This window comes from Schistocerca piceifrons, chromosome 8 (genome assembly GCF_021461385.2).
Source record: "Schistocerca piceifrons isolate TAMUIC-IGC-003096 chromosome 8, iqSchPice1.1, whole genome shotgun sequence".
In the NCBI taxonomy this organism is placed as follows: Eukaryota; Metazoa; Arthropoda; class Insecta; order Orthoptera; family Acrididae; genus Schistocerca; species Schistocerca piceifrons.
This window is the reverse complement of record NC_060145.1, coordinates 207,198,204-207,486,561: the sequence shown is the minus strand read 5'-3', so window position 1 is coordinate 207,486,561 and position 288,358 is coordinate 207,198,204. Positions and strand designations below refer to the sequence as shown.

The window sequence follows — 288,358 nt, the reverse complement described above, 5'->3', positions numbered from 1 at the left end:
CTAAAATTATTGCATTTTAAATAAGCCCCCCAAGCAATATCTCGGGTTTTCTTGGTTGTTACTCTGTTCACTGAAAATTATGACGATTCCTTGGTGCGACTGCGATTTCGGGGCTTATCTGTAGTTAGGACGGACAGGAACCTTTACAGAGCGGGGCCTAAAGAATGGCGTCAGTCTCATTCTGTTCCTTTCTCGTTCAGTCCTAGCCGAAGAACAGAAAGGAGCCGGGCTATCACCCTTGCGCACGGATTCCGTCGCCGATCCCCAATGCAATAAACATGGTAGCAGTGTACGTACCTACCACTTGTCCCCATTTCTCATACGGAGGCTCCCTCTCCTTAAGGCGCAACCGAATCAGAACTTTAGTTTACACTTGCCTGTGGAAAAAGAAAATTTATGATGGCTTGCTGATTCTGCGTTCAGCTTTACATGACAGCTCTGTCATGTAGTACACTAAATAATACAGCCATGCTATAATGTGGGTATGTACATCTATCTTCAATCCCAGACACATCAGTCGAAGAAAGAAAATTCCATTTTGTGCACTTGCGTAAAGTGGAAAAAGCGTGAAATTTCAGAATCTTAAACATGTGCTCACCAGGATTGGGACCTTCTCAATGTCTAGGAGTGCAACATAGCATCCCGTGCAGTCACAGATCTACGAATTCTGCATTTCATTTGACATGCGGCACAACAAAAACTGGAGAGACGACGACTGCCTTGGTTCAGTCCTAGGCTGCTAATAAAGGTTTGCACCGGCCAATTTGAGGATGATTTCGGGAGGTTTCATCTAGTCGTATGTTGGTCCTAGGCTATACTTTACCTATCCAATCCGAAAAACGTTGTTTTCAAAACATGTTTCAGGTACACGATATCGCAGTCCCTTTGTTGTCGAGAAATATGATGCAGTGTTCCTTCAGACATGCATGCACGACTGGAGGAACCAGCACTGCGGTGACTACAGCCCATATGAAATACATGAAACGTGTTCGCAGTTGCGAATATGGACAACCATCCGCTGTATAATGGAATGAAGACAAAGAAAATTTTCGCTGATCCCTTCGCTCGGTTTCTTTTTATTACAGACGGCAACCAGTCCTCTGAACAAACACTCTGAGCTACCGTGCCGGCAATCATTAAGCTATCCGAGACGCTTCACTGCCAGACCCATGTGTCTCAAATCATCTGTCTAAAACCTGCACTTGTGCATTCGTTATGCGTATTCTCATGCAAGAGAGACAATTCACCTGAAAGTTTTTTGCCCGGTGTTGGCAAATAAACGCAGGTCCGTAGTAGAATTGCATCGTACTTCAGCAACACAGGCACTGCATTAAGGTATTTATGCGCCGACATAAGGCAAGCGATTTTCATTTAAAATGTCTCTCCCATACGGGAATATACATTATGAATGTACAAGTGCAGGCTGTAGACACATGGTTGACGCCTTAGATGGATGTTTGGGTCTGGCCTTGGAGCATGCTCGGATAGCCTAATGGTAAGGGGACCGCTCGCGACAAGCGGAAAATCACGGTTCGAGACCCGGTCCTGCACAAATTTTCATTGTCTATGTAGACATCACATGACAGCTGTCCATATTCGTAATTGTGAATACGTTTCATGTATTTCATACATTTCAGTTACGTCAGCCGACACTAAACAATAGAAATCATAAGAGTAATGCAATAAATCCATCTACGTGATGTTTTATATGCGGGAAAAGTGTCGTAGATGGTGCCAAAGCTGAATAAGCTTTATTTAAAGCTTATTTCTTTTTTACTGCTTAGAATGCTATTAAAGCGGCATTTTTGTTGAAATCTTCACAGGATTTGCTCAATTACTCTTACTTTTTTTCCTATTTCATATTTTTTATTTTCTGTTTCAGCCGAACATTATGGATGTGTAAATAAATTATTTTTATGAATATTTTCTAGCTTTGCTTCATAACGCGTACATAGCCCTCATTTAATCATATGAGGATGTAATTTCTGATCTGTGTATAAAAAAGGTGGTATGCATATTCACATTACTAACGTAGAAACAAGTTTATATATCTCCAGGATGCCAGGAGTTGAAGTGGGTCCACAACTTTATCTTTAATGAAAGAAATCGTTGAAATACATTGTAAGTTATTTTAGGAAATTTATTTTATTTATCGATGGTGACTAGTTTCGAACTTGCGTCCATTCTCAAACGATCCGTCCTCGTAAGTGACTGAACGCAGTTATATATACATGTGTGGAACAACCACAGCAAATAATCCAAATGGTAATACAGATACTTTAGCATATAGCAGACAAGTTACACTCAATTATAACTTGTCTACTGTATGCTAAGGCATCTTGAGTTGCAGTACTTGTTTTGAAGCTGTTTCCATTTCATTTTTATCGGCAGGTTTCAGTTATTTCCATCCCAAATTCACAACATATCTTTGTGATTGATCACGCGGGCTCTGGCTTGACAGTTACTGACTGTAGGGCTTCCGATGCAAGTCCTCGAAAGTTTTTATAACCTTGTGTTTATCGGTATCAACATCTTCTCGGCCACTCCGAACGTTGCTAATGATAAGCTTGCCTCTTGATTCACTGGAACGAAGGACTCTCATGTTTACATTGATTTTGAAGGTCTCCTCGCTCACCCTTGTGTTCTGTGGTCACGATCTCTTCTCAACGCCTTCATTCTGTTTTTGTTGAGGTCTCTGTATTTGGGCCAGTTTCTGTCAGGGTTTCGCCTTTCTCCTGAGCAGTTCCTGTTTCGAGGCTAAATGTTTGTGGAGTGCAGCGACATTCTCTGCTGCTGTTCGAATACTGTTGCTTTCCATCATACGTTTTCTCTCGAGTTGGATATTAATATGGAATCTGGCTCTCAATAAGCCTATGGTCGCTACCTATGTTGAAGCGATTTATGAGTGATATATCTGATCAAATTCGGTTGTTCGATGTGAGGATGTAATCTGTTTCATTCTTAACTGTGTCCTCAGGCTCTTCACAGGTACACTTCCTTTTTCGACTTTCCTTGTAAAATCTTTTCGTGCAATATAAACGCTCTTCGTTAAGAAAATTTATCATTAGTTAACCTCTTTGGTTTCGTGTTGAAAGTCCAAAATTTCTAATGAAAGGACGGTCTTCTGTGGACTTCAGTCCTACCTTATTAAGGAAAATGCGCTGGTTTCAGAATTTTTTGCAGTTGTCAGATACTCGTTGAACTGTTCTAGTTCTTAATCGATAGGGGTGGAAGTAGGTGCGTAGGCAAAAATGATTTGAAGGCTAATCTTGGCATTCAACTCTTGGATCATATAGATCACTCTGTATGGAAAGGACGTGGTCTTTGTGATAAGATTTTCCCTCCTGTCGTGAATTAGCAGGGCTGCGCTACCAATATACGAATATACATATGGGTTATTTTGAAAAAAGGGATGCCCAGACCTCGCTTTTGAGCCCTGTGTCATCGATTCCGACTGTGCCCCAGTTGATGTACTGCAATTCATATTCTAAGCAACCGAGAAGTCCTTCGAGTTTTATAGTGCGAATATTACATACTGCAATATACAAAATTTCTTTCAAATTATTCCCATTCCCTTTGGGTCTGTTTTGTTGTTTAATTTGATTAGTCGACTTCTTGTAACCCACTCCCCTTCTCCAGAATCCATGGGGTACTATTTCCTTTGTGTTTAATTTGTTATTAAATTTGATTACTCGATTTTTTGCTATTCCTCTCCCCTTCTCCAGAATCCACAGGCCAGTCTGACATTTAAGTGCAAGATTCTGAGGCTCCATCTCTGCTTGCCTGGGGTATGATTGTTTTAAAGTTTGCAATTTTCGTTCCAGGAAGGTTTCGACCATACTTTACATACTTTTAGGTTGAGTAGAGGTGGAGAGCTGTGTAGAAATTAATAGAGATTTGGATCGATAAGGGATTAATGGCACGTTCCTCTCTGTACATGCAGGTGAGAAAGAACCAGCGCTCGTACAGGGCAGGGTCGCCACTCCATGAGAAGATCCTTCTCCCACTGGACCGTGACAAGGCACCACTACGACCATGGTAGACGCATTATATGTTGATAATTGTTCTATGAATGCTATAGTAGGTAGATGCATCTTTGGGGACTAAATTGAAAATACTCTGCGCCGACTGTGGAGTGCTGAGCTTGGTTCTCTTTGTTTGAAAAGCTCTTCAACACAGGTGCTCTTAGATTTTATTGACAGAGCATCGGAAGTAATAATATTGTAATCAATATGAGGAGATTATTTTTGTCGTGCTTTCAATATTTTTAGACTACATTACAGTTTTGCTTAAGGATGACTTATTCTAGACATTACTGGGAATGTTCTCTATTCGTTTTTACATTTCCTTTCAAGTTAGCTGGTTTGAGTTTTTCCATGGCTTTTTCAATCCGCTTTTTGGGACTGTATGTTACTCATAGCTTACAAAGTCTCTCTGTGGATGTTCACGTGTTGCTGTCAATGCCGTGTTGTTATCTATTCATTTGTGTTCCTGTTTTATGAGGATAGTGCCAGTGTCAGTGTTCTTACGAAAAATATCCTCAAAGTCTATAACGTTCAAAGGCAAGAAAACACAAATAATTGTAACAGTTACTGATTTATAACGTTTATTCTGCAGGTGACCTATGGCGTCACTGGATGCGGATATGGAGGAGCGTGAAGTCAGCACACCGCTCTCCCGGCCGCCGTCGTCGGTTTTCGTGACCGATACAGAAGCATTGCCCCAGTTTAATCACCACTCCACTGCAGAGATGACTGATATACAACAGATATTAGATGGAAACATAGTACAGCACCAGTTCCAATTTCATTTTCTAACAGCACTACCATTTCCAAGCACCAAGACCATTATCATGTTGTTATGAGCTCAGCGTCGTGTAGGTACACAGATGCAGCCTGCATTGATGTCTACCTGTTGTAGAATCCTTGAACACATTCTGAGCTCAAACATAATAAGGCATTTCGACAGAATGACCTCCTAATTAACCAGTATGGATTCCTAAAACGTCGGTCATGCGAAAACCAACTCGAGCTTTTTGCAGATGACGTTCTGAATGCCATGCAGCAAGGCTAACAGGTAGCTGCAGGATCTCATGACTCTGAGGCACACCAAGGTTTATATTCACAGATACCATTACATTGGCTACAAAACAATATTCGTGGCTGGACTGAAAATTTTTGCGTAGCCCATAGAAGTTCATTGTGCCGTTTGGTGTTCATACTGTGTTAACAGACATGGCAGAGAATATTAACGTTACTGTAATCTCAGACTATTTGTAGATGATGCAGTTATTTGCAATATAGTACTATCTGAAAAAAGTTGCACAGATTGTTCAGCCATGCCCGACATATTCGTAATAAGGAATGAGGAAAGCGGCATTTGTGTAGTTTATTAATTTTTTTTTTTTTTTGCAAAAACTTTTAATGCCTAGTCCTCATTTCCAAAAGATAACTAGCTATTTTCGGTTTAAGTGACAACCTTCTTCAAATCTATAAATAAATAAAAACGTACAGAAAATCGTCTTAGAAGAACGAAGTGAATATAAAGGATAAAAATGTTTGAAGATACAAAATACAAAAGTATACCCTACTACTCTGGTAAAAAATGACAGTATAATAACATCGTAGGTTCAGTTACAAAAATGAACCTACGTCGCAGTCGACTTTACAGTGTTTATCGACAAAAATTTTATGGTTTTAATGTACCCTGCCAAAACTAAAAGCGGCCTGAATACGACTGGATACACAACAGTAATTATCATTCTGTGACAAGGCTTCGTGTAGAAAGCAGCATTAGTAAGACAACAAGACTGACCCGGGCTGTACATCTGCAGAAATCCACAAAAACAAATATCTTAGCAACAAAACTTTTACGCCAGACCAAATAGTCTTAGACATTTTAAAATAACTGAAGGTGACAGCGTTACAAAGTTAAGAACGTATCAATCACAGTAAAACGTCAACATGTCACGTATGGAATAAATATCCTATGTAACAGTCATTTGAAAATGAACACAACAATTGAAAGTTTACCGTCTTGCCTAGGGACGCCAGATGAAAGTTGATGCGGTCAAGCCCTGAATCAAAATTGCGCAACGGATAACTGGGGAGAGGAGCTTGAGAGCGCTACCTAGAGAGCGTGTCCTTTCTGTACGATACTAGACAAGGGGCTGGAGGGCTCACACGCTGGTGTGTGGGTCCCTGCATTCTATAGCTTTTATTTTACTAAATTCCTTTAACTTGACTTCTTTGTGATTTTTAAGGTATGTTAAAGATTGATGACAGTTGATTTCCTATTTATTTTAAACATTATCACTCGACTTTACAGCGATAGCAGCAATTGTTTCAGTTTACAGATATTACAATTTTACAACTTATAGCTCGGGTATATTATATACTAATCTGCACGCACATTTCTACGGGTAAGACGGAATTGCGTTGGCCAAATGTATACCACCAAAGTCTCCCAATATTTTACATAGGACATCCACTATGTGAGGAGGATAACGGGCAAACTGGGGACCAGATACTTTAACACAGGGGGTCAAATTTCCGGAATTAAACGAGCACATTCATTACCTTACACAATCCGAAGCTGGACATAAAAGAATTAGTACAAATATTCATCTCTTCCATGCGTGAACATTGAGACAGACGCACTGAGGGCACGTCTGCTCACTTACCCGTCTTCTGTAACACCCCTCCTAGAATATGGCGGGCACCCGGAGGTCTTCCTGGGCCCCGGTGGAGGGGGTGGTCGAACCACTTGGTCGTGACCAACCCCTCCACCCAAAATCTTGTGACACTGTAAAGTCTTTGACTTTTACCTGCCTGTGCTGTCTCTCTGATCCCCTAGCCAGGAGTAAGGTTGGCACAACTATACTACAGAACTACTTCCCAACCAAGATTTGGCCACGCTTTACGGAAAGGTGTGAGGAGGATTGGGAAAGTTCATGTGCAGATTCACAAACACGTACAAGAAATGCATAATACACGACACATATAGATACGTATTATGAAGCCTGACACATTTCTTTCCACCCGTCCACATGGGTTCTGTTGCACCCGCGGCCGGCCGCGACGTGTAATAAAATTGGCTGCGGAGCCGCCTCTGTTTCTATTTCCCGGTGCGAGCGAGCAGCGAAACCTGCTGCTTATAGAGCGGAAACTACTGTACCGTTTCACAATATACCGTAACACCGAAAACATCGATGTGACACTGTAAAGTCGACTGTGACGTAGGTTTATTTATATGCATGAAGGTCTTTACTTACGACGTTTTATATTGTCATTTTTTACCAGAGTTGTAGGGTACGCCTTTGTGTTTTGTGCCTTCCTCAAACAGTGTTGTCTTGTACACTTACTTTGTTAAGCGGTTTTTCTAAGGCGACTTTCTGCATTTTCTCTTTTTTAGCTTGTTCATAGGTCGGAAAATCGTGTTACTTACAACTGAAACTAGCTAGTCATTTTAATTATCTTACGTAAATGTGGTCTAAGCATTAAAAGATTTTTGAATTATTTTAGGTTTTAATGAACAAAAATGGTTCAAATGGCTCTGTCCACTATGGGACTTAACATCTGTGGCCATCAGTCCCCTAGACTTAGAACTACTTAAACCTAATTAACATAAGGACATCACACACATCCAAGCCCTAGGCAGGATTCGAACCTGCGACCGTACCAGCAACGCGGTTCCGGACTGAAGCGCGTAGAACCGCTCGGCCACAGCGGCCGGCGTTTCAATGAACATCTTCATAAGATTTTAAAGTGGTGTAACGATTGTGAGTTTGCTTTAGATGAGCAGAAATTTAAAATTTTGCATTTTACAAAACACAGAAACGTCGTATCCCATGATACCGTATCAGTGAGTCACATTCGTAATCAGTCAACTCATACGTATGCCTGGGTGTGAAAATATGTATGGATATGACGTGGCATTATCACATAGGATCAGTAATAGGTAAAACAGGCGATAATATTTGGTTCATTCGCAGGCTACTGGTAAGTGTAATGTGTGTACAAAGCAGACTATTAATAGAATACTTGCGCCCTTCCTTAGAAAATTTGCTCTAGTGTGTGGCGTACACGTCAAATAGGATTTACAGGCACTTACAGGACAGCACAAATTGTCGCAGATCTGTATGGCTCATAGAAGAGCATCACCCAAACGTGAGAAACCTGAAATGGCAGACGCTTGAAGGAGAAAAAAAACCGGAAGATTTGGGTTTAGCGTCTGATCGATATCGAGGGTATTAGAGGCCGATCCTCAGCAGTTTGGTCCCATAGGAACTTAGCACCACCTTCCTTCCAGCGGTAGCACAGTTGTACCTCTCCAAGACATTGGATGAATGAGACAGCTCCTCAGGTCGCCGCCATACTCGCCAACGATGGTCACACGGGGTGGCACAGAAACGCGATTCACTGTTGAACACAATGCGACGCCATTCATCGGCAGTCCGCACTTCTCAGTCACAACAGTAATCCAAACGTAGCCATTGTGATGTAAACTAGGGCTGCTGGTAAAATAACGATTCTTCTCCAGTAGATGTCGATGTATAAATGTGGTGTTGCCCGCAATATATCGATTTCAAAATTGCAATATCGAGTGCTGATATTTGTATTTTACATTAGATTTTTTCACAATTTTCGGTACATATTGAGTCTCACTACTTTTTGAGCTTCCGTCAAGTCGAATTCTCTTTGACTGTGTGAAGCAAGTATCTGTGGCAAAAAAGAAGAAGTCCGATTGCTGTGTGTGTGTGTGTGTGTGTGTGCCGGGGGGGGGGGGGGGTGAACAGATGACAATTTTTCCGATGTGAAGAAACAGCCACCAGTTGCATAAAAGAACAACTTTTTGACGCAACTAGTGTGCTATTTCTTCACATTGGCCTTCTTTAGAAACAGATGTTGAAAGTGATGAACAAATATCTAAATGACATGATTGGTCTCTGTATTGGGCGGAGACGTGTGAGCCGAAATGCTGACGCAATCGGCGCTTGGCGCAACCAATAGAAACTGTAACGTTTAGTTTCACCACGCAGCTTTTGACACTACAATTGCTAGGCCACAGTCGTTGGCAGAAATTTAAAAAAAATTAAAAAAACGGGAAGTCGACATGAAGTGTTCCGGATTAATCCGATATGTTACGAAACTGGGCGAAGGACCTATCGGACACCTTTCATTGTGCCACTTACATGCAGTTACCATTGTTGGCATCTACCCTGATAGCTGAATGTTCAGCGTGACGGACTGCCGTCCTAGGAGGCCAGGGTTCGATTCCCAGCTGGGTCGGGAATTTTCTCCGCTCAGGGACTGGGTGTTGTGTTGTCTTCATCATCATTTCATCCCCATCCGGCGCGCAGGTTGCCCAATGTGGCGTCGAATGTAATAAGTCCTGCACCAAGGCGGGCGGACCTGTCCTGTAAGGGGCCTCCCGGCCAATGACGCCAAACGCTCATTTCCATACCATTGTTAGCAAAGTGGTTGTCGTTAGGCGTGACCGCGCATTGTTTTCCTTCAATTCTCGCTCTAAAGGCGATAGGTAGGCTGCTTGTTTGTTGACGTACAGAATATAATAAATCAATACTTAAATACACAGCTCTAAAATTGGCGCCGGCCGCGGTGGTCTAGCAGTTCCAGGCGCTCAGTCCGGAACCGCGCGACTGCTGCGGTCGCAGGTTCGAATCCTGCCTCGGGCATGGATGTGTGTGGTGTCCTTAGGTTAATTCTTGCTCTAAAGGCGATAGGTAGGCTGCTAGTTTGTTGACGTACAGAATATAATAAATCAATACTTAAATACACAGCTCTAAAATTGGCGCCGGCCGCGGTGGTCTAGCGGTTCCAGGCGCTCAGTCCGGAACCGCGCGACTGCTGCGGTCGCAGGTTCGAATCCTGCCTCGGGCATGGATGTGTGTGGTGTCCTTAGGTTAATTCTTGCTCTAAAGGCGATAGGTAGGCTGCTAGTTTGTTGACGTACAGAATATAATAAATCAATACTTAAATACACAGCTCTAAAATTGGCGCCGGCCGCGGTGGTCTAGCGGTTCCAGGCGTTCAGTCCGGAACCGCGCGACTGCTGCGGTCGCAGGTTCGAATCCTGCCTCGGGCATGGATGTGTGTGGTGTCCTTAGGTTAGTTAGGTTTAAGTAGTTCTAAGTTCTAGGGGACTGATGACCACAGATGTTAAATCCCATAGTGGTCAGAGCCATTTGAACCATTTTTTTTTTCTTCTAAAATTTACAGAGTGAAGCCGATATTTTCACGCGCCTGTGCGTCGATATTTTTCCGATATATTGACACTTTTCTACATCTACATCCACATGGATACTCTGCAAACCACACTTAAGTACCTTGCGGAGGGTTCATCGAAACACCTTCACAGTTCTCTATTATTCCAATCTCGTATAGCACGCAGAAAGAACGAACACCTCTATCTTTCCGTACGAGCTCTGATTTAAGTTATTTTATCATGGTTATCGTTTCTTCCTATGTAGGTCGGCGCCAACAAAATGTTTTCGCACTCGGAGGAGAAAGTTGGTGATTGGAATTTTATGAGAAGATTCCTCCGCAACGCAAAACGCCTTTATTTTAATGATGTCCATCCCAAACCCTATATCATTTCAGTGACACTCTCTCCCCTATTTCGCGAAGATACAAAACGTGCTGCCCTTCTTTGAACTTTTTCGATGAACCCTTTCTGGTAAGGATCCCACACCGCGCAGCAGTGTTCTAAAAGATGACGGACAAGCGTAGTGTAGGCAGTCTCCTTAGTAGATCTGTTACATTTTCTAAGTGTCCTGCCAATAAAACGCAGTTTTTCGTTAGCCTTCCGCACAGCATTTTCTATGTGTTCCTTCCAATTTAAATTGTCATAATTTCCTCGATATATCGAGAGCCGGTAATTATAATTTTTTAAGATATTGTTGTATAGGATTTTCGAGATTTTTAAAAATATCCACAGTTCTAATGTAAACGACAGCCTGCGCTTGCGACGGTAATTTTCTAGCTTGGTTGCTGCTAGCCTCCTAGCAGTTGTGTGGGATGGCACAATGTTGGAGACAGTCCATTTTTTGCTTTCGGACGGCTAGTGAAGATCAGGAGAGATTATATGTGTCTGGTGCTCAATACTGTGTTCTTCTTCCCTTGTGGTGTAGAGACGTCGTTGATCAAAACATTAATGATGAGTATGCCTGCCCTCACGTTTCCTTGCAATCCAACATCGGGTCACTGTCTCATCCGCATGTCCCACAAATCTGGATATTGTACGATTCGGCCATCCAGCCAATAGGAGACCCATAATGAAATCCCATTCTAACTCCATCATCTACTGCTATTGCTCACACGAGTAAGCGACATCTCCATCTTCTTCACAGTGATCACTCAACATCCGACTTTTTTTCTTTTTTTTTCTTTAGCGGGCTGCCAGCAGCTTATTACGCCGCTCTTCAGCCTACAGAATTTGGTTTAAAAAGATGAAGATAATAAAAAAATAATAACAGTTGGCGATAAAATCTGTGACTTAAAGGTAAAATGGCAGAAAATTCTGGAGCTTAAAACATAAAACTCAGGGTTGATGATGCTAATAAAATACACAGGAAGCAGAAAAATAATAGACAGACAATTAAAAAACACGGCGACAGTCTGGGTTCTGTTCGCAAGAGATATAAAATGCACACCCACCGACAGCATGATTTCTGTTCGCAACACTGTGGAAAGAAGCACAACACTGAACACTCACTAGGGGATACGGAATCACCTATCCCCGCAATGTTAATATATGCCTACTATAGGGAACATTTTCTCACAAACTACTGGAGACAGAGAGGTAAAAATTTTACTGTATGTGCATTCATATGTTACAACAATACTGAAACAACAGTTTATTGTCAAAGTATTTTCTTACAGAGATATTGTACATTTATTTTTAAGTAAATTTTTTCCATCGCTTTTTACTAGACTATCACCCCTAAGTCTTTTGTAAATCAAGTAATTAAAAAATCGTTGTTTCAGTATGTAATAGGGACCTATGTCACTACGTCATAAAAATTTCAGACTTCTAGGTTGACCAGTACCTGAGATAATGTTCCTAGATGAAGTAAAAAGTAAACTTACGGGAAATGGAGAAAGAAGATTAAAACATTCCTGATCCGTAGCTAATACCCCCTTCACAGTCTTCATAATCATCTTCAAGTCTTCTTTTGGCACCCCTCTGCACCTGTCTTGCTTTTTTCACTAATGTCTTGATTATATTATCAGCATGCCTTAGTCTGTGCTGATCGAAAAAGAACATAGCACGTACCGTACGGGAACCAACACACATACCCAACTTTTGAAGGACCTGGCATTTAGTTATATTTCCAAGATTGAAGGTTGCCACAGCATCATACACACCAAAATGTAGTGTATTAATTCCGACAAACACTGTTTTTGGGAGACGATGCCATATCACACTATTCAAGCACTCGTTGGGGTTCTGCGTTTTTCCGTGAAGACATTTCATCAGAAGACTTCTGTCAGCCAGATCTCTGAAAATGGACTTTATTTCTGCCATGATGGCTGATGGTAGACTGTGGTGGTGAATGTATTTCTCTCCTGTTGTTAGTCCCCTATTGTATTTACACCAGCTGTTTTCACCTTTGGGGCACAAACCATGTTGTGGATGCTCATCCGTGGATGCGGTGTGGAAATATAAAGCCCATATAGCTCTCCTCATTTCTTCAAGATTGCCTGTATTTTGCCTGATTGCAAGGCCATAGCAGTTCTGAATGTGGTCTATTATGGAATCAGTCAATCTTCCTCTGCCATCCAAGGTTTTCCCATCATCTAGTTTTTTCCCTTTCATAACTGATTTTAACCTTCTCAGCCTGGCACCCATTCTCTTCTGCACATGTCCTATACATTCAAGTTTGCTTATATTTACACTGTTCCCATATGGTTTGCTTTCCAAAACTTCTTTGAATGCTTTAGAGTCACCATCTCCCAGATATTTGACATAGCGAACATTATACCACTGTGAAGAGCGATGAAAAATTTTCTTCACCCCAGCAACCTCCATGCCACCACTACTACCATAATAATTAGCAATACAGTCATCACTGTGTTCATTTTTCAGCCTGCCTGTGCACCTACAGTATTTAGATATTATTGCAACATCAATAACCTTGCCAGTATCAACACTAGTTGCTGTTACAACACCATTGTTGGAGGTGTGGCCCCTTTTCTGCCACGTGCCATCAAACGCCACTGTGAGGTCACGACTGCCGTTATTTTCTTCCACTGCTTCTTCCACAGCAACCTGCATTGACTTCTGTGCTACATCTTCAACTGCAGATCCTAGTACATAATTGTAAGCTTCAAACTTTGAAGGTGCACTTGGAAGATTTAGAACACCACATAGCATATCACCAGCTGCTTTGCCCTTACCAATTGCTCGCAATCCATAAACTAACCTAATATTTACACTATAAAGTTCAGTTTTCTTGTATCCATTATTTACAGTTACTGAAACCGAACTTGGAAACTTACAGCAGTATTTACAAACACTGCATATTAAATTAAACTGGGCAGCCAGGCCAACATGGGATTCTACTTTCAGAGAAACGTTTCCATGACATTTTTTGCAGCACAAACTGTTTTCAAGAGCTTCACACAATATATTCGTATCAATGAGTTCAAAAACTTCATTCCCTCTATCAAGTAAATTATATTTCTCTTCCAAATCTCTTAGTTTTTTATGAGAAGCACTGTTTTCATTTGGTGTAAGTTCGTTCGGCAAATCAGTAATAAGTGGATTCACATTTTCCAACAGTGATGATGATGAACTGCTTTGCTTTGCTAATGAATCATTATTTCTTTTCTTTTGCCAGTTCACACGCTTTTTAAATACTTTTGCTTGAGCTCTAGGCATTTTCACTGCGAAAAATGAAGCACTAAATACGAAATAACTCAACAACAACTACTTTCTTATATCACACTGTTTACAAAACAGTCCCGCCACAAAGTCAAAGAGTAACTTGAGGAAACCAGAGAGAAACATTTTCGGGCAACTAGTGTATAAATAGTCGCTGGAAACCGGGATATTTGAATTCATGTCACTTTAAAGGTACTGCCAAAAAGTTCATGGTCAGCCACGAGAGACGTGTATAACTAAAGCGCAATACCCGATCTCACAAATATATAAAAATAAAATAGTTATAATTGTAGTAGAGCTATGTATGATACGTCATTTTAAAGAGGAAACATGGCAGAATATAATACGCCGATAAAAAAAATTCGATTTTTTAACCCAAAATCCGATTCCGTATCCCCTTAAACACTGCACTAAAAAGTTGGCACAAATATGACACCACACCCGAGAGTAGGTGGGGGGAAACTGGTCAGATGACGGGAAAAAAAGGGGGGAAGGAGAGGAAAAGTGAAGGGGGAGGGGGGAAAGGAGCCAATGGAAGATGAGGATCAGAAGAGGGGTGGGGGGTGCTGAGCAGACGTGCCAGGGAGTGGGGAAGGCAGAGGAGGGGAGTACAAAAGGACTCGGAGGGGGGGGGGGAGAACATTCGACTCTGTTCACATCCCTCATATACTCTAACACGCCTGATGACAACACCAAACTCGAACAACACGAATGCACTCTGGTGGCGGTTCAACCTGTCGCAGGCAGTTGCAACTATAATCATATACATACTTGCTAATGATGTATGTCTGTTCAAAGTTACATTGAAGTCTTCCATGCCTTCGTGCGCTTAGGTATTTTTTTTTCTTTTTGTAAGGTATTGAAGTTACGAGTAACGCCATCTACAATCTCTATATAAAGAAGGATTACACAGTGGGCACCTCATTCAGAAATTAAATATTAACTTTGTTTGTTTGTGGGAATATCGTGTTATGCCTCGTGTAAGAACGATAACTGACCATCATCTCGCGTCGGAATTCGACAATAGCAGCTTTGTCGTCCGTTGACTGTGATTATTTATGTTATGTATGAGGCGGAACTATGGGCCTCACGGAAAAAGGGTACCCCGGCTGAGTCACGCAATTTGACCTTAGTCTGATCACGAGGAGTGACCATTAATTGCACGCGTTGATCACGTAGGCTGATGTGAGGATCAATGAACTATATTTGGCGGGACGTATCTGGAACATCTTGAAAGTTAGTAGACAGGAAAACAATTAAATAATTAGCCTTAATTCAGCATCAGCGGTGAACGTCGATCTTGACTTTGTACAATAATATTCACAAGTGCAGTTATAGAATTAACTGCGAATACTTCTTCACAATTCTGATTGCTTCACACATATAAATCAAGTGTCAATGCATAAACTGTATGTGGCGCCTGGCTAGGTCGTGGCTACTGACTTAGCTGAAGGCTATGCTAACTACTGTCTCTGCAAATGAGATCTCTGAAGCTATAACAAGTGAACCATTCCTATTAATGTCGGCTGTAGAACTGGCCAGTGCTCTAGCTTGTCTTGTAACACCAGCCGAATGGCGGCGCTCGGTCTCAGTGGCGACTCGCGGGTCCTATGTGTACTGACGGACCGCGGTCGATTTGAAGCCAACAACCTAGCAAGTGTGGTGCCTTGCGGTGACACCACAATTTAAGCCGTGATGTCGCTGCTTGCGTTGGTCGGGATCGCACGACTGTCTTGCACGTGCGAAACAGATGAAATAAGGAGAGCCATACTCAGTACCACACAGCACCTCAACGGTCTCAAGAGGAGAGACATATTGATAGCTCACCAGGATCGGGCAATTAGGTCACATACCTTGATTCGGGAAATGGGCTTCCTTGCTGTGAGACAAGCATCCAGATGGACAGTGTGGCGTCGTCTGGAGCACCACGAATTGTCGTCTTTGCGAAGTCTGTAGCACGTGGTCTAGTGGTCAGTCTCGCTGCGTCCAGATGACGGGGTTCTGACTCAGAGACTGGGTGTTAGTGTTCTTGAAATCATGTTTTCTCATCTTCATGGGTACACAAATGGACAAAGTGACATCAAATATACTGCCAGAAAAAAAATTAGTACACTCTTTTAGAGATTTCGAATTTACTCAAGATTTGTTGTTGCAATAGATCATGTGATGTATATGAAATGATTATATTTACAGATCAATAGCACAAGCGTCTTTGAAGTACCAGGTATCGAGCCATGGTGAAACACTCATATTAATACGTGGTGTAGTCTCCACAGACGGCAATGCAGGCTCTAATTCTGGCATCCAGCCGATCGTACAAACGGCAATTACTTTTCTGGTATACATTATGACACACTTGCTCCAGCTGTTGACCACAAGGCGTGGGGTTGGGCCAGTGTGTCTTGCAAAAATGTTCTCTACGAGGTAGTGGCTCTGGCTCTGAGCACTATGGGACTTAACATCTGTGGTCATCAGTCCCCTAGAACTTAGAACTACTTAAACCTAACTAACCTAAGCACATCACACACATCCATGCCCGAGGCAGCATTCGAACCTGCGACCGTAGCAGTCGCGCGGTTCCGGACTGAGCGCCTGACGAGGTAGTGTTCACCAGGTCTATGTTGTACTGGAAACATACATCACTAGCCTGTAGGCAGAATCTGCTTTCGTTGCTGAAGACCACAGTGTGCCATTCTATCTTCCAAATGATCCTCTGATGGCACCAGTCGAGCCGTGTACGTCGATGCTGTGGCTAGAGGTGTGTGTGCCCATAGTCCCACTGCTAATAGCCAGTTCCCAACAGTTCGCGTTGACACGTCTGGGCTCACAATTCCTCTTATCGGTGCTGTGGTAGCTACATGATCTGCCACTGCTGCCCTTACTACACGACTATCCTGTGCTGGTGGATGTCTAGAAACTCGCTGCTTTCCACGGATGATGATGTAATATACAGAGAAGTTGCAGCATTAGAAAATTTCAGCAAAATGCAAGAATATCAGCAGCGGATAGGCACTTGGTGTAGGGAGTGGCAACTTACCCTTAACATAGACAAATGTGATGTATTGCGAATACATAGAAAGAAGGATCCTTTATTGTATGATTATATGATAGCGGAACAAACACTGGTAGCAGTTACTTCTGTAAATTATCTGGGAGTATGCGTACGGAACGATTTGAAGTGGAATGATCATATAAAATTAATTGTTGGTAAGGCGGGTGCCAGGTTGAGATTCATTGGGAGAGTCCTCAGAAAATGTAGTCCATCAACAAAGGAGGTGGCTTACAAAACACTCGTTCGACCTATACTTGAGTATTGCTCATCAGTGTGGGATCCGTACCAGATCGGGTTGACGGAGGAGGTAGAGAAGAGCCAAAGAAGAACGGCGCGTTTCGTCACAGGGTTATTTGGTAAGCGTGATAGCGTTACGGAGATGTTTGGCAAACTCAAGTGGCAGACTCTGCAAGAGAGGCGCTCTGCATCGCGGTGTAGCTTGCTGTCCAGGTTTCGAGAGGGTGCGTTTCTGGATGAGGTATCGAATATATTGCTTCCCCCTACTTATACCTCCCGAGGAGATCACGAATGTAAAATTAGAGAGATTCGAGGGCGCACGGAGGCTTTCCGGCAGTCGATCTTCCCGCGAACCATACGCGACTGGAACAGGAAAGGGAGGTAATGACAGTGGCACGTTAAGTTCCCTCCGCCACACACCGTTGGGTGGCTTGCGGAGTATAAATGTAGATGTAGATGTACAAGTGTGTGAATGTCGACATGACCACCGATATCAGCAACTTGTGTGGCAATCCTCCGAAAGGGCCATCCCCCTGAACGGAAGGCCACAATTTGACCCCTTTCAAACTCGCTCAGTTGACTGTAGAAAGTATGAGTGCATGTCCGTAACATGGTTGCCTGCTTTCTTCACATGGCTGTGAGCAATCTCTATTGAAGGGTAGACACAGATGGTGCTCTAGTAGCTATGCCACTGCGCTATCTGTTTGTGGACGACGTTGAAACCATTATCAGTACATCCTCTATCCCCCAGGTGGCATATGTCGTCATCAGATCAAATTCGACTTTGTCTTTCCCAGCTCCAGACTGTGTCTTCTGGCCAATAATACCATACGGCCATTTCATCACTGCGGCCATTGTTGCAGCTACCCTTGACGTGGCAGCCGAGAGAGGCCACGACAGTGATGCACCCAACTGCAGCGGTGGACACGGGAGTGACACCATGTCGTCTTTGCAGGTGTCTCCCATTTCTGCGTACTGCATCATGATAGACACATTCGACAATGAAGCCTCCGAGGAGAATGAATGGTGTCAGATTCCGTTCGTCATCATCTGCTGTGCCCTGCATCTGGCATGATGACATAGGGAGTCACTGGGTATGCAACACATCACCTTTGGTTCGCAAATGCTGAAATTTGTATAAAAGGCGTTACACTGTTGACATTTGAACAACGGTGGCCGTGCTCTGTCCTCGAGTCTCCATGGCATTACCTATCAAGAAGATAATGCAAGACCGCATGTTAGCTGTGCTATCCTGACCTAACTCGATACAGATGATGTCTGGCAGTTGCCTTGGCCAGCACATTCACCCGATCCCTCACCCACTGGAAACATCTGATCGTGGGTAGCTGAGAGACTGGTACACCACCACTCGTCAGCCACTAAGATGACGTAGCCGCATCCGTCATCGAAGCTCAGTTCGACTCGATACCCAGCCGCGTTAGAGCCAATGCTGCTGTCATACGTGGCACCTCTGTGCACTAAATTTCGCACCGTATATACCCCCAAGCACAAAAATTTTAATTGTGTTGTCTTCCTACGGTACTGTATACTGTATACGTACAATAAGTAAAATTTCATTGTTTATTGTCATTCATAGTGTTGCAACGTAAGGTTATCAAACGTTTCGGGGAAGAAAATACTAGGCTTTATTGGAATGAATAGTCACTCTGCAGCGGAGTGTGCGCGGATATGAAAATTCTTTCGAGACTGAAACTATGTGCTGGAATGGGAACAGAGCCCAGACCTTCGCCTTTCGCACGCAGTGCTCTACCACCTTCTTTTCTTGTCTTCTTTGTATCTGTTTCTTTGTCGCTACTTCATCAGCGGTTCCTTGCGGACGTCACATGACACATTTCAAATTCTGTCGATGAGAAACTTGATTCAGTTTTATTGCTGCAGAGGGTGGCCAGTCATCTGACCGATCAGGCTGGGCTAGCGTGCCGGCTGCGAGCTACGCAGTAGCACCTCTGTTAAGTTTGTAAGGTAGGAGAAGACGCACTGGAGGAGATAAAGCTGTGAGGATGGATCCTGAGTCGTGCTCAATTAGCTCAGCTGATAGAGCACTTGCCCACGAAAGCAAAGGTCCGGGTTTGAGTCGCGGGCCGGCACATGCTTTTAATCGTCAAGAATGTTTCATGCCGGCCCTCACACTGCTTCGGAGTGACAATTCATTCCGGAAACAATCCCCCACGCTCTGGTTCCGCCATGTCTCTGCAATATCCTTTCTTCGATGAGTGCCGATATGTAGTAAAACTTCTGTGAAGTTTGGGAAGTGGGAGATGAGGTTCTGATGGACGTAAAGTTGTGAGGAAGGATTGTGCTCAGGTAGCTCAGCTGGTAGATCAATTGCCTGTGAAAGTCAAAGGTCCCGGGTTTGAGTCCCGATCCGGCATACGGTTTCAACGTACCAGAAAGTTTCACTAAACTTATTCATTAAATCAGTTAAGATCGCTTAAAATATTTCCTTATTTATAATGTCGTTTTGGGCACTACCCTCAACAGATCTGTATTTAAGATTAAAAGAATATAAGACGATAGGTGTTTGTTATTCTTTCGTTCCTTTGACTTTAATCACATACCTGATGATAGTAGTAGCCGAAACCGTTTTATAAATGCAGAAATTATTTAAACTAGGGTGGGTTGCGTGAGTGTTTTGTAAACAGTCTGATTTGCAGACTAATTGCACTTCCCCAGTATCTTACTAATGAGTCCGGAGTCTGTCACCTGCAATACCTGAGACCGAGTCTATGTGATCATCCCATTTCACATCCCTGCAAACTGTTACTCCCGGATAGCTGTCTAAGCAGACTGGTTACAGCCGCCCGGCGTGGCCGCGCGATTTGAGGCGCCATGTGACGGATTGCGCGGCTTCTCCCACCGGAGGTTCGATCCTCCCTCGGGCATGGGTACGTGTGTTCTTCTTAGCGTAAGTTGGTTTAAGTAGTGTGTAAGTCTAGGGACCGTTGACCTCAGCAGTTTGGTCCCTTAGGGATTCACACACATCGGACTGGTTACAACTGCAACTCATTAGTACTGAAGTTATTATTACTGTAGTAACAGACAGAAAACCTCCTTTTTATAGTTTTCAGTGGACTGACACAAAGGAGTGTAAAATGCAGGACAGTGTAAAATACTGGAAAGCATAGGAAACACAACAGATGAAAATGAATTATTTACTCTTAGTGTCATTCTATTTATGAAGTCCTCCATGAAACCACTTTAAACAGATATTCGTGTTCTAACGTGAGACTTACTAACAATTATTATAAAATTACGTAAAAACTCTTGGCAGTCTTCGTAAACAGAGAATAATATGCACGAAATCTATAGATTGCTGCCGGCTGATGTGGCCGAGCGGTTCTAGGCACTTCAGTCTAGAGCCGCGCGACCGCTACGGTCGCAGGTTCGAATCCTACCTCGGGCATGGATGTGTGTGATGTCCTTAGGTTAGTTAGGTTTAAGTAGTTCTAAGTTCTAGGCGACTGATGACCTCAGATTTTAAGTCCCATAGTGCTCAGAGCCATTTTTTTACAGATTGCTACCGACAAGGAGCTCCGTCGCTTTAGGAACGTCCTGGGTGAGAAAGAAAGCGGAAATTATCGTTAAGTCACGGTACATCTTGAGAAGGAATGTTTACGTTTGACATTAAGTCGTGAAACTTAAAACTGCGCGCCTAGTACGCATTAGCATATTTCACGCGGAAGTAACGACGATTCGTGAAAGCCCATTATAGAGAAGGTCGTCTTGGAAAGCTGTGTTTATTTGTGTAAATAAGCAGAAGAGACGTTTCTACTACAGTCACTATCGTCAGAGTGTGATTATCATTAAGGCAGTGACTCAGCATACTTTCCTACTGTTTCAGACACTGCGAGCGTGTAACACAAGCGGCCTTCACCCAAGACGCCAATGACGAAAATCTTTCTTACCGCGCTAACCCCACGTTACATGATTCGCGCGTAGTTTGCGTTTTCTGCTTTGATAGAAGGCTGACGCTGAGCAGAAATACGAAGCACGTTTGCAGAAATCTGTATGAAAATAAATGTTAATGGTCGTGATAACGTCAAAGAAAACATAAAATGCGGGAAATGCTGTAACACGGAATCATTAATGACAGGAGAGCATTAGATTAAGACAATAGGACATATTTTGGACCGACAAAAATGAGTGTGAAAAGCGGGAAAGAGTAATATGTGGGAACGTAAAAACTGGGTTTTATTGTACTATAAATGTCCAGGGTGAGCACAAATGAGCTTTAAATTTTCAAAAATTCTGCCGTACGTTCTGGTACAACTTATTCGCCTCAGACCTATTCCTTTTTATACTTTTTCCTTTTCACACCTGTGTAAGATTTTTCACGGGTTACAAGGACCCGATATGTCCACTTCGAGTCACACGCCAAACGTCGAGATGATGTAAATAGGCCTATTCTTCCCAAATCTTACGTCACATGTCAGGGCAGTTCTACTGCAGCTGAGATTGCTGCCGTGGCTGCGGCAAAGATTGCCGCAGGGGTGGGACACACTCTTTCACGTAACCCCGTAAAAAATCACAAGGGGTGAGTCTGGAAGCAGTGTGGCCATCTGTACCACACGTCATCATCATCTACGCGGCTCAGCTATCGTCCAGGCGGACATGCGTTTAGGTGTTCCAGCACAGCTAAGTGAGAGTAGAAAATGCTCCGTCTTGTTGCAAGATGATGCTGTTGGAGTCTTTTTACAATCGAGGCAGAAGCGACAAGAAAGCAAATCGATGTAGCAAATGCCTGTCACGATTTTCTCCATGAAAAAGAAGGGGCTGCAAATCTTCTCTCTCGACACTGCACAGGAAACATTGGCCTTCGGTGAATCTTGTTCATTTTCGCTGGAGAAGTGGTTTTCTGTTCTCCAAAATCGACCATTGTGTCGATTAACTTTACCGTTGATGTGAAACATCAATAAAAATTTGTCATATATTGACGACATAATGACTTACTCGTTGTTACACTTAAGGCTATTTGAAGCCACCAAGGACACTCCAAGGTAGGAAATCAGAGACATAATCCAGAGAGCAGGCAAAAGTGGTAGCATTGAGGTTACCGGAGATGAACAGTAACACTGGAGCCGTGCAGATTGCAGACGCGATGTGCAAAGGTCCCAGGGGAGAAGTTACACTTCAGAGAATTAACTGGTAACTGCATTCACCGCCTAGAGGCTGTCGTAAAGCGTCACTGTAGGAAGATGGCCACTGAAAGTCATGTCTTCGCACAGGCAGCAAGCTTGATACTTGCTCCTAAGAACTGCAACGTCAGAGGGTTTACACAGGTTAGAGTGATACGGCAGCAGTCCTCACCCATAGGAGGGTGGAGCCAAGTGATGTGAAACACTGTTGTTTCTGGCCATAATAGGAGTGGAAATGACGTTTAGCTTTCAGCTGAACGCTGTTGATGCCAAACCTGGAGTTTGTTAATGTAAGACCCAGAAACATCCTTACCTCCAGAGTAGGAGCAGGGGAGGAATCTAAATGTGGTTGGCCAGAGGCGGCCTGGAGATGCAAAACGACTCGCCATATTGACCAAAGCTTGTTAAGTGTCGATGGATTGGTGAATCGACTATAGGAAGGGAGAAATGGTGCACCGCCACGATTCTTTAAAGCCCCATGTCTTTGTATTCAGAGGGGGTTCTCAGTCACGTTGCTCGGCGCCGACTCCGTGTCGCTCGGTTAGCTCCGACATGCCTGTTTATCTCACTTGGAGTGCTCCTCTCAAGTTTGTACGTACGGTGCTGCTAGTGTTCGCTACTTCTGTTAACACCTGCCACCGTGGCTTCAGACACTGACTTCTGTTGTGCAACCAATTGCCTCCTTTGCTTTTACTAATGTTTAGAATTAGCCTTCAGTATAGTAGTTAGTCTGATCACAAATAAGTATATCAGACCCAATTCCATGAGTCCCTCTCGCGTCAGTCGGCCGTCGTAATTTAATTTGTTATTTACTACAGAAATTGATTGGTAATGGTGATTGTTGCCGACTTACGTGGTGGGCCTTAATCAAAATGATATTTCATTCAATTTTGATTTACAATGAAATGCTTTTGTGAAGTTCTATTTTTTAACAATATTAATCTTCAGTGGAAATTATTTGTTACGTTAATGAACGTTAGACTCGCCGAATCTTAAAACTTGAGGATATAAGTTGAACAATGGAATAAGCTTTTCATATTAATTTCCTCGGCTAGTCAGTTCACTTTAAAGCAAAAAATCTTTAGTTATTTATTACAATTGCGGCCCACACACGCGCGAGAGTATTTTTTCTTACCTCCGTTAACCATTGCATTGTAGTCGGAGTCTTGGCTCTGGTTCTTGGCTGTTGTACTGAAAATAAGTCTTAAAGCTACGTATTTTCTGCAACGTCGGGCGGCTGTGGAGAAAAATTTATGTTATGTTAATAGCGGGCGAGTTTTCGCTTCCGCTAAGTTTTATAAGTTAATATCGCCACGTAATGCTATCGTTGACTGCATCGGCCGCTGCGATTGTTACACTGTAAATTACTCGAATGCAGGTTCATTCAAGGAAGGCGGACATGAAACCGGGATCATCTCTTACAAATTACAAGTGAACAATAATATTAAATCAATATATTATCTGCTTAATTAGTACAAATATGCTTACATTTGTCAGCACTCGCAAGATGTCCGTCTACACGCAACCAAGACAAAAGAAGAAGTGAAGACGACAAAAAAGGTGACAAAAGAGCGTATCTTGTCGTCTCTTTAGATCATTTTGTTATATTTCTTTACCCTCGAAACTTGCACAGAGAAATTATTATAATACGGATACATGAGAAAAATGTGTGTTCCCCTGAACGGCTAGTGTCCACTTATTATTCAATTTTTAAATGTCTCTTCTTTATAAATACTGTTTTTTAAGTCTTCTCTTATTATTTCACTGGGGACGCTGTATCCCCTGCAGCAAGCATCCTGTCGAGTCCCAAAATCCGCGTCTCTCTTAGATGTCCTGAGACAGTGTTTGGGCGCTGGTCCAAGTCTTCTTCCTGTTTTCGCTGGAATTTGTCTTTCTGCATTTGCTCCTCACAGCTGGGAAACTGCAGATTGACCACGAATCCCCTTACTTCCCTCTATCCTGTGTCAGGACACGTCAAATTAACCTCTTTGCCGTGTTACTGTCATTGTCCATCCCTGCCAACATCTCGGTGCAGAAGTGAGAAGTGTGATCATGCAGCATAATCTCATGGAGTGAGTGGCTGGACCAATTGCAGTCTGTACCATTTCATGCTCTAGCGTTGGAAACGGTTGTTTGTGGGATTGGAAGTTAGGACTTGCTCGACGTGATGATTTCTGTGGGCTTCGCTGGGATACTGCTCGAAGGCGATCAACATTTTGTCATTGCAAACGCAGCGCTTCCCCGCAAACACTGAGACGGTGGGTGGGGAGCTTCAGATTTTCTTTGTTCCTGGTATCATGTGAATGGACAAAATGGTTTCCCTCAAATACTTCATATCTGGAGTACAAAAATATAATAATCTCATATATGTATAAGGATGGCAGAGTTAATATTTTAAGTTTTCTAAATAATGGTCGTCATGTTTCTTTGTGATTTGCGGTGCATATATTTCGAATGATTTTTTTCTGTATTTTTAGAATTCGCACTATGTTTGTCGAGTTACCCCAAAAAACAATACCATACCTAGTGATGGATTCGATGTAGCTTGTATATGCTACTTTTCATGTGTCCATGTCGGTTTCAGTTGATAATATTTGTATTGCGAATGCGGAGCTGCTCAGTTTGATTGCTGGGTATTCAGTGTGTACCTGCCGGCTCAAATTTTTGTCTACATTTGAACCTGGGAGTTTGACTGAGTCAACGTCTTCTATATCTTGGTTGTTGTGTACAATCTTAATCTGCTCAAATTTTGACTGCTTCGTTTTGAAGTGCATCATGTGGGTCTTGGATATGTTTAGTTCAACCCGTTTGGCTGAAACCGGATTTCTAAGGTACTGATCACAGATTTGGGAATTTTTTCCGAATCCTGATCTTCAACGAAGACAGAAACAAACAGTCGGAAAAGCAGACACCAGACTCGGATTCATTGGAAGAATCGTAAGGAAATGTAACTCAGCCATGAAACAAGTGGCTTACAAGGCACTCGTTCGCCGATTTTTAGTATTGTTTATCTATCTGGGATCCCTATCGGGTACGACTTGTAAGTAAGCTGTTTAGGTTTTCTTATTGGTAACGCCACGTAGCGCGCTGTATGAAAATCACTGGCTGTGCTGTGTGCAGTCTGTGGCTGGTTTGCATTGTTGTTGGCCATTGTAGTGTTGGGCAGCTGGATGTTAATAGCGCGTAGCGTTGCGCAGCTGGAGGTGAGCCGCCAGCAATGGTGGATGTGGGGAGAGAAATGGCGGAGTTTTGAAATTTGTAAGACTGGATGTCATGAACTGCTATATATATTATGACTTTTGAACACTATTAAGGTAAATACATTGTTTGTTCTCTATCAAAATCTTTCATTTGCTAACTATGCCTATCAGTAGTTAGTGCCTTCAGTAGTTTGAATCTTTTATTTAGCTGGCAGTAGTGGCGCTCGCCGTATTGCAGTAGTTCGAGTAACGAAGATTTTTGTGAGGTAAGTGATTTGTGAAAAGTATAGGTTAGTCAGGGCCATTCTTTTGTAGGGATTATTAAAAGTCAGATTGCGTTGCGCTAAAAAATATTGGCTATCAGTTTAGTGTTGATCAGAATAGGTAAAGGGCGAAATGTCTGAGTACGTTCACTTCTGCTCAGCTGTTTGAAAATCAAATAACGTAAGGCATTTACCAGCACAGTAATTCACCAATTTTTCTAAGGGGACGTTTCAGACTGAAAGAGGAGATAGAGAAGATCCAACGAAGAGTAGCGCGTTTCGTCATGGGATCATTTAGCTGGTGAGAATGCATTACAGAGGATCTAAACAAACTCCACTGGCAGACGTTACAAGAGAGGCATTGTGCATCACAGTGAGAGTTACTGTTAAAACTTCGGGACAGCACTTTTCAAGAGGAGTCAGACAGCACATTACTTCCCCCCATATATGTCTCGTGTATTGGTCACGAGGAGAAAATTCGAGAAATTAGAGCCAATACAGAGGCTTACTGACAATCATCTTCCCACGCACTATTTACGCGTGGAACAGGGATGGATGGATCAGATAGTGGTACCGAATGTACCCTCCGCCACACACCATTAGGTGGCTTGCGAAGTGTGATGTAGATGTAGATGTGGATGTAGATGAACAGTATGTACCAAGCAAAACTGAATACACAATGCTCCTTGAACAGCAGTTATCGACTCCCGTTTTGCTAACTGAAGGCACACCAGCGACATTTATTACACTAGCATTGTCTAGCAGGCTGCAATAAAAGAATAATAAAAATATTTCGGCAATACGTAGAAAAAATATTTCAGAGGTACTCTATTTTTAGTTTAAGGTTTGAAGCAAATAAGTCATGCCGCTTCCTTTGTATGAACTTTTGAAAGTTTAAGAATCTTTTGTGCTCACTCAACATTTCATTCCTATTATTGTTAGAATGAGAGGCAGCTGTAGGATGTTAAAAGTGAGGATGACGCAAGTTAAATTTGGGAGGAACGGAGGGAAGTAACAAACTGCAGTCCTCTCCAGAAGCTAACACTGGCACTACAACTGAGCGTGTCTGTATAAAGTTCTGTTTGAAGCTATGAAAAGCAGCTGCAGAGGAGCACAAGTGATGAAGCAAGCTTTTGGAGAGTTCGCTTTATGTCAGACGCAGATCTACGACTGGTGTAAACATCTCAAAAGCTGGGTAACACTGACTAATGACGAGGTCCGTTCCGTTCGCACGTCAACTGCCATCACACCAAAAAATGTTCAGAATGTGACAGATTTAATTTTAAAAGATTGCAGGCAGATCATCCGAGACCTCTGCAACAACTCGGGAATGGGTTATGGTACGTACGAAGGTATTTTGTTCAAATGGTTCAAAGGGCTCTGAGCACTATGGGACTCAACTGCTGTGGTCATCAGTCCCCTAGAACTTAGAACTACTTAAACCTAACTAACCTAAGGACATCACACACATCCATGCCCGAGGCAGGATTCGAACCTGCGACCATAGGAAGGTATTTTGTCAGACGAATATAACATGAGAAAGATTGTGGCGAAATTTGTGCTACAGCTACTTGAATACCACCGGTAGCAACATCGCGTCGAAGTCTAAAGGAAACTGAAACAATTTTTTCAAGAGATTCTCACTTTCTTTCGATGGCTCTCGTTGATGACGAAAGATGGGTTTATGGCTATGGTCCTGAAGCAAAGCAGGAATCGTCGCAATGGAAGAGTCCTTCATCACCTTGGCCAGAAAAGCTCTACAAGCCAAGAGGAAGTTTGAGTCCTTATTGGACTTTTATTTAATGTAAGACGTGTGAGGGAGGACATGAGGAGAAAACGTCCAGAGAAGTAGTGTTACGTACAGGCGAGTACTTCATCATGAGAATCAACGAATTCATACGACCCAATATGACAGCTGTTTTTCACCTGCAACACTCACCACACAGCTCCCCGTGACTTCTTCCCCTTCCCCAAGATGAAAACAAGTCGAAGGGGACGGAGATTTAATAGATAGAAGGAGATTCATCCACAATCCCAGGGGATGGTGACTTCTTCCCCTTCCCCAAGATGAAAATCAAGTTGAAGGGGACGGAGATTTAATACACAGAAGGAGACTCAAACACAATCCCAGGGGATGGTAACACCATAACAAAGAAAGACTTCTGGGATGTATTTCAAAACTGGCAGAAATATTGGGATGGGCTGAATTCGTTCCCGGAGGAACTACTTTGAGGCTGTCAGTGTAGAATATGATGTGGTTAAGACGTGTAAGGTTTTCACATGTTTTTGCCGCTGTAAACAATTCACCTTTACTGTACTGGGACAAAGATGTATGAGTGCGCTGCATGAGTAGTGGATAAGATCCCTGACTCTGTGTTTAATGTAATCCATGGTGCACGTGGTAGCCAGTCAGCTGTGCACCGCTGGGGCATAGTAGCGAGCAGTTAAGTTTTAGAGAAGGTTATCTGATATTAGTGAATCTGGGAGAAATTATTTGGAATACTTTATTTTGGAGATGAAAACTTGTTTACACAGCTATTTTATTGATTGTATTGATGGAGATGATTTTTGGGGGAATATTTAAAGGTAACCAATGCACGAGCAAGAATGGAATGTTTGTTTCTCAGAACTATCGGTTGAAGGAAACTGTCCTGTAGATAAATAATATTCATGGTCTGTGTTAATACACTCCTGGAAATGGAAAAAAGAACACATTGACACCGGTGTGTCAGACCCACCATACTTGCTCCGGACACTGCGAGAGGGCTGTACAAGCAATGATCACACGCACGGCACAGCGGACACACCAGGAACCGCGGTGTTGGCCGTCGAATGGCGCTAGCTGCGCAGCATTTGTGCACCGCCGCCGTCAGTGTCAGCCAGTTTGCCGTGGCATACGGAGCTCCATCGCAGTCTTTAACACTGGTAGCATGCCGCGACAGCGTGGACGTGAACCGTATGTGCAGTTGACGGACTTTGAGCGAGGGCGTATAGTGGGCATGCGGGAGGCCGGGTGGACGTACCGCCGAATTGCTCAACACGTGGGGCGTGAGGTCTCCACAGTACATCGATGTTGTCGCCAGTGGTCGGCGGAAGGTGCACGTGCCCGTCGACCTGGGACCGGACCGCAGCGACGCACGGATGCACGCCAAGACCGTAGGATCCTACGCAGTGCCGTAGGGGACCGCACCGCCACTTCCCAGCAAATTAGGGACACTGTTGCTCCTGGGGTATCGGAGAGGACCATTCGCAACCGTCTCCATGAAGCTGGACTACGGTCCCGCACACCGTTAGGCCGTCTTCCGCTCACGCCCCAACATCGTGCAGCCCGCCTCCAGTGGTGTCGCGACAGGCGTGAATGGAGGGACGAATGGAGACGTGTCGTCTTCAGCGATGAGAGTCGCTTCTGCCTTGGTGCCAATGATGGTCGTATGCGTGTTTGGCGCCGTGCAGGTGAGCGCCACAATCAGGACTGCATACGACCGAGGCACACAGGGCCAACACCCGGCATCATGGTGTGGGGAGCGATCTCCTACACTGGCCGTACACCACTGGTGATCGTCGAGGGGACACTGAATAGTGCACGGTACATCCAAACCGTCATCGAACCCATCGTTCTACCATTCCTAGACCGGCAAGGGAACTTGCTGTTCCAACAGGACAATGCACGTCCGCATGTATCCCGTGCCACCCAACGTGCTCTAGAAGGTGTAAGTCAACTACCCTGGCCAGCAAGATCTCTGGATCTGTCCCCCATTGAGCATGTTTGGGACTGGATGAAGTGTCGTCTCACGCGGTCTGCACGTCCAGCACGAACGCTGGTCCAACTGAGGCGCCAGGTGGAAATGGCATGGCAAGCCGTTCCACAGGACTACATCCAGCATCTCTACGATCGTCTCCATGGGAGAATAGCAGCCTGCATTGCTGCGAAAGGTGGATATACACTGTACTAGTGCCGACACTGTGCATGCTCTGTTGCCTGTGTCTATGTGCCTGTGGTTCTGTCAGTGTGATCATGTGATGTATCTGACCCCAGGAATGTGTCAATAAAGTTTCCCTTCCTGGGACAATGAATTCACGGTGTTCTTATTTCAATTTCCAGGAGTGTATGTCACTTTGTTTTCATAATGCCACAAATTGCGCAATTGTTTGAAATGTCTGTAATTTTTATAATGAGAAAGTTTAGTAATGTTGAATCTTTAATTTTCTTTAAAGTAAAACCCTCCTCCGTTATTCTTAGGAAAGTTCAAAATATTTTATGTGTGCATTGCATCTTACTTGCATCACAGAAGCCACAGATTCTTTCTGACAAGCAAAGAAAAATTTAGAGTAGATTATTTTTATTTAGCTGCTGCATTTCATGATTTCAGTTTGCTTTCGAAAACGTCAGTACCCCAAACACAGAACAGCATGCTGAGAAGAAGGAAAGTTAAATTTTTCCAAGAGGGTCACTTTGCATTCTTATGTGCAAACAGTACGTTGTCAGCAATTTCAGATTTTGTACTAAGTAAGTAGATTTATTTACAGCTAACACTGAAGACAATGAAGCATCACCACTATTTGGGATAGGGAAAGTCAGTTTTCTGCTATACTCTGAGCACAAGTTACAGCCAGATGCCAGCCGGATTGCAGTGGGTTCTGCATACCAGCAGTTGAGAAGGCAAATAGAGGCCACAGGGCCGTTGAACTGCTGGAGAGGGCACATACAGCAGTTTTCATGGCGCAAGTCACAGGCAGAAGGGGGCCACTGGCAAACTTAGCGAGTTGTGCATATGTGACGTAGAGTGGTGCATTGGCAAATCAGAGGCACACAGCTGAGTATAAATATGTGGCGTTTTCTAACGAGATTCATTCAAGTGTGGCAGCTCTCCTGGACGGTGGGGCGTATCACACCACCAGGCTACACACAGCAACAGATGGGGCGCCAGCATCCCAGTCCATTGTTGGTCGTTGGTTCGACGCTCTGAGGCCGACGCAGGGTCCACAGCCAGGCAGTGGCAGGCCACTCTTCGGCTCACTACTGCTGGCAGTCGTCTCGAGTTCCGACAAACGCCGGAGACATCCCAATGCGAGGGCCGCAGATTCGGACGCCGGATCGCCGGCGCTTGTTGTCGCCATGATCTCAGCTATGCCAGTGAGGAAGAAGCAGCAGCGGGGCTGACCTATGGCTCCCATCGGAGCAGCACAGAGACAATGAGAATGGTGGCCTCTGAGTCAGCTGCTGGCGCAGCCATCCTGACATCATCGGAACTCAGCAGGACGTACTGTAAGTAGGCTGTTTATGTTTTCTTTATGTAAGTAGGCTGTTTAGGTTCTTATATTGGTAACGCCACCTCTGTATGAAAATCACTGGCTGTGCTGTGTGCAGTCTGTGGCTGCTTTGCATTGTTGTAATACTCGCACATTGTAGTGTTAGGCAGCTGGCTGTGAACAGCGCGTAGCGTTGCGCAGTTGGAGGTGAGCCGCCAGCAGTGGTGGATGTGGGGAGAGAGATAGCGGAGTTTTGTAATTTGTCATGAACTGCTATATTTATATATGATGATATCAAGGTAAATACATTGTTTGTTCTCTATTAATATCTTTCATTTGCTAACTATCCCTATCAGTAGTTAGTGCCTTCCATAGTTTGAATCTTTTATTTAGCTGGCAGTAGTGGCGCTCGCTGTATTGCAGTAGCTTGAGCAGCGAAGATTTTTGTGAGGTAAGTGATATGTGAAAGGTATAGTTTAATGTTAGTTAGGGCCATTCTTTTGTAGGGAATTTTGAAAGTCAGATTGCGTTGCGCTAACAAAATATTGTGTGTCAGTTTAAGCACAGTCTTGTATAATTGTTCAAAGGGGACGTTTCATGTGTCGACCCTTAGCCTAGGGTACCTCACTGGAATCTTCTGATTTTTTCTTGTAGTTTGTGTATTTAGTGTAGCTTTTGTTTATTGCTAGCGCGTAATTGTAGAGAGAATCTCCTTTGTAGTTGTAGCCTTTCATTGTTGTACAGTAAAACAGTTGTGGCATGCATGTAGATTTGCACCAAGTATTTCGCAGCTACGCTTGCAATTAACTAGATATTATTTTCAGTGCTATGTTAATGTGTTCTCCTATTTTTGCACTTCAAATTGTGCTTTTCTGTGTTATCGTGTGAAATATTGTGACAATTATGGCGTGTGAAAAACGTAACACTAGGCTCCAAACTAAACTGAGAAATAATAGTGACGACGAGCGTAGCTTATCAGCGCCGCAGAGTAATGAATTAACTAATGTTCAAAGTAGTAATTTGGTAACTGTGCACAGGGAAATGGAGCGGGCGTCAAACAATGGCGTGGACAGTGAAGAGGGAAGCATTATCGATCGATCGGTCGGCAATAGCTCGCCTCAGGAAGCCGAAATGACACGACACGATCTCGCAAATACTGTAGATTCAGGTTTTGGATCCTCACCGTTTTCTCAAATAAGTCAAGACACATTTTCTGCTTGTCAAAATGTGAATGTTTCCGGTGTAAATTCACTGCCGAAAAGCACTGAGGAACATGTTTCAGACACCAATGCATTGTTATTACAATTAATACAACAAATGGGACAAACACAGCAAAAGCTTCAAAAGTTAGACACAGTGGAACAAAATCTTAAAAAGTTAGACACAATGGAACAACACCAGAGACAAACACAGCAACAGTTAGACACAATGGAACAACACCAGAGACAAACACAGCAACAGTTAGACACAATGGAACAAAATCTTCAAAAGTTAGACACCACACTTGAACAAACACGTGAAGATTTAACTACTGAGTTACATAACATTGAATCGAAATGTCAAAAAGTCTGTAATGACGTAAAAACACAAATTTGTGAGCATTTTCAACCTATTTTTTCGCGGCATGAAAATGCATTACAGAATCACGAAGCAGCCATAAAAGAACTGCAAATTATTGTTCATGAAAATCATGAGACCTTGTGGGCTAAAATTGACTCAGTTGCATCTACCAATTCGGTTAAGCAACTTGCAAAAACTCAGGAAAACTTTAAGGACACAGTAGATACTCTGAAACTTGGTTCAGAAAAACACACTGAAGAAATAAGGACACTATCGGAGAAAGTAGCCGAACTTTCGCATCAGGTCACTAACTTATCTACAAAGGTAGATGATGATCTGAATGACACAAGACCCGTAGCCTTCACTGACACAGAAGAGTATGAACAAATAAGAAAATTCAAACAAAATCAGAATCAAATTAATACACAACACCAAAGAGAAATCCGGGAAGTACAAGATCAGTTGACACAGGTAATACAAGAATTATGTATTTCAGAGGACACTGGCGCTCCAACACAGGAAGAGGGACTTAGAAACACGGAAAAGCCGCAAAATAATAACACAGGGCATTTCGGAAGTTATGAAAGAAATTGGCAATGTGCACCGAATTTTGAGATGGAACGGCCGACACGACCTAACAATGACCGATATGCGACTCGCCGACATGATGATTTTGACTATAAGCTGTTCATTACTACACGTAAATTCAAAACATTTAAGAATTCTGGCAACGACATTCATCCACAAGCATGGCTCCATCAATTCTCTCATTGTTTTCCTCCCAACTGGTCGTTGGAACACAGATTAGAATTTATGTGTGGCTACTTGGAGAATGAACCAGCTGTAAGAATGCGATCGGTAATTCACGATTGCCACAGTGAAGGAGAGTTTTACCATGCCTTCCTCTCAGCATATTGGTCTCAAGCCACACAAGACCGAGTAAAACATAGCATCATAATGATGAAACGTTTCGAACAATCTGAATTTTCCAGTCTTATGAAATATTTTGAAGACATGTTGCATAAGAATCAATATCTTTCAAACCCATACAGCCCCTCAGAACTCATCCGCATTTGCTTAATCAAACTGCCTGAACATTTACGACATATTATTTTGGCAGGACGTTGCAAAGACGACATTGAAGCTTTTCAGGGACTGTTACAAGAACTAGAAATTGACACTGACAATCGCGGAACGCGAAACCAGGAACACAACAATTACAGGTCACATCCGTCGCAATTCCACGATGAAAGAAGTAATAACTTGACACGACAAGGCTATTCTCACAACACAAATTGTGACCAAAACAGACACCACCCGTATGACAACCGTTGGCAGAGTAGTAATAACTACAGGGAAAGATCACCTCTCCGTGGTAATGACTATCACAGAGACAATAAGAGAAACAGACAATATGGGAACCAAAATAAATATTATCAAGGGAGACAGAATAACTTTAGACGCAACGGACCAGCGCACAGTTACGATTCAGGGAGAAATTCTCCACCATGTGACCGACAAGAAAGAAACTGTGGAATCTACCGACATGACGACAGACGATATGATCGTAACGACAGACCTGAATTGCATCAGAACTGGCGGGATTCAAACAGAGCAGGGCCTTCTCGTCACGGTGAATTTGTAGAAGTTAGGTCTCCAAACCCCAATGACGACGCGCGCCAACAAAGGGACAGACAATGACTCACACCACATGCAGCAGGCAGCCGCGTGCGCCCGCTAGCTCCGAGAAAAATAACATAAGACGTTAGCCTTGAGAAAAATTTTAGCATTCTTTACCGATGTATACAACATGATAATTGCTTTGAAGTTGAAACTCTGTGTACTAGGAAGAGTAAAGGTTTACACCACATTTCACATGTAAAACCCTTTATTGAAAGATAATCTGCTTTTTAACTTTGTCTTTGCCATAAAACGTTTCACTTCACGTTACTAGTATGCTTCAGAAACTGTTACCATGCAACAATGTTTGAAGTTAAATATCCAGTCAAGAACCAAGAGAACTTATTTAAACAGAAATTAAGAATGCATTGTCATAGTGAACTGACGACACATCGTTATTGTGTGTGTACATTCTTGCTTGTTAGTGGCACGATTACGTAACGACCATAAGGCTCACATACTTAAAACATATACTGGTACTGCTAATGAGATTTTAATGCAACATTTTGGTTTACTTGAAAATACATTCTGGATTTAAAGTACTTTCTGTGAGATACCAGATGACACAGTGGTTAGTTTATGTGACAGCTACACGATTTTATCATGACGCTACTAATGAGTGACAATATACAATGTTGCTTTTGCGGTGTTTCTTTTTTATATCTGCACAGTTTTTCTGTTATATTCTGGAAAGTAAAACATGTTTTAGTAGTAACTTTTGTGGTATAGCTACAATGAGACTGCCTTTTCCGTAGCACAACAATACGTTACAGCACAGTAATTTCATCATCACAACAATAAGCGTAATAACTAAGATATCTCTACGCAAAGCATTTCACTTTTGTTTATCATGAGGTAAGTACATTGGCTTCTGCAGAACTTAGCTTTCGGAGGAAAATAACTATGACACTTCCACACAGATTATGTTGCAACAAGACGCACATTTAGCGCTACAGTACACGTATTTGAGTGATTAATTTTGTACTTAAAACATTTATTTTTAAAGATTTTTTGAATTACAAAGAAAGTTTTCCGGGATACATTTTATTCCATTGCAATAATCTGTAACACCTGAGGGTATAATTACATTAATCCTCAGGGGGGTACACGCTTACTTTGTGTACCATGTGGGTGGCAACCACAAGGAACCCTAGCTAATATGGTATTTGCTTATACAACTTTACACATCCGTACCATATTTCTCTAACACAAATTACACAGCTATCTGGTCATTTAACAGAGAAAGAAACTTTTTTTTACTACATCAGTGACAGATGTTTAAGTAATTACACAGTTGGATAACTTCACACTTATGAAATTGTATTTTCTCAGTACTTTGTGAAATGTTCATATTTTTTCGGAACCATTGTGATACTATGAGAGCTTTGAATGATATATTTGGTAAGGGAGCATGATTTTAAAGTACGTTTGAGGTAGATGACACTACTGGAATGAGCAGAGAATTTTTTTAGGTTTTGAAATTATTGCAGAAAGCTACTACGATTTTGAGATTTGACTGAGGTTTTATGATGTTATTTTTACGACGACGATGTGTATTATGCTGCTGAGGTATGTTTATGATTAATAGGCTGAGGCTATATGAGTTATTTGATTATGCTTCATATTTATAATGACGAAATATTGACGAGTGTCGATGGATACGTATATGTGTAATAAGGTAAGGAGTAATGAATAGTGATTAGGGACTCTGACTTATGGAAAAGGATGTTGGAAACCAAGAATCATACTTTAGAATTATGAAATGTGTGTACATGTGTGAATGTATCACAATGCCACTGAAAATTTTTTTGGACACTGTTATATTCATAGGATTTTGTTTCTGCAACGTAAATTCTCGACCTGTGAAATTTTGTATATATGACTGTCACTGTAGCGGAAACTGCTGTCGTAAATATTTCCGTAAGAAAGTTAAGTGACCACCTGCACGTAATGCGTCGCGGGCACCCACCTGGGCGACAGCCGCCCGAAAAAAAAAAGCCATTAGCCTTTCAGCGGCACAGGTAAAAAAAAAAAGGGAGGCCATTATCCTGGCTATTGACGTTCCTTTGTAGAAAGCATCGCAAATATTACACGCTCATTACCTGAAAACATATGGTTACTCATACTTTGTGCTAATTACTGAAATGCTTATGAATTGATGGGAAATATTCGTACATCTGCACACCTGATTATGACAAGTGTCTTTCTACGAGAGTTGAGAGCTACTGACTTACGAAATGCCACATGACTATTGAATGATATTTTTATGCTTTGGTTTGCGTAATTGCTTATTTCATTTGACATCTGTTTTCCAGCTGTGTTGCAGCATTGGTTTCATAAAATAAAATTAAATGCATTTGCTAATGTGAACACTTTCTGTCAACAGATCTTTTAAATAATAATTTTGTGATCCACATTCTTCAAAAAAGGAGCACTTGGAAGGGAAAGAACAATAAGAAGGGACTAGTAACAGTAACTGCATACATAATATTCTTTTCAAGTACATGGTAATATTTCTTTTACAATAAGTTGTTGTGGTGCACCACTTTAATTACTTAGACATTAAGATGTGATTATACATTTCCCTTATCTGCATTGTTATCTTTAGTGTACTATTTTTTCTGCTTGAGCTATGTCATGTTTAGATATAAGCTGCTGTTTGCCAGGCATAGTGCTACTGAACTTTAATTTGTGTTACTCTGCTAAGCCAGATTTATTTTCTTGTTGCTGCTGTATTTATATGTTTATCTGATAAGACTTATATTGTAGAATTTTTCTAATACTAAGCTACATTCACTATGATGAGGAATACTGTTATCCTCGAATATAATTGGCATTAATAATGTTATTTACTTTGTAAAGATGTTAGACATTATTTATTCTGTTTTGTGTTAATGCTCATGTGTGAAGTTGCTGTTTCGAAAGTTATTCCGATCTTTTATGTATGTACTCATGTCATAATTCCGGTAACATTGATGTATATGTTTATTTCTATTCTTTTGTAAAGCCACTATTATCTACAAATGTTATCTGTATTATTATGTTTCAATGATGTTTTCTGTATCTTTGTAATTGTATTCTCATGTTATAAAATTGTACTTGACACCAGTTCATCAAATTAAGTAACTTGTGAGTTACATTTCACTGCACACGTTTCTGTTGGTCATAGTATATGGACAATATGTGAGAAGTAGGGACTGTTAGTGTTTGCATGTGTGTTACTAATTCAGCAAGGGACTGGATAACAGTATTGCTGGTTCTAAGGACAATTCCAAAAACTTTGTGAGTGCACAAGTGGTGGTTATGGACTTGCTATATTATCCGCAAGACTCTTCAATGGTGATTGTGCACCTGCACAGTCACAACAGATGGCTGCTGGCTATCTCTACAAGGACTACAGTGGGTCTGCATCTTTGATGACTCACCAGTACCATTATCTCTACAAGGACTACAGTGGGTCTACATCTTTGATGATCCATCAATACCATTATTTCTACAAGGACTGCAGTGGGTCTGCACCTCTGGTGGCCCACCAATACCACAATCTCTACCAGGACTCCAGTGGATCTGCTCTGTGACGACCTACCTACCAATATTCTTCAAAACTTCGAATGACTCTGCTGTGGGTTTGCTCCATTGTGGCCCATTACCTGTCAGCATGTCAAGAGTCAGCACTGTCTTTCCGTTGGAAGGACAACACTACTTCTTCAAGACTGTATGGAAATCCACTACTTCTATGTGCAATTTCTTTTACTAATGAGAAACTGTAATTACTATTATGATGAATGATCAGGACTATCTTTATGGACTGTGAGAAAATTTTAGCTTTTGACCAACATTGTATCAATAAGTGTGTGCATTTTATATCTTTGTTACTGTAATTGTGAAAAATTTTTGTCAAATCTGTATTGGCCTGTGCCCAACACCATTTGTAAAAATTTTTTGTGGGGAGCATGGGGGCTATGTAAGTAGGCTGTTTATGTTTTCTTTATGTAAGTAGGCTGTTTAGGTTCTTATATTGGTAACGCCACCTCTGTATGAAAATCACTGGCTGTGCTGTGTGCAGTCTGTGGCTGCTTTGCATTGTTGTAATACTCGCCATTGTAGTGTTAGGCAGCTGGCTGTGAACAGCGCGTAGCGTTGCGCAGTTGGAGGTGAGCCGCCAGCAGTGGTGGATGTGGGGAGAGAGATAGCGGAGTTTTGTAATTTGTCATGAACTGCTATATTTATATATGATGATATCAAGGTAAATACATTGTTTGTTCTCTATTAATATCTTTCATTTGCTAACTATCCCTATCAGTAGTTAGTGCCTTCCATAGTTTGAATCTTTTATTTAGCTGGCAGTAGTGGCGCTCGCTGTATTGCAGTAGCTTGAGCAGCGAAGATTTTTGTGAGGTAAGTGATATGTGAAAGGTATAGTTTAATGTTAGTCAGGGCCATTCTTTTGTAGGGAATTTTGAAAGTCAGATTGCGTTGCGCTAACAAAATATTGTGTGTCAGTTTAAGCACAGTCTTGTATAATTGTTCAAAGGGGACGTTTCAGTACAAAGCGGGCTCAACACAGAGTTGCATCACACAGGCCGCTGGGGTGCTTCCTCAGCATTATGGGGCCCTGTGATGCATACCAAGAGCAACGAGGGCACTGTAGCTAAAAAACAATAAATCATTTGGAATGTTCTCGCCGGGTTTTAATACGGCAAATTCTACCTCCTGTCTCATCCACTACAGTTATTTTCTTGCATACTGCCCAGTATTTCATTTCATGGCTATTTAAGTCAGACCTTGCACTTTATGTTACATAAGTTTCATAATGTACTTCAGTATTGAGTGTTAGTTAAATAATTTTCACTGAGGATATGATTAGTTTTGTGGAATTTAATTAGATTTAGTTTTGTAATTTTAAATCAGAATTTCGTTAAGATTTAAGTTTTGTTTCTTCGTATATGCATCACAGGGCCAACCAACTGTCAGTTTTGCTCAGCAGTTGAATAAGATATCTAAAGCTCAAGTTATACAAGGAGAAAGTTTTTGAAAAAAAGAATATTCAGTATTACACACATAGGTGAATTAGAAAGAAAGCTTACAGATGTAACGGTTTTAAAAAATTGTGGGATCTTTTGGATGCCAACTTGTATTTGGCCATGAGCAAAAGCTGCTGCTAAAAGTGTCAAATATACACTCTCTCTCAAATGAAGCCAAACAATGCTTTTACTGATTTAACATCTAGAAGATAAATGCTAAGCATGCATACGGGTAAGTCTTCAGGATGGCGTTTTGTGGGACGCCTGTGTAATTCTCCGATGGATTTTTTTGGACTCCTATTAAGTCAAAGACAGCTGCATGAGACACGCTACAGAAACAAAAAGTATTCCTGTGTTGAAGCCCCTGTTGTAGCCTTCAGTCAGAAGACTGGTTTCGTACTGATTTCGCCGCTAGTCGACCCTCTGCATAACTTCTGCCATCTACATCCATTTGAACCTACTTCCTGCAGTCAAGCTTTGGTCTCCCTCTGCAGTTTTTACCCTCCATTACCAAACTGACGACTTTCTCATGTCTCAGAAAGTGTCTTATCAACTGGCTTCTTCTTTTATTATTTTTTTTATTGTGATTTCATTCCCCTGTCCCATAAGGGGAGGGGAGAGCTGTCAGCAGCACAATCCGCCGCTCTTCAGCCGAGTGACATGACAACTAATACGAGAATAAAATGTTACATATAAGGCGATAAAAAAGGGGGGCATAAAACAGAGTAAGGGGAGATAATGGAATTAAAAAAGTCGACATAAAATTAAAAAACACAGTTGGCGATTCTTAAAATACAAAGGAAACACTGAAGGCACACGCACAAGTTAAAAGTCGGCCACAATATTAAAAACCCTCCAGAACAACACACTTTAAACCCACTTGGAGCACACACGTTGAAGAATAAAACTGCCAGGTGGGACCTGCCGAGGGAGAGGCCGGAGAGGATGGGAAAGGAGGGGAGAGCAAGGTGCAGCAGGGGAGGGGTCAGGATGAAGAGAGTAGGGGCGTCAGTGGGTACACCAAGAGGCAGGAGACTGGTGGAGCAGGAGATGAAGAGGGAAGACAAGGCAGGAGGGAGTGCAGAGACACTTGAAGGGGAGCACAAGAGAGGGAGGGGGAGTAGGAGGAGAAAGCCACTCAAGAGAATGGAGGGGGAGGAGAGGGAGCCCTGAGGAGGAGGCAGGAGGAAGATGGGGTTAGAGTTGGTAGGAGGGGTAGATGTCAGCACGAAGCTCATCATCCGGGAGGGGTAGATGATGGAAGTTGCATTGGGAAAGGAGGCGGAGGGTGTGGAGACGGAGAGAAGGTGGAACACAACGGTAAAGGCGCGACAACTGGCTGGGTGTAAAGAGGAAGGGAGATACCAGGGGGTGAAGGGGATCAATGCGACGGACAATATATAGTGTGCAGAGGTGTTCAAGGAAAAGGAGAAGGTGGGGGAAGGGGATGAGGTCATAGACGATGCGCGTGGGGGACGGAAGGTGGATGCGGAAGGTGAGGCGGAGCGCATGGCGTTTGAGGATATGGAGGGATTTATAGAACCTGGGAGCGGTGGAAATCCAAGCCACGTTGGCATAACAGAGGATGGGGCAGATCAAGGATTTGTAGGTGTGAAGGATGGTGGAAGGATGCAGACCCCATGTCTGGCCAGACAGGAGCTTCAGGAGGTGGAGTCCATTGTGAGCTTTGTGTTGGATGGTAAGGAGATGGGGAGTCCAGGTGAGGTGGCGGTCGAGGATGAGGCAAGGTATTTGAGGCTAGGAGTGAGGTGGATAGGATGGCCATAAATGGTGAGGTAGAAATCATGGAGATGGAAGGAGCAAGTGGTGCGGCCTAGGATGATCGCCTGGGCGTTGGAGGGGTTGATACAGACGAACCACTGGCTGCACCAAGCGGTGAATTGGTCATGGTGGGTTTGGAGGGTACGTTTGGACCGTTGAAGGGTAGGATAAAGGGTTAGGAAGGCGGTGTCATCTGCAAACTGGAGGAGATCAACAGGCAGGGGATAGAGGAGAGGGGAAAGTACAGAGCCTTAGGGCACAATGGCAGAGGGATAGAAAGTATGGGAATTGGAATTGTGGATAGTCACAAAGGAGGGACGATGGGAGAGGAAGGAAGCAACCAGAAGGACGAAGTTGATAGGGAGAGCGTAGTCTAGAGTTTGAAGAGGAGCCCGGGATGCCAGACATGGTCATAGGCGTTCTGGAGGCCAAGGGAAACAAAGATAGCGGAGCGACGGGAGTTAAGTTGGAGGGAAAGAAGATTGGTAAGGTTAAGGAGCTGGTCGTCGGCGGAGAAGGAAGGCCGGAAACCACATTGGGTAAGAGGAAGGAGGCGGTGCTGGTTAAGGTGGCGGTGAATACAGTGAGAGAGGATGGCCTTGAAGACCTTACTGAACACGGAGGTGAAGCAGATGGGACGATAGGAAGAGGTATCAGAGGGGGGGGGGGGGTAGTTGAGTTTAGGGAACATCAGAACACGGGAAGTCTTCCACAGGTCGGGGTAAAATCCAGTGGAGAGGGACCTCTTCTTTTACTCTAGTTGTGCTATAAATTTATTTTATCCCCAAAGCGATTCAGAATCTCTTCATTAGTTATCTGCTTTCCCTACCCAGTCTTCAGAATTCTTCTGTTGCACCACATTTCGAAAGCTTCTATTATCTTCTTGTCTGAACTATTTATCGTCGAAGTTTCACTTCCTATCTCACATATTTCATGTTACAAGTGGAATGGTTGTGTCACAGTACAGTTACGCAATTATCTTAATACACGATCCAGTCACATTAATGTGACCACCGCATGTGTTCGGCGTCAACGAGCAGTAACCACTCACAGACGGCAGGCGACAGCACTGGCAGTGGAGAGTATATAAAGCTGGTCGGGGGACGCAGAGAACAGTGCTGTCGTTGTCGCAATGTAGAAACGAAGCGATTGATCTGACGTCCAAATTGGCATGATCATTCGCTTTCCGGCCAAGAGTAGAAGCATTTCCGAAATGGCTGCGTTTGTAAATTGCTTGCGTGCTACCGTATATCGTACATGGCAAAATGCCACTATCCAAAACTGGAGCCGAGGCAATTGCGGTGCTCCGTGGGCCATAGATGGCAAGAGTGAATGATGGCTGCGAAGAGGTGTATGTACTAACAGACGTGCGACTGTTGAGCAACTGTCCACCCAGATGAACCAAGAGGCTACCATCAGTGTCTCCTCAATAATGAACATATTTTCTTCTATTGTTGTAGGTATAGATATCACTATTCTTTTAAACTGTAATGGATGATCATTTACGACGAATTTCATTAGCGAATATATTTTTTTGTGAAGGTGGAACTAAAATGCCTAAGATCTTGAAGAGGTACCCAAAATGTGACTGCAGGTGAACACAGCATATACTTACTGCTTGCTTATGTGCAAAACTGTCGATGCCGTAACGTACTGTCTTGCCTTATGCGTCATCATTAGTTAATTTTCCTGATGATGCCGTTGTAATAATGGGTGACTTCAAATCACCAGGTATAGATTGGGAGTATTATGCCATCAAAACTGGTGCCGGAGAAGGGATTTGTGTGGCATTGTTTTGGATGTCTTGTCCGAAAATTATCTTGAGCAGATAGTTAGAGAACCAACTCGTGAGGGTAACGTCTTAGACCTCCTGGCAACAAACAGACTGAACTTATCGAATCAGTTAGCGTAGTGGAAGGTATCAGTGATCATAAGGCTGTGACAGCATCTAAGACGACAGGTCCTACAAGGAATGTTAAAAAAGGTAGGAAGATATATTTGCTCAACAAGGCTGACAGGATACAAATTTCAGAATATCTCAACAGTCAGTATCAAATATTCGGTGACAAGGACGAAGATGTGGAGAACAAATGGAAAAAAAGTTAAAAGGCATCGTTCAATACACCATAGACAAGTATGTTCCGAGTAAGCTTTTAAGGGATAGGAAAGATCCACCATGGTTTAACAGCCGTGTTATAAAAGCGCTACGTAAACAAAGAGCCCTTCATCTCATATTCCCGAGGAGTATATCGTGCAAATAGTAAATATTCGCCGAATACGGCATATCCATCTAACGTGCATTGACATGTAAACACAATTCGACGGTTTCGCAATATAACACTAATACGAACGGTAAGACTAGTATCGTCGAATCAAGCGAATGTGAATGATGTATTCCTTCCAAGAACGAGTCGATTTGCTTCTCATTTTCGGAGAACGCCAACGAAACTCTGTGAGAGTTTAACACTAATACGCTGAAAAACATCCTCAACGTACTCACACTACACGTCGTACATTTAAATATGTGTATGATAAATTGAGAACAACTGGATCTGTAACGCGTCGGAAACGTATCCGGCAAAGCAAAGTTACTAACGAGGAAACGGAAATTGGTACTCTTGGCGCCGCTGTTTGAGATCCTTGTGTTAGTTCGCGTCAAATCGCAAGGGAATCTGGCATGAATCAGAGTAGTGTTACTCGCGTTCTGTATCGCCACAAATATCATCCTTACGATATCAGTCTCCACCAAGAATTAACTGGAACGGATTGTATGCGTCGCTTTGAATTCTGCCGGTGGGCTCAACTTCAGATTCAGAGGGACGACACATTTATTAATTTGATTTTATTTACTGTCTAGGCTACATTCACGAACCATGAAAATGTTAATTTGCATAATATGCATTATTGGGCAACTTGGTCGCGGCAAGTAGCACACCAAAAACCGTGGTCAATGACTGGAGGACAGAATTATAGGCCCATACTTCATCGAAGGAAATCTTAGTGTTAAGAAGTAAACCACATTCCTGCAAGAAACATTATGTCTGTTATTGGGAGCAATACCTTTAGGAACAAGGAACAGAATGTGGTATCAATACGACGGATGTCCGGCACATTTTTCGCTGATGGGTAGAAATGAGTTGCAGAGACAGTTCCTAGATCGTTGGATTGGATGCGGAGGAGATGTGTCATGGCCGGCTCGTTCGCCAGACTTGACGCTTCTGGATTTTTCTTGTGGGTATTCGTAAAAGACATTGTTTATAAAGACTTTCCTACTACACCTGAAGATATGCGAGAGGGAATTGTCAGAGCATGTGCTTCGATAAGTGCCAATGTGATAAGGAATACCAGTCAATCCATGATAAGAAGATTACAGCACTGCATTGACACCAATGGTCATCAATTCGAACACCTTCTGTCAATGGATGTTCATGCCACCTTTGTGACCTTCGTTGACCTTCAAAGACCTTACTGTTAAAACAAAGTTGACCTTCATATCTCTGAAGCGACCCCACCTAGCAACAAAACACCAGCGTTATATTAAGGCCCCTGTTGTCCCATGCAACTTTTGTCCCACAAAGTTTTCAGCTCCTATCATACTTTCGGAGTTACTCTAGGTGGCAATAGTTAGTGACTCATCCTGTATATAGATGGTATAGTAGAAAGCGTCGGATGCTCATTATGTCTATTTGGAGATGATGCTGTTGTCTATACCAAAGTAGCAACGCCAGAACATAGTGAGAATTTTGCAGCACGACCTGCAGAGAACTGATGAAGCTCTGACAGTTGACCCTGAACGCAAATAAATGTAACATATTGCGCATACAAAGGAAAAGAAATCCTCTACTGCACAGCTACTCTATTGATGACAAACAGTTGTAGATAGCGCCTGCCCTGAAATATCTAGGTGAAACTATCGAAAGTGACCTTAAATGGAATGACCACATAAAACAGATAGTAGGAAAAGCAGACACCAGACTCAAATTCATCGAAAGAATCTTCAGGAAATGTAACTCATCCACGAAAGAAGTGGATTATAAGGTGCTTGTTCGCCTGATTCTTAAGTATTGTTCATCTATCTGGGATCCCTATCCGGTAGGACTGATAGGGCAGATAGAGAAGATCCAACGAAGAGCGGCGCGTTTCGTCGAGGGATCGTTTAGCTGGCGAGAGAGCGTTACGGAGATGCTAAACAAACTCCGATGGCAGACGTTACAAGAGAAGCGTTGTGCATCACGGAGAGATTTACTATTGAAATTTTGGGACAGCAGTTTTCAGGAGCAGTCGGACAAAATATTACTTCCCCCCACATACATCTCGCGTATTGACTACGAGGAGAAAATTCGAGGAATTAGAGCCAATACAGAGACTTGCCGACAATCATTCTTCCCACGCACTAATCGCGAGTGGAACAGGGTTTGAGGGATCAGATAGTGGTACCGAAAGTACCCTCCACCACACATCATTAGGTGGCTTGCGGAGTATGATGTAGATGTAGATGATAATCGTTCTGTCCCCACACCAGTTGTGTATCTTGTGACATTTCATCTACTGTGTTTTCTTCCTGTAAGATAAATCCATGCAGTTCTTTTCGGCTATCCTGTTTTTCTGAATCGCAAACTTTTGGTGAGTGACATCTATTTCTTTAACTTGTATTTTAATTGCACTTGCATCGCGTTTTACATTGTTAATGTCAGCTGTGACTGCATATTTGACACGACATAACCGTTACCCCAGGGCTTCTTGCGTTCATGGATGTATTGTGTGTTCCCATCTCGCACCATGTAAGGATACATCCAGTATTGTCGAACACGGTCGTTTTGATGGTTCAGGTGTTATAGTGCCTAGAGGCCTAATTTTGCATAGGCGTGCTGACCTCCCTATCTTTGAACACGGTACATTCACCAGTACACGTAATTGTGACACTTCGCCAAGTGTGTCTTTTCGCGGGTGCAGTCCGCCCTGACTTAATTTTTATGGCTGGCAATGGCAACCACTTCGAAATGCGCTAGTGGAGTAATTCTTGGAACTAGATGGAACGGGAATAAATTCGGCTAATGGACTGTCCTGCTCGTCCTACCAACTCAAATACCACTGTGTACGTGTGGGATGCGTTGGGGAGACATATTGAAACAAGTCGACATGCACCAACGTCCATGCGGTGCTTGTCAATTGCGCTGGAGGAGGAATGGAACGCCCTACCAGTGACTTCAGTATCGTTACTTGTCTTCGAGTAAAAGTGTTATTTCCGTTCGTCTCGCTGAGTATTTCTTTTAGTTACCTCCTGTACTACATTGTTCTAAGTTTCATCGGGCTGTATTACTTGGCACTGACACATCATGCGAAAATTACTTCCGTCCTTATGTTTTGCACACCAGTCTATTTAAAGATGTGTTGGGATAACGATTGAATGTTTGTGGGTAGATATGGAGTATGGCGCAAGTGTAAAGACGGTATTTGAGCAGTCGGTTGCACACAGGTGTTAAGCGAACATTGCGGCACGTCACTAGTCGACCGACTTGGTGCGTGAGATGGTGATAATCAGTGCGGGGCGCATTGGTCTTAGCATACCGAAGATGACACAAGAAACGGGATTTACAAGTTCAGCAGTATCTATGGCGGATCTTCAGTATCGCTGAAACAATGTTTCCACGCGTGAACTGCCACGGAGGACGACCACGCGTGTTTGAGGAACGGATGTCTCGTAGCCTCCTCAAAGGTATACGGAGCATCGGCAGTCTATTTGGAGATATTTCACTCTTTATTTGAATCTGAGTTGTCAGAAACCCATTCCTACCGGGACTCAAAACAGCCGACGACCGGTATCACATCCAGTGCCTTCCTATGACATTGGGCTATCCGTGCAGCACTTGCTGGGCTTGGGCAAGAAGACTAATGTGCCCCTGTTTAAAAAATTCTGACTGAAAAGTAGGGTTCCAACTGCGTCATTCTACTTCCCTCAGCATCCTTAAAATTTTTCCCAAAAATTTTGGCATTTGAACCCATTCGCGCTCTTTTTAAAAAGCAACCCACCCCTCACTCCGCCGGCCGGTGTAGCCCTACGGTTCTAGGTGCTTCAGTCTGGAACCGCGTGACCGATACGGTCGCAGGTTCGAATCCTGCCTCGGGCATGGATGTGTGTGATGTCCTTAGGTTAGTCAGGTTTAAATAGTTCTAAGTTCTAGGGGACTGATGACCACAGATGTTAAGTCCCATAGTGCGCAGAGCCATTTGAACCATTTTTGAACCCCTCACTCCCACAAGCTTACTAGTCCATCGCTGTAAGTCGTTCATACCCATCCACTCCCACTTGCCCATTCTCACTCACTCATTCAGTCTAATTCGTTGTCATTATCTCTTTGCGTCTCTGTAAGTGTCACTGCCTTCTGTACCACAGCCAGTCTCCATCGTTCTGTACTACCACTAATATTACTACTACTGTCTCCTCTCACTGCCAATGTCTCCCTCTTGCTCTCTCTCTCTCTCTCTCTCTTACTGCTGCCATCTCACTCATTCCTTCCAATTGCTGCTGTATCTTCTCACTGTCGTTATCTCTTTCTTCCTCGTTGTCATTGTCATAGAGTCTGTTTCTCGCTATCACTGGATCTCACCCACTTGCACTTTCTCGTACTCTTTATTCCTTTCTGACTGGCACTGTCTCCTCCTTCACTCTTTTCCTGGCACTGTTCTGTCACTGTTCACTACCACTGTGGCCCCCTGTTTCTCTCATACCGCAGTTGTCTCCTTCACCCTTTCTGTGGCACTACCACTGTCTACTATCTTCCAGTATTTATTACTTATCTCTTTCTGACTGCAACTGTCTCCTTCTCTCTCAGCATAAAAAAGCGCGAATACGTTCGCAAGCCATAATATTTGATTTTAAAGGTGCTGAGGAAGATAGAATGGGGCAGCTGATACCCCACTTTTCAGTTAGAGTCTTTTAACAGGAGCATATTCGCCTTTTTGTGCTCCTATAGCAGCATTTTTTCGCTGGTTCCCTTCCTTTTCTCCTCCAGTAGGGCATGTCACTCATATGAAAAGAACTTCATGGGTCAGTAAAATTTTGATAGTTTACTTAATTGAAATTTAAATAACGCAAAACTAATTTTACACCTCACACCGGATTTTACGTGCATGAAAATATTGCATGTGCTTCAGTACTACAACATGGAGTTTCCAGAACGCTTCTGATGATAATGGAGACACTTTGCAGCGTATTTCTCCGTGCTACGTCACTTTATAAACTACGTTTTCACCTCACGAATTTTACGTGCTTATTATATGTTCACAAGTAGGTTAACTTTGAACCTCTGTATCTTGGAAATGGATCTTGTTCGAGATCGGGATCATAGGAATAAATTGTAAATTGCTGTGCCTTGGAATCCGTGGTCCGATCTTGGTACGAAAAAATCATATTTTTGGGGTGTTTCACGATAACTTATACAGATTTTTGAAAACTGGAAAATGGCCCTTCTAGATAAATGCCTAGATAATATTGTAAGTAGGCTGTTTAGGTTCTTATATTGGCAAAGCCACGTAGCGCTCTGTATGAAAATCACTGGCTGGGCTGTGTGCAGTCTGTGGCTGGGTGGCATTGTTGGAATTTGCTATTGTAGTGTTGGGCAGTGGGCTGTTAACAGCGCCTAGCGTTGCGCAATGCGCAGTTGGAGGTGAGCTGCCAGCAGTGGTGGATGTGGGGAGAGAGATCAGAGACAGTAAATTTGCGATACTGGATGTCACGAACTGATATATATATATATATATATATATATATATATATATATATATATATATATATATATATATTATGACTTTTGAACACTATTAAGGTAAATACATTGTTTGTTCTCTATCAAAATCTTTCATTTGCTAACTATGCCTATCAGTAGTTAGTGCCTTCAGTAGTTTGAATCTTTTATTTAGCTGGCAGTAGTGGCGCTCGCTGTATTGCAGTAGTTCAAGTAACGAAGATTTTTGTGAGGTAAGTGATTCACGAAAGGTGAAAGGTATAGGTTGTTGTTAGTCAGGGCCATTCTTTTGTAGAGATTATTGAAAGTCAGATTGCGTTGCTCTAAAAATATTGTGTGTCAGTTTAGTGCTGATCAGAATAAGTAAAGAGAGATATGTCTGAGTACGTTCAGTTCTGCTCAGCTGTTTGAAAACCAAATAACGTAAGGGGTTTACCAGCACAGTAATTCAATAATTTTTCTAAGGGGACGTTACACATGTCGACCCTTAGCCGAGGATACCTCACTGGAATCTTCTGGTTTTTTCCTGTAGTTTCTGTAATTAGTGTAGCTATTGTTTATTGCTAGAGCGTAATTATAGAGAGATTTCCTTTGTAGTTTTAGTTTTTCATTGTTGTACAGTAAAACAGTTGTGGCATGCATGTAGATTTGCACCAAATATTTCGCAGCTGCACTAGCAATTAACGAGATATTATTTTCAATGCTATGTTAATGTGTTTTCTTATTTTGCTCTTCAAATTGTGCTTTTCTGTGTTATCATGTGAAATATTGTGACAATAATGGCGTGTGAAAAACGTAATACTAGGCTCCAAAGTAAACTGAGAAATGACAGTGAAGACGAAAGCAGTGTGTTAGCGCCACCGTGTAAGGAATTAACTAATGTTACAAGTAGTAATTTGGTAATTGTGCATAGGGAAATGGAGCGGGCTGCAAATAATGGTGTAGGTAGTGAAACAATTAGTGAACAGGGAAGCATTATCGATCGATCGGTCGGCAACAGCTCGCCTCAGGAATCCGAAATGACAGAACACAATCTTGCAAATACTGTAGATTAAGGTTTTGCGTCCTCACCGTTTTCTCAAATAAGTCAAGACACATTTTCTGCTTTTCAAAATTTGCTGGTTCAAATGCACTGCCGAATAGCACTGAGGAACATGTTTCAGACACCAGTGCATTGTTATTACAATTAATGCAACAAATGGGACAAAGGCTACAAAAGTTAGACACAACGCTTGAACAAAATCAGAAACAAATGGGACAAAATCTTCAAAAGTTAGACACAATGGAACAACACCAGAAACACACACAGCACAGCCAGTGATTTTCATACAGAGCGCTACGTGGCGTTACTAATATAAGAACCTAAACACCCTACTGACAATATACCGTTAAAATTTGAGCAATTTGTGTCAGTTTGTTATTTAAACATTTTTTTCTGGTTTTCTCAGAAACCGCTGATGAACTAAATGATACCTGCATAAACCCCGTAAGGCGCACGAACTAAATGATACCTGCATAAACCCCGTAAGGCGCACGGTAGAAAACATCTAATGGAACAAGAACTAATCGATTTGCTCATTTTCCCTAAGCTCAAGGAAATAAGTCGTATTCAAACTTTGACCCTGTACTCTAGGATTTTTACAGTAAGACAATCCTTCTGTTGGGTGTACAAGGAATATGCAGAACACTTGACCCTACATTTTTACCGCGAATAGAACCCGAGGTACGAGCCCAGGAAAAATCTCGTTTTTATGCGCGGCGTTCATAGCAAAGTGGTAGCCCATGCTGTGAGATCGCATTGAGGCTAGAGAAGCCTGCAGGTAGCGCTGTTGTATTTGACCAGGAGCAGCACTTGTGAGATGCCCTTGCAAGTAAATGCCAGTTGTGGTCATAACTGTGTTCTGTGCAGCTTTGAGAGCATTATGTTGGAGGTAAGTGACCTCGAACGCAGTCAAATTGCTGGTGTCCGTGTGGTGGAAGCTTCCGTAACCAAGCTAGCAGATATATTTGGTGTTTCAAGAAGCACCATATCGAAGATTTATGTCCATACAGGGAAAGCGGAAAAACACTGTCCAATAAGTCACAATGCAGACGAAAGTGCGTGTTGAGTGATCGCGACAGCCGGTCTTTGAAGAAGATTCTGACGAACAATAAGAGGACGAAAGCTAAAAAAAAACTGCAGAGTTAAATGTCGCACTGCCGAATCCTGTCGGCAACAAAACAACACGAAAGGAGCTCGATAAGTTATGAAATTCAGGGCGAGCTGGAATTCCAGAACCACTCATCAGTGGTGCAGATGCCTCTAATAGGGAAACGTGTTACTGAAGCCATACAACCTTGACTCTGGAGCAATGTAAGAAAGTCATTTGGCCGGATGACTCTTGTTTCACACTGTTACCAACTTCTGGCCGAGTTTACGTCTGCCGTAGGCCGTTCCAAATCTATGATCCAGACTGCTTGCTGCTAAGAGTGAAACGTGGAGGGAGTTCGATGATCATTTGGATAGCCATGTCGTGGTATTCCGTGAGTTCCATGGTTGGTCTGCAAGGATGCACACTGTCAAGCATTATGTGGCCATTTTGGCTGATCAAGTCCAATCCATGGTAGAATATTTATTTATTCCCCAATGATGATTCTGTGTTCCAGGAGAGGGTCCCTGTTCACACAGCCCGTATCGTCAAGAAATGGTTTTGCGAGAGCGAGGATGAAGTATCGCATCGCCCCTGAACACCATAGTCAACAGATCTCAGGATTACTGAGCCGATGTGGTCTAGTTTGGAGAGAAGGGTGCGTGATCGCTATCTGCCTCCACTGTCCTTATCTCAGCTTGCCATTATTTTTCAGGAAGAATGACACAAGAGTCCCTTGCAAACAATACAGACCCTGTGTTCAATCCATTCCGAAACGACGGGAAGCTGTTTTGAATGCCATTAAGCATTCTAATGCGTTGTTTTTGGCATTTCCATATTTTTGTCCACCCCGATAGATGAAATGTAAAATTTTCGATCAAGTCCTCATCTAATTGGGCTAAAATTTTAGTCATGGCCCATGGGCGAGGAGTGTGGTATATGTATGATGGGGCATCATCTCATATTGCTGCCGACACAAGACGACGTCTAACGCCCCGGTATAGAACAAGAAGAGTAGGTCGAGCAGGACCAGTGCCTTGTCCTGCAGGGACACGTGACTTCAGTACTCTGTATTTTTCAGTATGCTTGGAAATGTATTCTTGCGCCCTCCACGCTGGGGTGGTATGTTGCTAGAAACATCTACATGGCTTCTTTTGTCGGCAGGCAGTCTGTGAATCCCATTAGATGAAGAGCGCCTCCTTTGGCGATTCAGGCAGTTTTTGCGGAAGTCAGATACATACATAAGCGAAAGCCAGTGTACGGTGCGCTGCCGAGGATACCCTGTACAAGTGCTAATGATTTCCTCTCCTGTTCCGCAAGCAAACAGAATATGCCTCTGTATGAGTCCTAATTTCTCTTGTCTCATCTCCGTGCTCCTTACCCGAAATGTACACTGGCGGCAGTAGAATCGTTCTGCTCTCAGCTGCAGTTCTCTAAATTTTCTCAATAGTATTCCTCGAAAAGAACATCGCCTTCCCTCCAGGGATTCCCTGTTGAGTTTTCAAGGCATTTCCGTGACCCTTGCTTGTTGTTCGAGCCTACCGGTAACAAATCAGGCAGCCGGCCTCTGGATTGCTTCGATATCTTCCTTTAATCCGACTTATTACGGATCCCAAACACACGAGCAGTATTCAAGAATAGGTCACTTTAGTGCCCAATATGCGGTCTACTTTACAGATGGACCACACTTTCCTAGAATTCTTCCAACAAACGGACGTCTACCTACTACAGTCCTTAAACATTACGGGTTTGTTTTTCCTACTCTTCTGCATTAACTTGCATTTTTCTGAATTTAGAGTTAGCTGCCATTCATTAACCAACTAGAAATTTTGGCTAAGTTATCTTATATCTCTCAATAGTCACTCAACGGCGACACCTTCCCTTATACCGCAGTATCATCAGCAAACAGTCACAGATTGTTGTCCATCCTGTCCGCCAGATCATTTATGTGCAGTATGTAGAAAATAATAGCGATCCTACCACACTCCTGATGATATTTTTGTATGTGATGAACACAAGCTATTATTTAAGAAGTCTTTGAACCACTAACATATCTGGGAACCTATTCCATATACTCATACCTTCGTTAACAGCACGTAGTGGGCACCGTGTCAAATACGTTTCGGAAATCTAGAAATATGGAATCTGCCGGTTGCCTTTATTCATAGCTCGCAGTATACAATGTGAGAAAAGGGCAAGTCGAGTTTCGCATGAGGGATGCTGTCTAAAACCATGCTCATTCGTGGACAGAAGCTTTTCCATCTCAAGGAACTTTTTATATTCGAACTGAGAAAATGTCGAAGAATTCTCAAGCCGATGGTAAATATAGTGGCCTGTAATTCTGTGCTTCAATTCTTTTGCCCTTCCTACATACAGGAGTCACTTGTGCTTTTTTTTCAAGACGCTTGGGATTTTGCCCTGGGTTAGAGTTTCGCGATAAATGCAGTGTAAGTAAGGAGCCAACATCTTAGAGCACACTGTAGAATCGAACTAAGATTCCACCTGTACCTGGTGACTTATTTGTTTTCAACTCTTTCAGTTGTTTCTCTACGCCAGGAATTTCTATGTTATCCATACACGAATCAATGGTCAAACGACGATATGTTCATACGATTCACCTGCGTGAACGATTTCTTAAACAGGAAATTTAAAACATCGGCTTTCATTTCCTATCTTCTTCTGCTATACCAGACCTGTCAACGAATGACTGGATAGAAGCCTTAGACCCGCTTAGCGATTTTATATAGGATCAGAATTTTCTCGGGTTCTCGGCAACATCGTTTTCTAAGATACGACGGAGGTTAAAAATGGACGAATCTCTACTACCATTTGTCTGTCGTCATTTGCAAGTTCTCTTTTAAACAGCGAGTGCAACAGCCTTTGCTTCCTCACCATTTTCCGATTTTCGTTGCTGAACCATGGTGGGTGTTCTCCGTACTTAATCCACTTACTGGTCACGTACTTTGCTCTTAATTTCTGTACGTCCATCATACTAGAACTAAATGATGTCATTAAATTGTCTAAGTGAAATGCTAACAACTATTTATCTGCTCAGTCTAGAAGAAATACTCTACTAGCCTTTTTGACTAATTTATTAACTTTAGTAATCGCAGTCACTATGATGATATCATGAATACTAATATCCATCTCTGTACTGACATCATCGATAAGGTCAGAGCTGTTTGTAGCTATGAGGTCTAAAATAATCTCATTGCATGTAGGCCGCCAAACAAGCTGCTCAAGGCAGTTTTCGAAAAACGTATACAAAATTACTTCTCAAGACTATCTGTCTGTACCCCCTGCAGTTATTCTATAGGAGTCCCATTTTATACTCGATCCTGCTACCCATCATAATTAATCATGACAAATGCGTTAACAAGCTCGCCGACCCTGCGCAGATACGGCACAAAAGCACAAGGAAAAAAAGAAGATTAGAATGTTCGTGTATTCACACCACAAAGTCAGGTTTTCTAAAATCCGGAGAAACAGTGTTAGACTTTGAACGTCGAAAGCCATTCACATGCTACGCGTTGCTAAGAAAGCGGTTAAACGCTGTCTAATTATGATGCAGACAAGGAGATGGCATTCACGGCTAACGACTGGAAAATTATGCTGACGTAAATATCGCTTGTGACGCACTCACTGTGCTGTGGAACACACTACCGGCAGTAGCCATCCAGATGGTAATACTCGTAACGTCAGGTTCAGCGGCGACAGTCATGGTTTCTAATAATTGTTCACGACACTGGTCGACAGCAGGCTGTCGTCTCCAATTGCTACCCAATATTGCTTATCTTGGATACTATCCGCGTCCTTGAGGACGTATGGGGATAATATTTGGTTATCTCGGTATAAACAGAAACGATGTTTCCAGCACAATTGTTCGCCATCCGTGCCGTATGCCATATGTGGTTCACGAACTTCGTGTAGATCAATATTTAACAAACGGCAGATGTACTCTGAGATCTCAGTACGTTTAATCTGTAGTGAAATTTGTCTTGACAATGTAGATGTGCTTGAAATAATATCTGCATCCATTCAACGAATAGAAGGGCGATGGCCCACCAGAACAGCGCACGCGCTAGACATCCATTATGCAGCTTTCGATGTGGTTCCATGCATTCAAATATTTGTCACTGAGTAATTTGTTCATTGTCGAATTTCTGCAAAGGATCGCGTATGTTTATAGCATCAGGAAATTCCATATGGAGGCATTTACCTTTTAGTATTGTACTGCAAACTACACATCAGTTTACATGCACAAACATGCTCCAGCATAACTGAACCATTATCTGTGGCAAATTTGGAAATTTGTGGTAAGGTCTCACGCGACCAAATCGCTGAGATCATCGGTCCCTGAGCTTACGCACTACTTAATCTAACTTACGGGGACCACACCCTGCCTATCTAACCCATGTTAATTTAGGCAAATATTTGACCCATTTCTGAAAAAACTATTTGATGCAGGACCTTAATAATTTTACTGTATGTTACATGATGCGAATAGAGTCAACTGTACTAAAATCTACCATTATCCATTTTATAGCTTTTAAGAAATACTTTTTTAAATTTATTAACAAAAAATATTAAGTTTTTTTCAGAAAATATTTTTTGTAAGCTTCCTAATGGGTGAATATTAATGAATGTAGTACCAGAGGTGGCTTTTTATGTTATGCAGAGTCTCTGAAAATTTTATTCATGTATATAGGATAGTTTCTGATATAATAGGGTATAGTTAATGAAAATTTTAGTTTGAGGGAATTGACTTTAAGGAAAAAACTTTTGAAATTTGTTACTTACAGTTAATTAAAACTGTCCTGCTGCATATGACGGCCCTTCTTTGGCCTCTAGCTGGTCTTCCAGCTTCTTTTTCACCTTCCTGGATGTTTGTCTTGCTTTCTTGGCCATATATAGATGCAGACCTGTCTCCATCGGCTATCCTCATTTTATCGCAATGTTGCAGCCCAGTGATCATATTTTCACCAGGATTAATTCCCAGCTTTTACAGTACCCAACACTTTCCAATATTACCACAACTGAATATAATAACAGCATCATGAACTCCTAGTTTCATTGTATGCATGCCTACAAACACAGTTTTAGGGAGGCGGTTCCAAATTATGCTGTTGAAACATTCATTTGGGTTCTGTGTCTGCCATTTCCTTAGAAGGTCGGGATGAGCCAAGTCACTCAAAATAGGTTTAATTGCTGTAGTAACAGCAGCAGGAAGAGAATGCTTGTGAGAATAAGATTCTCCAGTTGCCTGAGCCCTATTGCATTTGCACCACGAATTTTCTCCTGATGGACACAATCCATGACATGGCTTACCATCAGTACAGGACTTATGGAAGAATATGGCCCAAACATCTCTCTTCATTGCCTCCAGAGTTTCTTTATTTCTCCTAATTGCCTGCCCATAGTATACCCGCAAGTTTTCTATTTAAGTTTTAGTTAACCGACTCTGTCTGGTTAACAATTTTCCATCTTCTATTTTTTTTTTTAATTTTTTGCCTCTCATATCAACAGTTAGTTTTCTCAGCCTTGTTCCCAAACGTTTATGAACATGGCCTACACATTCTATTTTGCTAATAATGGCATCTCCATATGGCTTAGAGTTGACAGTGGGTGACAGAAAAGTGGGCGTGGCACATAAACACACGTGGTAGGAAAATGCTCTTTAAATGCTCGAAAAAATTTATTATGAGCAAAATCCTTCTCAGAGTACTTAAATAAAACCTTAATCTATCGAAGTATGATGAAAACCGAAAATCGATTTTTTTCGACCTGAACCACGGTGTGGTTCCCTTAAACTAACTTACGCTAAGGACAACACACACACCCTTGCCCGAGGGAGGACTCGAACCTCCGATGAAGGGAGCCGCGCGGACCGTGACAAGATGCCTCCGACCGCGCGGTTACCACGCACAGCTTATCAGTGGCTTCTTAATTTATTGAAAACCTGAATGACTAGATTTTGCAGAATCTTTATTAAATGATTGGACAGCTTGTCGTAATTCGTTACAATGCTCATGTCACTTTGTATACGTTCCTCACACGAAGATGAATGCTTGGTAACACTGCATTCGTTATTTTTAGTAACGACATTTGAAGTTTATGGTAATAACAAGGGATCATATTATTTTCTCCGTTTCAGAGAACCGTCCAGTAACAGTACCGTCTTCATTTCATATCCAATGTTTATTGTAACGAACTGTCGTACTTGCTGCACAACGCAGCGCCAGAAAAGACAACAACAACCTGGCTACAGTTAGTTTATTTATACAATAGACACACAAGCAAACCAAAATAGGTTCCTTCTATTCAGGAATACACCACAAAATGATTTAAAAATTTCTGTTACGGACGGTAAAAATTCTTCAGCAGATTTTGGCGCTTAATCAAGTCTAAAAACGGTAAATAAGTCATCAGCTTAAAGGTTGACTTGAACACCACAGTTTCTTTACTAGGCAGTGTCCTACTAGAGTGGTATCTCTTTGCCTTCCTTCGAGCTTTGAACCAATTTACATAATCAGTTACAAATCAGACCCAAATTTAATTCGTACTCTGGACCACGGGACAACTCAAGACCGTCGTCATCATTGGCAACTCTTGCAATATCGGTTAAGTCTTGCAAGGCGAGGCCACGACTTTCGGATCACGGATTTACTTCACATTTTGTGCACTGTTAATAGTCCATTATGAAAACATAATGTGCAAGTAATAGACGTACTAGTTAAGTGATTTCGAGAAAAATCGCAAGAGGGGTTTTAAGCTTCAGTGATGTATCGGCGTTGAGGCCTTTAGCATGAGTTGGCGGCGATCATATAGTTAGCGTTCAAGTGATCGGAGGATCGATTCCCGTCGTGTTATCTCATATATATTACATTTGAAAGATAATATGATGAAAAGGCACGTGTATTTGCATGAACTTTTATTGAATTACTAATGTTATTTGGTAATTTGCTAATTTTTACTATCACAACTATATTTACTGGGTGATCAGAAAGTCAATATAAATTTGAAAACTGAATAAATCACGGAATAATGTGGATAGAGAGGTACAAATTGACACACATGCTTGGAATGACAAGGGGTTTTGTTAGAACCAAAAGAATACGAAAGTTCAAAAAATGTCCGACAGATGGCGCTTCATCTGATCAGAATAGCAATAATTAGCATAACAAAGTAAGACAAAGTAAAGATGATGTTCTTTACAGGAAATGCTCGATATGTCCACCATCATTCCTCAACAATAGCTGTAGTCGAGGAATAATGTTGTGAACAGCATTGTAAAGCAAGTCTGGAATTATGGTGAGGCATTGGCGTCGGATGTTGTCTTTCAGCATCCCTAGAGATGTCGATCGATCATGATACACTTGCGACTTCAGGTAACCCCAAAGCCAATAATCGCACGGACTGAGGTCTGTGAACCTGGGAGGCCAAGCATGACAAAAGTGGCGGCTGAGCACACGATCATCACCAAACGACGCTCGCAAGAGATCTTTCACGCGTCTAGCAATATGGGGTGGTTCTAATAAAACCCCTTGTCATTCCAAGCATGTGTGTCAATTTTTAGCTCTCTATCTACATTATTCCGTGGTTTATTAAATTTTCAAATTTATACTGAATTATTGATCACCCGGTATAACTATCCTCAAGTAGACGACAAATGCATAAAGTTTTCCTAAAAGTGTATGCGTGTCGTGATTTCGGAAATCCCTTATACCTGTAATCGCGTAAGCTACCAATAATTGCTTTGCACCTAAACATTTCGATCTGCGGACACAGGTTTCAAGGCCTAGGGACAGGCTTAGAAAACCTGTGTCAAACATTGATAAACAAAGGTGTAAATAAAATTTTCAGTACGACTAATCGTCGGATATGCTTTCGACTTTAAAAGTTGCAGGATGATATTTTTCATACGGGCACCGAAAATATAAATTAAAACGGCATCTACTACATCGAATTAATGCTGTTTTCCCGCATGCACAAGGAATCTTCAGAGTTTTTAAGGGAGAACAGGATCGTTCACACTTTGAAAAATGTCTCTTTCTTCTGTCCATTTGGAAGCAAACCATACGTAGCGCATCATTTTCGTAAATACCGGTGCCGAACATTGGCAAAGTATAATTCAATGTATTTTAATAGCATCGTAACAAGAAGCAATTTCTCGTTTCAATCACATATGAACAAGTCTGAAGCCGCTTGATAGGATTTTTAACTTGTCTACAGAAACAAAAGTCACAAAATATTTGTTGTAATAATAAAAATTGGTACCCTGCCAAATAACATTGGAAATTCAATAAAAGTTCCGCAGATACACATTTCTTTTCATGATATTATCTTTGAAATGTAATATGTACAAAATAATATGATTAGTACGAAAAAAATATAAATTGAGAAAATAACTGAGCGGTATTCGATCCAGCGATCCTCTGATTACGAAGCTTTAACGGTAACCAATTGACCGTCGCCAGATAGTAATTAAACCCCCAAAGCACCGGTACATCACTGATGCGTAAAGCGCCTAAATAGTACGTCTTACTACTTGGACATTATATTGTCCTAATGGACTTTAGTGTACCAAATTTGAAGTTATAGACTGTGTGCCCAACATGTACGGTTTCTCACTACTAACACCGAATGTTTTGTCTGTCCTAGCGTCGCTGTGACGGTTAATGAAATCGGCAGTAGCGTCATCGTCGTCGTTGCGGAATTTGGCTGAGAGTTCATGGAGAGATTCGGTAACTAGTTAATGTAACCAAACGCTACCTGCTGGGAGGGCGCTGGAAGCCGCCACCTTGGGGCGACGCTGCTACGCCTGCACAGTATCATGTATAGTCAACTAAACAATAGGAGGTAAAAGGACGGCCACCTCAAATGCAACTTACTTGTTCGTCCAAAATATAGTGACGGAGCCCCCATGCACTGCCTCCCTAGACGGAGATCGGCTGTGTTCAGCTACTGCTCGTAATAGACGCACCCCCCTTCGCGCATTGCCTTCAGGCGGTGGTCCTAGGCAACACAAAAGGGAAATTAAGTAGCATAACCTCACCCATCCGGAGGACCCTCCAGATGGCTATTTCAAAAGCCCCTCTCACATAAAGCGGAAGCAACCATACGCCGGCATTCACAGCACCGTGATAAATGACTGCTAACCTGACCGAGGGAGAGCCACAGCCCTTTAGGTATCTCACCCGTCGGCCGTTCTGCGCTGGACTATTTAACGTCATCTCGACTCCTATAATAAAGCAACTGTTAAAAAAGAAAAACACAATCATTTTACATTTGACAACAACAGTTGTATGGTATCGTCAGTATTTTTAGCCGTATTGCTCTTTTATGCCGTACTTGTGTAGCGCTATGCATATAATTGTGTAATTAGGACCGATCTATGTGATTAATTACGTAAAAATGGGTTCAAATGGCTCTGAGCACTATAGGAATTAACATCTGAGGTCATCAGTCCCCTAGAACTTAGGACTACTTAAACCTAACTAACCTAAGGACATCACACACATCCGTGCCGGAGACAGGATTCGAACCTGCGACCTTAGCGGTCGTGCGGCTCCAGACTGAAGCGCCTAGAACCGCTCGGTCACATCGGACGGCTAATTACGTTAGTAGGGTCGATCTTTGCTTCAGTTTTACGACCAAAAATAAATAAAGTACACTAACCTAACCGTTTCCCATACCTGGACAGTTTCCATGTGTTAGGGGGTGCACTTGGGCTTTCCATCCAGTAGAATCAGAGTTCGAGTCCTGGAAAGGGCACAGCCATTTTTAATTTCCTGTCAATTCCAAGCGCCTCTGGTGGTTTAATTGTGTTAGGAGGTTACTCTTGAGCCTTGGGCCCAGGAGGACCAGGGTTCGAGTCCCAGAAAGGATACCGGAAATTTAATTTCCTGCCAAAATTCGAAATTCCCGCCAATGGGGTAGGTTGGGGGGAGTGGGGATGGGGAAGGGGAAGGAGGAGGAGGGAACTGGAGCACACGTGCAGCTGAGAAAACACGTGACGTTATCTGGGGGTGGGGATGGGCGTGGTCGGAGGCGGGAGTGGTCAGGGGTGGGGATGATTAATCGATCTATTTAATTAATTTGGACAACGATGTTATAACAAAAGTGGAGTGACAACCCCACTGTACTACTACTGTTATCGGAACTGGACTGAGCGTCACCATTCTAAAAAGAAACCTTGTGTGCTCTCTCTCACACACACACACACACACACACACACACACAGTGAGCTATCCAGATAGGAACCTATGATGTGTAGTGCACAACTGGCCCATTTAAGGACACCCTACAGTTCTCAACCCTGTGGTGCACCTCCTGGAAATATCAGCCTAACTTGTTAAATAACCTTCGAAATCTCTAGTTAACTCCTGCCACTCAACTCAGAACCAGGAGGCCACGATCAGTTCTGGGGATATTGAAGAAGAATATAATCTTCGTTGAAAAACCATACGTATTATTGGTCTCCATAACCTTCATTGCCAGTCTCTGGAAAGATACAAGTATGACACAGGGGCCAGACGACAAACATCGTGTGTCCCAATGTGTGCCACAGTCTTTATTTTGGCACCCTGTTCCCTCAGTGGCTACTGGAATAGCCTCTTTAACGTGTGGAATGAACCGCCTAGGCATCCTTGTTACCATTTTCCTACGGTATTAATGGACCCCTATCCTTTTCCTTTGCCTCCTCTTGAAACATGATAAAGAAGGTTTCCCGACAGCTAAAGTTAGCCTCACTGTTTCAGTTTCAATTTCAGTGCAAGACAGCACCCCGAACTTGTTGTTTGGGGGTCGGGTGTAACACTCTTGAGTTCTACATGGTTCCTGTTTCCCTTGTACAGGACGTCTAGCCCTACAACTGACAGGCCACTCATTGTCAAATAGACGAGGAGTGGGAGATCCTTTACTTCCTCTGGGGGAATCAGGATACACAGGAGAGGATGGTACTTGAGGTGCCTTTGATATCTACGGTACACGACTCTCGGAAGCTCTCCCAGGACATCCATTCACAGCAGCTTCCAATTGTCTGACAGTAGTCAGGATGATTTCTACTCTAGTATGGCCCGCATGAATGTTTTGTAAGCATTTTCTTTTGTAGACGGGCTATTTTCCCAGTATCCTACCAATGAGCCCAAGTCTGTCACCTGCTTCTCCTATGACTGAGCCTGAGTCTCTACAAATTGTTACACTCAGGTATTTGCACGATTTTAGTGATTCAAATTATGAATTAAGGATATTTTATTCATAAAACAATACGTTTTCTCTGTTTGTCAAAGGAACAATTTTCAATTTATGAACATGAAAAGAAAGTTTCCAATCTTAACGCTAGTTTGAAAGCTTATGAAGATCTGCCTAAATGTTAGTGTAGCTTTCCTCAGACAGAAACTCATTATTGATAACTGCACCATCTGCAAAACATCTGACGTTAGTTATAATATTTTTTGACCATTCATTAATACACAACGTGAACATCAAAATTTCCAATTCTCTTCGCTGGTCCCAGTTGAGGCTACATCTTCGTGTGTCGATGGCTCTCCATCCATGTTACGTGAAGTGCTAACAAATCCTCATTCAACTCTCAAATTTCGTTTGATATCCTAATTTGATTGTCATTTCGTTTGTAAGGGTTAATAATGTACAATGTCCTTTGCCTTTTGGAAGTCAAAAAATACGAGGCATGACGGCTTAATTTGAAAACTGTCCCAGTTAGACATTCCAGGAGACTTGATCAGCATGATTTACTCATTCCTAACGCGGAGACAGTACTCCGTTAGGTGCAGCAAGCATGTCACTACTATGAGGAATGTTATGGCCGGGGTCCCATACTGGGCGGTTCTGCGCCCCTTACTTCACACACTCTGTACCAAATATGTACCGGCCGGCCACGGTGGCCGAGCGGTTCTAGGCGCTTCAGTCTGGAACCGCGCGACTGCTACGGTCACACGTTCGAATCCTGCCTCGGGCATGGATGTGTGTGATATCTTAGGTTAGTTAGGTTCAAGTTCAAAAATGGTTCTGAGCACTATGGGACTTAACATCTGTGGTCATCAGTCCCCTAGAACTTAGATCTACTTAAAGTTAGGTTTAAGTAGGTAGTTCTAGGGAACTGATGACCTCAGATGTTAAGTCCCATAGTGCTCAGAGCTATTTGAACCATTCTTGAGCTATGTGCCAAAACCGGCAGGTGATGAAATTGCCTTCTACACAGACGACACGTTGCTGTGTAAAAGCAGCGGCAACCTAAACTTCATAGCCCAAAAACTGCAGCAACGTATTGACGCTATCACCTGATAATGCAATATCTGGAAAGCAAAGCTAAACCCAGAAAAGAGTGTCGCAGTCATGTTAATGAATAAGACAACTCCCCCCATATAGACAAATCTCTATTGCCGGCAGACTGTTGAACTGGAATTGCTCGGCGATGTATCTTGCGTTACAGCTCGACAGTCACCTGATGTTCACAAAATAGATTAACAGTACGAGAAACAAAGGTTGCGCTGCTCTCCGCCAACTGCATCCGCCCCTAAAGGGTGGAGGGATTATCGATAGACACAAAGCTAAGGTTGCACAGAATTATCATCCTGTGCACGGTTCTGTGCGGATCAAGGGTATGGTTCATGACAGCGAGTACGCACCTAAGCAAACTGCAGTCTCTCCGAAACACAGTTCTTCGTACCAACGCAAACGCCGACCGCTACATGCCAAACACACATATTAGCGACGCATTAGGCAAACCATCCATCTTCATACATAAAGACCTGGTTTTAGATTGGTGGCTCTCCACCCAGTTCAGAGAAGCTCTAACAAGGAGAGGACGCCTCCACATCGCCGAATTCGTCCAAACTCATAGTACATGTAGGGCGTGGTCAGACATGAAAGTGCCCCAAGTGAGAACTTCAGATGGCCAAGCGTTTAGGAAATATAAGGAATTTTGATTCTGGTCTATCACCATGTGCACCTTATCAATTGTACCTGTGAGAATGTGATTAGGAGCTGATGTTCGGATCAGCGGTAAGGAAACGGATTCATAGTGGAAGGATCGCAGGTTCGACTCCGCCCAGCGGCAAATATGTTTGTGCTCCTTGGCAAAGCGTACTCTACTGACGTCACAATTAACCGCAACATTATATAAGTTATTTTGTATTTCTATGTGCTCAGCATCTACACGTTCCCGTGTACGCGTTATCTACAATCCCTTTTTAAATATTTCATCCTATGCCTATACTTTTTGTGCTTGTATAAATTAATGAAATAACCCATATTTTGTAGCGGTTAATTGTGACATCAGTAGTGTACACATTGCCAAGGGATACAAAAATGTTTGCTACCAGGAGCAGTCGAACCTACGACCTTTTCAATACAAATCCGATTTCTTACCGCTGAGCCAAACACCGCTTCTTAGACATGGTTTCACATGGACAAAAGGTAAGATGCACATGGTGATAGACCAGTATCAAAATTCCTTTTATTTCCTAAACGCTTGGCCATCTGGAGTTTCCACTTGGGGCACTTACTTGTCTCACCACGCCCTACATGTACCAATAAGTGCTATCGACAGGGGATTTCAAATTGATTCCATATTTTTAGATTTCCAGAAGACTTTCGACACCATTCCTCATAAGCGTCTTCTAACCAAACTGCGTTCCTACGGAGTATCGCCTCAGTTGTGCGACTGGATTCGTGATTTCCTGTCAGAAAGGTCACAGTAGTAACAGACGGAAAGTCATCGAGTAAAACAGAAGTAATATCCGGCGTTCCCCAAGGAAGTGTTATAGGCCCTCTATTGTCCCTGATCTATATTAACGACATAGGAGACAATCTGAGTAGCCGTCTTAGATTGTTTGCAGGTGATGCTGTCATTTACCGTCTTGTAAAGTCATCAGATGATCATAACGACTAGCAAAATGATTTAGATAATATATCTGTATGGTGCGAAAAGTGGCAATTGGCCCTGAATAAGGAAAAGTGTGAAGTTATTCACATGAGTACTAAAAGAAATCAGCTAAATTACGCGATAAGTCACACAAATCTGAAGGCTGTAAATTCAGCTAAATACTTAGGTATTACAATTAGAAATAACCTAAATTGGAACGATCACATTGATAATATTGAGGGTAGAGCAAACTAAAGACTGCGATTCATTGGCAGAACACTTAGAAGGTGCAACAGGTCTACTAAAGAGACTGCTTGCACTACGCTTGTCCGTCCAATCCTGGAGTACTGCTGTGCGGTGTGGGATCCGCATCAGGTGGGACTGACGGATGACATCGAAAAAGTACAAAGAAGGTCAGCTTGTTTTGTATTATCGCGAAATAGGGGAGATAGTGTCACAAACGTGATACGTGAATTGGAGTGGCAATCATTAAAACAAAGGCGTTTTCCGTTGCGGCGGGATCTTCTCATGAAATTTCAATCACCAGTTTTCTTCTCCGATTGCGAAAACATTGTGTTGGCACCCACCTACATAGGGAGAAATGATCATCACGATAAAATAAGAGAAATCAGGGCTCGCACAGAAAAATTTAAGTGCTCGTTTTCCCCGTGTGCCGTTCGAGAGTGGAACGGTAGAGAGACAGCTTGAAGGTGGTTCATTGAACCCTCTGCCAGGCACTTTGTTGTGAATAGCAGAGTAATCACGTAGATGTAGAAATTTAAACGAATTCGGCGAAGACGAGTAGGCGTCCTCTCCTTGTAAGAGCTACAAACAGGGCTGACGTAGTCGTTGGCGTCAGTGATCAGAGACCATGATGAAATCACAGCGACTTTGGTTACTAATATTTCGTGAGTATTTCTGCTTGAAACAGCAGATAGACAGTTGTTAGCATACCACTTAATCAATGAATCACGTCATTTAGTTCCAGTAAGATGGACGAAGAGGAATTATAGTCAAAATTTAAACGTATTGTGAACGAACTCTGGAGACGGATGTGCCGAGTAAGTGGACTAAGGACAAAAAAAGACCCACGTGGCTTAACAACGAAATTCGGAAAATGCTGAGTAAGGAAAGGATGTTTCACTCTCGCTCTAGATGAGGACGCGCAAATGACGACAGGCGAAAGTTTATAGAAATTCGTGCGCCAATAAAAAGATCGATGAGCGAAATTTAAAACTACCATCGTCATACCTTAGCAACAGATCTGGCTGGGAACGCGAGAAAATTCGGATTCAACGTTAAATCGCTAATTGGGTCTAAGGCTTCTATTCAGTGACTCGTTGACCACTCTGATGTGGCAGAAGAAAACAGCAATAGTAAAGCCAAAGTTTTAAACTTCGCGTTTAAGAAATCGTTCACACAAGAGAATCGTACAGATATACCATCGTTTGACCATCGCACAGACTTCCGTACGGAGGACACAGTAGTAAGCATCCTTTGTGTAGAGTTGAAGACGAATAAGTTGCCACGCCCCGATGGAATACCAATCTGGTTTTACAAAGAGTAATCCCCCATACTTGGCTTGTATTTACCGCGAATCTCTTACCCAGCGCAAAGACGTGTAAGAAGGGTAAAAGAACAGACCCCCAAAATTACAGACCAATATCTCTAACATCGGTTTTCTGCATAATCCTTAAACATGTTCTCAACTCGAAAATAACAAATTTTTTTGAGACCGAGGAGCTTATGTTCATGAATCAGCATGGTTTTAGAAAGCAACGCTCATGCAAAACTCGGCTTGCTCTTTTCTCACATGTGATCCTGCGAACCATGGATGAAGGGCAACAGGCGGGTTCCATTTGACACGGTGCTACACTGCAGACTGTTAACGAAGGTGCAATCACAGGGAATAGGTTCCCAGGTATGTGAGTGGCTCGAAGGCTCTTAAGTAACAGAACCCAGTGTGGTGTCCTCGACAGCGAGTATAAGACGAGGGTTTCTCAGGAGTGTCCCAGGGAAGAGCGATAGGATCATTAATACTCTCTATATAGGTAAATGAGCTGGTGGACAGGGTAAGCAGCTATTTGCGGCTGTTTGCTGATGATGCTGTGGTGTGTGGAAATGTGTCGTCATTGAGTGACTGTAGGAGGATACAATATGACTAAGACAAAATTGCTAGTTGACGTGATGAATGGCAGCTAGCTATGAACATAGGAAAATGTGAGGTAACGAAGCTAAGTAGGGAAAACAAACCCATAATGTTCGAATACAGTATTAGTAGCGCGCTGCTCGACACAGTCACGTCGATTAAATATCTAGGCGTAACGTTGCACAGCAAAATGGAATGGAATGAGCATGTAAGGGCTGTACTAGGGAATGCGAATGGTCGACTTCGATTTATTGGGAAAATTTTAGGAACGTGTGGTTCGTCTGTAAAAGAGACAATATGCTGAACACCAAAAATGTTCAAATGTGTGTGAAATCTTATGGGACTTAACTGCTAAGGTCATCAATCCCTAAGCTTACACACTAGTTAACCTGAATTATCCTAAGGACATGCCCGAGGGAGGACTCGAACCTCCGCCGGGAGTAGCCGTACAGTCCATGACTGTGTTGGACACCTTTGCGATCCACTGTTGAGAAGCTATTCACAAGCGGGCTGCTTGATTTGTTACCAGTAGGTTCGAACAATACGCAGGTGTTACAGAGATGCTTCAGGAACTCAAATGGGAATCGCTGGAGGGAAGGCGACGTTCTTTCCGATGAGCACTATTGAGAAAATTTAAAGACCCGGCATTTGAGGCTGATTGCAGAGCGATTCTATTGCCCCCAACGTGCATTTCGTGAGATCAGAGAGATATGAGCTCATCCGGAGACAAATAGATAGTCCGTTCTTCGCTCGCTCTATTTGCGAGTGGAAGAGGGAAGGATATGTCTAGTAGCGGTACAGGGTACCCTCCGCCACGCACCCTACGGTTGCTTGCGGATATTTATGTAGATGTAGATGTAGAAACTCGTCTCATACCTTTACGAGAATGTTTGGAATTAATGATTTCACTACTGTTGTGCAGTGTGACGCTTCACTCCACTGTTATTAGAATAAATGGTAGGAATCGCGGGGTGTGTGCGCAGTAGCGAGCTGCAACGCTGACGTCACGCCGACTCGACTACCTCGTACTGTCAGTAGTAGAGATGAGTCGTTCGCGAACAAACGAGTCCAAAGGAACGGTTCACCAAGATGAACGGAACGAGCGAGGAACGAATTCTAAGCAACGGTGTTTCATAATTTACTTCGGTCGATGCTTTCTACTTATAGTTCCCGGGAACGCGAAACGGTCGGACTCGTTCCCGCAACGGCACGTCGGCTGGTCTCGTTCCAGCCTCGGTCCCGTTCCCCTCTGCCTCGGTCCCGGTCTCGGTCTCGGTCGGCCGGACTCGTCCTTCTTCGCGTGGCCACTCGTCGCAGTTCCACTGCCGACTGGTCACAGTTCAGTATCGAGTTGTTCGCTTCGTTCGCTGAGCACGCCCATTCTAAATCTGTTTCAAACCTTTTTTGAACTCTGAACTTCCGGTTCTTTTCGTATTCTATTCAGCGTCCACGACCGGTAATTAAAATGTGTTTTACAATTGCGTAAATTACATAAAAAATGGTTCAAATGGCTCTGAGCACTATGGAACTTAACAGCTGTGGTCATCAGTCACCTAGAACTTAGAAATACTTAAACCTAACTAACCTAAGGACATCACACACATCCATGCCCAAGGCAGGATTCGAACCTACGACCGGAGCGGTCGCGTGGTTTCAGACTGAAGCGCCTAGAACCGCTCGGCCACTCCGGTCGGCGAATTACATAAAAATTACGTGGTATGTAATACATACATGTTCTCAGGTAACAAATCGGCATATCAGCATACTTCACTATTTCGTTAAACAGTAGAAGAAATGCTTGCAAAAAGGCAAGATTTTTTTTGTTATTACACATGCAAAGGAAGTCGGCACGGCACACACGTGTGGCCATTTTCCGTCTTCTTTTGATCTAAGGTAAAAGGGCATGTTCATTGTTATGGAAGGTAGACCGACTTACAACTGAGTGAAGCCCGCGCTTCATAATTGAGTGTATGGTGCCAAAGAGAATATGATAACTTCTACGATATTATTTCAGTGGTACAAGGTGGCTCAGGAAAATTCGGCCCCGAGTACTAGATTTCTCATTGACGCCCACCAGTCGTCATCTATTGTTTCGAAGTTGTTGATTGCATTAGCTTATTTGGTCTTTCTTCACTGCCTAATTATTACATGTTTATCTAGTCTGCTCGTACCGGTCAACAAATCGTGCGTAATTGGCGAGCAGTCCGTACTCGGGGCCGGTTTTTTGTGCGCCACCTTGTATTATTTCACTGCGATCAGCCACATAACGCTATAGTAGGCTAAACGAGAGGTTTTGCAGAATCACGAAAATTACAAGTGTGTGAGAATTCTATTATGAATAAAAATTCCGTACTTCAGGGAGGAGGCAAGTTCCCCTCTAGGTGCCTTCCATCTTGTCACCGATGCTACTAATTTTTAGTTTTTCATAAGAACCATATACCAAGCACCAATGAACGGTGAACGAGTAAAAATGAACGGTTCCCAAAAAAGAGCGATCACCAGTGAACTAGTTACCAAGGATGAACGAGTTTGCCCAACTCAAGTCAAAAGCGCGTTGCTGTCACAACCTATTGTGTCCTCATTGCATTTTTGAGTGAGTACAAGGTTGTTAAGTGGATGTGACTGCTTGCAGAGATTGTCCTGCGACCGTGTAATCATACAGCAATTTTTCTTCCCGTTCATTTACGCGCAGTACGTCACATCTGATTATGTTTAGGGTCAATTGCCAATCCAAGCTTCAACCCTTCGCAGGTCTTCCCGTATTTCGCTGTAGTTTTCTAGGGTTACAGCTTCTCTGTGTATAATAGATTTATCTGTGATTGACGATTAACCGCAGAGTTACGCTACAGTTAACAGTGCAAAAGAAAGCTTCAAGAATCAGTGATAAGATTCGATAATGACATTGGTATCCTCAGTGAAAGTGAAGAAAATTACAGGATCCGCTGAATGAAATGAAAGCCCTCGTGAGTACAGAATATGGTCTAAGAGTAAATCGAAGAAAGGCGAAAGTAATTAGCAGTAGCAGAAATGAGAACAGCGAGAAACTTAACATTAAGACTGGTGATCACGAAATAGATGAAGTTACGGAATTCTGCCATCTAGGCAGTAAAATAACCCAAGACGGACTGAGCAAGAAGGACATATAAAGCAGACTAGCGCTGGCAAAAAGTGCGATCCTGGCAAAGAGAAGTCTTCTGGCATCGAACTTAGCTTTTAATTTGAGGAATAAATTTCCGAGAATGTACCTTCGGAGCACAGCGTTGTATGATTGTGAAACGTGGACTATGGGAAAACCAGTAAGAGAATCCAAATATTTGAGATGTGGTGCTTCAGAAGATCGCTAAAAATTAGATGACCTAGTAAGGTAAGGAATGGGGAGATTCTCCAGAGAATCGGCTACGAAAGGAATGTATGGAAAACACTGACAAGAAGAACGGACAGGATGGTATGACTTCTGTTAATACATCTCGGAATAACTTCCATGGCATTAGAGGGGACTGTAGAGCGTAAAAACTGTGGAGGAAGACAGAGATTGGAATACATCCAGCAAATAATTGAGGACGTAGATTGCATGTGTTACTGTGAGATGAAGAGGTTGACACAGAAGAGGAATTCGTAGTGAATCGCATCAAATCTCCCAGAAGACTGATGACTCAAAAAAAAAAAAAAAAAAAAACTTGAGGGTGAGGGTTTGTGAGAGTATTTCTTGATTTCCGAAAAGAAGTACGATCATATGGGGTATCAAGCGAAATATATGACTGGGCTGAGGACTTTTTGGTAGGGATGACGCAGCACGTTATCTTGGATGGAGACTCATCATCAGATGTAGAAGTAGCTTCGTGTGCGCCCTAGGGAAGTGTTTTGGGACCCTTGCTCTTCACGTTGTATATTACAGATCTTGCGGACAACATTAGTAGTAACCCCAGTGTTTTGCAAGTGACGCGTTTATCTATAATGAAGTACTGCGTGAAAAAGGCTGCATAAATATTCAGTGAGGACTTGGTAAGACTCCAGAGTGGTGTAAAAATAGGCAACCAACTTAAATGTTCAGAAATGTAAAATTATGCACTTCAAAAAACGAAAATCTGTAGTATCCTATGACTATAATATCACAAAATCACAGCTGGAATCGGCCAACTCATACAAATAGCTGAGTGTAATACTTTGTAGGGATATGAAACGGAATGATCGCATTGGCTAAGTCGTGGGTAAGGCAGGTTGCAGACTTCAGTTTATTGGTAGAATGCTGGGGAAGTGCAATCAGGCTACAAAGGAGATAGCTTAAAAATCACTCGTGCGACACGTTCTAAAATATTGCTAAAGTTTGTGGGCCCTACCAAAGAGGACTAACAGGGAACATTGAACGTATACAGAGAAGGATGTGACCACTCGTACCATCCTTCTCTGTAGTGGTCACATGTTCGTTTGATCAGTGGGAGTGTGTCACAGAGATGCTGACGAAACTGAACTTGCAGGCTCTTGAAGATATACGTAAAGTATCCTGAGAAGATCTACTAACAAAGTTTCAAGAACTGGCTTAAAATGATGACTCTATATACTACATGATGACTCTACATACTACGACCCCCTACGTATCATTCACATAGGGATCGTGAGAATAAGATTAAAATAACTACAGCACTCGCAGAGACATTCAAACAATTATTCTTCGTGTGCTGTATACGTTAATGGGACGGAAAAAAATATAGGTGTAATGTACGTTTTGATTTTTTTAGTGAAAAATGATGCGACTGCGAGTTGTACTAAGTACTACAGATTACGAAAAAAGAATCAAGTTTCATGTATCTCCTAAGAACAATGAGACGAAACAGAATTGAATAAGTGCCTGTAAACATCTCGATTCGTTTTTAGTTGCTGATGATTGTGTGGTACTCAATAGAAATTGCTGAGTCCACTTCTTCTTGTTGTTGTCTTCAGTCCTGAGACTGGTTTGATGCAGCTCTCCATGCTACTCTATCCTGTGCAAGCTTCTTCATCTCCCAGTACTTACTGCAACCTACATCCTTCTGAATCTGCTTAGTGTATTCATCTCTTGGTCTCCCTCTACGATTTTTACCCTCCACGCTGCCCTCCAATGATAAATTTGTGATCCCTTGATGCCTCAGAACATGTCCTACCAACCGGTCCCTTCTTCTTGCCAAGTTGTGCCACAAACTCCTCTTCTCCCCAATTCTATTCAATACCTCCTCATTAGTTATGTGATCTACCCATCTAATCTTCAGCGTCCTTCTGTAGCACCACATTTCGAAAGATTCTATTCTCTTCTTGTCCAGACTATTTATCGTCCATGTTTCACTTCCATACATCGCTACACTCCATACAAATACTTTCAGAAATGACTTCCTCACACTTAAATCTGTACTCGATGTAAACAAATTTCTCTTCGTCAGAAACGCTTTCCTTGCTATTGCCAGTCTACATTTTATATCATCTCTACTTCGACCATCATCAGTTATTTTCTCCCCCAATAGCAAAACTCCTTTACTACTTTAAGCGTCTCATTTTCTAATCTAATTCCCTCAGCATCACCCGAGTTAATTCGACTACATTCCATTATCCTCGTTTTGCTTTTGTTGATGTTCATCTTATATCCTCCTTTCAAGACACTGTCCATTCCGTTCAACTGCTCTGCCAAGTCCTTTGCTCTCTCTGACAGAATTACAATGTCATCAGCGAACCTCAATGTTTTTATTTCTTCTCCATGGACTTTAATACCTACTCCGAATTTTTCTTTTGTTTCCTTTACTGCTTGCTCAATATACAGATTGAATAACATCGGGGACAAGCTACAACCCTGTCTCACTCCATTCCCAACCACTGCTTCCCTTTCGTGTTCTTCGACACTTATAACTGCCATCTGGTTTCTGTACAAACTGTAAATAGCCTTTCGCTCCTTGTGTTTTACCCCTGCCACCTTTAGAATTTGAAAGAGAGTATTCCAGTCAACATTCTCAAAAACTTTCTCTAAGTCTACAAATGCTAGAAATGTAGGTTTGCCTTCCCTTAATCTGTTTTCTAAGATAAGTCGTAGGGGCAGTATTGCCTCACGTGTTCCAACATTTCTACGGAATCCAAACTGATTTTCCCCGAGGTCGGCTTCTACCAGTTTTTCCATTCATCTGTAAAGAATTCGCGTTAGTATTTTGCAGCAGTGACTTATTAAACTCATAGTTCGGTTATTTTCACATCTGTCAATACCTGCTTTCTTTGGGGTTGAAATTATTATATTCTTCTTGAAGTCCGAGGGTATTTCGCCTGTCTCATACATCTTGCTCACCAGATGGTAGAGTTTTGTCAGGGCTGGCTCTCCCAAGGCCGTCAGTAGTTCTAATGGAATGTTGTCTACTCCCGGGGCCTTGTTTCGACTTAGCTCTTTCAGTGCTCTGTCAAACTCTTCACGCAGTATCGTATCTCCCATTTCATCTTCATCTAAATCCTCTTCCATTTCCATAATACTGTCCTCAAGTACATCGCCCTTTTATAGACCCTCTATATACTCCTTCCACCTTTCTGCTTTCCCTTCTTTGCTTAGAACTGGGTTTCCATCTGAGCTCTTGATATTCATACAAGTGGTTCTCTTTTCTCCAAAGGCCTCTTTAATTTTCCTATAGGCGGTATCTATCTTACCCCTAGTGAGATAAGCCTCTACATCCTTACATTTGTCCTCTAGCCATCCCTGCTTAACCATTTTGCACTTCCTGTCGATCTCATTTTTGAGATGTTTGTATTCCTTTTTGCCTGCTTCATTTACTGCATTTTTATATTTTCTCCTTTCACCAGTGAAATTCAAGATTTCTTCTGTTACCGATGGATGTCTACTAGCCCTCGTCTTCTTACCTACTTGATCCTCTGCTGCCTGCACTACTTCATCCCTCAGAGCTACCCAACCTTCTTCTACTGTATTTCTTTCCCCCATTCCTGTAATTGTTCCCTTACGCTCTCCCTGAAACTCTGTACAACCTCTGGTTCTTTCAGTTTGTCCAGGTGCCATCTCCTAAAATTCCCACCTTTTTGCAGTTTCTTCAGTTTTAATTTACAGTTCATAACCAGTAGATTGTGGTCAGAGTCCACATCACCCCCTGGAAATGCCTTACAATTTAAAACCTGGTTCCTAAATCTCTGTCTTACCATTATATAATCTATCTGATACCTTCTAGTATCTCCCGGATTCATCCATGTATACAACCTTCTTTTATGATTCTTGAACCAAGTGTTAGCTATGATTAAGTTGTGCTCTGTGAAAAATTCTACCAGACGGCTTCCTCTTTCATTTCTCTCCCCCAGTCCATAATCAACCACTATGTTTCCTTCTCTCCCTTTTCCTACTCTCGAATTCCAGTCTCCCATGACTATTAAATTTTCATCTCCCTTCACTCCCTGAATAATTTCTTTTATCTCATCATCCATTTCATCAATTTTTTCATCATCTGCAGAGCTAGTTGGCATATAAACTTGTACTACTGTAGTAGGCATGGGCTTCGTGTCTATCTTGGCCACAATAATGCGTTCACTATGCTGTTTGTAGTAGCTTACCCGCATTCCTATTTTCCTATTCTTACCATTATATAATCTATCTGATACCTTCTAGTATCTCCCGGATTCTTCCATGTATACAACCTTCTTTTATGATTCTTGAACCAAGTGTTAGCTATGATTAAGTTGTGCTCTGTGAAAAATTCTACCAGACGGCTTCCTCTTTCATTTCTCTCCCCCAATCCATATTCAACCACTATGTTTCCTTCTCTCCCTTTTCCTACTCTCGAATTCCAGTCTCCCGTGACTATTAAATTTTCATCTCCCTTCACTACCTGAATAATTTCTTTTATCTCATCATCCATTTCATCGATTTTTTCATCATCTGCAGAGCTAGTTGGCATATAAACTTGTACTACTGTAGTAGGCATGGGCTTCGTGTCTATCTTGGCCACAATAATGCGTTCACTATGCTGTTTGTAGTAGCTTACCCGCATTCCTATTTTCCTATTCATTATTAAACCTACTCCTGCATTACCCCTACTTGATTTTGTATTTATAACCCTGTATTCACCTGACCAAAAGTCTTGTTCCTCCTGCCACCGAACTTCACTAATTCCCACTATATCTAACTTTAACCTATCCATTTCCCTTTTTAAATTTTCTAACCTACCTTTCCACTTAGGAAATTATTAATACATTAAGCGAGCTACATGAATTACACACATAAAGCTCAATACACGGAACAAAAAAAAAAAAAAAAAATCATCGCGTCCGTAATTGCCCATAGCAACACAAAAGATATTTACACACCAGGGAGGCATAGAATCTAAAATCCCACAATTAATTAAAAATATTCTTTATTTACTTATTATTGTAGATAAATATTCCCTATGTGTACTTTTATTTTAATTATTGGTTTAGTTATTGGTTTTAGTTGGTTTAACTTAGTTCCTTATTTCCTTTTATCTTTACTCTCCTGAAAACCTGGAAGATATAAATATTTCGTTATAAATAGGGGAGCTGGAGGTGTATTCCGCAGTGGCGATCTCGCGGAAATTCCTCGTCGTTATCTACTCCACCTGAAATCTGTAAAACCTTTACTCGCTACGCAGATCGTTCGGCACAACTGTGTGCTATGTTATTTGATGAGTCTGGATGATAGGTCCAACAATTTAGCAAGTTAAAGTTTATTAATTCGGAGATAATCTCTCGACAAATTCTGACCTTGGAAAACGTAGGTTTGCACCATCGTTTCAAATTTCACCTCCGAGCCATCTAAGACTCGTAATGTTTGTACCGTGATAATTAACTAATTTTGGTATGGAGATATACACTCCTTGAATACTTGATGTTAGTTATTGGATTTTGTTTTTTTGCAAAAAGATATTTGAACATTTACTATATACCCTAATGGCGCCTCACAACAATACAATCTCTCTCCTCCTCTCACACGTCCAATCTCTCCAGTTCCTTCACAAAGAGTCTAAAAAACAAAATCTTTGGTTCGGTAAGACACAGAGATGCGTTCGTAGCACGGAACGTGCGATTCTCGCAGTCGGTATATGCCGTTCACCACAATAACAATTCGTTTCACCAAAATTAGTGTTTTGCATGCATTGATGCACCACAGTAGGTTTCTCTTTTTAGAGACGCATATCACACACACACACACACACACACACACACACACACACGCACGCACACACACACGCACATGTCACACACACACACACACACACGCACACACACACACGCATATTTCCCGACGTCGTTTTAAAATAATTACGAACCGGTTTCCAATGTCGACCTGCCTACCAAGATTTCGTTTCGTTGACGATTTCGCGGTTAGAGATGCTTCGCATTGCTACTGCATTAGCAATATTTTCTGCAATAGCACTTAGTGGTTGTTGAATAGTATTTTTTGTTGCTCGCGTGCTGCTTCACGATTATTCAAAACTTTTTATTTCAGCAATTTTCTAGTCTAGTATTCATTTTGTAACAGTGACGTTAACAGCTTGTGTTAAGACAGTTGTTTTGCATTTTTTGTCATGTGCTTTATTGCTACAACGACAATGAAAACTAGAGCACAGGCAGGAATGGACAAGACAGTAGAGGCAGCTTCAAACGAAGTTTCGGAGAATTTGAGACATGGTGTAGAAAATTCTTCTCAGAATAATGAACTCCGCGAACTTTCAAACAATACTGTGAGTAATCAGAGTATAGGCTATTATTTGGCGATCATGTGTGATGAACTGCAGGGAACTACACGCAGTTCAGGCGACCAAAATATCTTAGTATATGTTATGAGAGATTCAGGTATTGCTTCTACTTCTACAGAGAAAAATGATTTTGTCTTTCCCTCTTTCTTCTTCTTCTTCTTTCGATTTCGGCCATCTTTGGACCACGTTCAACAATTCACTTGCCCGGCTTTTTGATCTTTTTTTCTCTCTTCCCAATATTTCCTCATCATTTTCGAGTGGTTCCTCCTCCGCTCTTCCGACCATTTCCTGTTATTATTCTTTAGTTTCGTTTCTTCTGGGAAACACTTAATTTCGTTCACTATTTGTCTAAACTTTTCCCTGTCCCTGATTGACTCACGGGTGACATTAAAATAGGCCAAATCCTTTTTCACCATCTGTATCCATTTATTGTTGGTTTTTTCGTTCCTGTTACTATGTTCAAACACTTTTCTTGTTAGTCTGTTTCCATCCATCCTCGACAGGTGACCATAAAACGTTAGTCTGCGTTTACGCATTGCCTCACTCACTTTCTCAATAGTTTTGTATATTTCCTTATTACTCTTTAGCTTGTACTCTTCTCCAATCTTTCTCGGTCCTAATATTTTTCTCAAAATTTTCCTTTCTTTCTTTTCCATGTTTTCTATTTCCCCCTTTTTGTTAAGAGTTAGGCACTCCAATGCATACAGGCATTCTGGTCTAATGACAGTTTTATAATGTCTTAATTTAGCTTGAATCGAAATGTTTTTTTTGTTATATATGTCTTTGGTTTTTTGAAAAGCAAATTCCATTTTCCTTGCTCTCGCCTGGTTTGCACTCTTGTCTAAACCATTCACTTGAATTATTTCACCTAAATACTTAAATTTTTCTACTCTCTTAATATTACCGTATTTAGTAATAAGATTTTTCTTGTTATTTCTATGATTAGACATATACACGGTTTTTTCAAATGAAATCTGCAGTCCAGCTCTGGCCGAAACTTCTTGTAGTTTCTCCAGGTAGTTCTGAGCTATTTCTTCGTTTTCTGTAATTATTGCCAGATCGTCTGCAAAAGCTAAACAGTCCACTTCTATTTTTTTCTTTTTTTGTTCCAATTCTGATGTCATTCTTGGTGCCTTTGAGTTCTTCTTTCCATATTCTCAATATCTTTTCCAGTACGCAGTTGAAGAGGATTGGGGATAAACCATCACCTTGTCTAACACCTGTTTTAATTTCGAACTTCCTTGAAATTTCACCCATAAATTTAACTTTGGCCTTACTGTTTGTTAGCGTCTGTTTGATAATTTGAATTGTTTTCGTATCGACCCCAAATTCTTCCAATACTTTCAGTAATGTTTCTCTATCTACCGAGTCGTATGCTCTTTCAGTAATAATCTTATACGGTTAATACTAGCTCAACTTGGAGAGATTAAAAACATCTAGTGACGAAATAAATGAGGAGATCAACTAATCTAGTAGCAAACAGGAAGGCAGCTTCAAATTGTTTCGGGATGAGATTACTGATAATTTAAACCGTAAATCCGAGGAAATATCAGAACGGTTGAAAACTCAGGTACGTGAGGAATTCAAGTCAGATATTAATATTCATAAGTCCAGACTTGATTGTGTGCAGTCTGTTAATATTGTTGAGATCAGACAACAGAGGCTACAACGGGAATTGCAAATAGAGGAATTCGCACAAAAGTTCGAGTCATTACAGTTACAGACTAACACCGAAGTTTCAAAGACGCAAAATCAGTTGATGACTGTTACAAAACGAATCGAAGAATATAAGAGAGAGTGACGTAAATGAACAATGATCCAGATAAAAGGTCAGACGATACTCAGCCGGTTCCATTCACTGTTACCAAAGAATTTCAGTCTCTGCAACGTTTTAGAGAAGGGCAGATGAGATTAATCAGCAAAATAAAGGTGACATAAGATACAGGAACAGCTTGACAATATCGAAGAAAAGATCGTTTGCGATAACGATACCAGTAGGTTCAATAATTATCACGTTGGAAATCTCAATGAACGCACTAGTTTTATAAATGCTAATGACTTCTATGACTTCTCTTGTCAACGTGATATTTTTGCAGGACACAATGAATAGAACGCTAATTACGGTACGACAGAAAACAGAAAAACGGTAGCTTTGATTGCAAACATTTTCTCGAAGTTAATTTACGGAACATGGAAAAGCGAATCGTACTGTCTAGCAAAACGCAAACTGTGCCAAAAGGCAATACTATCTACCATTACGCACAGAACACCATTATTTCCGATCATTCCTGTGAAACTAAGAGAATTAGCTGTTGTTGACATTTTCTGTCCTCTTACGACATCTAAACATTGTCATTCATTTGTTTTTGTAGCTGTTCAGCATATCTCTAAATTTGTGTCGTTTACACCATTACAGAAAGCTACTGCAAAATCTGTTTCTATATCGTCCGTAAAGAATTTTCTGAGAGAAGCAGGGCATGTTGACGAAGTAATTTTGATAATGGGCCACAATTTCGTTCAACTTTATGGCTAAAAACTTTGAGACGTAGAAGAATTAGAGTAATATTTAAATCACATTTATACCATCTTGTAACCCATCAGAACGTATTATGAAAGAGTTAGGCAAACATCGCATACTGTATTGCAAATTGGGATTCACATCTACATGATTTTCAAAGTATCATTAACGAGCTACCGAATATTTATACTAAAGAATAAATCACCACCAAATCGTATGAATCAGTTGGTGGCCTTCCCGATACAACGACGTTTAAGACACAATGAAATAATTAATTTAGCATTGGAAAATTCGAGAAAGCTGCAGAGAAAAGAAGAAGCTACAGAATCCACGAGTGAACACCAAGAGTTTACAGGTAGGTCAGAAAATGTTGCACAAATCTCATAGTTTATCTTAAAAAGGGATGTCTTTAAGTAGCAAATTTTTCTTTGTGTATGAAGGTCCTTTTCACATTCGACCAATCGCACATACAAATACTGAGAAACTTGAAACCACAAGCACACATAAATCAAGAGCTCTTCATCACGTATCGAACATCAAAGTGTACAAATAATAATAACCCAGGTGGTTTACTGTACTTTGGTAAACATTTGCAGTGGCAAGCATACGTGCCCCAGGTGTTACAGTGCATTTTCATACTTTCGCTTTCAGCACTGTTTCATACTCTTCAACTAACCTGTGTCTCTGTTAATGTATCTCCTACTGTCAATCTACTTACTACGGAATTTTAAAGAATAGTCATGATATATGATTTGTGTTGTGTGAAGAAAAGTCCTTTGAATTTGTTAAGCATAGTCTGACAAGCTGATGAGACGGTGGAAACAGACGTCTAGTTGCACTATGACAGTATGGAATGGTGAGACATTTTTGAATAATTTGAATTCAGCTGGTATTATTCTAAGTTTACTGGTGGAGTATCTGATTGAAATGTGATACTGTTGTATTATTTCTTGAGTTTGTTATTCTTCATTTGAGATCTTGGTATAGCAGAGGAGACTTGGTTTTGAGGTTCTGAGATACTAATTTTTTTATTCTTCACGAAGATAGTTTGCACATATAATGAAGTTTTTTTTGTGTCTTATGGTAAATTGTGATGTACACCTTTACCAGACAGAATACTGTGTTATCTTTGAGGTAAGTGAATGAGATGACTTTTTCTACAGGTACATACAGTATTACGTGAAGTAAGTCATGAATTGTAGAGGTTTAACTGCTGACTTTCTTTTGAATGGGAGACTTTGTTTGTGTAAGTGGTTCTGAATTGAGGATGATATTTCTGATGGGCGGTAGTTTAACTAGGAACATTTCTGACTGATGCTTGTTCCACTATTTGCGAAGTATCTTTGAAGAGTGATCTAAGGAAGACTGTGCGACATAGAAGTGGAACATGTTGACAAATTTTGCTTTATGATTACCATGTGAGGCTTATGATATTAATACGGGTTATTGTGGTGCAATTATTGCATATTTTTTGGTGCAGATGTGATATATTATGTAAAGTGGTCTACGAATCATAGCATATTATGCTAAAGGTTAACGAAATATGTTATTCTGAGGAAGATAGACGAAGCATTATAGACGATTTAGTGAGGAAGCATTTTTTGCAGTTATTTATGCAACAAAAGAAGGCATGGAAAGTACACTCTTCAAGCGAAGCAACCCACAGCTATGCTCGACGCATGGAGGTTCTAATTGTGCACACTTCATTCTGAGGTAGTCACACTGATATCTTCATAAGAGATTTATTTTGTCATGAAAGATTTTCTGAGAGGACAGTACTACTGAAGTTGCTACTGACGAGATGTATTATGACGTTAAGAGTTACGGATTATGGAAAGAAAATGAGTTACAGTTTGAGATACAAATCATTCCTGCTGTAAATATCATAAACTCTAGAAAACACGAAACGTCTACCTGTATGAAACACCAACGCTTGAAGATGAGACTTTTCTTTCACCTATCTGGAGACAAGAGTGCACATTTGGATGTAACCGTCGAGTAATGGGCATGGATAGTTGTGCAAAGATTTTTTCTCCGCTGCTTAATTATGTGAGGTATGCGCGAAATGAATTTTCTATCTTTGCGAAGTTGTGGAATGAAGTTGTGGCAAAAATTTTTGTTTTTTACTTATTACTGTTTACACTCATTGTACTTTTTTATGTGTGACATGACCATAACTGAAGTTTTCTTTAATGCAAAAGTAATAAAAAGAACACAGAACTCTATGAATTTGTAGGAGCTAAACGATGTTTTACAGATTGGAGTATAACGTACGTAGCGAGCGAGCTACATTCTAACAAAACGAATGTTACAGTAGTCTGTTAAGAACTATACATCCCAGAAGTACCCAGTCATGCTGAAAACATTGACCCTTGACTTGTATATAAACATGGTGTGCATTTTGACAACCTTTTCCATTCAGCATGTAGCATTTTTACGCCTTGGTGCAAGTTGATCAGCTACATTTTTATGCATGTTGTAAATAACTGTCTAAAATAAGTCACTTCAATACATTTGTGTCTTTTTATTTAAACTGTTACTTCAAAGTTTCTCTTATGGTTCTGCTACAGCAGTGATACAGTGCCGATTCTATCACGCTAAGTCAATGATTCTAAGATGATGACTTTTTTCCTCTTGTCATTAAGTAATACTTAAGCTCAAGAGAAATAATTTGTTTCATTTTCGGTTAATAAACCATTTCTTTCAGCTACTGTTGAAGAGTTCGAGGATGAATCTTTTTTGTGTTTCATCTTAGAGTAAGTTATGTCGATATTAGTTGCTTTATAAGACATGTCTCATGAAAGTCGTATTTATTTTGCTGTTGTGACCAACTACATATGACAATACAATTCTGACTCCACACACAGGCAAGCTGACATTTCACATGTAACGATTCTGTCCTTGTGTTGCTACTTGTTGTTTTCTGTTCGACGATCCATAATGTAAACATTAGTACGATTTTTGAGAAATGCAATAATTACGTTGTAATAATGAGAAAGTGCTTTTGATAATCACAGGCCCTTACTAAATGATTGGATGTGTAATAAGTTGTGAGAGCTGAACAGAATATGCAGTCATAAGAAATGACATTCTTTACTAACTTACGTTGACTGGAGCTCAAGTCACCCATACTTTATAAGAAAGAATTGCATGTATACTCATATTTTTTCTTAAATGTCTCCCAAAGAAATTGGATTACATGAACTTCATATTTTGACTGTTTACCTGTAATTTTACTGTGTGTAAATATATCAACTCTAATTTCCTGTTGTATGAAAAATTAAATGACATGTAACTAATATGTGTATATCTCAACTCTGGAATCTACGATTAATTGTATTTTTTAGATATGTCACCATTAATATTTTTGGACAGATCTATACGTCATTCAGTGGTGTTCATTACTATTTTTGGACTCATCTATATGTCATTCAGAGGTGTTAAGAGTCACATATTTTGTATGTTCTGGATCAAGACATACACTTTGTGATTCGCTGTATACTGTACCATTAGAAAATGAATTTGTAGAGAACTAGTTTGCCAATATGTGATTGGCGTAAACTCCATATTTAGAACTGTACTTCAAGAAACTTGCCACACTTAACGTAATTATTTGTGGTCATAACAATTTGAGTCATTCACAGAGCACTGATCTTATGTGCCTATTCATGTAATGTTGACTTTTATATTCAAGTGCATATAACTTAGTATTATTCATTTATTCAATGATATTTGTTTCCGTTACTGTGTCGTATATGAGACTTTTGATCTCCTATGTCAATTATGAGAACATGTTTTCTCAAAGGGATATCATGTCAATGCTTTTTGATCATCATGCATACTTGTGCCCTATATCCTTACTTCTGATTCTGTGTTGCATCTTTATCTGAATGTGTGACACACTAAAACATTTTGGTGTGGTTTTCAGTGGACATAATGTGTGTAATGAGTCACTGAGTCTGCTTACACCTCAAACTTGTGTGTCGTCAAATGATTATATTCACATTTTTGTGTGGTTGTCAGTGGAAATAATGTGTGTGATGAGTCCCTGAGCCTGCTTGCACCTGAAACTTGTGTGTTGTCAAATTAAAATATTAATATTTTGGTGTGGTTGTCTGTGGCCATAGTGTGTGTTACCCCTGAGTCTGCTGCACCTAAAACATGTGTTTCTTACCTAGTTTTCTGTTGCCAGACGATTTTTATTCTGTTGGAGAACTGTATATAACATGTTGTTGTCTTGTCAAATGAACTACCACCAGTGTCAGGTAGATTTGAGTGCTAACCATCTAAATGGTACTTGTATATTTATTTTATCTTTCTTTGCACTATTTTCGTTTCTGTGTAATATTTGTATCTATACAACCGAAAGGCTTTCTTATATTCTTGGAGAACTATAAATAACGTTTTGTTATCCTATCAAATGAAGTGATGGTTGTGAATACTTACATGCACAAGATGATACTTGTATTTAATTTTTTCTTGACTGTATTGTACAGCTTATCAGTTTCCTGTTATGTACAATTTATGTAATCTTTTGCTTATGTTTATGTAGTCAACCACTTTCGTAAAATATCTTATGCTATTCTTCTCAATTTTGCTACGTAAGAATTTTGCGTTTGCTCCTTGCGAACATGTTAGGCAAGAACCACCCCACAAAATTCTTAAAAGTGACATCTATGATTCTGGTGTGTGCGTACACAAACTCTGAGTCTGAGATATTATTATTGCGAGTACTAGCGAGTGGGCAGTTGTCGAGGGGAGTCGGAAGTAGTCGGACGCAGGGTGCAGTGGAGGGAAGCCGCGTGACATGAGAGGCTGCAGCCTGCAGTGATCATGCTAGTAGCGCCGTAGGAGACTTTGGTATTAATTGAGGATCTTTTGGTAATTTGCCTTTTCGCTGCACGTAGTTGTTAGTTGCATGCACACTGGAGAGACTTTGTCAGATTTGAGTATGGATGCATTCTGAGTAATATTCGTCTCTTTGTTGTGGCCAGAAACGTATTTATTGGGTATAGACATTGTGGAATAACAAAAAGTTTGTGCAGGGTTTGTCAGCGTTTAAATCATCAATCTTCTGTATACAGTAAATTAAAAGTTTTTATTGGTTTCCTTTATTTTTCTTTACATCTATTAAGTTTAGTTGGCAAAACCCCCCCTGATCATTCAATTTCTGTGTATAAAAGTATGGCAGTAATTGTTGCAATTAGACCATGCATTGCACTCTGCATGGATCGCAGTATTGCTTTTTGAAGTATTTTAGCATGTTGCTGATCACGCAGTTGCAGCGGCAAGACGAGGTAAGTTGTCCGTTGAATATAGGAGCATTTCAGAACAGTTGCTAGGAGACGTTAGAGGATAATTTAACACTCGCAGTCAGTTGGTAGAGAATTGATTGCTTTATAATTCGTAGGTTTGTGTCTTTTGTTCTAATATTTTCAGAGACGCACGACACACATAACATTCATTTCCGTGAGTCATTTTAAAATAATTACGAACCGGTTTCACATATAGTGCACAGATTTACGGTATTCTAACTGATCAGTAATGAAGCCGTCACTTTCTTTGGACATTCCAATGCGGTCTGCTTTTGAGTGATTCGCCGGTCATTTGCAGTGAAATAATCAATGAGTTTGCGATGTTTATCGTCAGTTACAGTGATCGTACTTCCGCTGCGTGTTGTATCAACACTTATGAGCCTTCCGGGGCAGCAACCAAGACGTTTTATTGTTCATCGATTTACAGTAGACCGAACAACACCATCGTCAACATAATCAGCCTCTAAACGATGACGAGTCTCACTACCAGCCAATTTTCCAGCAGTCAAAAATCCGGTAACAGCACACTGTTTAACTCGCGTTAACATAGCACCAGAACACGTCTCCATACTTCTACTACGCATAGAGCACTGGATAAACGCGATGCATTCAAACTGCGCATGTGTTTGAGGGGTAAATTAACTGATAAATGCCACCTGACACTTTTCTTTTTACAAGCGTGTGTGCATTACTTTTAGGACTACCGTTGTCTATATGAATTAAACTGTTTTTGTCGTTATTAAATTGTAATAGTTAAACATGTTCAGTATCTTTGTTAAAGCTGTCTACGGATGAATTAAATACTGCCCTAGTGTTTCCGACCTGGAACGGAGCGACTATCGTACCAGAAGAGCCAAATTATCGTAAATGAACAAAATTTAATCAAAATCATCGCACTTATCAGCATAATGACGATAATATGTAATACTGAGTGTCACATCTGTTTTTGTATACTTATATTTTAAACTATACCACTGTTTTCCGATCAATAGAGATTTTTTAGAATTAAAATTAATGTTTTATGCATGACACATAAAACTGTTCCATGAACAGTTGTGCGATAGCTCCCTGTTTACGATACGTCACAATTGGCTCCATCGCGAACACACTACGTCCATTCTGTTTTTTTTTTTCCCCCACCAACACCAGCAACGTAAGAATTGTCACACAATAGTTCCGTTACGGAACTAAGTGCTGTATTCGTTGCTGCTAAGTAATTATGGCTTTGTAGATGATCGTCTGGATAATACGTTGTAATGAATCAATGTTAGCTCAGTATTAACCTAAACCTTAGAAGCGCTATGCGTACGAATCGCAAGCACAATATGGACTGGCAGCATTTTCTCACACACGTTTCCCATATGCAGCAACAAGTATAATTTACCTACACAAATATAATTTAATAAATGGATAATATAATAATTAACATAATTTGATATAAAATATGATTTACCTATGGGCTTCGGTTACAAGGAAAGAGGGAAAAACAGATATCAGCAAGAAGCATGGAACACGGAGGGGAGAAGAATTTCACCAATTTTAGGAACTTAACGCTGTTCACACATAACACGAAACATCTGCTGTGCCTGTTCTGCGCCCTAAAGGTTGAAAACATGAAGCAGCGCCTTTACTTTAAGAGCTTAACTCATTTTCTGCAAAGACTGCAAATCTACATGCCGAGGAGGCAAAACCAAAATGCTGTGCGCAGTATTAGATCGCGAATATTGGATGCATTGTGAGGCGCACGAAGCTTTCTGAGATCTACCTAAGAATCGTCGTCATTTAATGAACGTGGGCAACATTTGAAAGTCACTCGAAAAATGGTACGCTTATTCAATAATCTGCACACAGAGGGCCAATATATTGAATTTATGAAGAAGTGAAAAGGAAAGTGCATTAACAAATGAAACCAGCGACAATTTTATTGAGCTTTTGTTAAGATGTATTTTATATTAAAACACCCAGAAAATATAAATATTTTTGCAAACAGCATAATAAAAGTCTTGAAAGTCTCTTCGGGTTTGTTGCCGGATCCTAAAATCTCGGAGGGCAACAACCGCGATGGGTGGCGCATGCGCAGTGTACTGTACGGTGGCGTATGTAGGACATTGTTTTGCAGCCTAGCGTCAGTTCTCAGCGGGACTCATCAGCAGAAGCAGCATTCTCCTGAAGGTGGCGACCGGTTGGATCGCCGAAATATCGAATCTAGTTGATTTTAGGATCCGGCAGCAGACACGAAGAGACTTTCAAGATTTATTACGCCGAGAAGCCTACGAAGTCAGCATCATATAAGATGCGAAGCTTTGCCAACAATAAGAAGATTATGGAATGAACGTCATTTTTTTTAAAATGCTGTACCAGTTTATTATCGCAGTGTCACTATTTATATAACTTAAAACTCGTTAGACATTAAAATGCTATTAAAATTCTTTCCAAATCCATGTTACCATATAAATCGTGAATTTTGTGGTTTTCTTTCTGTAAGTAGTGCTACATTCACTCGGTGAAGGTTCATAAGTTGTACAATTTGCCTTTCTGTTTTCTGGTTTTCACTCGATGTTTGGCTAAGAGTACACTGTTGGCAGTCGAAATCACCATTTTATTCCATGTTTTCGTATTTCTTAAATTGGTCTGACTAAATACATAAATGCACAGTCACAATTAGCATTCGAGTGCGGAAGTGATATAACATCCAACGCAAATCCAGACAAATACTTAAAAGTCATCCCTTGTCGCCATTTTAACAAACCATCAATTTTGACCCCAAAATATCCATGGAACTTTTTATTTCAGTATCTGCCGGGAGCTCAAGCGATGGTAATAGGCGCCACTCATTGTCGATTAGGTGGTATTAATCATTGGGTGTAACACGAGGCAAAGATTCTATCAAAGACAGCAAACTTGGCACGATATCTCTTGGCTTTCGGAAGCTGGCTTTTGCAGGACTCACAGATATATCAGTAGTTTAAGAACAGGATCCGAAAAATTGAAGCGTTTCTTAATTTCCTTACGGCCTTCCATTAGAAATTCGACACAAGTTGTTGAAAAACCTGATTTCAGCAAGTTCCTAACTTAAGCGCCAAAGTACATCTTTTTCGGGCGTAAACGATGCGTCTCGTTGCATAGATTTAGTTCGTTCAAATCACTTTAATCAGTATAATCCTTGGACAAGTACGATTCTAACAACTCTTGACAGTTTGTAGAGATTGTGTCATGGAGATTCGTAACGACTACAGACGATGATTGGAAGAGTTCATTCAACCTAGTGAATTTTGGTGAATATAGTCCAGAAAAAGGCAGAATAGTTTGATCAGAGGGTTGCTGAGAGCATGGACTATCTGTTCAACAGATAACAATCTAATTGTCAGCGTTTTGTCTTTAAAATACAATTCTAGTGGAGTCCACGGTTTAATTACAATACACGCCGATCCACGATTGATGGCTGTTCGTGGATGTCATGGTACAGACAGGAAAGGCATTGTTGACGATTTCAAAGCGCCTGTTGGGGTACACGTATGCGCGCGCTTTCCGCTTGAAGAAAGCAAATATCTTGCAAATTATGTGTCCCGCGTGCTTATGTAGAATTTATCATTTACCACCACCATCAGCGATGGCAGCTCGCAACAAATGAAATAGAAATTCACCAAACAACTCGCTACGATCAGGTTTAGTGGTCGCATTATCTACGGCATTCAGAGCAGCACGTTCAAACACGTGACGTTGGTGCGCTGAACAAGCCTAAACGCGACCGCCATCGTTCGTGACTGCCAATTGCTTTTAAAGGTAACCAAAACATTTGCGCTGTTACAAGCATTTTGAGACAAATGTTGTCGTTTTACGCTGTTCATAAATTCGCCGTACATATTTCGTGCGAGATCTTCGCAACTCCTGGGTAATTTCTTACGTGCACTGCTAGCACAAAGTACAATGAGAGGCACACGTACTTGAATGCCAGGGTCCATTTCGATAAATCTTGAAGCTACAGAATTACCTTTTCCCATCTTTGTACTGGCTCCATCCTATGCGAATCCGATGATGTTCTCACACAGAAATTCACAATCTTCGAAGAATTCTGCCAGTATATCGAAGGTAAGTTCCGCAGTAGCACACTCCACGTCCGAATTTTGCTCAAAAACTTGACAGAGATCCTCTTTGACATAAAAAAAACCTGTTTTACACATTACAAGATATAAGAATGCAATACATATAATTAAATCAATAAATACAGTGAAAAAATCGTTATTGCCTCACAATAACCGATATCGTTTGCATGTTCCCAATATCAATGGATTCGTCTATTATAACGTAAACCGAGTGACCTGCAATTTTTTGTTGTAGTACTTCTTTTTCGGCGGTGGCGATCCGTTTTTTATTACTGCAGTTCGTTTTGTTACCTTTCATTGTATGTTTCTAATAATTTCAGAATCAGGCACACCAGTCTTCAACAGTGATGTCAGATGAGTCAAAGTAGTGAAGGAAATGTTGCAGGGGTAGCCAACCGGTCGATCCCGATCGACCTTTCGATCGCGGCTATTAGTCCAGATGGTCGTGGCAAGGCAAAAACGTCAAATTCAATATACCTAATAATAATACTTATTTGTAAAAACTACTTAGAACACACTGTGCAACGTAATCACCAACTGCTGTGCACATAGTCTTGTATAATTTTGCAATCGCTGTTCCGTCACTTCATAACGTTAACGTAACGTTAGGCCGGTATTACACTATCAAATTTCTTTGTCCAAAATCTTTGTCAAAGATATTTGATAGTGTAATAGGGACTTTGTCAAATGTCGTCCAATATTTGATCAAATCTAGGGCTTCGCTGTATATTTGATCAAAGAAACCGCTTGTCTTCTGTTCACTGCAATGTGACATGCTACCACATGGAGCGCTAGCATCGCTGCAGCGTTCTGTCGTCTGTAGTGTTTTTATAACCATTGCCGGTAAATACAATTGGTGTGTGCCGACAACTACAAAATTAATAGAGATGTCTGAAGCTGATGAGGCGCTTTACAACGTGAGGCACCCTGAATACAAAGATAGATTAAGAAGATTGGAGACCTAACCTGACCTAACCTAACCTAACATAACCCTCTCCTGTAGCAAGGAATCGGAGTGTTATAGTGAGCCTGTCTTCTGAAGATGTAGCAGTTCTTAAGTGAATATTGTGCTTTGTGATATGAGGATACACTTTATTGAGCACATACAGAAATGTATGCTCATCCATTCTTAAGTAATTGATGTACGACTTGACGTCTTCCACTGTAAGCTCACGTAACAAGTTTTGTTGAATGCTTTTATCGTGTCGTCGTAAAACCCACGGCTTCACCCAGATTAGATTAGTTTTTCGTTCCGTAGATCCGTGCTGAGGAGATCCTCGTGGATGTGGAACATGTCGATCTTTTTAAAGCTGAAATAACAATACTAATACTATGAATAAATACAATACATCATTTGTTTCTATTAAAAATTTCGGCAATGGAGTAGAAGGAGTTGGCCAGTAGTATGTCTTTCAGGCTCCTTTTAAACTGATCTTTATTTCTAACTAAATTTTTTATGTTTCCTGGCAAATTATTGAAGATGAGTGTTCCTGAGTAGTGGACCCCTTTTTGAACTAAAGTAAGTGCTTGTAAGTCCTTGTGCAGATCATTTTTGTTCCTGGTATTGTATGTATGAACTGAGTTGTTTGTTGGAAAAAGAGATATATTATTTACGACAAATTTCATTAAGAAGTAAATATACTGAGAGGCAGTAGTTAGTATACCCAGTTCTTTGAAGAGGTTTCTGCAGGAGGTCCGTGAATTTACTCCACAAATAATACGTATTACACGCTTTTGGACCTTGAAAACTTTTGTTTGACTTCAAGATTTACCTCAAAATATTATCCCATATGACATTATGGAATGAAAGTATGCAAGCTTTTTCATTTTTATGTTGCCTATGTCTGCTAACACTCGAATTGCAAATACAGATTTGTTAAGGCCTTTCTGCAGTACTGTGGTGTGCTCCTCCCAACTGAATTTATTATCAAGTTGTAATCCCAGGACTTTTAAGACTGTCAACCTCGTATGTATGGTTCCATTTTTTTCCCCCACTTCTTTTCCGCATGTGCACACAAAGCAATTGGAGTACGTAGAACTGCTGCGGTTAATAACAAGTTGTTGTCAGCCATCTTGAACTTTGACGAAAAATTTGATGACAGCGTAATACCCCTTGTAGCGCTACGTCAAAGATCTTTGTCAAATATATGGACGGAATATTGGATCACATCTTTGATCAAATCTTTGACAAAGAAATTTGATAGTGTAATACCGGCCTAAGGCGACAGCCCCGGACGGTGCACAAGTCCCGCCCAATCACCCCCCTCCACACCAATCCATATCCTAAGCTCCGCCCATGCTCTGCCGCATGTTCGAACATCGAAGTTGTACGTATCACAGATATGCCAATCATAACAAGGGAGAAAATCAGTAGCTAGTACGAAATACGGTTTTTCCGGTACCATTGTGAAAGAATTAGAAATATGTTCATTGAATATGCGAGTTGAAAAATCATCAACAAGAATGAAAAATAAAAATAGTATCCACACTGTCTTTTTTTTTCATGAGATTTCATCTGCACTATATCAAAACATCTGATATTTGTTAACTGCAGTGAGCGCAAATTTCCGTCACCTCGCGTAGTGTAATAAATTCTGTTGGGAAATATTAATTGGTAGTATCGCCAAGGATGCTGTCCATTATCTCTATTGTGTAAAGTCAATGTTTTGCATTAACAAAGCGTGTGGAACGAGGGGTAGGGCTGGTGTCAATCCGTCAGTTGACGACAGGAGCTCGCGGAGTTACGACGTCAACGGCTACAGATGTAAATAAGGATTAGACTCTGCGTTGCGCCTCGTACGCTATGGATAAGTAGTTGAAAAGAAACGCTGAACGAACTAAAAGATTAGGAAAGAGATCAGATAAAGTAAATTAATATTTTCATTATTATTTTACTCTGTGGAAGAAGCAAATTACCCACCTCCTAAATCAAACGGGGTGATTCCCGACGATTTTGAGATTATTCTCACCATATCTTTCACAGGTTTTGTTGGATTGGATTGTTTGTTACAGACGTAGTGAGGTATATGTATAATGAAATCACCCCACACAGTACACAATTTCCCGGGTTCGATTCCCGGCGGGGTCAGGGATTTTCTCTGCCTCGTGATGACTGTGTGTCGTGTGCTGTCCTTAGGTTAGTTAGGTTTAAGTAGTTCTAAGTTCTAGGGGACTGATGACCATAGATGTTGAGTCCCATAGTGCTCAGAGCCATTTGAACCATTTGAGTACACAATTTTATAAAAACCTCCGTTATTTTATAACTTTATACCAAAATCTTGACAAAACTGTACAGCAAGTGTCACAATGCCGCACGCTGCTGATGTCGTTGACAAATGCAGCCACAATACTTTTCCACCGGTCGCAACAATAGTTTCCGCTTCATAATACTGCGTGAACTTTCAACAGTCAAACTGTTCGTCAGATAATTACGTAGGTAAACAATCGAACCAACGTACAAGTTGCGGAAGACTGGTAATACAATCTCGTGCTTAAAATAACGAGCACGCAGTCGTGACGGTTAGCGACGGTTGCTATGCGGTGGGAGAGAGAGGATAAACCATACTGTCCGAAATTCCACCGGTGTCCAAAATAATCCAACTTGACCCAAAGCTTTAATAAATAAAAAATTAGAAATATTGTTCACTCCCTAGATTTTTGCCATCATTACGAAAACAAATTTAATGAACATTTAGTGGTACGATATCTTTACGTTTATTATTACAGGAATGGTGTTACTGACATTTTAATTTCATCTCTGTAGATCGTCGAAAAATTTGCTCCAAAGAAATCAAAAACTTATCACTTTTATCAAGATGGGAACTAGACTATTTCTTTAATATGGCGGAAGAAAACTGTTGCTGCTTATTATGAAATACATACGTAACAATAGCGAAAAAAGAAATTTAGAGCGAAATTTCTACACAGTTCATAGTAAATATCAGACAGACTTTCCGCCTAACAGCAAAATAAGAAAGAGTAAACAGCAAGCATTGAAATCGCAATCAACAGTCCAAGAAAACATGTTTTCTAGGCCTATTGAGTAAAGTAAGGCTGCAACTATTTTTTCCAAGTACTTTAGAGACCTGCACAAAAGTGCAGACCTTTTTCCAATGGAGAATGCTTCAAGGAAATTTTCGAAAAAGTGTCAGATTTGCTGTTCGTGACTTTCAAAAATAAAAATTAAATTAGAAAAGCTATTCATGGTTTACAGCTGTCTCGGAATACTGTGATGCGCCGTATGGAAACGATGAGTAGAAACATAGACGAACAACTACAAAGAGATATCGTCCTGTGTTGCTTTTTCGCTACAACTTGACGACTGTACAGATATCACTGATACGGCACAATTACTTATTTTTGTTCGGATGGTCTTTAAAGATATGCCGACGGAAGAACAGCTAAGTATGATTTCCTTAAAAGAAAAGGCTCGCAGCCTTGATATATTCACTGCATTCAAAGCATACATTAGCAAGATTAAGCTACCTTTGCACAAACTCGTTATCAGTGACAGGTATTCATAATGGTTTTGTTGCTCTTTGTCACAAAGGCTAAGACTTTCCAGGCTTCATTAGCTACCATAGCAAAATTCATCAACAAATAGTGGGTAATAAAAGATTAACAAAACATGTAATGGATATTTATTTCAAGACTGTAAATTACATAATAGGAAACGCTCTCCAAAGGCGGCTTTTTAAGCAACAATTAGGTGAGAAGCAACCAGATTTGGCATTGCACACTGACATGGGATGCTTGAGTCGAAGCAGGCTTTTGTAAGGACGTCGAGATGTATTGGACGTGTTAATAAGATTTCTTGAAGAGACATGATGATTATCCCAAATGCTTGATGTAGACTGGCAATGTGATTTAGCATTTTGAGTAGATTTTACCGGAAAACTGAGCACATTAAATCTGGAATTACAAGGTAAGAATAAAACAGTAGCAGAAATGATTAATTCTACTGCAACGTTACAAAGTCAAACAGCGCCTATAATAATTGACATCGAGAAGAAAAAATTTCAACAATTTGTTAACATAAATCATTGTTGGAAAAACATCCTACCTGCAATTTCATTCCTGACAAGCACACGACAAAAATTAAGGCATCGAAATTCGCTTTAGTGATCTGAACTGAGAAGTTGGTGGAATTGACCAGTTATCCGTTTAACAATTCCATCGACCACAATGACATCTATGAAATGGCTAAAAATTTGTAGATACATTTCAAAGGGGCCACGTGATTCTCCAAAACGAAATTATTACTCTGCGCTTCGATATATTTCTAAAAGCAAGGTCATCCTTTGGTCTAGATTTATGGGCATTGGTTTCCAACGAGAAATATCCATATTTGAAAAAAATATTTTGAAAAACTGCATTCGCGTTTTGGTTCAACAAATTTATGTGAACCAGTATCTTTCTGCAGAAAACAAACAAAAAATTAACGCCGTTCTCGCTTGACAGACGCTCATAAATTGCGGTCTTCAAGTTGGCAATTTCCACCTACAATCCTGTTTTTTTTTAATCTAGCGGAAGATGCTCAGACGCAGTGTTCACACTAGTATGAATAAGTAGCTGGTAAGAATAATTTCCAATTTTATGTTTTCCCTCTAAATAAAATAAAAAAATACTACGTAACTATACTGAACTACACTGTTTCCTTTAAAATTCAAGAGGTATGCAAGTGGTAGACCGCACAGTGTTTCGTCAGTAAACAGTAGATAATGGGTATAATCAATTTGGCCACCCTTGAAGAACGTACTGTGTTCAAGTAAAGGACCACGTAATTTCATTTTAATAGCTTGAGCTTCTTTTTGTCGTGTGGTGATTTCATCAGTCTTTTTGAGGAAAGAGGAAATCGTCGACTGTTCTTGTACCAGACTGCGAACATGAGTTTTCGATGTCGTATGCCTTTTTATCATAGTCAGCTCTGCTTTTATTATTACGTTGCATGTATCACACACAGCTTTGCACGAATATTCAGGCATCTTTCTAAGCCATTCTTTGCAATCTTCATATTTGAGCCATGCATCTCTCAATTTCGTTAACGATGTTCATTGTTAATTATCGCGATTTTTCTCGGGGGTGATTCAGTTCTCTGACTGTCACTGTCTCCGCATGAAGGACTCACATTTCTTTCCACAAAGAAAATATCATTGAGTGTAACTGATGTATGTACTCGTATATATAATACGCAGCCGAGTAACTAACATAGTTGTTACTTACCAATGTAAAAGCAATCACTCGTCCAGTCACAAAGCTGTCGCCTCAGAATATCATTCCTTTCATGAATACGTGAAAGTTCAGCGTCACTACCCACGTGACAAGATCGCACGCTTCAAACACAATTTATGTAACTGCCAACACTCCAATAGAAAATATTCGAAATGCGCAAAGCGCAAACATTAAAAAACAAGTTAGTGATATCGAACAACGTCATTATATTCTCGCTCATTGGTCGGTAGATGTTCTGAGCCACTGAGATGATTGATGTGACAAGTTTACTTACGAATGTAGTACGCCAAGTAGGGCTGTGAGACAAAAACCCTTCTTCGTTATTTAACTGTTGTCGATCAGAGTAAGAGTACAATGTATTGTCAAATTTTTTATTACGTTCGAAATTATCGTACATCTCCGTACTGTAGTAACATGCTTTCGTACATCGCGCGAAGGCATGAAACTATCGTAAATGTGCGATAATTACCGTACGGCTACCGCGGTCCGTGTCATTGATCTGATGGCGGCTCCCTCCTCATCGACCGTTATTGTAAATGTTTTTATTTCGTGCCCCACCGGAAAGGAGAGGGGGCGGGGGGGCCTTGTAGAACTTGTCAGTTCTTTTGAGCCAAGTCACCCTACCTGACACTGACGCAGGCAGATTCCAATTCGAAATAATAACTTGTCTCACGGCGTGAAGTTTTTTTTGTGCATAAGCGCAACCAGCGTAGTTGTGGCAACAAGAGCTGGACGCAGTCCTCCAGGGAACTAGATTGTTTAGTTGTCAATGGTTCGTGTATTGTACAGTACATACTTTGCGTCAGTGAGCTTTATCAGCCTACTCTCTCTCTCTCTCTCTCTCTCTTTGTGTGTGTGTGTGTGTGTGTGTGTGTGTGTGTGTATTTCCCCTCCTCCACCCCCACTCTCACCACCCCCTTACGTAGTATCATTGTTAGTGACAGGTTTCCGGCCCGCAGTATTAATAGGTCTGCTCATCCCTGATTTCGGGTGTAGGTATGAGCCTAATAACGGGAAAATTGGGGCACAAAAACGAAGCAACCGTAAAGAAGCAGAAGAGATTTTACTGGCAAATATTCAGGGCGTTTCAAAATGGGTATACGGGTTCTAAGGCTTTGTAGCGGTTATTATCCTCAACTTACAGTTATAGATAATACATCAAAAGAAAGAGCAGCTGAAACAGTTTTTCTTACAAGTGTTCACTTAGGTGTAATGTCAAGTCATCACCGAAGGCAACACGATCCAGAATATCTTCATCGTCATGCAGCAATGTTTCGTTTGCAAAGTTGACACATAAACCGTACGCTGTAGGCTTTTTACAGATTGTAACAACTGCAGATGTTGCAAGCGTCTCCTTAAAGGTCTCTGCAGAGACATCAATGGAAATGCTAAATCACGACTAGCCATCTGAGCTGATTTCTTGGTGCTACTCGTGAAAGGTTCTCACTCGTTTGGCACATTCTTCAGTCTTTCTTGGTCGTTTCAGTCTCTTCTCTTTGTGTACAGGTAAACAAACAAGACTGTCTGAGTTGCTCTTTCATTTGATGTATGATTTATATTTGTAAGGTGAACGTAATAAATTCTACAAAGCCTTAAAACCCATATATTTGTTTTGAAACACGCTGTAATACCTACAACGAGGAAACTGATACAACAGAAAATATTAATAATGAAAACAAACAGTTCTGTAAGTAGACAAAGCGTGTTTGTGCTGACAGCTTGAAAATGTGGGACAAGGAATAAAACAAAGAAAGAAATAAGGAAATAAAAAAAGAAATACAGATTTACAGAATCGTCTCTTGGTGTAATTCTGAGTTCCTTTAAATAAAAGCTTTTCAAAAAGTGGTTGCAGTTTCTTTTTTTGACTGTCACCAAACGTTTGTAATAAGATGGTGTACTAATTGTCATATGTAGATATTGGAAGGGCTGCGTCTTCACATTGTACGTCCTATAACGCGTTACGTTTTAGCACTTCGTACTGTAGTCACCTAATTTAACATTATTAGTATGGGAGGTTTGTGTAACCCTAAATTAAATTTCCCTTTTGGAAATTAAAAAAAACACGTTTCGTTGCAGTTCTTTGTGAATCATTGACAATATACATCAATTACAAAAAGTTTTGATTTTTCGATAATAGCAGTATTTTCTTAAAAGTTCTGAAAAATACGGTAATTTTCAGTCATAATCCTTACGTTCCAGTCATAATCCTTACGTTCCCCCCCCCCCTCCCCCCCCCGTCCCCCCCCCCCCCCCCCATGAACCATGGACCTTGCCGTTGGTGGGGAGGCTTGGGTGCCTCAGCGATACAGATAGTCGTACCGTAGGTGCAACCACAACGGAGGAGTATCTGTCGAGAGGCCAGACAAACGTGTGGTTCCTGAAGAGGGGCAGCAGCCTTTTCAGTAGTTGCAGGGGCCACAGTCTGGATGATTGACTAATCTGGCCTTGTAACACTAACCAAAACGGTCTTGATGTGCTGGTACTGCGAACGGCTGAAAGCAAGGGGAAACTACAGCCGTAATTTTTCCCGAGGGCATGCAGCTTTACTGTATGGCTAAATGATGATGGCGTCCTCTTGGGTAAAATATTCCGGAGGTAAAATAGTCCCCCATTCGGATCTCCGGGCGGGGACTACTCAAGAGGATGTCGTTATCAGGAGAAAGAAAACTGGCATTCTACGGATCGGAGCGTGGAATGTCAGATCCCTTAATCGAGCAGGTAGGTTAGAAAATTTAATAAGGGAAATGGATAGGTTAAAGTTAGCTATAGTGGGAATTAGTGAAGTTCGGTGGCAGGAGGAACAAGACTTCTGGTCAAGTGATTACAGGGTTATAAACACAAAATCAAATAGGGGTAATGCAGGAGTAGGTTTAATAATAAATAGGAACATAGGAATGCGGGTATGCTACTACAAACAGCATAGTCAACGCATTATTGTGGCCAAGATAGATACAAAGCCCACACCTACCACAGTAGTACAAGTTTATATGCCAACAAGCTCTGCAGATGACGAAGAAATTGAAGAAATGTATGATGAAATAAAAGAAATTATTCAGATAGTGAAGGGTGACGAAAATTTAATAGTCATGGGTGACTGGAATTCGGTAGTAGGAAAAGGGAGAGAAGGAAACGTAGTAGGTGAATATGGATTGGGGGTAAGAAACGAAAGAGGAAGTCGCCTGGTAGAATTTTGCACAGAGCACAACTTAATCATAGCTAACACTTGGTTCAAGAATCATTAAAGAAGATTGTATACATGGAAGAAGCCAGGAGATACTGACAGGTTTCAGATAGATTATATAATGGTAAGACAGAGATTTAGGAACCGGGTTTTAAATTGTAAGACATTTCCAGGAGCAGATGTGGAATCCGACAACAATCTCTTGGTTATGAACTGTAGATTAAAACTGAAGAAACTGCAAAAAGGTGGGAATTTAAGGAGATGGGGCCTGGATAAACTGACTAAACCAGAGGTTGTTCAGATTTTCAGAGAGAGCATAAGGGAACAATTGACAGAAACGGGGGAAAGAAATACAGTAGAAGAAGAATGGGTAACTCTCAGGAACGAAGTAGTGAAGGCAGCAGAGGATCAAGTAGGTAAGAAGACGAGGGCTAGTAGAAATCCTTCGGTAACAGAAGAAATATTGAATTTAATTGATGAAAGGAGAAAATATAAAAATGCAGTAAATGAAGCAGGCAAAAAGGAATACAAACATCTCAAAACTGAGATCGACAGGAAGTGCAAAATGGCTAAGCAGGGATGGCTAGAGGACAAATGTAAGGATGTAGAGGCTTATCTCACTAGGGGTAAGATAGATACCGCCTACAGGAAAATTAAAGAGACCTTTGGAGAAAAAGAGTACCACTTGCATGAATATCAAGAGCTCAGATGGAAACCCAGTTCTAAGCAAAGAAGGGAAAGCAGAGAGGTGGAAGGAGTATGTAGAGGGTCTACACAAGGGCGATGTACTTGAGGACAATATTATGGAAATGGAAAAGGATGTAGATGAAGATGAAATGGGAGATATGATACTGCACGAAGAGTTTGACAGAGCACTGAAAGATCTGAGTCGAAACAAAGCCCGTGAGTAGACAACATCCGTTGGAACTACTGACAGCCTTGGGAGAGCCAGTCCTGACAAAACTCTACCATCTGGTGAGCAAGATGTATGAGACAGGTGAAATACCCTCAGACTTCAAGAAGAATATAATAATTCCAATCCCAAATAAAGCAGGTGTTGACAGATGTGAACATTACCGACCTATTAGTTTAATAAGTCACGGCTGCAAAATACTAACGCCAATTCTTTACAGATGAATGGAAAAACTAGTAGAAGCCAACCTCGGGAAAGATCAGTTTGGATTGTGCAGAAATATCGGAACACGTGAGGCAATACTGACCCTACGACTTATCTTAGAAGCTAGATTAAGGAAAGGCAAATCTACGTTTCTAGCATTTGTAGACTTAGAGAAAGTTTTTGACAATGTTGACTGGAATACTCTCTTTCAAATTCTGAAGGTGTCAGGGGTAAAATACAGGGAGCGAAAAACTATTTACAATTTGTACAGAAACCAGATGGCAGTTATAAGAGTCGAGGGACATGAAAGGGAAGCAGTGGTTGGGAAGGGAGTGAGACCGGGTTGTAGCCTATCCCCGATGTTATTCAATCTCTATATTGAACAAGCAGTGAAGGAAACAAAAGAAAAATTCGGAGTAAGTATTAAAATCCATGGAGAAGAAATAAAAACATTGAGGTTCGCTGATGACATTGTAATTCTGTCAGAGACAGCAAAGGACGTGGAAGACCAGTTGAACGGAATGGATAGTGTCTTGAAAGTAGGATACAAGATGAACATCAACAAAAGCAAAACGAGGATAATTATATGTAGTCGAATTAAGTCAGGTGAGGCTGAGGGAATTAGATTAGGAAATGAGACACTTAAAGTAGTAAAGGAGTTTTGCTATTTGTGGAGCAAAATAACTGATGACGGTCGAAGTAGAGAGGATATAAAATGTCGACTGGCAATGGCAAGGAAAGCGTTTCTGAAGAAGAGAAATTTGTTAACATCGAGTATAGATTTAAGTGTCAGGAAGTCGTTTCTGAAAGTATTTGTATGGAGTGTAGCCATGTATGGAAGTGAAACATGGACGATAAATATTTTGGACAAGAAGAGAATAGAATGTTTCGAAATGTGGTGCTACAGAAGAATGCTGAAGATTAGATGAGTAGATCACATAACTAATGAGGAGGTATTGAATAGAATTGGGGAGAAGAGAAGTTTGTGGCACAACTAGACTAGAAGAAGGGATCGGTTGGTAGGACATGTTCTGAGGCATCAAGGGATCACCAGTTTAGTATTGGAGGGCAGCGTGGAGGGTAAAAATCGTAGAGGGAGACCAAGAGATGAATACAGTAAGCAGATTCAGAAGGATGTAGGTTGCAGTAGGTACTGGGAGATGAAGCTTGCACAGGATAGAGTAGCATGGAGAGCTGCACCAAACCAGTCTCAGGACTCAAGACCACAACAACAACAACAACAACAACAACAGTCCTTACGTTTTCAAAAATAAGGAAATATTAAGTAAATTTGTATTATGCTAAGTCTAATTATCACACATAGTTCGTTTAAATGCAACATAAGGCGCAAACAGTGTTCATCTACAGCGTACTTTATTATTGAAAGACCTGTTACACGTTTTAACAATGCCTTCTAACCACAAAAATTTACTGATGTAGAGCAACAACCGTTAGTTTTCCGAAGTTCTAGGGCACACCACGCACATTCTTTGTGATGATGTTTCTAAGGGCAGCTTCCTTGGAATTTGTGTTTAATTTCCTTTGCGGCCTCATATGAAGATATAGACAAAAATTCCTTAGGCCAGGCAAGTTTCCTACGTCACAACTTCTCTGAGATGTCAACGGTTGAAAACAACTTCTGTATAACTTAATTACAGATAATTAACTCATAGATTGCGTATAACGCAGTTTGTTATACAATTTCAACTTGTTATGCTTGTGAAAATGGTGAGGTGCCACTACCTCAACGGGGTTTGATTAAACCCAGAGACGAAAATAGCATCTTCTTCGACAAGTGAAGCTAAACTGATGTCAGCTGCAATAGCGCCATCAACAGCTTGGAAAAATAAGCTACTGAAGTGTTCAAGCACAAATCATGTGCCGTCTCATGACAATGTTGAGAAATACATTGACAGCGGCGTGTGAAATCTCAGCACAGTAAAAATGGTTGAAAAAGACAAGTTTGTTTGTATTTTTAACCAATAAATACGTTAATAGTAATAACTCACTATAACACGAAAAACCCGTTTCTATTCACCACTGTGTACGAGTTAAACATGTGTGCGTGATGTGCCCCTATTTCTGTGCAGAGCTGTGAGGCGACAGGATCAGTCGTGACGTCACCACGCACAGCTTGGCTTGCCACACGTACTTTATTATACAGTATTGTACGTTATTTCGGGTAACTGTTCTCTATACTATCTCAAATACTTCGATTTTTATAGGATTTATTTTACATAAATCATTAAAAGACCACAAAAGTTGATCGCAGTATCGCGTATAAGGGAGCTGCTGAGTAACTGAACCATGAACTGAGTACTGATTTTTTGACGCAACGTAACCTCAAATGCTACCACTGTCAGTGTCAAAGTTTCTTCCTAAAGATCCAGTCGAGAAAGAGTGAGAGCCCATTAATTTCAAATTCCTTGCAATTAGTAGGTACTATATCTGTGTCTACTAAACTATGTGCACATATCTCTGTGGATTATTTGGTTCTTGAAAAGTTGGCTGACAGCTTCCAAAGTACACTACTGGCCATTAAAATTGCTACACCACGAAGATGGCGTGCTACAGATGCGAAATTTAACCGACAATTATTTACAATGCACACACACACACACACACACACACACACACACACACACACACACACACACACACATACATCATTTGTTTCTATTAAGCAATTCATTAATGGAGTAGGAGTTGGTCACCAATAAATTTCTTTAAGGACCTCTTAAACTGAACTTTACTGGTAGTTAAACTTTTTATGGTTGGTGGCAAGTTACTGAAAATGTCTGCTCCTGAATAATGAACACCCTTTTGGATCTAAGTAAATGACTTTAAATCTTTATGAAGATTATTCTTATTTCTTGCTTGGATTCCAGGAACTGAGCTGTTGGTTCAAGAAGAGATACATTTTAATGACAAATTTCACTAAGGAAAAAATATGTTGGCAGGTAATAGTTAATATCCCTAAACTGATCTCTGCATGGTGTTTTTGAGGTCACATTACAAATAATTCTTATTGCATTGTCTTGTATCCTGAAAACTTTAGCTTGGCTATCACATTCACGAATAGTACGATGAAGCGATGTCACATGATGTCCTCTGTTTCCATTTGCCTTGTTTTCGTGCTTCCTGGCGATGTGTCAGGGGACATTTCGGTGTTTTTATGCTTCCTGGCGATGTGTCGTGGACATTTCGGTGACTAGTACTGCAGTAACAGGATGCCTGAGTACATGTTCGTAGTGTACACCGATATTTTGTTAATCAACGAAGAAACTCTCCGTAATGGAAGAGAAGCTCTATGTCTATACCACGAATACTTTCCAAATCTCGTCATTCCATCTCATCCCATGTTTGCCAGAGTAGAACAACGGCTGTGGGAAGTGGGAAATTCACAGGCGTTAGAGCAAACGGTGGTACTCCAAGTAGGCAGCGCACTGTCTTATTGGAAGAGGAAGTGCTTCATCAAGTTGAAGACAACCCACTGACGAGAACTCGAGCCATTGCATGTGACTTGCATGTGTCTCGCTCAGCTGTGTGGCGTATTCTGCATGAACAGCAACTCCACCTGTATCATCCTCAGAAGTCAACGCAATGCTCCCGCCGGATTTTGTTCCACGTGTCAGTTTCTGTACTTGGTTTTTACATTGGTGTGTGGCTTCTTCTGAGTTTCCAAGGTGAATTTTGTCCACCGACGAAGCTTATTTCAACAGGGAAGGTGTTTTGAATGCTCGAAATAGTCACATTGGAGATCAAGAAAATCCCTAGGCCACGTGTACACGAAGAGTTCAGCACATCTTTGGCATGAATGTCCGGGCAGGTAACTGCGATGGTCGTTTGATTTGGCTATACATCCTTCCTCCCCAAGTAACGGGAGCTAGATACTTGATATTCGTGAACAAGTGCTGGGAGGTATTTTTTGGAAGGTATGCCACTGGATATTCGGCACGAATTGTGGTTCCAGCGGGATGGCGGAGCCGTATATTTTGCAGTTCACGTCCGACACTATCTGAACGTTGTCTACGGGGACAGGTGGAACTGTCGAAGTGGACCACATGCTTGGCCACCAAGATCCCCAGATTTAGCCCCTTTAGACTTTTTCTTGTGGGTCCACATGAGGAGTCTTGTTCACGTCTTGTTTTCTGCGCAGACACACTATTGACACCGAACATGGGGATCGTCATATCGAACAGCTGTTGTAATATCACAGTGAATAGGAATAAAATCTGTACAGTTTGTTTTCCTTGTAACATGGAAATGAACCATTCCTGGATATAGGCTTCAACGTAAAACTTGATCTACTGAGTCCCCTATAAAACCTCTGGAAGTGTGTAACAGGCGGCTTCAGTGGCCGAGCGGTTCTAGGCGCTTCAGTCTGGAACCGCGCGACCGCTACTGTCGCAGGTTCGAATCCTGCCTCGGGCATGGATTTGTGTAATGTCCTTAGGTTAGTTAGGTTTAAGTAGTTCTATGTTCTATGGGACTGATGACCTCCGATGTTAAGTCCCATAGTGCTCAGAGCCATTTGAACCATTTTGTGTAACACGATTTGTGAAACACCCTGTATCTGAATAAAATTATGTATGTTAATTCTTAAGTAGGTGGCGCAGCGTTTAGTACACTGCACTCGCATTTTAGAGGATGACGATTCATATCCACGTCCGGCCATCCAGATTTAGGTTTTGCGTCATTTCCCTAAATCCTTCCCGCAAAGGCCGGGATTGTTCCTTTGAAAGGGCACAGCCAGTTTCCTTCTCCATCCTTGAAACACTCTGAGCTAGTGCTCTACCTCTAATGGCCTTGATGTCTACGGGACGTTAACCTTAATCTTACTTCCCTCCTTCCAAAATGGAACCTCTAATTACAGAGGTGTTCGGGCTACATGCTATTCAAAATGCAGTAAATGATTTAAATACATACAGTTTATTTCACTGCTTTAAAACTGATGCTTCTAACAAGAAAGTCAAAAACTGCATTCAAAGTAAGGTAATAGAGTCGGATGAAAATAGGGCGGGGGAGTCTGTTTGTGGGATGTTTAAAATAATTCTAAGGTCAATGAAAAAAAAAAAACAGATTATCTTTTCATTGTGGATCTGGGCTGAGTGTTGGCAACACAAATGATGATATTGGAGTGAAATATTTTTATTTACAAATACTGCATAACTGCATGCCATGTGACTTGAGTCTTTTTGTCGTACGACATAGAGACTGTAATTTTAAAAATGTATGCTCGTTCTTCCCACTCTGCTGTAAAACAGAAGAACTGAAAAAAAAAATACAGTCAGTGTGTAAGACATTCTTGAAATGAAACGTCATGCGGGAACAAAATAGTTCTCTCTTTTACCCCACCTGAACTCGAAAGACATCAGAAGTTATTTTGTAGGATTATGAGAAAATTGTCAAATGCCGTTGCAAAGTTACCGGCGGAGGTTCGAGTCCTCCCCCGGGCATGAGTGTGTATGTTTGTCCTTAGGATAATTTAGGTTAAGTAGTGTGTAAGCTTAGGGACTGATGACCTTAGCAGTTAAGTCCCATAAGATTTCACACACATTTGAACAATTTTTTGATGTCGCAAAACTTATTGATACTTAAGACTGACAATGACATGACTGAAATTAACTTACATTTTTGTACCCATATTTTTAATTTGTATGATAAAACTGTAAAATGCCTGGAAAGCAACTGCATAAGAATTTTGGACATGCGTAATATCGTGGATTATCTTAAGAACTGACAAAAAGATCACAATATTTATTTTCGGTGTAGGGTTAGCAAAAATATTAAACTATTGTCTCACCTGAACTGACTAGTAAAATTCACAGATTTTTTAAAATTATCTATTGACAAAGGTTTATAATACCTAAACAATAGATACGATTTTAGTGACACAAGCTTGTTTGGACTAAGCAATATAAATTTCAAAAGCAATATTGAATTTGACTATTTTGTTAACATAACTGAAGATTTAAATCTGCAAAAATTCAATTTTAATAACTTTAGGGGGAAACTGAATTATTAAACAAATTGGATGACCAAATACATACTTTGAAGGGTTTCCAGAATAATCAAATGCAAAGGAAGACAAGTATTTAATAAGACAAATCATGATTTTTACAAATTTGTGACAATTAATTTCATATCTATTGTAGGTTCCTGCCTCTTCAGTATTCATAGAGAGTGTTTTCTCTGCGGTGGACATTAAATGGCAGAACGTAGGAAACAAAATCTATCTTAATGTTGTAAAAATGAACTAGTTTATTTATCTTAAATTCAATATAGACTTCCAAGATGTTTTGAAGCTGTTTAGCAGTGACATTATTTGCTAAATATTGTTAAAAGCAATAAAAATATTTTAGATAAAATAATAAAATAAATAATACTTTGTTTTGAAACAACGTACTTTTTTCGTCCTTTCAGCAACCAATATACTTCATTTGCTCAAAAAGAAGATGGCAACCAGGGCTTAATTTCGGCCGGAACGCGTTCCGGCACCTCCCAGCTACCCCCCCCCCCCTTTTATTTAACAGTTCAGCACCGGAAATCTGAAATAGCACACGTGTATTGAATCACAACGTAACTATAATTTGCCACTGCGCCAGCACAAGTGAACGTGACAATGGGTCGCCAATGTGATGTGACGGGCAGGAGGTACTGCGTGCGTCTGTGTGTGTGTGTTTGTGTGTGTGTGTACGCACGTGCAGTATACCCAAGATAAGTTGAGTATCATTCCAAAGTTGTAACCGGTACATCTCTCCTTTTGTTTACGACTGCCAAAACCTCAGCGATGTAGTAGCAAGGCGACGTCTCATGTTATGTTTGTCAATGAGAAATAAATAACGTAAGCCGTGTTTGAATGTGAACGTCTGTATAACGTGCTTTCACGAAATCATTTTATTCCGTGTCGTACTTTATGTGATAGCTACTAATCAAATGTGCGTATGGAGCACGCATGACTGAAAGTTGGCAGCCATTCGAGCCGATACGTCCCTTTGTTCACGGCCTCCAGTTTACTGGCAAAAAAAGGTGTATGGAAAAATTACAATAAAAAGTGGAACAAGGATACAATACGTATTAAACATTAAAGGAAAAAATTCTTGTGCGAAGCCAGTTAATCAAAGGCCTTTTGGCCGACAGCAAAATTTCGTTTACAGTGCAAGTCAGATAACGGAAGATAGCTTAAGCACAGCCAGCCAGGATGCACGACTGCAAACAAGAAGCAAGCCGCGCTGGGAAATGCTCGTGAGCCGTGCACAGAAGAGCAAGTAAACCAGCTTCCACGCGGCAACATATAGTCTTTCCCCATGGCAGTGTAACATGATGTGGGGAGGAGAGGAGAGTAGAGGAGGAAGATTACGGCACCCTCAGGGTGAGGAGGGGGGAGGGTGCAATGTTTTATCTTTATCTTGCATTGTTATCAACTCAGGCGCGACGCAACGATCAGCTGATATGGTACAAAATGCACACGGAATTAAAATTTCGTGAAGACGTGGGAAATTGGAATTGTACGAGACCCAGATGGAGCAGGAATATCTTCATCGTCATTAACCGCTAAATGCCTTGTTGATTAATACTGAACACATGTTCACAGAGCAGCTACAAAGCAACTGTTCGAACGTTGCGGCTGGCAGCATTTGAAAACATCTGTCTGTGGCCGGCCGGCGGAGAGGGTGGGGGAGGGGGGGAATTGGTAGAAGGGGGCGCGTTCCGGCACCTGAAAGTTTAGAAATTAAACACTGGTGGCTACCCTACTCAAAGCTTATCAGTGTGTGATACCTACCGTCTATTCTAATAGCCATGGTCCACCCTACGTTGTTAGAAATGGAGGTACACAGGCAATGGAGTATTATAAAAACCTCTGTACTCCTCTTGTAGCCGATTCATCGTCGAGGTAGCTCATTGTTGAGAAATGCTCTTACACGCAGATACCAGTGCGGTGGCGCTCTGTTCAGTGGAAAAATGAAATTTTCGTATTGTTCTCGAAACTTTGGAAAAAGCAAGATCTCCAACATGCACGAGTACGCTAAAAAAAATTAGAACGGGCCTAAATTTTTCTAGCGAAACAGTGCAAAACAAATAGAGCCTTGGAGACACTCCCTCCTGGTCGACTGTGGTACGAGGCTGCTGTGTTCCCCGGTTTCTTATGTTGTGGTAGTTCACTTTTCCACTTAAATGGAGTGTTCCTTGTCATTGAACACTAAACGTTAAAGAAACTCGTTATCATCCATGGCGCAGAATGATACACAAAGCTCTGCACGGTGTTATTATCACCATCAAGAAGGGCTTGTAACCACTAATACCTTGTACAGAATGAATTTTCACCCTTCAGCGGAGTGTCCACTGATGTGAAACTCCCTGACAGATTAAAACTCTGTTCCAGCCCGGGACTCAAACGTGGGAACTCTGACTGTCGCAGGTAAATGTGCTATCGACTGAGCTATTCAAGCACTACTCCCGACCTCCCATCACAGCTTTACTTTCACCAGTACCTCATCTCCAGCCTTCTTCCAAACTCAACTCAGTTGGTACAGCACTCTCCAGCGAAATTCGAAGGTCCCAGGTTCGAATTGCAGTCGGACACAAAGTTCAAATTGTTTTAATGTGCCAGGAAGTTTCAAATCAGCACACACTCCGCTGCAGAGAGAAAATTCATTTCGAAAACAATCCCCTCAGACTGTGGTTAAACCGTGTCTTCGCAGTATCCTTTCTCCCAGGAGCGCAAAGTCCCGTAAAATATGCGGGAGAACTTATGTGGAGTTTGGAGATGAGGTACCGGCACAGGTATGGCTTTGAGGGCGGGTTGTTAGTCGCGAGGCGAAGGTCCCAGGTTCGGGTCCCGGTCCAGCACTCATTTTTAATGCTGTGTGTTTTGAAACAAAATGATCGCTGCAAAATACGCTAGTCAGACATGAAGATGGTTAACTCTGTGCTCACACTACGGATAAACTCCTGAGGACGAAGTATAAAACTCTGTTTAATACGCTCCACGTCTTGAACGAGTTCAAGAGGGCGTCCTGTGGATTTCCTCTGACAGGAACAACAATATCTTGAAACTGCAGGTGCCATCGGCGTTTGCTTTGAGCTGCAGGATCATCAATGACGTGGTCTCGACGACAATCAGTTGTAACGGAAAAGCACCTGGTGTAACGGAGAATGCGAAACGTCTTTCGTTAGTGTGTCACCACCATCTCGACTCGACGATGCCGCTGCCGGGAACCAAGTGACCCAGCAACTTACCAGGGTAAACTTTCAGTATGGATGGATAAGTTAGAAGTTATCTCAAGTTTTATGTTCATTCATATAGATTGTAGAAGATATATTCTTGAGAAATTGGATGATTTTTTTTTAAAAAACAACCTGTATTTATTTGCGAGTAAGCCTGTTGGGACTACAAAAGTACTTAGAGGTTGGCGCTTCTCCTTCTTTCTGCCAAAAGTTCTTTCGTTGTCTTCCTGTGGGCTTCCCTTCTCTCTGCAGATCATGTTGTCCCACCATTCTTTGTTTTTTCCTCTTGGTCAGATTACCACTTGTGAAATTTGGACCTGAAGATTCCACCGTTTTGGACATTTTCTTGTGCAACTCCTGACAAACTCAGATTAGGTGTGATCTAGGGAATCCTTTTCATCGTGTCCGTTTTGGCTTTATTTTTATTGTCAGTGATTTCTACTGCTTGTTTTGTAAATCCGTCTAGGTTCATTCTTTTAATTTGTCCATACAGCCTTGACCTGTATTTTCTAATGTCACTGTAGATACATGCGTATTATTTGATTCCCTTTTTTGTCCGCAGCTCGTGGTCGTGCGTTAGCGTTCTCGCTTCCCACGCCCGGGTTCCCGGGTTCGATTCCCGGCGGGGTCAGGGATTTTCTCTGCCTCGTGGTGACTGGGTGTTGTGTGACGTCCTTAGGTCAGTTATGTTTAAGTAGTTCTAAGTTCTAGGGGAATGATGACCATAGATGTTAAGTCACATAGTGCTCAGAGCCATTTGAACCATTTTTTAAAAATTTCCTTTTTGTCCCCGAGTCCGCATTGTCCGTCTATAAGTTTTGGGCCTAGGCAGTTTTGTGATTTTGTATTCCTTCCTCTCAGTTTTTTTAATGTTTATTTTCCGGTTCAGAATTATTGTTTCTGATCCGTAGAGGAATTCTGGTTTAATTACTGTATTGTAATGTTTTAGTTCTCTCTGCTTGGTGATACATTTCTTGTTGTAGATATTTCGGATAAGTATGTATGCAGTTTCCATCCTTTGGCTTATAATTTTGTTTTCTTTTTCCATTTTGCTTAATGGTTTCACCATAACATTTAAATTGTGGAACTGGTTTATCACAGTTCTGCCTCCAAAAATACTGGTTTAATAACGCAAGTTTTTAAGAAAATATCTTTATGCAAATTAAATCTGCTCGGTTTTCAAGCCACATCGTTTCGAAATAAAATTTGCAACCTTTCGACATATATCTCTGTCATCGATCTCAAGGTATAAAAGTACTTGTAACCTTGCCGGTAATGCAGCCACCCAATAAACAGTTCTTAAGAGGCACTCTACTGTATGCGTCCGTGGACATGACTACTAAATGAGAAAGGGCACACATTCATCATCTGGAAAGCTTGATGCCCTTGACTGTCACCTAGCTTCATATTCTTTTGTGATACAAGCAGATGACGCCTCGATAATTGTTATCATCACTTAAAATCGCACTGTTTTTCAAACACCTGCTCTGGCCTTATGTTTGTGAATGGCATAAAGCGCCGTCACCAAAAACACAAAACAACGTTTTGTGCGTGTCTACACTGACACTTTCAATATCAAATGGTTCAAATGGCTCTGAGCACTATGGGACGTAACTTCTGAGGTCATCAGTCCCCTAGAACTTACAACTACTTAAACCTAACCAACCTAAGGACATCACACACATCCATGCCCGAGGCAGGATTCGAACCTGCGACCGTAGTGGTCGCGCGGTTCCAGACTGTAGCGCCTAGAACCGCTCGTCCACTCCGGCCGGCTACTTTCAATATCAAAAGAAGTTTTTAAACATACACCCTGCTCTTACAGATGATCGATCAGAAACCAGGAATGTGTTCCCCACAAGGTAAAACCCAACCATTCAGATCAGCTCCATTCGCTGCGCTGATTCAAGAAGAATATGAAAAGGGCCTTTAGGCGGCGATTTGTTATAATGCTGTTCCTAATTACTGGCTTTCAAAATTCAAATTTCGAGAACACCTCTTAATCCCATAACACTTTTTTCTCATTTCTTGTTGCAGATGAAGCTCATATTCCGTTACAAACATATTTTTCCTTCTGGTTACAAACAAATCAGTCAAATTTGCAATCTGTTGTGCCAGCCCGTAATCTCAAGTTATCCAATAACTCTCACATGCATTCCCAACCTCAAATTGTGATGGCACATCGTGACTTGGCCTGTTTAACTTTATCGATAATATCATTGGTAGCGAAATGTTCGATTACCAGTCTGACACACAGTTTTAAACTGTCCGAATGTTTCAAAACAGGAACATTTGTGTACAGTGAAAGATTCCTTCTGGACCTCAAATTAGTGTGATTCGATATTCGGTTTAAAGATACTGATTGAAGGATACAGCAAAACATGATAAATAGTGTGAGAAGTAAAGCTATTACAAATTCAGTTTTGTTTTTGGTTTTGATGATACGTAACGCTAATTTGGTGGTGCCCTTAAGGATGCGCTGTTTTGGGGTTTCTGTGAAGAGAGCATTAATAGCAGTTTCGAAAATAATTGTGGCGTTTATTGTGGATTAACTTTGCACTGAACGTTCAATTACTTTTGCTTGTGTTTTCTGCGACAAGTCCATTGAACTAGATGAAACAATAGTTAAGACACACGCTGGGAATGTATTCAGTTGATGTGAACTTCTACCCCCTGCACATCCACTCTCATTTAGGTTCCTGCTGTTTCCCTAAAAACATTTCAGGCAAAGGCTAGGATGGATTCCTAAGAAAGATCACCACTATTTTCTCACTACTCTTCTCCAATTGAACTACTACTCTGTTCCTAATGACATCAGTACTGACAGGACGTTTAAATGCATTCATTCCTTTTTTTCCTAACAGAAGTTCAGATAGAAAGTATTTATTGTAGCCGAAACATTTCTAGGGAAGAAAGTTCCAGTCACATGTTGGCTTCTGCGCTGGAAGCGAAGATAAGGTGGTCTCACTGGGCATTTTTGCGGATATTTCCATTCGGGTAGTCAAATGATAACAATAGAGATGACTATATCAAAGACAATGTTACGCATGCAGCCACTAGAATGGTTCCAGTTCTTTTTTGGTTCAGACCCTGTGTCAATCAAAATACCGACACCGTGATAGAGGACCGTCTCTCATGATGTTAGTATACGTAGCATAAGGGATGTAGGTCCTCCACATTTTTTTCCTAGCATTACTACATAGACCCAAATTAGGAATAATCTAAAAGAACAATTTCGTTCTTTTAGTCTCTGTCAGCATGTAAATAACGGTTCGGCGACGTATAAATCCGCCATTAAATAGTTCAGAAGATATTTAATATTAAACAAAGAAAAGTGTCAGATACTATTTAGCGTATTTTCAAACATTCAGAAATTTCGCCTGACCGAGTTGCTGAATCCGAAAAAATGTTGGATATTATTAAATTATTAAACCAATGAATTTTAGTGCTTTGGCACTTATGCATTTTGCAAAGTACGAAATTTTATGCTATTGTGAATTTTGTCGTTTATTATCTTTTATGGAGAGTCATCGTCAGATGAATAAGTAACTTCAGGGGTGCCTCTTGGAAGTGTGTAGGGACCCTTGTTCTTCATGTTGTATATTAATTACCTTGCAGACAATATTAATAGTAACTTCTGACTTTTTGCAGATGATGCAGTTATCTATAATCAAGTACAATCTGAAAGAAGCTGCATAAATATTCAGTCAGATCTTGATAAGATTTCAAAGTAGTGCAAAGATTGGCAACTTGCTTTAAATATTCAGAAATGTAAAGTTGTAAACTTCACAAAATGAAAAAAAACATAGTATCCTATGACTTTAATGTCAGTGAGTCACTGCTGGAATCGGTCAACTCATACAAATACCTGGGTGTAAAACTCTGTAGGGATATGAAATGGAATGAGCGCACAATTCAGTCGTGGGTGAAGCAGGTGGCAGACTTCAGTTTATTGGTAGAATACTGGGGAAGGGAAATCAGTCTACATAGGAGACTGCTTACAGGTCACCCGTGGAACCGGTTCTACAATCTTGCAAAAGGTGTGGGACCCGTACCAAACAGGCCTAACAGGGCATATTGAACGTAACAGAGAAGGGCAGCACGAATGGTCACAGGTTTGTTTAATCCGTGGAAGAGTTTCACAGAGATACTGAAGGAGCTGAACTGGAACACTTTTGAGAATAGATGTAAACTATACCGAGAAAATCTATTAACAAAGTTTCAAGAAAGAGCTTTAAATGACGACTCTAGAAATATACAATCCGTTACGTATCGCTCACATAGGGATCGTGGGGATAAGATTTTACTTCACGTTCAGGGGCATTCAAAAAATCATTCTTCCCCTGCTCCATACGCGAATGGAACGGAAAGAAACCCTTACGGCTGGTACAATGGGTCGTACCCTCTGATATGCACATCTCGGTGGTTTGCAGAGTGTATATGCAGATGTACTCAGCTATTTCGTAATAGAGGGACTGCAATGATCACAGACAGAGTGGAATTATTCTGAGTTCCTCAGTTCGTACCCTTGACTTAGAGAGCAGTCAGAAACATAAAATAGTATTATCTTTTATTTGAAAGTGTTAAGAATGTATTTTGGTGGCAAGGAACGCTTTGATAGCATAGAATAAATGTAGTCTCAGATGTAGTTCCCAAGCGTAATCTCTGACTTTATTCTTATAAATTCTTTGGAAATAACAGGCATGACTACCAGATTTCAAAATTGTCGGTTCTAATTTCAGATTAAGATTAAATTATAGGTTATTCTAATTCATCGAATTTTGAGTCATAGATATGTGTTTCTTATTAGGTTTAAAATGCGCATGAGATTAATCGCACGGCTTCATTGTGGCTATTATTCCTCATACGCTGGACTGTGCAAAACCATAAAGTACCATGGAAAACGGCTCAGAGAAGTTGTTCTTGCTCGAATTTTTAGTCGATAAAGTCTCAGTTCAGAAACCTGGAGGCCTGATGGATCGGCTGAGCACACAGAACGAATGGGGCTGTGGAGAGCTGTGCGTGACTTTCCAGTTTTTGGATTACCCTCACCTCGAAATCTGCGAGAAAGATTTCGTTTCCAAAATGAATGATACGGCGGTTACTAAGACGAGCTTCAGGAGTGGAAAGTCATGTCTTTTCGCTATCCCTAATACACAACTGGAACTACTGCCCCAGGAGTTTGAAGTGAATGTCGGGGTACTGCGTAAGATGCCGCCCGGAGTTTTGCCCGACAAACTGCTTTTGGCGCAGACCAAAATAGAGCTCACGGAAGCTATCTCCGGTGTCATCGAAGACGTGGCCAGGAATCCGCAGGTACTGTTTACTTCATTTACTGTGGCCTGAAGTAGACTATATGTATCATTCAATGCCAACCCGTTGGTTTATGCTATCTTTGCCTGTAAGATTTTGTTGAAATTTGGTATGTAGATTCCAACACTTACTAAATGCAATTCCACAAATTTTTATTTCTTGAGATGCAATACTTGGGACCTAAGTTAATTCGATTCAGGGTGGTCAAATAGTCGTGCGAGATGTTCCCATGTCCTGTATCTCAAAAGGATCCTCGTCACTTCTGTAGCTTTAATTACCATTTTGGCTAAGATCTAGATCAGGGCTAGCCGCAGTCAAATGGTTCAAATGGCTCTAAGGACTTTGGGACTTAACATCTGAGGTCATCAGCCCCCTTGAACTTAGAACTACTTAAACTTAACTAACCTAAGGACACCACACACATCCATGCTCGAGGCAAGATTCGAACCTGCGACCGTAGCAGCAGCGCGGTTCCGGACTGAAGCGCCTAGAACCACTCGGTCACATCGTCCGGCTTAGCCGCAGTCACGGCGATGTTTATCTACTACTCGTAAGTTGGCAAAGCGTCAGTTTCTCATAATTAGTGGACTGATTCTCTTACACAGACTAATCAGTCAAGGGACCTACATACTGGCGACGGATTGCAGCAATCCGGCCAATGGGCGACCGATCGCTTCTTAGATCGCACCTGTTTGGCAAATCGCAGCAATTCGTCTCTGATTATTGGTCGCGTGGAAATCCTAGACAATCTGATGGGTCGCATGCTATTCGTGTTTGCAATATTGCTAACTGCTAGTTAGAAGCTGTGTGTGGCAATATTGCTGCGAACCGTTTCTTTATTATTTTTTTAAGTGTATGTGTGCAGTTTTCTTTCGTTTCATTTTGCCCACGTTGAGTAAGAAATTACGTTAGAATTTATAGTTATCTAGAGATCACAAAGTACTCTCAGAAGTGAAGTGGAAGCCGAAGTTGGCATTTACATTAAGAAAAAATATACTTTCAATTTAGCAGTGATAAACATTTTGAAACTTGTGCTAAAATGTAGAATAGAAGGGAAGTTTATAGTAAGAGTCGTGACAGAGTTAGCTCCTCCTTATGATTTTGAGTTATTTGTGAATAATTATATGCATTATTAAAGTTTTTAAGTCCCTTCTCCTTTCATACGAGGGTTGGAACTTTAATTGTGACAACTATTTATTTACAGCTCGTACAAAATAGACACGTGTTTCAAAGTTTTACTGACCTTCAAAGTAGTCACCAGCGTTGTGTATAACACGTTGCCAGCGATGTGTAAGTCGTAGGATACTCTTAGCAGTGCCAATTGTGTTGACAGTTCGCGCGGCGCGGTCTATTGCCCGGCGAATTTGTAGCAGTTCTGAAGCGAATGCCGTGAAGTGTTTTCTTCAGTTTAGAAATCGAGTTGAACTCAAGAGGGCTTAAGTTATGGGAGTGCAGTAGGTGGTACAGCACTCAGCACCATCAGTCAAACAAATAAGTAACAGCTTGCACTGTACGTGCTTGAGCATTGTCCTGCAAAATGATGGTCAGGTCCTGCAGAAAGTGTCATCACTTCTGTCTCTATGCTGTTCATTTTTGGAACACAACCTACGACCAGCTTAGAGACAGAAGTGACGACACTTTCTGCATGACTTGACCATCATTTTGCAGGACAATGCTCAAGCACGTACAGTGCAAGCTGTTACTGATGTGTTTGACTGATGGGGCTGCTAAGTGCTATACCACCTACTGCACTCCCCTGACTTAAGCCCTCGTGAGTTCAACTCGATTTCTAAACTTAAGGGAACACTTCACGGCATTTGCTTCAGGGCTGCTACAAATTCGTCGGGCAGTAGACCGCGCCGCTCGAACTGTCAAATGGTTCAAATGGCTCTGAGCACTATGGGACTTAACGTCTGAGGTCATCGGTCCCCTAGAACTTAGAACTACTTAAACCTAACTAACCTAAGGACATCACAAACATCCATGCTCGAGGCAGAATTCGAGCCTGCGACCGTAGCAGTCGCGCGGTTCCGGACTGCAGCGCCTAGAACCGCGTGGCCACCACGATCGGCTGCTCGAACTGTCAACACAACTGGCACTGCTAAGAGTATTCTACGACTTCCACATCGTTGCCAACGGGTTTTACACAATGTTGGTGACTTCATTGAAGGTCAGTAAAACTTTGAAACACGTATATATTTTGTACGAGCTGTAAATAAATGGTTGCCATTATTAAAGTTCCAACTCTTGTATAATTTAACTCTCCTTCACACAGTTTATAGAGTTACAGTAATGAGTAGTGCTGCCATTGACAACATCTCTATAGGAACCCCGAGTAGATTGTGTGATGTGTAAATACTTGCGTTTGAATTATAGGACTAAGGAATAAAAAAGGAATTGAGGACTAATAATCGTAAAACGGATTGTATTGGCACACTGGAAATAGACCTGTGTACAGAACCAATCTGTCGTTAGTGAAAAATGTAATATATTCTGTAATCTACCGTTCCCAAGACACGTGTATCAAAACATAGCAGTTAATTTCCTGTAGCAGAACTTTTCGACAATTCTGTCTGAAATTGCTTGGTAAATCGCTCGTGTATGGGGGACTGAGGCGAGCGACCGCTTGCAGGCGATGTCGCATGCGAGGGATCGCTGCTCTCCGTCGCTCGTGTTTGGGACACTTATAAAGTGGACTGATTTAAGTGGTGTAGTTTTGCACGGCAACGTCGTCCGTTGGTGTATGTCACATGGTTACCTGCTCAGACACGCAAATGTATCAAATGCGGTGGTGAAGTGTCTCTTAAAGAGTCAAAGATTTGTGTAAACGGAATCACATGGAAGTGCAGCAAAAACCGCCAATTTTAGTAAGTGGATCAATGTTTTTCAGTTCAATCATGGGAGAAGGTAGGTGTATCAATGTTAATTAATAATATAGTCGCCCTTTCGATATATTAATCAACATTGATCTATCTACCTACTCCTATAGTTTAACTAAAAAACATTCATCCGCTTAGTGTGCTCTCGCAGATCGACTGCGAAGCAACACAGAGCATAGAAATATTTCACAGCTTTTTCAGATATATCATGGATTACGACGCTGCTCTTGGTTTGCAGATACTAGTACAATTTAAATTGAAGTTACTCAGACAAGGTGCAAATAAATTTATAATTCTCGTTTACAGCAATGTTTCACTCTTTCTTCCCAATGCATTACTTCGAAACACATCATCTGCTTGCTGCTCTCTCTTTACCTGTGTAACACAAATAACTGACACGCCTTCTTTTGTTCCCGTCATACCGCACGCCAAGCCCCGACGACATTCCTATACGAAACACTTAAGTACCCCATTGTCCTATTCTACACTTTTACCCAAATTAAATCTTAAAAGGATTTTGGTAGGCATTATTCTGAGTCCTTAAAGACTACTTACTCTCAAAGTGTCCCAATGAAACAAAGTAGACAGTTTCGTAGAAAAAAGTGAACTACTGCAAATGGTGGTAAAAGTCTAGAATTGGGCCAATGAACAAATAAACATTATTTAAATGTTTGAAATATAGTTACTAGATAGAGCGTATTTAATTTTATATCCAGCAAAGAAACTGACATAATTTGGAATTTTTAATTTTTTTTTTTTTTTTTTGGACAGGTTCGGCTTTGACTAACTTTTTTCTTTTTTTACATAGACCTGTTTCGTTGAGATTACGGCATCTTTACTGGTCTTTTTCCCCTTTTTATATTAAATAACAAGAAAAATTGCTTTGTACTGTCTGTACATATAGAATTTCAGTTTTTATGTAAAGTAGGCCTACTCAAAAATTGACAACAAAAAATTATAGCTTGCTAACATGTACCTGTAGCTATCTGTACTTTGCACAATAGCTGATAGATATAATATAGAAAAACGTATTCACATCGACAATCATGATTTTACTCTATGTGAAAGATTCTGTTTCTCTTTGTGTATCCAGTATCTTTACGCTTACTTCTGGGTCATTCCACAAGTGGACTAGTTTTAAAGATTGACCCAGCTCGATCACATCCGATTCTAATGGAATTTTTTTGAGAAGGATCGACGTCACGGATGAACGTGTATAAAGTTTCAGCTCGACATCTCCTTTGGTTCCACCTCTACAGCATCTCGTACACAGGGGCAAGTTGGCATCACCTACAACCATGCTAAAGTGCCAACTTTGGACAACTTGTATGAAAGGTTCCTACACTTAAGATACAAGCCTCTTGTTTTGTACAACTTCTTGCGCTGAACAATAATATTTAACTGATCAGATTTTTAAATTCATCTGGCGACAGCTGTACTTCTTCAGAAACGGCAGAAAATTCATTGTGAAGCTTGGAGGGCCTATTTTTAACCAGCAATAAATCATAATTTTTTTTAATAAGACACCTGACCATGCTGCCTTCTTGTGCTTTTTGTACAATACCCTCTGTCCTTCTTTACCAAAATACGTGCACCTGCACATTTGATGACAACGTTTTGGGTATTTTTGGGGGACTATATCTCAACTGTGTATTCTGTAATCTTATTAGGCTATACCTAGAAAGAGTATTCTTAAAGCGCCAGAAGCTTTATAAATTCAGTTTAGACCTGTGTCTACTTATGGATATTACACATTGATTTCCGATCTCTCCCCATTCGATATTTTTGGAGCCCTCAAGAAAAACATTTGTGGCCGTCGATTTGCTTTGGATGAAGTGCACGCCTGGATACAGTCATGGTTCCGTGGTAACCGCAAACATTTTTCCTTCAACGCATTGACCATCTTGTCTCACTGTGGGGCAGTTATATCGATTACTTTTGAAATAATAAACAGTATACTTACTTTTTTTCATCTGTCTCATATTTGACTACCCCATATACTTCATAAAACAAAATGATCTCCGGTATCACCTAGACAAGGACAGCAGAGTCCTCACGCACAGTGAAGAGTATGTGGCGTGGCTGACTTTGATTTGATGAATACTGAGGAAATAAAAAGAATTCTACATAGATCACGTTTCTCAACACTTTCACAATCATCATTGAAAACTGTTCCTTTATTATATCTTTGTCAATAGTGATGCCTCAGACTGTATATTTTTGAACCTATGTTGCATTGTTTCTAATACCTCATTTTTTGCAGGATGTACCGGTGACGAAGAGAGTGAGGAATACTTTCGACCTAATGGAGCCGACCGGCCTCAAAGTTGTGGGTTGTATTGGCGTCTTTGTGAGGCTCACGTGCTTCGGCAAGCTTATCGTGACCCCCTTCCACTTGGGTGGAGGTTGCGACGGAGGAGGCAGCACATTCTTTGGGGGCGGGGAAGAGAAGCCAGAGATGTATCACTGCACAGAGGTGGGCACCGGTGCCAGCAAATGTGCGGCGCGTCCCCATCAGGTCTGCCAACCTGCCCCTATCTGCCAGTGGCCAGTGTGGAGCAAACCCTGCCAGGTGAGTTAGTGCAACTTATAAAGTAGGGTTTAGGTGCTGTGTAGATACAGAAAGCTTCCAGGGAATCATATTTTAAAAGTAACAGAGAAACTATGGAAAATAACGCGGAAGTTAGTATCTGACAAGACACAAATGGATATATAGGGTGGATGGAAAGTTTCTCCATTTTTTTATCGGCAGAAAAGCCGATGTGTGATGCCTTGTGGAGATATACCACTTTACGTGAACAGATTGTGCTGGCTGTATGAGTTTTACCCTAGTGTAAATTACTTGCTGAATCGTTTTAAACGCATTCCACAGTTGATTATCTACTGCTGACAAGTAGAGTGGTGCACTTCTTCTAAGCAGATCATTTTCGTAAATTTAACACATCTGTACTTGTTAAGTTAAGGAAAATTTTTCATTCAATATTTTTAGGTGTCCTTATATTTTCACCTAACAAAAAACAGAAAAATAATTAATCTTGTCAGTAATTTTAATTAGGGAGATAAGAAAGACAGTGTTGTTAAAACTTAATTTTCTCCAATTTAACTTTTTTTCACATTGCTTATTTAATTTTTAACTTCGTCTGTATGTTGCTCAGGAGACGATTGCCTCGCCTTTCCAACGATAATCGACTTCAGACCCGAAAGGAATGTTTTTCGCCTTCTTTAATGGTGTCATCATTAATAATTGTGCCAAAACATCTTCGTTCCCAGGTTCAAGGCTTCCATGCCAGTGAAGTGTCTTAACACCAATATTGCTCAAATATTGGATGTTGTCGCAGAAACCGGTATACTTCGGGTTAATGGAGCCGATGGTAATGTTAGTGACAGCAACAAAGTTGGACGACCGACAAAATTCACACTAAACACAAAAAAAGTCAGACATATGGTAAAAGACAAAACTGGCGTCGGTAGTCGAGCAGTTTCCAAATGTCTGAATGTCTCAGATGGCTACCAGCAGAATACCATCATTAGGACAACTGTAAAAGAGTTTGTTCTCAGACAGTCCTGGGAAACAGCGTCCTTATCCAGCCAACAATACCCACACTGTCAAAAAGAAATCTCTTGATCGTCAGGCAGCTTGTTATAGATTACTGTCAGACGGTTTTTGCGATGTTGGTGGGGGAGGGTGGTGGGAATTTGGGGTGGGGAGGGGGGTGCCGGCAGGGAAAGGGAAAAGGGGGAGGTGTGGTATGGGGAGAAGAGGAGGAGGGAGCCCTTGGGGGGGGGGGGGGGGGGGAGATAGGGTGCGGTGGATTCAGAGTTCGTAGGACGGTTACATGTCGGAGCGGAGTTCGTAGTCTGGGTGTCCTTTAGCTATGTGGATTTGTTTAGATCTAGTCATTGCTGCTCGGTAAGTTTATTATAATAGTTCGCTAAGGTGGAGGAAGTGGGGATCTGCTGTTGCCTATTGCTTCGTGCATTGTTTGCTGTGACTTGTGCTCATCAGCGAATGAGGCATTGGCTGCCGGGCACAGGCGGCACGCCGCAAACGCATGCGTCTCCTGTTGTTGCCGCGGCCTGTTTTGTGAGACTTTTGAGAGCTGGCAGCCAGGATGGGACAAGCACTTACGCGCGAAAAGCAAAGGTCCCGAGTTCGAGTCTTGGCACACAGTTTTAATCTGCCAGGAAGTTTCACATCAGCGCACACTCCGCTGCAGGTGGAAATCTCATTCTGAAGCCTATATCCACCCTCTCTGTTCAGATTGTCAGTGTGTTTTTAATTATTTCCTGGCTTCTCTAATCTTGCGTTTCATAAAAGGTGGCTTCATAGCCAGTAAGCAGGTTTAGTTAAATTTAATTTCCTTGCCGCAGTCTTGCCGGTGTTCGGCCACTGCGGACTTCCTGTGCTGCCCCAGACGAATGTAGCGCTTGTGTTCTCGTTTGTGCGTTGCTATCGACCTGCCGGCCTCACCGGTGTATATTTCTCCATACTGATATTCCACCTTGTACACAGCTGCAGTGTGTAAGGCATCTCTCTTGTCCTTCGTGGAGTGTAGAACATCTCGGATCTTGCGGATGCTGTGGTAGACAGGCTGTACACCAAACCGTCGAAGGAGTTCAGTCTGGTCAGCAACAATTACACGTAATGTAAGCACACTGCTGGCTGCAGTTCGTCGATTTCTTGCCTTTCTCTTCTTTGTTGCCGTGGCTGTTTGGATCGATTTGTGGCTGTAGCCTGTGCACAACAATGTTCTATGCAGCTTTTTGAGCTAGTGTGTTATTTTTGAGCATCGCTTAGATGCTGTGAACGGATGGCTATAGAACGGATAACGGAGTTCTTCTGTGCATGGTGGTAGTTGACTTGGGCGTGCAAATAGCTGTCTGTATATGAAGGCTTTCGATACACTCTGTGTCCAAGCGTGCTGTCCGTTGTCCTGCGCACTTCCACGCCCAGGAAAAGAACTGCGACATTCTTTCGTGCCTCGAGCGTGAGCTGTATTATTGAAATATTCGTGAAACCTGTGTAGCCCCATTTCACAAGGAGGCCATGTAGCGAACGCGTCTATGTATCGAAAGCAGCATTGTGAGCGTAAAGGAGCAGGACAAAGTAAGTTGCTTCAAAGGTCTCCACGAATGTATCTGCTGCTAATGGGGATAAGAGAGACCCCCATTGCTACGCAGCAGTTGAAGATGTGGCACATATATGGCGGCACCTGCTCTTGTAGGATGCGAACGGTCTCCTCTACTGGCACCTTTGTGAATAACGACTTTATGTCGAAGCTGACCATTATGTCCGACGGTGAAACTTTCTCCCTTTATGCGTTCTATGAAGAACGTCGAGTTTTTCACGTAAGAATCGGTTTTGCCAACTAGACGTCTTAGCTTTCAAGCTTCACATTTTCCTAAACTATATGTAGGCTAGTTGATCCCGCCCACTGTTGGCCATAAAGGATAATTTTCCTTGTGTATCTTTGGAACTTATAAATTCTAGGAGCAACTGGTATGCTGGGAATGAGTCGCTTGGCTGTGTCAGTGTCAGTTCTGAAGGCCTTGATTGAGGTCTGCGTCTTTCGAATTACCTTGGCTGTAGGGCCCGTCCTTAGTTCATTGTAGGTGGGTTCTTTTAATAATTCCTTCATCCTGTCTTCATACTGCTTAGTGTCCAAGAAGACACAGGCATTGCCTTCGTCGGACTGTAATATCACAATATCGTTGTTCTTCTTCAGCTCTTTTATAGCTACGCTTTCCTAATGGCTAAGGTTGAACTTCGGTGACTTAGCACGCAGTAAAATTCGAACGGTTTCCTGCCTAATTTTCTCAGCTTATATCGCAGATGTGTGCGGGAGTGCTACTTCCGGCCTCTTGGAACCACTGGTGTCAACCGGCTCCTACAAGTAGCAGTGGTAAGCCCTACCCGAACAAAAACACACTTCCTGTCGGCGTTCACCGCCATCTCAAGTGGTCTATTGCACAAATGAACCAGTTAGATACCGGAATACGCGAGAGATACGTTCCTTCCAAAGCAAAGGCGTGACAGGGATCGATCCAGAAATACTGCTGAAGTTAATAAATTAAAAAAATAGTTGCATAGAGAGGAGAGAGAGAGAGAGAGAGAGAGCCGTAGTTTGGTTTGCAGATTACATAGGAACTTTCATGGGATATTTCATTCCACCGTGGGCTCTAAGCTGCCACAGCCTTCCTGGTGCACTTCCTTGTGCTACATTTCACAAACTGCTTCAGTAGTTATTAAATTTGGTACGAAGTATCACATCTTGAAAATGTCACAAATGTTGCTTCAGAAAACGCGCCACAGGAAATATTAATTAAATCGTTAATATACAATTCGCTTCACACCGTTTAAAATTACTCGAAATTAAAGAAGGTCGGCTCTGCACAGTATTTTGTGAGCATAAACAACAGTGTTATGTTTTCGACGAGAAATTTCAGTAAATAATCCAAACCCATTGTTATTTGACGTCACGATTGGAAGCTGTGATGTATGAGATGTTAGTTGGAATTTCAGATTTAGACGTCAGTTTATACCGTCACGGTTACAGTTTTCCCGCCCACTACAGTCCTGCTAAGTGTATTTACTCTTTTAAAACGCCATAGAATTCCTAAGTTTCATTCGCTCTGTTACACCAGGACAAAGGAGGAGGGAGGGCTGGGTCTACCAGATGAGGGGTTGTAGTAACAACAACAAATACCTACGCAAGACGTCCACTGTGATGTACTGAGAAGCACCAGACTCGACACACACTTAAGCTGCGATCCAATCCGTAGTAAAAAGTTGTCATGGCTAGATGTCGGAGATCACCATCAGTCGGGAAGCCGACGTCGCGATTGAGGTTTTAGAGCACTATTGAATTCCTAAATTAGTTGTCTCCACTATATTCGGAAGGAGGAAGGCCTACTGAATGATAGGACAGAGACAACAGCAAGTACCACTGCAAGACAGAGTCCACTGCGATGTACTGAGAAGCATTAAACACGGCACATTTAAGCCACACCCAGTCCATAGCAGTAGTTACCATGGGTAGACGTTTTGAGTTTTTATATAGGTACGAAACGACTGTTACTATACTTTTCACGTTCGTCCTATCCTAAAGGCGTGCAAGTGAATCATTGGGGAGAGGGCAGGTTTTAGGATTTTTTTAGTAGGTTGGTGCATAAAAAGCGCAGATATTCTCGTAGAAAATCAAACAGCACATGCGTATGTCAGGAACGTGACCAAAAGCATATATAAAACTGTGGAAAAATATGGAAGCTGACATACAATCGTTAAAATCCGAGGAAAACCTTGTATAATCCCGAAAAATTGATGTGAGATACACAAAAAATGAGACAAATACCATGAAATATGTAAAGTCGCGGAAACGTAGTAAAATTATGGAAATTGACTGTGAGTACATAAAATTAGAGACAAATACCATGAAATGAGTACTGAGCATAATCAATAAAATTGCGTGTCCTGGAGGAGGAGAGTAAACTGATGGTACATATACACACCGTAATAATGGGAAAGGAAGCATTCTAGAGAAATGGCAAAGGCGAAATGGCAATACTATCCCACACATGAGGAATACATCCTAACGTCGGCCCATGAGTTCCGTGTGCGTGAGGAAGGTTACCAGGAGCTGTTGTAAACTGCGGAAAGATTGTTATCTCCTCTGGTTACTGATCATAGTGTTTATGTCCTCCTGAGACGTCACTGTTTCTTCGTAAGCATTTACGGCTGTTGACAATCATTTTGAAGGGCTGTTATGTACATTTCATAATTTCTGAACCGTAATCAGGAATGAACTTCGTATACAGCAGGTGCCACACACCTCTGGAAACCTATCTAATGTTTCTGTTACAAAGAGTCGATGTTTTCTTTGATGTGCAAGATAGTAGTTTTATCATTTTACAGTTTGGGACCATAGTTTATAGTAGAGGAACTTGCTTGGAGAATGTGTGTCAAACGCTGGGGTCGGTCGGGGTGGCCGAGCGGTTCTAGGCGTTACAGTCTGGAACCGCGCGACCGCTACGGTCGCAGGTACGAATCCTGCCTCGAGCATGGATGTGTGTGATGTCCTTAGGTTAGTTAAGTTTAAGTAGTTCTAAGTTCTAGGGGACTGATGACCTCAGAAGTTAAGTCCCACATTGCTCAGAGCCATTTGAACCATTTTTCTCAAACGCTGGGGATATGGTTCAAAATGGCTCTGAGCACTATGGGACTTAACTTCTGTGGTCATCAGTCCCCTAGAACTTAGAACTACTTAAACCTAACTAACCTAAACATCACACACATCCATGCCCGAGGCAGGATTCGAACCTGCGACCGTAGCGGTCACGCGGTTCCAGACTGAAGCGCCTAGAACCGCACGGCCACACCGCTGGGGATATATTTCTTACACTGGAATATTAACAGTCTTGCATCCCGTACGACAAATAGGTCAGAAGGCGCACCACTCTAGCGTGTTTTAAGTGCAGAACAATACAACTTTACGAATTCAAGTGTTTATCTTCCACTGTCATTTCCCTGTTGCCAATACCTTCTTGGTACTGGCCTCAGACACCAGAACAATACTTCTGAATTGATAGCCCAGTTGATTTACATAAACTGCTTCAAAGTATGTGCGTCAGGAGCTACATCATGCATAAACCACACGTTCCTGCTTCATAGCTGTCTGTTATATCACCACAACACTCTAATGGTTAGTTACTCACTATGATCGAAGCGCTAGAAATATGTAGATCGCTGTCTGGTATACTTCGGTGTACATGTTCGAGAATTATCAAGGAATGGACATACTGCACAGTCGTCTATCTACATTTGCATTGGTACTCGCAAAGTACTGGAGGGGTCATTTAGTGATGATACAGAAACTTGGAAGCATGCTGCTGCGTCATTGGTTGGTGTTGAAATTCAGTAAAATTGCTAAAATCGATCGCACTCTCAACTGTGGTGCTTATTACAGTACATCGACAGTGTCTTTTCCATCCCATTGGCCCACCGGTACACTGTTGATTACCACATAAAGGGTGACTAAAATCACTTGTTTGAGATGTAAAAAGAGTCTTGGAGAAAGAGACTTAAAGGAGGAGCAACACTTTCAGAGGATGGCCAGCACTGAAACAGTGACTGGGTATGTGACCACAATATGAGGAATCAATTGAAATGGAACATGGACACATCTGTTATCCTGTCACTGTGAAAGATGAGTTTAAATGTAGAGGCTGTCAGTCACCTTTGGACAGCTGTTTGGAAACGCTCCACAACGCTGCAAATCTCTTCCAGTTTGCATATGTTGTGACGATCTTTTACTTAAAATCATCTTGTGTGTGTGTATGTTGCGGGAGCAGCAAAATTTACACCATGCGATGTCCAGTTTTCTGTGAGAACTAATAGATCTAATCATGGTAATGTCAGTTTGGAACCTGACACAGACCTAGAAGTTGTGGTGGAAAAAACAAAATGTATGGCAGTGTACAAAGCTGTAGTGATACATTGCTTGGACATGTTACAGCAGAAAAAATGATGTATCAGACAGCAAAACAGGGATCCCCTCTTGTGATTGATAGTCTGTGTTGTGGATTGGCAAGACAGCCAATCCACTATGACAGGAAGCCGAAAGGCACGCGTTTAAGCTCACGCAGGCTGGCGTGAGGTCTGGAACAGGACAAGGAATTTATAGTAGCAAAGAACGTACGTAACTACTGGAGTACTTAACTTTAATTCATAATTGGTGAACATCGCTCTTGACGGTACATGTTTTGTAACTGGTAATGGCGCCTTGCTAGGTCGTAGCAAATGACGTAGCTGAAGGCTATGCTAACTATCGTCTCGGCAAATGAGAGCGTAATTTGTCAGTGAACCATCGCTAGCAAAGTCGGCTATCTAACTGGGGCGAGTGATAGGAAGTCTCTCTAGACCTGCCGTGTGGCGGCGCTCGGTCTGCAATCACTGATAGTGGCGACACGCGGGTCTGACGTATACTAACGGACCGCGGCCGATTTAAAGGCTACCACCTAGCAAGTGTGGTGTCTGGCGGTGACACCACAGTCTGTAGGATATGGCCCTCCTATAGTACAGGCAAAGAAACTTTACACTGATGTGTACAAGCGACTTTGATCTTTGGCCACCTGCTCCAGTAGATCAGTACCTGTATGTTTAATAGGATCGCCATATATGCTCGATGCCAGCACACAGATTGTATTGGTTTTCAATATATTGGGAGAGAGAGATGTGGCAAAATCTTATCGAGTTCTCTGTCAGAAGAAGTTAGCAGAGCTTTTATGGTTCGTAGTTTTTTTCTGTTGGATAGTATGAAATAATGGTGATAGAGGGAGGGTAGCTTAGTAGTTGTAGCATAGTAGTTGCGATCGCGTTTTTAATAGCGCTGTCCTTACATGAAATGTATGTTGTTAGCGGTAGAGTCGTCCTGTGGTCAGCTTCAAATCTCGGTTCTCAGTAGTGTTCCTCGAAAAGATCATTGCCTTCCCTTCAGGGATTCCCATTTGAACTGCCTGGTGAGTGTAATCTGACTACAGAAAATGTAAAATTAATCACCATGCGAAGTGACTCTCATGGTCAGTTTGTAAGTAGTCTGTTTAGGTTTTTATGTTGGTAACGCCACGTAGCGCTCCATATGAAAATCACTAACTGTGCTGTGTGAAGTCTGTGGCTGGTTGGCATTGTTGGAATAGTCGCTTTTGTAGTGTTGGGCAGTTGGATGTGAACAGCGCGTAGCGTTGAACAGTTGGAGGTGAGCCGCCAGCAGTGGTGGATGTGGGGAGAGAGATGGCAGAATTTTAATAGCGGACGATCTGGACGTGTGTCCGCCAGAAAGAGTAAATTTGTAATACTGGATATCATGAACTGATATATATATTATGACTTTTGAACACTATTAAGGTAAATACATTGTTTGTTCTCTATTAAAATCTTTCATTTGCTAAGTAAGCCTATCAGTAGTTAGTGCCTTCAGTAGTTAGAATCTTTTATTTAGCTGGCAGTAGTGGCGCTCTCTGTATTGCAGTAGTTCGAGTAACGAAGATTTTTGTGAGGTAAGTGATTCATGAAAGGTATAGGTTATTGTTAGTCAGGGCCATTCTTTTGTAGGGATTTTTGAAAGATTGCGTTGCGCTAAAAATATTGTGTGTCAGTTTAGTGTTGATCAGAATAAGTAAAGAAAGTAATGTCTGAGTACGTTCAGTTTTGCTCAGCTGTTTGAAAATCAAATAACGTAGAGGTTTACCAGCACAGTATTTCACTAATTTTTCTAAGGGGATGTTTCAAGTTTAGTTAATTAGCCTATCAATGTGATATCAGTAACATGCCGCCTGGCGGGTGGATGTGACAGCTAGGTCACTAGTGATAAGATTCTTGACTTGGCGATATTTTCGTTGAGGAATATCTTTCAACGATGTTTGAATCTCTCACCAACTCACAGAAGGACGACCATCGTAATAAAATCAGATGTATTATCAAATTTGCAAAGTGATATGTAGTATTGACCTTATATTTACAACTTAGCAGTCCGTCAGGAGCCAAAAATCAGTTTAATATTCTAATCCTGTGATGCAGTATGTGACAGATAAGAAACGATATTTTTCTGCTTGGTGAAAGAATACTTAGAGGGAATATAGCCCATGCCATAGTCCTGTACAGGATTTTCACAAGAAGTAACGATACTTTAGCGATGTGAAAAAGTGTTTATTGTCCGATTTCTTATGTCTTCGAAAACAGTTCGTTCGAACAGGAGGAATCTACATTTGACGTGAGAAATTCGAAGTGTACGGTTAACAACATCGCTGTCCCAGATTGGATAAAGTAGATGTTTTAAACTGGTAAGTCTGTGTCGGGCTGGCATCGTTTAGTGCTTTAAAAATCTAGTCACGACGCCAAATTCCCGACTGATAGCGATCTATGACATCTAGTCATGGCAACTTATTACTTCGGACTGGATCGTGGTTAAAATGCGTCTTGTTTAGTGCTTCTCAGTACCTCACAGTGGTCTCTGCCTTGCGTAGGTATTTTTTGTTGTTGTTGCTACTGTCCTCTCACGTGGTAGACCCTGTCTCCCTCCTCCTTTGTCCTGTTGTAGCAGAGCGCTCCAGTCAACTTAGGAATTCTGTAGCGTTTTAGAGAAGAAAATACACTTAGCAGACCTGTAGTAGTCAGAAATTTTACATCCGTGATGGTATAAACTCATGACGAAATTTGAAATTCCAACTATCGTTTCACACATGACCACTTCCAATCGTGACGTCGGATAATAACAGGTTTGGATTGTTTAACACAATTTCTCATAAAAAAAACATAACACTGCTTTTTATGCATGCAAACTACTGTCCAGTGTCGATCTTTTTTTATTTCGAGTAGTTTTAAACTGTGTGAAGTAAATTGTTTAGGCGCTATATTAACCATTTAATCAATATTTCCCATGGCACATCTTCTTTAACAATACTTGTGACATCTTCAAGATGTGATACTCCACACCAGATTTAATAACTCCTGAAGCAGTTTGTGAAATGCAGCACAAGAAAGTGCGTCAGGAAGACTGGGGCAGTTCAGGGCCCATGACAGAATGAAATATCCCATGCTAGTTCCTATGCCATCTGCAAAGAAGTTCCAGCCCTCCCTCTTCATATCCTTTCATATTTCTTTTAAGCATATTTCGAGTCAGCCTGCTTCTAGTTTTGTGACATAGTCAGTTTGTGTGTGTGAAGTAGCTACCACGTCTACCTCGGATCCGCTACGTCACGATCATGTGACTAGGAGTTAATTATTTGTTAACTTCAGCAGAATTTCTGGATCAATTTCGAGTCACGCATTTGCTTTGGAAGGAATGCATCTTTCGCAAGCGCCCGTACCAGCAGGTTGATTTATGCATACAGACCACTTGAGATGGCGATGGACACTGCCAGGAAGTGTTTTATTCGGGGAGAGCTTAGCTCGCTGCTACGTGTAGCTGCCAGCACGGACACTGGTGGTTCGAAGGCCTCGGCGCATAAGCCAAAGCGCACCGCTACTTCTCAGGCTGACGCCGCGCCGATGTGGCGCGAACCGGATGCGGACACGGGTCCTGGAGTGCGCGGCCGAGGCAGTCTGCGCAGGTGGCGTGACGCGAGAAAGATTTTCAGATATGGTTAAGCGATCTGTAACGTTGTAATTACGTCTTTCCTTACGCAATCAGAATACGAAAGCGCCGCAATTGTCTAAATATTCCACACACTGCAATCGATTTACTGACAAATTCTTTAAATAAAAGATACTCCACACACGGCCTCGTATCGCATAAATGGTTTGTGTAAACAATGTTACATTTCCTAAATTGTTTAAACAGTATTGCATACATTGCAATCGATTTCCCACCAAATTCTTTGCATAAATAAATAAACCATATTTTCTGAATTGTTTAAATGATATTCCGTACACTGCAATCGATTTTCCTCCAAATGGCCTATCAACCGAGTCTTTTTCCAGCGGGAGGAGAGGGGGAGGGCTGAGGGGTTTCCCAGAGGGATGGGGGCTGATTTAATTAGCTAGTCAATCAAACTGATATCAAAAGTGTGCTTGTATCAGTGAGAGGAGGTCCCAGAGGGATGGGGGAGGAGGAGGGATAGGGGGAATGGATGGAGGAACAATAGGTTAAGGACCTATCAATCAAGAGAGAACAATAGGTTTGGCCATGAATTTATGCTTGCCCCTGAATGTGGACAACCTGCACTAACAAAATGGCTCATGTCCTTGTCACCCTACTATTCCAGACTACTCAACGCAGTGTTCGAAGAACCCCATCCATGCAACAAAGACCAGCTTGTTGCATGTGTTCGGGAGAAATGGAACTAATTCATACCTGAAGAGACATCAGTGCTCGCAGATTGTTTTGGCAGACGAACTGAAAAACGTCTTCGACGAAATCAAGCAACCATACAAAATACTGGTAAAGTGAAGAGATGAGTGCCCAAATCGTTCATTAAAATGTAGAAATCTGTATTTTTAGAAAAAAATTGTGAATAATAGTAATGTAAAAGAAACTTGAGGGAGAAATTTCCCGTCCAACCTGTTTGAGGAGAAAGATTTTTCAAGGATCTTCCCATAAATAATGCTTCAAACTTTTTTAAGCTCTTAATGTATAAGTAGGAAAACGTCCTTCAAGGTGCTTCAGATTTGATACTTCTTATAATAATTTAGACGATGGGTGAGCGTTAGTAAACCATCAAAATGGAGTCTATGCAAGACACTCACGCTGTAATTGAATTTATGGTTGCAGAAAAGAAACCGTTGTGAGCACCCCTAAACGAATGTGTACAGGATACCGTAATGACGCTGTTAGTGAGGTACTGTTGGTCTATTGGTAAAGAAAGTGATTAGCCGCATTCGGGACGTCCTGCTGCCTACATGGTGAATAGTGCGGATGCCGTTACTCGTGCACACCGGCGCATTACAAATCGGCAATTGGCTCTACAGCTATCAGTGAAAGTTGGAAGAGTGTCGCGATGACTGGGACTCTTGGAGGTTCAAAGGTGTGTTCAAGTTAGATTCCATGAATCCTCACTACCGCTAGATTCAAGATCTTGACACTGTCACTACTAGAGTAAAAGAAAAGCCATTTTTTCTGAATTGTTGGAGCAGTTTAAGGTCTATGTAGAGCGTTTTCCGTCACAGATCGTTACAGGCGACAAAACATGGGTGCATCACATTGAGCCCAAAACAAAAAGGCAGTCTCTGGAGTGGCACTACCTGCAGTCATCAAACAGGAACAATTTCGACGATGGGAAACTCATGATGACTATCTTTGGGTCAACTGAAAAATGGGATACAACGTCATATTTAGTTTTTTTTTAAATTTTCGAGCCGTAGATAATAGGAGGTGCATTCAAGTTCTAAGGCCTTCGATTTTTTTTCTAATTAACCACTCACCCGAAATCGATGAAACTGGCGTTACTTCTCGACGCAATCACCCTGCAGACGTACACATTTTTCACAACGCTGACGCCATGATTCCATGGCAGCGGCGAAGGCTTCTTTAGGAGTCTGTTTTGACCACTGGAAAATCGCTGAGCCAATAGCAGCACGGTTGGTGAATGTGCGGCCACGGAGAGTGTCTTTCATTGTTGGAAAAAGCCAAAAGTCACTAGGAGCCAGGTCAGGTGAGTAGGGAGCATGAGGAAGCATTTCAAAGTTGTTATCACGAAGAAACTGTTGCGTAACGTTAGCTTGATGTGCGGGTGCGTTGTCTTGGTGAAACAGCACACGCGCAGCCCTTCCCAGACGTTTTTGTTGCAGTGCAGGAAGGAATTTGTTCTTCAAAACATTTTCGTAGGATGCACCTGTTACCGTAGTGCCCTTTGGAACGCAATGGGTAAGGATTACGCCCTCGCTGTCCCAGAACATGGACACCATCATTTTTTCAGCACTGGCGGTTACCCGAAATTTTTTTGGTGGCGGTGAATCTGTGTGCTTCCATTGAGCTGACTGGCGCTTTGTTTCTGGATTGAAAAATGGCATCCACGTCTCATCCATTGTCACAACCGATGAAAAGAAAGTTGCATTCATGCTGTCGTTGCGCGTCAACATTGCTTGGCAACATGCCACACGGGCAGCCATGTGGTCGTCCGTCAGCATTCGTGGCACCCACCTGGATGACACTTTTCGCATTTTCAGGTCATCATGTAGGATTGTGTGCACAGAACCCACAGAAATGCCAACTCTGGAGGCGATCTGTTCAACAGTCATTCGGCGATCCCCCAAAACAATTCTCTCCACTTTCTCGATCATGTCGTCAGACCGGTTTGTGCGAGCCCGAGGTTGTTTCGGTTTGTTGTCACACGATGTTCTGCCTTCATTAAACTGTCGCACCCACGAACGCACTTTCGACACATCCATAACTCCATCACCACATGTCTCCTCCAACTGTCGATGAATTTCATTTGGTTTCACACCATGCAAATTCAGAAAACGAATGATTGCACGCTGTTCAAGTAAGGAAAACGTCGCCATTTTAAGTATTTAAAACAGTTCTCATTCTCGCCGCTGGCAGTAAAATTCCATCTGCCGTACGGTGCTGCCATCTCTGGGACATAGTGACAATGAATGCAGACTCATTTTAAAACAATGCGCATGTTTCTATCTCTTTCCAGTCCGGAGAAAAAAAATCGGAGGCCTTAGAACTTGAATGCACCTCGTAAATCGGTTGTCTTCTGTGGCAAAGTGTCATAATCGTAAATAAAAATATATGAATATTAAGAGATATATATTGTGTATGCTTTTTATCGCTGGTAGTAATTTTAAACCATTTGTGCACCATTTTGAATTATCTCTTTGTCTGATAGTGAGTCGTTCCAATTGCTATTTCCTCTGCAATTGATTTGTATCATGTAGTAAGTAGCTCAACTAAAGAATAGGATACTAGCACTAGCAATAAAAAAAAAAAAAAGACATACACAACACTGGCTTCTTGTACCTCAGTTGAACTACGATGGTTGTATCCTATTCTTCAATTGACCTATAATGGTCAAATGAAGTACAGGATTCAAATTTTACGTTTACTGTTCTGTTCTTTAGCTGATACTACTACTAGCGAAGGTGAAGGAACCCACATACGTAAAATTTGTAACCTGTGCTTCACTTGACCTATACAAGTCAACTGAAGTACAGGATACAACCCACGTATGTCAACTGAAGTATTCCACCCCAGTCTTATCCATGTCGCTTTTTTTGTTTTCGCTAGCGCAAGTTCATAGCCTTTAGTTGATCTATATAGGTCAACAGAAGAATTGGATACTAAGACTTTCTGCTACGAAAAAAGCGATATATATAACATTACGTTCGAAATATGGATATACGTGGTATACATCCACAATCTGATTTCTCTGTACTACATTTCGTTGTTTGTCAACGTTCTTCCATGTCTTTGCAGTGCATCATTTGTTGTAACTTTTGACGTCATTTTTCAAAGCCGATGAGTTGTATCCCATTCTTCAGTATTTCCCAACCATTTATGATAGTGATGGTGTCATTCCCGTAGATGTTTTGCAGAAAGGGTCAGTCATTAACTCAGAGGCGTATGTGAAGACTCTGAACAAACTCAAAAACTGTTTCCGACCTGTTGGGACTGACAAGAATCCAAAAGCAATCTTACACCAACAAGACAATACAGGTCCACACACAAGTCTCGTAACCAGGAAACACGTCTCCAGATTGGATTGGACATATTGTGTCATCATCCCTACACCCACACCTGGCACCCTTGGACCTCCATCTGTTTGGACCACTTACGGATTTTCTACATGGAACACATTTTGAAGACAGTGAGAGCACAATTCATGCAGTGATAACATGGCTACGAGCACAGGACAAGACCTTTTACCAGCAGGGAACGTATGATCTTACACATAGCTGGCGTAATGCTACAGAAAGTGATGGACAATATGTGTGTCATTACAGCTATGTCGACGAAAAATCAAAAATGTTTTACTTGCAACATTTCGCTGGAACTTCCAGCTACTTCTCTACGTAGTCGCCACTCCGAATTAGACATCTGTCGTAGTGTGATGCCAACTTTCCAATACCAAATGTTCAAATGTGTGTGAATTCCTAAGGGACCAAACTGCTGAGGTCATCGGTCCCTAAACTTACACACTACTTAAATTAACTTATGCTAAGAACAACACACACACACTGTGACGTCCCCTCTTCCATTTTGTTGTCGCTGTTGATGTTGAGTTGCTACTGCTACAGCTCGGTCGGTGGAATGAGACGTGACGCGCAGTGATGGTTGTCCCCGTCGGATAACGTGGAACAGCACCTGAAAATCTCTAAAGAAAATGATTCCCCGCGTAATGTATGAAAGTCCATTTGCGAGTCCGCACAGTCTTCTCAGTGATGCGAACTGCTGATTTTAATTGTCTGTTATGATTTTATGATGATTTGCTATGTCCGGTTAGTTAGTTATTGCAGTATTGAGTGAATCATTCATCACCGGCGTCGTTTCACACCACTGAAGCGAGGAAAATTCATTTGGTTCAGTATCAGTAGTTGTTGTTAGTTGCTAGGCAGAATTGTTGACTACGGCACGACGGCAAATCCAGAGATAATCTATAATGCGATCTTGCTTTCATGCGTCGTGATATTATTTCGGCAAAACACTCCTTTCAATGTTCAATGTTCATCAAGTCACTCTCTCAATTAAAATGTTCACAGTTAATTAATTTTGATTATCAACTATCACACAGTTCAATTAATGATGGAGCCAATACGTGAGATTTCCATTACTGGCGAACAATTTTATTGTTCCTTCTTAGCAATTAGTGTATAATCATCACACCACATGCACACCGATGGATCAGATCAATTACGATTCTTTTCAGTTCGGTGATCGTGACAATTAAGACAAATTTTACAATCGGCGTATTTGTATTATCTTCGTATGGTCGTACTAATATTTCCTACTCCAGGCTAATCAGGTATTGCAGTCTTCGATACTATGCCCATTCTTCGTTGTAACTATTCACTTTGATGAAGGTTGAGTCCAACAATAATATCTCCAATAATTAAAGTTCATTAACTCGTCGTACACTATCAGAATATCAAAATGGTTAAAATGGCTCTGAGCACTATGGGACTCAACTGCTGAGGTCATTAGTCCCCTAGAACTTAGAACTAGTTAAACCTAACTAACCTAAGGACATCACAAACATCCATGCCCGAGGCAGGATTCGAACCTGCGACCGTAGCGGTCTTGCGGTTCCAGACTGCAGCGCCTTTAACCGCACGGCCACTTCGGCCGGCTATCAGAATATCACTTCAGTTCAAGTTCTCATGTCAGAATAACTGAGAACAAAGTCCGCGCATCTCTATCACACAATATTACTTTTTTTAAAAGAAGAAACAATCTCGTAGCGTTCCGTTTGTAGTACTATAACAAACGGTGCTCTCTCTCGACTTGATAGCTAGCAGGCTAGCAAGCGACTAACATTTCCATGATCGAGCATTGTTGACGCATTGAATTTCCTTTTCTCCGTGTTTACAACTCTCTTTCACAATAAATGTTATCTCTGACCGAAATATTACTTAGGACTTACACTACTGGCCATTAAAATTGCTACACCACGAAGGTGACGTGCTACAGACGCGAAATTTAACCGACAGGAAGAAGATGCTGTGATATGCAAATGATTAGCTTTCCAGATCATTCACACAAGGTTGGCGCCAGTGGCGACACCTACAACGTGCTGACATGAGGAAAGTTTCCAACCGATTTCTCATACACAAACAGCAGTTGACCGGCGTTGCATGGTGAAACGTTGTTGTGATGCCTCGTGTAAGCAGGACAAATGCGTACCATCACGTTTACGACTTTGATGAAGGTCGGATTGTAGCCCATCGCGATTGCGGTTTATCGTATCGTGACATTGCTACTCGCGTTGGTCGAGATCCAATGATTGTTAGCAGAATATGGAATTGGTGGGTTCAGGACGGTAATACGGAACATCGTGTTGGATCCCAACGGCCTCGTATCACTAGCAATTGCGATGACAGGCGTCTTACACGCATGGCTGTAACGGATCGTGCAGCCACGCCTCGATCCCTGAGTCAACAGATGGGGACGTTTGCAAGACAACAACCATCTGCACGAACAGTTCGATGACGTTTGCAGCAGCATGGACTATCAGCTCGGAGACCATGGCTGCGGTTACCCTTGACGCTGCATCACAGACAAGATCGCCTGCGATGGTGTACTCAATGACGAACCTGGGTGCACGATTAGCAAAAGTCACTTTTTCGGATGAATCCAGGTTCTGTTTACAGCATCATGATGGTCGCATCCGTGTTTGGCAACATCGCGGTGAACGCACATTGGAAGCGTGTACTCGTCATCGCCATACTGGCGTATCACCTGGTGTGATGGTATGGGGTGCCATTGGTTACACGTCTCGGTCACCTGTTGTTCGCATTGACGGCACTTTGAACAGTGGACGTTACATTTCAGATGTATTGCGATCCGTGGCTCTACCCTTCTTTCGATCCCTGTGAAACCCTACATTTCAGTAGGATAATGCACGGCCGCATGTTGCAGGTCCTGTATGGGCCTTTCTGGATACAGAAAATGTTCGACTGCTGACCTGGCCAGCACATTCTCCAGATCTCTCACCAATTGAAAACGTCTGGTCAATGGTGGCCGAGCAACTGGCTCGTCACAATACGCCAGTCACTACTCTTGATGAACTGTGGTATCGTGTTGAAGCTGCATGGGCAGCTGTACCTGTACACGCCATCCAAGCTCTGTTTGACTCAATGCCCAGGCATATCAAGGCTGTTATTACGGCCAGAGGTGGTTGTTCTGGGTACTGATTTCTCAAGATCTATGCACCCAAACTGCGTGATAATGTAATCACATGTCAGTCCTAGTATAATATATTTGTCCAATGAATACCCGTTTATCATCTGCATTTCTTCTTGGTGTAGCAATTTTAATGGCCAGTAGTGTAACTTTCGTCGTACTGATTTGCAGTTATTACTAAGATGTTTGATAGCTAATTAAAAATAACCTTACTTTCTTTCCAGCTTTATATCATGACAGGGTCAGTAATTATTGAAATTGGTGAATCTTCAGGTTTTCGCGGCGCAAAGACTGCTCCATTAAGTTTCGGGAATGCAGCCGCATAAATTCTGCTTCTTCTTCTAATATTTCGGCTGTATACCTTTCAGCCATCTTCAGAGAGAAATTGGTGTTCATCAAAACTTTAAGGTGTTATTTTATTGTCAAAATTGTCGTACCTGTCAGGATAACACTGTTCCCTACTTTAAATTACCATGACATTCTTATTTGGGTTTTCGGGCTTCTTGGGGTGTTACAACACCCATGCCTGAGGAAGGACACGAACTTTCGGCGGGAGGGGCCGCACAATCCGTGACATGGCGCGGCCACTCCGCCCAGCACCAACTTTCCAATACCCTCATCATAGAAGGCAGGCACTTGTTACATCTGCCAACTCCCTACGCACATCTGCAGCTCGTTGTCTGTGCCAAAATGCTGTCCTCATAGCCAGTGATACATGTGAGCGAAGAGATGAAAATCGGAGGGAGCCAAGTTGGGGCTGTATGGTGGGAAGCTTCCCACGGAAAACGCTGCAGGAGCGTGTTCATTGCCCCTGCAATATTTGCAGCCGAGAATTTTATTGTCAGGAAGAAGGAAACTCATGACAGTTACTTTATTTGGACTCCATGAAATCAGGCGAAACCCCTCAGCATGGCCTCACATTTGGCAGCAGACACAATTTTCTAGGCATCTTTATACGTGCTCACTGTGCTGTCAAAACTGAAGAGTGCGACGTGGCATACTAGAGACACTGTGCAACACATCTGCGCAAAACTTCGTTTAGTCATTTTCCAGTTAAGTGTTTGCTGATGTGTTCAGGAGATGTCAGGCTGCTCTTATCAAAAAGGGACATCATTTTGAACATCTACTGTATATAAGGGTAAGCTTAAGTTAGACAAATGGCAACGTTTTTTCTGCGTAACTCAGGGGAAGCGCGCGCGTAGCCAACGACCGGCTGCTTAGTGTTCGAAAGTCGAACGCGGGGGCGACCGGAAGATGTGGTGGTGACCTGCGGACCCCCCCCCCCCCCCCCCCCCCCCAGACGTCTTTCGTTGAGACACCGTGTATTTCGGATTGGGGAGATCATATAATACGAGATAGTTGTCCACTAATTCAATAAGTTTCCCGTCATTCATGTATTCATGTTTATGATGATAAAATAGTGCACAACAGCTCAACGATCTGACAGTTTCGCGGCCGCGAAGTGAGAAATACGGCGATCACGATACGGTTTCGGCGAGAGCACGGTTTGCACTGTGAACGTCACGCGACTCACGCCACGGGCGAGTGTGAACAATCCTACTACAATACTTTCAGGCGGAATCAAAGGCTGGTCAGCGCACAGTTGCGTCACTAGTGTGTGTGAATCCACGTTGTGTCACAACCAAGGGACGTGCTCAGAAGGGGCCCATGTATGCTTGTATCGTTTCAGCAATGGTAGCCAACAATAGAATCAGAAGGTAAATTATATACGTCTTGAAACTGATGCTCGTATTTATTATTCTGTTGACAAATCAACAATGTTATTCCTCACAGTATGGGTTGATGGTACACTAACTTTAATAGCCATCAGCGAAAAAATCTATAAATAAGAAAAAGCTAAGAGAGAAATTAGCATGCAGATACTAACCAAGTAGCCGGCCGCGGTGGTCTCGCGGTTCTAGGCGCGCAGTCCGGAACCGCGCGCCTGCTACGGTCGCAGGTTCGAATCCTGCCTCGGGCTTGGATGTGTGTGATGTCCTTAGGTTAGTTAGGTTTAAGTAGTTCTAAGTTCTAGGGGACTGATGACCACAGCTGTTAAGTCCCATAGTGCTCAGAGCCATTTGAACCATTTTACTAACCAAGTGAAGCAATCTGTTGGCATGCACAAAGCAGAAATAGTTAGACAGATGTTATTAACCTTTATCAGAGGAAAGAAATGAAAGAATTATTATGTTGTTTTGGAAAGTCGGGTTGCAGATATGTCATCTCCGTAACATTTTTGCTCCAACTACACAATCTCTTGACGACACGCGCCACTCTCCGTTGGATCTTCTCTATCTGTTCAATATGGTAAGCATTCAAGACTGGTGAGTGGTATTCAATAATCAATCTTACAGGAGTTTTTCTAAAGTAACGTCGCTCTTGGATAAATTAGATTTATTTAAGATTCCACCAGTGGATCTCAGTCTGGCTTCTGATTTTCCTGCAGTATGTTGAAAGTCGTGGTTTTACTTTGGGTCTCTCCAAACCGTACTTGTTAGGCGTCTTACTGTTGTTACTGTTTCCGATAGCCTGTCGCAAATAGAGTTATTGACTAGTAATGGATTTCTTCGCCTGTATATGCACAATGTGTTATATTTATTTATGTTCACAATCAGCTGCCACTCCCTGCATCAGTCTTAGACTCTTCGCAGGTTTTCCTGAATTTTTGTATCATAAACAGTAACGGCCTTAAAACACTCACGAAAGTTGCATTATATTTATCCATTTCATACGGTTTTTAATACAGCATGTACAGTCCTATCTGCAAGGAAGTGGTGAATCCAGTCACTAATGTGGTATGCTCGTAACCTATTATGTTCATTAAGTGTCAGCGAAGTTTAATACACTTTACATTTAATCTGGAGACAGAACGAACTACAGCGAGGTGACAAAAGTCATGGAATACCTCCTGATATCGTGCCTGACCTCCTTTCTCCAGGTGTAGTGCAGCACAAGTCGTTGGAAGTCTCCAGCAGAAATCTGGACCCATGCTGCTGCTACAGCCGGTGCAGTGTTTTGTGCATGAACTGACCTCTCGATCACACCCCATATATGTTCGACGGGATTTCTGTTGTGCGATCTGACTGGTCAAACCATTCACTTGAAATGCCCAGAATGCTCAATAAACCAATCACGAACAGTTGTGACTTGGTGACGTGGCGCATTGCCATCCATAACAATTCTGTCATTGTTTGGGAATATGAAGTCCGTGAATGGCTGCAAATGTTCTACAGGTAGCTGAATGTAAACATCTCCAGTCAATGATTGGTTCATTTGGATCAGAGGGTCAGTCCATTCCATGTATACATGCTAACCATTAGGGAGCCACCACAGGTGTGCAAAGTGCTTTGTTGACACGGTGTGACCAAGCTCGTTCTTTCATTGGTTGTTGTTGTGGCAGCTGCTCGGTAAACAGCTCAATCACTGTTATTCTGATCCAGCTGCTTTCACCTCTTAAGTAGCGTCGTGTTCAAGGGGGAGGGTGTATCGTAAAGTTCTAATTATCACCCTTAATCAGAATATGATGGAGATTTTGTGACAATTTGTTCTTGTTAATTCTTTTCTGCGTAGTCACCGTGCAGATTTGTGCCTTCTCCCTAGCGTTTCTTGACCTTCTGAATGCTTTGATTGTAGATATCTGCAGTTTTTGCCTTAAACCACTCTTCCATTTTGTTAAGAATGCCATGTGCATTGTCAAATAATCTGTGACCACACAACGGATTCTTCATTTCTGGGAACAAAAAAAGGCACTGGCACCCACTTGAACCTCTTGATGACGGCTGTATGAATTCATTTTGGAAAAAAAAAAAAACATCTGCTGGAAGTTATCCTAAATAGTGCTTAGAAGCCATGTAATTTTTTCATGTTTTCGATTTTACTCTTTAACCAGGCAGAAGCTGCAATTTCTCAAAGGCACACAGTCTTGTTTTCTCAACAGAAACTTGCAACAAATGAGTTGGTATGTTGTCATCCAGAAGACAAACTACACTATAGAGCATACCATGGCATTTCTGATTCTTATGCAGAACATTGCTGTAGTTACTTCCAATGATGGTTCGACCATTGCCCATGTAATCTGCAAGGATGACTCAATGACCGTCGCAAAAAATGAAGAGTTAGATGTTCCCAGCTGACTTTTGCATTTCGTCTTTTTGGGAAACGGGGAATCGGCATGCTTCCATTCCATGCTCATGGTTTTCTTCTTTGGATCATACTGATAGATCCATGATTCATCTGTGGTTTCCAGATGATCAAATAAATCGTCCTTACCTTTTGCACAATCATCAACATGTCTTGGAAACGGGTTAGCAAAATGTGGAACCCACTGTGCAGACACCTTAGACTTGTGCAGTTCATCATTAATAATTTTCCACTCACTGCCACAACTGAAATGGATTTCATTCATGATCATTTGGATGGTTGCTTGTGTGTCTTCCAGGATTAACTGTTCCATTTTCTTTGCTGCAACCACATAGTCTGTCACAGATGGTCTACCAGGTCTTGGCTCTTCTGTCAGGGACATGTGACCCCTTTGCAGATTCAGTTTCCACCTCACAGTAATATTATAAGATGGGCAGCCATTTTCATAAACAGCTGACATATTGTAATGGATTTCCCAGGCATTTTTACCCTTCAAATGCAGGAACCTTAGCTCTCTACAAACCACAGTTTTCTCCATGTTACACTTCAGTCACTGCTGGCACCCACTTTAACATCTTGATGACCGCTATATAAATTCATTTTGGGGAAAAAAATCTGCTGGAATTTATCCTAAACAGTGCTTAGAAGACATGTAATTTTTTCATGTTTTTGATTTTACTCTTTAACCAAATTTTGGGTACATGCCAGATTTGGTACAGTGGACAGTAAGGGAAATTGAACTAATTTTAAGTAAGTGCACTTTTGGCTACAGAGAAAATAGTTCTAAATTTAAAAGGTAGAGGGAATATGGGAAAAGAGGTACACATATGGTTAAAATTAACAGTACACTTCTTTAAAATGACAATTTCTTTAGAGTAATATGCCACAAAAAGTTGCACGTAGGTTTATGTGTATTTTACAAATGGAAATCCACAGAGCAGTTCTTTCCTTTATTGAGACACAAGTGGACTCTGCATTTCTCGCACATAACAGAAGATTTATGCTTGCAGAAGGGGTGCTTGCTTCTCTGTCTAACTTCAACAACAGCTGGCCTGTATCCAACAGTATCTCTCCAGACATCCGGTACAGGGATATTGACTCATGGGCCCTCTTTTTTTTTTCCTTTGAAAATTCGTCCTCTAATTTGTCTGCTGATGGCATTCCTCCTTTTAGTGGGTCAGCTGCTAGGTCGCAAAGAGACTTGGCAACTTCACATCAGAAACTTAGCAGATCCATTACTCCCTGTATAGGAATACCATTAATTTTGCAGTCTCTACCCAACCCTTGCCAGTAGCTACATTGATGAAGTAGAAAAAAAAATCCCAAATAAAACTTCCTAGATCTTAGAGAGATTTGATAATAGCTGATGTGGCCATCTAGATGGTCTACTTCCTCCATGAATTTGTTATGAGTTGTAACCATTCTAGGGCAAGTGATCTCAATCTGCTGAGACCTTTTTCACCAAAAACTTGTACAGTGTTGAGAGTTGAGAGGGAGAGCAGATTTGAAAGTTGATGCAAGACATACCCCTCAATTATCCAACCAGTTTACAGTCCTAGTATTTACCCCATCAATTGTTCTTTCTTTTTCCTCACAAGGACCACATTCTTTCTTTTTCATCTCTTTATCAGATGAAAAGTGTAAACCTGGGAATAGTCATAGTCAAATAGTTCCTACAGAATGGAAACCAATATTTGACAGAATCACTGACAAAGCTGGTGATGTGTACCAGCTGTCAAAGTAAAGTCAGAGTTTTTTTCATTGCAAGACAAGTGTTCCATCAATTGTAAAACAACACTGAAGTTTGCTCCAATGCCAGGAAGCGTCGGGGTATTTAGTATGCGGCCTGTATAGATCTCAAAATTGTGAACTAAGTGCTTATTGTCACAAGGATCAACAATATATATATATACACACTCATGGGGTTTCACTGGATTGTACTGCTTTAGTGAAGATGAACCTTTGAAGGACACAATCTGTTCATCAACACACAGAATTGATTCCTCAATAGGAATTTCTTTAAACTTATGTTTAAGAATGTTAACTAATTAGTAGGTCTTATAAAGCCTATCTCTGTTGGGGTCATTCTGTAGAGGCATGTGATCATTGTTATTGCAGTGTAAATTTTACTTTAGTTCCTCCCATCTGTTACGTGACATAAAATGTGCTACCTTTTGTACTTCAGGGTTTCGATTCCTTCCTGCTCCTAGGTACACCATAAATGCTCATATAGATACGTATGCCCATAAACTGCTCTACTTCCTTCTCTGAGGTATTCAAAAGCTTGTTCAGATTTTTTTGGACACTATACAATTTTGATTGAGTGACAATTAAAGTTATAAGATACTCATAAAAAAATATTTGCAGTAGTTCATTGGAGACTGAAGTATATGTTGATTACCTAAATCTAATGTTGGTTGTGAAGGTTTCTCACTTTTAGTGAAGCCAACTTCAAGCACAAGTGGTGATTTTACTTTGGTGCTCTTCTTTTCTGTGGCTGGAGCTGTAGATGGTGCAGGGCCATTCTCTTCATCTTCACCTGGTCATCATTGGAGCTGGCTTCATTGTTCTCTGAAACAAAATAAACCCACTATTACCTTGTTTTATTCAAAAGTCATTGATTTATGCTGACTATTATATAACATATAGCTCTAGTCATTTTGTCTTAGGTTGTTGTTGTTGCTGTGGTCTTCAGTCCTGAGACTGGTTTGATGCAGCTCTCCATGCTACTCTATCCTGTGCAAGCTTCTTCATCTCCCAGTACCTACTGCAACCTACATCCTTCTGAATCTGCTTAGTGTATTCATCTCTTAGTCTCTCTCTACAATTTTTACCCTCCACGCTGCCCTCCAATACTAAATTGGTGATCCCTTGATGCCTCAGAACATGTCCTACCAACTGATCCCTTCTTCTGGTCAAGTTGTGCCACAAACTTCTCTTCTCCCCAATCCTATTCAATACTTCCTCATTAGTTATGTGATCTACCCATCTAATCTTCAACATTCTTCTGTAGCACCACATTTTGAAAGCTTCTATTCTCTTCTTGTCCAAACTATTTATCGTCCATGTTTCACTTCCATACATGGCTACACTCCATACAAATACTTTCAGAAATGCCTTCCTGACACTTAAATTTATACTCGATGTTAACAAATTTCTCTTCTTCAGAAATGCTTTCCTTGCCATTGCCAGTCTACATTTCATATCCTCTCTACTTCAACCATCATCAGTTATTTTGCTCCCCAAATAGCAATACTCCTTTACTACTTTAAGTGTCTCATTTCCTAATCTAATTCCCTCAGCATCACCCGACTTAATTCGATTACATTCTGTTATCCTCGTTTTGCTTTTGTTGATGTTCATCTTATATCCTCCTTTCAAGACACTGTCCATTCTATTCAACAGCTCTTCCAAGTCCTTTGCTGTCTCTGACAGAATTACAATGTCATCGGCGAACCTCAAAGTTTGTATTTCTTCTCCATGGATTTTAATACCTACTCCGAATTTTTCTTTTGTTTCCTTTACTGCTTGCTCAATATACAGATTGAATAACATTGGGGAGAGGCTATAACCCTGTCTTACTCCCTTCCCAACCACTGCTTCCCTTTCATGTCCCTCAACTCTTTATAACTGTCATCTGGTTTCTGTACAAATTGTAAATAGCCTTTCGCTCCCTGTATTTTACCCCTGCCACCTTTAGAATTTGAAAGAGAGTATTCCAGTCAAAATTGTCAAAAGCTTTCTGTAAGTCTACAAATGCTAGAAACATAGGTTTGCCTTTCCTTAATCTTTCTTCTAAGATAAGTCGTAAGGTCAGTATTGCCTCACGTGTTCCAGTGTTTCTACGGAATCCAAACTGATCTTCCCCGAGGTCGGCTTCTACTAGTTTTTCCATTTGTCTGTAAAGAATTCGTGTTAGTATTTTGCAGCTGTGGCTTATTAAACTGATTGTTCGGTAATTTTTACATCTGTCAACACCTGCTTTCTTTGGGATTGGAATTATTATATTCTTCTTGAAGTCTGAGGGTATTTCGCCTGTTTCATACATCTTGCTCACCGGATGGTAGAGTTTTGGTAGAGTTTTGTCTTAGGTATTAGGCAACAAATTATTACAATTTTGCTGTTAGTTGCTAACTATTGTAGTTTAATTTAGTTAAGTTACATTTTAGAAATAAAATGTAGAACTGAATTACCTCCAAATAAGGGTGTCTTGTCCCTTTTGTCACAGTCAAGTGTGTAATCTGTGTCCTCATGGGAGTCATCCACCAAACTATCTTCACTCACATCAGGAGGTACAAATGGCATTTTGTTGTGATGTATTCTTAGCCTACAATGTGATGTCTGAAAAGTGTAAACTTCATTGTACAAATTATATGCAGTAATTCATCAGTTCCCAGTGTGCCACATTTGGCACAGACATTGAAAATAGTAGTTTAACAATTTATGCCCACCGTGACAAATTTGGCACAAACCTAAAAAACCTCATAAAATTACATGCTCACTGAACTACTGGATTTAAGTGTAACAAATCAAAGACATGATTATAATACAAGAACCAGTGCTAATCTGCTCTTACAACAGAACAGAGTAGCGAAAACAAGCAGGAGTCATACCTATATTGCAATCAAAATATATAACAAAGTGTGTAAACATGTCAGAAGCATGCCAGTTAAATCATTTAAGAAAAACTGCACAGCTTCTTGCTAGTTAACCTCTTTTATTCTTTAGAAGAATTTTTATTAATGCCAAATCCAACATTGTAAATAATGTACATATGTATTTTGTAATATTTATAAGTAAATGTACTGACAAAGTCTATTGCATATGCAAATACTGAACAACTAATAAAAATCTGACTCTGAACCTTGATGTCTTGTTTATCTGAACACCACCTATAGAACCTCAGGTGGTGTTGGTTACCTACACTGACTGGAGCCGACATAAGCATTTCACCCTCAGTTTGGTCTATACATATAGGAAGGATACAAAAAAAAAGTTCACAGATAGATTTCTACACTCACATATGATATATCCAAGTGTAAATTACCCATAAATGATCATGTTCAGACAAAACATACTGGAAAGGACATCTCTACAAAAGTGTACGTATTGCAATCATACTGCAAATATTCAGTACTGCATGTGTGAAAATTATTCAGCTCACCTCTCCATTATAAACTCAAAATGAAATTTTAGACCTGTATCTTCTTCTACAATGCATACACTAAACATAACAAAATGACTTGGATGTTATATTCATGATTTTTGCTAAGTGGAAAGTATAAAGTGAACCTACAATTATTGGCAAGTATAATTGACAGTTTTCTGGTGATGCTGTGACTGTCTTGTCCAGACTGTTTTCATGTTGAACACAGATTCTTACAAATCACGTTAAGAATGTGTGGTGAAATAAATTTACTAATTTTAGACCTCTGGATAGAAAGAAATTTGGCAACACACTAACCATACATCGATTTGTCACACTCTTAAGAAAGTCTGATCCATATTCGGTTTAGTGATGGAACCTCTAAACCTAAAACTGTGACATTCAGTGAGACAATGAGCACCCATACATATTTGAATTGGTTGAACACAAAACATGCATCACAACTTTACAGAAACATGTTGAAACATAGTAATGAAAGTACCAAACATATGGATATTATGCTAGAGGATGAACATAAAATCAGTGAAAGGCAAGTAAAAATGGGCATAAAAATAGCTCTGAATGGACTGTAGTACCACTGTTATTAATTCAAAGAAATAGCTGTAAGGCTTCTTAAGTATTCTGTTTCATCGAAAGCACAGAGGTCTATCAACATATGATTTATGGCGAAAACAGTTTTTGTCGCGTATATTGTGGCACAAGGTTGTAGTCTTGAACACCAGACCAGAGTGAAACACCAAATTTGATAAAGCTCTCGTATCAGTTTGTAATTGTAAAATGTGATTTAATGAAGTAACATATCAACAATTACACTGGAGTGCAAAACTGAAGGACAAAAGTAACTTTTGCATTATGTGTCACTGCCAAGTAATGTAGCTTCATGAAACTTGCACCATACATAAAAAGAACTGCTACAGCACAGTACAGAAAGTTACTGAAAGAAATCAGAAAGTTACTGAAAGAAATACACCATGAGAGCAACAGTTATGACACTTTTATTCAAAGACAGTAATTGTACCAAAGTCACCATGATTCATAATGGGCCATGGACATTAAAGAGGAGGGATATGCTTCTTAATAGGATATGTGACCACCATAAATGGTAGTGAATACTATGCTACACACTCCCATGCTAGCCACAATGTTGGTAAGGAGCTCTGTGGTAGGTTGTACCAGTCCTCCACTGTCGTGGTTGATTACAGTTAGATGGCCATTGGTGCATGTGTATGTCTTGCAGTACATCTCCCTGATGCATCCAACACATGCAAAATGCAATTTAAGTTGGGGGAGCAGATGGTCAGTCTGTTCACCAAATATCCTCCTGTTTCAAGATGTACTCCACCTATGCTGTTTCATGTGGTCACACTTTGCCATCAATAAAAATGAAGTCACAGCTGAATGCACCTCTGAAATGTCACATATGGGAAAGGAGTACAGAGTCACAATAAGGTTGACAATAAGGTGTGTTAACATTGAGGTGAACAGGATGCCCCAGACACCGGCAAAGTCTCACATGAGTGTTGTTCCAGTTGATGCTATTGGTAGGTAGGGTTACACTACACATGGCCTGCACCTTAATAGGAAGGGGAAAGATAAGTTAGCTTCTCTATTTGCAGATACTGTAAGGGGGGCCACAGTCACACAAGGGGTGATCCCTGTAGTTATTGGGACCAGGCAGACAGGCTTTTAAGGTTAAAACCAAATTCTAGACAGACAACAACCAAGGAAAATAGAAGAAAAGAAACTTCATGCACAGCAAATAGGGATAAAGCTAAGGGTGGTATCAATTTACTTCACCAAAATATCAGGGGAGTAGATGACCTGATAATGTGTTTAGATGATCTCAAAAATAATAATGAGATTGATATACTTTGTCTGTCTGAGCACCATGTAACTGTGGGGATGGAAAATGTCGGTATAAATGGGTATAATTTAGCATCTTACACTTGTAGATCTAGTATGGATAAAGGAGGAGTTGCCATTTTCATAAAACAATGGTTTAAATACAGAACTGTTGAAGTAAGCAAATTTTGTGTTGATCAGCACTTTGAGGTTTGTGCATGTCAACTTCAGCTAGATAATGTTGTGTTGATATTAGCACTAGTGTACAGGTCTCCGCTAGGAGATTGGGAGCTATTCATAAAAAAGTTCGACTCCCTATTATGCTGTCTGTCAGACAAATAGAAGAAGTGATTAATCTGTGGTGATTTCAAAGTTAACTTTCCAAGCAATTGTAATAGGAAAAGTGAACTAGAAGTGTTGTTAACAACATATAACTTAGAATCAGTGATCAATATCCCTACACTTATAGCTCAGGATAGTAGTACTCTTAAGATAATGTATTTGTACAGCAAGAGGATGTAGAACAAACACATGCTTTCCCTGTGGTAAATGGATTATCTGACCATGATGCACAACTGATTAACTTACAAAACCTAACAGGGTGTACACTTCAGAAACCATTAAGTAAAAGTGTGAGGGTGCTCAACCCGGTATCTATAGCTCACTTCAGAGAAAGTTTAGGAAATGTAAACTGGGAAGATGTATACAATGAGCCAAATGCTAATGATAAATGTAGCATATTTCTTGATAAATTTATATCCCTATTTGAACATTGTTTTCCAAAGAAAATTACTAAATGTAAGACCACAAACTTTTCAAAGAAACCTTGGATTACTACAGGTATTAAAGTGTCTTCAGAAAGAAAAAGAAAACTGCATGATACAGCAAGAACTAGTAAAGATCCAGAAGTAGTTTTACACTATAAAAATTATTGTGACATGCTGAGAAAAGTTGTAAGGAAATCAAGAAATATGTATGTTAGAGAAGAAATTAACAACTCCAGCAATAAAATCAAATCAATATGGAATGTTGTTAGAAGGGAGACAGGAAAAGTAACCACTGGGGTAGGTAGTATTACCGTTAAAGAGAATGAGACCATCTTAACCAACAGTACACAGGTAGCCAATGTATTTAACAATCACTTCTTAAGTGTAGGAGAAAAAATTGGTGAGAATAGTTAAAAAGAAAAAGCCAGGGAGTACATGGAAAAGTCAGTTTTGAAAAATTTTATTCAGATTAAGTTTCATCTAACAACCTCTTGTGAAATAAGGAAAATTATTAAATCTTTGAAAAATAAATGTTGTGTTGGAGTAGATGACATCTCTAACAAGTTATTAAAACAATGTGGAGCAATTACAGCTGATGTTTTGAGTCACATATGTAATGCATCACTGACTCAGGGTATTTTTCCTGACAGGTTAAAATATGCCATTGTCGGGCCTCTCTACAAAAAGGGGGAAACCACAGATGTCAAAAATTACTGGCCAGTATCCTTGCTTACAGCATTTTCAAAAATTTTGAGAAAGTAGTGTACTCAAGAGTGGTTAGCCATCTCAACAGTAATGGGATACTTAGTAAATCACAGTTCGGATTTCAGAAATGCTGTTCCAGTGAGACATCAATATACAATTTCACTGTACACATAATAGAGTCTTTAAATAGTAAAATGTCACCAGTAGGAATATTCTGTGACTTATCCAAAGCATTTGATTGTGTGAACCATGACATTATGTTAGAGAAATTACAATTCTATGGTATAAATGGAACAGAATGTGAGTGGTTTAAGTCATATCTACAGAACAGGAAGCAAAGAGTCTCTTTATATGCTTCAAGTGATTCCAAGGAGTTTGCCACTTCATCTAACTGGGGTGAAATTACATTTAGTGTTCCACAAAATTCGATCATGGGTCCCCTCCTGTTCTTGATATATGTGGATGACCTCCCTTCTTATGTGAAACAAGATGCTGAACTGACACTGATTGCTGATGATACAAGCATAATTATTAATCCAGTAAAAGAAAGTCCGATAGAAAATGATACAAATAAAATCTTTCGAAAAGTTATTAATTGGTTTTCTGCGAATGGGCTTGCTCTGAACTTTGAAAAAACACGGTACATCCAATTTTCTGCTGCAAAAAGTATAATTCCTTCAATAAACATAACACATCAAAAGAAGTCAGCAGCCAGGGTAGAGCATACTAAGTTTTTGAGTGTAGATATAGATGAGAATCTTAATTGGAAAATTCATATTTTGGATCTCCTATAGCGACTAGGTTCAGCAACTTTTGCAATCAGAATAGTTGCCAATTTTGAGGTTGTAGAAATTAGTAAGCTGACATACTTTGCATACTTCCACTCTCTGATGTCATATGGAATAATATTCTGGGGCAACTCAACACTTAGACAAAAGGTATTCACTGCTCAAAAGAAAGTAGTTAGAGTAATGTGTGGGGTTCATAGTCGCACATCTTGTAGGCATCTGTTTAAAAGGTTAGGAATTCTTACAACAGCCTCACAGTACATTTACTCAGTAATGAAATTTTTTCTCAACATGGACCAGTTTAAAATCAACAGCAACATTCATGATTACAATACCAGAAAAAAGAAAGACCTACACCATCCTTTACGTAACCTATCTATTGCACAGAAAGGGGTAAAATATGGTGCTGTAAAACTTCTTTATAAATTACCAGATAAAATAAAATGTCTGACAGACAGCAGTAATAGTTTCAAAGACAAACTGAAATCATACAACTCCTTCTATACCATAGATGAATTCTTGGATATGAGTAAATAAATCTGGAAATATAATATATGCATTTTGTGCCATTTAAGGGAATGGGATAGATAACAGAAATATTTAGGTATAACACTATGATCTAAGCAAAAAAACACTTGTTTCCTGTGCCCATTTCTTGTGCATTTGACATGTTCCACATCATAATGGTTTTTCTGTGCTATTTATCAATTGAACACTAACTAACTAACAATCACATTTGACAGTGTTCCTGGGTGCATTATATGTTACCATCACTTGCCATATCTGCATATGTATTGCAAATGGGTATGTTGTCAAACATGGTCATTTTGGTGGAACACGTGTTATGGTGTGGGGAGGCTTGAGTGTACTGGCACCAGGTCTTTGAACACTGTACACTCACCCTTCCCCATGTTCATTTTTTCAGCAGTGCATTCATCTCTGACTTCATTTTTATGGGTGACAGCACATGACCACATCAGAAAGCACAGATGGAGGAGGTCTTGGAATGAGAGGATATTTGGTGAATGTAGTGGCATACCCATATTTCCAACTTAAATCTCATCAAGCCCATGTGGGATGCATTGGGAGGGGATTGGGGGGGGGGGGATGTTGCAGTACATCCAAATGCATCATCAAACCATCCAGCAGTTTTCAACTGGGCTGGTGGAGGAATGGAACAACCTACCACAAGAACCAACTTTGTGGCCAGCACTAGAGCACTTTGCAGAGCGTGCATTACCATCCACTGCGATCACACAATCCATTAAGAACCACATTCTTCAAAGTTCAAAAATGTTCCCACACACAGTTTTATGTCAATGATCTATTACACTTGCCTACACTCCAGAAATACACATAAGACATGACTCTCTCATATCCCACAGAAAGTGATCATTGAGCACAGAGGCAGTAAACCCTTTCTGACTAGGTGGCTGAAGCTACCCCCAGGGGTCCTCTAGCCAACAGTGCCATACCACTTTATTTTTTCCCAGTGTTTTAAAAAGACTCCACAATCATGCACAGGTAGTCCTAAACATTATTGTTACCTTAGACTTAAAACTGCTGGCTATTAATTTTGCCCAGAAATGCTGGGCAGCACATTTGCAGGGCCCATGTCAGCTTGTACTACAAGTGGTATGTGGATTAACTGCTTTTGTAACACATATATTTTTGTTGCATATATTACAGAGGAGAATAAAATATGTACAATGTACAAAAAAGGGTGAGTTATTAGTTTGGTTTTTTTATGTTTTATTTTTTTTATTTTTTTTGCAAATACAAATGCAAATGTTTTATTCCACCATTGAGCATATTTACACGCAATTGGTGTTGTCAGCTTAACGCTATAATAATAACAATAATGATAATATAAACTTTGACATGACAAATGTTATTAACTACAATATAATAATCCAAGATGGATACAATACATATTTGTGAAAATGTCATTAACAAGAAGTTTCCTAACAGATCAATTACAAGATAAATGAACTAAATAATTCAGTGAATGACAAATAAATAATCAAACAGATAATTAACAATAAGTACATGAAACAGTAATAAAGTAGTTGCACAGTGTGGCATAAGTATAGTTTGCAATTAAATTACAGTTCATTCTCATAAGGGAAGTGGGTAATTTGTCACATACTCAAGGAACTGTTAGCAGAGTAAATTACTTTACTTTTCATTCCTCTCAGAAGATTAATTTTAAATTTATTTACCGGCATTTTCAGGTAATTTATCGAAGTAGACAGGACCAAGGTATTTGTAACTTATGTGTCTTTGCAAGCCTAGCATATGGCATATTAATTGTATGTCCACTTCTTATGTTATGGTCATGAACTGTTCTCTTTAAGTCAAATTTATTCAGATTCTCTTTAACGAAGACAAGGCAGTTGTAAATATACAGGCCAGGCGCTGTCATTATATTTAGTTTCTTAAAATAATCTCGACATGATTCATATAGGCTAAGTCCTGCTATGCATGTTATGGCTTTCTTTTTTAAAAACTAAGTTTGAGCATACAGAATTGCCCCATAATAGTATTCCATAACTAAGGTGCGAATGGAAGAATACAAAATATGCATAGAACAGAAGTTCTTCACTGACACTGCTCCTCAGCTTGTACAGCAGATATATGACATGGGGCCAATTTGCCACATATCTTCCCTGTGTGGGTATCCCAGCTGAGCTTTTGATCTATATGAAATCCTGATAGTTTTACTGTTTTGTTATCATGACTGTGACCATACAGATTGAATACAATAGCTTCAGTTTTACTATCATTCCTCGGCAGTACATTTGCTTCAAACCAAGTAGTGCACCTCTCCACTTCCACTGCCAAACTGTGTTGCACATTTTCAAGGTTGGTATTACATGTAATGTGTGTTATGTCATTAGCATGTAGCACTGCATCAAATGGTACAACTGGGTAAATAATTTACGTAAATAATGAAAAGGAAAGGTCCAAGAAGAGATCCTTAGGGTATGTCCTTTACAACTTGGAGATATTCTGATGTTTGATTATTTACCTTAACTAACTGTTTTCTACTGTCCAAGTATGACTGCATTAGACATAGAACATTCTCTCTCACTCTGTAGTGGTAGAGCTTTTTTATTAGATTATTGTGGAAGACCATATCAAAAGCTTTCCTGAGGTCCAACAGTATTTCACAGATAATATCTTTATTTTCAAAACAATTTTATATTTCTGCTACCATAATCTTCAACTGCTTTGACTGTAGAAAGGCTGAATCTGAAAGCATACTGTGAGGAGGTGAGTATATCTTTATGTACAAAATACAGACTCATCTGTTTATGCATGCAGTATCCTATTGTTTTTGATATTATGGGTATAAATCATATTGGTCGACAGTTATCTGGAGATATTATGTCTCCTTTCTTATGTACTGGTTTAACTACAGTTATTTTTTAAACATTCTGGATTATTACCTCCATTTAAAATTTTATTGATTATTTTAATCAGTGGTGTTACGGTTTGATTTCTGATATATTTAATAACATAATTTGAGAGACCATAGTAATCCTCTGCTCTAGAATTACTGAGCTTAGCTATTGATTCATTACACTAATATTCACAGGCCACAATCCATTTGAAGTCTGTAGTTTTCTTTGGACTTGAAAACCACCACATAGATGCTATGGTAGAGTAGTCAAAGAGGCAAAGATTATGTGGAATGACAATTTGATAAGAAACTCATCTAACAAAATGAGATCCACATGAAGAGTTATAAAGAAAGAAACTTATAGCTCAGTGCCAAAGAAAAAGAATGTATCATTAACACTAGAAGGCTCAAAAGTCACAGACCCAAATTCAGTTGTGGAAAAATTCAATGAATACCTCACCTCACTAGCTGAAGACCTCATTCAAGTACACTGTCAAGGACCAGTCCCAAGTTTCTCCAGCAAGGCAGTGATCTCGACTGCTTCTATGTACGTGTATGAAACAAATCCCAATGAAATTATAAGTAAAATTAAATCATTAAGCAATAAAATGTCAAGTGGTCTTGATGAAGTACCTGATTTCATATTAAAAGCATGTGCTCACCACATAGCAAACCCCTTCGCAAAAATTTTCAACCTCTCTTTAAAAACTGGTGTATTCCCAGATATTTTTAAAATAGCAAAAGTTTCACCACTGCTAAAAAAAGGTTCTTCTGAAAAAATATCAAACTACTGACCCATGTCACACTTAAGTTTCTTCTTAAAAATTCTAGAAAAACTCTTCTATGACAGGCTTTTAAGTTTCATAAATGAATATGCACCTCTTACAGTACAAAAACATGGTTTTAGAAAGTCTAAATCTACACAGACAGCAATTTTCGAATTCTTAGACTGCATTTTAAAATCCCTTAATCAACATAAATTAGCTGCAGGTATTTTTCTAGATCTATCAAAAGCCTTCGATGTCCTGGACCATAACATTCGAAATTAGAAAGACGAGGAGTAAGAGGTGTAGCACATAGCTGGTTGTGTTCATACCTAAAAAAACCTCAGGCAGAAAGTATCTCTTCAGTATGAATTCAACAAAATAAATAAAACAAGAAACAACTCCTTTCTTTCTAGGGAATTACCAATAAAATATGGTGTCCCACAGGGCTCAATCTTAGGTCCACTACTCTTCTTGATTTATGTGGACGACTTAGTTGAATATATGAGTCCCACAAAAACTATCCTGCTTGCTGATGACACCAGCATATTGCTCACTGGATCCAGTCCAGAAACTTTGCGGTCCACAGCAGAAAGTTCTATGAAAAGACTTTCTGAGTGGTTCACAAAAAACAAACTCATTATAAATATTGAAAAAACTGTGTGTGTCGATTTTCATTTAATTCCTCCAGCTAATCAAATGTCTATTCAAGCCCAATTAAAAAATGATCCCCTAGAAAATGTAAACAAAACTCTTGGGTCTTTGGGTTCAGGAAGACTTAAAGGGGGACACACATATAAATAACTTGTGTAGAAAACTATCATCTGTGTGCTATGGCCTAAGAATTTTAAAGACTACAACAAGCAAAACAACAGTACTGCAGGCATACTATGCACAGTTCCACTCACTAGTCAGATATGGGATCATTTTCTGGGGATACTCAACTCACAGTGTAGAGGTTTTTAGAATGCAAAAAAGAGCTTTAAGAATAATTTGTGGCCTTAAAAAGATGGAGTCCTGTCAATCCCATTTTACTGAGCTTGGTGTCCTAAATGTTCCAAGTTTCTTCATTTATGAAACTATCTTGTTCACTAGGGACTACCTCCTGAAAACAGGCAAACTGCTACAGAACAAAAGTGTACACAACTATAGTACCAGAAGGGAATCAAATATACATAAAAAATATCACAGAACAACCACCTATCAGAGGAGCATAATTAACATTGGTGTAATACTACACAATAAAATACCAGAGGAAATAAAAAATAGTACTCATCCAATATTTAAAGCTAAACTAAAGGCATTTCTAATAAAGCACTGTTTCTATTCTGTCAGAGAATTTCTGAATAAGTAACAAAATTAATTGTAGTAGGTACCTAATTTTAATTTCTAATACTATGTATTATTGTAACTTATTTTTTGACCCATCCAAAATCAATCGTACAATTTGTGCTATATGATAAAACTGGACCAATAAAAAAGCAAATCAAATCAAATCAAAGAGCCTTGTCGTAACTTGGAAGCGCAGCAGGCATTGACAAAGGGGGAGGGGGTAAGAGATGACATTTCAGCACTCGTGTCCCCCCCCCCCCCCCCTTGCCCTCCTCCATTCTGTAATTTGGAATACAGAGGTTTTATTCATTACAAAATTCTCATAAACTTCTGTTCTCATGGATGTATAATAAGTTTCTCTTACACCTATAAAGTTTAGTTTGTGTGTATTTAAACTGACCAACTCATTTGTATCAAAAATGGCAATTTTGGAGTCTGATCCCATCCCCCTGGATAAATTTCTGAGCAACCCTATGGGTGCACTGCTGGTGGTCCTCAGATTATACCTCCAAGTTGCTACTAGTAGCAGAGACATGGAAATAAAGTTGTCACAAATGTGACCACAGCACTTTCACAATATAGCCAAGAGTTAGTCATTATTATTATTGTTAAGGCTAGAATTTTTATGATAGGACAAATGTTTTCAATAAGACAGGGATGTTCCTTAAATATATATAAATCTAGTTATGAACAAGCTAAATGAATTACTGTAATCTGTTAAATCATATTTACAAATATATGGTCATTTCTCTATGATAAAACATATTTTAGTAAGTAAATGGTCACATTCATTGCATTTTAACTTTTTCTTGTGGAGTTTCTTTCTTCTGTGTTAGACTTCCCAGAAATGAGCATCTCATTTTGTTTCTTGGGTGAAGGCAAACATCACTAAAAGCATTATTCAGGAAAATGGTGCATGTCACTTGTTTTGCACACATCTTACACAGAGCTGCAAATATGATTTGTAGTAACTCAATGACATTGAAAAATTTATGAGATGCATCAAAAAAGGATTTTCTAAAGCCCTTTGACATGTTGCTGCATTTAAGTTATTAGCTTCAGACATTTCCTTACCACCATCTCCCATTTTGACAAGATTGGGGACCTGGATTGATGCCTGCAACTGTTATCATCAGAACTTCAACACTGTGAAAAGCATCATTAATTTATTTGATAGCTGTTAATCAGCTTCAATTGGACTAGCACAATTATGTATGTCTATCGCTGAAATTTCAGGTAAACTACCATACATAAACTCAATTCTTGGATTTATTCCTACTGTCATAAGTGCTTTGGAACAATCAGAAGTGTCACTACTGAAGCAGATAGAAGAAGACTTGAAAAATATTTGAATAAGTTTAGAAGTTGTTTGTTACAAGTGGGAACAGAAGTGTCAACAAAAATGGAAAATGTGTTAGGAAAAATGAAGGGTATCATGCACTTTGTCCTATTTCAATGATTTTGTTTGATGAATACTTCTTTTTGTCATTTAGATTTAGGTTCAGGTGATACTGTCCATAATAAATATGCCACTCTTGTGTCAGCTGAAGTATAAGGACGTTTTTGAAGTACAGGACTTTGTTGGCTGACAATATGTATTCTTTTTCATTTGGAAGGTTGGACACAGTATTCATCATATATTGCAACTCAGAGGTCATAAACTGCAATAAAATGAAGAAGTACATTAGTTAACTGTGTTCTGATAATGTTAATAAAAAGCACACTACAACATAAAATTCCATAATTAGCTTGTTTCCATGTGGATTTTGTTCTTAAATAAATAGTTCACATAAACTGACTTGCTAATTTATTTTACAACAGAAATTGTACCTTAATTTAATTTTGTTAGGCCATATTTTTATGTTATTGTGCCTATTCTTGTACATTTTAGTCATAACAGCATTTTTTGTGCATTTATTGTGATTTTTACATCATGAAAATCCTAGGCTCAATCATTATTATTGAAATGATAATTAAATCAAGACCTTAAGCTGTCAACAGGCGTTGATATAGTCAACAGGGACAGTTGAAAATGTGTGTCCAGACCTGGACTCGAACCCGGGATCTCCTGCTTACATGGCAAACACTGTATCCATCTGAGCCACCAAGGGTACAGAGGATAGTGCAACTGCAGGGATTTATCCCTTGCACACTCCCCGTGAGACCCACATTCCCAACTTAATGTCCAGTCCAGACACACATTTTCAACTGTCCCCATTGATGTATATCAACACCTGTCGACAGCTATGGGTCTTGATTTAATTATCATTTACGTCTAAGAGAGGTGCATGGTCACTGATGATATCTGTTCTTTCAGACATGTCTGAAACAACAGATACCATCTTCATATAGTTAAGGCTTACCAGCCATTGACCTTCTTCTTCTGGGCTGGATGCACATGCATTGCCTGAACTCTTACGGAACTCGGTAAGATTGTCTGCCGCGAGTAATGAGTGTAATGGGCAGGGGCACTACCAATGTAGTGTGTGGACATTAAGTTGGGCATATGGGTCTCACGGGGAGTGTGCAAGGGATAAATCCCTACAGTTGCACTATCCTTTGCGCTCTCGGTGGCTCAGATGGATAGAGCATCTGCCATCTAAGCAGGAGATCCTGGGTTTGAGTCCCGGTTGGGACATACATTTTCAACTGTCCCCATTGATGTATATCAATGCCTGTATACAGCTTAGGGTCTTGATTTAATTATCATTTCATTCTAAGAGACCTGCATGGTCACTAATGGTATCTGTTCTTTTGTACATGTATGGAAGAACAGATACCGTATTCATATTATTATTATTTCTTTCTTGTCTCAGACGTTATGTCTGTTATTATTATTATTGTTATTATTATTATTATTATTATTATTATTATTATTTTCTTGATTTCCAGTAATTGTGACAGTTTATTAACTGGCTTGTTATTCTGTTCTTGTTCCTTTATAATTCAGTTTTGGCATTTTATCTCATCCATCTCATAAACATGTTATAAATCTGAATTCCTTTTGTGGGGAAGGGGCTAGACGAGTGACCATGATTGCAAGGGAGTGGTTAGGGGAATGGGTGTGCACAACTCACCTAGTACAGAAAAATATTTTGAGTCAGCCCTGTAAATAGCTTTGTAATAGGACTGTGTGGATCACCATTGATCTCATACCTTAATACCTGTCTCATAGTGAAGTTATTCTTAGCTCTGGATCAGTCTTGGTTTGCAATTTGGACTCACTTCTGGTATGGATTTATTGTATGTCATGATATCTGTCACAGTATTCAGTGATACATCAACAATATTCTCCACTTTCTTCATGTGATAAACTTTGCTATTCCAAAACAGAGTCACCTTCTCAACCCATTGTACTACATTTTGTGTCATTACACATGCCAAGTGAAACGCAATGCATTCTGCTATTTTGTGGATACTGTCCAAGCAGTTGCCTACCTCTCCACCTCACTACACATCACCTACAGTGTACAATTTAGCCTTCTTTGTGAATAAGCTTTAATATCTGGTCAAACAGTATGCAGAGCTAATACTTTTCACTGAAATTGATCAGTATAAACAAAAGTCTTTCCAAAAAAAGTGTAAGAAGTCACTATAGTGAGTCTCCTTTGCAGGATGCGCCGTGTTGCGATGCTCCACCGCTGTGCTGCAAAGAGCTGGCCCCAATGCCAGTTCCAGCTCCTACTGCTGGAGGTGGTGGTGGTGGCGGTGGTGGTGGTGGTGGTGGCGGCGGTGGAGAGTGCCTTTGTGTAGAAGAGCCTTGCCCTGCACCCTGTGGCCAGACGCGCAACAAACCCAAACCGTGCAAGGAAATAGGTGCAGAGATCAATGGCCATGCACTCACCATTCGTGTCCGCAAGAACAAGGACCTCGAGCAAGATGGCATGGTAGACATGGTAGACAACTGCTGTGCCATATCAGTGGTAAGTATCATCAACACAGGGTCACAATATTAACTGTGGCACTGACCTAACTGAACGAAAGGGATAACCAGGAAGTCTCTCACAACAGATTTGTTCTATTATGTATTCTCAGAGCAATTGTCAAGTTAGTTTCCTTTTCAAAATCTAAGCTTCCAACAATATTCACAATTGTCATCATCAGGAAAGCAGCTGGCTTAGAAGAAGTAACAGATTTACACAGATGTAATTGATGTACTCAACCTGGATGATGAATTCTGCTGCTAGGGCATGCTGGCCAAAGATTGTTGTACTTTGTTCACTGCTTAACTACAACAAGAATGACATTAGAACTCAAATAAAAACACTTTCTGATTCTGTGCTCCATGAGTCTATTACTTTTGATGTTGCAGATTTCTGGAAAAAACATGAAGGTTTTCAGAAATTGATCCAAATCCAATAAATGACAACACTTGTGCTGCATGATTTCAAAACTGTTGTGTGAATTGGACATTGACAGATTGATCAGACAATTGGTCGTGCTTTTTTTAACTCATGCTTTGCCCATACAATCTCTTGTCACACTATAAAATTCTGTAGAAATCATTAAATGTGTTGCTATACTAGCCAGACCTTTAACAATGCAAAATTTGTAACATTAAGTTCCTTAAACTACACAATATCTCCTGAACAAAGCTTGCATCATCTATTGAAAAATGTTGCAAATGAACTAAGCAGTCACCTGTGAAGAGCAAACTGAGAAAGTGTATGGAGACCAGCTACTTTACAGTCTAAAGTGAAATACATTTTTAAACATAGTACTTCGTATCTGAAGTGATGCATTGCCTGCAATTATTTATGTTGCCACTCAGTGTTGTAGAGGCATGCAATGCAAATGGGACAATGTAAAGGGTGTATCAAAGAGAATCATCTGATTTGGCACATCTATATTTCTGAAACTAATAAATATATACAATGAATTTTGTTTTTTGATGAATGGGAAACTCAATTTTTTTCATACCTCTTCATAGGTGTTCAATATGTCCTGCTTGAGATGCATGGCACATGTCAACACAGTATTAAAACTATTCCCACACTGCAGTGAGCATGTCTTGAGTTACAGTTTCCACAGCTGCTGTTATGCGATGTCTCAGTTCATTCATTGATGTTGGTAATGGAGGCATATAAACAGACTCATTTATAAACTCCCACAAGAAATAATCACATATGGTCAGGTCTGGTGACCTGGGAGGCCAATAATGTAAGGCTACTTCATTTGGTCCAGTGTGACCAATCCATCGTTCAGTAATCCTTTGATTTAAAAATTCCCACACTTCCAGATCCCAGTGTGGTGGTGCTCCATCCTGTTGGTAAATGAAGTTGTTTGAATCAGTCTACAACTGTGGGAAAGAAGGTTCTCAAGCATATCAAGATACATGCTATCTGTAACATTGTTCATGGAAAAGAAAAATGGACCATACATGTTTTCCCATGAAACTGCACAAAACACATTAAATTTTGAAAAGTCCCTCTCATATTGTACAACTTCATGTGGTTGTTCCATGCCCCATTTTCTCACATTATGTCGGTTCACCTTTCCATTTAAATTGAATGTTGCCTTGTCACTAAACACTAAGCATGGAAGAAAACTGTTATCTTCATCTTGTCAAGAACAAAATTACAGAACTCCACATGCTGTTGCTTTTCACCCTCATGAATAGGTTGCAGTAGCTAAATTTGTATGGTTTCATTTGTAAACATTGATACAACACATGCCAATTGGACATCGGGTGCATGTTGAGCTGTCGAGCTGCATGGCAAATGGATTTCTGTGGACTCCTTGTGAAACTATGGTGGATGTGTTTGATGCCTGTGTCAGACACTCTAGGATGGCCCGGTGATTTGCCTTTATGCAAACAACCTGTTTCTCAGAACTGTTCATGCCATTGTCTAATGCTCTGTGCTGTAGAAGGATCCACACCTTACCTAGTACAAAAGTCATGCTGAACAGTTATTACTGACCTGCACTATGCAAAACATAGAACACAAAATGCTTTCTGTTGTCTCAACACCATTTTTACAAAACTGAAGTGGACGTACACAGCTGCTACCTAGTGGGAACCATGTAAAACTCGAGAGTTTGCTCTTTCCAACAGTATGTTGTTCACACATATATCTCAAATAACATAATAGCTACATATTTTTTAAAATCAGATGATTCTTTTTGATACATCCTGTATTTCTCTCAACAGGACTTTAACCATAGATTTTTCAGGAATATTACATACACCTCTATGCATATGGTCCGTTTTGACAAAAGATGTACAATTACAAGGTGACAGATAACATATTTTGGGAATTGTGTTACAGTGCCTGTCAGTTTCCTGTGGGATATATAGATACAATTCTGGATGATTTATTTTACCATTTACACAAATAAAGCCACAAGACACATAATAAAAGTAGCAGGTTATATTAAGGAAATTATTATTCTGGTTATGTGGTCATATAATAATGCAGTATTGCAATCTCGTACTGGTCTGGTAGTTTCCTGCTTCACACAGTGTTACAGTCAATTCCTTAACCTTTATACCCCAAAATTTGGAAGTTAAATAATCCTTAATTAATTACAGTGGATCAAAACTTTTTGCCTTGCTACATCATGGTGGACAATGCAGACAAAAGGTGTCTGCAGCTATGCTGCAGTTCTATGCGGAGAGACCAGAGCTCTAAATCCAGGTAGTAAAGAGATCACTGGTACCAGAGTTGCATGTTAAAAGAGGGGGGGGGGGGGGGGGGGCAGAGGGGGCAATCACCTGCCCTGTATTAAAATGAAGCTGTAATTCAGTTATGGTGTTGTGGTAGGACTTCTGTGGATGGCTTGATAATGTAATAAAGTCCAAAACTGCTAGTACAAGCAGTGTGGCCAAAAGACACACATTATGGTGTTATGGTTGGACTTATGTCGAAGACTCGATAATGGAATAAAGTCCAGAAATGATCGCCATTTAAATAAAAACAAACTTCTGTGCAACTTACAAGATTTTGTAATTTCATTGAAGTATAGTAAGTTTCTGCCTACTGCCATTCAACATGCTGTAAACATGCTGGAAGTGTGCAAATTTTTATTTTCTACACCAAAGTTAAGCAGGCAGATTTAGAGCCCTGGGCAGCAGATTTTAGATGTTTACTTCTATATTAACCAAACCACCATACATTGTACGCCTGGGAAAAAGTACTGCCTGTACCAGTGCCACATGCTCTCCCTCCTGCTCACCTTTTGAATTGTGTGAACCAAATATTTGTAGAGTTTCCAAATCTGCCTCAGCAGCATGCACTTCATGTTACCCTTACAAAACTATTGGCTCTACCTCATTATTGTCATTGCTACTATTGTTAGACAGAGCACCCAAAATTCAGTAGCTTTTTCAAACAGTTCACTTTTCATAGTGTTGATTTTTTCAGCTTTGACCATCATGAAATAAGATTCAATAATAATATCTTTCTTCTCTAAAAAACAGACAGTGATATGCAGGTACTTGCATCTGTATTTTGTTCATCTCATAGCAATTTGACCACTCAGACTGTTTACGAGCACATAGCCATGTTACATATGCTGGTGCAGATACTGGTTTGCTTTTGCATGATATTTTGTCTTGCAATATAAGCGTTCTACAGATCGGAGCGTGGAATTTCAGATCCCTTAATCGGGCAGGTAGGTTCGAAAATTTAAAAAGGGAAATAGATAGGTTAAAGTTAGATATAGTGGGAATTAGTAAAGTTCAGTGGCAGGACGAACAAGACTTCTGGTCAGGTGACTACAGGGTTATAAACACAAAATCAAATAGGGGTAATGCAGGAGTAGGTTTAATAATGAATAGGAAAATAGGAATGCGGGTAAGCTACTACAAACAGCATAGTCAACGCATTATTGTGGCCAAGATAGATACGAAGCCCACACCTACTACAGTAGTACAAGTTATATGCCAACTAGCTTAGCAGATGACAAAGAGATTGATAAAATGTATGATGAGATAAAAGAAATTATTCAGATAGTGAAGGGTGACGAAAATTTAATAGTCATGGGTGACTGGAATTCAGTAGTAGAAAAAGGGAGAGAAGGAAACGTAGTAGGTGAATATGGATTGGGGCTAAGAAATGAAAGAGGAAGCCGCGTGGTAGAATTTTGCACAGAGCACAACTTAATCATAGCTAACACTTGGTTTAAGAATCATGAAAGAAGGTTGTATACATGGAAGAATCCTGGAGATACTAAAAGGTATCAGATAGATTATATAATTGTAAGACAGAGATTTAGGAACCAGGTTTTAAATTGTAAGACATTTCCAGGGGCAGATGTGGACTCTGACCACAATCTATTGGTTATGACCTGTAGATTAAAACTCAAGAAACTGCAAAAAGGTGGGAATTTAAGGAGATGGGACCTGGATAAACTGAAAGAACCAGAGGTTGTACAGAGTTTCAGGGAGAGCATAAGGGAACAATTGACAAGAATGGGGGAAAGAAATACAGTAGAAGAAGAATGGGTAGCTTTGAGGGATGAAATAGTGAAGGCAGCAGAGGATCAAGTAGGTAAAAAGACGAGGACTAGTAGAAATCCTTGGGCAACAGAAGAAATATTGAATTTAATTGATGAAAGGAGAAAATATAAAAATGCAGTAAATGAAGCAGGCAAAAAGGAATGCAAATGTCTCAAAAATGAGATCGACAGGAAGTGCAAAATGGCTAAGCAGGGATGGCTAGAGGACAAATGTGAGGATGTTGAGGCTTATCTCACTAGGGGTAAGATAGATATTGCATACAGGAAAATTAAAGAGACCTTTGGAGGTAAGAGAATCACTTGTATGAACATCAAGAGTTCAGATGGAAACCCAGTTCTAAGCAGAGAAGGGAAAGCAGAAAGGTGGAAGGAGTATATAGAGGGTCTATACAAGGGCAATGTACTTGAGGACGATATTATGGAAATGGAAGAGGATGTAGATGAAGATGAAATGGGAGGCACGATACTGCGTGAAGAGTTTGACAGAGCACTGAAAGACCTGATTCGAAACAAGGCCCCCGGAGTAGACAACATTCCATTGGAACTACTGGCAGCCTTGGGAGAGCCAGTCCTGATAAAACTCCACCATCTGGTGAGCAAGATGTATGAAACAGGTGAGATACCCTCAGACTTCAAGAAGAATATAATAATTCCAATCCCAAAGAAAGCAGGTGTTGACAGATGTGAAAATTACCGAACAATCAGTTTAATAAGCCACAGCTGCAAAATACTAACACGAATTCTTTACAGATGAATGGAAAAACTAGTACCAGCTGACCTTGGGGAAGATCAGTTTGGATTCCGCAGAAATACTGGAACACGTGAGGCAATACTGACCTTACGACTTATCTTAGAAGAAAGATTACAGAAAGGCAAACCTACGTTTCTAGCATTTGTAGACTTAGAGAAAGCTTTTGACAATGCTGACTGGAATACTCTCTTTCAAATTCTAAAGGTGGCAAGGGTAAAATACAGGGAGCGAAAGGCTATTTACAATTTGTACAGAAAGCAGATGGCAGTTATAAGAGTCGAGGGACATGAAAGGGAAGCAGTGGTTGGGAAGGGAGTAAGACAGGGTTGTAGCCTCTCCCCGATGTTATTCAATCTGTATATTGAGCAAGCAGTAAAGGAAACAAAAGAAAAATTCAGAGTAGGTATTAAAATCCATGGAGAAGAAATACAAACTTTGAGGTTCGCCGATGACATTGTAATTCTGTCAGAGACAGCAAAGGACTTGGAAGAGCTGTTGAATGGAATGGACAGTGTCTTGAAAGGAGGACATAAGATGAACATCAACAAAAGCAAAACGAGGATAATGGAATGTAGTCAAATTAAGTCGGGTGATGCTGAGGGAGTTAGATTAGGAAATGAGACACTTAAAGTAGTAAAGGAGTTTTGCTATGTGGGGAGCAAAATAACTGATGATGGTCGAAGTAGAGAGGATATAAAATGTAGACTGGCAATGGCAAGGAAAGCATTTCTGAAGAAGAGAAATTTGTTAACATTGAGTGTAGATTTAAGTGTCAGGAAGTCATTTCTGAAAGTATTTGTATGGAGTGTAGCCATGTATGGAAGTGAAACATGGACGATAAATAGTTTGGACAAGAAGAGAATAGAAGCTTTCAAAATGTGGTGCTACAGAAGAATGCTAAAGATTAGATGGGTAGATCACATAACTAATGAGGAAGTACTGAATAGGATTGGGGAGAAGAGAAGTTTGTGGCACAACTTGACCAGAAGAAGGGATCGGTTGGTAGGACATGTTCTGAGGCATCAAGGGATCACCAATTTAGTATTGGAGGGCAGCGTGGAGGGTAAAAATCGTAGAGAGAGACCAAGAGATGAATGCGCTAAGCAGATTCAGAAGGATGTAGGTTGCAGTATGTACTGGGAGATGAAGAAGCTTGCACAGGATAGAGTAGCATGGAGAGCTGCATCAAACCAGTCTCAGGACTGAAGACCACAACAACAACAACGTATAAGCTCAGGCACTATGTAACCATAGAGGGCCTGATGATGGCATAATGGAGTGCTAATACTGGTTGTCCGCAGCTCGTGGTCATGCGGTAGCCTTTTCACTTCCCGCGCCCGGGTCCCGGGTTCGATTCCCGGCGGGTTCAGGGATTTTCTCTGCTTTGTGATGACTGGGTATTGTGTGATGTCCTTAGGTTAGTTAGGTTTAAGTAATTCTTAGTTCTAGTGGACTGATGACCATAGATGTTAAGTCCCATAGTGCTTAGAGCCATTTGAAGAGCTAATACTGGTTGCCTCTGGAAGAAATCAGAGATGATAATGCAGCTGATGGTTTATTTATTGCTTGTTATAAGTTGCTATTGAGTTGGATAGTTTGTCACTAATTCTAAATCTGGTGCTTACTGTATTATAAGTTAAATGTAATCTCCAAAATCACAAAATACCCATACACCTGCCTTTATATATTCCAGCCTTGGGGAAACATAGCTGTTCACATCCAGTAACCATACATTCCACTACTATGTGTCAAAGTTCATGCTAACATCTCAGGGTTGAAGTCCATGCAAATCCTCAGTTGTAATGTCTTCCTGAAGAACTATTGTTCGAGAAACTGTTACATCTACTGTAGCTGGCTTATGAACACCAGTGAGTGGATACTTATATAGACAATGTTGTGAATTCCAAAGTAGTGTTATGTGGAAGTGAGTTAAGGAAAAACTTCTCAACAAATATGGTAAAAGGATTCTAACTTCTAACATAAGTAATGCTTTTGAAGACATCTCTCTCATCAAAATTAGAAATAAGTCTGTTGTTGTGCTGGGTGAACCTTCAAAGGGAAACTAACAGAGTGGACCAATTCCCATGGAATTTGGTCCACAGGAAACAAAATAATGGAATGCAATTTAGAATTAAAGACCCACTCAGGTGTCACATTTGATAACCAATTAAATGATTTTCTGTTCGATTTAAAATTTAATAATTTCATAATGCATCTTAACATAGGGGGTCTATCAGAAGGAATGATGAACAAATTGTATGAACTAGGAAGTATTTCTGGAGAACACAAGTTCCGTAAAAGTTATATGCTTAAATGAGCACTGGCTTCAAAGAGAAAATATAAACTTCATAAGCTCACTTTCAGGTTACAATTTAGCAGCACATTTTTGTAGAAGAAATGGGTTTTTAGGATAATGCATTATAGTAGAAGAAACACTAAGCTTTGAAGACAGGCAAACTTTTGATTGCTTGAATGAGGAACTTTTAGACAAACTTGAAACCTTGCTGTATAGATTGCAGATAGAAAAGTGAAAAGGTCATAATTTGTGCTGGCTTCAACACAAATGTAAGAGCTGATGACAGGTTTGCTCTTTCTTTGAAGGACATGTTATCTACAAATGGCTTAACATTAAACTTTAGTGAGTACACTAGAATAACAGCATCTTCTGCAACGTGTATGTATAATATAGTGAGTAGCATCAACTGTGGTGCTACAGAAAAGTTCATCTTAGAATTAGGTATATCTGACCATTCAGCCCATTTTATCTCATTGTCAAATTTAGATAAAACTGTAACAGTGAAACGAGTCAGGAACTTCATCCAACACAATGTGAATACATTTGTCTCATGGCTAAATGAAACATCCTGGTCTTTCACCAAGTGGTACTCAGTAAACACAAACTACAATGCTTTTGTATCAGAATTCATGAGTGTTTTCCCTTTCATAACAGCACGTGACAAAAACTGTAAAAAGAACTTATAGATAAGTGAAGGATCTTTAGTATTAGAAAGAGGAAACTGCACATGCAAGAAAAGAACAACGATGATGCAGAGTTTGTCAGCTATGTAAACAAATACAAAAGAATATTTGGTCGAGTAGTTAAACAGGCAAAACAAATGACAAACAGTAAATACATGTCAGATGCCACAAATAAATCAAAAGCTGTAGGGCAAATTGTCAGGAGTGAAATAGGTGCAGAAAAAACAATAAGTTTTAACCATAAATTAGAAATAGATGGGGAAATGATTAAGAATTCCAGACATATTTGCAAAGAATTCAACAGATATTTCATAAATTCCAACAAAATTGACAAACTCCGTCCTCCACATGTAAGTCCCAATATAATGCAGCACAAATCAGTAGAATTCAAATTCACTCATATAGCCTGCTATGAGGTGGCTAACACTATAAAATCCCTAAAAAAATCTTAAATCTGTGGGCCGGGATGAAGTTCCAACTAAAATAATAAATGCAGGATGTGATAATATTGCACCCCAACTCTGTCACATAATAAATCAATTGTTTGATGAGTGTTGCTTTCCAGATATGCTGAAGTACGCGGAAGTTTGACCTATCCACAAAAAGGGAAGACAGGAGGAGATAGGAAATATTCTCCCAATATAGAATAATACCAGTTATTTCTAAAATATTTGAGTGAGTAGTGTGTAACCAACTACAAAAATATAACAAAAAACATAACATTATTCTTAATAATCAGTATGGATTTAGGAAGGGCCAAAGCATTGTGAATGTTATTAATGAACTTATCAATAAAATAAGCAAATGCCTTGATAACAAGGAAAACAAAACCGGTATCTTCTGTGACCTCAGTAAGGCATTTGATATGGTAGACCATAAGCAGCTGCTCCTCAAATTAACTTCTTGTAGCTTCCACAAAAAATCTTTAAATTAGTTCAAAACATATATCAAAAACAGGAAACAACATAAAAGTGAGAAAGCTTACTCTAGTTGGAAGGAAATACAAGCAGGTGTACCTCAGGGGTCCATACTAGGCCCATTACTATTTCTATATTATACAAAAGACGTGCCAGGTAAGGTAGCTTCAGGTACGATTCTGTATTCAGATGACTCAACAGCAGTAGTCCGCTGTAAAAACACTGAAGAATTAGCACAGAAAACAAAACAGACTCTTCAAGAACTAGAAAATTGGATAAATAATAATGTTATGAAACTAAATTTAACAAAAACACCAATTGTACACTTCAGGACCAAAGAAACTGTTGAATATGTAACACAGTTAAGTTTGAAGGCAAGGAACTGATAACTGCAGAATCTTTCAAATTCCTGGGAGCGACCACGTGGATTGCTTATTGAAGCAGTTAAATACAGTAGTTTTGTTTACGCAGTGAGGGTGCTGAATAAAGTAACTGACTTAGCTGTTAGGAGAATTGTGTCTCATGCATATTTTATATCAGTTGTAAGACATGGGATAATTTTTTGGGGGGTTGAAAAAGGAAACCTTCGTGGAGTGTTCAAGCTACAGAAAAAAATTATCAGATCTATGACTAGCACAAACAATAGACAATCATGAAAACCTTTAATTTGCAAGCCTTGACTGACTGTCAATTCCTTCCATGTTTATATATGAAACACTTCTGTTTGAGTTAAAATACCCACATCTTTTTGAGGGGAATTCATTTACATATACTTATGAAAGAAGGCACAAACAAGATTACATGTTACCTTGCCACAGACTAAGATTATTTAAAAATACTCCATATTACATGGCTTTGAAGCTTAGCAATAAAATCCGTTCAAAGTTGAAGGACTGCAAGACAGAATCCACCCGTGCAATCATTGAAAAATATTTAAAAAGCAAATGCTACTACAGTGAGGATGATTTTATAAATGAAGATGACAAGTAGGAGATATTACATTTGGTTTTTTTTCTACATTATGTTCTATGTGTATGCCAATGTTCCCTTTTAATGGAGGTATATGTTCTTTTTATATATGTCCATTACTTATAAACTATGTATCATGTAAACTATGCATCTAAATATCTAGATATTGACATACATACTACTTAATGAAAGTATGTGGTCTTTGAAGTATGTCCATATTTATAAACTACAGGAAAAAGCATGAAAAATACTTTAAAAGAATGAGTTCAAACCACTGTGGAAATTCAAGAAAAAGGAAGAAATCTAAAATTTGACTATCTTTTTGTGTTGTAATGTGCTTCTGGAAGCATCCATAGGCTTTATTTTAATGTATCTTGTTTTAGGTATATGTAGGTAGGCATAGAATTATTCATTGATGAGTCACCAATGTTTCAATCAAATTATTGTATATAACATATCGTGACAATAAAGACTCTATTCTATTCTATTCTAACTATCAGTGGGCAGTGACATTTCTCTCTGACATCAAATTGTAAGGTTGCTTAGCTTGGTCACCTGGTAACATTGTCTTAACAGAAAGAGAGTTACTGATAAAATGGTAATGAATGTAATGTTAGTTGAAAAAGATAAGTCATCAAAATAAATATGCTAATAAGTGAACATTAAACCAATAGTACTGTATATTGTCTGTAATTTCTCAGTGGAGTGAAACAAACCAAATAATTTTGAGCAAGAGACTATGAATTAATGATGCTACTAAAGGAAGAAGAATATACAACCAAGTATGTAATCTTATAACCTCACAAAACATAAAATGCGGTATCCTGTGACTACAACATCAGCGAGTTACAAATGTATGTAGCAATGTAGCAATGTGTGTGTGTGTGTGGGGGGGGGGGGGGGGGGGTATGAAATGGAATTATCACATGAGCAATGCAAGTGAAGGACCAGTTCATTACTGAGAAATACATTCAGTATGCAATGGATACTGTTAACAAAAATTTACATGACCCACCCTTGAATATTGACAAGCGAGTGGTTCTCTCGTGAATCAGGCATAACAGGAAATGTTGAATGTACACAAAAGAGAGCAACAAAAATGATCACAGGTTGGTTTGTGTAAGGGATGATCATCACTGAAATGCCAAGAAACCTAAACTGTAGATGAAGATAGGCATCAGCTATTGTATGAAAGCCTACTTACGAAGTTTCAAGAACCAATATTGAGTGAGGAAACTAGGAATGTTCTACAGCCTCCAAAGCATCACTTGTATAGGTACTCCAAAGATAAGATTACACTAACTAGAGCTCATACAAAGGCATTTCAGAAGTCATTCTTTACCACACTCCTTATTTGAATGGAAGTGGAAGAAACCCTAATATGTGGTACAACATGAATTACCTTCTGCCATAAACTTCACAGTGGTTTAGCAAAACATGGACACTGATGCAGATGTAGTTATGGAAACTGATGCAGATGTAGTTATGTGTACAATGGCATATGAGTAGACATTCTTTCCATGGTCCTTCTGCATACTGGAGGGGAAGAAACAGTAATAAATGATACAATTTGAAATACCATCTGCCATATACTTCTTAGTGGTCTGCAGTGTAAGAATGTAGTTGTAGATTCAGACTGACATTTAGATGTAAGTGCAGTAGAAACTGTGCAGCAATGATCAATGACCACTTCCATTCTCTTTGACTGCAGCCATCTTCCTGCCCATGCTCAAAAGGTTCAGACAGCAATGATGGTGTACCGGGCTTCTTTGTGCAGTTGCCTCAGAAGGATGGCAAGCCTGTCTCCTACCGCCTGCGCAACTGCCTTGCTGAAGACCAGGTAATGCCAGTGAACTTTTAAAGGCTCACACAGTTTACAGTTAACTCAATTTCTGTTATTTACAGACCTATGGCAGTATTCTGAAATTTGAATTGTGCTCCTCCAGCACTTATCTTCTTCCATCAGTGGCACTAGAATATTTGTTTTAATTATTCTTGCTGGATTTACCAATCTTTATATTTCACTGTCTATTATTCTTATCAACTGCTTTAAATACTGATGAGAGCAAAGCACAATATTAACACTGTCCAGTAAGATGTCACTTTCAAAATGATTTCACAGAACAGTCTGGTGTTTCAGTTTCCATATTCCTTACACAATAATGTCCACTGAATTTAACTGTCCTTTTGGAGAGGGAGGGAAAAAGAGCAGCATGCTATAGTGTCTCCAAGCAATTGCCATATTGGTAAAAATGTTTTCACCAAGTCTTTGTTTTCTGGCTTGGCTCATGTTGTGTGCCAACTTGTGCTGTCTGCTACCACCATGCAGCAGTGCTATTCAGTTGCTGCAGGATCTTTTTATTCTTCATGTTTTTCTGTTCCTGTTAACACCTATTATTAAACTGAATATCACACTAGACTAATTCGAGATCATCGTATTGAATGGATGCATAAAAATCCACTTTAAAAATATTTTTTTAGACTGAGAAAAATGAATGTTTTCTGTTGAGAATGTCTACCATTTGGGTTGACACACACACTGCAAAAATGAAAACTGGAAACAATTGCTGCAACACAAGAGAAATTGCTCCAATGGAGAGACATTTTTAGGAGGGACAATGGTTATATCACCAGTGTATATCACATGACATATGTTGTGAGCTACGACTTGCTGATATCACACCTCTATGCTGGTCATGATATTGTGACTTGATAATGTGCATGGATTGACCACAGATTTATTACCACTTGTGGTGTTGTTGTATCATATATGATACGAATCATTGCAGTGACGAGGAGGGTTTGTGGATACCCAATAGATAGTGATAGTGATAGTGAATGACAGACAACACAATGGTATGGAGTACACAACACACTTTGTTTTGTAGAAACTTGGTACATACAATGATACATGACATAACACACTCAAGCCACAGAGTGAACTGAACTGCCACTGTCAACTATCAGAGATACGAGGCGTGTTTTTTAAGTAAGTACCATTTTTAAATTAAAAAAAAATACATGCTAAGATATCTCAATAATTTTATTTTTACATGAAAGCCTGTACCTTAATCTATGCACTGACGCCATTACAGTCTGATTCTTCCTTGTTTTCATTGTGTACTGAGTGTTTTAAGATGCCTCTGATAATCGTGAATCCTGCCGACTGTGAAGTACGGGCTGTTCTAAGATTTCTTAGTGCTAAAGGCCTAAAAGCAATTGATATTCATTGTGAGATCTGTGCAGTTTATGGAGAAAACATTATGAGTGATGGAATGGTGAGAAAGTGGGTGAGAGCATTTAAAGGTGGCATCACAAATGTGTAGGATGAACAATGGAGTGGGTGTCCTTCAGTCGTAAATGAAAGTTTGGTGCAGGAAGTGGACAATAATGTGAGAGAAAACAGACACTTTATGATTTCCTCCTTGTGGGATAACTTTCGTAATGTTTCTCATAGTGTTTTATATGGCATTGCGACCGAGCACTTGAATTACCGAAAATTGTGCACACGTTGGGTACCGAAAATGTTGACGGATGTGCACAAAACCAAACCAAACGTTTAGACAGTGCATTGATGTTCCTTGAGCAGTACCACAATGACGGTGATGATTTCTTAAGCCGAATTGTTATGGGTGATGAAACATGGGAGGCCTATGTCACACCATACTCAAAGCAACAGTCCATGGAAGTTGAGCAAGGGCATCGTTTTGCTGCAAGACAAAGCCTCTCCGCATGTGGCAAATCAGACCAAATATCTCATCACATCTTTTTAATGGGAAACTCTAGAGATTCCTCCATACAGCCCTGATCTTGTGCCCAGGAACTACCAACTGTTCTTGCACTTGAAGAAACATGTGGACAATCAGCGTCTTCATGACGATGACAAAACAGTGGTGATGCAGTGGTTAACAAGTCAGGCGGCAGACTTCTATGAGGAGGGTATTCAAAAACTGGTACAACATTATGACAAGTGCCTCAATATTGATGGAAATTGTGTAGAAAAGTAGATTAAGGTACAGGAGCAGTACTTACTTAAAAAACACGCCTCGTAAGACTCCAAGTCGTTTTCTCTGGTCAGTGGTGCCAATGTTCCCATAGAGCCCCCATCTGGTAGTGCAAAGCACAGTATGGTGGCAATGAGTGGGGGAGAAGGGGGGGAATGCTGGTGAGGGTGGTTTGGTGTAAGGTGTTGAGATAGTAGTAACAAAAATGTGAGAGTTTGAGTGTGTGAAGGCGCAGACTGTGTGGGTGAGCAAGGAAGTCAGAGGTGGGGAAGATGTATTCCCCAGTATGTATGCATCAGTTGGATCCATGAGGAGTTCACTGTCTGGAGAGGGGGATGGGCCATCATCAGTGAAATGTGCATACAGAGTTCTGGGGTCAACGTTATCGGGTAAGGTGAGAACTTCCTGGAAATGGTGTACTGGGAACTCAGGTGAGAATGTGCATTCATTGTGGGCTCCTGTGGCTACCAGCTCCTTGTCTGTAACCATGAGGCTATGATCCTGTGGGTGGAAACAGCAGACATCTGGTAACATCTGGAAAGGAGGGGACACAGCCACAGATGTAGGAGAGTTAGGAGTAGTGGGGAAAGCCACCATGATGGTAGAGTCTGTATCGGAGGCTTGTCAACGAGATGCCAGCAGGTTCCAGTCAGTCAATTGAGACCATGTCTGGCTTGACATTAAGCAGAATGTCATAACTGTTGGGGGCATGTCAGAGAACTCTATGCAGGTCCAAGAATAGGGGTTGGAAGGCGGTGTTGACAGTATCATCACGCAGCATGACATGGTCACACTTGGCTAGGCCTTTGGAGATGAAAATTTTAGGAGGGGTGTAGGGGTAGGGGGGAGGGGGGCATGAAGGTTGGTAATGTGGTAATGTGACATTGGATGCTGTCACCCAAGATGGGAAGCAATGTAGGCATAGGGGGAGTAATCAGAAGAGACAAAATCACTGGGAAGGTATAGTGTCTCACTGTATAAAATCTTGGCTAGTGAGGCATTGAGATCTTGTTTATGCACTTTGCAAACACCCAGCAGCACCCATGGGAATGCATTGGACCAGTCACTCCTGTGACACATAAGAGCAGCTTTCAGGGTGTGATGCCATCTCTTGACAAGTCTATTAGCTTGAGGGTGGTAGGTGGTGGTTCTGTAATGAATAATGTTGCATAGTTTACATGGTTCGGCAAACAGTAAGGACTCGAATTGCTTACCTTGATCAATGGCTGTGGAGGCAGGGCAGCCAAAACACATGAATCAGGTAGACACAAGAACTCTTGAGAGATTTTTCAGCAGTGATGTCTTGCATGGGGGTAGCCTCTGCCCAGTTTATTACCTGGTCAACAATGGAGTGGAGATAGAGGTAGTAGCTGGATGGGGGAAGGGAGGTTCACATGAATGTGTTAGAAGTGCCCCTTCAGTATCTGTAAGGTGCCTAGTGGAGGCTGAGTGTGCCAGGTAGTTTTACATTGCTGGCATGGTACATAGGCCCTAGTTCACAACTTGCAGTCTCGCTTAAAATGGGGCCAATCTTATCACTCAGTTATAATGCAACTAGTAAGTTTGACACCAGGGTGGGTGAGATTGTGAAACAGGTTGAAAATAATTCTGTGGGATTGTTGTGGGACAAATGGGTATGTGCATCCCAGGGATGTGTCACAGAAGAGAGGTTGACTTGAACTGGGGATGAATTTTAGCACAATGATGAGGATGGAGGAGGAATCATTTAAGAGATCCTGTAGCTGAGGGTCATCCTACTGAGCCTGCACGAGCTTGTTGAAGTTGATGGTATCCAAGATGGTGCCAATGCATGACAAGTAGTTAGTGACTACATCGTTTGCACCTTTTTTGTGACAGATGTGTGCAGTGAATTGCAAGATGTATTTAACCCTTTGTCTGCTCTGGATTTGTTTATGCGCACACCTTTGTACCTGTTCCTGTGTACTCTGAATGTGTTTACGCTCACCACCAGTCCTTCTACCTGGTACTCTGAACATGTCTACACGTAGACATTTTCAGAGTACCAGGTAGAAGGACTGGTGGTGTGCGTAAACATGTTCAGAGTACTCAGGGACAGATACAAAGGCGCACGCATTAACACTTCCAGAGCAGTTAAAGGGTTAAGGTGATGGTAAGAGCAGAGGCACTCATCCATGGGCAGAGTACAGATGCCATCTGCTTTGGGCCTATGGTCCATATAAATGACAAGGGGGGGGGGGGGGGGCATCTTTCAATATCTTCTCTGAAATACCGCATGGCCTCATAAACAACCAGTAGCTCCTGATCATAAGCCGACCACATGTGCTGTGCCTCAGTCAGCTTATGGGATAAGAATCAGAAGGATTGATTGGAACCATCAACCTCTTGCTAAAGGACAGCTCCTATTGCTAAATCACTAGCTTCAGTGGTGATGGACCAGGGAACTTCTGGAATCAGGTGAGCTATGGTGACTACCTGAACCAGACCATCCTTGACCACTTGGAAGCATGCTGCATGTCTATGATCTGTGTGAGGCTTTGAGGGCCAGTGTTAAGCATTCCTGCAGATACAGGGGACAGTGACTGCTGTGACATCAACTTCGGACAGGGCCAGGAGTGCTCGACAACTGTCAGTGGCTGCAGGAGGTCATGGATATGGCAGTGTAGTGTGTGTATCTGAACCATTGTTGGGAGCTTTGTTGATGCTGTGCCTACATCAAGAAACAGTGAAAATGCAGTGGCCAAGGACAGGCGGGTGTTGAGAGACTGATTACTAGTGGCAAGTAAAGTCAGCCACACTTTAATGGGAGCTTGATGATCCAGATTGTTCACAGCACCTCACTGGGCATTTTGCTGCCTATCCTGTAAATGTTCATTGAAAAGCACCTGGTGTAGTTTCTCTTTGGGAGTCCAGGAGAGGCATCATAAGAGCACTGTTTTAGGGGTCCCATACTTGTCTGTAGACAGTGGTGTCAGAATGACACTTTAGATAATGTCAGCATTGGTGCCAAGGTAGCTGAGTAGGGTGATGTACTTAATGTCATCCATGATGATAGCATTGGAGGCGAACATGCTTTCAACCATCACACACCACGGGTATGGGTTATCCATATGGAATGGTGGTAATGTGAGCCATGAAGCAGTCAACTGTTTGATTTGGTAATGTGGTTGGAATATGGCCCCACAGCACAGGGAGAACTGTGGCTCGGTGGTGGCCAGTAATGCAGGCAGCTGCATGAACCGGAGGATGGATGGCCCGCTGCATGGTGCAGATGAGGTGGCATGTGTATCAGGCGAATACATGTCCAATGTATACAATGACAGCAGAGCAGGTCAGCATGGATCAGTAGTCAGGTCGTGAAAATTTTGATGGAATGCATTACGCTGGTAGAGTCTGTTACAAAGTCAATAAGCAGATTGTCAGTTGCGTTGCACTTTTGTGCCTCTGTAATTTGAATGAGGCTGCTGTGTGAGAAGTGTCACTGTCACTTTTAATCACCTGGGAAACATACAGAGCACTGCTCATGTCTGTCAGTAGTGTGGGTCGCAAGAATTCTGAGAATTCATGGTTGTGGTAATACAATGGTGGTGTGATGGTCACATTGTCATCACTACATACCAGAGTTTCATATTGGTGACCCCAAAACTGTCAGAGAATGCTAAAATATTTTCTGAAAGTTTTGGTATCACCAATATAAAACTCTGGTATGTAGTGATAGTGAATGATCGATGACACAGTGGTATGGAGTACACAATACACTTTATTTTATAGCAACTCGATACATACAAGTATACACAACATAACACACTCAGTCACAGAGTAAACTGAGCTACCACTGTGAACTGTCAGAGACAAGACTCCGAGACATTTTCTCTAGCCAGTGATGCTAATGTTGCTACAGGGTATTGCTTGTTATGCCTATAGTATGTGGATAAACTGACATGTGCTCTTCTGGTCATTCCGACTGGCATATGCCTTAAGGAATTTAGCTAGACTTGTTGGGTGTGGGTTTGGCAGAAGGTTCTAGAGCCGGCAGCTGGTCATTGCCACCAGTTCCCTATAGCCCTAAGCTCAGGTCATGGTTCAATGATCTAGGTTAGGCACTATGATGGACTGTTATGTGTTTCAGGAAATGGGGATTCTGAGGATGAGGCAAACATTAACCTCAGTGTATGTTGATGCTAATGGTATGTGTGATTCTTTAAGCCTGTGGGTAAACTGCTGCACCCCAAATGTAGCAAATTTGTCAAGATAATGCAGGACTCTGTTTAAATGGTCTTTTCCCAGCTACACATGTTAAATGTTGGTTCTTTCCCCACAAATTTGAAATGCTTCCAAAACAATTGAAAAAAAAAGCCACTTTGGCAGATAGTTCAAGAATGATGTCAGACAGCCATAAGTGTTTAGTAAATACAGAGTGTATCAAACAGAATCATCTGATTTTAAAAAATCAACTATTATGTTATTTGAGATATATGTGTGAACAATGTACTGTTGGAGAGAGAAAACCCTCGAGTTTTATGTGCTACATCAAAAAGAATCATCAGACTTTAAAAAATCATAACTTTTATGTTATTTGAGCTAAGGTGTATGGTCCATTTATGTTTTCTGAGAACACTGTTACAGGAGGCACATATCTTGCTATGCTTGAGAACTTTCTTTTCCTACAGTTGGAGACTGATTTGAATGACTTTATTTACCAACAGGATGGGGCACTGCTCCACTGGCATCTGGAAGTGCAGGAATTTTTAAATCAAAGGATTACTGAACAATGGATCATTGGCACTGGACCAAATGATTCATCCTTAGATTACTGGCCTCCAAGGTCTCTGTACCTGGCTGTATGTGATTATTTCTTGTGGGGGTTTATAAAAGACTGTATTTATATGCCTCCATTGCCAACAATGAATGAACTCAGACATCACATAACAGCAGCTGTGGAAGCTGTAACTCAAGACATGCTCACTGCAGTGTGGGAACAATTTGAATGCCACATTTAAATATGCCATGCATCTCAAGGGGGGCGTACTGAACACCTATGAAAATGTATAGAAAAAAAACTGTTTGAGTTTCCCTTTCATCAAAAAACAAAATTCATGGTATATGTTTATTAGTTTCAGAAATACATTCTTTTTGATACACACTGTATAATTTACTTTTTCTGAGAATGTTTTTTTTTCTTATCTTTAAAGGTATCATATTTTTACACAGGAAGAGTGTTGTATGGTATAGTACTAATGCTGAAACTGATAAAGTGACTGTGAAATGGAATATTGTTCTTGGAGACATTGACCACTGAAAGGTCATTCAGTTCAGAATTATAAGTCTGTTGATTAAATATCCAGTCACTTCAAGCCATACAATGCCCTGAATTGAAGTAATGGTGCTAAATATGTAACAAAAATAGCTTTTAAGTATTGAAAGAAGACTGGTAATATGCAGGAGTTACAGAAATATAACAAAGAGAAACGGCCGTAGTGTATGAGAGCTAGTTTCAGTCATCTGGAGACAGCCTCAGACCTTGCATCCTCATGGTCATTGGAGAAAGAGCACAGCTTCAGAATGTATCATGGGATGGATTCAGTATGGTCTTTCCAAAGTAAACAACCAGACATTCACTTCAGACAATTTGAGAAAGTCATGTAAAATTTAGCTCTAGCTGACTAGATGGGGGTTCACGACTCCAAAATGTGAATTGAGTGTGCTAAGCACTACATCATTCTGCTCAGTCCAATACTCTTGACATGATTCAGATACCAAGACTATAGACATATTACCATGTCTTGAATATGGTGATGCTGTTATCCTACTCTTATAAAGAATGGGCAAAATAAAATTGACCCAGAAAATATTTACAGTAAAACTGATGCAGGACTGATCCCTGCTAATGAGCATCACAGCAGATGCTGTAAATGATCACCATTGACATTGATGCAGTGCTGTTCATGATTTATCGAGCTATGAGACGTGCATAGCCTAGCTCTGCCTGAGGGTTAGCAGAAATAGTATTTTCAGTGTTCTGCTGTAGTTCTTCCAGTGTATGAAGATTATTGGAGTACAACTGATCTTTCGATTTATCCCAAAGGTAAAAATGACAGGGAGAGGGAGCACGAGATCAAGGTGGCCAGGCGATTGCACTGTGGCAGATGACTGTTTTCTTCTCACCAAACACTTCTTGCAATTTTGAGGAGACTGTCAGGGCAGAAGTGTGCTGTTGCTCTGTCTTGCTGAAGATATGCACACAGTCATTCATTTAACCCACATATGGATTAAACAGATCGTGGACATACCAGTCAACATTGACAGTTTGGTGAAAGAATAACACAGATGTCAGGCATTGCACATCAAACAGCAATATTGAGGTTATGGTACAGCTCTTCAAAGGGCTGATGGGACTATTCTAACACTTAATGACACATACCCTGACAGTTGAACAAGGCCTCATCTGAAGAAATCAAACATTTATAATCAAAAAGTCCTGATTCCACTTCACTCAGAAACCACCACCAGAACTCAACAAATGAAAGTTTAGCTGTACACTTTCATTCTTGCATATAGTTAATTTGTAAGCATTGAGATTTTGTCAGACTTTGTTGCAGGCTTTTCTTAACTCAAATAATGTTTCGTTGTGTTTGAACTCTTTTCAGATAGTTGTGATTTTTATTTTCTATGGACCCCACTTCATGCAACTTTGCCACTAGTTTTGCATTGCACAATTTGCTGGAGGTTTTGCCAAAACACTCAAGTCTTAAACACTTGGACAAACAGTTACGCATATGTTTTTCATTAATTGTACTTTGCATAACACTCAGCAGTGATCACCATTTGTTTTACTGTGAGCACCATTTGTGTTGTATTCAACTGGTCACTAAACATGTTTACTCCACTCATGCACTCATATGTAATGACACATCAAGGTACTCAGCATAGAGCATGTGGAAGCTGCATATGCACAGAAAAGTGACAGCAACCAGATGGTGTATAAAAATCATGGTTTCCTGTGTTTTCTGTGATGGACAGTTCTCCTGTTTAATCTCTCTCTCTATTCGTTTAGTCGGTTCCGACTCTTTGTGACCCCATGAACCAAATCACGCCACTTTTTCCTGTCTTGCACTTTCTCCCGTAGACCTTCCAGGTTGGAACACATTGCTTCTGTGATGCCATCGATCCATCTCATCCTCTGACGTCCTCTTCTTCTAGTTCCTTCAATCTTCCCCAGCATTAATGTTTTTTCCAGCAAGGCATGCCTTTGCATTGTGTGTCCAAAGTAGGTCAGCTTTTGTTTTAAGATTAGCCCTTCCAGGGAGAAATCTGGTTTAATTTGCTCCAATATTGATCTGTTGGTTCTCTTTGCAGTCCATGGAACTCTAAGAAGTTTCCTCCAACACCACAATTCGAAGGAGTCAATTCTTCGCCGTTCAGCCTTTCTAATGGTCCAGGTCTCACATCCATACATCACAACTGGAAAGACCATAGCCCTCACAATATGGATCTTTGTTGCTAGTGTTATATCTCTGGACCTTATAACCTTGTCAAGGTTTGACATCGCCTGTCTACCGAGCAACAGGCGTCTCCGGATTTCATGGCTGCAGTCACCGTCAGCAGAGATCTGGGAACCGAGATAACTGAATGTGGTCACTACTTCCATGGTTTCTCCTGCTATATCCCACGAATTGGTAGCTGTAGTTGCCATAATTTTCGTTTTCTTCACATTCAGCATAAGACCAGCCTTTTCACTTTCGTCTTTCACCTTCAGTAAGAGTGTTCTCAATTCTTCTTCACTTTCTGCCAACGGGATTGTATCATCCACATACCTGAGGTTGTTTACATTTATTCCAGGTATTTTAATTCCTGTTTCTCCTTCATCTAGCCTCGCATTCCTCATGACATGTTCTGCATACAGATTGAATAGGTACGGTGACAGTATGCAGCCTTGCCGGACCACTTTCTGAATCTTTATCCGTTTCGTTGTTCCATACATAGTTCTCACCGTGGCTTCTTGGTCAAGGTATAAATACAATTAATACAAAGGCTCAACTTCATGTAAGTCTTATAAATATTTTCCATGCTAATTTTATTTTCGGTCTTGGAAACTGACATACAGCCAGGAGAGCGGTGTGCTGATCACAAGCCCCTCCATTTTCGCATCCAGTGACACTTGTGGGCTGAGGATGACACAACGGCCGATCAGTACCTTTGGGCCTTCATGGCTTGTTCAGGAGGAGTTTAGTTTTTAATTTTATTTTGCCAATTCTTTTCATGCACCTATATTCTGTCCACAAATATGTTTTATGTACCATATAAATATTATCTGTACTAATTGGATTTTGTCCACCCTTAACAAGCACTTGTCTTCTATCCACAAATATCATTTGAAGACTGTAGCTTAATTGGTTTTCATGTAGTGCTGTCATTTTCCTTAATTGTTGCTTTTTATGTTATTTCCCACTAATTTTTAATAACCACTGCACTAATGCTCAAAACACAATTTATGTATAATCTCATAGCTGTTACAATGCAAGTTTAAAACTGAGATATTCTATTCCTTTGTTAAATGTTTGGAATTTGACATTAATCACTACAGTCATCAGCAGTCAGCGTCCTAACAGATTTTCTTATTTTAGTGATTTTTTAAATATTTTTTTCTGTTGCAATGCTTGGTATAAAATAATACATACAGGGTCTGAGGACATTAGACAAAATCTTTTTCTCTTGGACAGGGTGGAGACTGCCTTGAACAAACTGACAAGCCACGAGATAATTTTGTGCTGCGCATTGGCAAAGGCAAATCCCACTTGGAGTTGGAGCTGAAGACACCTAAGAAGGAGGGTCCCAGGTATAGTATCATATGTGTTACTTCCCGCCTGCAGACTCTGTAGTACTATCATACATTTAGTCAGTGTTATAATGATCCACTGATCTGTGAATCTTGCAGCCTAGTTACTGGAAATTTACTTTCTGTGCTATTTGAGACAAACTCATTATCTGGATCACAGTTCAAAGTTCTTGCGTTGTAGGCCTACGTTTGTACACTGGATCCTATTACTCACTAGAAGGAAGGAAAATTAGGGTTTAAGGTCCTATAGATCATGAGGTTATTAGAGATGGGTGCAATCTGAGATAAGGGAAGAATAAGGGAATGATGGTCTTTCAAAGAAAAAGAATGTACAGGGTGACTCAGGAGGAATGGTCAATGTTCAGAGATATGACAGGAACACTGACATATGCTCTATTCTGAATTGTTTCCACGATAGAAATGTTCATGTACAACATTGTGCTGAAAATTAATGTCTCTGATTTTTTATGTGAAAACTTAAAGATGTTTAAATGAACATAAATTTTATTAATATTCTACATCTTTGTTCTTCATGTCTGCGTATTTCTTTCTCAACATGTCACATTCCTATCACTGAAATGTAGTCCAAGTAACCTCAAACATATTTTTTTTAACAAAGAAATTCTCCAAAGAATTTAGAAGTTATTATATTTTTCCTTCACTACCAGTTTCAGCAGTTCAATATGCCCTCTTCAGGCCCCATGTGCACCTCTAAAAAATTATCGACATTCACATATTGGGGCCATCTGTTTCTAGATGGTGTGGATTCTCAAGTGCTCCCACCAAAGACTTGACTGCAGTCTAGTCTTCAAAGAAAACACTTGAGAATCAATGACATATAGAAACAGATGGCCCCCCCCAGTATGCCAACATTGACAATTTTTGAGGAGCGCATGTGGAGCCTGAAGAAGGCATATTGAATTGCTGAAACTCATCATGAAAATAAAATAACTTCTCAAATTGCATGGCTGTTTGGCGAATTTCTTGTTAAATATATGACCAGCCATCGTCTCATGTCCACAATGGATCAACAGAGACTCAAACATAGGTAGTTGTTTCAAATACTTTCACTCTTAGTTTAGAGATATTGCAGATGTGACTGACCTTACATTAGTGACTTCTCAATATTATCACAAATATCTCCTCACTACTAAATAAATTTACAGACTGTAGACATAATAGTTTGAAGAATCATGCAGGCAAAGTTATTTACATATGTATGAAGTTTTTAAATATATTTATGTTGCATATCTGAAAATAAATTTTAGAAGTCAAGTGCTACCAGTAATTACTATTGGATTCACATATGACAACAATGGCTAGCTGTTTGCAACAGAGCCCACATCACAGGGGAAATCACTATACAACTTCGCTGTTTAGACTATCCTAATCTATTTGCCTTAATTTGAGAAGCTTCATTCTGCTAGTCAGTTTGTTTTAAGGCACTGAAATGCGTGGTCTTGTTTCAATAAGTGAATCTCCACACATACCTATGATTTTGTGATAATAACACATTAAATTACTGGTCCTATCCCACTAGAAACCCACCATGTTTGATTAGATGTATGGAGTGTGTGAAAACTTTAAGCAGTGGTTCCAGCAATATAAGAACTCACGTGCACCATCACAACAATCATCACCAGGAACTTTCTGAAATTCACTAACAGGAGAATTAGATGAAACCCACCAGGTTGTCAATCAACTGGAGTGCATGTGTCAGACCAATATCACACCATGGGTTACTGAGTATATTGCCATGACTGACCCAACCCCAAAGACTGATGCTGAAAATAAGAGAATGTGAATGTTTCCAAACAACAAAGTGCAAATTAAAGAGAACTGAAGGTAAAACAGGACATAAAAGTTGTTCTGAACAAACAATTCTCCAATAACCAGGATGTGATGGTGTGCTTAGTCTTGTATCAAGTACTTGTTCTGTAAGACTATATGAGAGGTACATGTACAGAGTCATACACACATGACTATTTAATGTTTTTGTGTAATGAACAGACAAGAACTTCAGAAAACTTCACTCTGTAATTATTTGGAATGAATTTTGTGGCTCTAAATTGCCATTCACGGATGATACTGTTAATATTTGTAATACTGGCATGAACAGGGTTCATAGGTCATCTGGTCAGTAGGTATGTGTCTTTGTCTGTTTGTAAAAGTTATTGGGAAAAATGTGCTGTTGTTTCATCTTTTAATAATTCAACTCTCATATTTTTTGTTAGTCACAGTATTTATATGTGTGGCCAGAGATATGATTTTTTAAGCATGCATTGATCTTATCTGCTGGTGTTGTTTTGGGGGTCACTGAAAGTGTTTGTAAAAATCTTCTGAGAGTATGAGTAGACCTTCTCCCATCACTTCAGAGTTTCCTTGCAAGTCCTGTAATGTTCTATGAATTGTGTTTTATTCATCTCATGACATAACATTTGCAATCCATTTGGTTTGCATACAGGAGACACGTCAAAAATTTATAATACAGTTGCAGTGATTTTTACATTAATAAATAATAGCACTACAATAAATAAAGTACTCTAAATATATTTCTTGCAATATGTAACACATTTTATCCAGCACAAATTTCCAGTTTGTCCTGCATGAATACATCAACTGATTAATGACACTTCAGTGTCAGTATCTCATATAGCTTTCTTTTAAGTGAACCTAAATTCATCTGCATCAACTTATTCCCTTTTAATTTATTAGAAATTTTCATTCCCATGTGTTGAGGTCCCTGGGCATGCAGTCTGAGGCGGTTTGGTGGGGAGCGTAAAATTTTCTTTGTTTCTAGTATTGTGTGAATGGACAAAATGGTTTCCCTCTAATAATTCATGTCTGGTGCACAAAAATGTAATAATCTCATGTATGTATAAGGATGGGAGAGTTAATATTTTAAGTTTTCTGTCCATAGCTTAGAGTGATTTTTTTATGTGCCAATGTGCGTTCTGCCCAGAAGACAATTTTAGCTTGCTTTGGAAGTTCACCCCATCCAGATGCTCTTGAGATTTTACATGCTGGGAATTGTTCTTTTGCTGTATTCAACAATGGTTGTAGAGTGGAATGGGTAGTTCATTATTCTTCCATGAGTGTGGCTGCAGTGCTGGACAAAACCAGTCCAAGTGTGATGTATTTTTTAGCACATATTTCTGCCAGCAATAGATTTATTAGAAACATTTTCCTGGTGCTGCTTGGTGCATCCAAGAAAATAATTCTACCAGTGTTGGTGTTGATATGTTCCATGATAACATTGAACATTCACTTTTGTTTGTAATTGAGAAGTAGTTTGTTGTGAGCAATGTATTGAAGTAGTTTGTTGAGATTGTACCTTTTCTCATTTGTAATTTTGAAGTTTAGTGTAATGGTAGCATCTTTTCATGGTGTTTGCATCCCAAGTTGTACTAAGGCCTGGTTGTTTATTGTTAAACATTTATCTTCTAGGCAAATGAGCATTCCATTCAAGACATTGTCACTGAACTCAATGGTCAGATCAGGATGACTTGATTGATTTGGTACAGTATGTCATCACTCATACTCTCTTTGAAGGAGTCCCATAGATGTTTTGGATTCAATGGGTGACGTGTTTTGAGAATTATGCTCAATAAGTCTCTCATTTGTTCAGCTGAGGCTGTTTGTGGGGCTTCTTGTAGTGTTAATTTCCAGCGATTGTTGTTTTCCAGTAGTCCTAAGCATTGGCCTGCTATTCTGTATGTATGGAATTGGTAAACATCAACAGTCTTGAGACCTATGAAACTTGTTGCTCCTCATATTTCATGTAGAATATCTGGTGATTGGAACATTCAGTGTTGTTCATATCTACAGTGTATGCTCAGCCTAGAGCACCATTTTTCATGATTCCTGGGTGGTCTTTACTGGAATTCCTTTTATTCATTGTTGAAATATTTTTCTGGTTGTGTTTCACTCATAATGGGTAGGGACATCAATATGTAGTAATGCTTTTGTGTGTGGATTCATGTGACACAGTTGTAAAAAGCTGTTAATGTGTTCTGAGGTGGTTCACCTGCAATTTTTCTGGGGGTGTCTTTTGTGAAGTAAACTCTCTGTCCTTTCTCCAAATGTACTTCTAGATGTTTCACAATTGGTTTGTGTTCGTGTATGGGAAAACCAAAAATCTGCCATGCTGCTTCATTACTGTTGATGTATCTTTCCATTTGGTACATGAGGATCTCATCATTTCTGTTTTGTTGTTCACTGTCTTTGGCTATTTGAAGTACTGCCATGTTATTGCCTTTGTTCACAAACTTACAGACATATTAGGTGGATTACACTGAACTGCAGTATTCTATGTTTATGCTTGCTTGGAACATTTTGGAATATAGTGTGTTACATGGTGCTACCCACTGATTATCTGTTTCCAGTTCATTGCTGCCTAATATTCATATATTTGTTGTTAAGCTACCATTTTTGGGTGATCGTCCTTTGTATTTGAGATAGCCATCACATCCAGTTTGTGTTTTGTCCAAGTATGATTTTGGGTATTTTTTTGTACATTTTCCATCACTCATATGTGACAAACTGTGGTTTAATGGCCCTCATGGTCCCTGAAGCATGTTTTTCACTACTGTGTCATACAGTTCTGGATCATCTTGTGGATTGGGAAATACAGTTTGGATGATTTTGTTAATATCCCTGGGATGAATTCTGTCATGCCATATGAGTGAGGCAGTCCTCACTTTTGCCGTCCTCATCTAACAGTTCCAAAGATCTGGTATTTTGTGATAACTTCAATAAGTCTCATTTGTTTTGTCGGAAAACTCAGATTATGTAGTGTTGATGCATGGGGGCTTGTCTGTATCTTAGTTGTTCTTTGATTTCTGGCCATGATGAGTTATGTGTGAATGTTATGAAGAGGTCACATCATCCATATTTTCTTATGTAGGTCATGGCATCTTGAGTGTATTTGTGCATTTGTCTCGGACTTACTACATATGATGAGGGTAAGATTTCCATTGTTCCAGTGCCATTAATATTTCTGTGATTTATGATTGTGTCTTGAAGATGGATGCATTCTTCCATGTGTAATTTCTTCTGATTCAGTCTTTTGTAAAGCATCTGTTCCACTTCTACTTTTGCGTACATATCTACCAGGAATTGTTAGAATAAATGGCGAATGTTGAGAATGTGATTGTATGTTTCATTGTCTCTGATCGTTAAGTGATAAGCATAGAACTCCTTCGAAGAGACGTTTTTTTTCTTCTACGCCTGTTTCAGCTTGGATTTGTTTCACATTAAAATGGTATCCATCCTCTCCATGCAGAAATGTTAATGGGTATTGGAGGGAATCACATGAACGGATGTCTCTGCAATACGATGTAGTCCTTCTCTTCTTCATTGTACAGTTATGTCACAGCTTGTGTGTTTATTGCCCGCAATTGAGATGATGCTCTATGTCTATCTGAGATGCATTAAACTGACATTTGCATTCTCCAGGTACTCTTTTGTCAGCTTGAATTAAAGCTTTATAGTCATCAGAAATCATTCAGTCTAGTGCTGTTTTGAACATGTGAATCAGTTGATTATGTTTGTGTAAGATCCTCGAACATCCTGGACTACTTCTCATCTGAATCCACTGATATATATGCATTACTGACCAATTTCTATTTCTTCATTTCTGATGAAATGTACTTGCAGAAATGTATGGTCTTCATTGGGTAGTGGTAGTAATGATCCTATGTTGTGATAGATTTGTCCTTGAATGGAAAAAAAAACATAATCAATTTCATCACTGTTGGTGTCAATCAAAGTGTCGTCAAGAGAATCAGATATTATATGCTTTTATGTTTTGAAGAAAGTGTTTTGATTCTGGAGTTTCTCCAATTATGTAATGTAAAAATTACTGTGGAGGTGCTTCCAGTGGTGGTAAGTGAACTTTTCCATTCATGCAACAGACTCCTGTTGCTTCTCTACTGAGTTTTTTTACATTGCAAAATTGTCAGATGTTATCAATTTTCTGATTATGATGTGTTTGTTATACTCTTTCATTGGGTTTTAGTGGAATGCTTCATTTGTTAGGTTGTACTGTTTACTTGCCCTTGTCTGCACTTCTTCTAGGGTGATATTTTCATCGCTGGCTTGAGTTCACGGTCTTTTATGATCAGATTGTGTAACAATTCTTGAATTTTCAGTTCATTCATTTCATGGTTCTCCAGTTTCTCTGCTTCTCATGATGCTCATTATCATTCATTGGGAACTTAAACATGCCTTGTACACTTCATCTTTTTCACGTTTTAGCAGTTCTTTTTGTTTTCAGCATTATGCTTCAGAACTGACAACGTCTCCTCTTCTTTTACATTTGTGCACTGTCTAAAATATAAATCAAATCAACTTTTTACTAACAAATACACTAAGTACACTTGACAAATTTGTCACTCTATATTTTTGATTTATATTTTCAGTCACTGTATCACTTTGACCACTGACACTTCACTGTTTGTTTTTATTCACTCACTGCACCATTTTCTTGATCCCTTCCTTCATCACTGATAGGAAACTGACATTTGAACCCATGATGGGCCTTTACCAATGGGTGGCCCCACCAGGAGCAAATTCCAGAACATACGAAAAAGGCTTTGAATGGTTTACAATATTCCGGAACATTCTACAACATTTGAGAGTGTTCTGGAATGTACCACAATGATCTGCAATGTTCCCAAACACTCTTGAATCTTTCCAAGTGTTCCTGAATATCCTGGAACATTCTGGAATGTTGTGAAACGCTCTCAAATACTCTTGAATGTTCTGGAATGTTCTTGAACACTCTCAAATATTCTGAGATGTTATAGAAATTTCTAGAGGGGGAAGCCTCCTTCATAGATGGGGGATAGGGGGGTACCACACCATATAACTCCCTTGATTGCACCACAACTCATTTCTGAGTTTTAGCGGCTTGCACATTGTACACTTACTTTTATAATATATATTGATTCTACATGGACTACATCATCTCATCTTCTTGCAAATAGCCATTGCTGCACTGAAGTGGAAAGAAAAAGGCATCTAAGACTGCAGTGATATTTAATAAACAATCTGATGTCAGTTACATGAGACGCAAGGAAATGTGATATATCTATTGGCATAGATTTGCTTTGATTTGATTTCTATGGAATGCAAAAATCTTGTTGTGTGTTGATAGACCAAGACACAGGACAGTGACACTGGAGATGAAGAAGTACAACTTGATACACCAATCACATACACACAATAAAGCCATGTATCCATATTTCCAAGTAAAATATAACTTAGTTATTTTAAACTGGCACTCATGAATTTTCGTACTGTATAAGAGCAGTATCTCTGAAGCAGCATTTCAGTTTTTTTTCAGAATTTTCTTAATTTAAACCACATCAAGGAAGGATGAAGCACCTATACAAAAACAAGAAGAGGGAAAGCTGGCAGAACTTATGTAGTAGCACATGTGTATACAGAATCCACCATGAATATTGTTTGAAATAAGATGAATTAATACAATAATGGGTGATGTACAGTCAGCATCTTACAACCATTTTTTGCAACCTTACTCTAGACACAGCAGAACAAGACAAAGATAAGCACTTGGTAGACAGCGAGAGGGATCATCTGTTAAACAGAACAGATGAGTGAACGGTCTGTTGCAATTATGTGATTGTTTTAATTAATTCCAATTACATGTTTCACATGATTAGTGCATCATCAGACTGAAACAACAAGGAAATGATTACAGCTCAAATATGTGAACCTAGCGAGCAGGAGGTCTAATATCACTAATAGGTGAGTAAATTTGGAAGACTATAAAATTAACTTGGTTTAACATTGAAAGTGTTAAATATTGGGCCTGGATGTCATGTAAAACAGTAGTAGAAAACACGTTTGACATGAACTACAAGTTAATGTAGGGGAACTGTAAAAAGAGGTAAAAAGATAAATAGAAAAAAAAATTGAGTATATTGAATTAAAAGGGTGGAGAGGTGAATAAAATATAAAAATAATAGAACACATTGTGTCATGTAATAAAAACTCACCATAGCAGAAGGAAGAGATGGTGCTGTGGTAGGTACACATTTGCAAGCATCAAACTGGATGAGGTGAAACTGTAGTGCCCTCATAGACATTAAACACAGAAGTGTTGCAACAAGATTATGGACAAGGGACTGCATGAGTTTAGGACCAGCCACATAATGGTGCTAGAGCAGTGGGAATTTAAATTATCTGCATGGAAATGAGGGGGATGGGTGAGTGACACTCGGGGAGGGAGGAGAGAAAAGGTGAGGAGATTAAATATATGGGGAACCTTATGTATTACTTTAAAAGAGTAGGAGAAAGGAGGGGGTGGGGGCAATAAAAGAGGAAGTGGTGTGACATGAAGTTCACATAACATAGAGGGTAATATTGCAATAAAGAAAAGGGAAGCTTGGCATGTTCTTAGATTGCAATAAGGAAAAGAAAAGCTTCTCATGTTCTTAGAGAAAAATTTTGACCTGGGAAGAATGGAAGGAAAGTGCCATAAGTATTGGAGGAGGAGGGAGCAAATTGATTTTAATGAAGAAATAGGAAAAGATGGAGGAGGTAGTCGGCTGGGAGGGGGGGGGGGGGTTCATTTTGGGAAGAAGGTGGATACATGGATACATAGTATATTGTAAAAAGTTTGATTTTTTGTAGTCAAGTCCTCATTAAGATTGTGTTCTTCTTTCTTATGAAATTGGAAATTTCTAATTCTTCCAAAAGTGAAAACTTTTTCTGCTTGGTGCATAGTGGAGGATTTTCAATTTGTTCAGAGGAGACTGATTGTGCTTGCCTCTCTTGAGATGATTGGAAAAAGCAGAGTTGTTTTCAACAGCACCCTTCCTTGTTGAAAGGTGTTCTTGAAATCTAGTCTTTAGGGCTCATCCAGTCTGACCAATATATGAAGAGGGACACTGTAATCACACAATATTTTAGAGCCCAGAGCAAGAATATGGATCTTTCAACAATTGTTCATTATGATTAAAATGGTGTTGGGCCTTATCATTAATAGCAAAAGCTACCATCATGTGATGACCTTTAAGAAAGTTATAAAGTCTGTAACAGAGGTCTCCTAGAAAACCAATAAGGAAAAATAGATAGACTCAAGAGTACTGGTGTGGGGCTGAGGGTTGTGTTGTTTTTAGAGATTTTTTTTAAAATTGTATATTCAGTCTACCAGACTAGTGTGGTATCTGTTGGTCCTAGCAAAGTGTCACAAGTTTGCAAGCTCTTGTTCAATGTTGCTGACAAGATGATTCCTGTGTGTACTATTATTTATATATATTTGATGATGATTGTATTGTATTGTTTATTGGTCCTGTTGTCTACATAGCAGCTTATGCATAAGACATTGGACACGTCAAGTTATAAATATACAGGCTGAAAGTCATTTCAAGGCATACATATTTAAGGTTACAATAATACACCTTACACGTAAGTATTTATATAACACATTTCATAAATTTAAATATTCTTCAGTGGAGTAAAAGCAGAGATGCTGTAAATATGAATTTAGAGATTTTCCAAATATATTGATGTCAGTGATAGCTTTTATGTTTTCAGGAAGTTTGTTATAAAGCTTAACTCCCACGTGAAAACTACCTGATTTGAGTCATATGTAAGTTTCTGTTTTGTCTGGTAAAGTGATCATGTATGTCACAGTTTTTTTGCAATCTCCAGTCCTTGCCTATTACATTTAGTTTAAGGAACAAAAGGGTTTCCATAATGTATACACATGGTAATGGAGGAATACCAGATTTCATGAACAGGGGTTTACAAGAGTCTCTAGGCTTGCACCCAAACAAGATTCTAATGGCCCTTTTTTGTAGTTTAAAAGTCCTATTTGCTGTTTTAGAGTTTCCCCAGAAGGTGACCCCATATCTAAGACGAGAATGAAAGTATGCATGATATGCATTCAATACTGTTTTCTCACTACAGCATGATTTTAGCGAACAAAGAAGGTAACATGTTTTGCTCAGTTCTGCATTGAGATATTCAATATGCTTATTCCATCTGATGTTACTCTGCAGCCAAAGTCCTTAAAATTTGGTTTCAGTATTGTTACCCACTGGTTCATCATTGATAGAGACTGATGGGATAAACATGTCTTTGTTAGGAACATTGTGGAATTTTAGAGCAATGGTTTTCTTACTGTTTATTACAAGCTGATTACTCTGTGCCCAGCTGCTAAGTTGTTTCGTGACCATGTTTACTGTCTGCTGTAACTGTTCATCATCGTCTCCTTTTAGTAGAATCGTGGTGTCATCTGCAAATATGATTGTTTTGTGTGCATCAACATTTAAGCTTAGATCATTTATGTACAGAAGAAACAGAAGGGGTCCCATTACTTATCCTTGGGTACACCACATTTAATTTGTTTATAGTCAGATAACTGATTAGATACAGTTTTTAGTTCAATATTTGTGTGCTTGATGCACACTGCCTGCTTACGGTTAGTCAGGAAGGAACTGATCCACTTGTTGGACAGACCTCGAATACCGTATCTTTCAAACTTTGATACCAGAATTTTATGGTCCACCATATCAAAAGCTTTTGACAAGTCAATAAATACTCCTATTGTTTCCTGTTTTTTGTCCATCAGGTTTAGGATGGAACTGATGCACTCATAGACAGCAGTTGTCATTGACCTCTTATTTCTGAATCCATGTTGTTCATTACATAGGATGCTGTTTTTATTTATAAATTTCATAAGTTTGTCATACATAACTTTTTCCAGTACTTTAGAGATGCAGGAGGAAATTGTGATTGGTCTGTAGTTATTTACATTGTCTTTATCCCCTTTTTTATATACAGGAATAACTTTTGATATTTTCAACACATCGGGGAAAGTGCCTGCCTGAAGTGAGCAGTCACATAAGTGTGTGAGTACTTCAGTTAGGTTTGATATGCTCTTCTTTAACATTGTAGCACGTATACCATAAATACCTGCCGATTTGGAATTTTTTAGTCCTTTTATTGCTTTAGCTACTTCATCTTGTGAAACAGAACTGATGTACATTGATCCTCTACATGCACTTATTTTATATTCATTTGCCTGGGTGCTCTTAAAGTTTGACTGTAACATCTTATCAGCAACACCTGTGAAAAAGTTGTTAAATGTGTTGGCTACTTCTAAGGGGTTTGTTATGTTTTTATTTTTATGTGATAGTGTTATATTTTTGCAAGATTGTCTGTATTCTCCACATTCTTTTTTTATAACACTCCACATAGCCTTTGATTTATTAGATGAATTATAAATGATTTCATCATAATGCATTATTTTTGCTACTTTTATTACTTTTCTTAAAATTTGGAGTATTTTTTATAGTATGCGCGTACTACAGGTGAGGAATTTTTTGAGTTTCATATTTCATGAAGTAGTCTTTTCTTCTGGCATGTAACCCTTATGCCCTTTGTGATCCAGCTGTTAGTTCTAGAGTTTCCCCGTATGGTTAATGTTTTCAGTGGGAATGCAAGTTCAAAGAAATGGGTTAGTGTATCAATGAAGGTGTTGAATTTTTCATTTATATCATTCATTTTGTACACTCCTGGCCATTTTTCTTTTGGTAATAAGTTGTTGAAGTAGTTTACATTATGATGATTATAACTTCGATATGCTGTCCTGAAAGACATGTTGTTAGTAATACTGCCTTGTACTTTTACGCTTAATATTTGAGCAAGATGTTCACTAAAACCTGCATTGAAAATTAATGACTCCATTTTGTTCAAGAAAAGTTCAAAATTCCCAGATGGTGATCGGTAAACTGTAGCAATAACCAGGTTGAACTCAATAATTTTTATAGCTGCAGTTTCATAATCCTTTTCGACATTTGCCCTAGTTAAGTCAGGTAGTGTAATAAAATCTACATTATCCTTTGTGTAAATTGCTACCTCACCCTGTTTGGTGTTTTTCCTGCAGTAGTAAGCAGCCAAAACAAATTTGTTTATTTTCGTATTCTGGATTAATTCTGGGTTAAGCCAGTGCTTAGAAATGCATAACACGGAGATATCATTAAGTTCATGTGTTAACAGTACGTTAATTTCATCGATCTTATTACAGAGGGATTGCACATTATGGTGATAAATTTTTAGTTCAGGCGTATTCATGATTTAGTAATTGGGAATCATATTTACAGCATCACATACCTCTAGTTTAAATTAGGAATGTCAGCAGTGTTGTATTTTCGTTCTTCTTTCTTGTTTATTTTGTTTTCCTCGCTGTTGTTGGAAGGATGTTCAGGAAGCTGATAGATTGTTCTATCCCTTACAAGTCTTTCTTTAATTATTTTGCTAACATGATCACAAACAAACCTTTTCCCTTCATAGTTCAAATGCATTTCATGCTTTGTGTGCAGGTTTCGATGCAGCTTGCTTATATCCAGTACATCACACTTAGCATATTGAGAACACAGTTTCCTTATTTTAATTTTTGTTTCCTGAATTTCTTTGTTTACACATGAACTATACATCAGATCATGCCTATGAGGAAGTGTGGCAACTACAGTGTTTCTGCATTTGTTAGCTTGTAAAAAATTCTGCAGCGTTTTCTCGCAAACCTCTCCTTCATTTTTTGCCACATCGTTTGAACCCATTATACAAACGATAAAGTCATTTTCTTGCATTAATTTTGTCTGAGAGTTAATGTCTACAACATTTTTACATCCCGCTCCTGGTTTCACTACACTAGTCACTGCTATGTCGTGATTTTTCTCACAGAGCATGCTGGATAGATTTCTGCCATGACTGTCTGTTAGTAATAGTACATTACTCTTTTTCCCTGATGATCTCTGTTTGTTGTTGACATTATTTGCAAAAACACTATTCATTTTCAGTTCACTGACTTTTCAAGTTCACGATCATTTGGAGAGTTGTTATCACAGTCACTTGTTTGCAAAACACGATATTTGTTTTTTTTTCTGAAAATGTGACAGTTTTGGCAGACTTTGTTGTTCTTTTTGTAGTCGGAACACTATTTTTGTATGACACTGAACTGACATGAACATTTCAAGACAGGAAACCACAAGGACAGATAAAGGGATTTGCCCACAATAACTGTCAAAAGCACCTTGTTCTCATAGCATGAAAGTCGTCATCCCAAATTTTTCAGCATCTTCTTGTAGAGACTGAGAGCCACCATGGCCACATGCCACTGTAGAATCAGATTTACATTGGTACTTCAAGAATATATATTGCTCATTAATCAGTTGACAGACTTCTCATTGATCGTCACCACATTAGACATGATGTAGCATCAGATCCAACAGTATATAAAAATTGGGCACAGATAAGGTAAATTCCAACATAAGTTAAGGCAACGGGTATCTGCAAGAACCATAACTGTACCATGAATACAAATCCTCAATCTTTAGCTTTTGCTCTGCTACTTATTATACATGAATCATTAGTGGTCATCAGGGTATTTTCAATAAGATATTGGAGAAATTTAACCAGTTTTCATTAGGAATCAGATTGAAAGCTAACATTTGTATATATTGGAAAGCACTGACTTGCTGTAACATACAGCAGTATTGAACAGTTCAGATTTGTGTAGACATTGTGACAAAGAACACCACATATCTATACTAAGGAGAAAGCATGACTTATACCAAAACCAGACATGTAACAAACATCACAGATACCAGATATGTAGCAAACATTATCCCTATTTTATTGTACTAAGATGGCAAAAGAATAATTAAATAAGACTACCAATGGTTTGGTCATTAAAGCAGTAGAAAATTACATGAAAATAAAACTGTGTGACTCTTACATCCTGGGAATCAGGACACTTCTGTCCCAATAACTATCTCCAACATAAAATTCCATTTTCTTCATGCTCCACAGATGGATTACAGAAGTAATACAATCATAATAAATTTCTTTCTGATAAATGTTCCTTTGCCAATTACACAGTAGATCTAATACATGTTAAGGACAAGATCATGACAGAGGGTATTTTCATACTTGACAGTAAATCAACATCTATCCAGTGACTTTCACAGGTCAAACCAAATGAGAACACATATATAAGGCTACAAACAGTCTAACCTAATTGTAATCACATCTCAGTTGTAAAGTAATAAATTGTTGCCATAACAGCACAGATATCTTAAGTAAACTTCACACCAACTTTAAACATTTTCACAACTTTTCACAAAATCATCAGCACAATGAGAGTACATCATTATTACCATAGTGAGAGTATCCTCAAAATTCATATTCTGTTTGTATTATTAAACCACACATTATTAAACCCGCCCTAAGTTTTTACTCGCATCCAGATAACCAGAAAAAGGCAGCTGGCTTAGTATGTGATATGTGCACCAGTTCCTTTTATCATCCAGTCTCTAAATATTTGTCTGAATCAGAAAGTGGAAGAGGCTGAATTTGTACAGGAAAGTAAGAGAGGATGAGACTTGAAAAGGAAAGAGTCACACCAGCTCGGAGTCTTGAGTTTGCTGCCCCCAAATTGCAAAAAGAGCGTGAAGCCTCCTGAGGAAACACAATTCTTGTAATGCTATATGAGTGATGAAGGCTGTTCGTTTAATTTCAGCTGCATAACATTCCTGAGTCCAAATAATATTTGTACTTAGGATATACAAGTATATAAGCATTTGGGTGTGGGTTTTCAAGAATTTCAAATGGTCCTACATAAATATCAAAAAATTTCTTTATTTCTCTATTTAGTGCTTTGGATTTGGTGTAACTTTTTGTCAAAACTAGATCCCTAACTTTGAATTCTGTGTCATTGCACTTTTCTTTTTTCATAACAATCTTACATAGTTCTTCTATCTCCTCGCTTTCAGCTGCTGTTATACTTTTACAAGCTGGAAATTCTGTAAGTTCTTTGATTACGTAAGGTGGTTTTTGGTCAAATATGATCTCATACTTTCATTCCATAATCTCATATGGGATAATATTTTGGGGTAAATCTTGAAGTCAAACAAAAGTTTTCAAGGTCCAAAAGCATGTAATACGTATTATTTGTGGAGTAAATTCAGGGACCTCCTGCAGAAACCTCTTCAAAGAACTGGGTATACTAACTACTGCCTCTCAGTATATTTACTTCTTAATGAAATTTGTCGTAAATAATATATCTCTTTTTCCAGCAAACAACTCAGTTCATACATACAATACCAGGAACAAAAATGATCTGCACAAGGACTTAAAAGCACTTACTTTAGTTCAAAAAGGGGTCCACTACTCAGGAACACTCATCTTCAATAATTTGCCAGGAAACATAAAAAATTTAGTTAGAAATCAGTTTAAAAGGAGCCTGAAAGACTTACTACTGGCCAACTCCTTCTACTCCATTGGCGAAATTTTTAATAGAAACAAATGATGTATTGTATTTATTCATACTATTAGTATTGTTATTTCAGCTTAAAAAAAATCGACATGTTCCACATCCACGGGGATCTCCTCAGCACGGATATATGGAACGAAAAACTAATCTAATCTGGGTGAAGCCGTGGGTTTTACGACGACACGATAAAAGCATTCAACAAAACTTGTTACTTGAGCTTACAGTGGAAGATGTCAAGTCGTACATAAATTACTTAAGAATGGATGAGCGTACATTTCTGTATGTGCTCAATGAAGTGTATCCTCATATCACAAAGCACAATATTCACTTAAGAACTGCTACATCTTCAGAAGACAGGCTCACTATAACACTCCGATTCCTTGCTACAGGAGAGGGTTATGTTAGGTTAGGTTAGGTCAGGTTAGGTCTCCAATCTTCTTAATCTATTTTTGTATTCAGGGTGCCTCACGTTGTAAAGCGCCTCATCAGCTTCAGACATCTCTATTAATTTTGTAGTTGTCGGCACACACCAATTGTATTTACCGGCAATGGTTATAAAAACACTACAGACGACAGAACGCTGCAGCGATGCTAGCGCTCCTTGTGGTAACATGTCACATTGCAGTGAACAGAAGACAAGTGGTTTCTTTGATCAAATATACAGCGAGGCCCTAGATTTGATCAAATATTGGACGACATTTGACAAAGTCCCTATTACACTATCAAATATCTTTGACAAAAATATTGGACAAAGATATTGGACAAAGAAATTTTATAGTGTAATACTAGCCTAATGGGTTATTGTAAGAACTACAGCTTCTTTCTATTATTGTTCACCTTTCCATTTTTCTGAAGTTCTCTTTCTATCTCCTTTCTCTTACAGATAGGAATAGCATACGGTTTTATGAAAAACGGGTCATGAGCTTTCAGTTTTAGTCTACTTTGATACCCTTTTACTCTCCCCTGTCATTATAATCCCACAAAAAATTTTCAAGCTCTCTCCTGTTCTCTGCATTAAGGCTTTCAGTTTTAGAGACCTTTTTAACTACTAGTTTATTGTTATAATTAACACTACCCTCATTAATATCAAATTCTTCCCCTTCCTCACAATAACCATCACCGTTAGTCTCTTGCATCCCTCTAATCAGACTACTTAGACCATGATCTTCCATTACTATACTCATTTCCCCATGAATTCCACTTTTTGGTTCAACAAATGTTATTTTCATGTCACCCCAGTTAAAATTTAGCTTAGCCTTAACAATCCAGTTCATACCTAGTATCAAGTTTTCATTCAGATCTTCAATTACTAAGCATCCTTGTATAAATTGTACGTCATTAATCTTAAATTCAAGTAAGACTTGTCTGGTAATCAACTTACTGCTTTCTGGAGTTGCCCCTTTTATCCTTACCCCTGTTACTGGAAATTCTGGGAAGTTTTTATTATGTTTGACTCTTTCTCTTAGCTTTCTCGATATTCCTGTAATTGGGCAGCCTGTATCCAGAAGACAGTTTCCTATCCAATCATTAATCTGTACTACAATATACGGACTTCCAAATTCTTTACCCATTTCATTGACCTCATTTTCAAATAACAAATCTTCTTGTATGTCCCAAAAATTCACCCCTTTATCACAATCACTACATTTTATTACAGATTCTACACATTTACTAATCATATTACCACCAGGAGGCTGTACCACAATGTTAAGTCCCGTAGTGCTCAGAGCCATTTCAACCATTTGAGCTGTGCCACATTTTTCATGACAATTTTATCATCTGAGTGCACACTTTGACAAATTTCACTTAAAACCTTACACTTTTGATCACCATACTGACATTTGCTATTATAGTCATTGACTACACGTAATGCTCTATCACTAATTAGATCTTCCTTTCCATTTTCACAAACACATTCAGACACAACAACACTAACATCAACTGGTAACATTAACCTATCAGGCACTGCTCTACTGGTTTCTAACTCATTACTCGAACACACCAGAAATTCCAGAATCTTTCAGCATCAAATCATCAACATTAACTCCTACATTTACCATCCCATCTAATTCTGTAAGTAACATATCATCATCAACATCATTATCATCATCATCTGAAACATTCTCATCAGAAACATTATCATTGCACTTAATATTATTTTCAACACCAAACTCGTTCTCTCTTCACATACTTCTTCAACAACCTCAACACTGTGACTACTCTGTTCTACCACATCATCATTTTCCTGTCTATTATCTACTGCAATTTCATCTGGAATTACTCTGTCATTCTCACTTCCACTGCCAACCACATGAACATCAGCTTCCACACATACAGCACCAGTATCATTTTCACTCATTTCGCAGTCACTCAACATTCTCACTAAACCATATTCATCAGATATGTTCTCATCACTATCAACAACTACTACTGCATTACTACTGTTAAAGAAATTTGTCAAAGAGTTTTCTTCTAATTCAAATTCAGATTTTTTACTTTTTTGTTCATCTTCGTTTTCAGATAAACATTTTTTCCAAAATTCCCTATCAAACTTCATTCTATTCACTTTAGGTTGTATTCTGGGTACAAAATTTTGGTAGGTCCTATTTGTTCTGCCTCTTCCCCTTCTGAAATTACTGCATTGTGCCTGATTGTAATTCCCATGTCTATTTGCCCCATTTTGCCAGGCTCTGAAGGAGGCAGGTCTTAGTTTATTGGACCATTTCTTCTATTTTCAAAATTGTTACTACTGTTTCCCTGATTTTGCCTTCACTGGCTATTTCTTGGTTGGAAATTCCTGTTCTCTGGTCTCTGCCTATCATTCCTCTCCCCATTTCTTCTATCATCATTTCTGAATCTGCTATTAAAATGATCATTGAAAGCTCTGTTATTGTTATTCCTGCTATCATCAGGTCTGTCATTACATCTGTCATTTCTCTCCCATGCTAAGTCCAATTTATCTACATATCTAAGAAACTGTTCCCCGTGACAAAGCCTCCCCATCATTATCGCTCATTTTATTTTCAAAGTTATATTTAATCAGGTACATGAAATCAACTGAATGTATATTGCCCTCCCCTGAAAATGTTTTTATGTTAACATTGTTCCACAAAGGACTGTAACTTCAGAAAGATTTCACAGCAGCGGAATTGTCGATTTCTTGAAATTGAGATTTGAAGTTCAAAATTTCATCCAAACAACTGCCTACATCTTCTTTTATCTCTGCAAAATTCTCATTTGCAATTTTAGTGAAATTTTGTATATTTTGATCTGTTTCTGTGAATTTCTTTACGAAATCTTTGTTGAGCTTTTTTAATTGTAACACTTCAACAGTAGCAACGTTTTCAAAATTTTCTATTGAATCTAGTCTCTCTTCAAATTTTTGGTATTCCTGTTTCAACATGACAATTTCCCCTTCTATAGTCGCCACGTTTTTGGTATTCTTGTCAACTCTTTCCCAACATTTATCTAAACTCTCCTTTGTCTCATGAATTTCGGTTCCATGATTGTCTATCTTTTTACCCATAGAATCAAGCTTTTGATCAAAAAAAGTTTTATGTTCATCAAACAATTTTTCAGTTGCCTTTTTCTGTTCTTCCATTGATCTTTTTTGTTCATCCATTAACTCAACTAATCTAGTCAAGGCTGATACATTACATTGAAATCCACGAAAGGGTGAACATTCATTACTGTGATCACTAGCCTCTCCAATTTCACTGTCTCGATTAACTACATTATTATCAGTAATATCTACGCTGTTTTGCAATTTTCCATTAACCTCCCTGTTATCATCAACTTCCCTATTGTTGTTAACCTCCCTGTTATTATTCATAATGACAATGCAAACAAAAAACAATTTCCAAAAGTAAAAATTCAAATAAATTTTGTACTTACAGGTGGTTCTCCAAGTTGTGTTTTCACATAAGTATCCTTACATCCTTTGTAGTGTTGCTCACTTTCTTCTTTGTCCTGTTCTCAAAAAAATGGAATATTATTTCAACAAGCAGGTTAACTGAAACAAAATACAAGATTATAATAGAAAGAAACATTCCACATGGGAAAAATATATTAAAAAACAAAGATGCTGTGACTTACCAAACGAGAAAGCACTGGCAGATAGACACAATAAAAATCACTCAACACACACACAAATTTCAAGCTTTCGCAACACACGGTTGCTTCATTAGGAAAGAGGGAAGGAGAGGAAAAGACGAAAGGATGTGGGGTTTAAGGGAGAGGGTAAGGAGTCATTCCAATTCTGGGAGCGGAAAGACTTACCTTAGGGGGGAAAAAGGACAGGTATACACTCGCACACACACACACACACAAACACATATCCATCCGCACATATACAGACACAAGAAGACATTTGTAAAGGCAAAGAGTTTGGGCAGAGATGTCAGTCGAGGCGGAAGTACAGAGGCAAAGATGTTGTTGAATAACAGGTGAGGTATGAGCGGCGGCAACTTGAAATCAGCGGAGGTTGAGGCCTGGTGGGTAATGAGAAGAGAGGATATATTGAAGGGCAAGTTCCCATCTCCGGAGTTCTGGTAGGTTGGTGTTAGAGGGAAGTATCCAGATAACCCGGATGGTGTAACACTGTGCCAAGATGTGCTGGCCGTGCACCAAGGATTGTTTAACCACAGGGTGATCCTCACTACCAACAAACACTGTCTGCCTGTGTTCGTTCATGTGAATGGACAGTTTGTTGCTGGGCATTCCCACATAGAAAGCTTCACAGTGTAGTTAGGTCAGTTGGTAAATCGCGTGGGTGCCTTCACATGTGGATCTGCCTTTGATCGTGTACACCTTCCGGGTTACAGGACTGGAGTAGGTGGTGGTGGGAGGGAGCATGGGACAGGTTTTACACCGAGGGCAGGTACAAGGGTAGGAGCCAGAGGGTAGGGAAGGTGGTTTGGGGATTTCATAGGGATGAACCAAGAGGTTACGAAGGTTAGGTGGACGGCGGAAAGACACTCTTGGTGGAGTGGGGAGGATTTCATGAAGGATGGATCTCATTTCAGAGCAGGATTTGAGGAAGTCGTACCCCTGCTGGAGAGCCACATTCAGAGTCTGATCCAGTCCCGGAAACTATCCTGTCACAAGTGGGGCACTTTTGGGGTTCTTCTGTGGGAGGTTCTGGGTTTGAGGGGATGAGGAAGTGGCTCTGGTTATTTGCTTCTGTACCAGGTTGGGAGGGTAGTTGTGGGATGCGAAAGCTGTTTTCAGGTTGTTGGTGTAATGGTTCAGGGATTCAGGACTGGAGCAGATTCGTTTGCCATGAAGACCTAGGCTGTAGGGAAGGGACTGTTTGATATGGAGTGGGTGGCAGCTGTCATAAAGGAGGACTGTTTCTTGTTGGTGGGTTTGATATGGACAGATGTGTGAAGCTATTCATTGGACAGATGGAGGTCAAAGTCAAGGAAGGTGAATGGGATTTGGAGTAGGACCAGATGAATCTGATGGAACCAGAGGAGTTGAGGTTGGAGAGGAAATTCTGGAGTTCTTCTTCACTGTGAGTCCAGATCATGAAGATGTCATTAATTAATCTGTACCAAACTTTGGGTCCAATACAGTTTCAAAATGAAGGTATCTTGACAAATCTGAAATAAGTTGTAACATACTTACAATAATGAAATAAATTATGCACAACAAGCTACATGCTTTCTGTCCATCACGTAAAATACAGACTTACATTGCCAACATGGCTATAACTGCCTATAATTTCTTAGAAATCCCGAACAATCCTCAGCATTATTTAGAAACATTAATAATTAAAATTGACAGAAAAGGATTGAAAATACATATCTGATTGTATATTTACTCCAGAACAGCTAGTACCCTATGATATTAGTACATGTCTGTTATTTTTTTTTAGAATAAATTCTCGAATAAGAAATTACAATAATTCATTTACATTTTTTAGCAATTACTAGAGACTCCCTTCATGGAAAATGTTCCCTTACTTTACTGAGCTTCTACACATTAGTATAATTAAGATTTCATAACTTTTTCACAAGTACATATTTCCAGAACCCCTCCTATGTCAGAAATAACTGTTTATGTTTGAAATTTACATGTTTAAATAGGTTTTAATTAGACTTTTACATTTTATGTGAAAATAAGTAACAATGTGGTAGCCTTGACGGCAAAAGTAAATATCATCATCCTTGAGCCAATACTCAAATATGCAAAGTAAATCTATAGTTTCTGGTTGGTTTTCTTAAAATACATGTAACTCTAAGATTTCATTTCATATAAGGATATGATACAATATTGCAGTTTCTCCAAGTAATTTATAAGCTACAATATGTTTTTAAGCTCACTACAATGAAGTCTTTGTGTAGTCCGTAATATGCCAGAGAAACCACTAATATCAACAGTACTACTGTTCTTAAAGTGCTTACGTGGATACTTCCCTAAGAAATCAGAATTGTTGATGTGTTGCTGCTGGTTGTATATGTTTAGGAGAAGAGTGGCAGTAGGACTGTTACTAGTGCCACTCAGTACTTCAAACATATTTAAAAAAATGATATTTCCTCTGCATATTTTTCTATAACTATCACACTGGCACACAATCATAGACATCATGCTGTATGCTGCATGCAAACTATTTAATCACCAGATCGATATTTGGTCAAAGAACCCATTGTCAGTGGCATATATTCTGCACACCCATATTAAATGGTGTGCATGTTAATTATAAAACCTCTGTGATGTCAGAATTGATGTAGATTTAGGAAAGAAAGGCATGCAGCAGCAAAAGTATAGGACTTTGTGAATTGCGGCACTCCTGAGAGAATGTGCTTCCAGGATGACTTTTCATTCCCATAGACAACACATTGTTGCCCATTTTTCAAATAGCTTGAAAACCACTTCTGTTTACTACCTGAAAAATTTAGCTATCACACTTTCTAAGCAGTACGTCATAGTTGCCAATATCAAAAGCTTTCAGAAGTCTAGTTGTGTCAATATTATGATCTTAGAGTTGTCTGTGGCATATTTCAGGTCATCAGTTACCTTAATTAATGCAGTATTTGGGCTGTAGTGTTTACAAAATCCAAACTGATATTTGTCATATAACTTGAAGCCATGTAGGTGTTCAGTAAATTGATCATGAACGCGGATTTAGATACAGCAGGTAATGCAATATGCCAACTGTTTTGTAATCATAAGACGAACGCCGATCTTCGATATTATGGTTGTACTGACACTGTCATAGTCTGTTGCTTCAGAAGAGATTTTCATTATTGATTTACTTGTTATCTTTACTGTAATATGTCTTTAGTCATGTTTAGTTTCATAGTCTAAGGATTCTTATGGGTGATAGATCTATGCAGCATGAAGATCGACTGCTGCTGAGATAAAGTTATTCAATTCATCAAATGAGACCTTAAAAACAGTTTCTGATTTTGTATTTCCAACACCCAAGCTAAAGAGATTCCTCCACAGAGTAGCAGTTTCATACTGCTGCACACAAAGGAACGAGTGGGCCTGTGACCGCACTGTGACCACTTTGCTTTACACTGTTTTGCAGCTTTCTGTATTCTTCATAACGGTCAAGTTTTGAATTTTCCTTGAAACATCTATGAGCAACATTCATTTTTTTTTTTTTTGTGATTCACTTGTCAGCCTAAGAGCAGGAATTTTTCTTATGGGGATTGTACATATAGGAGTGTATTTGTTGTAGAGAGCAGTTCACTGATTTTGACAACCATTTCACTGATTTTGCCAGCAATTGTGGGCCCTCTGGTTATTTGGTGCTATGAGGTTTTTAAACAATCAGCTGTTGGAGCATTTTTATCTATATGTTGAATGTTCCTACAACTTACATGATGTGATTTGAGTAGACCAGGAATATTACATTGTGTGCTGCAAGGCCTGTAACGTAGTCTTTTTTGTTGTGATTACATCTATAAGAGTGTGACTATGCACCATGTGGTGTGTGAGTTGTAATGGAACAATACTCAGGCTGTTGCAGCTGAACAGTCTTCTTGGGTTTAGTGTGGAAGGAGTGTCTCTCAGCGAGTTTGTGTTCATGTCTCTCGTCGTGATGACATCTTCATATTGTCCCTGATGTGAATCTAATTCTGACTGAAAGGAAGTCATTGAGTTGATTTTTGGTAGCTTGTAGATGATTTCAGTTATGCACTTCTGATTCTGTACATTTATGTCAATGAACACAGCCTGTCATTTTTTAGGAGGCTTCAATGCATTTAACATTTAGCATTTGAGGTTAGATTGCATATACACAGACAGCCCACAACACTTTTTTGCAAGTGCACCTTAAGAAATTTATGCCCTAGTAGATGAACAGATGCAGGGGCTATGTGTAGTTTTAGTCTGCCTCCCCCCCCCCCCCCCTCCATCCTCAACAAAAACTTCCTTTGTACCCAATAATTGCTCTTCTCCTTAGAACCCTTTCTAGACTCCCAATATTGATGTCACCCTATGTACTTGACCCCTATAGAAATACAGTCCTACAAAATGCCTATTTTAAGCTACAATTGAAGGATGAACCATGGTTTGCTTTGCTCAGTTGCTTAAGTGAAAGCTCTTTTCTTCCCACGTGCCTTACTGACCACATACAGTTCAAGGTCTACATTTAACCCTGTTGTATCCAATTCTAACTTTCTTCCAACAGTGGCCCTCTGTCCTTCCACACAATCAACATTAGTAACTTTCCTGGAATTCTTTAGCTCTAATATGATTTCATTTTCCTTCTGTAATATCAACATCACAGTTATAGAAATAACAGTTATTCATTACCTTAAAACCAATGCTGACCTTTTAAAATTTCTTCCTTTTGTTGTAAACCATAGTGGATGTTTAGCTGAGGGCCTATTCTGTATTTCTGACACCTTCACGTACAAACTATATCACAATTATCTCATCACAGAAGTCCAACATGACCAAGTTCTTACTGAAACCTTAGGTCAATGCTAATGTCCACCTAGATCCATTTTCCATCTCAGACAGGCAACCCCACACACCATTTTTATGTGCTTCCAAATCCCCATAAACCCAATTTCATGTATACTCTACTAGTCACTTCACTGTGACAGGTTACAACATTGCTACACAACGATCTTCAGCCTTGTTTGACAAACCAATTGATTGTAGTCTCCTCTTCTACATCCAAGCCTAATGATTTCTACCATTACCTACGTATGGGATCTGTCTTGTTACCGCCTGAGTTCTTGCTTGGCACTGCGTATATTCAGACCTGTATACAAGCATTCCTCATGGTTTTACTGTCATGGAGTACTGCTTTTCCTGTCCTACTGACACCTAACACAGAATCTCCTTCCAAATATTGTTGGACAGACAGATTGTGGTGCTCTGTTATATCTACTTGAAAGCCAAATCTACATCAGATCTGCATAATTGATGGGGTGCTCACATAGTGCTATGCCAACTAGTTTTTTGAGACTTGAAGAAGAATTCATATCCTTGCCTCGTTCATAATCACTGATTATGCTGAATGGTGCAGGTGTGTTAGTGGTGGAATTGAAGTGGCTTGGTATGAACACTGTTGACAACAAACAATGTCTTTATTAGCTTCAGTTCATATTGCTTTGTGGCTCAGTGAGGAAATAATGCCTCTCCTCATTGATTCTGGCTGATGGTGATGCATGGGCAGTGGCCCCCCAGAATGCTGTGTTGGTACCCTCTAATGCTGACATAAGTCCTGTGGACAGCTGCTGGCGATGCTCTATCATTCCACAGCTAAGTGTGGCCCCAGCATTTTAGTGGTGGTGGAGAACTTGGTGATGATATGGATGAAACCAGACTTAACTACTCATAATAATGGGGTTGTTCATAGTTACTCATGATCTGCCGCAGTTGTCATCCTGGATCCATTAACGGTCACTGTAAATTAAATACTGGAGAGTTAATTTAGTTTAATCTAGTGTTAAGTTTCATCATTTTTATTATACTTTCGAAACAAAATCAAAGTATTACTACATTAGCCTACAATACTTACAGTACAAAAGGAGCAGCTACATGCTCACTGCTCAAAAACCAAAACCAGACTGACAGACTATGTCAATATGGCTGTAACTATTTATACTTTCTTAACAATCCCAAACAATCCTCGACGTTGTTTAAAGTGATTTTTTAACTAAGTAACAATTAAAATTAACATATAAAAACTGAAAATACATATATAAACTTACGTTTGCTCCAGAACAGCAAGTACAATTCTATATTAGTTTGTGTCTGTTATTTTATTTGAGTATAACTTCTCAAATATGAAATTACAATAATTAATTTTCATATTTTATTAATTACTAGAGGTTCCCTTCTTGGAAAATGTTCCCTTCATTTACAGAGCTTATACACAATTGTGTAATTAAGATTCCATGATTATTTTCTTCATAACTTTTCCACAACTACATATTTCCATACACCTCTATGTCAGAAATTAGTCTTTATCGTTAAAATTTGTGTGTTTAAATGGGCTTCAATTAGACTGTTACATTTCATGGAGAAGATGGCGGATGACAAGTCAATGGAGAATCACCCTTGCCTCAAAATACAGCACTATTTATATCCCTCTAGCAAATTTGTTTCCCTAAAACTCGTGACTAGCCACATCAATCATAATAGCAACCAGCCCTGACATGGTAACATTGCCTCACCCATTGCAGCAGCCATTGTTGTGCTATGCCATTTTCTGCTGTAGGCATATGCCTTTGCTAAACTATCTGCTTTCCTGTCTGTTTATACTGTCCTACAAGTCACCACCCAGGTGGCTTTCAGCCCATGGCAACTAATGCAATCCTTCTGATGAACAACGTATCACTTCTTATTACTTTTCCACTAAAATTTAGACCATGGCATTGCTTTGCCCTCCTCCACAGAGAAGACCCAGTCCCTTGGGTCTTTCTTTGGTCCAGTTCTCTACTGAAATCTCCCAGTTCATAAGCTAGTAGTACTACTATTGAGTTGGTTCCTCCTAAATACTATGCAGTTATTATGTTCAAACTGAACCAAAACATCTACTCTCCATCCCTAGCTCAGGGAATCCAATCTAATTGAACCCAGTCATCCCTGGATCCCCTCTCTGTCTGACTTGTTGTCTCAGATACTTAAAGGCTAGGCAAAGCAAGATCAGAGTCATTATGGTGCTTGGAAATGTGACACTCAAGTCCACTGTCACTCTACATCTTTCATTCCAATTCTGTTTCACAGGCTGCATGACTGCTTGGTCATAACTCTCCCCTCTTGTGTAACTATCATCTGACTTAAAGAATCATCCAGGTTCAGTTCCCAGGTGTCACTACGGAATGTAGGTTTCTACCTGGATGACATTTCCTAGGGTTTGTCTGGCCAGAATAGCTGTGTTTTGTTACATCAACAGAGTAACTCCTGTGATGGTGACTGCCAAATGGAATATGGGTCCCACACTTAGTCCCATTAATTAGCAACCTACTACCCTTAAATTCTAAATGTACCACTCCCATGAGCTTTCTCTGCGTGTATCGACTGGCAGCTGTCACTTCATTATCATATACCAAGTACAGCTAATATAGTCCTGACCTCTAGATATATGGTTTAGACTCAGTTACCTTTTTCTGACTTGGACTCCCTTGGCTATCCCTCTGAACAACTTCATAATGCATGTACTGCTCCTGGTTGTAACTTCGTGCATTGGGCATATGATGATTCTATTGCTCTGGCATTGCTAAAGCTCTTCTTCAGACATCAGTACATGTTGATCCCCATCTTCTTTCACTAACAACACTCCTTCTTTCCTTATCTGCAAACATTTCCCAGTTGCTACCAACTTCACTGGATAGGCTTGCACCATGTAACAACTGAACATTGCGTGCTTGACTGGTAGTGGTATCCTTATTGCTATGTACAGTCATGTGTTACACAATGACAGGTCTACTGGTGCACTATGGTAATAAAATGTGTGGTTCTCACTATTTGGTTCCACTACCAGTTGGAATTCCAGTGGCAATTCCCTTTGAACCTTCCTCAATCCTCCTAAACAATGTTCAGGTGGCAACAAGACAGGACTTAGGTTCTTCCATTCAGTGCCTGATGGATGGCTTCCTGTAAGTTCATCAGTTCTACCCTTGTATCCCAAATGATTGTAGTAATCATGATAGCATCACTTTTACATCTAGTACCTGCATCCAGGCTTGCCCTGCTTCCAAATTGTGATTCAGAGTAGTAGCCGAGTTCTTAGCATAGTCCATAACTTTTTTTGTTAAGTGCCTGATTGTGCATGTACAAGTTCATGCATGCATGCATGCATGCATAAGTACACGCTCCAGGTTCATGATTTGCATAAAGTGCCAGTCCACTGTTGCCTTATTCAACTCTGTTAGCTCCCTTGTGGCTTCTGTTGTTCTATTTAATTTGCTTACGGTGTACATGTCTGCTGTTCTGAATAGTGTTTTCACTATCCTACCATCAACATCAACTCATCCTCTTCTCACCCTCCGGGGTTCATGCGGTACCACTTCGATCACTTTCTGCATTTGTTTCCTTAATTGTACATTTACCCTGCACCGTTTTGAGGCATCTCCAAATTCATTGTTTTTACTTTATAAATGCTGCACACCTGAAAGCAGAGCCTCGAGCCTCCTGGCCTCATTCTGCAACTCCCAAACCTTAAATACTGAACTCAGTGGTCATACACTCCTGGAAATTGAAATAAGAACACCGTGAATTCATTGTCCCAGGAAGGGGAAACTTTATTGACACATTCCTGGGGTCAGATACATCACATGATCACACTGACAGAACCACAGGCACATAGACACAGCCAACAGAGCATGCACAATGTCGGCACTAGTACAGTGTATATCCACCTTTCGCAGCAATGCAGGCTGCTATTCTCCCATGGAGACGATCGTAGAGATGCTGGATGTAGTCCTGCGGAACGGCTTGCCATGCCATTTCCACCTGGCGCCTCAGTTGGACCAGCGTTCGTGCTGGACGTGCAGACCGCATGAGACGACGCTTCATCCAGTCCCAAACATGCTCAATGGGGGACAGATCCGGAGATCTTGCTGACCAGGGTAGTTGACTTACACCTTCTAGAGCACGTTGGGTGGCACGGGATACATGCGGACGTGCATTGTCCTGTTGGAACAGCAAGTTCCCTTGCCGGTCTAGGAATGGTAGAACGATGGGTTCGATGACGGTTTGGATGTACCGTGCACTATTCAGTGTCCCCTCGACGATCACCAGTGGTGTACGGCCAGTGTAGGAGATCGCTCCCCACACCATGATGCTGGGTGTTGGCCCTGTGTGCCTCGGTCGTATGCAGTCCTGATTGTGGCGCTCACCTGCACGGCGCCAAACACGCATACGACCATCATTGGCACCAAGGCAGAAGCGACTCTCATCGCTGAAGACGACACGTCTCCATTCGTCCCTCCATTCACGCCTGTCGCGACACCACTGGAGGCGGGCTGCACGATGTTGGGGCGTGAGCGGAAGACGGCCTAACGGTGTGCGGGACCGTAGCCCAGCTTCATGGAGATGGTTGCGAATGGTCCTCGCCGATACCCCAGGAGCAACAGTGTCCCTAATTTGCTGGGAAGTGGCGGTGCGGTCCCCTACGGCACTGCGTAGGATCCTACGGTCTTGGCGTGCATTCGTGCGTCGCTGCGGTCCGGTCCCAGGTCGACGGGCACGTGCACCTTCCGCCGACCACTGGCGACAACATCGATGTACTGTGGAGACCTCACGCCCCACGTGTTGAGCAATTCGGCGGTACGTCCACCCGGCCTCCCGCATGCCCACTATACGCCCTCGCTCAAAGTCCGTCAACTGCACATACGGTTCACGTCCACGCTGTCGCGGCATGCTACCAGTGTTAAAGACTGCGATGGAGCTCCGTATGCCATGGCAAACTGGCTGACACTGACGGCGGCGGTGCACAAATGCTGCGCAGCTAGTGCCATTCGACGGCCAACACCGCGGTTCCTGGTGTGTCCGCTGTGCCGTGCGTGTGATCATTGCTTGTACAGCCCTCTCGCAGTGTCCGGAGCAAGTATGGTGGGTCTGACACACCGGTGTCAATGTGTTCTTTTTTCCATTTCCAGGAGTGTATGTACTTGATATTACTAAATCCCATTGCCTGGACTATAACATTCCGCCATCCAGGTGATAATTCTCCATCGCCCCTACTCCTCACTCAGCAAAGAGGTACAGCACTGTCAAAACAATCATTCTTCTTCTTCTTCTTCTTCTTGCCTTCTCCACCCAGTAACCTGAGGAAAGGGACCATCATTACCTCCCCTCCCAGTGGAAGCCCACTGTTGTCAGTAAATAGCACAACCCACCATAATTCAACTAAATTTTATCTCAGACAAACGCACTGTCTTATCATAAACAACACACACAGAAAACCCTATACTACACGCAAGAAAAACAAACATCTCAAAAATCATAAAACATAATACATCACAATCACTTTCTTCACCTTAATGCATATTGAGGATGAAATACCTGAGGTGCCTCTTCCATGGTGTATTCTTTTGCTTCCTCTTCTCTGCTTCTTTCTTCAACTTTAGCCCAATTGCCTGTGGTATCACTTCTGGAGCTCCTCTGAATGGTCACATATTCCTGATGTGCACAATTGTTTGCCTTGTTGTTAACTGTAGTTTTCCATTAACTGGTGATGTAGTCTTGATTAGTTGATATGGGTTCTGGTAATATATTAAAAATTTCTTTGTTTTACCCTTTGCCATATACAGACTTGATAGCATTACCCATTGGCCTACTTTGGTATTGCAGTACACTTCACTGCTTCTTCCTGTTTTTCCAACACTTTGGTGTTTGCTCATTGTACTTTGTTCCATACTTCCTTCACTTTTCTAGCAAACTTGAATGGCAACAATCCTATACTAGTGTGTACTTTGGACCTGCATACACCCACTACAAATGGTAAATACCTGTCCAAGTCTGAATGATGTGTGCTCACATAATAACTAAGTGTTTTTCCAGTTGTCCGATGAACTAGCTCTGTTATTCTTATAGTTTGAGGATGAAGTGGACCTGCTCTTAAATTTTTTACTTTCAGTAATTGACGCAACTTCTTCATTCGGTCTGACATTAAGTTTTTCCCTTGGTCCATAACTATTGTCTCTATTATTGGAAACTTCCACATCAATTATTAATTAATGCATGTGTGATTGTAACCGCTTTCTGATCCAGCATCAGTACCATCTTGATGTAATGTGAAAAATGATCTGTTATGGTTAGTACATAATGATTACCTACTGATGTTCAGTTGAATGATCATAATGCTTACCCTAATAAAACTACATAGTTTTGTTGCCTCTGGTAATCTTTGCAGCAACAGTTGTTTTCAATTCAAATCTGCAAGCCGGACACATTTAATACAATTCCTCACGTACTGTTTGACATCATTTTTCCTTCCCCTCCAAGAATATTTTTCTGCCACCCTTTGATTCATCGCTGCACAACTTCCATGGCCAGACAACACAATCAGGCATTTCATGTGCACTTCCTCCTTTAACTTTGCTGGCCCTATCATTTGTGGACCCAATTTTGTCTCTATGCCCAACAAACCATCATAGAATACTGAACTGTTGTTGTTTGCCAAACTGCTTTTATTCTTTGTTGGCACTCTTTGATGTCTGCCATTCCTCAAGGTCCCAAGGTCCTGACCTAGTATCTGTATTACTGCTATTTTTCTGCTCAATCCATCCACATTTCTGTGTCTCTTCCCTGGTTTGTGGATTACTTCATACTCTGATTCACGGAGTCTGAAAGCCCATTTCATCAGTGTACTGGGTCCTTCAGACCTAATAACCACTTCAATACACAGTCTGTAACCACTTTGAATTTCCTGCCATATAAGTAACACTGAAAATATATTATTCCATATACTGAGCTCAGCATCTCTGCCCTGTTTAACTGTTTCAATGCAGAAGCAGTTGGATGTTCCTGATCATTGATTTCCTGACTTAAGTTACACCCTAGAGCATGATTTGACACATCACTTGATAATATAAATTCCTTTCAAAAGTCTGGGAATACTGGCACAAGACTCAACATTAACACACTTTTCAACTCTAAAAATCCTCCCTGGTATTCTTCTGGCCATGCAAACTTGACACCCTTTTTTAACATCTGTGCAAGTGATCAAGCTACATCCACACATCCCCCAAAAATGTCCTATAATAATTTATGAGACTGAGAAGAGATTGCAACTCTTTAGTTCTTTGAGTTACTTGAAAATCCTACACTGTATATATGAATCTCGAATCAGTATTTACACAATCCTTCCTGTTGACATATCCTAAATAATTTACATCCCCCAAAAATGTCCTATAATAATTTATGAAACTGAGAAGAGATTGCAACTCTTTAGTTCTTTGAGTTACTTGAAAATCCTGCACTGTATATATGAATCTCGAATCAGTACTTACACAATCCTTCCTGTTGACATGTCCCAAATAATTTACCTCTTCCAATGCAAAATGATATTTTTCTTTATTCAATATTAAATGAGCTGCCCATATCATCTTAAACATTTCCATTTATTGCTACGTATGTTCCTGTAAATCCTGTGAAAAAAACAATTATGTCATCAACATACACAGAACACTGACGTTGTTTTAATCCTCTCAGTACCCTATCCAATAGCTGTTGAAATGTTGCTGGTACATTTTTCAATCCAAAAGATATTCTTCAATATTGATAGTGTCCCCATGATGCTGGAAATGCAGTCTTTGGTCAGTTCTCCAGAGCAACTTCTAAGTAATGGTACCCATTTCACAAATCCTTCTAAGAGAAGTACTGGCACTGTCCAAGATTATCTATTGTTTCAGTGATATTCAGAACCAGGTAGGCATTAGTTACAGTTTTGCTATTTGAATGTTGATACTTGCAACAGAAGCAGTACTTCTACGAGCCATCAATACTTCTCGGGCACCATTACAATCCCCACTCCCCAGGGGCAACTGCTTTCCTCAATTATCCCATTAGCCAATTGTTCATTTGTAAAAACCTCGAAGAATCATAACAATGATCAAGGTATTATAGTGATGCTTCATCCCCTGCCAGAATCCTGTGTTGACTTACTGATGTTGCTGGCTACTGTCCTCGTGGAAACAACAGAGCTAGGAATTCCCATCATAACTGCTCCATTTGTCCTCTCTCTGTTCCTTTTAAATGCTTCAGCTTCTCATGAAATGTAGTCCTAGCAGCATCCTGTGCCACTAGACACACAATCCCATGAATTAAGCCGTAATGTCATTGTTTGCAATTCAGTTGGACTGCTCAGTACAACTGACATGCCTCACAGCAGATGAACATTGACAACACTTTCTTTGAGCCATAATGTTTCCCACTAAGTCCCACTATGCATTTTTGAGGTCAATTATGAAATAATGTTGATGCAGAAGGTCTAACCCTAGGATCATGCTGCAGCCCTTGCTTATATGAGACACACACTGTTTAAACTTAGATGTTCCCAACAAAAAATTCACCAACACTGGCCCCAATGGTCATAAATCGCTATTCTCTACTCCACACAACCTGTAACATGGCAGATTCCAGAGCCTCCAACCCATTACCTCTCTTGAGGCAACTGACACATACACCCCTGTTCCCAACAAAATCGTATACTGCCTGTCATCTGGCACATCTATTATGGCACATTTTGCCTCTGAATTCTTTAGTTTTGCTAGTAACTACTGATGGTGGCTCTGTGGTTCCCTCTTTAGCTTAACAGACCACTTTTACCCCCAGACCGACTCTGCAATTACCCCTATATTGTCATCTGTGATCCATACTACTACCTCCACTAATTTGCCTATAGTACATGTCATTCCCCTTATTCCTTCCACAGTTGATGACATTGCCTCTGCACATCCCCATACAACCAAAAATAAAACGTTTTATGTTAGAAGTGAATGCATATCTTTGATCCCTTAATCCATAGGATATCAGTCTCTTCCTACTCCAGTGCTAGTATCAATGCAGCATAAAGATCCTTAGTTGGGACAACATCTTAGACAACACACCCAGTGTTCACAAAAAAAATGCACTTGTCAGACCTGCTCAAATGTACTCGTGTTGCACAATGCTTCTGTACAATACATGAATTACTTTGCTTCACCCACCAAATAGAATCTAGCAATTGGCAATCGGCGATAATTGACTATCTGACCAACCCCTTAAGACAGCTGATGACCTGAGATCCCAAGAATGCTAACACATCCTCAGACACACTTACAGAAATGGGAGAAATTAGAATTTACCAACCTCCTCTGTCTAATCATGAGCATTCTGGATTCTCTACACTATCTGGCTGTATGTCCAAAATCATTACAAGTGCAACAAATTACCGCTACTGATTTGGCACAAGTGGCAGAATTCCCAAGCAAAATACATTGTGTACAATGAACAGGCACTCCCCCATGCATCCCCAACATTCCCTTTATGTGATAACTCTACCAGTTCCTCCAGTTATACAAAAGTAACTTCAACATAACTGCAACCCCTGACCCCATTACTGTCACCTCACAAAAAAGAGTGGGGGGAGTCCCACTCCCATTGAATGACAATCCCCCAATGACAATACTGCAGGCTGCCAATGTTGCCATCCGTGACACCACTCTGGAGGATGTCTGGATATGACAACCAGGGAACTAGGGAGGTCAGTGGTGGGGACAAAGTGCCCCATTACAAACACTGTTGACATAATACAATGCCTTTATTAGCTTCAGTACATATTGCTTTGTAGCTCAGTGAGGCAAACACATTTCTCCTCATTTATCCTGGCCAGTGATGATTTATAGGTTGCAGTGCCCACTTTAAATGCTGTGTTGTCATCTGGAAATGTTGATGGAAGGCCAATGGACAGCCAGCAGCTTCCTAGACCATAGCTGTGATGTCAGCTGTGCATTACTTCTCTCAGTAATGGCAGTGGCCCCTCTGGATGGCCCCCTTTGGCCCATATGTGTTCACTACCAAGGGACTTGAAGACTGCTCTGCTTGGGATTTGACACATTGCCCCTGAGCAGGAGTCGGACAGTGGCTTGTACTGTGGTACTGAGTCCTCCTTGGAAATCACCACTGGTGGCAGGAGGCAGTGGTGGCAGGCTGGCAGAAGAGGGCCACTAAGTCCCACTAGGAATTTAGTGCTGAAGGCAGTGGGTGCTGCCTGGAGTCAAACCCATGGCTGCTTCTGGTGACACTCCAGTGCCCTGCAGCTTGACAGAGCCTCAGCATCATGGTGGAGCTGCAGAACTCAGCACCGATACAGGTGACTGGATGATGAATCAATGATGAATCACTCCTCCTTCAAAATAAAGCACAATTTGTTCCTCTCTCTAGCACATCTGTTTCTCTAAAACTCATGGCTAGTCATGTCATTCATAACAGTCCAGACCTGGTGTGGTGATATTGCCTCACTCATTGTGGTGGCTATTGCTGAGCTGTGCTATTTTCTGCTGCAGTCTGTAGCCTTCTTTATGCAACACACTTGCCTGTCTGTTTTACAGTCCAACATGTATCAAATGGGTAGCTTCAAGCTCATTGCAGCTAATGCGCTCCTTCTGGTGTATAAATTTCCACTTCTTATTACGTTTCTGCTAACATGTAGACTGTGGCACTACATTATCATCAGATTCTAGATCAGCAGCAAGGACAGACTCTGTTCATTCCTTCACAACATAACATCTGTGCCTAACCTATTTCTCCTGGTCTTTCTGATCTCAATGTGCTAACTTTTGGGATTTTGATCACCACCTCTCTGATGGTCCCACAAAAACAATTTCCAGTGCAAAATTCACCAATCACCTACTATAACTCAATTCCAATGGGTGTCATCCATTCCACACCAAAAATTACCTCCCTACATCATTGTTATCTGCACCTGTAGTGGATGGCAGGAGATATTAAAACATGCTGACAACCATGTTAGAACTTTTAAAAACAAAACATATCTTCTGTTCATTCCTCCAAAACATAAACATCTGTACCTAAACTATTTCTATCAGATAGTCCACAAACAGAGTTCTTCATATAACACAACTGTGAACCAGTTGCCAACCAGTACTACCTTTATCACTCAATATCATCCTTGAAAACTCAGTCACCTACTTTACTAAATTTTCAACTATGCCTTGTCACATCTCGCAATGCATGATGTTCTACACAAATCATACCCTCATCTCCCATATTTAGTAACACAGTATACACAATATCCCAATGCATCATGATATGTTCAATTTACTTACGATCTCCTCACTATGGATCTATAGAACAAAAGGTATACCTAACCTAATCTCATTCTTGCTCATAATGAAGCATACCATAGGTCATTTTTCTGTGCATGTTTGAGCCACAAGACCTGTTTACTGATACTGTCATGTAGGTGTAACAATGTGTAGGTAGAGCAGATGGCAGACTTTGGTTCATTGCTGGTTCATTAGGAAAATGCAATTAATCTAAAAAGGAAATTGCTTACAAACCATTCATGCAACTCACCCTAAAAAGTACTCAGGTGGGTGAGACCTGCACCAAATAGGGCTAACAGGTGATACTGAACTTTTACAAAGAAGGGCAAAATGAAATGTCATATATTTGTTCAACCCATGGGAGAGCATCACAGAAAAAACTTGATATGACAGACACTTGAAGGCTGATGCAACAATCCTATGAAAGCCTACTTACAAAGTTTCACAAACCAGGTTTAAATGAGAAATCTAGCACTATATTACAGTCCTGTATGTTTTACTCCCATAGGGACTGCAAAAACAAGATTAGACTAATTACAGCATGCACAGACACATGTAATCTATCTTTCTTCCCATGTGCCACATGTGAATCAAACAAGAAGAAGTGGTGCAATGAGAAGTACTCTCTGTCATCCACTTCACAATGGTTTGCAGGGTATAAATGTAGATGTAGATTCAACCCCTCACCTACTCCTACTGGAATTTCTATGGAATTCTAGGTAGTTTCACATTTTAAAGTAGCCACATCATATATCAGATATGCTGCAATTACTATACACCATTCTATGCGAGCATGACAAATTACTAGCTGGCTACTCATATGAAAGATCTTCACCAAACTGTGACTAACCACAAAGTCAAGCTCCTTGGTGCTGAAATTGCTTCTTCCAACCCTCATGGCATGAAATTTAGCCATTAGTTACCATGCCTAGCTGCCCCTTTTCCACTTCCTTACCTCCACACTTTTCTCTTTTGTAACTTCCCACCCCATTTCACCACAGTCTTGACAATGTATTCATTTTTTCACTACATACCCCCCCCCCCCCCCTCCAACCTCACAAAAAAATTACAGTGACTTTATTTTGTGTTGTTTAGCGTGCATAATTATTCTTCTGCACCCCTCTTAGACCCACCTGCCACCCACTTTCTTCCCTCCCTTTATTTCCTTAGCCTCTTCTTGTCTCCTGCGTCATCCTAATTCCCCTCCCCCAAATTGCATCAGTAATTTCCCTTCCCATAACACTTGCATGAACAACCACTAATAAACAGTCAGTTTTGCTTTATATGTTGGGATTTAATTTGTATGAGTACTGAAACTAGGAAAAACTAAAGGTTTGTACAATTTTCAAAGCTTTTGCATGTGGCTATACTTCACTCTTTAGTCAGCTGGAATCCTCATATTTATTTATTACCATTTGTTTCAGTGAAGCCACATATGTCTTCATCAGACAGGAGCTCAGCATCTTGAACTGCTTGAACAGCACTCTTTCTCCTGTAGTGTAAGACTAAAAGTGTGATAATTGGTGTTCATGTGATTAACAAAAACTGAGGAACATCATAGGCCTCGCTATATTTTCTTGTGACATTCTAAGGTGGAATTTCTATTATAATATGAATGTTCCATGTATTGATATAGTATTCATTAGATATTTATGCTGACAGTGATGTAGCTTCAGCCTAGTCAGTCAGAGAGCTTGGTTTCCAACTGTCACCTGTGATGAAGCAGCAGAACAATAAGTTTTGTATTTAATTTCTTCTGTGTTCCTTTATAAGTTAAATGTTAAATTATGTAAGTGTTTTTGTGTTGAAGAAATGTTATCTCACATATTTGTAACTGTAAAATGTACATTCAGGCAGGATGATTGATTGATTGATTGATTGATTTTTATTGTTGTAGAGACCTCAGAGATCATCTGAGGCATTACAAAAGTCATTATTACACGGTATAAATGTTACACAAATAATTACAAAAACAAGAAAAATATTACACAATATAAATATTACACAAATAATTATGGTACCTTCACACAAATACAAAACAGAGAAACTTCTGGTACAAATTGATATTGCGTAGTAAATTTAGCCAATTACAGACTTACATAGAAGCATATAAAAACTGATCACAAAGCGTAGTCATACCATATTCTTTGCCTCCCTTAAAAATTCATCAGTTTCATAAACGCTGAGCTCAAGAAGAAATTCTTTTACTTTTCTTTTGAATTGTTGAATTGGAAGATCCCTGATATGTTGGGGTATGGCATTAATTAATTTTATGGACTTATATAAGAAGCACTTTTGTGTTTTTTTATAGTTACATTGGAAAGAAACTAGGTCCTGCTTGTTTCTTGTGTTATAATTGTGTTGCATGTCATACTGTCGATAACTAGGATAGTTTTCCTTAATATGCATTACACACTGTAGTACAAATATTGATGGAAGGGTCATAATCTGTAATTTTTTAAAGCTTGGCCTACAGTGAGCTCTGGGTGCCAAGCTACATATCAGTCTTATTGCCTTCTTTTGTAGTTTGAAGACATTAGCTGCCTTACTTTGATGTCCCCACAGTATTGTACCATAGGAAATGTGACTGTGTATTAAAGCAAAATAAACCACTTTAAGTACTGGCACGTTTAACAAAGACACCGCTTCCTTAGAGCAAATATTCCTTTGCTAATGCTGCTTCCCACTTTTTCTATATGGCTACCCCAGGATAATTTTGAATCATTTGAGATTCCAAGGAAATTAACAGCATTTGAACTCTGCTCAAGTTCAGTGTTATTATTCCACGATACATACAAGTCTTGTATTTTTTTTTTCGGTTGACACAAAGGGAATTAGCTTTACACCAATTTTCAACTTTGACAGTGCACTGGTCTGCTTCATATTTCACCTTCTGAGCTGTTTCTGCAGTTATACAGAGTGCAAGATCATCTGCAAATTAGTAAGTCCTAGTTGATGGCCCAACTATGTTACATGGTAAGTCATTTATATAAATAATAAATAGAATTGGGCCAAGTACAGAACCTTATGGGACACCCATGCCCACAGGTAAGTAATCTGATTTTGCACCATTAAAAACCACCTTCTGCACTCTATTACTTAGATAAGATTTTATCAATTCCAGAGCACTTCCTATAAAGCATAGAATTGCAGTTGGTTCAATAAGATTTCATGAGACACAGTGTCGAAAGTTTTTGATAAATCAAAGAGTTTATTCTGAACCACTAGCTTGCTTCCTAGTTGCTTCACACACTGTGTTAAAAGTGAAAAGGCAGATTTAACAGTTCCTAACCCTGTTCTGAAGCCAAATTGACTATCAGTGAAGATTTTGTTTTCTTCAAAGTATTTTACTATTTGATTATTTAATATAGCTTCTATCACTTTAGACAAGATTGGCCTAATTGAAACAGGCCTAAAATTATCACAACTTGAGAGGCTGCCTTTTTTGTGTATTGGAGTGACTTTAACAAACTTTAGTGCCTTTGAGAACTGTGCCTCCAAAATACATGTATTTACTACATGTGTTATCAATTCTGTCAGTTGAACTGAATCACACTTTAACATGGTTGAACTTAAACCATAAATGTCATTACTAAAACTGTTCTTCGTTTTCCTCAGTATATTAATAACATCCTGTACCTTGACCAGTTTAAAGCTAAATGTACTTTCAGGCTTTGTGGTGTTTCTCAGGTAGTATTTATGGTCAGTGGCTATATTGGAAGTGCCAATCACCTTTATTATTTCTTGCACCTTCTCAGTGAAGAATGTATTTAACTTTGCAGCATTCAGATTACTGCTTTCAGCCTGTGAAGTCATTTTTCTGTTGCACTGACTGTTAATGAGATTCCACATTGCACATGTCTTATTTTCAGATGTTAGTATTATATCTTCATTTTTTTACACCTAGCTTCCTTAAAGGCCTGTCTTAATCTTTTCTTTTTCACTCTGAGCATGTCTTTAAATACTTGAGAACCTGTACTTCTATACCAGTCATAATATTGATCACACTCCCTCTTGATCTTCAACACCTTTTCATCCTTGACCTTATTTACTCTAAGTGCCTTTTTATTATTTAGTAACTTAATGGGAAAGGACATGTTAGCATATACAGAAAGAGTAGATATGAGTTCTCCCACCTTTCTATCTACTGCATGTTCTCGATGAACCTGCAACCAATTACTTTTATCAATATGAGACTTAAACTTATTTAGATTATCATAATTGACTACACATACTTTCTTTCCTGCCATGTGCACTGAGTCAGTGTTACAATTTCTTGTTATATCTGTTCTAAGAAGTAGTGGCCAGTGGTCAGATACCCAGGTCTTAATTACCTCTGACTTGAGATGCATTAACTCATTTGATACAACTATATTGTCAATACAGGTACCAGAACTTTTACAATGTGGTCTTGTTATTTCAGTGGTTGTAATATAAAGACCAAAAGAATTTAATAAATTATTTACCTATGAGCTATAGATAGTGGACAGCTGAAAATTCAAATTGAAATCCCCACAGATTAGTATCCTACACTTATACTTACAGACTGTCTCACATAAAGACACTAACTTGCTAACAAAATCATCTGTTGAATTGCCTCCAATCTTAGTTGAGTACAAAGGCACAACTATTAAGTTTAAATCTGTTAACATAACAGCTGCAATTTCACATAACATTTCTAGAGATAATGCTGTAACTACTGCTATTGGTTCATATTTAATCCCTTTTTTTATAAATATAACACACCCACCATGATTTTTATTAGTTCTACAATATTTGTCAGCTAGGGTGTAGCCCTCAGGGCAGTATTGATCTATTTCATCATGCTTTAACCAGTGTTCTACGAGACAGACTACATCTAAGTGATAAGTCTCTATGACATCTTCCACTACTTCCAAGTTATTAGATAAACACTGTACATTCCAGTGAAGGACATTGTACCACAGTTGTCATTCGTTTGTTTGTTTTGAAGAGCTAAACTGTTTGTTTCAACATAATCAAGTCAGTCGATATGCTCCCAGCTGTTGCCTTGTATGCACCAGCAGAGCAGCGAGTTATGTATTTAGCTTCTTCTGTGTCCTTTGTAGTGTAATTCCTATTTACATGCTGCATGTTTTTCTATTTAAGAGATATGACCTAGCATTTTTGTAACTGTAAAGTGTAGATTCAGGCAGTCTGCAGCCCAATTGTCTTGTTTTGAGTGGCCAGCTACACAGCTCAGAAAAGTGTCAGTCTCCATTAGTGACATGTCAAGAAGACAGCAGATTGCACATTTAAATTATTCTGTGTGCTTTTATAATTTATTTCTGAAGTTAGTCATTCTGAGATGGGTAGGATGTGTGTATGCTGTTTGCTGACAAGGAGGAGGTGGCCACATTTCATGAACAGCTGTGAACAGCTGACGATGTGTTTGACTATGGTCAGCCATTTTTCGGCTGCTGCCCCAGGATGTAGTGCTGGCAGAGAATCTTGCATATTATGTGGAAGACCTCAGGCTGTTGATTGTTTCACCCACAGGCTCCACTACCAATGTACCTTCCTGTGTACCCAGTGCAGTGGGTCCATCTTGCTGCAAGGTGAGTGTGCAGGCAGTAAATCATTAACATTGCTTGAGGAGGAGGGTCAATGTGTAGGCTTGCTGTTTGCCCTTGCCCATTCACCCTGTGAGTGGACAGGTGTCACTCCTTCACCAGGGTCTGAGCAGGAACACAGAGGGTGGAATTTGCTAGTTATTGGGAGCATCAGTATTAGGCATGTTATGGAGCCCCTTGGAGAAATAGCAATCAGGACCAGAAAGAAAGCCAATGTGCACTCAATATGTCTCCTGGGGAGCCTCATTCAGGATAAAGAGATGACCTTTCATGCAGATATCGAGCATGTAGAGTGGAGTTGACTGCAAACTGTGGCTCACATCAGCAGTAGTGATGCCTATTGCTTGGGTTCTGAGGTCATCCTCAGTTCATACAGGTGGCTGGTGAGAGTGGTGAAAATTGCTGGCCTTGCGCACAGTGTGCAAGCAGAGCTCACAATTGCAGGATTGCTCCCAGAGTAGGTTGGGGTCCTTTGGTGTAATCTGTGTGGAGGGTCACAACTGAAGGTTTCACCAACTCTGTGATGGTCTTGGGTGAAGATTTCTGGACCTGTGTTATTAGGTGGAGAGATGTAGAACTTCCCTTGATAAATCAGGAGTGCACTACACAAAAGAAGCTGCTACTACTTGGATAGCAGAATACTTGTGGATGGGAGTTTTTTAGGCTAGGCAGTAGTTTCAGGTACTATGATGAATACTTGCCAATTGACAGATAGTGAAATAAAACCATGTTCAGAGTAAAGATTTTTCAACTGTGAAAATATTATCAGTAAATTGTTAAAGTATTCATAACAAAATTTCCCAATTTAACTGCTTTCCAGGAAATTTGTCACACTCAGATTATTTTCAGAAACAAGAGCAGGCTGAAACCCAAATTTGAAAGCTCTGAAAATTTTATTGAGTAATGGAACACCTATTGGAAAGACAGATTAGATGCCATAGGATGGGAACCACTAACTGCAGTCAACAAAAAAATTGCCTCTATTAAGATCGAATCTGAGTGGGATAGTGATATGTATGACAGGTCTAGATGAAATCGAGTAAATTGCTGGATGTTTTTACCAGCTACCTGATTCTACCATGACCGTTTTACATCATTTGAAGAAAGTCTACAGTGTGGAGTCAGGGGGGTAGTGATAATGGGTCATCATAGCAATGATGTTTACTAAAGTTAATAAATCAATCAAGAAGGCTAGGAGAGTGTTTTTGCTAGAAAGAGCAGATGAACAGTTTTCAGTATCTCACTTAGATAGTGAACTGACATTACTTAGTTCGAGTAAGATGGACGTAGAGAAATTACGGGCAAAGTTTAAACAGATTGTAAATCATGGTCTGGAGAACTGTGTGCCTAGTAAGTAGATTAAGGATGGAGAAGATCCACCATGATTTAACAACAAAATTCAAAAAATACTGAGATAGCAAAGGCAGTTGCACTCTTGGTTCAAAAGGGAATGCACAGACAATTACAGGCAAAGATTAGTAGAGGGATCTATGTGAAAAGCATACAACTGCTACCACCATCATAGCTTAGCAAAAGATCTTGCTAAGAACCTGAGAAAATTCTCGTCTTACGTAAAATCACTAAATGGGTCAAAAGCCTTTATCCAGTCGCTCACTGACCAGCCCAGCGTGGCAATAGAACATTGCAAAAGGGAAGCTGAAGTATTAAATTTCACGTTTAAGAAATCATTCAGATAGGAGAATCATACAAACATAACATCATTCACCATCACACAGACTCCTATTGGAGGATGTGGCAATAGGCAGCCCTGGCATAGAAAAGCAACTGGAAAACTTGCAAACAAATGTCACCAGATCTGGATGAAATCCCAGTTCAGTTTTACAAAGAGTACTCTACAGAATTAGTCCCTTATTTAGCTTGCATTTATCACAAATCTCTTGCCCAGCACAAAGTCACAAGCAACTGGAAAAAAGTGCAGGTAACTTCTGTATATAAGAAGGGTAAAAGAGCAGACCTGCAAAATTACAAATAACATCTTTAACATTAATTTGCTGCAGAATTCTTGAACATATTCATAGTTTCTGTCCGTGAATCAGCATGCTTTTAGAGAGCATTGCTTGTGCAAAACTCTGCTTGCCCTTTTCTCACCTGATATCCTGCAAACCATGGATGAAGAGCAACAGACAGATTCCATATTCCTAGATTTCCAAAAAGCATTCAGTGTGGTGCCTCACTGCTGACTGTTGATGAAGATGTAAGCATATGGGATATGTTTGCAGATATGTGCGTGGCTTCTTAAGTAGTAGAACCCAGTAAATTCTCCATGATAGCTAGTGTTCATCAGAGAGAAGGATATTGTCACTAGTGCACTGGAGAAGTGTTATAGGGGCACTATTATTCACTGTATACATAAATGATCTTATGGACAGGATGATGAGCAGCAATATGTGGCTGTTTGCTGATTAACTCACCAGATCTGAATGGAATCCCAGATTGATTTTACAAAAAGTACTCTATGGCACTGGCCCCTTCCTTAGCGTGTATTTATTGTGAATCTCTCACCCAGTGCAAAGTTCGAAGAATTTCAAAAAAGCTGGTATCTCCTGTGCATAAGAAAGGCAAAAGAATGGACCCACAAAATTACTGACTAATATCTGTAACATCAATTGGCTGCAGAAGTCTTGAACATATTTTTGGTTCAAATATAATAAATTTCCCTGAGATAGAAAAAACTTCACTCGACAAATCAACATGGTTCTAGAAAGCATCACTCATGTGAAACTGCCATTTGTAGCTGATTGTAATAGATTCTACTGCTGCAAAAATACACTTTTCATAAGGATCACAAAGATTGGATAAGAAAAATTAGGGGTTGTATGAAGGTTAGTAGATAGTCATTTTTCCCTCACTGTATTTGCGAGTGGAACAGGAAAGAAAATGACTAGTAGTGGTACAAGGTACCTTACACCAACTATCATATGGTGGTTTGTGGAGTATGCTTGTAGACCAGAATGTAGTGAGCAAGGTGTTTTGCTTCAAACAGAAGTTTGGATGTATCTAGCTTTCAGAATGTTATGCAATTGTTACTCTATGTGCTCTAGGATTTAGTTGAAATATATCTGAGGTGGTATGCTTGAAGTTACTGTTCATCAAATGCAGCTATTACATTTCATGTACCAATTACAAAAATTTGAGAAATATTTCTCCTACCATACTGAAATTAGTCTGAAGCATAATGCTCCATAACAGAAAAAGTGTGTAAAAAAGTTTTTTGAGTGAAACCATTGTCTGAAAATTATCTGATTCCATTAGGATAATGCAACGCAATAAAGTTTCAGAAGCAGTGTAAATACTGAATGGAAAAATAATATCATAAAAACTAATTACATTAATTAAAAATATGCAAGTATTGCTGGAATTATATAACAAAATCACCACTTCTATTGCAGACCACTGACTGACACATTATCGCGTGAGACACAGTATGTGAAAGAAGAAGCAGGTCCTCCCATTAATTTCTATATTCCTAAGCGATGTAAGGGAAGAAAGAAGAAGTGATCTTTATCAGGTGAGCAAAGTGATTCAACCAGTAAGAACTGGTCTCTGCTCGAATTACTCTGAAATAAATATAATCTTACATCTGCACTACTCTTCAGTTGTTAACATAAATGCTAATTTTTAATTTATTACAAGTGAACCTGGCAATGCTTTACAATTATTAAATACATTTGGGAATTAGATGTATGTGCATTTCCTCTCTCCGTTCACTGTCCATTAATGCCTGCCTCTCTCTCTCTCTTTCTCTGATGTACAGCCGTGTTTGTTGTTATTGCAAATTCAGAATCCATAGTAGTAATGTCTTCCCCATGAACCATGGACTTTACTGTTGGTGGGGAGGCTTGTGTGCCTCAGCGATACAGATAGCTGTACCATAGGTGCAACCCCAATGGAGGGGTATCTGTTGAGAGGCCAGACAAACATGTGGTTCCTGAAGAGGGGCAGCTGCCTTTTCGGTAGTTGCAGGGGCAACAGTCTGGATGATTCACTGATCTGGCCTTGTAACTCTAACCAAAACGGCCTTGCTGTGTTGGTACTGCCAATGGCTGAAAGCAAGGGGAAACTATACAGCCGTAATTTCATGCAGCTTTACTGTATGATGATGGCGTCCTCTTGGGTAAAATATTCCAGAGGTAAAATAGTCCCCCATTCAGATCTCCGGGCGGGGACTACTCGGGAGGATGTTGTTATCAGGAGAAAGAAAACTGACGTTCTATGGATCGGAGCGTGGAATGTCAGATCCCTTAATCGGGCTGGTAGATTGAAAATTTAAAAAGGGAAATGGATAGGTTAAAGTTAGATATAGTGGGAATTAGTGAAGTTCAGTGGCAGGAGGAACAAGACTTCTGGTATAGGAGTAATGCAGGAGTAGGTTTAATAATGAATAGGAAAATAGAAGCGCAGGTAAGCTACCACGAACAGCATAGTGAACACATTATTGTGGCCAAGATAGATACAAAGCCCACACCTACCACAGTCGTACAAGTTTATATGCCAACTAGCTCCGCAGATGACGAAGAGATTAATGAAATGTGTGATGAGATAAAAGAAATTATTCAGCTAGTGAAGGGAGACGAAAATTTAATTGTCATGGGTGACTGGAACTCGATAGTAGGAAAAGGAAGAGATGGAAGCGTAGTAGGGTAGATCACATAACTAATGAGGAGGTATTGAATACAATTGGAGAGAAGAGAAATTTGTGGCAGAACTTGACTAGTAGAAGGGATCGGTTGGTGGGGCATATTCTGAGGCATCAAGGGATCACCAATTTAGTATTAGAGGGCAGCGTGGAGGGTAAAAATCGTAGAGGGAGACCAAGAGATAAATACACTAAACAGATTCAGAAGGATGTAGGTTGCTGTGGGTACCAGGAGATGAAGAAGCTTGCACAGGATAGAGTAGCATGGAGAGCTCCATCAAACCAGTCTCAGGGCTGAAGACCACAACAACATCAGTAGTAATGTAATCAAAAGCTGATAAACCATAAATACAAGTTTTCTGCATTTTTTGTGAGAACCAAGTGCAAGGAAGGAAAAAAAACAACACATTGTTCTGTATACAATTTTTGTTTAAAAATATATACAATGAGAAAGAATTTGTATGAGAGAAATTATTTTTCAAATAGTTTAAATGACCTACTATTGTAGTTAAAACTGAGTGTGAGAAAGAAAACAAAACCATGCATATCCACAGCATGTCAAAGCACAGCATTTTCTATCTCGCATTTGGCTTTAACAGAAGACCTGTACATTGTTCTTTAAAAAATACAAAGTCTATGTTGATATGAATGTTTAGAGGATGTCCCACAAAAAGATGTGAAGTAAACTGGTCAAGATATTTTTTAGATTTTTGCTAATAACATTTCCTAATTACATTTACAGTTTAGTATATATCTATATAGATTATGAAAAGGAAAGTTGCCACTCACCATATAGTCGAGATGCAGAGTTGCAGATAGGGGCAACAAAAATACTGTCACAAATAAAGCTTTTGGCCCATAAGGCCTTCATCAAAAGTAAATGAAAGACTCTCTCTCTCTTTCTCTCTCTCTCTCTCTCTCTCTCTCTCTCTCTCTCTCTCTCTGTCACGCAAATGCAACTCACACACACGACTGCAGTCTCAGGCAACTGTAGTGACACTGGTGTGGCATCCTGGATTTTCTGCAGAGATTAAAAATACATAGTCCATGTCCATATATGTCCATAGTCTATATATTGTAAATTGGTCAAGAACTTTCTGAGATTTTTGGTAACAATGTTTCTCTTTCTGTGTTAACCATGAATTTATATATTATAAGATGGCACTCCTGTAGGTATGCAGAAACATGCACATATTCGAATGCAGTGAGGTGTCAAAATTTCAAAACAATCAGTGGAAAATTTTTTTGGGATTTGAAGTTTTGAACAAACAAACATTTATGTTTCTTTAGTAAATGTTAATGGAAATAAAAATGAGTACAGCGTATCAATCTCCTGTAGTTTTTGATTACTGATGTGGGGCCCATAATCACAAGTAACATAACATAAAATTTTCTATTTTGCACACTTAATCTCTCATACACTCAGACACCCAAACAAACATACTCATGTGAATGACAACCTTTACGAGCTATAATGTATAAGATCTGCACCCATATTATCTATGTTCGATGGTGAGTACCCTACAATAGAGGAATGCTCATCAGAATTTGAGTCATATCTCCATTCGTGATTGTATGCTGTATTTTCTTAAGTACCTGCTAGTGTTAACTATTCATCCATTTGGATTCTATTGTCCATAAATCCCCTTCTGAAAGAGAACCTGTAGAGAAGTGGAATTCAAATTACAATTGATAGTCAGAAGCACCTATTGTAAGCTACTTGTGTAAGGAAGACTAACAACAAATTATGAAAAATGTAAATCTACTGATACTGATAATTATGACAATTACTTCTAAATTTCTCTGTATATGTTTATGTAGTGTGTTGATGCAAACAATTATTAAGGCAAAAAGTGTGTAATGTTTTTCTTCTGACTGATGCAAGGTGTCATCAAAAAGTAACTAGAATTTTTAAATTTTATGGGCTTTATACATCCAATTTTCAAAACTTTTTTAACTTGTTGGTACACATGTTCATGATGTATGTTTGCATTTTCAGCTGCTTTTAGTACTTAGTTTATTGTTGACGGTCAAAAAGCATGTACTTGTACTGGAATGCTCATCGAATTTTTACTTTTGAAAAATATGGATCAAAGAATTTGCATTAAATTTCACTTGAAAAATGGAATAAAGTGCTGCACGATATGCATAATGTTGAATGTGGCTTTTGACAAATCTGCTATGAATAAGACAAGAGTTTGTGATTAGTATAAACATTTCAAAGAGGGTCAAGAAGACATTGAAGACAACAACCAGCTTGGATACCATAGCACATCAGTTACTGACAACAGTGTGGAAGGAGTAAAGAATATGTCTTTGGAAAATATCTGAATCACCAACAGCAATGTTGCTGATAATGTCAGTATATCCTTTGGCACTTGTCAACCAGGTTGTTTGGATCATTAATCATTTTTAGAAACATAAAAGGCTCCAGTACAGATCCCTATGGTACACCTATTTTAACTAATTCAATACTGGACTTTTTGTTACCTACACAAACAGCTTGCTTGCAATCTTGTAGGTATGATTTTAATAGTTTAAGGCTGTTATCTCCAATGCTGTAGTACTCCATTTTTTTCTATGAGTATTTTATGCTCTACATTGTCAAAAGCCTTAGTTAGATCACAAAAGGTGACTTGAACAAATCCTTTATCCTCAAACACTTGATGTATGTGTTTGACTACTGTGTCTATAGTATCAACAGCTGACGAGTTTTTCCTAAAACCATACTGTGATTCGCTGATTATTGCTGCATTTTCAAAGTACATGGATAACTGTTGGTATATTACACATTCAAACACTTTAGAGAAAACTGGGACTATGGAAATTGGTCTGTAACTTGAAGGTGAGTCAGTATCTCCTTTTTTATATATTGGGACTACCCTAGACACTTTTACCTCATCAGGAAAATATCCCTCAGATATACACTTATTTATGCAGTATGTTAAAGGATACACAATATAGTCTATAACTTTTTTTAGAATGTTACAAGAAATGTCATATATGTCTGGACTCTCAGATGATTTCAGATGTGTAATTATTTTTAGGATGGGACTAGATGGGACCTACTACAGTTCCACACTCGTTGTTAAATTTCAGGCAAATGCTGATCACTTTGCATGATATGCAGCTCATAGACGATTCACTAATAGGAGGAATTCGTGTCTTTTTGCACCATGCAGAAAATTTGTTGCCCCATCCCCCCAACCCCACTCCACCTCAGCAACACAGTGTATGGCTCCAGCTCCTAGAACTTTCAATTGAAGCGTACAATTTCTCAGGTTACAATCTGCAAATCATATTGACAGCAAGAACAGTAGACCCTCAAACATCGTTGTTGTCTGATATGCACAACATACTGCAAGTAGAAAAATATACACACATGAAGGACAATGTTCTTTCCCAGTTGCATAAACTGACAGATCTAGCATTTAACACATTTTAAAAAGTGAAGTTACTGGTGTCAAATCACCTTCTGTATTCTGGTATCAACCTCTGGTCTCTTGTTTCCAAAGCAGAAGTGTTGGAGGTTACCATGAAGTAAGTGTGGATTCATCAATTACCTTTTAGGGCTTAAGAGCACTGTGACTGCAAGTAACTCCTCAAATATGGATTCACTGCTGCTTATAGATCACCAGGTATATAATTTACTGTTGTGTTCTAATACAATCGGGGCCCCACAAACGGGACATGGCATCACAAGTGAGAGTGATTCCATTTCTGATACCGCTAAATGAGTGGTGGGGCCAGTGGAAATGCTGTTGACAGTTAAGAATGATTTTTATTGATTTAAGTACAGGACAGAGTGAGGCAACCAAGCCTCTTTCTGTTGTCCCTGGCTGGTGCTGTCGTATCAGTGGGGGCTTCTGCCCTGGCTGCTGAGCCAGCATGTGGTGATGCTGATGGAAGGTCCATGGTCAGAAGGCAATCTTTAGAGGTCATAACTATTTACATCAGTGGTGTACTACTTCCCTCAGCATCAGGGAGTCCGAGAGGCCTCTTATTCTGTTCACATCACCATGACAGCAAATGAAGATGGTTGTGCATGAGGTATGACTCAGTACCCTAGTCAGACAACAGCTGGTGGTGTAATATCAAGTCCCACTAGGAACTCAGAATCAGTGGCAGCAGGTGCAGATAGCAGGTCAGCAGTGCTGTGTCACCAAGTCCTGTGAAGTAATCAATGCTGGGGCAGGTGCAGCCTGGACTCTAACCCATGCCTGCCACTGGTGTTGCCCAGTTATCTCACTGTACAGCATAGCTCTGGTGAAGTGATGATGCTGCTGGTCTGAAGATGAGAAGTGATGCCCTGCCTCAATATTATGACTTATTTCTATGCCTCTGGCATTCATTTGTTTCACAAACACAGCACCTAGTCATGTCATCTATAACAAGGTACTTGCCCTTCCGTCTCACATGCAGCAGTGCGGTCTTTAATGAGTATGCAATAATGCATTAATTATCTTCTTCTACCATTTTCCCCCCATGAACCATGGACCTTGCCGTTGGTGGGGAGGCTTGCGTGCCTCAGCGATACAGATGGCTGTACCGTAGGTGCAACCACAACGGAGGGGTATCTGTTGAGAGGCCAGACAAACATGTGGTTCCTGAAGAGGGGCAGCAGCCTTTTCAGTAGTTGCAGGAGCAACAGTCTGGATGATTGACTGATCTGGCCTTGTAACATTAACCAAAACGGCCTTGCTGTGCGGGTACTGCGAATGGCTGAAAGCAAGGGGAAACTACAGCCGTAATTTTTCCCGAGGACATGCAGCTTTACTGTATGATTAAATGATGATGGCGTCCTCTTGGGTAAAATATTCCGGAGGTAAAATAGTCCCCCATTCAGATCTCCGGGCGGGGACTACTCAAGAGGACGTCGTTATCAGGAGAAAGAAAACTGGCATTCTACGGATCGGAGCGTGGAATGTCAGATCCCTTAATCGGGCAGGTAGGTTAGAAAATTTAAAAAGGGAAATGGATAAGTTAAAGTTAGATATAGTGGGAATTAGTGAAGTTTGGTGGCAGGAGGAACAAGACTTTTGGTCAGGTGATTACAGGGTTATAAATACAAAATCAAATAGGGGTAATGCAGGCGTAGGTTTAATAATAAATAAAAAAATAGGAGTGCGGGTTAGCTACTACAAACAGCATAGTGAACGCATTATTGTGGCCAAGATAGACACAAAGCCCATGCCTACTACAGTAGTACAAGTTTATATGCCAACTACCTCTGCAGATGATGAAGAAATAGATGAAATGTATGACGAGATAAAAGAAATTATCCAGGTAGTGAAGGGAGACGAAAATTTAATAATCATGGGTGACTGGAATTCGTCAGTAGGAAAATGGAGAGAAGGAAACATAGTAGGTGAATATGGATTGGGGGGAAGAAATGAAAGAGGAAGCCGCCTTGTAGAATTTTGCACAGAGCATAACTTAATCATAGTTAACACTTGGTTCAAGAATCATAAAAGAAGGTTGTATACCTGGAAGAATCCTGGCAATACTAAAAGGTATCAGATAGATTATATAATGGTAAGACAGAGATTTAGGAACCAGGTTTTAAACTGTAAGACATTTCCAGGGGCAGATGTGGATTCTGACCACAATCTATTGGTTATGAACTGCATATTGAAACTGAAGAAACTGCAAAAAGGTGGGAATCTAAGGAGATGGGACCTGGATAAACTGGAAGAACCAGAGGTTGTAGAGAGTTTCAAGGAGAGCATAAGGGAACAATTGACAGGAATGGGGGAAAGAAATACAGTAGAAGAAGAATGGGTAGCTTTGAGGGATGAAGTAGTAAAGGCAGCAGAGGATCAAATAGGTAAAAAGATGAGGGCTAGTAGAAATCCTTGGGTAACAGAAGAAATATTGAATTTAATTGATGAAAGGAGAAAATACAAAAATGCAGTAAATGAAGCAGGCAAAAAGGAATACAAACGTCTCAAAAATGAGATTGACAGGAAGTGCAAAATGGCTAAGCAGGGATGGCTGGAGGACAAATGTAAGGATGTAGAGGCTTGTCTCACTAGGGGTAAGATAGATACTGCCTACAGGAAAATTAAAAGAGACCTTTGGAGAGAAGAGAACCACTTGTATGAATATCAAGAGCTCAGATGGCAACCCAGTTCTAAGCAAAGAAGGGAAGGCAGAAAGGTGGAATGAGTATATAGAGGGTTTATACAAGGTCGATGTACTTGAGGACAATATTATGGAAATGGAAGAGGATGTAGATGAAGACGAAATGGGAGATAAGATACTGCGTGAAGAGTTTGACAGAGCACTGAAAGACCTGAGTTGAAACAAGGCCCCGAGAGTAGACAACATTCCATTAGAACTACTGATGGCCTTGGGAGAGCCAGTCATGGCAAAACTCTACCATCTGGTGAGCAAGATGTATGAGACAGGCGAAATTACCCTCAGACTTCAAGAAGAATATAATAATTCCAATCCCAAAGAAAGCAGGTGTTGACAGATGTGAAAATTACAGAACTATGAGTTTAATAAGTCACAGCTGCAAAATACTAACGTGAATTCTTTACAGACGAATGGAAAAACTGGTAGAAGCGGACCTCGGGGAAGATCAGTTTGGATTCCGTAGAAATGTTGGAACACGTGAGGCAATACTAACCTTATGACTTATCTTAGAAGAAAGATTAAGAAAAGGCAAACCTATCTATGTTTCTAGCATTTGTAGACTGATAGAAAGCTTTTGACAGTGTTAACTGGAATACTCTCTTTCAAATTCTGAAGGTGGCAGGTATAAAATACAGGGAGCGAAAGGCTATTTACAATTTGTACAGAAATCAGATCGCAGTTATAAGAGTCGAGGGGCATGAAAGGAAAGCAGTGGTTGGGAAAGGAGTGAGACAGGGTTGTAGTCTCTCCCCGATGTTATTCAATCTGTATATTGAGCAAGCAGTAAAGGAAACAAAAGAAAAATTCGGAGTAGGTATTAAAATTCATGGAGAAGAAGTAAAAACTTTGAGGTTCGCCGACAACATTGTAATTCTGTCAGAGACAGCAAAGGACTTGGAAGAGCAGTTGAACGGAATGGACAGTGTCTTGAAAGGAGGATATAAGATGAACATCAACAAAAGCAAAACGAGGATAATGGAATTTAGTCAAATTAAATCGGGTGATGCTGAGGGAATTAGATTAGGAAATGAGACACTTAAAGTAGTAAAGGAGTTTTGCTATTTAGGGAGTAAAATAACTGATGATGGTCGAAGTAGAGAGGATATAAAATGTAGACTGGCAATGGCAAGGAAATCATTTCTGAAGAAGAGAAATTTGTTAACATCGAGTATAGATTTAAGTGTCAGGAAGTCGTTTCTGAAAGTATTTGTATGGAGTGTAGCCATGTATGGAAGTGAAACATGGACGATAACTAGTTTGGACAAGAAGAGAATAGAAGCTTTCAACATGTGGTGCTACAGAAGAATGCTGAAGATAAGGTGGGTAGATCACGTAACTAATGAGGAGGTATTGAATAGGATTGGGGAGAAGAGAAGTTTGTGGCACAACTTGACTAGAAGAAGGGACCGGTTGGTAGGGCATGTTTTGAGGCATCAAGGGATCACAAATTTAGCATTGGAGGGCAGCATGGAGGATAAAAATCGTAGAGGGAGACCAAGAGATGAATACACTAAGCAGATTCAGAAGTCTCAGGACTGAAGACCACAACAACAACAACCATTTTCAACGTCCCAGTAAGTTCACTAACAGTGTTCAGTATGTGAAGAAGTTCCTTTAATAATGGTGATTTCACATCTACAGAGGAACATGCAAGACAGTGTTTGTCTGTTTATACACATCACATGAACATGCAGAATTTCTATAAACTACCTCATTACTCAGTCTGAGTCCTGTCACTCGTGTGGACACATCAATGTGGAAATTAAATAGAAAGTCTGCACCAAGAATAGACTCAGTGACATCCACAATCAGGAAGGTTCACCAGAACTTTTGTATGAAACCCAAACTCACTATTTCAAGGCATTGTCCAAAAGTGGGTATTCCAGAACTGTCTGTGGGTGAGCCAAAATAGGATACTAATATTAGATACTGTGTCAGTTAAATACTTTCACACCGTGCAGGTGTTATGAGTGTACAAGTGGTGTGATATAGGAAAGCTGTGAACAGCAGAACATCAGTCAGGCATATCAAGGGGCAGTCACGTTTCCAATAGAGGGCGAGATACACTTTTGTTGCAGTGCAGTGTTTACTGTGGTTGTTGGGCCGTTTGATGAGGAACTGTTTGCAGTGGTGTGTGGTGACTTTACTTCGGAGTGGTCTGTTATTCCTACTTTTAAAGCTAGTCATCCAAAACGGAAATGATACTGATACAGCATGGTGTGCTGGGTGATGTCACTCCAAGCACTGTATCACTTGGCAGACTGATAGCTGCTGGGAGGTGCAGGACCTTATTGAAGTTGCATATACTGAGAAAACAATGTTCAAGACATAAACAAATTTTATAGTAATAATTCAGTAAAATAATCTTGTATATAATTTTGTAATGAATGTTTTGCATCTAAATAATGTTAAATGCTTAAATATTTGCCAGTTATTGATGAAATAAGTTGATGTAGTTTTGTAGGATAGATAACATTTTAAAAATTTGAAAACAAAAAAAATTGGTTTCCAAAATATTATAGAAAATGAGATATGACAAGAAATTTCAAACAAGTGTTCCCAGACAACATATCAATACTAATTTCAAAGAAACAGTAAAATATGGATGGTATCTGATATTTCATTAATCAGTTGATATTGTTGTCACCTACTATGGAACAGGAATCTCTGTGATATGTATTTGTTAAAACCTCTTCTATATTACCATCACAACTAACAGAGATAATCTCCTCCATTCCCCCCTCCCCACCCCCACCCCCCCAACCCACACTGCCCACTTTGCCAGCATCCCTCCTTCCATGACTTTTACCATTATAATTTGATTCCAACTCACGAGCTCATAATCACCATATCCACCCTGATTATTCCCAAAGCCCTGTCTAATTCATCCACATATTTTAGAAACTGATTGCTAGAATTGTCAGGCCCATAAACTAAATTCCATTGTATGCTCCTTGGGAATCTCCTTCTTAATGCATCTATTGGTGTTAGTTCTTTGATAGATCTGGCTAAATGAATTAATCTTATTATTTGTTTTTCTCAAAAGTCCTTCATTCTTTCACTTCTCTCACAATGGTCTGGGCCATTATAAATTTGCTTCTGATCCTAGCTTCATCTGACTCTGACCAGAACTTATTCAAATTCATTAAAAGTCATGTCTAAATTAGTGTGTTGCTTTGCCCATGATAGTGCACCCCATACAAAAACATCTTTACAAATTTTATTTTAATCATGTTAGCCATACCAGGAATAAAATTATCATATCAGTACTATACAAAATCAACGAGATGGACATTATCTGCTGGAAAACTTTCAATGGATGTGTTGACCCACATTTCACTACAGTTACTGGCAAACATTTTTGTTGCAAACGCTCTTAGGAATCAGTAAGTTTTCAACTTGTGTCGTACACACTACTATTACATGCATAACAATATAGAGACAACATTTGCTTTTTCTGCAGTATTAATATTAATTACAGAGAGCTGATAATCTGTTTTTAATTCCTAAATTGCAAGTTTCTGTTCTAGATACTGTTTATTTTGATCTGTTGAGATTTTAAGGTCTGATTTTTCTGTTTTTCATCATTGTCTAAAATTTTATAGCTTACCAAGATTTTTTCACGTTCATTCATGAGATTTTGTTCTGTATCTACAATTTTGACTCTGATAAATTAATCTGAACATCAAACTGATTGAACTCTGATTCAACAGACTGAAATTGGGTCAAATCTTCATTTATCTGCCCAATCTGTGTGCTGTTGTTCAGAAGTTCAGTTTTCAATTCTTTGTTCAAAATTTCTATTTTGTTATTCAGTTCACAATCCGAAACTTCAATTCTGTCTCCCATATCATTACTTAGTTCATTTTTCAATTCCATGAACATTTTTGAAAGTTGTGTTTCCAAATTGCACTTCCTCATGAAAATTAATCTTAATTGATACCCTACTGATAAACATTGATGAAACCTGAGTCCCACCTCACTATCTAATAACAATTCTTGCTTAATCATTGTGGTGTAATTTTCCATATTGTTCAGTGTTAAAAAATTATTAATAATTTCACATGACTGAATTGCTGCGACTGCCGTTACTATTAAGAAGAAATATATACCAAAGTACTTATCTCTTGTCCTCTGTGAAGAAGAAGTTCTGATTCAATTTTTTCAATTTAATACTTTCTTCACTCCTTGTCCTTCATGCATTCGTATTCTTGGTCACCATTATAACTTTTCAGCTTTCATAATTACTCTCATTGTCCTTGCAAAATAGTCCCAGGTTATTATAATAGATATGAATCTAAAACTCAAATACCAATTAGAATGGTAGTTCCAATGTTCTGAGTGTAATCCAGCTAACTTTTGCTAATTTTAGAGTGCCTAGCAACTTAGATAACTTAACCTTTACCTTTATATCTGCTTTCCTTCTTTATGCATATTGTACAAATACAGCATTCTAACTATGAAATGAGCTATCTGACGTATTTTCTATTTAAATTTCGCAGTATATTCATAAAAACTTAAATTTGAAATAAACTGACACAGAATGAGTGTCACAAAATTTTAAAGATAACTGAGCGGTGTATGGTCACTGCCACATATTTAAATATAAGTAAGACTATAATGGTTAACATTCTATTCCATTGTAACAAACATGACTTTGCTAGACTTACAATTAAAACTTTAAAGATTTGCAGAAATTTCATATGACATAAATTACAGTATGTTGTTAAGTATTTCATTAGAAATAAAATTACATAATGTGCTGAAAATTGCATTGAGTTTCTGCTGAAAACAATGGTTTTAATTAGTATTCAAATTACTACTAAATTATGACAGACAGAAGGCTAATGTGATTTTCCAACTGTGTATAAATTATGATTTAACAAATAAATGACTTTTGGTATAAAATGCATTAAGATCCAATATCAGAAATGTAGATGTGTTGGCAACAATTAATTTGCACAATGATACTGAAAGTGTGACTGAGAATTATATAAAAATGAAAGAAGAAACATATTAAAGTTTAAATAATAATAAACACGTCAGCACATTGTGCAAACACTATATGCAACGTTGGTATCATGTATCCTGGTTAGGACATTATTATAATCTAGAGTTGAGTTTGTATTGCTTAGTGCTGTGTCATCCCTCTCAGCCACATACAAGTGTGTACTGAATTTACTAATTAATACTAAATAGTATAAATAATTTTAAGGTAGCTGCTAGCTTTTGTAGAATAAGCAAATCTCGTGGAGGCTCCTGCATTCTTGTCAACTCTTCTGTAAGTTATACAGTAAGAGATAGTTTTAATTATTTAAATGAAGAGAGCGTGTTTGAAAGTTGCTCTGTAGAACTAAGTGATCTGAATACACTGGTTATAGCAATCTACAGGATTCCTAGATCTGCGGTAACAAAAGTGTTTTTAGCCAAATTCGAATGCCTCCTGGAAAAACTCCAGAAAGAAAGTAAGAAAAAAGTTGTTATAGCAGCAGACTTCAACTTAAATGTCTTAGTTGAAAGCAATGTTTCAACAAAATTTCATGACTTAATTCAGAAATCTGGTTTCAAGCTAAATTTTTCTGAAGGCACTAGGGAAAACAGCAGATCAGTGACCCACATTGATAATATTATTACCAACTACAAATTTGACAGTGGAAATAAGCACAAATACTGCTTAGACTTGGGTATTTCAGATCACTCAGCTCTGTTTATTGAGCTCCCAAAAGCAAATAACCCAAAGCCTCCAGAAGTGTGTACAAAAAGGGATCTCAGTAAAAGTAAAATGGATTTATTCTGCAGTAAATTAAGTATAATAAGCTGGCCTGTGGACTACAATAGTTCAAGCTCAATAAACTATGACAAATTCTTGAATTGTTTCTTAGAGGTATTTAATGAATCATTTCCTCGTAGATGTAAGCAAAATAAAGTTAATGGTAAACTCAAATGGATTACGACAGGAATAAAAATCTCTAGTGCCAGAAAGAGCGAGCTCCACAATGAGTTAAAATCAAACAGAAATCCGGATTTTGTTATGTATGTCAAGCAGTATAATGCTGTATTTAGGAAAGTTGTAGTGGCAGCTAAAAAAATGGCAAATAATAAATTCATATGAGAACACAGAAATAAAACAAAAGCAGTGTGGTCAGTTGTTCAGTCTGAATTAGGAGCCAAAGTAAAAATTCATGAAATTTTGAAAATTAGACATGAAAATGAAATTATAGTAAACCCTGTGCAGATGTCAAGTTGTTTCAATGAATTCTTCCTAAATGTAGTAAGATCAGATGTGGATATGACATTCTATCAGGGCATCACAAATTTGGAAAACAGCCAGAACACATCTTTTAAACAATTTGAAAAAATCACCCAAAGGGATGTGGAAAAGGAAATATTGTCCCTAAAAAACGAAACCTCACATGGGTAGGATGAAATAACAACATCTGTAATCAAGTTTGTGTACAATATTATTTCTCAACCACTGTCAACTATTATAAATCAATCTTTTGAACAGGGATGCTTTCCAGATGTATTGAAATATGGTGAGATCAAACCTCCATTCAAGAAAGGATCGACAGAAGATATGGGGAATTACCGCCCTATCTCTCTCTTGCCGGTCTTCTCTAAAGTGTTTGAAAAGATTGCGGCAAAACAAATTAATAACTTTCTTAATGTAAATGATATAATTTTTAAAAACCAGTTCGGATTCCAACAGGGTAAAAGCACTGTGAATGCTATAAATGAGATTATCCAAAAAATATGCTCGATGTTAGATAAAGGTAGAAAGGTCACAGGTATATTCTGTGATCTGACTAAAGCTTTTGATTCAGTGAACCGTGCATTACTCCTCCACAAATTACAGATGTATGGAATCGGAGACACTACTTTAAAATGGTTTAGCTCTTACCTGTCAGGTAGGAAACAAAGAGTAATTTTAACTTCAAATGGAACCAATTATTCATCAGACTGGAAAACAGTTCCCCAAGGAGTCCCACAAGGTTCGGTATTGAGTCCATAGCATTTGTTTTTTACGTAAATGACCTACCACTTGCTATTGATGTTCATTCAGTCTTATTTGCTGATGATACATCAGTTCTAATTGAAAATGAGATATCTGAAAATATTCCAGAAAAAGCAAAAAATACTTTAGAAAAACTTGAATCTTGGTTCTATCAAAATGGACTAAAACTAAATGTAACTAAAACCAAAATGATGCAATTTGAAGCTAAATCAGTAGAAAGGAGTGAAATAAAGATAATGTGCAATGATCAGGATATCACAGAAGCAAACCACGTGAAGTTCTTAGGCCTAAATCTTGACAAAAATTTAAATTGGAAGGTACACATAGATTACCTAGCAAATAAACTGAACAACTTAGCATTTGCAATGTGTATTTTGTGAGGTGGCACAAACATGGATACCAGAAAGATAGTTTATCACTGCTACTTTGAGTCAGTTATTCGTTATGGCATAATCTTCTGGGGAAATTCAGCAAATGACACTAGGCTCCTAGTATTACAAAAGAAAGTAATTAGAAACGTGCATTGCAAAAAAGTGGGAATCCTGTCGACCACTGTTAAAAAATTTAAAAATACTATCTATCCCCTCACTTTACTTATATGAGATGGTGGTGTTCCTATATAGAAATCAACATACACTAGACACTTTCCGTTTGGACCACAATTACAACACTCACCACAGAGATAACTTCAAACTTCCAACACATCGTTTAAAACTTTATGCCAAAACGCCAGAGTATATGGGGTTAAAAATTTTCAATAAAATAGACGGCAGTAATATATTTAAAATGGAGATTGGTTCACTGAAAAGATTGCTCTTTAGTGTTCTGGTGGAAAAGTGTTATTATTCTGTCAATGAATTCATTGAGGACAGTTTCACAATCTGAACACAGGGATTGTATTACATGTATTATTTTATGTACATGTGTAGCTGTAACTTAGAAATGTAAAATATGATGTAAACTTTTGTATTCCTCTTGAAAAAGTGAAAAAAGTTCCTTTTGTAAACCTTGACATGTCTCCTGTACATCAAATCAAATGATTTGAAAACTGTACGTAATGAGATGAATAAAACACATATCACATAACAAGTATGGGCTAGTTTGAGGGGGCGGGGGGGGGGGGGGGGGGGGGGGGGGGGAGCAGTTAAAATTGGCAAGTCAACATTTGGGAAGCAAGAGTTTTGAGTTTTGGATGGATAATAATCATATGGGTGTGTGGGGTGTGTGGGGTGTCGGTGTGAGGGGGGGTAGAGACTGTTGCTGGGGCTGGGTATTCTGAATTCTGATATGGTATTTAGGATGGTGGAGAGATAGATAAAATGGATATTTGTGGGTTTTACTGAAGAGCACATTGCAGAGGGTATTACCATTCTGTCAGATTCATTTTCTTCAAGTAAGGATTTAGGGAATAGGAGGTATTTAGGGTAGTTGTAGATGTAATGGTGAACCGTAGTGTCAAGTTCAAAGATTATCATACTGGGGCTTGTACTAATACAGCAGTGGGTTGTTGAGGGTGGGGTGGGGGCATTAAATCTGTGATATGGAGGAGGAAAAGGTGCTCTTCCACCTGGTGGTATCATTGAGATGAGAACTACTGGAGAAGAGTGTTCAAGGCAATTCTTCTCTGTTTCAGAGTTTGTCAAAAGTTGTTGAAAAATGTATGAATAGTTTTTTTTTTTTTTTTTTTTTGGTAGGTTAGGGGGGGGGGCAGGTTGTTGGTGTAGCTTGTAGAGGATGGGGAAGGATAGATATTGGTTCGTGGCTGAGTGGACATTTTTTTGGTAGGAGGAGGGTAGTTGGATTTGGGAGGTATCAGAGGCATTTATAAGTTTTATTTTGTTTTTAAGTATGTGTGTGTGTGTGTGTGTGTGTGTGTGTGTGTGTGTGTGTGTGTGTGTGTGTGCGCGGTTGGCCAGCCTAGATTAATGTGTCTGTGGTACTTGAGAACATTTTCATGATTTTATCTGATTTTTATTGCGGTATTTATTGTTTGTACACTTTGTGTGTATAATTTTGTATTTCTTGTGTATCGAAACTGCTGGTGATGCAATTTTAGGTTCGTGTTGTTAGTTACTGGTAACAGAGTTGTATTGTGATTCATAGGAATGATGGAGATTGTTTTACTACATTGCTGAGATTGGGTTCTGATATTAGTTACATGAGCAAGTTCGGGTTTGTGATACTGCAGAGTTGATTTTAGCTATATATGTCACGTGAAGTGCTAGATATCAGATTTGTCAAGTATTGTTTGATTTTGTGGTATCATGGATTTCATTTGAGCTATAGAGGTCAAGCAAAATTTCTGGCATCAGTTTTTGGAACTATATGTGGATTATGGTACTGTGGACTTTGTATGAGCTGAAAGTAGTTGTTACTGTTATTATGGTCTTTAGTTCAAAGACTGGTTTGATGTAGCTGTCCATGCTATTCTACCCTGTACAAACCTCTTCATTTCTAAATAACTAGTGCAATCTACATTTTTTGAACCTGCTTAATGTATTCTTCTTTTGGACTCTCTCTACAGTTTCTATGCTGATTCCCTCCAGTACTAAATTGGTGCTCCCTTGATGTTTCAGAATGCATTCTGTCAACATATCCCTTCTTTCAGTCACAGATTTCTTTCTTCCCCAATTCTCTTCAGAATCTCCTTATTGGTTACATGATCTACCCATCTGGTTTTCAACAGGCTTCTGTAACACCACATTTCAAAAGCTTCCATTTTCTTTTTGTTGGAACTGTTTATCATCCATGTTTCACTTCCATACAAGGCTACACTCTGGACAAATATCATCAGGAAAGACTTCCTAACACTTAAACCTATATTCCATGTTAACTAATTCCTCTTCTTCAGAAACATTTTTCTTGCCATTGCCAGTCTACATTTTATATCCTCTCTATTTCAGCCATCTTTGGTTATTTTACTGCCCAAATAGCAGAACTCATCCTCTACTTTTAGTGCCCCTTTTCATAATCTAATTCCCTCAGGATCACCTGATTTTATTTGACTACATTCCTTTACCCTTGTTTTCATTTTGTTCATATTCATCTTATATTCTCCTTTCAAGAAAAGACTCTGCCCATTCCATTCAGCCGTTCTTCCAAGTCTTTTGCTGTCTCTGACAGAATTACAATGTCACTGGAAAACCTCAAAGTTTTTTTTTCTTCTCCCTGAATTTTAATTCCTATCCCAAATTTTTCTTTGATTTCCTTTACAGATTGCTCAATGTATGGCTTAAATTATATCAAGGATAGGTTACAACTGTGTCTTACTCCCTTCTCAACCACCGCTCCAATTTCATGCCACTTGACTCTTATAACTGCTATACGGTTTCTGTACAAGTTGTATATAACCGTTTGCTCATTGTATTTTACCCATGCTACCTTCAGAATTTCAAAGAGAGTATGTCAGTCAGCGTTGTCAAAAGGTTTTCAAAATCTACAAAAGCGATAAATGTAGGTTTTCCTTCCTTTAACCTAGCTTTTAGGAGAACTCATAGGGTTAGTACTGCCTTGGCGAGTTTTTGTATTTCTCTGGAATCCAAACTGATTTTCCCTGAGGTTGGCTTTTACCAGGTTTTCCATTCTTTTGTAAATAATTCATGTTAGTACTTTGCAAACATGCCTTATTAAACTAATAGTTTGCTAATATTCGAACATGTCAGCAAGTGCTTTCTTTGAAATTGGAGTTGCTGGATTCTTCTTGAAGTCTGAGGTTGTTTTGTCTGTCTTGTACATGCAAGATATCTCAATAGATGTCAACCATATTGGCAATTATTTATCAAACTCTTCAACCAGTTGCAGTTGATCCGCATGTTAGCTCCTGAGCAATTGTCCAAAGAAGTGGTGTGAGTCAGAAAATTGTCCTACACATTCTCCATTGACATAGATTCCATCCTACCACATCTCTCTCCATCAAGAGCTGCATGGAAACAGTTATGAGAATCATGTTAACTTCTGTACATAGCACTAATACAAGATACTCCAGGTATATCGTGTATCTTGTTTAGTGATGAAGCCACATTTACCAATCATGGCCAGCAACACTGCCAAAACATGCACTATTGGTCTGTCAACAATCCCCAACAGCTTTGTCAGGTGGAATATCAGCGTTCATGGAGTGTAAATGCGTGATGTGGGGTAGTCAACCTTCAGCTCATAGTCCTGTTTTCCATAGATGGGACAGTAAATGTGCACAAGTATAGCATGCTTCTAACAGACCATCTTCAATGGATGCTAGAAGATGTTCCCCTGCAGACTACAAGGAACCTGTGGTACCAATGTGATGGTTGTCCAGCCCATAATGTTCAAAATACTGCATCATGTCTTCAAGAATTGTTTCTGAATCATCAAATTGGTTGCAGGGGACCTGTACCTTGGTTTGCCTGTTCCTCAGATTTGATGCCTGAAGACTTTTTTCTGTGGGGAAAGCTGAAAGATGCTGCCTACAAAGACATACTGTAGTGCCCCAAGAATTTTGGTGTAGATTCTAGAAACACTCGGCCTTCAACCATCTCGAACACCTGATATTTTAGGTACGAGTGCCGGAGAGTGAGAACGTTTCTACCAATCCACCTGTTTCTATGTGTAGGTCGGAAGTTTGTTATTAGAAGACTGTAAGAGTGGTGAGTCACTGATAATGACAAGTATTTGCTGCCAGCACTCCAGAAGACGTGAGGAGAAGTCAATGAATAGTTATGTCATATTGTTTGATATGTTAGTGTCTGTGGTGATTGTAAAAAAAACTATTGAACAGATGAATATAGAGTGCTATGCACATTCATGTATTGGACTCACTAGAGACTAGGGACTTTTAAATTTTTTCATGTACTGGACTCGCAAAAGTCAAGACACATGTTTATATTTTCATATGGTTTTTAAACCAACTCTTATGTCCCAATGTACTTAATTATTTCTAAATCTCGAGATACGAGTGAGATGACGAAGATATTTATATGTCTAAGAAGAGAATTTTGTTCTGCGTAGCAGTTCTAGTACATCATTAATCAACGAGTACGTTGACACTAAAGTGCATATATGTGATCAGTAAATTACAGAAATAAGAAGATATTATTTTCTGTTACCGAAAAATGTTAGAACGTGGTGACCTAAGTGACAGGACCCGAAGAAAATGGGAATTTAAAGACAGAAATGGCAAGAAGATATTAGGCATTACCATAGCAACCAAGCCTAACAACATACAAGAACTGTTTCCAGAAATCGTATTGATTCCAATAAACAAATGAAAGAAAGTTGTGAGTGCAACACTGTAAAAGATGTGAGAAAGTAGTAGTGGAGAAAACTACTAAGAAGATCAGCCATGGAGAGTAAGCTGTCTTCACACATGTACATCGCACCGATGCCGATGCAGTAACCAGCCACTGACACCGACTGCACCAGCTACTGCTCACTGGTGCTAACTCCGCGCCTGCTGACCAACGAGACGCTGAAAAAACATCCGATGCCGCCGGTGCCAGTGCTGTCCACCGAAGCTGATTACACATTTGTTCACCAATGCAGCTAGAACTCTATTCTGGGTGAGCAAAAAACAATAATTTTTTGGTAAGGTTGAGGGGACAACTGAATGATAAACTGTTAGTGTAGTTATTGTAGTCAGTGGTGAATTTTCTTTTAGATGATTACTTGGTCTAAGACCAATAAAATTATGGATCAAGAACCACAACAAACTCCAGAACCAACCATAGCCATTCCATAGCCATTAAGCTGAATAGGGAAATGCCAGATTTGTCAGAATTAGTGAATTTAATTACAGCCCAGCGGGCAGATTCAGCACCTGTAAACGCTCAAATTGATGCTTTAAGAAAGGAAATAGGCTCTGTACATTCTAGGTTAGCTGACCAAAATGCTAAGTTGGATGACCAGAAGGCTCATTCAGCAACTCTAAGTGAAAAATTAGGTGCTCAGAGTGAAATTTTGAGTAATCGAAGTGAAACCTTGAACAGTCAAGCAGCAAATATAGTTTTATTAAAGACCAAATTTGACTTTTTAAAAAATAAGGTAGAAAATCTGAAGTTCATATTAAAGAGTGAACTCACTAGCTCTTTGAATACTCTCATAAATCACCTGTTCACTGACTTTAATCAGAGACAGAATGAAACTTTAAATATTCAAATGACAAATATAGATTTGTTGCCCATCAAAATAGATGCTCAAAGCAAAGAATCTGGTAATTGATGTGAAGGCATAGTTACTTTGGAGCCTGAATGCAACGTCAAATATAACAATAATAATAATGTAGAATCTGAATTTAGTGTAAAAATTAAAATCTTGTGAAAATGTATGTAATATTAAATTTAATTCTGCTAGATAGGATATGAATACTTTGGAAGAGAGCACAGATCAGCCTAAGGAATTAATGCCAATTATTCAATCAAAAATTCCAGTGTTATTACACAGTCGATTATTCAATCCCTAATGCCAGAGGTTAATATACAAGCTGTTACTACACGAGGTGTCAGTTCACGTGTAAATAATGTAGGATGGAATGTCAGGGAAAAATTAGCCAACCTTGATATTATAAATGTAAGTAGTCTGGCAGAACCTTTTGAGTTAATTACAGATTGAGAAATTAGTGAGAGTATAATCTCTGGAAATCAAATTATCCACGGGTGTGCTGCCGGTCTATAGTGTCCAACGGGCACAATATTTCGGCGGTCATACATGTCGCCATCATCAGGTGAACTGACGGACTGAGCTCCTGTGAACGTGCCGGCACGGAGATCCGTACGCTATGGATGCTCAGAGGGAACTGGGTTCGGTCGCGGCGGCGGCAGATTTAAATACCCTCCGCCCGCGGCGTGCTCCCTCCGCCGTCCGCGCCCCGCGCCACGGTTGCGCGGTGGAACAGATTGCGACGGCGTCTGAGATGACGTCGGAGTGATGGCTCTGTCCGCCGTGGTCGTCACAACTGTACGTTTGCTCGATTTACTCTTTATTAACCCGATCGCTGGTTCCCAAGCCTTGCTAAGATTATAGCCACAGTCACGGTTTATGAGGTCGTCATTGGTGCGAATTTCGATGGCCTCTCTAACAACGCTGTCCCAATATCTCGACGTCTGTACCAGAATCCTCGTGCGGTCATATTCCATGGCGTGATTTTCCGACAAACAATGTTCAGCGACTGCCGACTTGCTCGGATACATCAGGCGAGTGTGCCTCTGGTGTTCACGGCATCGATCCTCAACGGTACGCATCGTCTGACCAATATACGACTTGCCACATTGACACGGAATCTGGTACACGCCGGCCTTCCTCAAACCGAGGTCATCTTTGGCGCTCCCCACCAGTGCACGAGTTTTATTTGGAGGACAAAACACAGTTCCGACCTGGTGTTTCTTCAGAATGCGAGCGATTTTCCCCGAGAGTGCGCCTGTGTATGGAATAAATGCAGTGCCTACCTCCTCCCTCGTGACTTCATCCATCTCAAGAGGTTGTGCTGCAGTGGTTGGGCGGAGAGCACGTTGGATCTGCCACTCTGAGTACCCATTTTTTCGAAATACAGTTCTCAGATGTTCCAATTCCTGGGGTAGACTCTCTGCGTCAGAGATAGTGCGCGCCCTATGTACTAGAGTTTTAAGTACCCCATTCCTCTGTGAAGGGTGGTGGCAGCTGTCTGCGTGCAAATACAGATCAGTGTGCGTAGTCTTCCGATACACCCCATGACCTAGGGTGCCGTCAGCCCTTCTCTTGACCAAGACGTCAAGGAAAGGTAATTTACCCTCCATTTCAGTCTCCATAGTGAATTTGATGTTGGGGTGTATGGAGTTTAGATGTGTAAGGAAGTCAAGGAGTTTATCCATACCATGTGGCCAGATGACGAACGTGTCGTCCACGTAACGTTGGACACTATAGACCGGCAGCACACCCGTGGATATTTTGACTATCAAATACGCTGGGAGAAACTCAAGAATCACATCTCTGGAAATGTTACGACTGTTGCTTTTTCCAAACTTAATGATAATAGCAAGGTTATAGATGACTTGTGCGAAGAATTCAAACTTGTCCATGACAAAGTAGAGAACAGAATAACTTTACTTAATGTTGTGTTTCCCTGTAAAATGGTAATTGTTTTGTTATGGGGAGACTTTCACACAAAATTTAATGAGAAGTATTGGCCCATAAGTAATTGAGTGAGGTTAATGTCAGATCCATAGGATCCAGGCGGAGACACATCTGTCTCCCAGGGACGTTAACATTCTGTACTAACGGGCAGAGTGATGGCCGTCGGATCCCTACTTGTTTTCAGTGTTCCTTCTTTACTATTTTTCCTGCACCGAATTCCCTTCAAATCTTAAGCTATTCTGTAATCTATTCTTGAATTTTTACACTATCCTATTATCCTATTGCTTCTGCATACTTGTCTTTACTTGGCTGAGTAGCAAAGCAAGTCATTGCTATCAAGGCTGTACTGCTTCTTGTAGTAACAGCAGTAAGTGATTGTATCACTATTCGTGGTCTCAAATGAGTTATGTAGGCTTCAGGTCCACGCTATGTAAGCAATGTGATAAATTTTGTTGTTATATTGAGTCAGGACTGAAGCATCTATTAGTGTTTTCATAATATGATTCTTAGAAGCAGTTGGATTCTGATTTGATATTTCTGCTATTACATCCAGAACAGTCTGTGTTCTCAGTACTTGGTTGTGGTGCCCAGTAAGTATTTAAGTCACTTGCATGCTCCACTCTATTCAATGGTGGTCTCGAATCCCAGCATCAGCATTCAGTTTGGAAGAAGTCGTCCTCGGTTGTTAGAGGATTGTGCCCGTTTAAGTCACCAGCACGCTCTGTTCTAGTCAGTGGTGGTCTCGAATTACAGCATCAGAGTATAGTTACATCTTAATTTTGCCCAAGTTATTCTTTGAGAGTAATCAAGGACTATTAGATTAATAGAAAATGGAAGTTTATATGAATCATTACATAATTGTGATAACATGATACATAATTTTTACCCTTTGCAAGATATGATGTAAATGGGAAGGTTTGTATCACTTTTGAAAGGGGTGGGTAGTGTCAGTTCAAGCATGCCTAACACTAATCACACACCCCACCTTTCAGACAACCCTCACAGGCAAGTGTAACTGATTCTTAACCATTTGCCATTCCATAGGTGTTGCTAAGATTTTTCTTCCTGGGCTTCAAAAGTGAAGGTGAGAATGTCCATTATGTAGGAGACATTTAACATCATATCTCCTCTCGCTTCTCACTGAAGTAGCGGTGAAGTAGGGATCCTGAGGAAGGGGGGTGGGAAGGGTTTCCCTGTCTTTGGGGCTATCTTCTTTCTCTTCTGTGATCTTAACAACTGTTTCTACTTTTTTCCTTTCTTACATCTCATCCGAGTACCAGTCTATATTTCCCTCATTCCATATGCATATATGTCTATCCCTGAAGTCCTTCTTATTTTCCGTGATTTCCAATAACCTTCAACTTATTTCATATAAATAGGCTGAAGAATCAGGATTTCATATAAATAGGCTGAAGAATCAGGATACACAAACACACATCTACATACACACAAAGATACACTTAAACACAAACAGGAGAAATAAAAATTAGAAACCTGAAGTGATGTCAGGACTGTCAAGGGATTTGGGGAATAAAGATATATGTACATCTGAGTCGATGCACATATTAGACTGCTGACATGTGACGGTTCTGCATCATTAGTTTTTTATCGTGTACATCTGAGTTGATGCACATATTACATTGTTGATATGTGATGGTACTGCATTGTTATTTTTTTGTCACTCTCAAAAAAATATATACAAATGCCATGCTAGTCCTTTGAGAAAAGGCATAGTATCTACTGGGAGTTGGTAAAAACAGGTAGACATAGCATCAACTATGTGTGGACATGATATCTGTTTATATGGTAAAAGTGAGGAGTGGAAGAGGGCTCTAGGGTATTAAATGAAGTATTAGAAAGAAGATAGAAGTGTAAAGTAGATTTGTAATTTTACCAGAGAATATTTAAGAATAGTATTCAGAAAGATGTATGCTAGGTCAGTGAACCAGGAGACCTACTCAAGAAGGATACGGAGGGTGCACTTGACATTTATTGGATGAGAAAAAGGGTGGATAGGCAGACCTATGAAAGGCTGACCTATACTGTGTGGACAGGGGCACCAAGAAGGGGACTGACCTGTACCATAGGAGGATAGGAATAAGAATACCTACCAAAATGGAAGGAGAAAGGGTACTCCTAGGATCAACCCATGTAAGATTAGGTGCTGTTCCTAAAGGGAAAAAGGGCAGTATCATGACAGAAGTCACACATTTAAATGGATGAGTCTGGTAGGTTTCAGTTCTCTGCAGCACTACCATTCTTAAATTTTAGATTTACAAGCGTCAAAAGAAGGGAACACTTTATTCTACCCTGAGTTGCTCCAGATTACAATAAGTAATGAATAAGTACATACTTAGGAAAAATAGTACGGGAAGTAAGAACAAAGCAGTAGAGTATTCATGAGTTATGTGCACCTAGAATTTATTATTGGAAGAGGAATAGAAAACAAAGATTTGTTTTTGGAGACTGAAAAGAGCTAACTCGCAACATGGATTGGAAGGTTCACATTTTGTAACTGCGGTAAAATATGCACCATTATTAGTAAAAAAGAGAGGTACTGTTAAAATATAAAGAATTATCATCTTGTGTAATATTATTGTGCATAATGAGTATGTATAAAATATCGTGTGTTCAAGCTAAGCGAAGGAATATGTAGTGCCTCAAGAATTTCAGTGTACATTCTAGAAACACTTGGGCTGCAGCCGTCCGATATTTTAGGTACACGTGCAGGAGAGTGAGAACATTTCTACCGATCCACCTGTTTCTATGTGCAGGTAGGAAGTTTGTTATTAGAAGACTGTAAGAGGGGCGAGTCATTGACAACGACAAGTGTTTGCCGCCAGCGCCACAGAAGATGTGAGGAGAACTCAACGAATAATTATGTCATATTCTTTGATGTTTTAGTGTCTGTGGTGATTGTAAAAAAGACTTTTGAACAGTTGAATATAGAGTGCTATGCACATTCATGTATTGGACTCACTTGAGACTAGAGACTTTAAAATTATTTCATGTCTTGGCTATGAATGAAACAAGACACATGTTTTCTATTTGAATATGTGTAAATGAGTCTAACGTGCAAGGATAACTTAGCTTGCAAAAGTTATTATCTGTGAAAGTTGAAAATATAAAGTGATGAAACTGAAAAGTATTATATGAGTACCAAAATTATTTCAAGGATAGAGAAGTATTTTAGTAAATTCCCTTAACCAGCTGTAGTCTTCAGAGAAGAAGCTTGTGGGAGATCGACGTAGCTGATTATCCAGAGAAGAGGATTGGCTACACACAATGTGCAAGTTAACTGAAATGAGAGATGTGTGCCTTGCAACCTAATACCACACTGTCTCTTGTCGTCCAAAAACGTTAAAATACCAACTACACCCAATGATATGCAATGACATATTACAGCAGCCTGCTTGGACATCTCTGCTGAAATATCAGCAGGAGTGCAACAGTCACTACTTACCAGGCTGGTAGAAAAGAACAAAAAAGAATAGAAATAGAATAGAATTTTTTATTCATCTTTCATTATTTTTCATACGAAGGGCTCCATCAAAGGTTACAGTGGTGTCAAGTTTCAGGCAATAACCAATTACATATACAAAAAACAACATGGGAAATGACTAGCTTATTAAGAACTAAAAGACTTTCTTCATCACTCCGGAAAGCTGTATATTACAATTTTTACTTTCTAGCAATTCTTTGATTGAATAGAATTCACTGTATTTTAGCCAAATTTGTAATACAATTTTATATTTATTTAGCAGTATTGTACGAGATGAGTATGATAGCTTATTGAGATATTTTATACTCAAGTGTTTATAGTTATTATGGATTACAGCAAGTCTTGAGGGAGGCCAATCAGATGAGAGACTATTTGTGGTGTTGTGTACAATCACATTACATCTCAAGTTCATTCTTTCCAGATTTTCTCTGGCATATATCAAACAGGTATATATTAAAAGCTAGGTTATGTCAAATCCAAAGGTATTTCTGCAGGACCCTATGGGTTGTAATCCTGCTGAACAACTGATTGTCTCCTTTTGCCATCTGAAAACACATTTAGCTCCTATGGAATTTCCTCAGAGCATTGTGCCTTACTGCAGATGAGAATGGGAGAAAGCAAAAAATGACTGGAGCAACAACTGCTTGCTCAAAATGTTCCTTAACTTATACAATAAAGTACACAAGCTAGTTTGCTGCACAGATAACACAGGCCAATGAAAAAAAAGTTTTGAAAAACTTTTTTCCTTTGATAGCTGATATTTATAGATTTTTATCAGCTGAATCCAAATCTAGCCTTAGTTTCTTTGTATCACCCATAGTTTTTGAGCAATATGCTTTTTATTATATAGTATAAAAATCCTATGCTATATAGTAAACAGGGAAATTAATGAAACACTTTGTTACAACATAAGCATGGTTTGTATTTGCAGTAAGCTACTTAAAACAATGATATGTGTTAATAGAGGTTTCACTTGTCAGCCAGAATTGGTTTGTATTTTCTCTTTTTCCTTCGAAGCCTCTTGTGTAGCTTTTTCTACAATGAGTCACTTGCTGAACTTCTCAGTGAAGTGACCAACAGTAGTACCCCATCATGTTGGTGTTCCAGCGGCCTTGGTAGCATTTTTCCATCACTTTAATGTCCTGATGAAAATGCTGTCCTTGCTCCTCAATAACATCTCCCATATTGTCCGAGAAGTAATCAAGGTTCAAAAAGTGAACTTTCAGGCTTATTAAACATATTAAAGTTTTAAACTTCTTTAACATTGTAGCTATATTAGAAACATATTCTGGATCTTTTTCATGTCCTAAGAACTTTGTAACGACTTGCTTGAATGATACCCATGCTTCTTTCTCATTGTAGGTCATTGTGGCTTCAAAGTTAACATCAAACATCAATTTTCTAATGCCAGGTCCGTTCAAAGACACCTTCTTTTAGTTTAGCTTCTGAAAGGTGTGGAAACTTTTGGCAGAGATACTTAAAACATGGTCTCATCTTTAGGCAAAGCCTTTACAAACTGTTTCATTAGGCCTAACTTTATATCTAGAGGTGGTAGGAGTACATTTTTTGGATCTACAAGGTTTTTGCATAGAATGTTCTTCTCTCTAGGTTTTAAAGACTCCCTAACAGGCCAGTTCTTTCCGCACAAGTGTTGATCCCTAGCCCTACTGCCCCATTCACACAAGAAACATGGAAATTTGGTAAAGCCACCTTGCTGACCAAGGAGCATGCATTTTACTTTTAGATCACCCGTCCAACCATAAACAGAATAGCCTATTTCATTTAGCACTATTCCTAGGTTTCCATAGTTTTCTTTCATATGTACAAAATGTACAACAGGTACAGATGCATGTATGTTACCATTGTGTAATAAAACAGCCTTTAAACTAGTTTCAGATGAATTAATAAACAGCCTCTAGTTTTGTTTTGTGTGTGTGTGTGTGTGTGTGTGTGTGTGTGTGTGTTCAATACCAAACTCATTCATCAGACCGGGATTGTCTGAGCAGTATTCTAAATCAACTTCTTGTTGAAAAAACTTGGAAAATTGCTGCTCTCTCTTTCTATAGGCTACATGTATATGCATATTCAAACTGCCAATAAGTTCTTTTCTTTTAATCTAGAGCCAAGAAATTCAGCTTTTTCTTTCATTAAGCCCAGATCCCTAAATCCCTAACCAAATTGTTAAGCTCAGTCTGAGTAAATAATTTGGCTCTAGATTTTCTGTATTACAGTGGAATTCATCATCATCTTGTTCATCTAAATCACATTTTACATCAGAAAATACTTCTGTTGGAATAGAATTTAAATCATCTGGTTGTCCAAGAACCAGCAAATCTACACAATGCCCTACTGCTCATGTGGTGGACGGAAGGTTAGGGTAACTTATTACCTTCTTGTTTTTCAAATTATGACCAGTAATATTGAAGCGGAAACGTGTGGTATCTCCGCTTACAGTCACTAATGTGCAGTGAACTGGCTTTATCGCCGTGCCCACGCACTATGCTCAAGCGAGAGGCTTGATGACAAAAAACAACTAAAGCAGTTTCGGGACAGGACACATTTATCCTTCCTACCATTACAATAAATGACAAACAACATTCATCGCTAATGTCCATCCATACAGGTGCGTTGCACTAGCGGCATGGCTCGATCACTGATCCCGGAGGGTATACACTCCAGTGATGAGCCGTGGTGTGACTGCGTGGACCGAGCGAGACAAAAGGCCATGTCACAGAATGTTCTGCTCCTGGTGCGACCGGAGGCGCCGTAACGTCCGCGAAGGAGTGAAAGACACTTTAACGGCGACTGCATTTACGACCGCGCGTATGCATTTACGGCGGAGTCACGTTGACTCGATGCATGTGGTCCACGGTGGGAGAACAGAGACGTGTGTCACGTCGCGTTGACCAGCTCGCACTGTCCACCTGCTTTTGTCCCTGTGCGGTCCGGTGTGCCACGCACCGTTGCCGGAATTCGGCATAACGGTACAGCTGCCCCTACTTGTGTTGGCAGTGCCGTAGTTCAGCCCTTCGTGCATTGGACGGTGCTGCCACCACAATATCAACACTGCAAAAGTAGCAATCATCAAAATGATTCCTTGGCTCCCTCCATATCATAGGAACAGCAAATCTAAATGTTTTTTCTCCTTTTTGGACCATTTTCTCAGCTCTTCAACACACACATAACATAACTTATGTGGCGCCCAAGATTTATCTTGATCACTAAGTTTAGATCCAAAGTATGATAGATAAATCTTTTTCACAAAGTCTGTATTGAGTCTTTGGTGTTTTTAATCACAAATTCACCATAAATATAACAAAAACTGTCAGCAGAGTTTTTACAACCACGATTAGACATTGTACTGAGCACATGTGCAGCTAACAGGTAAGTGAGGTTAGGTTGATAGTAAACAAAACACCATCTGTTAACACAAAACTAGAATCGACCTTTTTTTTGCCAGCAAATGTTTTTCAGCCGTGCAACCAATGTCATCTACATTCATTGCACCTCCTTTTTAAATTATTTTAGCTATATAAAAGCTGTCAAATTCTTTAAAAAATCGTCTAATTTAATAAATTTAACTGTAAAATGTGAAGAAATGGTGGGTGATACAGTTTTTAAGTATCATATTTGGATTTTCCATCCTAAAAAACATAAGAATAAGGTATTTTCAGCAAAAAAGTTTTTCCGTCATTGCCCTGTGTAATTTGTGATTTCTTCCTAACAGAGTGTTTGGTCTATGAACAGTTCAAGTAGTTTTACTGTTTAATTTTCTTTTTGGTTACCTTTAGATTAAAAATTATTCTTCTGTTTTTTAGTAGTTTATGCGCAGCTGACTGGTATGGCACCAGTGATTAATCATTTGTGTCATTTCTCTTTTATTAGCTCATAAACTTTCTAAATTCCTGTCTGTGGTTATTAATGTCATGTTATTAGCATACAGTAAATTCTTACATGGTATATAATTTGAAAAATCATTGAAGTACACAAAAAACAGAAAAGGTCCACGAACAGAACCATGGGGTATTCCTCTTTTTATTGGGAGCATGGCTGATCTCTGCTTATTTGCATACACAAGCTGTAACCTATTGCCAAAACAAGATTTAAATAAACTGAGTGATTTACATTCTATGCCATAATATTCTAACTTTTTGCAGATAATGTCATGTGACACTGAGTCAAATGCTTTGCTTAAATCAATAAATGTTCCAGAAATAGAAAGCCTTTTTTCATACCTTTCGAAAACATTATTCATAAAAGCTTCACCGCTTTTACATTTGATAGTAGCTGTATACCTGTTTATGCATACAATTTTCAATTATATTCAATATGATTAGTGCTATTGCAATGGCTCTGTAGTTCTTTCAGAGGTTTTTATTACCTTATTTATACACAGGTAATGTGACTATGAGCTTAAGAAACTTTTTGAAAATACCTGCATCTAGTACTCTGTTAGACAGAGAAGGAATTAGCATTTTGATTCCTTTTGCTATACGCCCTGTGACAAAATTACTGAATCCAAAATAGCCTTCTGTTTTGGAATTTCTTAGTTTGTGCATCGATTTATGAATGTCATTTAAAGTGATTAGAGTACATGCAAATTTCTCACTATTTTGCATGAGGTATACCATTTTTTTAAATTTATATTATTGATCTCATTTTTGACGACATTCCAGATTGTGAATTGCCACTGCCAGTGGTTGTTTTGATGGTCTGTTGTCCCATTACTGCTCAGAATCAATGTAACTAGTTTATGCACATTTGTTGTTCATTAGTGCATGCTACCACAGGTATTGTACAAGTTCCAGTGTGGGAACTTTTCAAAGTACGATATCTCATAAACGACTCACACTATAATCCTGCAACAAACACTATTGAAACTCTAATTTACCCTACTTTCAGTTTTTTTAATCTCAATAATCACTGTTCCATTTAAAAACGTGAATGTTTGAACAAAAGTACACTTTCTAAGTATTTTTACGATGTTCTGATTGTCTAACAATGTGATCCCTTGACTACCAATCCATTCTGTGAAAATTGCACATCAGTAGCACTTTCCATTTCTGCAATATTTGTGGTGCAAGTTGTAGGTGATTCACCCTCTATACTCTTCCAACTCTCAGCTTTCCCTTCCTTGTTTAGTACTTGTTTTCCAAGTGAGCTCTTGATATTCATACAGCTGCTTTCCTTTTCTCCATACATCTGTTTAATTTTCCTATAGATGTTATCTATCTATACCCTACTTACACTAATGAGCCAAAACCTTATGTGTCTGACAGTTTGGTGGTGGGTTTATAGGGGTATGTGACATTAGCTGTCTATGCACGGGTCATGTAATTTGTGTAAATAACTAGCTGCTGCTTTGCATTTGTGGTGTTGGAGCCTGATAGTGACCCAGATGGGTTCCATAGTATTTACATCAGGCAAATTGGTTCACCGAGAAATCAAGGTGAGTTCACTATAATGCTCGTCAAACCACTGTAGCACAGTTCTGGCTCTGTCACATGGGCAGTTAAACTGCTGAAAGATGACATCACTGTTGAGGCAGACATCAAGCATGAAGGGAAGCACGTGATCTGCAACTGTCAGTGTGTCTTTGATTACTACCACAGGTCCCATGCAAGTGCAGGAGATTGTCTTCCATAGTGCAATACTCTTCCCACTAGCGTGTACCTGTGATGCCCTGTGCATTTTGAGCTGCCATTCATCTCAATGATGGTGTTTGCAGGGATGATCATTGACCCAGTGCAGTAAAAATGTGATTCACCCAAAGAGCCAACACATTTCTGTTAATCAATAGTCAAATACCAATGGTTCTGTGCCCATTGCTATCATAACTGATGTTGCTTGGTGTACATATGAACACACAGTGGTGGTCTGCTATGGAACACCATGTTCAACAATGTATAATGAACAATGTGCTCTGAAACACTTGTGCATGCACCAGCATTGTGCTCTTTTGGCAAGATGCTACAGGATCACCATCTATCCAACTTTTCAGAGCAGACAAGCCTCCAAACCCTATATTCTGTTAAGAGTCATGGGTGTCGAACAATTTAGCACCTAGTGGTGGTTTCACTGTCCTTCTACCTCTTTCAGCAGATCCTCATAACAGCACATGAACATGTTACCATCTTCACTGTTTTTGAGATACTCATGTATGGGCTCTGCATAATAGTAAAATGCCCTTTTCAAAGTCACTGATCTCAATAGATTTCCCCATTTGTAGCCCATATCTTCACTAGGATGCTCCCCCATCCGTGTCTGCTCTGCTTACGTACTTTTGTTACTGCATCACATGCCCGCAATGCTAATAGGTGGCATCCAATGTTTCAGCAGGCAATGGTGATAATGTTTTGGCTTATCAGTGTATATATGCTTCAGTGCCCTCACATTTGTCCTTTTGCCATTTCTGTCTAGCCATTTTGCACCTCCTATCACTCTCATTTTTAGATGTTTGTATTCCTTTTACATGCTTCATTTGCTGAATTTTTATGCAGAGTGATTTTTCCCACCATGTAAAAACTCTGGGGAACGATTGATGAGAGGATATAGAACAAGAAAGGTCTAATGAACTTATGTCAGGAAATGCATGGTTTCCATGCTAGAGACCATTTATTCAATCATACTTTGTTACAAAGACTGTGGTCTAATATGCACTGTACCATGCAGCCACAGTTACAGTATGCGCTGTTTCCTCCGAGATGGTGGTACTGTTTTTCATATGTCATGGCCTAGTGTCCTCTCTGGATATAGCAAATGGTAATATTGTGTTACATTCACTTCCCTTCCCGACTCACCTTGTAGCTGATGTGACACAGCATTGTACACAATGGCTCCATATGTGAATCGAGAGCTTGCTGATATGGTGTTAACTTATGGAAAGGCAAATAGTAATGGGCGGTGGGCAGCAAGGTTGTATCAGGAGACCTATCCCTGTTGACGACAACCACAGCATTCAATGTTTGCCACAGTGTTCCACTGCCTGTCTGAGATAGGCTCATTTCAGGAAGCAGGAAATCATGAAGGACTTACCTGAAATGTTTGGACACCAGACTTGGAGGAAAATGTGATTAACACTGTGGAAGGCGACCACCGTGTCAGTAACAGGCAGTTGGCCCATCAGTACAGGGTAAGCCAGATCACCATGTGGCACATTCCCCATTACAATTGTTACTACCCTTATCACTTACAGTTCATGGAGGGCTTACTAGTGACAGACTTTCCACACCAGGAACAGCTTTGTCACTGATTTCTTCACCAGGCAATGATGAATCCAGGATTTGTGTTGTCGTCCCTATTCACAGATGAGGCCAACTTTTGTCATAGTGGTGTTTTTCAACTTTCATAAGTCATCTGTGAGGTAGTCTGGAGAACCTCCATGGTATGGTGACAGTGAATCATGAGCACTGGTGCAGCCAAAATGTGTGGGCAGGAGTAATTAGCGACCATATTTTGGGTCCAGTATTCCTTCCACATTGCCTCACAGGCTGAAATTGTCAGCATTTCTTGCAGGTGACCTTGTCTCCCCTGCCTGAAGAAATGCCATTGATGATTCGAAGGGTTATGTGGCTGCTATACGATGGTGCTCTAGTCTACTTCACTGTTAACATCTGGACACATCTCAATTGTGTCTTCCCTGGTTGGTGGATCAGACAAGGGAGCCTAGCTGCATGGCCTGCTTGTTCACTGGATCTCAACCTGTGCAATTCCTGGTTATGGGGCCATCTCAAAAATATTATGCATGTAGAGTTCATTCCAGATGTAGAGACACTTGAGCAGTGTATTCATGGTGCCTTTGACACTGGATGCAGCCTGGCCGAAGTGAATGCATCAGACAGAACATGCTACGGCACTTGCATGCATGCACTGAGGGCATACTGTGACTGTGGCTGCATGGTACTGCATGTATTAGATCACAGCCTCTGTAACAATGCATGATTGAAAAAATGATATCTAGCATGGAAACTATGCATTTATGGACATAAGTTCATTAGACCATTTTTGTTCCATATCCTCTCATTGATCAGTTCCTACAGTTTGTACATGGTGGAAGAAATCACCTTGTAAATTTTTCTTTTGTCACTTAAATTCAGTATGCCCTGGGATATTGAAGGGTCTCTACTAGACCTTGTTTTCTTACCTATTTGATCCTCTGCTACCTTCACTATTTCATCTCTCAAAGCTACCCATTCATCATCTTCTGTATTCCTTTCCCCTGTTCCAGTCAATCATTGGCTACTGATCCTTCTGAAATTCTCAACAACCTTTGGTTCTTTCAATTTATCCTGGTGTATTTTTTATTTTTTTTAATTTCCTACCTTCCTGCAGTTTCTTGAGTTTTAGTTTACAGTTCATAGCCAATAAATTGTGGTCAGAGTCCACATCTGCCCTGAAAATGTCTTACATTTTGAAATCTTTGGCCTACCTCCTGCCATTATATAATCAATCTGACAACTTATGGTGTCTGCAGGTCTCTTCCACATATACAACTGTCTTTCGTAGTTCTTAAACCAGGTATTATTTTTTTCTTCTCTTCCTCTTCCTACTACTAAATTCCAGTCCTTCATGACAGTTGAACTTTCTTCTCCCTTAACTGTCTGAATAATCTTTTTTATCTCATCATACATCCTTCCAATCTCTCCATCATCTGTGGAGCTAATTGGCATATAAACTTTTTCTGCAATGGTGGGTGTTGGTTTCATGTCTATCTTGGCTATGATAATGCATTTATTATGTTGCTCATAGTAGTCTACTCATATCCCTATTTCCGTATTCATAATTAGACCTGTTCCTGCAGTACTCCCATTTGATTTTGTATTTATAACCCTGCACTCACCTGATCAGAGGTCCTGTTCATCTTGCCACCAAACTTCACTAATTCCAGCTATATCTTACTTCATACTATCCATTTACCTTTTAAATTTCCTAATCTACTTCCCAATTAAGGGACCTAACATTCTATGCTCCAACATGTAACTGCCAGTTTGTTTTTCCTGTTATCAACATCCTCATGAGTAGTTCCCACCTGGAGATCCAAATGGGCTACTATTTACCATTGGAATGTTTTACCCAAGAGGATTCTATCATTATTCAAGCATGCAGTAGAGCTGCATGCTCATGGGAAAAATAATGGCTGTAGTTCGTGATGTTCGCCTGCGTTATTATTTCCTCATCGATTGTCCCTGGTGTCGATGTACTGTATTGCTTTGCTGGCTGAAAAATGGGTTCACAACCCCCCCTCCCCCCCTCCCCCCAATAGCACACAGTTATATGGCCAGTTAACTACTGTCAAATTTTAATAAGCCTCATTAACAGTTTGCAGGCATACGTCAGCATACTGCTACAATAGTTTACCGTTGAACATCTATGAGCAGTGAAAACCTAACCATACAGTTCACAGTTCTTGCAGAATAATATGGTACATATTGAACAGACACTCTCATTGTTTCAACACATGGCCTATTTGTGTTACACTTATTTCACAGTTAAGTTGATGCATTGTTATTGTTCTAACCAACACATTCTTGTCTGAAACTTGGCTGTGGACTGCCTGTCTCAGAACCAAAATTCGGGCCCTTATATATCCTCACAATAATACGCACTGAAACTATACGTTGTTCGATGTTTAATTGGAGAAATTACAATTGAAACATACTTCATTCAGTTAACTGAATATATAGAAAAATTCTGTCTTTTTTACAGTTTCTTCTACCACAAGAGTTAAACCATATTATTTGTTTAAATCATGAAATTAGCAGTTATAGTTATGCAACCAATACTTTTGATGAAACTGGAAATTACTTTGGAATTAATTAAGAGCTGGCTTTGCTAACATGTTTTCCAATATAGCCAAATAAATACTTAAAGAATGCTATTAGTTGTTCCTCCAAATGTTTATAATTAGTACAGAATTTATACTTGTTTATGATTCAACAATAGAATTTAAGTTATGAAACAGTTACTGATTTCACCCTATAACAAAAGATACTAACTAGGAATAGTAAAAAAATCTATTACTTACATAAAACTAAGCACAAAATTAGATCTAGTGTTATATTCTTTAAACTGAAGCCCAACCTTTCTCTTTTATGAAAATACAGATTATACTCACATATGTTAATGGTAATTAGTTAAAAGCGAAAAAAATGAATTTTAAGGAGGCAGACAGCAAACAAGAGGGGAAGTAAAAATATCCCAGCCTGCTTCATCACAAATCCCACCTTGCTTTCAGGTGTCCACAGTACCAGGACCGCAAGCTCATGTTGGTTGGTGTTACGTGCCCAGATCAGTGAGTCATCCAGACAGTTGTCCCTGGAACTACTGAAAAGACTACTGCCACTTTTCAGGAGCCACACATTTGTCTGGCCTATCAGCAGATACCCTTCCATTGTTGTTGCATCTACACTATGGCTATTTTCATCATAGAGGCATGCAAGCCATGCTACTGTGGCAAGCTGCACAGTTCATGGGGAGTGGGGGGATGGGGGGGGGGGGGGGGGAGGTTGAGCTATATAGATCAACTGAAACTTCGAGATCCAGATTTCAGAACTATATATGGGTTTGTGGACTTTGTTTGAGTTATTGAGTTATGTAGGTCAAGTGATATTTCTGGTACCTATATTTTTTATAGACTTGTGTGGGCAGTGAGGTCACATAGTTTGAACTGGAAGATATATAGCTCCAGTGAAATTTCTGATAAGTTTCTTCCTTTTTTTAAAAGATTTGTTTTATCGTGATTATATTGATTGGTGATGATTTTTGTGTGCGATATTTGTGTTAGTATTTGTTTTGGTACAACTTGGTTATTAGGCTTGTCATATATTTGTATTATACCCACCTGAAACCACTAATTCCCATGTTTTCTGTTGGTTTCATGGTATTACTGCAGTTAAATATTTTTTGTATTGTTTGTGTCTGTGTGTGTAATGAGTGATGTCATGGTTACCACATTACATAAGCTTGAATTAGGGGTCTGCCATCTTGATGACATCATGGGTCAAACCCAACAGGTTGTACTACAATCATTGATTGTCCCTTGAATGTCACTGTTAGTTTGGTCCATTTTCAAATTCAGTTTCAGATCTAAGATATCAATGTTGTGAAACTTTGTGGCAGATTAAAACTGTGTGCTGAATGGAGATGAACTCAGGACCTCTGCCTTTTGTGGGCAAGTGCTCTACTGACTGACCTGCTCAAGCACAATTCACAACCCATCCTCATAGCTTTACTTCTGCCAGTACCTTCTCTCTTACTTTCCAAGTTTCACAGAAGCTCTCCTGTGAAACTTGGTATATTAGCACTCCTGGAAGAAAGGCTGTTGCAGAGACATGGCTTAGTCACTATCTAAGGGATGTTTCCAGAGTGAAATTTTCTCTCTGCAGGGTCATGAGTTGTGCTTGAATAGCTCAGTCAATAGAGCACTAGTTCTCAAATGGCAAAGGTTCTAAGTTTGACTCTCAGTCTGGCACACAATTTTTATCTGCCAGGAAATTTTATATCAGCACACATTCTGCTGCTGAGTGCAAATTTCATTCTAGAAACATCCCTCAGGCTGTGGTTATCCATATCTCTGCAATGTCCTTTCTTCCAGGAGCACTAGTCTTGCAAGTTTTGCATGAGAGCCTCAATGAAGTTTAGAAGGTAGGAGATGAGGGAATAAAGCTCTGAAAATGGGTTGTGAGTCATGCTTGGATAGCTCAGTAGGTAGAGCACTTGCACATGAAAGGCAAAGGTTCCAAGTTTGAGTATCTATCTGGTGCATAGCTTTAATCTTCCAGTAACTTTCACATCAGTGCACCCTCCACTCCAGAGTAAAAATTTCATTCTGGTACCAATATTGTTTTTAACGTAACTACTTTTTTTTGTCCAATTTTGAATTTATACTACCGATGTTACTTTTATATCTAAAAACAAAGATGATGTAACTTACCAAACGAAAGTGTTGGTATGTTGATAGACACACAAACAAACACAAACACACACACAAAATTCAAGCTTTCGCAACCCACTGTTGCTTCATCAGGAAAGAGGGAAGGAGAGGGAAATACGAAAGGATGTGGGTTTTAAGGGAGAGGGTAAGGAGTCATTCCAATCCTGGGAGCGGAAAGACTTACCTTGGGGGGAAAAAGGACAGGTATACACTCGCACACACACACACACACACACACACATATCCATCTGCACATATACAGACACAAGCAGACATTTGTAAAGGCAAAGAGTTTGGGCAGAGATGTCAGTCGAGGCAGAAGTACAGAGGCAAAGATGTTGTTGAATGACAGGTGAGGTATGAGCGACAGCAACTTGAAATTAGTGGAGGCTGACGCCTGGTGGGTAACGGGAAGAGAGGATATACTGAAGGGCATGTTACCATCTCCGGAGTTCTGAGAGGTTGGTGTTAGTGGGAAGTATCCAGGTAACCTAGACGATGTAACACTGTGCCAAGATGTGCTGGCTGTGCACCAAGGCATGTTTAGCCACAGGGTGATCCTCATTACCAACAAACACTGTCTGCCTGTGTCCATTCATGCGAATGGACAGTTTGTTGCTGGTCATTCCCATATAGAAAGCTTCACAGTGTAGGCAGGTCAGTTGGTAAATCAAGCGGGCGCTTTCACACATGGCTCTGCTTTTGATCGTGTACACCTTCTGGGTTACAGGACCGAAGTAGGTGGTGGTGGGAGGGTGCATTGGACAGGTTTTACACCAGAGGCGGTTACAAGGGTAGGAGCCAGAGGGTAGGGAAGGTGGTTTGGGGATTTCATAGGGATGAACCAAGAGGCTACGAAGGTTAGGTGGGTGGTGGAAAGACACTCTTGGTGGAGTGGGGAGGATTTCATGAAGGATGGATCTCATTTCAGGGCAGGATTTGAGGAAGTCGTACACCTGCTGGAGAGCCACATTCAGAGTCTGATCCAGTCCCAGAAAGTATCCTGTCACAAGTGGAGCACTTTTGGGTTCTTTTGTGAGAGGTTCTGGGTTTGAGGGGATGAGGAAGTGGCTCTGGTTATTTGCTTCTGTACCAGGTTGGGAGGGTAGTTGTGGGATGCGAAAGCTGTATTCAGGTTGTTGGTGTAATGGTTCAGGATTCTGGACTGGAGCAGATTCATTGGCCATGAAGACCTAGGCTGTAGGGAAGGGACCGTTTGATATGGAATGGGTGGCAGCTGTCATAATGGAGGTACTGTTGCTTGTTGGTGGGTTTGATGTGGACAGATGTGTGAAGCTGGCCATTGGACAGATGGAGGTCAACGTCAAGGAAAGTGGCATGGGATTTGGAGTAGGACCAGATGAATCTGACAGAACCAAAGGAGTTGAGATTGGAGAGGAAATTCTGGAGTTCTTCTTCACTGTGAGTCCAGATCATGAAGATGTCATCAATAAATCTGTACAAAACTTTGGGTTGGCAGGCCTGGATAACCAAGAAGGCTTCCTCTAAGCGACCCATAAATAGGTTGGCGTATGAGGGGGCCATCCTGGTACCCATGGCTGTTCCCTTTAATTGTTGGTATGTCTGGCCTTCGAAAGTGAAGAAATTATGAGTCAGGTTGAAGCTGGCTAAGGTAATGAGGAAAGAGGTTTTAGGTAGGGTGCCAGATGATCGGTGTGAAAGGAAGTGCTCCATCGCAGCGAGGCCCTGGACGTGCGGAATATTTGTGTATAAGGAAATGTTACTTTTAAAATCAAACTATGGAAACTCCAAGTTGCAATATCAACAATATTAGCAGAAGGATAGATTGCTTCTCACGGCAAAGATGACTCTTTTAATTGCATACAGGAACAACAAAAAAAATGTTACATGTTTTAGATTTTGACCAAAGCCTTCATCAACAAGAAAACACACATACACACATTCACACAAGCAAGCACACCTCATGCACACATGACTGCTGCCACTGGCAACTCCAACCAGTTGGAGCTGCTGATGATTATGGTCATGTGTGCATGAAGTATGCTTGCTTGTGTGAATGTGTGTGAGTTTTCTTTACTGAAGAATGCTTTGGCCAAAAGCTGCAGTGTGGAACAGTCTTTTCATTGTACCTATCTGCAATGCAGTGAGTCTTCTTTATGGTGAGTACCAATCTATCCTTTTCCTAATGCTGTTGTTACTTTTAAATTCCTTTTTTGTCCTTTTCAAGTAGATAACCTACAGTCTTGAAAATTCAAAAATTCCATCAGTATTGTGTGGGTGCATTTACTTCATCATAAAAGATTGATTCTTCCTATTTTCTCCCACTATCATCATAAAGTTCATATTTCTGTCATCTCTTATTCATCATTTATTCCCAGGCCTTGCTCTTTGTCGTCACACACTATCCTCCATTTTTATAGCACTCATTTTGAAAATATTATAAATAGTGCTTGATAAGATAAACATTTCTTTTTCTTTTTCTTTTTAATCAGAGTCATTGCTGCTGCTGTCAGACATTTACATCGGGCCATCACTGGGTGATTGCATCAAGTATGGCTGCTGTCTCTTCAACTTGTTATTATCTGACTGTGTCCAATATGGCATTGCTCTTATTGGTCTCTTACTGGCTAGTTTTCAGTGTGACACAATCCTGATATTATCATTTTTGTCCTGATAATACTGAATTACACACTCATTTTTCCAGTTATTTTTCTGTTTACTGTTCACTTTTACAATTATAAGTCCACATGTTATCATAAATAACAGTTCCTGCACTTTAACATCTGCAGCGGAATCACTGTTTCATTGCTGCTGTCACTATATTTTTAATAGTGAGTCTTTTTTTCACTATACTCTTCTGTAACAAGCTCCAAAACTACAGGACACAATATGTAATACCACTAACTTGGTTGTAGTGTTGCAAGTCCTTGGTAATGATGAGAGATTTGAAGTTTGGTATTCTGAAACAGGTGGGAATTTAAACTAAATTATTCAATGATGTACGTGACACCATTGATTTACACTTGAGATTATTCCATATTTATGTGTCACAATGAATTTTGGCAGTGATCAGCTCATTCTATAAATTATCTTTTCATAGTATTGACTACATTCTACCAATAGGATAATACTATTACACCAAATTTGCAAACACAATTAAGAAACTTTAAACAGTCACAATTTCTTTAGTATGCCTTTCCTATATTGAAGTCCTCCCTCACTTTTCTCCACACAGTAAATCATTATAAAACACCATCTGAAGGAAAATGACTGATGATATATAGTTTTTAGAACTAGTGACTGAACCTTGCTGACTCTCTGACACTTAGAAGTTATGTATATGAATCCATCCAGATTCTCCAAATAAATTAATAAAATAATTATATGACTAATTGTAACACCCAGGCTAGCACATATTAGTGACATGGCATTCAGATGTTAATTGGATGTGGGCAAACTGAACATGAAACTTGCTAATCAAGACTCTGTCATGTAGATCTTAACTGTGCAAATAATAATTAAGGCAGACTCAAAGAAGTCTACAAAAGATATTACATAGACCAAAATTACTACATGATGTTAGCTGATGGTGTCATGAGATGCGACCAGAATATGAATGTTTCATTGCTGCTGTCACTATATTTTTAATAGTGAGTCTTTTTTTCACTATACTCTTCTGTAACAAGCTCCAAAACTACAGGACACAATATGTAATACCACTAACTTGGTTGTAGAGTTGCAAGTCCTTGGTAATGATGAGAGATTTGAAGTTTGGTATTCTGAAACAGGTGGGAATTTAAACTAAATTATTCAATGATGTACGTGACACCATTGATTTACACTTGAGATTATTCCATATTTATTAGTGTCACAATGAATTTTGGCAGTGATCAGCTCATTCTATAAATTATCTTTTCATAGTATTGACTACATTCTACCAATAGGATAATACTATTACACCAAATTTGCAAACACAATTAAGAAACTTTAAACAGTCACAATTTCTTTAGTATGCCTTTCCTATATTGAAGTCCTCCCTCACTTTTCTCCACACAGTAAATCATTATAAAACACCATCTGAAGGAAAATGACTGATGATATATAGTTTTTAGAACTAGTGACTGAACCTTGCTGACTCTCTGACACTTAGAAGTTATGTATATGAATCCATCCAGATTCTCCAAATAAATTAATAAAATAATTATATGACTAATTGTAACACCCAGGCTAGCACATATTAGTGACATGGCATTCAGATGTTAATTGGATGTGGGCAAACTGAACATGAAACTTGCTAATCAAGACTCTGTCATGTAGATCTTAACTGTGCAAATAATAATTAAGGCAGACTCAAAGAAGTCTACAAAAGATATTACATAGACCAAAATTACTACATGATGTTAGCTGATGGTGTCATGAGATGCGACCAGAATGTGAATGTTACTTAAACGAGGTGTGATTGGAAAGTCTTAAGAACGGATCTGCCACTGCTTACTGGTTTAGTGGACAGGGACACAGAGGGTGGGGAGTGAGTCCTTGAATGCCCTATGACTGGAAACTGCATTTCCTTTATTCAGTTTTATGTGGCAGCTGGTTGACTGCAGGTCTATTAGGGCTTGTTGCCATATTCTGTCTGTGTGAAAATGGACGTAAAAATGGAGCAACGAGTTTATGTGAAATTTTGTTTGAAAACCATGAAACCACCTTCTAGGACTTACAAACTATTAAAAACAGCTTTTGGAGATAATTGTATCAGCCAATCAAATGTTTTTGCTTGGTTCAACAGATTTAATAATGGCTGCAAATCATTTGAAGATGAAACACGGACCCAACATTCCTTCAACCTGAAAAACAAATGAAAATGTTGTGGAAGTTTGCAACTTGGTGCCCTCTGATCATATACTTACAGTTAGGGAGATGGCTGATGAACTTAATTTAAGTTGCTAGTCAGTTCAGTCAATTTTAACTGAATATCTGAAAATGTGTCGAGTGTCCGCAAAATTCATTTCAAAAGTATTGTCAAGTGATCAGAGGCAATACCGACTTGAAGTGTGCCAAGAACCGATTAATCAGACTAACAATGACCCAGATTTGTTAAATAGGGTAATTACAGATGATAAATCATGGGCATGTGGATATGATCCTGAAACCAAAGTGCAGTCTTCGCAGTGGAAGACTCCAGGTTCACCACGACCGAAAAAAGCACAGCAAAGTCAGTCGAAGGTGAAGACAATGTTGGTGATTTTTTTCAATTCTACTGGTATTGTGCATCATGAATTTACCCCTGGAGGACAGGACAGGACAGGAATACTACAAATGTGCCCTTGAGTGTTTATGCCAAAAGGTGTGGAAGACAGGAGTTTTGTGTTACATCATGACTATGCTCTGGCTCATCGTGCCTTCTCCATCATTGAATTTTTGACCAACTTCAAAATTCCTGTGCTTCCACAACTCCCATATTCCCCTGATTTGGCCCCTGCGGACTTCTACCTATTTCCTAAACTGAAATTTTCACTGAAAGGGAAGTGATTTGGCTCAATTGAAGACATCCAGGCAAATATGGAAAGTGTCCTTAACAATCTTCAGGAAAAAAACATTCCAGAAATGTTTCCAAAAGTGGAAACACCATTTGAGTCAGTGTGTTCAGTCAGAATGGGACTATTTTGAAGGAGATGCATCACAGTAGCATGTAAGTCCCACCATTGTACAATTACAAGCCGGTTCTTAAAACTTTCCAATCACACCTCGTAGACTGCTGGACCCGTTGTCTAATAGTAGTACATATAGGCAAGCACATTAATAATAAGTGAACTCTATAAATATACCAGGTGGTTATAATTAAATTTTCCCTATTCAACACATTATAACACAGAAACTAATTACTGTATGAGGACCAAACCTGGTAGCATTAATGTCAAGGACATGGGGAAGAGAAATAATGCAGAATTAATTCGATTGAAAGACTTTTAATGTGCTGTTATGGTACATCATACTGTTACATACTGGTACCATTACTGCTACAAAAGGGGCTCAGTACAGCACCCATTAGTGTCCAGAAGAGTATGAAAGTGCAGAATTGCACTCTGCAAAGCAGAACGAAGCATGTCCGTAGGTATGCTGGCTATTTCTCTTGATATACTGCACTTCAGATCAGCACATGTGTGAATGTTCCCCTGGTAAACCCTGTCCTTCAGGTAGTCCCACAACCAGAAATCACAGGAGTGACATCAGATGATCATGCTGGCCATGCATTTGGAAATGATTGGCTGATAATATGATAATTTCCAAATGTGTTTCAGAGAGGCAGGTGAACATCACGAGTGATGTGTGGTGGGGCCCCATCTTGCATGGAAAACTGTTGAGTTCAATGCATCCATCTCCTGTAGGGCAGGTATGACATGCTGGCAAAGCATATCGCAGGAACACTGGCCAGTCACACTACATGTCTTTGATCCTTGAGTGCCAACCTGTTCAAAAACGAATGGGCCAATGATGAACATAGCCGTGAATCCACGCCATACGGTTACATGTTCCCCATACAGAGGATCTTCACGCACAGTGACTGGAGGTGAAGATCCCAGCACTCAGCAGTTGTGTGTGTTGACCTCACCTGTCAGAGAAAAACTAGTTTTATCTGTCCATAGGACGGTCCAGGGCCAGCCATCATGAATTTCAATCCTTGCAAAAAAGTGTAGAGTGAAGTCCATCATTGTGCATCTGGTGGTTCAAGCTGCTGTACAATATGGATCTTGTACAGATACCATTTGAGAATGGTTTGAAGCAGTGGACCCTGGGATGTTCAACTGTCACGTCACAGCACACACACTGCCTGACTATTGGGCCATCCTCTTCCCGGAGCAACGCCCAGTTCTCCAGTTAATTCGAACTTCTTCATCATGCTCCGCACAACAGGTGGAGAAAGCGGACACTTCTATAATCCTTTCAGCTTGCAAAATTCTCCAACTGCAGCTGCAGCATTACTGTTGTTTTGATAACAGAGCTTCAAAAAATAATGCCCTGCTCTTTTTGTCCAAGGCTTATGTTGACACATCAAGTGCACTGTGACTGGTCTGGTATGAGAGACTATGAATCATGATAACTGATCAATGCACCGGGTGGCCAGAGTTGGAACTGGACCGTTGTGCTGTGATGTATGGAAATCATGCACCCATATTCTGGACATTAATGTTACCAAGTTTGGTACTCATACGGTAATTAGTTTCTGTGTTGTAATGTGTTAAATAGGGAAAGTTTAAATACAACCACTGAGAATTTTAGTTTGTATTGAGAATAATGTCAAACTTAGTGTGTGTGGAGTTCTTCTGAACCAAATAATAATTTGGTTTACCTGTATGTTAGGTAACTGTAAAATTAATGAAATTAGTGGAAATATTTACTAATTCTATAGGGCTTTACCAAGCTTTATGTAAATTCTGCAGGTTTGTAATATCCATAATTTACTTAATTTCTTATTTAAAATACTATTTCAACAATCAAAGCTGTTTTCTAGTTCAGAAGAATAAGGGCAACAAAAATAAGTCAATTCTCAAAATTAAATATGCTTAACAGTTCAAATGAATATATTTTCCGTATGATATATATTAGTGCCTGTGTTATTCTGAATTATGATGCATGCATGTATGAAGAAACAGGCACTGCAGCAACTACAGCCATAATGAAATACATGAAATGCTATCACCATTGTGAATATAAACAGCCATCAGCTGTGTAATGGAACGACAACAATGAGAATTTGTGCCAGTCTGGGACTCATATGCAGATTTCCTGCTTATCGCTAGTGGTTTTCCTTACCATCTAGCTATCTGAGTGCAACTCCAAACTTCCATATGTTGACAACGATGTGTCTACAACTTGTACTCATTCATTCATTATGTATATTCCCATACAGAGGAAACATTTTACTAAAAAAGTTGCTCACCCTGTGCTGGTGGATTAATACAATTTAACAATGTCTGTGTTATTCCAAATTATGGTGCAATGTTTCTTCGGACATGCATGCATGCAGGTTGTCTACATTAACAATTGTGAAGACATTTCACGTATTCCATTATGACTGTATTTGCCGCAGTGCCTGTTTCTTTGGACATGCATGCATATCCATAGAAACATAGTGTTGTAATTCAGAATAACACAGGCACTGCTATATCATTTTTATCTATTGACACTGGGCAAGTGACTTTCAAGTAAAATGTCTTCCCTTTATGGCATTGTACATAATGGATGTATGACTACAGGTTGTAGACACATGGTTGATGCCATACAGAAATTAGGGTCTGGCTGTTAGTCGAGCTTGAATAGCCAAATGGTAAGGAGACTGCTCACAATGAGCAGGAAATATGGCTTTGAGTCCAATCTGGCACAAATTTTCATTGTCATCATTCCATCATACAACTGATTGTTGCCCTGTGTTTCATGTATATTTTGTGTATGTTGTAAACTTTAATTATGAATAGTTTTATACTTTACACATTTTCATAAAAGTTAAAATGTTTATTGGAACAAGGCAACTAGGGTTTTCAATTTAGCTGTCTCATTTCAGAAGTAAACAATTACTAGTTCATAACATTTATACATTCACATAATAGCTGACACTATTAAATTACAGATTCCTATTAAATGTAAATGTTGCTTGAAAAACAATTACATCACTGGAATCAGCAGATTGTAAATTATACTGTAAATAATACTTCGTGAATAGAAATTTGGCAATTTTGTGTACACATGATATGGTTGTAGTGATGTAGAACCACTGGCTCTACCCCCCCCCCCCCCCACCCCTCAATAATATCGCTGCTCTACCGCAGCAAAAACAACTATGTTTACCAGATCAGTTAACTGTAGTGCACGCTCTGCACTATCTGCATTGTGTATATGCTGCGAGAATAAAACTATTCATAGTGATTATTTATTGTCTTAATTACCATGCCTGCTCCCCATTACCTACAGTGGTAACGCCGTTACTTTCTTTTGAACCGTGCCGCGAATTACTGAGCTATACTCATGCTGACACGCTGCTGATCACTGTGGGATTCAAACTTCACACCGCCAAGAATGCACCTCACAATGGTGCTTCATTACCTGGCATCACTACAGAGAGAACACTTGATTCCCAGATAATATATCCAGTGCAACTGTGGTTCTCGAAAAGTCGACAATGTTCCCATTGTTTCAACAACTGCTGGACCAGGGCATCGTTGCCTCTCGCCAAATGGATAAACACACTAAATCACAAATCAAGTATGATATTATCAGTGAAGGTGGTGAGACAGAGCCTGCCACTCCCTTAATTAACTGTGCTACATCGTCAGTGACCATACATGATGAGCAATGGCTGCCCGCCACTGTCCCCAATTCTCACCTGACCAGTGCTAATATACCAGTCAGTGACAGTGTTAATGAACCACACTGCACTCATTTTCATTCTAGTGACTCAGTGCTTATCGACATTCCATGTGCAATGTACCAAATTACTGACACCCTCCAGAAAACTGCAATTGTTGACAAACCATCACAACCATATACAACCACCTTCCACCGCAGAGAACCAATGTTTGCAGGTTATTATGGACAAATCCATCCTACAGGTGATCTTCCTGTGCCAGGCCATGTTTTTCTACAGCCTGCACCTGAACTTTATGTTCTGCACCGTACCGTACGTCACCCAGGTGATGCCACATTTGTTATGGCCACGCTGTGACCCACGTCACAACATCACGATGACCCCCACCAACAACAGCTGTGCTGCACTTTTGGCCACACCTACCACATGACACCACTCAACAAGCAGACACACCTTGTCTACCTGCAACCACACAGGGTTTTCACACCTTGCGACCATAGCATATCAATACGGCAAGCCTTACCGCAGCTACGATCCATGCACCATGGTATAATAAGAAGTACCTACAACAGCCACCACGTCAGGTGACCTACGCCGATGCGCCATCCGTCACGATTGTCACCAACCAGGATCTGTCCAACATGGCTCATTTCTAAGTACCCCACTACGACGCCATCCTCCATGATGCCGACGTACCAGCTGTGACACCTGCCCCATGTCCCATGGTAATCAGTCATGATGCCCACTCTACTGACACACCTACTGCAACTACCTCGCTGTGACGCCATCTGCCACCTCTATTGGTGCCACCAGATGGTGTTCATGAACCCACACCACGTAGAAATTCTTCCAGTCCATCTGTGGCATGAACAGCAAACCAGTGTTCAATAGTATTAGTTGGAAGCAGTCTTGGTTGCAACCAAGACTGTTTCCAACTATTACCACACCATGTACTTTGCATGATTACAATGACCTCATACTGGTCCCGGCCCATTGCCACCAGGCAGATTACCACCGGCCGCACACCAAGTTACATCTGCCGCTGTTACAATTTGACTCTCCACAGGTATAGTTCCCTCTCTGTGAGTGCATGACACAGTCAGCTGGGATCACAGATGACCACAGCAAGGTTTTGGTGCTTTTGAACCACCTCCACACCAACACCAGTATTATCAATGACCTCGTATTGCATGCACCAACCACTGATAGATACAGGACAGTGAAGAGGCTCATACTATAGTGCCTATCACATTTACCCAAACAACAACTCCACCTAGCCATCACTGAGACGTCGCTGGACCACACACCATGTCAGCGCTCTGGTGCAGGTTACGCTTCCAGGTTACGCTTACCAGATCATGCTCTCTGGTCACTATGGCTTTTCAAGTTGCCTGAAAACATACAGACGGCCATGCTAATGCATGAGGACAAATTGCTGGAAACTCGGTTACACCTTGCCGACCTAGCGCAGCATCATGACTTCATAAACAATCGCATCGGCTCCAGCACTGATGTCAACACTGGTTGTATCTACAGCCAGCCCAGGCCAGTCTGCACACTGACTGCGCCCATGGGGACCACTGCGCAGCTCTCACTGTGCAGTGCCCAGCCAATTGACAGTCACTGAGCTGCTCTGACCTTAGCTGAGCTATTCCATGCTGCGCTCGCAGCAGCCTCGCAAGACTCTGATGCAGCAAGGCACCAACAATCAGACACCATGAAGGACCCAGGTGCCGCATTTTTAGTGGAATGTGAACAACCACCTGCCACATTCATGCCCAGCCATTGACCTATGCCTAACCATCACAGCAACTCACCCGGCCAGGAAGCTGCACCTACTCACCTGCTGATAGATGAGAGACTGTCATCTCCTCTTCCTACCTCTGAAACAGTATTGGACGTCACACTAAAGTACCAGCAATTGTTTGAGGAGCTTAAAACCACAACTACTGTGTACACTGACCTTCGCCACACCCATGCCAGCTCATGAGCAGCTAATGAACACCATGCAACTGCTGTTCCAAGCTCATGGCACAACTGCACATCACACAGCAACAGCTGTCATTGCATCAGCAACAATGAGAGCCATCCACAGGAGAATCTGTCAGGCCTTCAGAACCATAGGTCAGTCCAGTGCCTCTTACTTCTGGTGATGATGCTCCCATGAGTGGACCACGTGAAAATAGTGATATTGCTCTTGTAAGTGGGTCAAGTGTGAACAGTGATACTGCCTCTGTGAGTGGAGTATGTGCCTCACATGCTATTCCACATCAGCCCCATAAAAAGATTAACATCATACATGATGGTACTGTATACAGGATTAATACTACTCCCAGTCCACCAGTCCGATGCTGTCCCACCACCTCGCCCCTCACAAACTAAAGGCGGCCAAGGCTGTGATCGAGGAACCATTACACGAGGGCATCATCAGGCCATCAGACAGTGAGTGTACCTCACCGATTACTATGAGAATGAAAAATGATAAAATATGGTTCCTGTGCAGGACTATAGACATTTGAACATGCACACCATCATTGATAGTTATCCTGTACCCAATATTCAGGACTTCTCCCAAGAACTGGCTGGTGCAACCATCTTTAGTGTGCAGAAGAGCTTGTTCGCAGATTCCAATGGCCATAGAGGGCATTGCAAAGATGGCAATTAATTACATCATTTGGCCTATTTGAATTCCTCTTTTATGCCCTTTGGATTAAAAAATGCAGCCCAGATTTGGCAAGGGTTCATTGTTGGCTTGTTTTTTTACCATGCCCCTTTGCTATTGTTACTTGGATGATGTAATTATCTTCTCACAAACATCTCAGGATCATGGGAAACATCTCCAAGTGTTATTTTACAAACTAGCAGAGCTTGGTGTTGTGCTCAAGGAGGACAAATGCCAACTCCGACAAAAATGTGTTACATTTGTAGGCCACCTCATTGACAATTCAGGCTTCCGCCCCACCCCGGAAAAGATAGACAAAATCCGTAACCTCCCACCCCAGCAGACCATCAAGAAATGTGCTTTTTGTGGGGAGTAATTAATTTTTACCGGTAACAACTCCCCCACGCTGCAGAAACACTTCTGCTGTTCACAGAGTCACTCCATGGCAAGAACATGTCGGGCAAATGTATGCCCATGATATGCAAGCCACTTTCGGGAACATCAAAACCAAACTTGCTCATACCACTACTCTTGCACTCCCATACTGGATGTCCATATGGTTATAACAGCCAATGCCAGAGACCGGGAGATTGGGGAGGTGCTACAACAGGAAGTCCCCTGTGCAACCCAACCCCTATGGTTTTCTCATGGAAACTTACCAACCCCCACAAAATGTGCTCAACCTTTAACTGTGACCTTTTGGCAATATAAGAGGCAGTTTGGTACTCCCAAGATGACATCGAGGGCCGGCTGCTTATTGTCGACACAGACCACCGCCCTCTGGTTTATGCTATTAAAAATCCGCCATCAAGCATCTCCCCTTGATTTCACCACCTGGACTTGATTTCACAATATAGTATGGACATCCACTATGTACAGGGAGCAGAAAACATGATGGCTGACTACCTCTCACAACTCACTGGCACATCGGCACACCTTGACTTCAACCTAGTAGCAGAGGCGCAAGCAGCTGACACTGACCTTCAAAATCTGCTATCTGGACACACAATGGGCCCCCAGCTCAAGCAGTGTGCCATTGCAGGCACAACCAAACTAGTTTGGTGTGACGTATCCCATGGGAGGCAATGACCAATCATCCCACAGAACATCAAGAAGACAGTTTTCAAGCTCCTCCACAACTTGCCTCATCCCAAAGTATGCCCAACACTGAAACTCATAAAAGAACATTTTGTTTGGGCTAACATTAAACGGGACTGTGCTGCATGTACGAGAGCCTGCATCCAATGCCAACGGGCCAAGACAGGACATCATGCCCAACCGCCCTTCAGAAAATTCCCCATCCTGAAGGACTGTTTCTAACATGTCCATATAGACCTGGTGGGGCCACTCTCAGATTCAAATGGGTACAAGTACATCTTGGCAGCCATAGACAGGACAACATGATGAGTGGAGGTCACACCTTTAACTGATATCTTGGCCAACACCATCACCCGAGCTTTCATCACACTATGGACTGCATGCTTTGGCTGTTCAGAGTCCCTGACAACTGACCAGCACCAGCAGTTTGAGTCGGTCCTGTTCTCCAAGCTCTGCCATCTCTGTGGGTGCCACCAGTTCCACACAGTGGCCTACCACCCTCAGTCCAAAGGACTGGTGGAATGGTGGCACTGCACCCTCAAGACAACGCTCATATGCCCTGACCAGGAGTGGACAGAAACCCTCCCCTGGGTGCTGCTGGAGATATGAGTTGCTTACAAAGAAGATCTGGATACCTCAGTGGCAGAGGTGCCCTATGGGGAACCAATCACCCTCCCAGCAGAGCTTGTATCATAACCCAACTTGCCAGACCTAGTAAAACGTGTCAGGGCCACATCTGCCACATCCACATCCCATTGCCATCCCACCATGCCAAACTGACCGTCTTTGTGCACAAGGATCTCTAATCGCGTACACACATCATGCTCAGGACTGACACCATCAAATCCACTGTCCACCAAGCACACAGTGGCCCATTTAAGGTGTTTAAATGAGGGCCAAACACTTTTGATATCTTGCAAGCTGGAAAAATGACAACAGTGTCACTGAACCACCTAAAACCAGCATGGACTTAACTGAACACACACGGTGTTTACCCCCTGCCAGCCCAGCTCCAGGCCCCTCAAGGCAATTTACAGTCGGCCTAGACCTGCGAGACTACCTCCCAGAAGACATTTCTGCAACACTGCAGGACTCACTACTCTTGGTTATGTCCAAGTTCAACAATAGACAGTCGGGCTGCAGCAAGGTCCGAGGTCATTAGAGCACTTCACACCCCTCCTCTGCCTATGACTGACACAGCAGGTCCGAAATCCACTCTTTCTTTGGACGGTTACCTGCTCATGTTGCTCCTGGAGCACTTCATAACGATGACTGATACCCTGGACACTGCCTCCGGTGGACCGACAGCCTTACCAACAGTGGTCAACACACCACCAATCACCAACACCTCAACAGACACCACCACTACCCAATCATCACCACCACGGATTTCACTGGCTGGCCTCCCTTTATGGCTGCCCAGGCATCTGGTGGATTGCGATGAATCAGCCATCACTATCACCAATGGGACAACGCATCATTATATACACCCGTCACTGTGCTCCACACTTATGGGTGTGGGGGAGGGGGGGGGGGGGGGGAGGGGGGGGGGGGGGGGACGGTGGGGACATAGAACCACTAGCTCTACCCCGCAATAATATCACTCCCATGTTGCAGCAAGAACAACTGTATTCTTGCCAGATCATTTCTCTGTAGTATGCTCTCTATACTTCACACATTATGTATACACTGAAAGAATAAAAGTATTCATAATGAGTGATGGGAGAGTGAGTGAACATTTATCGTCCTAATTACCACATCTGCTCCCCACTACCTACATACTCAGGTATAATTGGAAATAAAAGAAATAAAAAAAGTCATGTCATTTACAGAGCACATGGATTTCCAGACTGCTGGATTAATGACAGGGCAGCAACTTGTGTTAACCAGTTTGATATAGAAACAGCTAAAGTTTCAAGATTCACTTTTTATTTAATTGATGACTAGTTTCAGGTTACCTGAACCCATTTACAAATTCTCCAGACAGACAGAACAGTATTTTCTGAAATAGCATATAAACCATGTACAGAAGATTATACACATACATATAATAAAGTCAAGTCTGACTATGATATTTCAGAAAATACTGTTTCGTCAGTTTGGATGATTTGAAAATGGGTTCAGAAATCTGAAACTAGTCATCAAGTAAACAAAATGTGAATCTTGCAACTTTGTCTGTTTCTATATCAAAACTTAGCAAATGGAGTTATTCTACTTTGCTATGTTTCACATGGACTAAGTTAGTAGTGACGATGAAAGTCTATATGAAATGTACCATGCAGTGATAATATAGAATTGTCAAGAATAACAGTAAAAATGACAGTGTCACGCAAGCAAGATTATGTACTGAACCTTTAACTGTGCAAGCATATGTAACTGAATAGTGAAGAGTTGTTATGGTGTATGTATTCAAAGAATGTGTTACTGAACGGAATCCAGCATCATCAAGAAAATACAGATATTTTTTGGGAATATGAGGGGGTACCCAAAAAGATGGAATTATTTTTTAAAAGCTGTATTTTTTCAAACCATTTACAAAACAACTCTATCCCCTTCAAAGTACTCTCCATTATAACTAATACATGTGTCTCACCAGTGCTTCCCCAGTTTGAAACATTTTTGTAGTCATCTTTAGAAATCACTGACAGCTCCTCCCTCATTTTTTTTTCTTGACTTATTCAATCTTGTCAAATCAGTGTCCTTCCATGCTCTTTTTCATGTGTGGGAATAAGAAAAAGTCACAAGCAGCTGTGTAAGGTGTGTGTGTCAGTGGAACCATGCCATTCTTAGCCAAAAAACTGTCTAACAGAGATGGCTGTGTGTGCAGGTGCATTGTCGTGGTGGAAGAACCCCAGTCTCCTGTCAGTCACAAATCGAGTCTTTTTTGACAAACAAGGTAACCCACTAATCTCTGACAGTTGGTCAATAGTCTGTCAATAATCTAAGACAAGCTCTCGAATTTTTTCAATATTTTCGTCAATTTGGGCAGCTGATGGGCATCCAGAATGAGGTTTGTCGCCATTTGAATTTCTCCAATAGCATCACCCTGATGAGCTGTTTTCAATATTAAAAGAGTTTCAGCAGCATTTTTACTGCATTTCACAGTTGCATGTTGTTCACTTAAATCTGCCATCATAAAAAATAAAACAAGAACAAAACAGTGCTGGCAAAAACGATCACTGTAGCAAAAATGATCACTGCAGACGAATAGAACAAGCCATGTCAACAACAAAGGTAGCACTGCACTTGCAATGAGTTGCGCTATACATGCCTTTCTTTTTTTTCTTTTTTTTTTTTTTTTATTGACATACTCCAATGCAGTTCCTTTACTGAGTGTTCTACTATCACTGTGTACATAGACAAATGGATGGAGAAGTCTAAAATGGTAAGAAACAAACTATTTTAGCATCATTATATTTCTGATGTTCACATTGTTTGTGAGTGCAGCTTATCATGAATATTTCTTTAAATAAAATGTTTCCATAAGAACTAAATATACTGATGAAGAACTACATTTACTAAATCATACAGCAAACAATTAAATTTATGGAAATATCGATTTAATAAGAAATTAGTTGTTTCACGTAGCTATCATACATGTACTACTAATGAAAAGAGAACAGAAAATCAGATAATAGTAATAATAATAATAATAATAATAATAATAATAAAAACCCCGTGGAGGCCCGGGAAAAGAATAGGCCTCCGGTATGTTCTGCCAGTCGTAAAAGGCGACGAAAAGAACAAACCACTAATAGGGCTAACCCCCCTTTTTAGTGTGATTAGTTGGTTCAGGAGAGAGCTAATGAAGCCTCGGACAAGTGCTGTCATGGTTGGGGACGACGCTTGAACCCTATGCCCGTCCACAATGGTAACGACACTGCTAGCCACACGGAAAATGATTTAAATCCAAATAGAGGTGTTTTGCAGGATATGCTTCCTGCAACCACTCTAGAAGGAAAACAAAGACAGAGGATGAGATGGTCAGATGAAGTTAACTGACACCTCATGTTCTGTTATTACCAAGCAACAAACTTAGGAACCAACACAACTGGATACAGATCACAAGTATACACAACATTTATTACCAGATACCAAGAATTAAAATTTTTAACAGAACAATGACTAGCTGATCAGATCCGCGTAATAATCAAAAATAACAGGATACCCCAGTCAGAATTAGAAAACATCAAACAACAAGTACAACAAATACTGGAACAAAATAATGTGTAATCAGAAGAATAAAATACAGTAATGGACTCAAACATCCCAGAGCAAACAAACAAAGAACAACACGCATCAATTAAACAATCAGAGGAAAACGAAATCTTAAGACAGCCACCAGAACAAGCACAAATAGAACTCGAAGTGACACACATATTAGATATAGAAGAAAAATTTCAGCTCACATATATAGAGTACAAAGATACAAATACAGGCATTAGACCATTCTTGCACAGACCACCAAATAACCCACAAGTCGAAACAACAATAACAACTATCAACACAATCATACACAACAAAATAAATGAAAATACAACTACTGAAGAGTTACAACTTCTGGTTTATATGGGAGCACTCACTACACTAAATATACACACTAGGCAGAGATCAGAACCAACCAAGACACAGAAGAAACCCACAAAACCAGCATGGCAACACAGGCTACAGATAAGAATAGAAAAACTGAGAAAAGACATTGGACAGCTAACACAATTTATAAGAAATGAAATATCAGACAAAAAACGAAAAAGGTTAGGTAAAATCTCACAACAAGAAGCAATAGAGCAATTAGATGAAAAGAAATAGAAATTACAAGCATTGGCCAAACGACTTAGAAGATACAAAAAAAGTGAAAATAGAAGGAAACAAAACCAAACATTCAACACAAACCAAAAGAAATTTTATGAGACAATAGATAACACACACAAAAAAAATAGACAATCCACCAAACATAACAGACATGGAACGCTTCTGGAGCAACATATGGTCAAACCCGGTACAACATAACAGGCATGCACGGTGGTTACAAGCAGAAACAGACACATAGAAGATGATACCACAAATGTCTGAAGTGATAATTTTGCAACATGAAGTCACCCGAGCAATTAATTCTACTCACAATTGGAAAGACCCTGGAAAAGACAAAATAGCAAATTTATGGCTAAAGAAGTTCACCTCAACACATTCACATCTAACTAAATTATTTAACAAGAGATCTGTGTGATTATTTAACAGCTACATTGCAGACCCATACACATTCCCTGATACACTTACACATGGAATAACTTATCTGAAACCTAAAGATCAAGCAGACACAGCAAACCCAGCTAAATATCACCCCATAACATGCCTACCAACAATATACAAAATATTAACTTCAGTCATTACACAGAAATTAATGACACATACAATACACAACAAAATTATAAATGAAGAACAACAAGGCGGTTGCAAAGGAGCACGAGGATGTAAAGAGCAACTGAAATAGATGCAGAGGTGACATATCAAGCTAAAACTAAACAAAGGTCGCTACACTACACATACATTGATTACCAAAAAGCTTCTGATAGTGTACCCCATTCATGGTTACTACAGATATTGGAAATATACAAAGTAGATCCTAAATTGATACAGTTCCTAAACATAGTAATGAAAAATTGGAAAACCACACTTAAAATCCAAAAAAATTCAAATAATATCACAGCACAGCCAATACAGATTAAGCATGGAATATACCAAGGAGACTCATTAAGTCCTTTCTGGTTCTGCCTTGCTCTGAGGCCACTACCCAACATGCTAAATAATACAAATTATGGATACAATATTACTGGAACATACCAACACAAAATCACACATTTGCTACACGTGGATGATCTAAATCTACTGGCAGGAACAAATCAATAAGTCAACCAATTACTAAAGATAACAGAAGTATTCAGCAATGATATAAATATGGCTTTTGGAACAGACAAATGTAAGTAAAATAGCATAGTCAAGGGACAACTCACTAAACAAGAATATTACATATTGGATAACCACAGCGACTGCATAGAAGCGATGGAAAAAACAGATGCCAATAAATATCTAGGATACAGACAAAAAATAGGAATAGATAATACAAATATTAAAGAAGAACTAAAAGAAATATATAGACAAAGAGTAACAAAAATACTGAAAACAGAATTGACAGCAAGAAACAAGACAAAAGCTATAAATACTTATGCAATACCAATATTGACCTACTCATTTGGAGTAGTGAAATGGAGTAACACAGTCCTAGAAGCACTCAATACACTTACACGATCACAATACCACAAATATAGAATACATCACATACATTCAGCAACAGAAAGATTCACATTAAGCAGAAAGGAAGGAGGAAGGGGACTTATCGACATAAAAAACCTACATTATGGATAGGTAGACAATTTAAGAAAATTCTTTATAGAACGAACAGAAACTAGCAAAATACACAAAGCAATCACTCATATAAATACATCGGCTACACCACTGCAGCTTCATAACCACTTCTACAACCCTTTAGATCACATAACATCAACAGATACAAAGAGAGTAAATTGGAAAAAGAAAACACTACATGGCAAGCACCCGTATCATCTAACACAGCCACACATCGATCAAGACGCATCCAACACATGGCTAAGAAATGGCAATATATACAGTGAGCTGGAAGGATTCATGATTGCAATACAGGATCAAACAATAAACACCAGATATTACAGCAAGCATATTATTAAAGATCCCAATACCACAACAGATAAATGCAGACTTTGCAAACAACAAGTAGAAACAGTAGATCACACCACAAGCGGATGTACAATACTAGTAAATACAGAATACCCCAGAAGACATGACAATGTAGTACAAATAATACATCAACAACTTGCCATACAACATAAACTAAGAAAACAACACATTCCCACATACAAGTATGCACCACAAAATGTACTGGAGAATGATGAATACAAATTATACTGGAACAGAACCATTATAACAGATAAAACAACACCATTTAACAAACCTGACATCATACTCACCAATAAGTAGAAGAAATTAACACAACTAATCGAAATATCCATACCCAATACAACAAATATACAGAAGAAAACAGGAGAAAAAATTGAAAAATACATCCAACTTGCTGAGGAAGTCAAGGACATGTGGCATCAAGATGAAGTTGACATTATACCAATTATAATATCAACTACAGAAGTCATACCACTCAATATCCACCAGTACATCAACGCAATACAGCTACATCCAAACTTATACATACAACTACAGAAATCTGTAATTATTGATACATGTTCAATTACCCGAAAGTCCCTAAATGCAATGTAACATATACCGTACAGTTAAAAGGAAGTAACGCTTGATCAAGCTCCGCATCGCTTTCCATTTTTAACCAGACATAACATCTGAGAAAGGGAAGTAATAATAATAATAATAATAATAATACTGGTCTAAGACTCTGTTACAAATTTAGTAACTAATGATTTGAATTTCATATCATCTGTCTCTCTACCACTATCGTGTTGGAGCTCAAAATTACTTTCCTCTACTGATTTTATTCCTTTCATTCGTTCTGATGCTCCACATTGTCCTTGCCTTAATCTTGAAATACTGACTTTTTGCGCATGGTGAATGGTTTTTGCCTTCTTGCTAACACACTGGAGAATATTCCAGTACTGCCTGTATTGCATTGTTAAATCTTGATTAGAGGTAGACAAGTCATTAAATAAAGCTATCTCATCTTAGTACAAGATATTTTGATCGAAGATGTCAGCTACCCTTTTTCTAGGCTTCCAATGTAAATATCTCTGGCCTATTGTAAAGAAAAACTAGATTCACAATGTTGCAAGAAATTTTTAGGGAAAAATTAATTTTCTCATCTGCAGTGTATTCTTGATAAACCTCTTTTCATTTTTCATCCTATAAGTTCTCTCTGCATAGTGTAACAGAGTCAGCAATTGCAAATGTGTGAAATTTTAATTTTCCTTACTTACTTGAACCTGATTGATGAGGATGCTTTATTGCTGCTATTTGACCATCACAATCATATAAACTATTTATTATGGGGACTACATCTATTCAATTAAAGACATTAGGATTTAGACATAAATTATCGGTGTCCATTGCAGTATGTCCTCCTATACTTGCTAGGAATGTTACTGTGGAGGCCAAACCAAAGCCAGGCATAGCAATTACAGGTGCCTTCAGTCGGAACTATCCATGATTAAATATTCATATGCTATCACTTCATAGTTATTTCTACTAGTTTTAAGTCTTGTTTGTGCCCCTTTGAGTGCTTAGTGAAGTTTAAAACATTTCTTTTGTTGGCCTCTTGACTGTCAGAAAAGCTATCTTGCATTTTACCCAGACTGCTAGTGAAGTACAGCAATCAAATGGCTGTCTGTGCCTACATGTGTTTTTATGACTGAGCACATATTTGAAGCACTGAAGGCACATATGCTGTAATAGTGGAATTTATAGAATGGGGGTGCAGGTAGGTTTGTATTGAATGTCTATTTCTGTGACTATACTTGTACCAGAAAAATATTGGCAGCTCAGAAGTTAATTAGGCTCTATGCTGGTACATATATCTGTGTGTTACACATACACCATGTGGCCAAAAGTATCTGAAGACCTATTAGTGAGCATTAATATGGGTTTTATCAACCCTTCTCCTTTACAACAAACCTATCTCCTTTACAGCGGCTTGAACTCTGCTGGGACACTTTCAATGATTTGTGTGTATGCTCAGGCATATTGCTCACAGATTCTGCTTTATGACATTTGAAGTCACTGAGCTCTCCTGACGCATTCTGCTCTTACTGCTTATTAATGGTACAATAGTCCCTGCCTCCTTTTATACTGCCAGGTCCACCTCTTGTGACATCTAGGTGATCAGTTCCACATTACATTTTTGATCACGTAATGTAGATTAGCTATAATTCAATGGCTACTATCCTGACTTTCACTTATTAGAATACTTATCACCATTCTAAGTCCCTGGCTTGCAGAAGTCCTGCCTAAGAACTAATCACAAATTGGAAATGAGTGAAGACTTTTTTTCCTGGCAATCATCATATCTGTGCCTGATAAATTTACACTGTATTTCTGAGATTTTTTATTCAGGAAAATATATAAAATAATCAGACTTGCTCTTGATGGAAATAAAGAAAAGAATGAAAAAAGAGTTTCATACACTAGTGAAAATATAATGTGCAATTTGAACAATATTACAGCCTAAATTAAAATAGAACTATAGTTTTAATGTACACCTTAATGACCAGCACAAATATCAAGTGGATAAAATTACCCCATCTCTGATAAAATTATTCTCATTGCAGGTCCTGCAAGAATCACTAGAATTGATGATCAGTCAGCCAATACCAGAACCATTGTCTTCTTGGAAGAGAGTTGCAGCTGCTGTCACCGTGGGGTCATGTCAGAAATGTGTTTGTGTATTTGATGCATACTGTTACAGTGCATTATTTTATAGTCCTTTGTGTCTGTCAGTTTTTCCAAATATGTATAATCCTGGAGAATACAATTTTTGTAACTATTTTACAAATTTGCATTATTCCTCCACCATTTCATATACAGGAATAGCTCCACACACAGGATTGCTCCACAATAATTTTCATCGAATCCTGCTTACCATAGGGACAATTGTTGACTCATGCTCTGTGAATTCTTAGACATTACATACATAATTTTGTAGTTAGCAGGTGTTGTGAGGACATGTCATGAAGACAATACACTCTGCAGGGTTCAGAAATAAGAACCACTTTTTCACTTTTCACAAAAGAAAGAAAACTTTGTACAAATTTATTTATTTATTTATTTTTATTTATTTATTTATTCTCCATGGATTTGTTTTGGATAGTTTACATATTGATCATTTCCCTTTATAACATTGTGGGAAACAGTTGTATACAATAGGTCTACAGATAAAAAAATTATGTTGCTTTTTTCGG

The 288,358-nt window shown here is 40.0% G+C and overlaps 1 protein-coding gene and 1 long non-coding RNA gene across 2 annotated transcripts; one reads left to right on the top strand and one right to left on the bottom strand.

Annotated features, from left to right (window-relative positions):
* Positions 1 to 93,298: 93,298 nt before the first annotated feature.
* Positions 93,299 to 94,949, bottom strand: LOC124711177. The gene is made up of 2 exons (XR_007005437.1): positions 94,898 to 94,949; positions 93,299 to 93,586 (listed from the first exon to the last, which is right to left on the bottom strand). It is a non-coding gene; the product is annotated as an uncharacterized LOC124711177 (long non-coding RNA).
* Positions 94,950 to 159,271: 64,322 nt separating this feature from the next.
* LOC124712210 lies at positions 159,272 to 287,830 on the top strand. The gene is made up of 6 exons (XM_047242506.1): positions 159,272 to 159,345; positions 159,431 to 159,800; positions 171,665 to 171,793; positions 182,657 to 182,772; positions 227,333 to 227,451; positions 287,729 to 287,830. The coding sequence occupies exons 1-5, from the start codon at positions 159,272 to 159,274 to the stop codon at positions 227,439 to 227,441; spliced, it is 798 nt and encodes a 265-aa protein (XP_047098462.1). The 3' UTR covers positions 227,442 to 227,451; positions 287,729 to 287,830.
* Positions 287,831 to 288,358: the final 528 nt, after the last annotated feature.

Coding starts and splice junctions, on each gene's coding strand:
- LOC124712210 (XM_047242506.1), top strand. CDS start 159,272: ATGCATTCTGCTATTTTGTGGATACTGTCCAAGCAGTTGCCTACCTCT. Junction 159,346..159,430: donor CACTACACATCACCTACAGT/GTACAATTTAGC, acceptor GAAATTGATCAG/TATAAACAAAAGTCTTTCCA. Junction 171,794..182,656: donor ACTGCCTTGCTGAAGACCAG/GTAATGCCAGTG, acceptor TCTCTTGGACAG/GGTGGAGACTGCCTTGAACA.